Source organism: Pleuronectes platessa, chromosome 14 (genome assembly GCF_947347685.1).
Source record: "Pleuronectes platessa chromosome 14, fPlePla1.1, whole genome shotgun sequence".
Lineage (NCBI taxonomy): Eukaryota > Metazoa > Chordata > Actinopteri > Pleuronectiformes > Pleuronectidae > Pleuronectes > Pleuronectes platessa.
The window spans coordinates 13510607-13798964 of NC_070639.1; the positions used below are offsets into that span (position 1 = coordinate 13510607).

General features: G+C 42.1%; 16 protein-coding genes across 28 annotated transcripts in view; 6 read left to right on the top strand and 10 right to left on the bottom strand.

Annotated features, from left to right (window-relative positions):
* The first annotated feature begins 1075 nt into the window (after positions 1-1075).
* Positions 1076-5056, top strand: LOC128456150 (ATP synthase subunit beta, mitochondrial). Its single transcript, XM_053440219.1, has 10 exons — positions 1076-1217; positions 1854-2024; positions 2114-2288; positions 2835-2956; positions 3051-3235; positions 3331-3489; positions 3586-3708; positions 3795-4007; positions 4519-4720; positions 4813-5056. The coding sequence occupies exons 1-10, from the start codon at positions 1121-1123 to the stop codon at positions 4917-4919; spliced, it is 1554 nt and encodes a 517-aa protein (XP_053296194.1). The 5' UTR covers positions 1076-1120; the 3' UTR covers positions 4920-5056.
* Positions 5057-5574: 518 nt separating this feature from the next.
* zgc:172182 (coiled-coil domain-containing protein 89) lies at positions 5575-9592 on the bottom strand. Its single transcript, XM_053440352.1, has 7 exons — positions 9487-9592; positions 6800-7328; positions 6294-6424; positions 6091-6224; positions 5935-6011; positions 5757-5856; positions 5575-5661 (listed from the first exon to the last, which is right to left on the bottom strand). The coding sequence occupies exons 1-7, from the start codon at positions 9590-9592 to the stop codon at positions 5575-5577; spliced, it is 1164 nt and encodes a 387-aa protein (XP_053296327.1).
* A 947-nt stretch (positions 9593-10539) lies between these two features.
* lrp2a (low density lipoprotein receptor-related protein 2a) lies at positions 10540-56907 on the top strand. Its single transcript, XM_053439534.1, has 78 exons — positions 10540-10612; positions 15406-15513; positions 15946-16068; positions 16576-16692; positions 17104-17214; positions 17310-17423; positions 17550-17666; positions 18182-18325; positions 18420-18539; positions 18808-18936; positions 19368-19537; positions 21313-21536; positions 22201-22407; positions 22509-22711; positions 22936-23076; positions 23254-23457; positions 24021-24213; positions 24796-24921; positions 25037-25167; positions 25387-25524; positions 25611-25892; positions 26022-26261; positions 26655-26774; positions 27251-27367; positions 27529-27909; positions 28563-28811; positions 29373-29584; positions 29707-29891; positions 29995-30223; positions 30361-30538; positions 30706-30834; positions 31633-31799; positions 32243-32386; positions 32537-32646; positions 33171-33348; positions 33479-33692; positions 33772-34011; positions 34186-34374; positions 35472-36404; positions 36497-36662; positions 36850-37008; positions 37102-37391; positions 37468-37668; positions 38137-38379; positions 38480-38605; positions 39326-39445; positions 40001-40132; positions 40719-40920; positions 41031-41326; positions 41841-42507; positions 43247-43417; positions 43505-43728; positions 43895-44072; positions 44559-44755; positions 44865-45110; positions 45343-45471; positions 47422-47541; positions 48589-48705; positions 49119-49235; positions 49373-49510; positions 49678-49800; positions 49936-50064; positions 50280-50411; positions 50523-50654; positions 50772-50915; positions 51028-51193; positions 51284-51412; positions 51502-51725; positions 51846-52025; positions 52441-52560; positions 52753-52843; positions 53012-53079; positions 53937-54054; positions 54146-54266; positions 54502-54612; positions 55179-55295; positions 55383-55454; positions 55556-56907. The coding sequence occupies exons 1-78, from the start codon at positions 10540-10542 to the stop codon at positions 55724-55726; spliced, it is 13977 nt and encodes a 4658-aa protein (XP_053295509.1). The 3' UTR covers positions 55727-56907.
* On the bottom strand, positions 55762-62890 carry rdh1 (retinol dehydrogenase 1). 2 transcript variants are annotated; one of them, XM_053439541.1, is made up of 6 exons: positions 62544-62890; positions 62194-62456; positions 60677-61007; positions 59606-59864; positions 57485-57648; positions 55762-56994 (listed from the first exon to the last, which is right to left on the bottom strand). In XM_053439541.1, exons 2-6 carry the CDS (start codon positions 62194-62196, stop codon positions 56768-56770), a joined length of 984 nt encoding a protein of 327 aa, XP_053295516.1. In that variant the 5' UTR covers positions 62197-62456; positions 62544-62890; the 3' UTR covers positions 55762-56767. The 2 variants fall into 2 exon arrangements, with proteins under 2 accessions (XP_053295516.1, XP_053295515.1); XM_053439540.1 differs by having other exon boundaries at positions 62194-62890.
* abcb11a (ATP-binding cassette, sub-family B (MDR/TAP), member 11a) lies at positions 60896-84257 on the top strand. Of its 4 annotated transcripts, XM_053439536.1 has the most exons (29): positions 60896-61617; positions 63668-63772; positions 66420-66510; positions 66592-66604; positions 66719-66767; positions 67548-67786; positions 67867-67951; positions 68049-68182; positions 68263-68434; positions 68856-68980; positions 69082-69256; positions 69353-69466; positions 69564-69674; positions 69762-69887; positions 69973-70176; positions 70267-70437; positions 70531-70720; positions 71422-71494; positions 71595-71703; positions 71804-71974; positions 72061-72165; positions 72665-72826; positions 73057-73260; positions 73359-73600; positions 73701-73857; positions 73947-74144; positions 74228-74434; positions 74702-74848; positions 82783-84257. In XM_053439536.1, exons 3-29 carry the CDS (start codon positions 66462-66464, stop codon positions 82981-82983), a joined length of 3933 nt encoding a protein of 1310 aa, XP_053295511.1. In that variant the 5' UTR covers positions 60896-61617; positions 63668-63772; positions 66420-66461; the 3' UTR covers positions 82984-84257. The 4 variants fall into 4 exon arrangements, with proteins under 4 accessions (XP_053295511.1, XP_053295514.1, XP_053295510.1 ...); XM_053439539.1 differs by lacking the exon at positions 63668-63772; XM_053439535.1 differs by lacking the exons at positions 60896-61617; positions 63668-63772 and adding an exon at positions 65681-66262.
* Positions 84258-86217: 1960 nt separating this feature from the next.
* LOC128456059 (glucose-6-phosphatase 2) lies at positions 86218-87858 on the bottom strand. 5 transcript variants are annotated; one of them, XM_053440095.1, is made up of 5 exons: positions 87641-87858; positions 87442-87551; positions 87253-87367; positions 87053-87159; positions 86218-86966 (listed from the first exon to the last, which is right to left on the bottom strand). In XM_053440095.1, exons 1-5 carry the CDS (start codon positions 87856-87858, stop codon positions 86455-86457), a joined length of 1062 nt encoding a protein of 353 aa, XP_053296070.1. In that variant the 3' UTR covers positions 86218-86454. The 5 variants fall into 5 exon arrangements, with proteins under 5 accessions (XP_053296070.1, XP_053296067.1, XP_053296069.1 ...); XM_053440092.1 differs by having other exon boundaries at positions 87053-87174; XM_053440094.1 differs by having other exon boundaries at positions 87053-87163; positions 87245-87367.
* A 1357-nt stretch (positions 87859-89215) lies between these two features.
* spc25 (SPC25 component of NDC80 kinetochore complex) lies at positions 89216-94128 on the top strand. Its single transcript, XM_053440519.1, has 7 exons — positions 89216-89329; positions 90279-90457; positions 91016-91081; positions 91330-91476; positions 91577-91702; positions 92038-92136; positions 93035-94128. Exons 2-7 carry the CDS (start codon positions 90307-90309, stop codon positions 93157-93159), a joined length of 714 nt encoding a protein of 237 aa, XP_053296494.1. The 5' UTR covers positions 89216-89329; positions 90279-90306; the 3' UTR covers positions 93160-94128.
* On the bottom strand, positions 93240-99269 carry nostrin (nitric oxide synthase trafficking). Its single transcript, XM_053440518.1, has 16 exons — positions 99082-99269; positions 98824-98909; positions 98654-98737; positions 98366-98428; positions 98198-98279; positions 98052-98114; positions 97112-97210; positions 96891-97016; positions 96476-96574; positions 96253-96378; positions 95791-95899; positions 95585-95673; positions 95342-95467; positions 94138-94393; positions 93964-94056; positions 93240-93881 (listed from the first exon to the last, which is right to left on the bottom strand). Exons 1-16 carry the CDS (start codon positions 99175-99177, stop codon positions 93745-93747), a joined length of 1734 nt encoding a protein of 577 aa, XP_053296493.1. The 5' UTR covers positions 99178-99269; the 3' UTR covers positions 93240-93744.
* A 1474-nt stretch (positions 99270-100743) lies between these two features.
* cers6 (ceramide synthase 6) lies at positions 100744-117032 on the bottom strand. Of its 2 annotated transcripts, XM_053440562.1 has the most exons (11): positions 116728-117032; positions 115155-115260; positions 114937-115067; positions 109875-109932; positions 108220-108270; positions 108016-108108; positions 105172-105300; positions 104708-104814; positions 103122-103278; positions 102929-102952; positions 100744-101714 (listed from the first exon to the last, which is right to left on the bottom strand). In XM_053440562.1, exons 1-11 carry the CDS (start codon positions 116895-116897, stop codon positions 101556-101558), a joined length of 1185 nt encoding a protein of 394 aa, XP_053296537.1. In that variant the 5' UTR covers positions 116898-117032; the 3' UTR covers positions 100744-101555. The 2 variants fall into 2 exon arrangements, with proteins under 2 accessions (XP_053296537.1, XP_053296538.1); XM_053440563.1 differs by lacking the exon at positions 102929-102952.
* Positions 117033-118829: 1797 nt separating this feature from the next.
* stk39 (serine threonine kinase 39) lies at positions 118830-144568 on the top strand. Its single transcript, XM_053440447.1, has 18 exons — positions 118830-119142; positions 120852-120964; positions 121169-121277; positions 121909-122047; positions 122366-122421; positions 123474-123583; positions 123687-123788; positions 124469-124602; positions 124738-124786; positions 125369-125434; positions 129141-129263; positions 130430-130459; positions 130834-130890; positions 132026-132081; positions 138585-138637; positions 138845-138913; positions 139413-139477; positions 143024-144568. The coding sequence occupies exons 1-18, from the start codon at positions 119028-119030 to the stop codon at positions 143096-143098; spliced, it is 1521 nt and encodes a 506-aa protein (XP_053296422.1). The 5' UTR covers positions 118830-119027; the 3' UTR covers positions 143099-144568.
* A 3083-nt stretch (positions 144569-147651) lies between these two features.
* Positions 147652-148638, bottom strand: b3galt1b (UDP-Gal:betaGlcNAc beta 1,3-galactosyltransferase, polypeptide 1b). The gene has a single exon (XM_053440383.1). The coding sequence runs from the start codon at positions 148636-148638 to the stop codon at positions 147652-147654; it is 987 nt and encodes a 328-aa protein (XP_053296358.1).
* Positions 148639-192604: 43966 nt separating this feature from the next.
* On the bottom strand, positions 192605-207272 carry xirp2b (xin actin binding repeat containing 2b). The gene is made up of 10 exons (XM_053440108.1): positions 207222-207272; positions 206449-206577; positions 205694-205783; positions 205366-205423; positions 205172-205260; positions 197931-204136; positions 197297-197804; positions 194467-197131; positions 193553-193683; positions 192605-193381 (listed from the first exon to the last, which is right to left on the bottom strand). Exons 1-9 carry the CDS (start codon positions 207270-207272, stop codon positions 193592-193594), a joined length of 9888 nt encoding a protein of 3295 aa, XP_053296083.1. The 3' UTR covers positions 192605-193381; positions 193553-193591.
* A 42360-nt stretch (positions 207273-249632) lies between these two features.
* Positions 249633-255101, top strand: csrnp3 (cysteine-serine-rich nuclear protein 3). Its single transcript, XM_053440618.1, is given in 5 exon segments — positions 249633-249795; positions 253067-253326; positions 253501-253797; positions 253973-254485; positions 254487-255101. Coding segments are annotated over 5 exon segments (1848 nt in total).
* A 2658-nt stretch (positions 255102-257759) lies between these two features.
* On the bottom strand, positions 257760-266334 carry galnt3 (UDP-N-acetyl-alpha-D-galactosamine:polypeptide N-acetylgalactosaminyltransferase 3 (GalNAc-T3)). 4 transcript variants are annotated; one of them, XR_008341832.1, is made up of 12 exons: positions 266079-266334; positions 265249-265783; positions 264285-264457; positions 263605-263754; positions 263176-263410; positions 262975-263092; positions 262152-262352; positions 260293-260424; positions 259910-260011; positions 259668-259820; positions 259113-259567; positions 257760-258471 (listed from the first exon to the last, which is right to left on the bottom strand). XR_008341832.1 is itself a non-coding variant. In XM_053440617.1 (12 exons), the coding sequence occupies exons 2-11, from the start codon at positions 265743-265745 to the stop codon at positions 259454-259456; spliced, it is 1875 nt and encodes a 624-aa protein (XP_053296592.1). In that variant the 5' UTR covers positions 265746-265783; positions 266079-266334; the 3' UTR covers positions 258784-259339. The 4 variants fall into 4 exon arrangements, 3 of the variants coding, with proteins under 3 accessions (XP_053296592.1, XP_053296591.1, XP_053296590.1); XM_053440617.1 differs by lacking the exon at positions 257760-258471 and having other exon boundaries at positions 258784-259339; positions 259454-259567; XM_053440616.1 differs by lacking the exon at positions 257760-258471 and having other exon boundaries at positions 258784-259339; positions 259431-259567.
* A 1340-nt stretch (positions 266335-267674) lies between these two features.
* On the bottom strand, positions 267675-278535 carry ttc21b (tetratricopeptide repeat domain 21B). The gene is made up of 29 exons (XM_053440101.1): positions 278375-278535; positions 277911-278040; positions 277445-277555; positions 277167-277333; positions 276929-277051; positions 275990-276147; positions 275405-275489; positions 275178-275276; positions 274872-275064; positions 274673-274770; positions 274216-274416; positions 273933-274062; positions 273683-273840; positions 272966-273190; positions 272632-272870; positions 272366-272438; positions 271787-271897; positions 271562-271700; positions 271124-271230; positions 270716-270904; positions 270396-270506; positions 270222-270303; positions 269956-270106; positions 269710-269871; positions 269414-269609; positions 268900-269124; positions 268619-268739; positions 268450-268517; positions 267675-268367 (listed from the first exon to the last, which is right to left on the bottom strand). Exons 1-29 carry the CDS (start codon positions 278396-278398, stop codon positions 268290-268292), a joined length of 3954 nt encoding a protein of 1317 aa, XP_053296076.1. The 5' UTR covers positions 278399-278535; the 3' UTR covers positions 267675-268289.
* A 7196-nt stretch (positions 278536-285731) lies between these two features.
* Positions 285732-288358, bottom strand: part of scn1laa (sodium channel, voltage-gated, type I-like, alpha) — a 24715-nt gene continuing 22088 nt past the window's right edge. The window contains exons 24-27 of the mRNA XM_053440100.1: positions 287852-287989; positions 287601-287705; positions 287243-287513; positions 285732-287132 (exon numbers count right to left, since the gene is read on the bottom strand). Coding sequence (XP_053296075.1) covers positions 285943-287132; positions 287243-287513; positions 287601-287705; positions 287852-287989 — 1704 coding nt within the window. The 3' untranslated portion in view covers positions 285732-285942. The remainder of the gene's footprint in view (positions 287133-287242; positions 287514-287600; positions 287706-287851; positions 287990-288358) is intronic.

Genomic DNA, 288358 nt, shown 5'->3' on the forward strand with positions numbered 1-288358 from the left:
GATATCTTTCAGAAAATAAATTGCTGAAAGCCCCTGGTGGTTCACCTCTAAGACCCTGAGAGATGACCATCTGACTCGTAGTCGTGACCTCTTAGCATACTCCTCCAGCTGTGATTTAAAGACGCATGGGGTCCGGTCCTGTGCAGACATGGCTTAAGATTCATTTAGCATTCTGCCTTCCGTGCTCGAGGTGAAGAGGCTTTGTATTCCGAAGCTTCAGGCAAGAGGCAATTAGAGGAGACTCCCTGACACAAAGGAATGTGGCGCTGAATGATCGCTTGGCCAAAATTCAGCCCGTCACTTTGTTTTATGACGAATGGCAGCAGTTCACGGTGTGTATGTCCTGCAGCAAGATTTATCGGATGTGGAAAAATAACTTTAAAATCCAGTTGTCGTTCATTTACTTTTATCACCGACTGAATGCTTTTGTGCATGTTCCCTTTTGTGTTTATGACTGCAAACGATTACAAGATAAGAGAATTATATGAAGAGTGTTTTAATTTTAACCAATCAGATTTCAGTTGATCAATCAATCAACTGAATCCTATATGGAAAAGTGGATTTTGAAATTAATCACTTTCCACTTCTCCCCTCACCAGTTACATCAGTTTTATTGGATTTGGCCCAAATGCACGCTGTACCCCTGAAAGTCCAAAAACGTTTTCTGGACTCAAACACGTCACCCACCCCCACCCCCCCCCCCCCCCCCCCCCATCAGCATAGTGGTGAGTAGATAATGAGTGAATTTTCATTTTAGGGTGAACCATCCCTTTAATGATTTATGGATAAGGGTGAGATTAAAATAGATTTGTGCTTCTTCTCACTCCTTTTTGAATATGTAGATCCAATGATTGAGTGTTTGAGTTTTTTACCCGCTTATCACTGTTTGTAAATAACATTTGTTTCAATTTATTGTTTTTCACCTGTTTTTAATCAATTCTCGTGTTCTCATTTAAATTAATGAATGTCAGGTGTGAGGCTTTAGGGGGGTGGGCGCTGCCCCCCTGCGGTTAGAGCGGGTCATAACAACACTGAAAAAGGGCTCAGCAGTTCCTCTGATCACCTGTAGGTGTTTGTCTATGTGTGTGTCTGTGCGCCTTCACCTTCAGCCATCTTTAACATGTTGGGCTATGCAGGACGTCGCGCTCTGGGGGCTCTCAACCCCGGTATTAACTCCCTCAAGACGGTCAGCACCAACCATGCAGCTCTTAATGCCAGTAAGTGAGCACTTTGTGTTTTACACGGAGCGACTGTCAGTGTTTTCTCCGTGACTGGTTTTGTGACGCAGCAGGTTCAGCACACAACTTCTCCATGAAGTCTCTCCGTTCACTTCAGTCAGCGATGAAGAGATAGTTGTTCAGCTGGAGCTGCTCGAGTAAAAGCTGCTATATGATCACAGTGTTTCCTTCAGTCGGACTCTGTAGCTCCGGTAGTGGTTTGGTTTGCTCACTGCAATGAATGACCTTGCAAAGTGACTTTGTACAAATCAACTGCGACACAGTTTCCCTGACTTGGTTTAACGCTACAATAATAATTGTTTATCACTGTAATTCGAATTTGATGAATCTGTTAAGTAAATTGATTCCGTTTACATTTTACATAGTTTTTTATTTTATAAAACAAATTTAACTTTAAATAAGTTTATAATTTCTTCTTGTACCACGCATGGATATATTGATCATCATTCAGTCTTTTTCTAGAATCTAAAAGATATCAAATCAAACCTGTAGAAACCTAACAAATAGAAAACTAAACTATATTTAGATTTTTTTTCAGATCCAGCTGCTGTTGTCGCACTTCCAACGTGTCGCCATTTATATCAGTGTCCCCTTCTTGTCTCTTTTCCCCCTCAGGCAGGGCTTATGCAGCGGCTGATCAGGCTGCACCGGCCCATGGCCGCATCGTGGCAGTGATCGGTGCTGTGGTGGATGTGCAGTTCGATGAGGGCCTCCCTCCCATTCTCAATGCACTGGAGGTGGCTAACCGCGAGAGCAGGCTGGTGCTGGAGGTGGCCCAGCATCTCGGTGAGTGGGTTTAAGTTTGTAATGCAGCTGAGACGCCTGCTATGACCTTAAAACACTGTCTTACCGTCCCTCCTCATGTGTTTCTCCAGGTGAAAGCACAGTCAGGACCATTGCCATGGATGGTACTGAAGGTCTGGTTCGAGGTCAGAAGGTTCTGGACACAGGGGCCCCCATCCGGATCCCTGTGGGTCCTGAGACCCTGGGCAGGATCATGAATGTCATTGGAGAACCCATCGACGAGAGGGGTCCAATAACCACCAAACAGTGAGTATTCTATTGAAAAGATTGATGCTGGACTTCTGAATTTTTCTGAACCCATTTTTCGAATTTGACCTCCAGGAAATTTGGGTCTGGGCATTTTTCCAGAGTTGTCCTTTCACAGAAAAAAGAAAACCGCAGGAAATCGTCCAAGTCAGAAAATTCAGTCGAGCTTTGGCGTTTGCGTAAAGCAAGCTGAAGGCAGGACATGACAAATCAATTCTGCTGTGGAAAACACAAAATGTTGGGAGCAACCTTACGTTGTCTTTATACTGCCTCTACAGTCTGAGAGCAGCTGTAATGTCAACAAATCCCCACTATCAAGACCAAATTCTCTAAATCATTTCTGACCTCCCTACCCAGTCTGTAGCAGCTACAAACTCATTTGTTTAAATGTGGAAGTAACCTTATAAAACTTCATCACAATTTATACGATATAGTTTTTAAAAAGGGAACGATTTAATTTCCTGTGTGTGATTTGGGTCTCTTGTTGACAATAAAGTTGTATTCTATACATTTCACATTTAATCATGAGAATTATTATGTGTACAGCACTGCTGCTATTCATGCTGAGGCCCCTGAGTTCACGGACATGAGTGTGGAGCAGGAGATCCTGGTCACTGGCATCAAAGTGGTCGACCTGCTGGCCCCCTATGCCAAGGGTGGAAAGATCGGTTGGTGTATTATATTACCAGCATTTCTTTTTGACACATTCTCCTACATGCTTATCATGCTGATTGGTAATTGTTTAATGATGTGTTCTTTCAGGTCTGTTTGGCGGTGCTGGTGTGGGCAAGACTGTATTGATTATGGAGCTGATCAACAACGTGGCCAAAGCTCACGGCGGTTACTCCGTGTTTGCCGGAGTAGGAGAGCGAACCCGTGAGGGAAATGACCTGTACCATGAAATGATCGAGTCCGGTGTCATCAACCTGAACGACAACTCCTCAAAGGTCACAATCTCTAATTAGATCACTGTATTTGTTAGAACACTCAAAGATACTGTGTGTTATATCATGCTAAACTTCCCGGGTCTTCACATTCTCAGGTAGCGCTGGTGTACGGTCAGATGAACGAGCCCCCAGGTGCCCGGGCCAGAGTTGCTCTCACTGGTCTGACTGTGGCCGAGTACTTCCGCGATCAGGAGGGACAGGACGTGCTGCTCTTCATTGACAACATCTTCAGATTTACACAGGCTGGATCGGAGGTTCACTATGCTAGATTTTCTTCCCCAATTTTTGCAGATGTCATTAATGGAACAGTACTTTTTGGATCTCGTGTCTGAATGCTTGTTCTTCTCCAGGTGTCTGCCCTGTTGGGTCGTATCCCCTCTGCTGTGGGTTACCAGCCCACCCTGGCCACTGACATGGGTACAATGCAAGAGAGAATTACCACCACAAAGAAGGGCTCCATCACCTCAGTACAGGTGAGAAGACACAAGATGGGAATCATATTTCAGCACACTCTGCTATTTCTGGTCTATTCATACCCCAACTGTAAACTGGGTTACAGGCCATCTATGTGCCGGCTGATGACTTGACCGATCCTGCACCTGCCACAACTTTCGCTCACTTGGATGCGACAACTGTGCTGTCCCGTGCCATCGCTGAGCTTGGAATCTATCCTGCTGTGGACCCTCTGGATTCGACCTCCCGTATCATGGACCCCAACATCGTCGGGGCCGAACACTACGATATTGCCCGTGGTGTCCAGAAGATTCTTCAGGTTAGCCTCATGTGGATGCCAACAAATTATGACCATAGAATAAAGAGGCATGTTGCGTATTCGGTCTCTATTGTACAAAAATGAAACCAAAACAAACTGGATATGGGTGCTGCCATCTTGCACTTTTTAATTTGGAGCCAGAGTCGGCTGTAGTTATCATGGTGTGGAGCCATGGTATCAATATCCTGCTGATACGCGCACTCGACCAATCACAATTAAAATCAAACTTGGGTGGAAATTAGCAGTTAAACAGACATCAATGTGATTAGAACTACTTACAATGACAGAAACCCTTTTAAAAACGTGAACTTTGACCTAAGTTTGGTCCATGTCCCATCCTCCAACATGGAGGAGGTGGAGCGATAAAGATGATTTGGCTTCACTTTTGAGGCGCCGTCATGTGGTCCGTCTTCATTTACAGTCTTGAGAGTTTGACTCACTGTAAACAACTGCTGCAATGCATAAATTTAAATGAAACCTTGTCTCACAGTTAATCTGTTCTTTTGTTTAGGATTACAAATCCCTGCAGGACATCATTGCTATCCTGGGAATGGATGAACTGTCTGAGGATGACAAACTGACGGTTTCCCGCGCTCGCAAGATCCAGCGTTTCTTGTCGCAGCCGTTCCAGGTCGCTGAGGTGTTTACTGGTCACTTGGGCAAGCTGGTGCCTCTCAAGGAAACAATCAAAGGATTCCAGAGTATTCTAGGAGGTACAGTGCCGCACCGACGCTAAGACATGAATAAATAAGGGCTAATTAAGGACATTTGATGGTAATGACTCAATCCTTTTCTTTATGTCTAGGTGAATACGATTCCCTGCCAGAGCAAGCATTCTACATGGTGGGTCCGATTGAGGAAGTTGTCGAAAAGGCTCAGAGACTGGCAGACGAACACGCTGCCAGTAATTGATTTGTCGGTTTTACGAGATACATATTTGTTCAGTATAACTTCTAGTAGAGGAACTGCTGAAGTGTCAAGTTACATATGATGTGCTGTGGCCCCATTTCTGTTGAAATGTGAAGATTAAATAAAAAAAATATAATGTTGTGATGTTAACTTTTGTGATGGGCTTTCATTGCCAGCAGTCGGTGAGCAAACATTCTTGGTGAAAAATAACATTTGTTTTTCATTTTTATTTAAACCATGTCTCATTGGTAAGATGACAACACTTCTATCATAGTAAATGTCAAGTTCTCCAAGGTTTTTGTTCACCTCCTGCCTGCACTTGAAAACAGCCTTGTTAACTTTAAAGGAGGCAATGGACGACTCTTCTTTTCCTCTTTTTATTTTCATCCACTTAGTGCACAATTTTGATGTTGATTGTAGAATTTCAGTTTTAATTTTTTCAGAGTTAATCAGTATATCTTTTTTCAGGTTGATAACCTTTAAAGACACAAATAAAAAATGTTTACACTATATAGTAACAAATCAACCGTAAGTACATAAAAAAGAGAAAACAAGCTTGACACTCTTCTAGACAATAATATTCACACTACTCAAGGTGAGTCAACTTGTGTCATTTTCATTGACTTTTCCTAATGAGCCGGTGTTTCTCTCTAAAAATTTAGCCTATCATGTGGCGAAGTTTCTTATTCAGCTCCCTCTCCTGTGTCAGGAGGCTGGCACTGTGTTCTCTGAAGGCATCGAAATCCTGCAAACATAATTTAAAGAGGAAAACATGTTGGATCATTTCTTTATGGGCGACTGATTTCACTTTTCAATGCTGCAATGCTGCAGATTTCAAACCTTTTGAAGCCTCTGGTACTTTGTTGCTGAGTCATTGAGAGCACACTTGAGCGACTGCACTTTGACGTCTGCGTTCACAGTCTCTGCGTCCTGCTCAAATCTGCGTCAATGTCAAAGACCGATGGAGTTATTACTAGTTATACTACTAGGCAGTGTAATGTAAAATAAAATACTTTACTTGTCTTCTGCTTCAGTTCTGGATTTCTTCTCCTTTTTCCATTTTCTCTCCAGCTGCTGGATTTCCTCTTGTTTCTCCTGAATTTAAGACCAAGGTGTATTTACATGAAGGGACTGAATCACTCTAAATTTTTCAACAAATACTCTCTTATATCACCTGTATAACTCTCCCTCTCTCTATGGACAGAGACAACAGTTCTTCCTTCTCTTTGATAAGACGTGTTCTTTTCTTCATGTTGATCTCCTGCGCAGTGTTCTTTTCTTCATCTGTTTGTAGCTTCAGCCTCAGCTCTGAATGTAGACAACACTTTTATAAAAACTTGTAATTGTTGCACTTGAGAGAAAACGTCAACTACTCACCTTTGCACATTTCTACAGCTTCTCTTTGCTGTTGCTCAGTGTCGTGCAATTGATCAAGTAGCGATGCTTCTTTGGCTTTATGTTGAGTCGCTTCTTCCAGGAGTTTTGATTGACATTCAGTTAAATTCTTTCTGAAACAGAATCGCAAAATATCCAGCATGTAGTAGCAATTTATGGTTAACCAGTTGCATTACTGATTAATCCATATATCTACACTGTGAAGCACTGGCTAACAATGCTAGGGAAAGTACTATTAAAAAGTTGATTATATGTTATTAGTATTATATAGATTTGCCTTACATTATCAATGAAATGATTAAAAAGTTAAAAATGCCTATCACAATTGACATCTCCATATTGTTTGCATCAAGTCCAAATTCAGTTTTTACATTTTACAATTATGCATAAGTCTGATGTTGATTTTGATTTTTCAGTACCTTTACAAATAGATGTATCCACTAAATGATTCATGCTTATTGGTATATGAGTGATTTTAATAAACTTACTGATAGTCCTTTGATTTATTTGTGTAATCCTCTGTCAGCCGTTGGATTTCTTTCATCAGTTTTTGTACCAACACTTCTTTATCTTGCAATTTTTGGGAGAAAAGTGTGTCATTTTCTGACTGCAGCCGTTTGTTTTCCATCTTCAACTGGGCATTCTGACTTTTGTGCTCATCCATAAAGACAATAATTGCTTGATTGTTGGCAGCTAAATCATTAAACCTCCTCTCTATTAACTCTGCTTTCTTTCTTTCACTGTCCAGCTCTCTCTGGTGGTCTGTTACTCCGTCCCCCTGCTCTGTGTTGATTTTCTGCAGGGCTTGGCATTGGAGTGTCAGCTCATCTGCTCTCTGTTTCAGGATGCAGATCATACTTGACTGTTCATTTATCCTGGACCGCAGCATTTCTGTCTCAGTCCCATCCTCTGTGGAAAGACTCAGGAGTTTGTCCAGTGACCTCCGAAAACTGTCCATATGCTGGTGGGAGAGGAAAATGGCAGATGATAAAACATGATAGACAGACACAATTAATACTACTTATTATAACCACATGCTTATATTAATAGACGGGCACATTTAGCAGCTTGATAGCTTATTCATGCTGTATTTGAGCTTTAAAAAACAAATGCATGTGCTTGGCCTGCTCACTGCTGCTTTGCAGTCCTAGAAATGTTTTTTCAGGCAAATTAATTGGCTTTTGAGGGCTTTAACATCCTCAAATTCGCACCTCCAGCACAGAAGTGAATTTAATTTAATTTAATTATTTTTTTTAATACTTAATTATTATTTTTTATACTTAATTATTTTTTTAATTTTTAATTTTTTTAATTTTTGCTTTTATATTTTTAGACACATATTTTTAGACACAGGTAGCAGGTGTGTTTATGAGGGAAGCAGCAGGAAGGGAAATTATTTGTTTTCTACCCTACTGTAAATTCAACTTGGACAATGGACTTCTTTAGCCTGAGTACAACCCAACAAGTCTGGTGCCTCAGTGGCTTTTTGTTAAGTGTATGAATGTTGACAGAACCATCTTTTGGACAGAGAACCACTACATGAAGAAAAAAACTATCCTTTGGAACATCAAAGTAAAAAACATTCCTTTGGAAAATTAGAGTTAAAACCCACCCCTAGATCAACAAAACTGGAAAAATTCCAGTCACATTCTAGTTTTTAATGGAGATCCTCACGAGAACATTTTGGAAATGACCAAAAAATGTATTCTGCTCAGATAGAGAGAGTAATAAGCTAGACACCTATTAAAGGTGAAGATGTTCAAGCATTACAGGCTTTTGCTCTCTTTCTCCGTGGATGCTGGAATGCAACAGAACAAATCATTTACATGAAGGAATTGGAAATGCCATCAAACATGAGAATCATTGTGCTGACGTTGACCTTTAAGCTTCGAGAAAAGTGAAGGGGCACTGCCTGTGATCTGCAAAAGTACAGAGGGCCAATGATTATTAATATTTTTATTTTTGCATTTATATTTTTAGACACTAGGGGGCAATAAAGACTTAGACCAGGTAGGATTCCAATGGTCTTCTTTAATTGCCTGAGTACAACCCAACTAGACTTGTTTATTTTGAAAGACACATCTTTTGGACCAATAGCCACTACCAAATTACGACACAAGGAGTATTTCAACTCGTAATTACTTTTTATAGACATGTCTAGAGCTTAATCGAATTACAATGTCCTTTTTGAGACATTTTGTGACTTCAAGATGTAACTGCTCGTTGTCATACTCAGACTTTGATCTCCAACATGACCAGCATATGAATTGAGGACTCTATTAACAACTTGTGTAAAACATCATAGTCAATATGACATCTTACCCAGATCAAGTTGGAGTTTTTTTGTCCATGTAAACATGCTCACTGTTTTTAAAATGACCCAATTTACTGAAGTTGGGACAATGAAGTGGCAGACCTGGGTGATATCTATAATTTCAGTAAAAAGAGGTGTCAATACAGTCTGATTCACATACATAAGAGCATTTATAGTAAAAGTACAGCTGTATTGTCAGCCAATATACATGTGAAAGTTCATGTCAAAGTACTCATAAAGGCAAACTATTTCCTGCCACTTGTATAATTTTATGTATCGATTGTTATTATTATAAATTTATGTTAAAATAGCTTAATTTATCATCACAGTCAAATCTAGAGTTAACAAGACAACTGGGAAACGGTCCAATTTACAGGTAAGAAGCTGGCATCAGGGAATATTTGGAATTATGGCGTAGAATTGGGAAAAAAAATATTAAAAAATCTTATTTCTAACATGACCTTATCATTATATCTCCAAAGTATTGATAGTTGTGTGTCAGAATCTGAATCAGATTTGTAGCGAAGTGGCATTTCAACACACAAGGAATTTACTTTGTTGTTTGGGAACATAACAATCATATTAAGTAGGAAAAAGATTCCCAGATTAAAGCAAATTAAGAGTCAAATACTGAACTTCAGGGGGGAAATACATAGACAGCTACCTAAATTACAAAAGCATTGGGTGAAACGCTATATATTAAAAGTTAAACATTTATAAAGAAATGACATGCAGACTGTGTGTGTGTTTGCAAGTAGTGGATGTGTCAGTGTGGTGGACGACCAGCTACAAAGTCTCTGAGGTTCACACAGCCGTGTAAACACAATAGTAACACTCATTGTAAGGAAACTCTGAACTCACAATTCTCTGCAGACTCGTTAGCAAACAGTGATTTTTCATCGTTGTCACATTTACATACCTCAGAGGATCTGATGACCTTCTCAGCATTTCTCTGAGGGGCTGCCATGGTGACTAGAAACGCATATTCTCACTTCTACGTGTTGTTTTTGTTGTTTTTACTTTTTAAGTTTCACGCTCAGCTTCTAATTTGACGTAAGAAACTTCTGAGAGTTTCAGTTGCTCGGTCGCTAATGGCAACAGAGACGGATACGTTGCTCGGTCGCAAGATGGCGCCGTTCGGCTTCACACCGGTCACCAGTGGAGGAACGCACCGCACCGACAAACAACGGTAATCTTCTAAGTGTTCCTTAAATCCCCTTTGTCAACGTTGCGTTATTTTTTTTTTGAACGTGGCAGTTTTATTGGTCACTTTTACCCCGTTTTTTAAATGTCTGTCGTGTATCAATTGAACGATTTCCCTACGCCTCCCTAAATTAAATATTTATAAAATTTATAACATCTTAACGCTTCGTTTTCCATGTGTAAAATACTTATAAAGTGAATTATTATTGTGTGTGTACATTAAATTCAGTGTGTGGGGGTTGTTGGTGTAAAATATGCCGCAACAAGTCTACTACTAATCAGGCTCGGACTAGAGACGCAGGGATTACGTGACATCACCAGGCCTCCAGGACTCCCTGGTTTATTATGGTTATTTCTAATAGTTCGTATAATCTAATAGTCCCATGATTGTTTTCCCTTAGCGGCAATGACTTTAAGTCCCAAGTATGGAGCAAACACAAGGGGCCGAGTGAAAAGAGTTCACCGGCACTCGGGACAAGTCGGGCCCGCATGGCGTTATGCAGATTCCAGGGCCAGAGGGATTTATCCGGAGGGCCGGGGCTGGGGCTGGGGCTGGTGGGGGGGAGCGGCTCCGGGCCTTTGTGCACGCCCCCTTCTCATCAACTCGCGGGGCCGAGAGAGACAGACAAGAGGAAGGCAACAGCATCCCAGGGCCAGTTCCCCCCCCACAGCTCCTCCATCTGCACCGCGGAGCTGGACGGACCGGCCAGAATGTGGAGAGCACCGCTACTCAGACTCCTCCTCGTCTTCGTCGTGTGCTGCGTGCGATGGTGCCACTCTGAGGGTAAGTGCTGTGATTTATTATTTATTTAAGGGCTTTATTTTCCAATTTATTTATTTCATCCACACTCAGTGACACCTTAAAGATTCACTGAGGCAAAGGGAGGGTTGTTGAGATACCAGTGATCCCCCCCCCCCTTCTCCCATTGCACTTGTTGCTCAACCAAAACAAACCTCAGATAAATTGAACTTTTTTCTTGCTGAATTAAAGAAAAAGGTGAGCTCAGTTTATTTTTTATAAGAAATTAAGACATTCAAATTGAGTGAACGCTTGAAAACAACCCTGCTGCTGACTGAGAAAGCCCTTGTTTTACCCGAGCTACTCGATATCCTCCACTCATGTTAATGTGGCCTTTAGATAAAGTAAATCTGGCTGTAGAGCTAAACGTTTTACCACATAGTATTGCTTTAAAGGTTAGGCACAAAGCCCCCCCCTCAGACAGATTGGAAGTTCTCCTGAGGAACTTTTGCCTGAGCTTTACTGTTGCTAGGTAACAGAAAAGAGCATGTGACTTACAGACAATCTGTGAGGACTGAGGGCTGCTGGTACAAATCTCATTCGGCGGGGCAGGTCGCAAAAATCACTGATTCCAACTTGATCGCGCCCCGGAGAGGGAAGAACTTTATTGTCCTAACGTGAGACGGACGAACAACATGCTGAGATGCTGCTCTTTTGTACATGACAGCCTTGTGTTTGTCTCCCTGTGTTTGTCGCCCCGGCTGGATCCTGCTTCTCAAATTGTAATCTGCTTTCTTTTTGCTCAACCCTCAGTACGTAAGCTCCTTAGTGTGAATCAAGCAACTAATTAGACTGCAGGTGCTGCAGAATGGAACCATTTCTACCTAAGGAGCAGTTTAAAGTTGAGAGAAAGAACTGCAAGGAGAGTAAGGTCACAGCTACTGCTTTTCTTATTGATTTATTATGAAACGTCCTATTTCCTCACTAGCTGACAGACACAGAAAAAAAGAAAAGAAAAGGTCAAACTCTACATGCCAAAGAAGACAATATATATCTGAGATTGTGGCATCTGAAAAAATGTTACTTGGCATTTCCTCTGAATCGCAGCAGTCTCTGTACTCACAGCTGAATTTTGATGACGACAACTGAAACAAACAAAATGATGTCTTATCTAAAAAGCACAGTATCTTCAGTAGTAATCTGTTTCTTCATAAGCACATGTTTATTTAGATTAACACACAATAATACAGGTTTGGAGACTTGTGGGTTGTGATGTGGCTCCTCCATTTATCTTTCATCTGAAGGTATAAAAACAACGGCACATTAATGAGACCAGTGACCACCACAGTAGAATAAGCTTCCTGAACATTTCCAGTTAAGCGTGAATCACATTGGGAGTACACAGTACAGATTACAAATGGTTTATTTGTGTAGTTCCACTTTGAGGGGACAACGTACTTCCCCTAATCTCGGCTTGATCCTCCGCCCAAATCCTTAAGTGTGATAGTTGTTTCTTCCGTAACTTTCCGTGACACCCTATCCCGGCCTCAGCCTTGAGACTGATGCAGAATGCTGACACTGGCACTAATAGCTGATGTGACTGTCGGGGTGGTTAACTACCCTCTGCAGATTTTGCTGTTCTACACACATTTTGTTAGTAAATTGAATTGTTTTCTCCATTAATCATTGCCCGCTTACATCCTAATAACCCATTAAGTTCACAACAACAACCTCAATTATGTTACTCATTAAGTTGTTACTTCATGAGAGGACTATGAAACAGTATAATGAAAACAGACATGTTTACTAATGTCATTTCACTCCGCTTGGGCTCAGGTCATGTGCGCAGCTACAGTCCGTCTCAATTTGATCAAACATATTTTCGGTTTTAGTCTCTTATGACGTGTTCAAACTTCTAAGGTCATACAAACTTGCCGGCCTGTGCACGTTAAACCTCATGCATGCCGGCTTCTTTCCGGTGTAGGAGCCTAAATCCTTGTGCAACAGTAACACAGCGTTAGAAAACAAGAATGCAGTTGGCACCGATCGAGAGCAAATCCTTTCTTTTCCTGCAGCTCCCTGAGTCTAGGTTACAGACACCGAGGATGGAGTCCAGCCCTCCAACTCACAGCTGGTGATCTGTGACTCACTGCACCGAGGGAAAATAAGTCGTCCAGTGGCTGTTTCATTGCATCGTAACAACTTAATTCTCTGTTACATTTGACACAAAACTCATGTTGAGTTTCCCTCAGTAGTAACCAGACCAAAGCTTTATCCCTCGCTCCATCCATTTCTTCCTTTTGCTCCCATGCCACTGCCGAAGCCCCCCCGGTTTTTCACTCTTCTGTGCGTCGCAGTTCAAGCCAAAGTCACTTGTTTGGCAATTGACTGCATTCTGCTGCTTTGATTTCCATATGAAATAGGCAGCAGCACTTCACTCTGACAGCATGGACAGCTCCAGTGTTTCATTCTGCCAGCAGCCGTTTTCACAACTCTTCTCCACACACACACACACACACACACAGACACACACACACACACACACACACACATTCAGTCTGTTTGGAAGAATTCGGCAAAACAAGACGATGTCGGTGGAAGCTTGACGAAATCTTTCAGGGACCCCACGTGACAAGAAAGAGATTCAGAGGGTTTCAGTGGCAGTGCCCAGGTCTGCTTAATGGGTGGCCATGAGAGGGGAGCTCATGTTTAATTTTTGCTTCACCTTATCGCAGGAAGTGAGCCTTACTGTACTCGGCCTCCTCCTGCCCATCTCCAGAGTGGCATTTTTATGGCGACACTTCCAGTTATGAGTTTGCAGCCCTGCTGGCACCTCTTTTGTGCCATTGTGATTTCACAGTGGGGTTTAAGGCTTTTGGGGGGTTTCATTCTAATGAAAATTCCTCCACTGCTCTTCTTTGTTGGTCAATAGTAGGGCGTCCTTATCTTTCTGCATGGATGGTGCGGTGCGCTCTCCTGCTGTGGGTTTAAGTTGCTAATTTTGAAAACACAAGGCTGGAAAGAAGAGAAAGGAAAACCACCAATAAAACACAAAGTACAGGTATAAAACACTCATTAACTGACTCGGACTAAACCTTCTAATCAGTGGATTTGCATCATTCACTCAGTCTTGTATGTAATATTGACAGAGGTAGTCAGATTGCCACTTTGTTAGGATGTAGGGATAGAAACTTGAGGATTAAGGAAAACTTACAAAGGTGATGTTCTTGTTAGGATGTAAGAGGAACCCTCACACAACGCAGCGTTGTTGAAAGGTTCTGCTTCACTGTATCTGTCACCTTTCCCAGAAGTGATACTGCCAGGACATACTGGCTACATTTGAAAGCCTCCTGTAGACAATTCTCCTGGGAAAACTTTGAAGTTGACAAACTGCAGGCCTCAATGTATGGGAGCTATTAACATCTTGATCTTTTCCAAAGCAGATTTTATTTATTTGTAAAGGACATTTTTACACCTTTCTTTCATAACTAGTGTTATTATTCTTGGTTGAATGAAATAACTTTATATTTAAATAATAGGAAAACCTTTTTACTGTCCACTTGATTTGTTTTTTAATCTTTGTTGTCCTGGTGTTGTCATTTAATTCTTAAAATCAACAAAATGCCTTTATTACAGGGGAAATTTTTTATTTTTGTTTAACAGAGAATATCTCTTTGCCATTCTTATACTGTACACTTGTCCGTGCTGCCAAGCTATAGATGATGCTGAAACCTCAGGGATCACTGCCTTGTAACAAAGGCTTCCTTTGAGCAGATCGTGAGCAATTTTATCATTAGTAAACTGAGCAGGAAAAACGGTTTGCTTCCCAGGTAGATGCTGCAGGAGTTAAATTTGCAGCCTGGTTGTGCCGGGTTGATCGTGAGGACGTTTGGTTGTTTTTCAGTGTTTTTAAGATTTTTACTCCAGTAGCACATGCAGTGACCCCCACAACTGATGTGGAAGTCATCTATCTTTTAAAGAGTATATTAGATAAAAGAGATACACTCCCTGATTTAAACTCAATAAATCAGACACCTAGAAACGTTTAATATTGTATCTTTAAGATGTTACTTTGTTACTGCACGTATAACCACAACAGGCATACAAGCATAAAAAGGAAGAGTGTTTTCAGAATGCAAGATACAGCAGGAGAGACATAGACCACCAACCCCAAGCATGCACCACCAATCACCACCTCACAGCTCGTCTCGTGAAGAATTTGGGTTGAAATGGTTGTGGTACCACCCAGTACCACTATTTATTCCAATTACACCTCAGACCGGACAGAAACAGCATGCGCCATAAATCAGGCTGTCGGAGAGACAATCAGAATTGCACATTCCTATTTGGACGGGTCTGACGGAGTGCTCTGCCACTGAACTATGCTGCCTGAATCAATCTCCCCTGGAAAACGTCAGGGAAGGTAGAGTGGTAGCACCTTATCTCTACAGATGCCACTCAGTGAGAACATCAAAAGGAGGCTCGGGATGAGTGCAGTGAAGGTTGTGTAACTGTCGGGAGGACGGCTGGCACGCTTGTCTCCAAGGCTCGTCAATGTTATTAACAGCATGCTCCATCAGTGGAAGGCGTCTCTGCCCCCTCATGCCATGTTTTCGTTAAATATACAGTGTTTAAGTATTATCTGATTTCTTTTTTATGACAGGAATGAGTAGAATAACAAAAGTTAGTTTGAATAGTGGTACGATTAATAATTGAATCAACTTTTATATTTCAAAAAGTGAGAAACTGAATAGTAGTAGTGGATAATAGTCTTATTAGCATGTAAGAAAATGCTTTAAATGAAGTACTGAATTATGGCAAATTTTAATTGTTCATAGGATGTGAATTGGGGCAGTTCCGCTGTGGGACAGGGCGATGTATCCCAGGTAACTGGCGCTGTGATGGGACATCAGACTGCGTGGACGACTCTGATGAGCAAGACTGCCGTGAGTTACTCATCACTCATTATATCATGTTTATTATGTGTCAATATATTCTCTGAGAGGGTTGGGATCTTCATGATACTCGTTGGAAGTGCCATCCCAACCTGATCCCTCTTATTACAACAGTGGTGAGAGAAATACTCAGAATTACATAAATATTTGTTTTCACTAGATGAAGAGAAGTTTTATTCTTTATTTATACTTTAGCACATCATCATATTTTAACTTGTTTCAAATTTATAATCTGCACGTAAACTATAGTAGCCAAATGTAATTATTGAGTGTAAATAACAATATTTTCCTTAGAAATGCTGTGTAGCAGAAGTGAAACAAAAGTACAAGTAACTCAAAGTCAAGTTGAAGAAACTATAGTTCTACCAGTGGATTTCAGTCCACTGTTATAAATAACGAAATGCTCTGTGTGTGTTCCCACAGCTCAGGTAACATGTGATGACAGTCACTTCCAGTGCTTGAGTGACGGTGAGTGTATCCCTGATCTGTGGGTGTGTGATGATGAGGAAGACTGCGAGGATGGTTCCGATGAGAGGCAGCACTGCCGTGAGTATATCTTATTATCAGCAATTCTTTGTCACCTGAAACCTTGACACACACACATGCACACAAACACACACACACACACACACACACACACACACACACGCACACAAAGGCACACACACACACACACAAAGGCACACACACACATCATATATATATATTTAATTTACAACGTTTAATATCCCACTTTTAACTGAAATACTCAGATACCTTTTTTTGCTGCACCCCTACATCAATATTGTGCATTGTAGTTGATGTTGTTTACTATAAACAATCTACAAATTTTCTCGCTGTTTAAATAAGTTTTATTTGGTGTTATGTGACACCTTAATATTTTTTATTAAAAACTTGAATTAAAATCTGTGTTTTCGAAAAAAAAGAAATGACCTTGGCAAAGGTTCTGTGAAGATGAGGAGGTTAAGTATTTTAATTAGAGTGTTGTATATCCAAGTAGATCCAACTTTATCTATCTGGCTCAAACCTTCCTATGTGTTGCTTAATCCCCAGCTGGACAAACGTGTACCAGTGGCCAGTTCAGCTGCAGTAACAGAGCGTGCATCCCGGGAGAATACCAGTGTGACAGACTGGCGGACTGCTTAGATGGGTCGGATGAGAGAAACTGCCGTAAGTTTTTCACCAGGGTGGTTTCCTTTTTTTTTTTACATCTCAGGCTCCTGAGGCATTTTAATCAATTTGTTAAGATTAAGAGGCTCGCTGACTGACAGAATGGGCCACAATATGCTTCTTGTTGTCAAAGGTTGATTGCAGATTCCTTGGTGGATTAGTCAAGCTGAAGTTCAGCTGCTATGCCATTATTGTCCCGACATGGTAGAGCCACAGCACTACACACTGTGGTAATCTCACAATTGCATAAAGAATGCTGTGCTGGCTGCCGTTGTTATGGTGGCGGTGTTAAATTTGAGTCCTTTATCCTTCCCATTCCCGGAATTTTCACAATTTGAAAGCTGAAATGCACACAGTTGTCAGACGGATTTGAATGCATTGCATCCCCCTGATGATGATTTAATCTTCCAGATTACCCCGAGTGTACACAGTTGAGATGTGCTAATGGGGCGTGCTACAACCGGACCCAGCGATGTGACCAGAGTCTTGACTGCCGCGATGGCTCTGATGAGGCGAACTGCAGTAAGAAACCAATCAATTTTAGAACAAGGCATTTCCAAGCCACTGTCACTTGTGCTGACCAGTAACTAAATGGTTTGTTTTTGTGTCCTTTTTAGCACAGCAATGCAACACGGGCCGGTTTCCGTGCCATAACGGCGAGTGTGTTCCTCAACGCTACGTCTGTGACCATGATGACGATTGTGGAGACAGAAGTGATGAGATAAATTGCAGTACGTAGCCTCTGTCTCTATATCCTCTTTTTCTCTTTAATCTAAACTTATCAGTCTAATAAATCATATCTCTGCCCACAATGATTTAATCTTTGATGTGTATTCAACTCTCCATTTCACCTACAGCATATCCTACCTGCAAGGGCAACTACTTCACCTGCCCAAGTGGCCGCTGTATCCATCAAGTCTGGCTCTGCGATGGAGAGGATGATTGTGAAGACAATGCTGATGAAAAAGGCTGCGGTATGGATGTAGTTGGGAACCAGTTGTCATACTATTAGTTCATTTTTACTGTGACAGGAAAAATGAGTGGGTTTACTGGGTTACAACTGGAGTTCTCTGTGTGAACCAGATTCATCTCCAGTCACCACGGTTGATTCGGGGCGAGCGAGACACTATGCCTGTGCTCCTTTAAGTGCGCTATTCAAACGCCTCTTTGTGGCACAAGATTGCGCAGCCCCCCCAAAGGGCTTTAGAATTCCTTCACACGGCTGTGAAGAGTGTGTGTTTTTAGAGGATGGGCTGCAGAAGCCCTCTGAGCCCCCATGTGACCCCCTCAAAGCTCCACTCCCCTGCATCGATTTAAAGGGACAGTAAATTCCCTCACAATTAAATCCTAGTCACAAATTTCTTTAGACCAGTGCCGCATTCCTGTGGACCCAGTGTAAAATCCCAACAGTCACATTTAAAGCTTACTGCTGTCCTATTTTTTCCCCATGTGTAAGTATTGAAAGACGATGAATCTGTTTGGCCTACAGATAATGTGCCGAGAGAGTGTTACCCAGGAGAATGGCCCTGTCCCTCCTCGGGCCTGTGTATACCCATGGATCAGCTGTGTGACGGGACAATTCACTGTCCCGACGGAGAGGACGAGACCAACACCACTGTTGGCCGCAACTGCAGTCAGTACCATCACAACGAGTGTACAAGGGTGAAATCGCAGAAACCGTTCCACTGAATCATGTTCCTCACCGCTCTGGTCTCTGTGTTGGTCAGGTATCTGGAGATGTGCCACTCTCAGCTGCGAGTACCGGTGTCATGCTTCTCCCGAAGGAGGGAGCTGCTCATGTCCTTCTGGTTACATTGTCAACAGCAACAATAGTCGCTCGTGTATAGGTATATATATTCATTCTGCAACATTTCCCAATGATTTCAATATTTCTGTTCATGTAGATTATAGTGAGGAAAATATACTATACTATTTTACACTTTCACATGTAGTAAAAAGTTTCCCCATATTGCTAAGTTGGTAAAGTAAGCAGTAGCTCTTTTCATACCCGTTTGGAATCATACCCACATTGCAAAAACACCTGTTGAATATGCACTGACTCAAACATTGCAAAACTGGTGTTTAATCCTCATCCGCTCTGATTTCCTGATGAAGACTTTGATGACTGTTCGATGTGGGGTGTGTGTGACCAGCTGTGTGAGGACCGCGTCGGCTCCCATCGCTGCAGCTGCCGCGAGGGCTACACGCTGGAGCAGCACAGACACTGCAGAGCCGACATCTCCAGTGAGTGTTGTTCCCTCTCCCTCCGAACATGCCGTTTGCTCAAATTCTGAACATATGAACAGTCCACCCCATTGAGGCCCAGTAGCACAGACCCACTTCCCTTCTTGCAGACCTCTGCGGCTGCTCTGCTGAGAGCTTGTGCTGCTTTGTGGTGCATCGTTGCGTACTGAGTGTTGATTCAGCTAGTCTCTATCCTCTGCTGAACATACCGAGAGTGTTGATTTATTTGCCTTTGAAGAGTATGAGTTCAAAAAAAGAGTGTGAAATGACAACGGATAGAAAGTCCTCTACCTTCATTAATCCTCAACCTTCATTAGTCTGAGTCATGGACCTGGAATAATGTGCTGCATTCTGTACATGTAAAACATTTTACAGATACAGATTCCATCTTGCTGTGTTTACTGACTTGTTGTTTGCTGTTTCCTCTGCAGCTGGAGTCCCTTCTTTGATATTTTCGAATGGCAGAGACCTTTTAATAGGTGACGTCCACGGCAACAATCTGCGCACTTTGGTCCATTCACAGAACAGAGGCGTCGCAGTGGGAGTGGACTTCCACTACACTCTGCAAAAGATCTTCTGGACTGATACCATTCAGAATAAGGTATGTTTTTTTATAACCAATTTATATATTCAATGATTTATTTATTCTTACTACTATGGTAGTGGAAAGTGCAGTGCCCCCAGAGTAGTCTGTTATGGCTGGGTAACATTTCATGAGTGGTAGACTAGTGTCTTCTTTGAGTAAATAATGGAGTTGGACTGGAGCTGACCGTTACTGAATTCTCGCTGTTATCTGTTAAAATATCAGAAATGCTGATACTATAATAATGGGATTGCTGTTGGCTCCTTTCTGGCTGAGTCATAATGAAGGGGGGAAATAGATGTGGAAAGGAATCCAAATTGCCTGATCTTGATGCCCGTCTGATAGGCTAGTATGATGTTCACATACCAGGGTGCAATTTTTGTAACTGGATCTTGTTCGAAGTTAATCACGCTGTATTTGTTTTCAGTGGCACTGTACATGTACATGCATTCTTTGGCCATCTAAAAAGTCTTTGTTCAGCCCATGCCTTGGCTCCTAGATGGTTCGAAACCGCAGCCAAAGACTAGGACACATCTCTGACTGGGCATCTGTGTGTATCGGCCACCTCCATGGCAGCATGTCAGATTCAGAGTAGGGAGAGAACAAACAGGGCATGTGAACGCGACTGGAAAGGTTAAACTATCGGGCGATTTCCACATCTTCTGTTTCTCTGTAAACAGGTCAGTTGAAAATCCTGCTTTTTTAGATGTCGGGATTTTGTTTCAAAAGAAGCAGAGCAGTGCCCCCGGAACCAGCTGCATGCTGCCGAGGCTTCCAGACAGAGAAACTAGTGTCATCACAGACCTTTTTTTTTATTTGTCACAGTAGCAGAAGCACTGGTGAAAATAATGACATCAATAATGGCTGAATTCCATCGAGCTGCTTCAGTTTCAGGATCCTGGGAATGAGTGCGTCGGTGCACTGTCACACATCTAATTACACCTGAACAGAACAGAGCCATTGTTACTGTTGTCACCAACACCTGTGCTTTTCCTGCTGCGACATTTAAAACTGTCTGCTGTGAAGACCTATGGTATCTATAGAGTGTCAGGTTCAGATGACTATCTCACAGAATTAAAAATGTAACAAGACAGTTGAATCAGACAAGCAAATAAATATCTCCACCTTTCCCTATAGCATCTTCCTAAAATGTATTTATTTTTGTTACCTACATTCAGCTCGACTGCCAAAAATGCTCTCATGCCCATATGCACATTGAAAGCACATTTTTCTATCTCTTCATATTCACATTTAAAGCAACTTCATTAGAATTGATGGAGGAAAAAATATTCTTCTATCTTTTATCTACAGATTTCAAAGTTCTACCAAAGTTAAAATCAGGCAGCTCTGTTTTTTTGTGTAAAATCCCCATGTTGTGTTTTTGACTCTAACATCGCTCAGCAAGAAAACACTGAAATGTAAAGAGGGAATTCAGTTTAAAGAAAGAAGAACATTATTTTGAAAGATACTCACTTGATTTGACGAGCTGATCCCACAGAAGCCAAATATTTGCTGTAGTTAAACTTCAGTAGTCAGGTTTACACCAAACCAAGACTGTGGAATTGTCTACCATTACCCACACTAACTAAGTGATGGGATACCTCAATGGGAAGGGTTTTTAATTGCAACACCTAATAACCCATACAATACACCTAAATGTATGTGGGTTTATACTATAATAGTCTTGATAAATTCAGAATCTATCCTTTTAATATTTTCCTTTATTTTTAGAAGCTGTACCCATCTAAACTAAGGGCTAAGTTCTCGACAACAATGGTGTGTTTTGTCTACAGGTGTTTTCTGTGGATATGGACGGTTCCAACATGCAGGTGGTTTTAAACGTATCAGTTGACTACCCGGAGAACTTGGCCGTGGATTGGGTGAACAATAAACTGTACGTGGTTGAGGCCAGCGTCAACAGGATTGACATGGTGGACTTTGATGGAAGTAACCGGGTCACGCTCATCACCGAAAACCTGGGAAACCCTAGAGGACTGGCACTGGACCCCACCGTAGGGTAAGCACATCTCCCGGTTTCAATCCAGCTTTCCATTCAACTGTCCCCCCCATCCCCACATATAGTATCTGTCGTGCTCCATTGGCATGGAATAATGGGGGGGTGTGTGTGTGAGATTAGGAGATTGCCCTGGGTGGATTAGTGTGGAGCAATGTAAGTGATGACCCTCAGTGTAATCCAATAGTATAGTTCAAGGGGGGAGGTTGGTGGTGGCTGCAGAGAAGTTGCTCACTGTAAATTAAACAGCATTCTGTTGAGAGTCAGAGCCGCCCACCTGGAACATGGTCTGAGGCTAGAGACCGGCTGATGTGGATTTTGGGGCTAATGTCGATACTAATATTAAAGTGTACAAAAGGTCAGGTATATTGGCTGGTATACTGTTTATTTATATTTAAAAAAAATTGTAATGATAACTAAGATGTCATTATCAAACTTTTATGACTAAGAAATGTAGTTGAATCTTGATATTTTTTCGTCGACCATAAACATTATTAGAAAACACTGTAAATAAAAAGAAAACACAAGTAAAACTAAATAAGTAGAAAATAAACTTTTTTGTAAAGGTGTATATCGTCAAACGCTGATACCAATATGTCAATGAAAGGTGTAAATGCTGATTATTTTAACGGCCAACTGATAAATCTTTTCCCCTCCTTTCACACAGGTACATGTTCTTCACAGATTGGGAGGCGCTGAATGGACAGCCAGGCCTGGAGCGGGCTTTCATGGACGGCACAAACCGTCACGGCATCGTTTGGAGTAAACTGGGCTGGCCAGCTGGTCTCACAGTGGACATCGAGGCCAAGCGCATCTACTGGGTGGACAGCCGCTATGACTACATCGAAACGGCAACATATGATGGCCTCCACAGGTACAGATACCACATGGGATCCGACAAAATGAAGACAATAACAAGAAAGATTAATGTGTTGCTAATGGAATAAATCATTTCATCATTATTTCCTTTAATAGAAAAACAGTGGTCCATGGAGGTGCCGTGATCCCACACCCATTTAGCATCAGCCTGTTTGAGCACAGTGTCTATTTCACGGACTGGACCAAGATGGCTGTGATGAAGGCCAACAAGTTCACCGACAGCAGTCCTCAGGTGGTTTACAGTACAGCTCAGACTCCACATGGAGTAGCAGTGATTCATCAGCTGAAACAGCCTCAAGGTAAGACCCTTACTGAGGCAAGTGTGCATTCTCCAGAGTGGTCCAGCTCACAAACTGTATATCATAGTTCTACAGAACTTCAGTGTAACTCAACCCAGATTTTCTGCTGTTGTTTCAAAAGGAAGAGTTACAAATAGCTATCGTTGAAGAAGATCACAGTCCCTAATTTGTCTCATATGAGTGTCTCATACCATTAACTGGGATTTGTTTTGTCTTGTCTCCAGTGACAAACCCTTGCAGTGCAGACAGAGGTGGCTGTGAGCAGATCTGTGTTCTGAGTCACAGGAGTGACAATGGAGGACTGGGTTACAGGTGCAAATGTCGCATGGGCTATGACCTCCATGCTGATGGAAAGCGTTGTTTGGGTAAAAGAACAATTCTACTATGACTATTTCGCTAAATATACCAAACTCCCTAAAGATATAACGCACCTACACACTAACCAACATTGGTTTGATGCCATTTAACCTCTTCTTCCTTGTTTCATTATGATGCTTTGGTGAAACATAGCACTGATGTCTATTGTTTTGTCCTGTTTGCAGCTGTGAGGCAGTTTCTGCTGTTCTCCAGCCAGCTCTCTGTGAGAGGGATCCCCTTTAACCTCTCCACCCAGGAAGACATCATCCTGCCCATCACTGGATCCCCTTCCTACTTTGTTGGGGTGGACTTTAGTGCCGAAGACGACGCCATCTTCTTCTCAGATACAACCAAAGATATCATCTACAAACAGAAAGTGGATGGGACAGGTGAGAATCATGTCGCTGTGTGTATGAACTACAATATCTTAGACATTCACAACAATAGTAGAAAAGCTGAGCGGCTAAAATGTTTACAGTGTTTTCTCTGTGCTTACATATTTGGAGCAGAGAGCTCTACCATGTGATTCAGTCAGGCTTATACCGGGAGTTATGGGAGTGCCTGATGGGGCCGACTGGTACAATGGGGGAGTGAATGGACACGAGTATGGACAATGGAAATGAATGATAAAATAAACCTAAAATCTAAAACTAATCTCCTGAGTAGAGACTAATCAAGGGTGTTTTACCGAGCAGTTTTGATGTTTAGTTAATAAACGACCACTTCAGCCGTGGCAAGTCGTTACTAATGTGGTAATCCCTGAGGAGTCACACCGGACCAAAAAGAAAAAGAAAAGAAACACCACTGCCCTGATCTGCGATGTTGTTTTTGGAGCTGCTCTAGTTTTTTCTGTCCCGTCTGGTCCACACGGGGAAAATTGAAGCTGACAGCCTATTTATTTAAATGTGTTCCTCTTTCATCTCTGTGGTTAACTGTGGTCTGATCTGTACAGGCAGGGAGGTGCTGGCAGCCAATAGAGTGGAAGGTGTGGAGGACCTGGCTTACGACTGGATTTCAAAAAACCTCTACTGGACTGACCCGCGATACCGGAGCATATCGGTCATGAAGCTGGCTGATAAGTCGAGGAGAACCATCCTGCGTAACCTCAACAACCCGAGGGCCATCGTGGTGCATCCTCTCCTCGGGTAAATCAGTATAAGATCCTTAGACTTGTTGTACCCAAATGTAAAATATTAACATTTTGCTTACACTCCACTTTAAGAGGTTAAGTAGGTAATGCAGGGTCACATCTGATTCTGCACTTTTAAGGTTGATGGGATACAGTGGTATTCAGACTTGTATTGGGAAATATTACTATCATACATTTATACTGCCCCAATAAAAGACCTTTAAGCCAGTTTACACCTGTACTGAATGTTCTCCACTTTAATTTGTTTTTAGAATATTTCTTTGTTTTTAAGGATAGGGAAGGAAATCACTGCAAAAGCAACCGTGTACAGTAATCCTGGTCACACACCTTGAGATGTACTTACCAATTCATAAACTGTATCAAACAAGAATCCTTATTTAGAACAAACTCTTATTTCCGATTGCCTCAAAGTCAAAAGACCTCTGTGTCCAGCAGCTGAGATTAGTTGAGTGTGAAGGGCAGTATTGTAGTTGGCTTAAACCGAAAAGCTCCAAAATGTGAAAGAATCTAATATAAAAGCTTTTTTGATTGAAATATGACTGCATGATTTTTTATCCTTGTATGTTTTTTTTTAAAGGTATATTTTTTGGACTGACTGGTACCGACCAGCGAAGATTATGAGGGCATGGTGTGACGGGTCACATGCCCTGTCTATTGTAAACACCAGTCTCGGCTGGCCAAACGGCCTAGCTATCGACTGGAGGTGAGCCAGAAGTCTTACAGTCTCATAATACACCATTTCACCTTCTTAATGTATTTGTATGATTGTATTTTATTTCTCATCCTCCTCTTCTTTCTCTGCTTTGATCTCCACGCAGCTCAATGCGTCTCTACTGGGTGGATGCGTTCTTTGACAAAATTGAGCACAGCCGTTTTGATGGAAAGAACAGGCTTTCATTGGATCGCATTGCCCAGATCTCCCATCCATTTGGTCTCACCATTTTTGAAGGTAATAAGCCTGGTTAAACAACAAGTCTCCTGTAAAGTTCCAGTGAAGTAGAATGTGTTTGATCTAAATGTAGAAGAAGTGCCCTCGCAAACTGTCTATTAAGATTGAACGGTGTTTTTTACAATTTAGCTTTAATGCTTATCATGTCAAAAGAGCAATTACTGCTACAAAGAGGTGATGAAAGATGAAAAGACTTTCTGTTGCTCCCGTCCCAATAAGGTTATGCCTATTTCACCGACTGGCGTCTGGGTGGCATTGTGCGCGTGCGCAAGACTGATGGAGGGGAGATGGTCATCATCAGAAGAGGAATCAGCCACATTATGCATGTCAAATCCTTCAACTCCAACTCTCAGATTGGTCAGTAGCCTCATTCTCCGCTCTTCTCACTGTCTCATTCATGTCAGTCATATTCCTTGGTACTCAACCTGTGCTCCCCTTCTCAGGTTCCAACTTCTGCAGCAGGCCGCAGAATCCTAATGGAGACTGCAGCCACTTCTGCTTCCCGGCCCCAGACTCTCAGCGGGTGTGTGGTTGCCCATACGGCATGAAGCTGTCGCTCAATCAGCAGACGTGTGTTGAGGACCCTTCCAGCGAGCCCCCCACGCTGCAGTGCGGAGCCAACTCTTTCTCCTGTGGCAACGGCAAATGTGTCCCAAACAGCTACAGATGCGACGGTGTTGATGACTGCCATGACAACAGTGACGAAGCCCACTGCGGAATCAACAGTAATGCTTTTCTTGTGAATCCAGTTTATTGTACTGGTCCAACCTGACCAGAGTATAAACCAGTTTCATGTCCTGGGTCTGCTCTTCAGTTTTATGATGTTTAATCAAGATCCTCTGTTTTGTTCTCAGACAACACTTGCTCCCCCTCTGCATTCACATGTGCCAATCAGCGCTGTGTGCCTGCCAGGTGGCGCTGTGATGGGCACAATGACTGTTTTGATAACAGTGATGAGATCAACTGCCCTACACACGTGCCTGGAACATGTCCTGCTGATCAGTTCACCTGCACCAACCATCGCTGCATCCCGCAAACTTGGCGTTGTGACACTGATAATGACTGTGGTGACAGTTCGGATGAAGCTGACTGTCGTGAGTATCCTGATTGAGGCTATCAATTTAACATTAATACAATTTCTTTGTCAATTCTAAATGCCAAGTGGGTAGAAGTAAGGTATCAAGGAGCCCACATTTATTACAGTGGCCAATTTATTTCAAGAGCCGAACTACAAACCCCAAGTCTAAAGAATGAGTTTAAAATGCATTATACTAGTTTAAAGTTTTGAATAGAGTAATGGATGAGCATATGTATAAGCTGCTACCATGAAAGCTGGTAAATGGTCACATAGTAACATTAATTAGATTATTACTGAAACATTTGTTTTTTATCTCTGAAGAAAACTAAGACCAAGAAAGCCAGAGAAATTAGCTCTAAGGAAGAAGTTCACACTATATATTCTCATATTCTACAATTTGTGTTGACAGATCTGAGGAGCGTTTGTAATCCTGGACAGTTTCAGTGTCCAGACCACCGCTGCATAGATCCCAGTTATGTCTGTGACGGGGACAGGGACTGTGTGGACGGGGCAGATGAGCAGGGATGCAGTGAGTACCTTTCTAGATTACAGTTTTCCCTGGACATGCACATAGTCACAGGTCTTATTTGGTCCTTACTTGTCTTTGGAGTGTTTTGTGGATAAAATCTATTTTGTTATTTCTTTGTTTATGTATTTATATGAGAAATAGAAATTACTTGAGATTGATATCCGGTTCTATTTGCATTAGATCTCAAGACCATGTAGATTTTACCTGGACCTAACTGTAAACTTGCTTCAGTCGATCCTCTCAGTGAGACATGTTATAGGCCGGAGGTATTTCAGATTCTATTAGCTCAAGCATGTTGATAACTGTAAATGTTGTAGAGGTCAATTGAATGTTCTGAAAAATTCAACAAGCATTTGTTAAGCCTCTTAGTTCATAGATCTCATTACCTGTGTTTCACAACCATGTAGCTCAGCATACATGCACAACTGCAGAAATATGGAATATCAGTATTAACATGCTCAACTTGATTTTTTCAGTCTATAACTGCACTGTGAATGAGTTCAAGTGCTCCAGAGGTCACCAGTGTATCAACTCCTACTACAAATGTGATGGAGTCTTCGATTGCAGCGATCGCTCAGATGAACGAAACTGTCGTAAGTATTTTCCGTAAAAACACATCCTTTGGCCCCAAATCATAAACCTGAAGTATTACTCAATCTTGCACCATTATGTACATAGCTCCTAACATGTTTGAATTTTGATTCTTTGGTCCGTACCAAAAATGTATTTTATGATGTTTCCTAATGTATTTCAGCGACCAGGCCTCCAGGGATGTGCCACCACGAGAGTGAGTTCCAGTGCCAGTCGGACGGGAGCTGTGTCCCGTCCACCTGGGAGTGTGACGGTCATCCAGACTGTGAGGACGGCAGCGACGAGCACCACGCCTGCCCACCCCGCACCTGCCCTTCCACACTCTTCCGCTGTGACAATGGCAACTGCGTGCTGCGCAGCTGGATTTGCGATGGGGACAACGACTGCAGGGACATGAGCGATGAACGAGACTGTCCCACGCCGCCTTTCCGGTGTCCAAGCTGGCAGTGGCAGTGCCCGGGCCACAGCGTTTGCATCAACCTGACCACAGTGTGCGACAACACTCCTGACTGCCCGAACGGAGCTGACGAGTCTCCTCTTTGCAGTAAGTCTGTTCTCTGCTTTTGCTGTGTGTCGATCGAAAAGGCTTGATTGTTTTATTAAATTTCCAAGTTTGCCGGTCTCCTCAAACTCAATTACATTTTTTACATCACATGACAACCAGGATCAGACTCACAACTGATTTTGTTTTTAATGCCACATTGTGTGTTTCTTCATTTCTGCTTGATTTCACATAAATTCTGAATTGAATGTCACCTGTTTGTCCTTGGATTCTTATTTTGAAATCATGCATGTGTGTGATTTGACCTGCATTAACCTGAAAATGATTTGTGATCTCCCTTTCTTGCCTTTCTCACAACTTTCAGATGAGCCTTTGCCAGGTAGGAACCTACTCTCAATCATTGGTATTAATTCTGCTGTAGTCGTATTTCGATCGCTTTCAACTTTCAACATAAACAATATCGATAATCAATAGTCTCAGATTGGTTCAAAGCATGATCAAAGGTGTGTTTTGTTTTTTGCAGCTCTAAGCATACTGAATGACAATAGTTAGTGTTTCTTTGTTTTTTATCATAGAGTGCTGTGTTCATATCAATGAAATCATTTGATGGATTTGTTTGTTGTATCATTTCCTTAGTTTATTTTGTAATGAAGACTTTTCAGTCCTAACTTGTGCGTCCCCTGCTTTCAACACAGATCAGGAGAGCTGCTCTGACAACAATGCCGGCTGCACCCACGGTTGCATCCAAGGGCCATTTGGGGCCCAGTGCACGTGTCCTCTGGGTTATCAACTGAGCAATGACTCCAAAACCTGTCAGGATATAGACGAGTGTAATCCCCCTGGACTCTGTAGCCAGCACTGCTTTAATGAGAGAGGTTCTTTCCGCTGCCACTGCCAGGACGGTTATACTCTTGAAGCAGACCAACGGACCTGCAAGGCCTCAGGTAAAGAGGGACTGTGTGTCTTAAACCCTGTGTGTATGTAACATATCGGTCCCCTGGTAGTTATAAATAACCTGTTATTTTATATAAATCAGGAAAATTGGCATATTATTAGTCCTACAGTAATTTGGATGTCAGCATGATATGCCTATTCAGCACATGTCAGAGTTTTCTCCACTGTGCTGGCTGCTGGGCAGGAATGAACTACACTCCCCTGTGTCTCTCTCTGCTGCTCTGATTTCTTAGATAAGACAAATAACATATGTGTCACTCAGTGGCCATCACTGGTATAATTAGGACATAATCACCAACAAAGGGCTGTTTATAGGGAGCGTGCCTGACATGAGCTCCTCTTCCACACAGATAACCCGCTGAAAGGCTTTGCAATACAATGGGTCATTATTTGGACAAAAGCGCATTCCCTTAGGATTGCCATTTGAGTAGGATCCCATTTAACGGTCCTGTTGTATAGTTTTGGAAGACATGCAAAAGCTGATAAGTGATCTTATTAGCTTGAGAATGGACATGAAAAACAGGTCACAGAGATTTGACGTCTGTTTACAGATTCCCGTCAGGCCTTCCTGCTCGTGGCCAGTCGAAATCAGATCATGCAAGATGACATAACAACTCAGCCCAACGTCGTCCGCTCACTGGTTCGAGATGGACGCAACATTGTGGCACTAGACTTTGACTCGGTTGAGGACCGTGTTTACTGGTCTGATACCAGCCAGGACAGAATCTGGAGTGCTCACAAAAACGGCACTGACAGAACTGTGGTAAGATTGATTTGTTCCATTTTTCTACCACAGACATTTTTTACCGTTTATGTTTGTTATGTACAATTCGAAAACGTCACCAGTAAATCATCTGTGAATAAGATTGAGTCTCTTTTGGACAGATATTTGACAGTGGAGTGACTGTGACAGAGAGCCTTGCTGTAGACTGGGTGGGCAGGAACCTTTACTGGACTGACTATGTCTTGGAGACCATTGAAGTTTCTAAGCTGGATGGCACCCATCGGACGGTATTAGTCAGTGAAAACGTCACTAATCCCAGAGCCCTGGTGCTGGACCCAAGGGACAGGTCAGTGAGACTCAAATAAAATCTGTGTCTTGGAATATAAAGTATGAAACAGCTTTTAAAAGTTCATGCAGTTGGTTTTAAAAGTGGAGCATTTCATTTTCAGTGCTCACCTGATGTTCTGGACCGACTGGGGGAGGAACCCCCGCATTGAGAGGGCCAGCATGGATGGAAAATTGAGGACCGTTATCATAAGCGACAAACTGTACTGGCCCAATGGTCTAACCATAGACTACCCAAACAACTTGTTGTACTTTGCTGACGCCTACTTGGATTTTATTGACTACTGCGATTATAACGGCAACAACAGGAAACAAGTTCTTGCCAGTGACCTGGTGAGTGTACGAGAAGGAAGATTTTATTATGACAAGAAATCATATTTATGTTAATAATCTTATAACAGAGTACATTTTTCTTTTGAATAGTATGTGTAAGATGCACTTGTTTTTCTTTTGCTACTCTCTATGAAAAGGTACTGCAACATCCCCACGCAATTACCATTTTTGAGGATTTTGTGTATTGGACCGACAGATATATCAACCGTGTGATGCGAGCCCATAAGTGGCATGGGGAGAACCAAACAGTGATGCTGTTCAACCTCCCTCAGCCCATGGGCCTGGTGGCAGTTCACCCAGCCAGGCAGCCAGCAGGTATGGCAAAGACAATTACATACGCCAATCTCTGACCGTTGTGACGCCACCAGAATAGATTAGGTTGATAATGAAGCCTATACGCAGCCAAATATAACCTCTATCATACTGTTTGTTCAATGCACCATGTAACTTGGTGTGTGTCTGTGTGGTTTGACAATGTTTAGGTGAAAATCGCTGTCTAAGGAGCCCCTGCACTCACATCTGCTTGCTCTCCGCGGTGGGGCCGAGCTATTACTCGTGCGCCTGCCCCTCAGGCTGGACACTGGCAGCAGACCAAATCACCTGCACCAGAGGTATGCATCCTGCCAAATGAAGGAAAACACTCATCACTCAGTTTGATGAAAATGGAAGTCAGGTCAGATCCTGGTGATAAGTACTCATTAGGTATTCGTCTTATTGTTGTAAAAGAGCACCCTTGTTATTTTAGCAATTGTGGTCCTTGCATTTGCCGCCATATCAATGTAGGTAAGAAGGGAAATCTTTGAAAACACTCAGGTTGTGTCCAGGTACTTAGGTCTCCCATTTAGATTTTTTGTGTAAACTACTGTTCCAGTCATAAATATTAAGATCATATAAGTGTGTCTTTCAAGGTCTCGAGAAGACAAAGGAGCTTTAATTCAAAGCCCAACGAGTCCCCCCCCCCCCCCCCAGGTCAACAGCTTAACTCGTCTCTGGTTTCAGCCCATTCAAGCAAAGCAGAAGACAGTCTCCCCCTGAGGCCGACGATTATCCAAGAATGAAAATGCCCTGCAACCATTCATCGATCCTAATCTCTGATGACAAAGCAAATCAGATTGTAGGCCCAACTTTCACCAGTCAATCCTTTTTATAGATAAAGGGCTGTTAGCTGGGTAGTCTTATTTTACACCAGATTACCAGAAAATGAAAGCCACTACAATAGTATTGAATTACAAGTGACCAAGTCCACTAAAAACGCTGAACTAGCTCAGTTTCAGAATTAGTATAGAAATCACAGTCTTTAAAAAAAAATAGCTGTTGTTTATGTTTGTTTATGTTTAACTGTCGGGGAAAAGAGTTTGTTATTCTATCGAGTTTATTGATTAATTCAGTTTTTTCTTTTTTACCTGCAGTTGAGGATCCCTTCCTGGTGGTTGTGAGAGACAGCATCATCTATGGAATTTCCTTGAACCCAGATGACAAGAGCAATGGTGCGATGGTCCCTGTAGCTGGGCTTCTGAATGGCTATGATGTGGATTTTGATGACAATGAACAGACCATCTTCTGGGTGGAGCACCCGGTAAGTTACGGTCCCAAGACAGACATGCACTGAACTCCTGAAAACAAAGAGAATGCAAATATCTCAGAATGAAAAAGAGGAGCAATACACATAGAAGATGTGGACGAAGATGTTATTTTGGAAAGACAACAAGATAATAATAAATAATAATAATATTTGACTGAAATTAGCGTTGTTTCCCCCCTTTTTCATCTGTTTTCGATACATGCTGTGGTGAACAAGGTTCTTATGTGTTGCTCAGAGACGTAGTAGAGCTATTAAGTCTACAAGAGACATAATATACCTGTGTTGTAACTTTGCATTTTACAGTTCAGTTCATCATCCAAGGACAACTAGGGTTAACGTGTAAAAGTACTCTAAACTAAAAAAATATAAAACCAGATTCTTCCTGCACATCTCATTCAACAGAGGTAAATATTAATCATTCGTCCTTTCTCCACCAGGGTGAGATCCACAGGGTGAAATCAGATGGTACTAACAGGACAGAGTTTGCCCCTGCAGCCATCCTGGGCTCGCCTGTCGGCCTGGCCTTGGACTGGTTATCAGAGAACCTATACTACACCAACCCAGCTACACAGTCTATTGAGGTGAGATAAATTTGACTTTGCCTTGTAATTGTTTTTTTCCAGATATCACTGGCTGTACATTTTTGATATTTCCTCTTGTTATAGCAACATTTAAGGCAGTGTCACAACACAGGACAGTAATGGCATCTGTTTGTGTATGTGCTTGTTCAGGTTTTGAAGTTGAGAGGGGAGGTGCAGTACAGGAAAACTCTAATCACAAATAACGGCTCTCCAACTGGCGCTGGAAGTCCTGTTGGCATCGCTGTGGACCCAGCACGTGGGTAAGCCCCATTTAACACAGTCCTGGCACAGCCACTCATCCCCACAGCTACTGAGCTCCAACAGCCTCCTCATCGCCATCTGCTCTGCCTCCAGAGAGAACTCAACCAGCGTTACTGAATACCACGCTGCTCTCTCAGACCCCAGCGACATACAATAGAGAGCGGTCAAGAAACAAGAAAAACTATCCCAAACCATCGCTCTTCACTCTTATCTAATATTACTATTTTATGCATCAGCTTCTTGTCCATTATAAAGTCGTCATGACTTTCAATTCATGACGTTATGAGGAAGTTCTGTCACTAACCCAAAAAGTTTTATATCAATGCATAATCGCTAAAAGTGAGTTTTTTTGTGTTCCGTAGAAGTTCTTATTTTAGAAGTAAAAGATTTTTCACCCAACAGAAACAACTTAAAACAACTTATTTGACCATAACTTAAACAATTACAAGACATATGTTAAGATGTAATAAATATAAACAGGAGATCAATGACGAAGAACACTTATCTACTTTTGTACTTTCAGCAAACTGTACTGGACAGATCAGGGGACAGAGAGTGGAATTCCTGCCAAGGTGGCATCTGCAGACATGGATGGCCTCAACCCAGTCACCCTGTTCACCAACAACTTAGACCATGTTGAGTTCCTCACTGTTGACATCCAAGAGAACAAGCTGTACTGGGCTGTGAAAAGCAGTGGCTCGGTAAGTCTTCAACTTCTGTTCATTCTCTAGAGTTGTCACAAATATAAAATGATATTAACCTTGAAGTTTGGTGATGATACTAAGTGCAAACGCTGCTCTTGACTTCCTGTCTGGCATTGAACCTCCACAGATTGAGCGTGGTGATCCAGACGGGACTAACCGTATCACCATAGTGGCCGGCCTGTCTCACCCCTGGGGTGTGGCGGTCTATGAAAACTACCTCTACTTTACTGACCGCGACTTTGAGGTCATAGAGCGCGTGGACAAGTCCACGGGCGCCAACAAGGTTGTGCTGCGTGACAACGTTTCTGGCCTCAGAGTTCTGAAAGTGCATCACAGAGAGAGTGAGTAACACAACGAGACATCATCAGTTGTCACTCGTTGTTGCTTTTTCCCTCTGTTTCTCACTCTGTTTTCTCACAGCTTCTGCAGGCTCGTCCAACGGCTGCACCAACAACGTGGGAGTGTGTGAGCAGCTCTGCTTGCCACGGCCACAGGGTCTGTTCACTTGTGCGTGCGCCACGGGTTTCAAACTCGGTGCTGACAACACGACCTGCGCTCCCTACCAGTCCTATGTCATCATCTCCACTCTGTCTGCAATCAAAGGCTTCAGTCTGGAGGGCGAAGATCACTCTGAGGCCATGGTGCCCGTGGCTGGGAGAGGTCAGTGATTCTCATCGGATTTAACAATGTAAATAACATTGTTAAATGTCATTATCATATAAAAAAAAATTCAAATTTTAGTGATGGACTCACTGAGTATGAACTGTTCATGATGTGGTTGTTGTGTTCGAAGTAATGCTAATGGCCTCTAATGACCTGGTTATCCTCTTTCAGGCCGTAATGCTTTACACATTGATGTACACATGGCGTCTGGTTTCATCTACTGGTGTGACTTCAGCAGCACCGTGGCGATACAGAACGGGGTCAGACGGATCAAGCCAGATGGCTCAGGCTTACGTAGCATAGTGACATCTGGAATTGGACGTAATGGCATACGAGGCATCGCTGTCGACTGGGCTGCAGGTACGCTGTTGTGTCAGCTTGCAAATGTGCTCAACACTATTTTTACCAAAAATGTGTCATTAAGTCACTGCAGCAAACAACACTGCTAGTTTTGGATCTCAGACATTTATTTATTCTCTGCCATTAAAGCTACGTCTCTAATTTTATGCAAGCCATATATTTTAATCCATGTAAAGTAGTTCTATAACACTGAGGTAACAGGTTAAATGCAGGCCAAAGAGGATCTTAGTCACAGGAGATTAGGATCACCACCATCTTATGTTCATATTGTAGAGCGGAGGAGCTCAGTGGTTGGAAGTGAAAAAGATATCAGCTATTACACTAGTTATCAAAGGGTTTTGTAATGGAGATAGTTCAGAGAATAAGTAGCTTGATGGACATTTACTGTTCTTCTAACTTTCACTAAATCAAAAACAAATGAATGCTTGGGACAGATTGCTTTGTGTCGGCCTATGGGGTCAAATAACTTCATCATGATCCCAAAGGCTTTCAGAAATGACTACTGAGGGGAGGCCAAGAGGCCCTCAGACTTTGAAAAACCCTGTTGTAAACGTTGTTGCAGACAGATGCCAGTCTCCCCTTTAGCTTCAGCAGTGGAAGATGCTATTTAAAACTGCTATAATGGTCTGATTTGTTTGTGTTGAGTCATAATTTGCTCATTACAAGACAGCTGACATATTGCCCAACTAAATCTATACAAGATTTAGATTTTATCTGATCAGAAAACTAAAAGAGAGTTGGATCAATGTGAACTCATGCTGTGATACAGGTCCCAGCCAGAATACTGCCCGGTCACAGTCAGAGTTAAGAAGCTTTATCACAGTGTCTGACTCATGGTGCAGGGAGATCAGTCCCACACTCGTGACAGGGGAGAAGGTTTAAGTAGCTAGCTGAGAAAAAACAGAGACATCTGCAGGCGGAAGAATTTGTAATTGCATCACTGACACTAAAGACATCTCAGAAAATCTACCATCATAATATCAGCTTGTCAGACGTATACTTTAATTTTGACCTAAGTAGTTTACGATTGATAACCTCCTATGATGTATAAACATGTAATGCTATTTTGAAATCAAGCCTTTTGGATCCATTCTCAGGGAATTTGTATTTCACCAACGCTTTCCTGACCGAGACCTACGTGGAGGTGCTCCGCCTCAACACCACTTTCCGCAGGGTGCTCCTGAAGACCCAGGTGGACATGCCACGTCACATCGTTGTGGATCCCAGAAGCCGATACTTGTTCTGGGCTGATTATGGTCAGAACCCCAAAATTGAGCGAGCTCTCTTGGATGGGACCAATCGCACAGTTCTAGTGTCATCAGGCATCATCACTCCACGAGGTCTCGCTCTGGATGGGCAAACTGGCTACGTCTACTGGGTGGATGACTCCCTGGATATGATTGCTCGAGTCAGCCCTCAAGGAGGGGAGACAGAGATCGTGAGGTATGGCAGCCGCTATCCGACTCCTTATGGGATCACAGTGTTTGAGAAGAGCATCATTTGGGTGGACAGAAACCTGAAGAAGGTGTTTCAAGCGAGCAAAGAGCCGGGGAGCACAGAGCAGCCTGCCGTGATTAGAGACAACGTCAACATGCTGAGAGATGTCGCCATCTTCGACCAGCGTACTCAGCCAATCACCGCTCAGGAGCTTAACCACAACCCCTGCATGGAGGCCAATGGACGCTGTGACCACTTCTGCTTCGCCCTGCCAGATTCTAGCATGGACAACCAGTACAAAAAATGCAGCTGCGCTTTTGGGAATCTTGGAGCAGATAACGAAAGCTGCGTGGTGTCAAGGGACGATTATCTCATCTACACAACTGAGAGCACAGTGCGCAGCCTGCGCCTTGATCCTGAAGACCATTCGTTGCCCTTCCCTGTGGTCAACGTTCCTCGCACCTCCGTGGCGCTGGATTTTGACATCTCAGACAGGAGGGTCTACTTCACTCAGAGCTCAGGCGCAGGAGCAAGCAAGATCAGCTATATCAGCCTGTCCTCTCCCACCTCAGCCCCTGTAGTGGTGGCATCAGGTAGGTTTTTCAAATCATACTATTACTTTTGGTAGGTTTGGTATTATGGATGCAGGCAATCAATGTTTTTTGTGCCCTGTGTGTTTTGACAGATCTTGGCGCTCCCGATGGCATCGCTTTTGACTGGATAAACAGAAGGATTTATTACAGTGACTATGTTAACCAGAGCATCAGCTCCATGTCTGTGGACGGCTCTCGGAGGACTGTTATTGCCCATGTGTCTCGACCAAGAGCCATCATGTTGGATCCTTGTAGGGGGTAAGACACACTCATTGGCTTGGTTGATCTGGGATTTAGAAATAAATGCTTCTGGGCTGGCATGAAGGGCAACTATAAACCGCAACATCCCCAGTACAGATCCATTTGTTGCATTACTTTGTTTCATGTACACAAAAGGCACAAAAAAGAAGTAAAACTATAACAGAAATGCTTCCTTGTTCCACAGATACATGTATTGGACGGACTGGGGAACCCATGCAAAGATTGAGCGTGCCACTTTAGGTGGAAACTTCAGAACAGAGGTTGTGAACAGTAGTCTTGTGTGGCCTAATGGACTCACGCTGGACTATGAAGAAGAGAGGCTGTATTGGGCGGATGCCAGCTTGTAAGAAAAAAAAATATCACGGTTGAAATATGGACACAGATCTTTCTATCACATTATCCTCAATCTACCGCTGTTATTATTTTCCTCTGCCAGACAGAAGATTGAGCGATCCTCTCTCACTGGCTCCAATCGGGAGGTCATCGTCGGTACCGCCATCTACCCCTTTGCTCTGGCCATGTTTGGCCAGTTCATCTACTGGACTGACTGGAACACACGTAGCATCTATCGGGCCAACAAGCACGACGGTTCTGATCAGCGGGTCATGATTCAGAGCCTTCCATCTCGACCAATGGACATCCACGTGGTAGCCAGCAGGAAGCAGCAGCAGTGCGACAGCCCCTGCCAGCAGTTTAACGGAGGCTGCAGCCATATCTGCACAGCAGGTACATATAGGTCATCATTACCACTTCAGCATGATGTCACATCTTTTTGTCCTATCACATGTCCTATCTTTCATAGGACCCAACGGAGCTGAGTGTCAGTGTCCGTCTGAGGGTCGCTGGTACCTGGCCGACGACAAGCACTGTATCCCTGATAACGGGACTCGCTGCCAGCCGGGACAGTTTACCTGTTTGAATGGCCGCTGTATTCATGCCCAGTGGAAATGTGACAATGACAACGACTGTGGAGATGGCAGCGATGAGCTGGAGAGGGTCTGTGGTAAGGTGTTCTTTAAGACAAGGAGTTTGAATTCACTGTGTTGCTCACTTGGGTTTCTTCCTCACTTTTAATTGAATTAATCAAAAATGTCACCGCTGATTCTTTGTAATAGTTCTCATATTGGACTTAGTTCTCTTCTCTTTACTCTCTTTTTTACTAAATCTTCACTAACACTTTTTTTTCTCTTGACAAATTTTCTTAGGACCTAAACCTCAGTTCAACTATGTTGGTGTGTATGCTTTCACTTTGATGATTAATGTTCCTTTCACACGCTCCCTCTACCTAAATGATAACACAAATCAACACTAACACCTGAATCAATCTGCTTATATCTTTGCATGCAGTCCCACAGTTGCTGTCGTCTTTTATTGCATTGTCAGGTAAAATGAGCAGATGTGTGTCTGTGTGTGTATCACCCCTCTTACCCCTGACCTCGAGCTCTGACCTGTCCTTGATTCTGATTGGCAGCCTTCCACACATGTGAGCCCACTGTGTTAAGCTGTGGTAATGGGCGCTGCGTGCCCTACCACTACCGCTGTGACCACTATGACGACTGCGGGGACAACAGCGACGAAGTGGGCTGTCTGTTCCGACCTTGTGACCCCAACACCGAGTTCGCCTGCAACAATGGCCGCTGCATCGCAAAGGACTATGTCTGCAACGGCCTCAACAACTGCTACGACAACGGAACCTCTGATGAACAAAACTGCCGTGAGTATCTGGATTTGGTCACATGAATTAAACACAGGTACTTTTCTGTGCAATTAGTCAGTAAATTTTGTAAATTTGTGCTAATTTATTATTATCTTAGCGGAGAGAACCTGCCAACCAGAACACACAAAATGTCAGTCTACCAACATCTGCATCCCACGATCATACCTGTGTGACGGAGACAATGACTGTGGGGACATGAGTGACGAGAGCCCTACACATTGTGGTGAGTTCAGTTACTGCTCATAGGAGAAGAACAACTTTTTGGGGGTTTCTGTTGATGATTTTTCCATTTGTTCTTTTAATTTAATTATAGCCTGAAAACTATTTTCAACTAAAAAAGGATTGGTGTAAGAAAAATCGAATTCAGTAGAGTAGAAACTCCACCAAGGTCCATCATTCTCCTTATGAAACCTTAAAATGTCACTAGATCTAGATTTTTCATAAATATCGATTAATTATTCTTTGAGAAATCGACAAAAATGTTGATAAACACTTTATCTCGCAATGTTTAATAACGTGAAAACAAATTCCTCATCCCCCTGATCTGGATCCTGACAAATCTTAAATGAGTTCTTCTCTGGGTCATTCCCCACCCCTGTCATGGATATTGGAAGTAGCACTTAAAGAAGATGGCAGAAAACAATCAACAGTGCACAAAGTGATTTTATACAAAGCCATGTAGGTTCACGGAAATAGGATTGATCAAACAACCCTTTACGATTAGAAGAGCGCCTCTACAAAAGGATTTTACAGAAAAATAATTTAAGTAAAAATGAAAAGAGTGTGTTAATTTATCCAAAGTGTTCTATAACTATAAATTAGACTATGATGGGTTGCAAATTTCCAAATCCACTCAATCTGTGTAAAACAGGATATAAAAGAGCGAAGAACAGATCAGTCTTTGTCCTTTAAGTGACTTAATGCCTTTTTATTCTCTATGCAGCAACATCCACATGTTCCCAGAGCGAGTTCCGTTGCTCCAGCGGCCGCTGCATCCCCGCCCACTGGCAATGTGACGGAGGGGCGGACTGTTCTGACGGCTCTGATGAGCCCCTCTCCTGCAGTGAGTGTCACAAGACTCGTCTCAGCCTCAAAACGGGGCCTGTGTGCTTTTGTGTGTCTGCCCCTGCCCCACTATCAGCTGCTTGGGCATTGTGTGTCGGTGTCCGTCCGCCAATCTTCGTTTGTGTGCTGGTGTGAGAGAGCGCTGTGAGTGATGTGGCGGAGGGTGCGAGTCGCTGGTGTATTTCTTTGTTGACGATGTGGTCAGCCAGGCCTCCTATTGTGTGCGGCATTCCTCCGTGGTGACGCCCCTCAGTGTCCTCTGACAAACACCACCTCCCCCTCCCTTTGTCCACCAGGGGTTACAGAGCCTCACTTTGGCTTTTGTTTAGATAGCTCACCATGCATGGGAATGTAGAGCTGCAATGACTATTTTGAAAGGCAGTCTTGTGGCGGGGGGAGTACTCGAGGTAATTAGTAACTACAAAAAGTAACAGCAAAGGATAAACATTTATATCGGATATAAATCAGTTCACATACACTATAGAGTCACAGCGCTGTATTTGTTTTCCTGCACTATGCCCAGTTTAATGTCCTATGATTTTTATCTCTGCAGTCACATCGGTCAGAACCTGCAACACAGACCAGTTCCGCTGTGATGATGGCAGGTGCATCGCTTCATCCTGGATCTGTGACGGGGACAATGACTGTGGGGACATGAGCGATGAAGACGAGAGACATAACTGTGGTATGCATCCTTAACTTTCTTTTTCCTCTCTCATTTTCTCTTCTGGATCTTCCCCAGTTCTTCATCTCCTCCGCTCTATTCCTACCACTTCTCCACTTTGCTCCACCTCCTGCCTCCTTCATCCTGTCGTTACTCAGGACTGGATGGCTGGATTAGGATGCCCACCCCTGGGGAAGTGTTATGGGGGAATCGCTGGCAGTCAGCATCCAGCATCTTTGGTTTCCTGTAGAAGGTCTCCAGCCGAAGAAGCTGACATTCCTGATTTCTCCTGCCTCACTCATTACTTTTGTGCCTTTCTCTGGCTTCCTGGCTCAGGGAGGATCAGGACTCTCATGTCTCACCAGTGTGTGCTCTAACAATAAGATGCCTGAAGCTAAAGTGTTCAGCACGGCCTGAGCCCCTGTAGGAAACCTTCTCCAAACAATGCAGATCAATCGCTCTAGGTGGATAAAAAAGTTGAGGTCATGGCTGGACGTTATAAAATACAGATTGGAATGTTTGGCTCTCCAAAAATGCAAGTTGACATTTGGTCAGATGTTATCCTTCATTCCCGTTCCTGATTTTGTTTGTTTATTCTTTTTTTCAGCCAATCGCACATGTTCAAGTTCAGAGTTCACCTGTGTGAACAACCAACCTCCTCAGCGCAAATGCATCCCCCGTGACTGGTTGTGTGACGGAGACGCAGACTGTGCGGATGGATCAGATGAGCATCAAAACTGCTCACGCAGATCCTGTGGCATCAACGAGTTCACCTGTAACAATGGCCTCTGCATACGAAGTTCCTACAGGTTAGAAAAAAGCAAACATTACAAAATAACGAAATCATGAAATCTGTCGCATTTGTTTCTGAAAACTTGAAGACTTATTTTTGTCTGGCCTGTTTTATTTCTCAACTCAGGTGTGATCGGCGAAATGACTGTGGAGACAGCAGCGACGAGCAGAGCTGCACCTACCAGCCCTGCCAGCAGCACCAGTTCACCTGCCACAACGGCCGCTGCGTGTCCCACGACTTCGTCTGCGACGGGGACAACGACTGCGGCGACGAGTCTGACGAGCTGGAGCACATGTGCCACACGCCGGCGCCGACCTGTCCTCCTGCAGAGTTCAGATGTGATAATGGCCACTGCGTCCCGCTGAGCCAGATGTGCGACAGGAATGACGACTGCTCTGACAACAGTGACGAGAAAGGATGCGGTGAGTAAATATACTTTTACTCTTTCGGTATCTTCGTCTGCAGTTGGGTTTTGTTCAGCTGGTGCACGCTCCCTCTAGAGGAAATGTCAAAGAAGTGATGGAAGTGGTATGAGAAAGGACAAGACTACATATCCAAATATATGTGATGGAAAATAAAAAATTTGAGAATTGTACTGGTTAATAGTTTTTAAGTCATTTGTACTGTACAAATAAAAATCAAATTTTTACTACACAGATCTAGAAATAGAATCAATTATATACTATGATTGTGATTATGATGATTGTAGATGTAATATGTAAAGTTAAAGTAAGAATAATGAGTCATTTTATAAATTGAAATAAAATATTATTATCATAGGAATAGAAAAAAAAGAAGAAGATATCGTTAAATGATTAAAAGAAGACAAATAATATGAATTTCCTTATAACTTCTTTATCTTCTTGAATATTGGACTGAAACGTTTTGTCTCTGCTAATAACCATTAGTGACTGTGTGGCTCTTCTCTCACTGAAGGTATCAATGAATGCACCGACCCATCCATCCATCACTGCGACCACAATTGCACCGACACGCCCACCAGCTTCATCTGCACCTGCCGGCCGGGCCACCACCTCATGTCCGACGGCAAAACGTGTGACGATGTAAACGAGTGCGAGGAGACACCGGGTGTGTGCAGCCAGGTGTGCGAGAACACCGTGGGCTCATACGTGTGTAAGTGCGCCCCGGGGTTCCTGCGAGAGCCCGACGGCCACAGCTGCCGCCAGAACAGCAAGATCTCCCCTTACCTCATCTTCAGCAACCGCTATTACCTGAGGAACCTGTCCACAGACGGGCAGGCCTACTCTCTGATCCTGCAGGGCCTGACCAGTGTGGTGGCGCTAGACTTTGATCGCGTGGACAAGCGCCTCTATTGGATTGACGTGAGCCGCCGAGTCATAGAGAGGATGTCCTTCAACGGCAGCAACAGAGAGGTGGTGGTCAATGGGGTTCTACACGGGGAGGGCCTCGCGGTCGACTGGGTGGCGAGGAAACTCTACTGGGTGGACAGCTTCTTGGATTGTCTCAAAGTGTCAGAACTGGACGGGAGATTTGTGAAGAAGCTTGCTGAACACTGTGTCGATGACAATAACACCTACTGCTTCGAGAACCCCAGAGCCATTGTGTTGCATCCAAAGTATGGGTGAGTAGGAATCAAATCTCAGTGAATAATATACTGGCTTGGTTTGGCTGCTGTACTTGCCCACATGCTCTTATCACAATATATTAATTGGTAATATATTGGTTGACATTTAGCAATAAAGGTTATATCATAGGTACATTTTTTGCCAGAATCTGACCTTATTCTGACTTTTCTGACATAATGTGTATTTTTAACACTTTATGTTAAGGTCTTGATTTTTGATGATCACCACAAATGTTTATTGGATGTAATTATGATACATATTATTTGTTGCTAATTTACTAAAAACAGTCCAAAGACCCTTGTTTTGGTTAAGATTTTGTAAGTTTCCGAGGAGCATTTAATTTCCTGAGGTATTTCCTTGAAAAACAAAAACTCCCATATTATTGAATCAACTATTATTGGAATGACATGCCTCATATTTGTTGGAATTCTTTTTTTGTCCTTTCCGCATTTTTCCGTGTCTTGCTGACCTGATGTGGACTGAGTAGGACCAAGTATTTTTAGGTCACGCTAGTAAATTGCCAGATGATAATTATCTTGCAATGTAGCAACTGAAAAATGTACCGACAGTATTTTAACAATAATTATATACAGGTTACAAAGTAGCTGTGAACTAAAGCGTTATTCCTATTAAGATGATTTCATTTGCAATATTTAGTTATAAGGAAAGATTCTATATTCACATATGTTGTATGTAGAGATATGATCTAAAGTAATTTTCTTGGGTTGCTGCTAGATACGTGTACTGGACAGACTGGGGAGACAAAGCGTTTATAGGCCGTGTTGGGATGGATGGACTCAACAAAGCAGCCATCATTACCACCAAGATCGAGTGGCCCAACGGCATCACCATCGACTACACCAACGACAAGCTCTACTGGTCCGACGCTCATCTCAATTACATCGAGTAAGTGCGTTTGTCAGGAAGTGGTCACACTCTTTCATCCTGCAGCGCAGCGAGACCTGTGACCCTTGACCTTTTTGTCCCCCTCAGGTTCTCAGACTTGGACGGTAAACACAGACACACAGTGTACGATGGAGATCTGCCTCATCCGTTCGCCCTGACCGTGTTCGAGGACTATGTCTACTGGACGGACTGGAACCTGCGCACGGTGGAGAAAGGCAACAAGTACGACGGCTCGGGTCGGGAGGCCCTGGTGAACACTACACACAGGCCGTTTGACATTCACGTATACCATCCCTACAGACAGCCCATCGGTGAGTACTTTATTTACAATAGACTTTTATGTCATCGGTAGTTAAAGCTGTTCATCATCTTGATACATCCTCTATTTATCTACACAGGTTTTTACTAACAATCTGAACAATACCTGCCCTGTATTTTCCCTGTGGTGCTGAACTGAGATTTCTCTCCCCCTGACAGTAAACAATCCCTGTGCGGTGAACAATGGCGGCTGCTCTCACCTGTGCCTGATCCGTCACGGAGGACTAGAACACGCTTGCGAATGCCCCGATCATTTCATGACCGTCCAGATCGGCGGCCTGACCCGATGCCTTCCCATGTGCACCAGCACCCAGTACAGATGTGCTAACAACGAACGGTTTGTTAAGATTTCTTGTTATCTTAATCATGTGATATGTAGCGTTTAAAAAAACATAGAAAACCTAGAACAAAGAAAGTTTGACTATGGTTGTGAAGAGTGATGGCTCACATGATGGTGGTTTTGCTTGTCTCATCATTCCAAAGTAAGCACACATTACTCATATGGCTGCTGTCAACACTTCTTGATCTTTTCATTAACTGAGAACAAAAAGATAATTCCGGTAACATAAGCTGTTAACTTGATAATGTCCTTGTTTTCTCTCGTCGAATTGGAAAAACTGCGCCACCTGCTGTTTGTGCTGTAACGTCCATCAGATATTCCAGAAAAATCTTCCTTTTTTGTGGCAAACATGATCCACTATAAACAATGTTTTGTGATTGTTTTATATAATAAATTCATGTAACATGCTCTGCTCTATATAATTCAACACATTTTTAACATGATCTAAATCTCTCTTTTTTATCCTGACCTCTGGGCTAACAGTTGTATTCCTATCTGGTGGAAGTGTGATGGTCAGAGCGACTGCAGAGACGGCTCTGATGAGCCCCCTACCTGTCCACCTCGCCACTGCAGGCTCGGACAGTTTCAGTGTAACGACGGAAACTGCACGAGTCCTCACTTCCTCTGCAACAGCAACCAGGACTGTCATGATGGCTCAGACGAAGACCCTATCCTGTGTGGTAGGTTGTGTTCTTGTAAACATTAGTGTTATTGCATGTTTGCTTTTACTGTTCTACTTGCAGTTTTTGTAATTTCCCCCGTTTCTGTGTGAATATGTCTTCCCTTTAGCGACGCACCAGTGTGAATCCCACCAGTGGCAATGTGCAAATAAGCGATGTGTCCCCGAGTCGTGGCAGTGTGACGGAGAGGATGACTGTGGCGACCAATCGGACGAGGACCCCGCCCACTGCTCCGCCAGGACCTGTCGCCCCGGACAGTTCAAGTGCCGCAACGGACGCTGTATCCCCCAGAACTGGAAATGTGATGTTGATGACGACTGTGGGGACAACTCTGACGAACCACTAGACGAGTGCAGTGAGTAATATTCACGTTCTCTCTCTTTAACTGTTATCCCAAAAGGACTCACATTTCGATGTGATGTATGTCCTGATATCTTAAAGAAGTCATTTTAGAGTCATACTTTTAATCCAGATAAGGAAGCACCTTGAATCAGCTGCAGCTATAGACATTTACCCACATATGAAAGTATGAAACTCAAAGGATTTTGATATTCTATACCTTCATTAATCGTCTGTTTTCTCCACAGTGGGTCCGACCTACCGATGTGACAACCACACAGAGTTTGACTGCCAGACCAACTACCGCTGTGTGCCCCTGTGGTCTGTTTGCAACGGCCACAACGACTGCAGAGACAACAGCGATGAGCAGGGCTGTGGTGAGTCCGTGACCGAACCGAACTCCTGCTCACATTGTGGAAGTGGCTTGAAGTTTGAAGTGACTTCTTATTTCATGTTTTTTTATCATTATGCCACTATTGGTGCTCATGTTTGAGTGGATGCGGTCCCATTTGGTGTTTTTACGATGGTAAGGTTGATTTTGGAGCGGATTAAAAAAAGTGACACCTTAGAAACAGGAGTATGATTTCAAGCAGTGAGCGAAGGGGCAATTAGCCAACTCCTCGGCCTCCTGTGGAACGCTACACAGTGAGGTAGTGGGAGATTGCTGATGGAGAGGGTCTCACCACTCGTCCTCCCCCGCAGCTCGCCACTCCCCGAGAGCGCCACGGATTTATGAGCTGTCCGGTGGAAGGGATCCACGTACGTGCGCGTACATGTGTGTTGCTGCTCTGTCCTTGCGTGGGGGCAGGGTTCACACAAGCCTCTTTGTAATTTGCTACAATCCAAACACACTCACCGCGGCCCTCCCGTCTCTTATCAGAGGCTCCCACTCCATTAGTGCCATGCCCGCGCAGGAGGGGAGATCCGCGCTAATCTTCCTGTAAGAATGTAGCAGACGGGCCAGGTGGAGGGCAAGCAGGGCAGGACTAGCTAACTTTGCGCTATCTTTGACCCCCAGCACCGTGTGGTAGAGACAGCTCAGAGCAGCTCTCCTCCACTCCTCTCCCTTCTGTGCTTCTCATCTCCTGGAGTCTTATCCTCCACAGACACATACTGGCTTGGAGAGAGGTCACCCATCTGTCTCAGGCATGCTGCTCTCCTCCCTTCATCACTAGTGCGCTTTAATTAAATAAAACGAGATGCCTTTCATTTCAAACTGAAATTTTCATTATTGCATAAAAATCTAAAAATGTCCTGTCGTAATGTGAAGTGATTGCTCTAATTGATACGTTTATCTGCTGCAGCTTCTCGCTTTTTCTCATCTCAGACATAATAGAAAATAGTGATTATACTTTATATAAATTAATGATGTAGTGAATAGTTTGAGTATAAACACGTTTGAAATAGTAAAAAGTATTGTATTGCACAATATGTATTATCTTCTGCAACAATTCTTACCTTCATAGAACTTATAATGTTTAGTTGTAAACATTATTTATGATTATTTGGAGGCTGTTGAGTTGTCTTGTGTTACACTAAGAGGCATTTATTATATTTTGATCATCTATATGCGATGAGGGTAGTTTAGATATTAGAAACACCTCTCACCCAATAAAGTTCAACAGCTCCACAAACAACAACAAGTCACAAACATCACAACATCAACTGAACATTGTGACTTTATTAATAATTTGAAGAAAATACTGAACACATAAAATTCTCTACATAAGGATTCAAACCTTAATCCAAGGTGGCTTATATCTTCTTCTATAAATTGTTTTACCACTACCAAGAAACTACTGGTAAGATAACCACAACATTGGGGGATATGGTACTGGTCAGAGAAGAACTCTTTAAATTCCATTGCAGATTTAGATCAGGATCAAGGATTTAGTTTTCACTTTCTTTAACATTACTAGATTAAGCATTTTTTTGGATTCATATGGAGACTGTTTGGCGATTCTTGTTTTTTTTAAGTCTTTGTTTATTGTGTCTTATGTCAGTTCATTAGTGTCTAATTAGCGCAAACTTGTCAACATAGGCCTTTTCTTAGAAGTTTTAATACATTTCTTCTTATAGGATCATTGTAAACTAAGTAAACTGTGTCGTTGTGGTCCAACAGTACAGTATTAGTTTCTAGAAGTCCATAGATACAAGTCTCATGTACCTAAAGAAAAAGAAAGCCAAGGTCACATGCTCAGTCATTCCACATAAGGTTAGAAGTTAAAAAGCCCTGTTCTTCATATTCTCTCGGTCAAGTTTCTTTATTTCGATGTGCATTATGTTGTAGGAGAGCGTCTTCATTCGTGTGCCTTCTCCTTCCCCAGATGAACTGACCTGTGATCCTAACGGAGACTTCCGCTGTGGCAACAACCGCTGCATCCCAGTGAGATGGACGTGTGATGGGGATGACGACTGCGGGGACAATTCAGATGAACGCAGCTGCAGTGAGTGCTGTTTATCCTCACTGGCAGAAGTGTAGCATTCAAGAGTGAATTACAAGAGTGTGAACAGTGAAAATCAGTGTACATTGTTTGGTAGATTGTACATTGTCAGGTTTATTATGGGATTACTGCTCAGTTTCAATAAAGGGTCAAAATGAAAAGGGAGAGTTGATGACAAAGAATAGCCCTGCTATCATTTCATCGGATACGGTTTAGTAAGAGGCTCGACACTGCTGCCGACAGCAGAGTGCTGAGAGAGGAGGTCTTATCAGCTGCTAGAGAAACAGGCTGTCTCCAGCGTGTCAGGCAGAGGGTGAGGGAGTGTGTCACCCTTTGCCCTGGAGAATTTAAACACGTTGGCGCACATGCCAGTTAATAAGAGTAACGTAGGCCAAGCCGGGACGAGGGTGAAATCACAGAGGTGCCGCTCCCCTTGTTGCTGCGCTGGTGAAACCATGAGAGTTGATCTCTTGTGATGAGCTCACTGCAGAGTAACGGCTGCACACGCTGCTTTTGGATAAGTGTGAGTGCGCTATGTCAAATTAAGGAAAGAAAATAAAATCTGTCATTCTTAATGTATTTTTAGAAGTTTGAGAAATACAATGAAACTTTAGTCTTTAGCGTTGATTGCCTGATTAGTTACCTACTCCAAGTGGGTTATGTTTTCCTCTGTGTTTGTTTGTTTGTTTGTTAGTGAGCAGGATTACGCAAAAAACAACTCAACTGATTTCCATGAAAACAATTTGGGGGGTGGGGTATGTCTCAAGGAAGAGTCCATACATGTTGGTGCTCATCCATTCAAGGGGGCGGAACCAGGAATTCTATCTTCCCTTTCTTGATATTTTTTTTTTGTGCAGATCCAAATAAAAATCCAGATCTATTAATTTAAACGTGGTTTTGTGAGGGCCCTGTTGGGCCTTGGAGCCGGTTTGAACTCTACTGAGTGGCATTCTAGTTTGTTTTGAACATGGGTTCTTACATCAATATGATGAAGTTCTACATTTCTCTCGGTTCTATGCTGAGTTTTCTGTTTTCATGTTTCCCCCTCAGCTCCACGCGTGTGCACAGAGAGTGAGTTTCGTTGCGATAATCTGCGCTGCATTCCCGACCGTTGGGTCTGTGACCATGACAACGACTGTGAGGACAACTCGGATGAAAGGGACTGTGGTGAGTGGAGGGTCTTTGTTTTGGTTCGGGGGGGCCTGGCTGTTTGTCAGTAACAGAGAGCGGCACTAAACAAAGAAGCAATAAAACTCCAAAGATTTGAAGGATAGCGCAGACAGACGGGACCACCAGAGAGTCGTTTATTCAAATAGTTTATTCACGCCTGTTCAGCTGGAAGGATTTCCTCCATAGAGAGCTGGCGGTGTGCAGGGCAGAAGGGTTGATTTAGATGATATACAGGAAATAGAGTATTTCACAATTCTGGGAATGCAGTGAGACGTTTAAACAAGGTTTAGAGTTCAACTTAAACGGATCTTTATTGTAATTACAAAGACAAATCTAGTGCTTCCCTCTTGTGTGAGTTCACTCTTATCTGAAGTAATGTTGTGTTTGGTGCCGGTTCATCTCGGTTGCAGAGCTGCGGACGTGTCATCCCGGATACTTCCAGTGTGGCAGCGGACACTGTATCGCTGAGCGTTTCAAATGTGATGGAAACGCAGACTGTCTGGACTATACTGATGAGATGTCATGCCGTGAGTGTCCCACATCTACTGGTTTTCAAACGTGTATTTTTAATAATCCTCACGTACAGCATTTTACTTAATGGCCTTGCTGATTTTCATGTCAATAAGTCACAATTTGAATTTGACCGAATGGCTCTTACTTTCAGCGACGCGCTATCCCAATGGCACATACTGCCCCCCGTTCCTGTTTGAGTGCAAGAACCACGTGTGTGTCCAGCCTCAGTGGAAATGTGATGGAGACAACGACTGTGGAGACAATTCGGATGAGGAGCTACACCTCTGCTGTGAGTCAACACAAACACAAGGGCGGCACGCATGAATCCACAGCATGTCACATTGTGTGAAGCAGACACACCCAGAATCGCATAAAGCAGCATTTGGACAAATAATCACTATTTGTTGATCTAGTGAAGTCGCTGTTCTCAGACCTGCTGTTTCTGTTCGTCCGCAGTGGACATCCAGTGTGAGACTCCGTTCCGTTTCCGCTGTGAAAACAACCGCTGCATCTACAGCCACGAGCTGTGTAACTCGGTGGACGACTGTGGCGACGGCTCCGATGAGAAACAGGAAAACTGTGAGTTTGATGCTCGTTGTAACACTGCACTTAGTTTAGCATATATCTGCTCAAACTAAGGAATTCAAACTCTATTTTTCTAAAACCTGATTCAATGAATCAATGGCCACTCTTGATGTGTTTCTCTCCATCCAGGCCAAACCCCCACTCATGGCCCCTGCACAGACGATGAGTACAAATGCAGTAATGGACAATGCATCCCTCTGCAGTATGCCTGTGATGATTATGACGACTGTGGAGACCAGTCAGATGAGCTTGGCTGTCGTAAGTTACACTTTAAAAAATAAGCATATTGCTAACAAAATCCAATATTTATATTTATTGTGGCTTATTAAATCACTTTATCTCTGGAAAGATGAAGTTTACGTAGTTAAATAAAGTTATTCAGTACCACCTACAGGATTCCATGGTTTAAGTACTAAACAGGTACATGAAGCATAATTTTCAGCATGTCTTTTTCTTTAATCTGCTGTTGTCAGACCAAGGCAGTGGGCACATGTGCAGTGACAACATCTGTGAACACAACTGCACCGACCTGACGGAGGGAGGCTTCCTCTGCTCCTGCAGGTCCGGCTACAAGCCCAGAGAGACAGAGAAGCACACGTGTGACGGTAAACCGCACCATCAGTTTGTCAGTCATGCACTCAATCCATTTACCCACTGTCAGATCACAACTTAATTTCTTTTTCCTCTTTTTTAATTTCCTCTGCTTATGCCAAAAGATGTGAACGAGTGTGAGGTGTACGGGACGTGTCCTCAGGAGTGTCAGAACACGAAGGGCAGCTACGAGTGCTTCTGTGCTGAAGGCTTTCAATCGTTCGGGGAGCCGCACGGGACAGAGTGTGCCGCCCAGGGTAAGAGCTTAACTTTCAAGCTCAGAAGTTGCACATATACTCCTTTATATCTCATTAAAGCCAAAGGTCTGGATCATAATTGCTAACAACTCTCATCCCATCTCACCTTCTACTCAGGGAACCCACCAGTGCTGCTCCTGCCAGACAACGTTCGCATCCGTCGTTTCAACCTGACGTCTGAGGAGTATTCAAACTATGTGGACAACGCTGAGCACATCCAGGCCCTGGATTATCTGTGGGACCCCGAGGGACAGAGCCTCAGTAAGAATGATGCTGTGTTAGACCATTTCATCTTCTGCTTTCAGAAGTGTATACACAAACAGCAATATCTCAGAGTTTGGATAACCCGTAATTCCCCCCGGATGTGCTGCAGGTATCGTGTACTGGACAGTGCTGGGTCGAGGCTCCCAGTTCGGCTCCATCAAACGTGCCTACATGACCACGTTCAACGATCACGGCAACAACCCGGTGAAAGAGCTGGATCTGAACCTGAGATACGTCGCTAATCCCGACGGCATCGCGGTGGACTGGGTTGGAGGGTAATTTACCAGGGTTGAGAATTCACTTGTATAAAGGCCACTCTAAGTTGCATTCAGCTGCTCACTGGGTTCCTTTTGGACCATTTGCAGGCACATATACTGGACAGATTCGGGCACCAATCGGATTGAAGTGGCCAAACTGGACGGGCGGTACAGGAAGTGGTTGATCCACACTGACCTCGACCAGCCTGCTGCTATTGTTGTCAATCCATCCCTCGGGTAAGAGGCTGTTGAGTTTTAGTATTAAAAACACGTTGTTGCATCTTATTTTACGTCTTGAAAGAACTAGTGAATTTTGTGTGTGCCAGAATGATGTACTGGACAGACTGGGGCAGGAAACCCAGAATAGAATCAGCGTGGATGGACGGTCAGAACAGAGTTGTGCTGGTGAAGGAGGAGGACCTGGGCTGGCCTACTGGGCTGGCTCTGGATTACCTGAATGGAAACCGGATTTACTGGTGCGATTCCAAAGAGAACATCATCGAGTCCATGAGTCACGACGGCACAGACAGAAAGATCATCATATCGGGAGGTCAGAACACTGCGATACAGGGCAGCGTGGACACTGAACTGTTTTTTATTCAAATCACACGTTAGTTGAGTAAAGACTGAGTGTGATGTGATTTAAAGTCCTGTGTCTTCTCTGCTCTAGATATTGGAAATCCCTACAGTCTGGACGTCTTTGAAGGGCACGTGTACTGGACGACAAAGGAGAAAGGGGAAGTGTGGAGGACCAACAAGTTTGGGAAAGGAAACAAAGTCAAAGTTATAACCATCAACCCGTGGCTGACTCAAGTCCGAATTTACCAGGAGCACCGACACAACCGCTCAGGTCAGAACACAGAGCGACTCAAGTGGAGTTGTGTCTTTTTATTCAACCCAAAATCAGTTACAATTTTTTGATGCATCCTTGATCACAAACACACTGAAATTCTACAATAAACAACAAGTTATATGAATGAAAGAAACCAAACTCAAAAAAGTAACAATGTGCATCATCAAATATTCCAACAACTCCTTGGGATTAAATGTGTTGATTAAAAAGGATCGTGGAAACAAAGAGCAGAGCGGCTCATGTATTTTAGATTTTCTAAACAATCATAGTGAAAAAGATTTATTGGAGTGGTGATGGGTAATGAAATATATAATCAACCCTCTCCAAGCTTATCTTAGAGTATGCATTCTCTTTCATTAAACCACACCTCACAGTGTTGTACTTCTGTTCTTCTGTGCTCTGTCCTCTTCAGTGCTGAACCCTTGTAAGAACGTGTGCAGCCACCTCTGTCTCCTCCGGCCTGGCGGCTACACCTGCGCCTGCCCACAGGGCTCCTCTCAGGTGGAGTTCGACTCCAACGAATGTGATGCAGGTAAACCACAACAACAGCCCGGCTGCATGTAGCTGTCGTGTTGTCATCATTTTGCATTCATTTACATTTCTCAATCTCTGTTTGCTCCTGGCTGCTCCTGTGTTGCTTCTGTGAGCTTGTGATGTTTGTGATGTTGTTTTGCCGTTTTATTATTTATTCATCCCGTGCCTACCTGGCGTTTTGCTCCTTCAGCCATTGAGGCTCCTGTTCCAATGCCCCTTGCATGTAGATGCATGAATGGTGGAACCTGCTACACCGATGAAGGTGGTCTGCCCAAGTGCAAGTGAGTGTGAATGCAGGTTCCATTTATACCAGTGAATGATTCTCCATCAGTCATTCTCAGTAATGTGTGTTATACTTGATGATCAACCTTTTCATACATAGTGTAAAATGCAGTTTCCCAACGTAAAATCTCCCAGTATTCAAAATGTATTCTGGTTGTATTGTTTAGATGTCCATCTGGTTACTTGGGCAGCTACTGTGAGATGGGGAAGTCACGAGGAGCTCCCGCAGGAACAGGTACTGTGTTTCCAATACTATCCATCATTCTACAATGAGAATGATATTAACTTTATTTATATGGTACCTTTAACAAGGGGGTTTAAAATGTGATTTGACTGAGCAGGGAAACTTGGGGGCAATCATAAAAATCCAGTCACATGAATAAAATAATTAAGAAATTGAAGCAATAAGAAAACATAAAAAGATGACATCCCATAAAGGCAAGTCTGTAAAGTATCCTCCCTTGAGGCTCATGCTGGTTCATATGAGGTCAACATTTCTGTTATGTAGTTTGACAAAGCCGAGCTTCACAAAGCTTAAAATGAATTCTAAATTAAACAGGCAGCCAATGGAGAGAAGCCACTCTCGGGTTGATGTGGTTTCTTCTGTTAAAACCAATGTTTTTGTATCTCAAAATGTACGAATCAGCTCATAGTGCTTAGTAGTTTGCAGGACTTTTTAGGTGATGAGGTTAATGGGTTCTCTCACGTGTACTGGCCGTCATGTGAGGCCTGTTGTTCAGTACCAGTCGTGTCATCTTGGCTTTACTGAAGCAGGTCGAGGCCAAAGGTGATGAAGTCAAACTTCTTTCTCATCCAACAGCTAATGGTTAAACAGGGCAGCAAAACAACTTAGAAAACTGCCTCAATCAGCAAATTATGGAGATGTTAACCGGACAAAATATAACTAAAGTTGAATTAATAACCAAGAAAATTGATGACTGTTTACCTTCAGCAAAATAACAGGTCTTCTAGAAGTCATGAAAGGTAACAGACCAGTCAGCAAAATATCATTAGAGAATATTATTTAGCATTTTGTTGTGACAATGTCCCATAACCACACAACTGAATATCTGTCACTCTCCATGTGTGTAGCTGTGGCTGTTCTACTGGCCGCCATTATCATCCTGATCACCGGAGCGTTGGCTGTCGGAGTTTTCATCAACTACAAGCGAACGGGATCCTTCATGCCCTCCATGCCCAAACTCCCCAGGTATCTCAGCTCTTGTCCTTTCCAATCAGTGCATGTTTAATGATCTGAAACTAAACTGAAGCTCATTGGAGTTGTTTTTGTTTGTGTTCAGCCTCAGTAGCCTGGTGAAGTCCAGTGACACCGGGAACGGGGTGACGTTTCGCTCGGGTGATAACGTCGACCTCGGACCGTCACACATTGGAGTGTCATTCATTGACACGGCCATGCAGATGGTGAGTCCAGCAGGGAACGTTGTTAGCAGTTAATATTCTCCTCAGTCACTGAAGTGTGTTATCAGCATTTTACACTTAAAAACAAACACGTTCTCTATTTGATTCATTAACAACTGTTATTTTAGCATTCATGCTTGTCTCAGCATTAGTCCAGAAAAGTTAACATTTGCATAGTGTGTCATTTGAGGTTGAATATATACTGAAAGATGGATGTTATTAATATCATATCCCATAGGAGGATAACTTTGCAGTGGACACTGGGAGGCAGCCAATCACATTTGAGAACCCATTATACGCCACCGCCCCCGGGGTTTCTGGAGATCCTGCTGTCATTTATGCCACACAGGTACTCGTTAATGAATGTTATCTTATCTTTTAATATGTCTGTCACACATTGAGGCTTTATGTCAACAGGGCATCTCAGAAGTATAGGATGAACTGAGTTCATTCAAACATACAGTTGTGAATGAAGAGAATCCTGCTGGTTGGAAAGAAAACAGTTCATTGACTTTGGGGATATGTTACTATGACATTTAATCGGAAGATATGTGTACTCTGGTTAATTGAGTATTCTGTGTCCCTATTAAGTGGACAATATCATAAAATATAAACGATTTGTAACAATATATACATATATTAAAATTCATATATGTTCATGAAATGTAAAAGAAGTTTCTGGTCCTGAAGAAAAAAGTTTGTGGCTCCAATACTGTTATGTGAGTTTGGATCATTGCAGGTTTTTATTTATTTTAAGATAATTCAAGACTTTACGGACGAGCATGTTTCTCCTGATAAAAGCCTAAATCTTATTTGATGAGCCCTTCCTGGTGACACATTTTGATCATATATATGTTAAGCCTGTTACCGCAGTTGTCCTGGCAGCAGACATAACATTCTTGTGTTTTTGAACAGGTGACAGTTAATGTGAGCGGTGAGCAGCTGCAGAACAACTTTGTGAACCCGGCGTATCACGTGGATCCGAGCGTGGGCGTCGTGAACACGTCTTCAGTCAGCACCAGACCTGTTCCTGTGAGTCAAGTATCTATTCACATACAACCCCATGTAAACTGAATGATTCAGGCGTGAAGTCAACTGATTGCTTGTGGTCGTTCACAGGAGTCAAAGTGGAGCTTATTCAAACGGAAATTAATGCCAAGCTCCCCGTTCGAGAACCCGACGTATTCAGAGGTGAATTAAGACATGATCAATCTTTTTCAGAAACAAGTTGCAAAAGAAAAAATGTGATGCTTTTTTCCCCCCATCGTTTTCACCTCCTCATTGTTTTGCAGATGAAAGACGAAAAGCCTGTGAGCAGCAGCGGGGGCTCCTCTGCCCCGGAGCCCTCTCCGTTCACCCCCCCCGCCAAACCCCAGAGGAGGGATCGTCCGAGCACCTTTTCACCGACCGAGGACACTTTCAAAGACACGGCCAACCTCGTCAAAGAGGACAGTGACGTATAACCCCCTCTCTCACAGACAGGGGGGGAAAAAAGACACACTTTGCACAGAATTTATTTTTTTATGCAGCCTGTGTACAAAACTCAAATTGTCCTAGAAAAGAGAGATACATCGCTACAGAATGAAGATAAAAAAAAGTCTCGTGACCATGCCTTCTGACATTTCTTATGCCAATTCTTGTGTTAATGTTCTTTTCTTTATTCTGATGTACAATATGTATATCTTTGCACTGACGCTGCTGATAGAAATGTTAATAAATATGTTTGTATATTTGTAAATTTGAACAGAAAGATTTTGTCAGAAAATATCTTTGAAATAGATCCCGCGCATAGATCAATGTAAACACAATAACACGTATAAAAGCATTCTGAATGTACAGAATTTATATGATCAAAGGTTATTAGTGTCGCATGATGACGTTTTTGCCACTGAACAAAACTGAGGATGGATTTTGTTCATCTGTCACGTTTATATACCTCATTTCAGGGCTGAAAAATTCAAGTGAACTCATGTGGATTCTAACTCATGAGCCAAAACAAACATGTGAAACATACTTAACGTTTCCTTAATCTCACACCTACATTCCCTGACTTTGTGACTTTGAATCAACGTGATCATTTCGTTTTTATCTCTAGTAACGATATTGGAATAATGGCCAAAGTAGTTTGGGACAATACTTGAACACGCCCCGTGTATGTTGCATGGAAATTAATTTATGTAGTCGATGATCTGGGAGAGCGACACATGACCTGAGGATGTAGAGAGTCATTTTATAAACAAGGTGAATGAATCCTTTGCAGAATGATCTGTTTTGTATCTTAATGAGGACCAATTAAAAGTCTACCTGTGATCATGGAGAAACGTGTGGTTTAAATACTGCTGCTGAGACGTGAATGAATAAATTTACTATTTTGTAACAAAGTCCGGGTGTGTTCTTTTTTATTTGTATGATGTTCATTCTCTTGTTTTCATACATTTACTCCGCTCACGTTCAAAAAATCGGTGGGTACCACGGGTCAGTAGTTTTAATCTAGAGCTTGTCTTCTAAATTTTTCTCGTATCTTTGGGCGAAGGAAGAAGCATGTTGATGACAAAGTCTGAAACAAATGATGGCAGATAGGACAGAGGGATCCAGAGGAGCTTGGCGTCCCAGCCGGCACTGTAACGGGCCCGAGGGAATCGAGCGGTCAGCGCGTGCTCCATGCACCTGGTCACCTTGGAGAGGTCTGGACTGCACAGTAAACCCATGGAGAAGCTCTGAGCTTTCAAATCTGATCGAGAGGAAAGAGGAAATCATTTAGAAGTATTTCGCGGTTAAAGCCCTATGGGACAAATTGTAACTTGTGAATATGGGCTATACAAGTAAAATTTGATTAATTGAGTGATTGATTGATATTCCTATATATTTATATATTTTTTTTTTTTCTGCTGTTTTTATAATATATATACAGTTTATATTTTTTTGTACTTTCCACTCCAGCAGCACAAGAACACTTTCCTACTGGACACTGGCACAATCACATCCTTGCATTCCATTCCTGTATCTATAAATATGCTCTCCGTATGTGATTTATGTATGTATGTCAGTGATGTGTTAAGTGTACAAGCTACTGGATGATCTGAATTTCCCTCGGGATTAATAAAGTATCCATCCATCTATCTATCTATCTATCTATCTATCTATCTATCTATCTATCTATCTATCTATCATCTATCTATCTATTATGAGACACTTGCTGAAGGAAATTCACTTGCACTGACATTCTTCAAGGTACGTGGCTCCGTACGAGGCTTGAACATCTTGAGGCAGGCGAGTCCACAGCCTCCTCAGGTCGGCCTCTATGAGATCCAGCCGTGTCACAGCTGTTTGGAAGAAACCAGGCTCGATGATGCTCACTTTCACCCCAAAGGCCTTCATGTCCTTCCTGGACAGGAGAAACAGACGATAGCGTTTCTTTACTGCAACAAACGTTTTTCTAACTTCTGTACATGTTTCTTTAAAAGCAGGTTTACTAAAAGCCAACATTTTACAGCTGTGGTGTAAAGTAAATAAGTTAATTTACTCAAATCATTCACTTAATGTTCAATGTGTACGATTTAGGTGAAAGGGATCTATTGGCAGAAATTGAATATAAAATAATTCTAGTGATGTATTCACTAGTGTGTTTCATCTGAATTGTACAAATTGTTGTTTTCTTTGGCCTAGAATGGTCCCTTATATTTCAATACTTAAATTTATACAGGTGCTGGTCCTCTTTATGGAATTCGCCATTTAAAATAAAGTGTTTAAAGTGAAGGCTGCCACAGGTTCTCTGTCGTGTTTGGAAGGGGAGGGTGAGGTGAGGGTGCAATATGAACTTTCACCACTAGATGTCACTCAAATCTACAGACTGAACCTTCAAATACAATCTGGCATAAGTGTATACTCCTACTTTACTTGAGCATTTCTATTTTCTGCTCCATAATTCTTTCTCTTGTGATTTAAAAAAAAGTATCGCTCTAATCCTTCTCCAGTACAGTTATTTCCTCTGCAAGGTGGGTTTCCTTCTGTGTTTGTTTGTTGTTAGGATTATACAAAAAGCACTCAACTGATTACCATGACTTTTAGTGAAGGTACGGGAGCTAATAAAGAACCTGTCCATCTTTTGGTGTGGATCTGGATCAGGGGGCAGATCCAGGATTTTTATTTTTATTCACTTTCTTTAAGGTTGTTTTGTTTTTATTTTTCAACATTTTCGTTGATTTCTCAGATAGTAATTCATGGATCTCGAGGAAAAAGACAAGTCACGTTTCTTCAACAGGAAAATATGACGATTTGAAATAAAACACAATGCTCTGTTAAAGATGAAATCATTGGTCTTATCCACAGATATAAGTTGTTAGCTGTTATAGCAACTTTTTTACATTATTTTATTCAAGCAACCCAAAGAGGTATTTCATAGAAACCTATTGTGACAACCCCCCCGCTCCTATTCTGTTTGTCTTGGTTGTGCTCTTTCCATTCCAGGAGGTGGCAGCAGAGTGGAGGTCGTCAGGAGGTCTACCTGGGTGGGTGGTCTCGAGCCTATAGCCGGCTGGCTCAGTCTCTTTCTCTCTCTCTCTCTTAGTTCCCACAGGTTTGGGTTTTGTTTGTTATTTTCTTTCAGTTTTCAACCTGTTGTATCTTCCACTCACTCATGCACTACTTAACATTACCGACATCTTGTTTTCTTCTTTTGGTAAATAGTTTGATTTAATAAACTCATTATTGATTGTCAACCATTGGTGTGTTCTCCTTCCCATTTCTGTTTTTTTGAACCGTGAGCCAGTTCAGACAATATACTTAGAGAAATGTCAGAAAAACGAAGACATGTTTGTTTTTCCGGATCACCCACCCAACTGTTTACAAAGTTGCTTCAAACCAAATATTGCTCCTCTGAAATAACCTGTCAAAGTTGTCAAGTGTGTGTCGACATGCTGTGTACTTTCTTTGTTGACTCAGTTCAAACATTTACTTTGACCCGACCGAGTGATAATCAGAATTACAGGGCTGTAAAACCTCATATATAAAGTCAGAGGCCTCGGGTCATTGTTCTGGACTCTTATTGTCTCTAGAGATATAGTTTGATTATCTTTTATCTGCTGCAATATATATATATATATATATATATATATATATGTGGTCTTTTATTTCATGTATTTGAACAAAATGTCATTTGGTCTGTTCCTCACATCGATCTCTGTGTTTTTTAACACTAATTATTAACAATTTGACTTCTCTACAAACGCCCCCTTGGGAAAAGTTAATCTTTAGCCTATTGGACACGACAGGTTTGTTTTGTTTCTACCGACTTCTCTAAAGCATGTTAATGTTGGCATCATGGGGTGATGAATCACGTCTACCTGAGGCTGTCAGAAAAGGCCTGCACTCCAAATTTGGAAAGGCAGTAACCTCCACCAATCATAGACAGTCTGCCCAGAACGCTGGACACGTTCACCACCCTGCCCTGGGCTTTCTTCAGCAGCGGCAGCGTCTGGAGCGTCACCTCGATGACTCCAATCAGATTCACATCCAAAACCTTTGTGAAGTCCTGCAGATCCATCCACTCTATTGGACCGATGGGTATGGACCTGCCGGCGTTGTTCACCAGCCCCCACAGACCTGCAGAGAAAAGGCCACAGGGATCAGCTTCTCTTCTTTATTTCTCTTTTGTAAATAATTTCATCCAAATTGCATGAATTGTTGTTTACTTTAACCCTAGTATGGCCCCTTTATATACAAATACTTTATATTTACATCAGGAGTAGGTCCTCTCACCAGAGGCCGCCATGTTTTTTTTACAGTAGCCAAGACTGGACAAACTAAACACCTTTTGAGTTTTATTGACAACTGAAGGCTAGGAAAGGTTCTCTAGGATCCACAGGGGAGGGTGTGGTGAGGGTTATTCAGCTGCAACTTGCAACTTCTAAATGATTGCAAATTTTAAATGAAAAAGTGCTCTTTTTAGATTCTGTCATTCCTTAATCATGACACACACACACACACACACTCACACACACACACACACACACACACACACACACACACACACTCATATATAGAGAGCTTGTTTAGTACAGAGGGTTTATTGTTCAAGTAGAATTGCAACACGGTGGGCAAAAAGGGTAAATCTACAGTAAAAATTGAGCTACGTGGAAAAGCTTGTAAAAGTTTTAAATGAAGTCAGGATTATTTCATTGATCTGTAAAACTGATTTATGTGTAAAGAAGCTTTACTCTCTCTAAAAGTTAAAGTGCTATCCTCATGTGAAGGATGAGTTGATGATGGGATGGTCCAGGCTGCCTTATCTCCCCCAGTGCCTCACTCTGACTGGCACCCCCCTATCTGTGTGTGTGTGTGTGTGTGTGTGTGTGTGTGTGTGTGTGTGTGTGTGTGTGTGTGTGTGTGTGTGTGTGTTTGTGCATCCGGCCCACCTCGCTCTCCGACCTCTCTGCTCACCAACTCCACCGCCCTCCCGATGCTCTCACTGTCTGTGACATCCAGCAGGAGGGTCTTCAGTCTGGACGAGGTCGCCGCTGCCAAATCGGCTGCACCTTTCTCTGTGAGACAAGCTGCTATCACGTGGACACCTTTTCTGTCCAGCTGTCTGGCCAGCAGATTCCCAAAGCCACTGTCACAGCCTGTGATCAACACGTGCTTCTGGCCGAAGCCCCCGACCCTCTGGGAGTCTCTGATGTACCAGCGGATGGCAGCGAGAGCGGCCAGAAGAAAAGCAGATGCTAAGACCAGATGTGACAGGGTTTCCTAAAACACACAACTCACTTTGAATTCGCGCTCTGACTCATCCGCGCAACAAACGTATACATGCAAATGGTGCAAACAGAAAGAATCAATATGTAGTTAAACTGTCAGTTGACACCTGAAGGGGGAAGAATGAGGTTCTTAAAAGCGTAACATCCATGCTCCCCCGCGATGAACATGTATGTAAGTTTGTCTACTTTCCAACAACATGATCAAACATTATGAACAAATAACCTTCACTTCTGCACTGTACATTCCCTCCTCATTAACATAGATCCTTATTGGGAATGAGGAGCAGGGATCTGCAGCAATAAAACAAACCCATCCATCCATTATTCATACAACTTATCCTCTGAGGTTTGTAGGGCAGACCCCTGGTGACATTAGGCAAGAGGTGGGGTCCACCCTGGACAGGTCACCAGTCCACCACAGGGTTGATATACAAAGACAAACAACCGTTTACACCTACAGAATTAACCTAAGTTGCATGTAACTGTGGGAGGAAGGAGAACCTGGAGAAACCCCACTCAGCCACAAGAAGAACTCCACACAAAAGGATCCTGGACAAGCTTCAGGCAGCCGGTCTTTATTTGCCCCGCCTCCATTACTGCAGGTCAGTTTAGCAGTTTCAGAAACAAAGCTTGAGCCAGCATCATCACAGGCCAAACAAACAGCAGCATCAGAACAGACACAGCAATAAGTCATACACATTAAAGAAGAATTGTACCACACATCAAGTTCATTTTTCAGTATTTAGATGATGGGATGAGTTTGAGTCCACTACACTCTTCAACACAAATTGACCAGAGACAATACAAGATTTTTGTTTGTGGGGGTCAAATTATATAAAATAAACACGCCTTGATTATATTTTTGTGTTATTTTCTACAACACAAACCTCACCACATTTACCTGCACTGCGCCGGGTCTCCGCAGTGGAAATCCCCAAAGTAGGCAAGAGAACCTTAAAGCATTTCTTTCCCCCGCTTGACCACCAGATGGCACCAATATAAAAAGATAAATGGTTCTCAAAGCATGTGCTCCTTAGTTTGACTTGAATAATGAAAACAAGTTAATATTCACCTTACAGATGTTTGAGTACTTCCAACTAGCCTCAAGCCACAGTTAACACAAATCTCATTTATCATAATAATAATAATAATAATAATAATAATAACAGCACACATACCATGGTTGCAGTTGTTCCGATAGAGGTGTGTCTTCCCGATCCAGAAAATGTATCAAATGTGGTGAAGATCCTGTCTCGGTCAACACTGGACCCTCCGCGAGAAACTTAAGTTTATCTGACTTCCGTGCGTCTGCAGACTCAAGGTCCATATGTTGATGTAACTGTTTCACCAGCACACGATTGTGTAATAGACTACACCAGATTACATGACCCCTGGATTTGATAACTCCTGTCCCCTTTACCTCAGATGCCATCTGAAAACACTGTGAATCGACCCAAAGGTTACAGAGCAAATGTTGATTATGGTCTTTTATATTGAAAACAAACAACGATCGAAGGAGCAGGTTTACACAAGAGGAGTGGAGACAAAGTCCATCAAGACCAGGAGCCCACTGAGGTCAGCAGGAAGAAGCATCTTAAAGAGACAAAATTCCTCCGGTTCTGGCCCCGACCCTGCTCTCCGTCTCAAACCTGCTGTCCTGGAAACTAGCAGACTCGACTCGACTTGGATATAACCTTCTGGAGCTGTCACCTCTACCCTCATCACTCCTGCCTCAGCCTAAAGCTCCTGGCTACCCACTACCAGCTCCAGCTCTCCCTGAACTTCAGCCTGGAAATAATTACCTTTCACCTACTCCTATCTCCCTCTCTGTGTTTTTACACCTGGGTTCGCCTGTCCAACATCCCACTCAACAACATTTACCCCAAGAAACCACATTTAAATTCCCTAGCTCTAGATTTTTATCTGGATCTGGACCAAATTGCACACTCCCATAAATGTTAGGCCCCTTAACAGGCCATATTTGTGTCCATCAAAATCAATCAATGATTTTCTGAAAAATCCACAAATATGTTTAAATGAATCGCACATTGTTAAAGAAATTGAAAAACAATTCAAATCCTAGATCCACCCCCTGATCCAGATCCGCACCAAAAGTGAATGGGCTCTTCCCTGAACCATACCTAATCCTTCCACCAAGTTTTCTCATAATCTGTCATTTAGTTTTTGTTTAATCTTGCTTACAAACAAAGCAACAGAGAGGGGTGAAGACGTAACCCCTTTGGCGAAGGTAACACAATGTAAAAAAAATTATAATAGCTCTAGCATCCAGGGTATTGAGAGAGTTTGAAAAGACAAAAGTCAACAAAATGCAAACATTCGTCATTGAAACATTCACCTATAGCAGGGGTGTCCAAACTACGGCCCGCTGGCCACCTGCGGCCTGCCATCCATTTTTAATTGGCCCGCATCAATGTCTAAAAATATAATATATTTAAAAAAATAGATAATAGCCGGCCTTTACTGTATGTGGCCCTCGGGACCTATAGGAACAAGATATACGTTGTAGTTGTTTGTCCGAAGATCGCAGACTTTTTGTCCTGCCCTGAGGATATCATAGTTACTCACAGGATGTGTCAGAACAAGTTCTTCGAAGACAGTTAACATGCAGATGATCTCAACCACTTTCTGCAGCAGAGAGGACACAACCGGCAGCTGGTGCAATTGGTGTTTTGGCCTGGCAGCGACAGCGATATAAGGATTTACTGGGGAGATCTGCAGCGATGAGCTCAATCAAAGGTGTGTTATTCACTGTACGTCCGTGTGATGATTTACAAATCTTTATAAAGACTGGAGCAGGACACAAACATGGGGAGCCTCTCCAGAAAGAGTGACAGAGCAGCTGCTTATTACCTCCGCAATGGAGGTTTTGTTTAACCCCTGGATGTTTGTCAGTTGGTTAGTATGTAAAGAAGATTACACAAAAAGTGCTCGAAAGATTAACATGCAACATTCTGGACGGATGTGGTAAGGGTCAGTGAAGGATTAATTCAAGTTTGGTGTGGATTCAGATTAGGATGTGGATCAACATGGTGAAATAACAAAAAAAAATTGGTGACATTTTCACCAATTTCTCTAGGATTAATTCAATAATTGATATATCTGTTATCTAAAAGATTTAAAGAAGATACAAAGGGACTATATTGGAATTTGGCAAAGAAGCAGATTTTCAGGGCACAATCAAAGCAAAAGTAAAAGTCCTTTATCCGTTATGTAAAGGTTCACATTCAAATTAAACTTTGGCGGATTATATGTCCCAACCTGTCATTCGTAGTCAATAAAATCTCTTAATGAATCTTTTTTAACTAACACATCTTAATGAAAAAATATGGTTGAGGTCTCAAATGAGGCTTACATCAGATATTCAAATTCCACCTTTGGGATACTAGTTGAGTTTAGACGAAATAAATTTACCTAGATGAAAATTAAGGATTTTTCCTGATCTGTGATAAAGTGCATTACCTGCCATTGTGAAAAAATTGACATCTCAAAGGAGCTAGGAAGAGAAAAACTCTGCTGGTGGCTTTATTGTGTTAATTTGCAATGTATTTGCTGTCTTTTTCCTTCAAATAGTTGCTTATTTGCATACCTCTACAGCTGTCGATGCAGTTAAGTTTTAGAACATATGTGGCTTTCTAAAGGTGGAAAATGGAAACAAATTAATTATAGTAATTTAGTAGATGTTTTGGGGGGGGTCAATGCCCACAAGAACAGTTAGTAGATGGCCTGGGTTCGGGAATTTGGATGTGGGTTTTGACCAGCCGCTCGAAGCACTTCATGATGGTGGAGGACAGTGCTACAGGGCGGTAGTCGTTTAAGCAGGTGATGGATGATTTCTTAGGTATGGGGATGATGGTGGCCTGCTTGAAGCAGGTGGGGACTGTTAAGAGATGTAGGGAGAGGTTGAATATGGAGGTGAAGACCTCCGCCAGCTGGTCGGCGCACCCCCTGAGGACGCGGCCTGGAACTCCATCGGGCCCAGATGACTTTTGAGGCTTCACTCTTTGAAGCTCTCGCCTCACATCAGCCATGGTCAGGGACAGAGTGCAGCCGTCTCGGTCCTCGGCCAGTCTCGCGGATGGAAGGGAGTTGGTTGCCTCAAACCGTGCGTAGAAGGTGTTGAGGTCATCAGGTAGGGAGGCGGCATGCTGATCATCACTGCTATTTCTCCCTTTATAGCCAGTGATGAGTCGCAGGCCACCCCACAAGCGTCGGGGGTCAGAGCTGAGGTAGTTGGATTCCAGCTTGTCCCTGAAGTCTCTTTTTCTATCTCTGATGGCCCTCCGCAGGTCACATCTGGACTTCCTCAAAGACTCCGGGTCACCAGATTTATAGGCAGAGGATCGTGCTCTGAGCTTAGCACGGACATTACCATTTACCCAGGGCTTTTCGTCAGGGAAAGTCCTGACACTGACCCTAGGGACGACGTCATCGATGCATTTGGAGATATATGAAGAGACAGTATCTGTGTATTTGTTAATGTCCCCATCAGCTGCAACACAGAACATCTGCCAATATGTTGTTTCAAAGCAGTCCTGGAGAGTGCTTATGGATTCAGCACTCCAGCGTTGAACTGCCCGAAAAACAGTTTTTTCCTGTTTTAGGCGTTGTCTGTAGGTTGGGATGAGCATAGTGGAGGCATGATCCGACTTCCCAAAAGCGGGGAGGGGTTTGTAGCTGCTCCGTATTTGCGAGTAACAACGGTCAAGAGTCTGGTCGCCCCGGGTGGGAAAGTTAATATGCTGATGATATTTAGGGAGAACTTTCCTCATATTAGCCCTAATGAAGTCACCAACAACAATAGAGACTGCATCAGGGTGTGCCTCCTCAAGTCTATTAATAACTCCGTACGTGCACGTTTTGTCTGCCTGCGGTGGAATGTAAACAGCTGTGATTATAACGGAGCTGAATTCACGGGGAAGGTAAAAAGTGCACACTTTTATCGATAGCAGCTCCAGGTCTTGTGAGCAGTGTGTAGAAAGCGCAACAACATCCGAGCCCCAGCGAGAGTTAACCATCAAGCACACCCCTCCACCTCTGCTCTTACCCGACTCGGAGGTTCTGTCCTGCCGGTAGATGGAAAAGCCGGCCGGAGTGACGGCGGAGTCAGGCACCATAGGATCCAGCCAGGTCTCCGTGAACGCCAGCACACAGCAGTTCGCGATGTCCCGCTGGAAATTAATCCGTGCGTGTAGCTTGTCCATTTTATTGTCCAGGGATTGAACATTCGTGAGTAGAATGCTTGGCAGCGGGGGATTGCAGCATCTCGTCCGAGATCTGCACAGGATACAGAAGTTTTAAATCACAGATGAAAAAATGCATCCCACTAATCTGCATGGCGAACGATTAAACTTCCAAATTATAATATTGATTATTTTTTCTACAGTTGCCAAGTAAGCACACACTTGCCTGAATCAGGAAGGTAAACATGAAGGAAGCGTTCAAACTTACACCGATACCAGGTGTCGATAAAGGAGGTGAGTGAGCTTCATTCATTGTGCAAAACTGATGCAAAATAATTACTTACAATTCTAAATATTGTTTCCCTTCTTCCTCAGCCGATCAAAATGGGTAAGTTTTTGTTAGGTGAACCTGACATATACATCAAATATACAACGTTTCAGACCACAATAGATTTGCTGTTGTCATGTTATTTATTCCCTTTGTAATTTACATGTTTGACAGAGATGAGACGAAAAAAGAAAATGCACTGAGCGTTGGATTCTTTCAGCTGGTAAGTTATTCAAATTTGGGTGTGAGCACTAATTTGACATTCACAGAACCATGATCCCAATCTTCATTTACCAAATTATACCAAATTGTTCAAAGCTGTATTCTAAGACATTATTTATGTGACTTGGTACATTCCAGTATGCTTTTGAGTTCTTTTGTGATGTAGTTATGATAATGATTTTAGTACTGTTATGTGCATGGAGAAAAACTTGCATTTTTTTTTTCAAAAACAGGGTGCAATATTCAGAAGATCCCTCTCTCTGCTCAGTTTATCACAGTATTACAGCAGAGTTACGGATGATGTTGAAAGCCACACTCAGGTTTATTCCCTTGTCTGAATGATAATTCATTTTTTAGACAGAATAGACAAAACCATCCAGTGAAGTGGAGTAACAAGTTCATTGGACTTGCCGTTTTGAGTTTGATGGACTTGAAATATGTAAATAACATACAACAAGAACTAGATTTAGAATAAACCTACCTTAAAACCAATGAACAAGTTCTCTGCTGCGTTTTCTTCGATTTTTTAAAAGTAAGATCAACTTGTCAAATTGTACAGTGTAGGTACTGACTGCAACGTGCAACTGTATTACATCTTAAGATATCTTTTTGCAAATTCGAGTCAGATTTTAACTTTTTTTTCAGCAGTTCTTGGCAAATTCTGTATCATCAGCAGGGAAATGCATTAATTAGTTAGTTAATAACTGAGTCCTTCAATTTCTACAATCTTAAAATATATATCCAGCATACAGTTTGTCTTCATTCCATTTTTTTCTTGCAGTTCCAGTTCGCCACCACGAAAGAAATCGCTATGATGGTGGTGGGGAGTTTGTGTGCCTTAGTACATGGCTCGGCGTCATCTCTCATACTTCTAGTGTACGGTTCTATGTTGGACTCGTTTGTGAATCATGAACTTGTGGTCCAAGAGCTCAAAGATCCAAACAAGATGTGCGACAACAGCACCATTCATTGGATCAATGGCTCAGTTTATGAAAAAGCTGAAACCACCACTTTCTGTGGGTGAGTCATGAGTTTATTCCTGATATGAATGTTGTTAAAGTGTGCAGGAGCTGTTGTTAACTGCTTTATTGATTTCACAGGACGGATATTGAAGCAGAGATTACCATATTTGCATATTACTATGTTGGACTTGGATTGGTAGCGCTGATATCTACTTATTTGCAAGTAAGTATTTCTCCTTTAATTTATTCCCCCCATTTTGCCTTAGTATAGTGTGGCACATTTCCTCTACTCATGGAAATCATTTTGTGGCACGGTGCAGATTACATTGTGGGTGTCCGCAGCCGCGAGTCAGATTGACAGAATCCGAAAGACTTATTTTCGAAAAGTCATGCAAATGGAGATTGGATGGTTCGACTGCACCTCTGTTGACGAATTGAACAGTAGGATCACTGAGTGAGTCTGGGGTCCCTGATATCAATGCACGGCTGTGAGAACGCTTTCCATAGCCTCTGTTGTCTTCTGTTTCTTTACAGTGACATGTACAAGATCAACACTGCCATGGCTGACCAGGTGTCGATTTTCATTCAGAGGATCTCCACGTTTCTGTTTGGCATCATGGTTGGATTCATGGGTGGCTGGAAGCTGACTTTGGTGATCATATCTATTAGCCCATTGATTGGTCTCGGTGCCGGACTCTTGGCTATGGTAGGGGTCCAGTTGGGAAAAATACATTGTGTTTAAACAGGGGCAGCCCTGTGGTGTGGTGCTTAGCACAGCAGGAAGGTTTAAAACCCGGTTCTGCCACTGTCTTTCTGTGTGGAGTTTGCATGTTCTCCCTCTGTCCCTGTGGGTTTTCTTCCTATTACTCCAGTTTTCTTCCCGCAGCCAAAAGACAAGTTAGGTCTGGTTGGGTTTAGGTTTATCAGTGACTCTCAATTGAAATTAGAGTTGTGAATTGGAGTTTGAGTGGTATTTTGTCCCCTGTGGTTTGCTCTCCAGGTTTTTATCTCCAGCTCCCTCAAAGGATAAGCATTATACATAATGGATGGATGGACAGACATCGTGTTTAAACAAAGAAGTGATATGTTTTTAATGTTTTGTGTCTTCTGGTTACTTTTTCCTGAAGGCTCTGACCCAGCTGACCGAAAAAGGGCTGAAGGCCTACGCAAAGGCAGGGGCAGTGGCTGACGAGGCCCTGTCCTCCATCAGAACAGTAGCAGCCTTTGGTGGTGAAGAAAAAGAAGCAGAGAGGTACTTTGTCATTTTCTAACAACTCAAAAGGTTTTCCTGTTTTGCATGTGATGATGGGAAAACTGCTTCTGCATTCAAAATGAAATGAAAATTCTGGACAGGTACGACAGAAACCTTGTGGAAGCTCAGAGCTTGGGTTTGAGAAAGGGCATGATCCTGGGACTGTTTCGGGGATACTTGTGGTGCATCATTTTCCTCTCTTACGCTCTGGCCTTTTGGTATGGATCCCAATTGGTCATCGAGACCAAGGAGATGACCGCTGGTAGCCTTATGCAGGTATGTAAATTCACTGCAACATCGGATACTTTTTCCAATTTTGGCCTTTCAGAAAAAGGGGCAGTTGTTTCACCATTTTCTGCTGTTTGTTTGCAGGTATTTTTTGCGGTGCTTATGGGAGCTATAAACCTGGCTCAGGCTTCATCTTGCCTGGAAGCCTTTGCTTCTGGTCAAGCAGCAGCAAAGACCGTCTTCGACACAATTGAGCGGGTAAATCATGATGATGTTAAAGACTTCATTACAGATACAATCCAGATTGGAAAGATCACATTTTAAGAGAAAGGTTCTTCTGCTGTTGTGTTCACAGGAACCAAAAATTGATTGTTTCTCCGATGAGGGTCACATATTAGACAAAGTGAAAGGTGACATCGAGTTCCACAATGTTACTTTCTTCTACCCGTCCCGGCCCGAAGCCAAGGTGATTTTCTTTGCCGAGCAGGTCTGACTGTCCACATCTCACTTCTCAAGACTAAACTCATTGACAAAAACCACCAATTTGTTACAGATTTTAAATAATCTGAGCATGCAGGTCAAAGAAGGAGAAACCACAGCTTTTGTTGGGGCGAGTGGATCTGGAAAGAGCACGGCAATCCAGCTCATCCAGAGGTTTTATGACCCAGATGAAGGAATGGTAATGATCTGACTGATGACACGTGACATCATTGGGAAGATTGAAGCCTTCAGTGTAGCATCACATCTGAAATTTGCATTCTCAGGTGACGTTGGACGGCCACGACATCCGCACTTTAAACATCAAGTGGGTCCGCTCCCTCATTGGTATTGTAGAGCAGGAGCCGGTGCTGTTTGCTACAACCATAGCTGAAAATATCAGCTTTGGTAAACCAGGAGCCACCATGGAAGACATTATCAAGGCAACAAAAGAGGCCAATGCCTATAATTTTATAATGGCGCTGCCCCAGGTATGTTTCGATAACACACATTCTGAACCTGTCTTAATGCAAACTATGAAACGATAACTAACCACAAAGGCCTTAATTAATATTCTACAGAGATTTGACACTTTTGTGGGTGACGGTGGAGGCCAGATGAGTGGAGGCCAGAAACAGAGGATCGCTTTAGCTCGAGCTCTGATCCGAAACCCTAAGATCCTTCTGCTGGACATGGCCACGTCCGCTCTAGACAATGAGAGTGAAGCTGTTGTCCAGGAAGCACTGGATAAGGTGAGGCACTCTGTCACTACACTACATGACACAACAAACTTCATTACCTCATTGTGTTTTGTGGAATAAAACAAAAAACTGGAATATTTGCAGGTGCGCATGGGCAGAACAACAATTTCTGTAGCCCACCGTCTTTCCACGATTAAAACTGTAGAAGTCATCGTTGCTTTTGAGCACGGGCGTGTAGTGGAGAAAGGTTCGCACAGTGAGCTGCTGGAAAAGAAAGGTGTTTACTTCACCCTGGTCACCCTGCAGACCCAAGGCACATCCAGCCAAACTAACGGTAGGCTTGCATTTCCCAACCTCAGGCTACGTTCACACCAAGAAAACCTGCTTGAGAAAATAATGTTAGGGCCTGCATTGTTTGGCATGTGTTTGTATGTAAAAGATAGAATTTGATGGGTGCTGGATCATTGAAATTTCTCAAAAGTTTGAACATAGAAGCATGCTCCTAAAGCTTCTGTTAAAGGATTTATTTGCCATGTTAAAAATTAAGTTCGTACAAATTTGACATGAAACTAGTGGAATATATGCTAATAAGCTTTGCTTGTTGTAGTCCTACATTTTAAACGTGACATCACTGACTTTCTTTACTGGTCAAGAGGGCACGCAATAGGTCCAGCTAATAGTGAGTGCCCTCTGCTGGATCAAGAGGCGAACTACTTCTACATTTCGATATCTTCCCAGGGGGCTAGCTGAAAAAGTTCCTGAAAATGAAACTCAGACATTTGCGTTCTCTCATACAGCAACTAAAATGTTCGGACATCAGTGCATGTCTGTAAGCAGCGTATGTTGGAAATAAAACTACTGTAGGCCGCCCCCTCTGTATTTGTCGGCCTTTACCCACAATTTCCTTCCAGTCCCATGGTTTGTTGAAACAGCTCATTTCAAAGCGCACAGCAGGAGTCACAGGGTAATCCCCTTACGACACACAGGAAGGATGCTTCAGAAATTTTATTAAAGCCCTACTGATTTCTCCCCCAGATGAAGTCAGTCCTGCTCAGAGAGAGAAAGTTGATGTGAAAATGAGGAGTGGCAGCTGCAGATCCATTAAAAGGTATAAATCCAGGAAAAATAAAAAAACTGTCAGAAAAATTTGAAAAAAGATCATGATGCCAACATTATAATAATTGAATGTTCTGAAATTATTCTTTTAGGAATTCTGTTCGTCTACGGTCTCACAGCACTCTGTCAAGCCATGATATCCCTGATGCTGTATCAGGCAGCCTCAGTATATTTCCCAGCATTGAGATTGAAACAGAATATGTACTTTGTTTATTTTTATCATATTTTTTTAATATAATATTTGACTTTTATTGTCAATTATCCTGTGGGGATTAAATTTAATCAATGCATTTCTAAACAGAGAGATGAGAATGAGGATGATGACGATGAAAAAGTGGAGCCTGCCCCAGTTGCACGTGTCCTTAAGTACAACCAACCAGAATGGCCCTACCTGCTGCTGGGCTCGCTTGGAGCTGTTGTCAATGGCGCCGTCACCCCACTCTACAGTATCTTGTTAAGCGAAATTATTGGTGTAAGGAATGCTCCCGAGTATTACAATTGATTTATACTCACTTTTTACGAAATTTTTATTGATTCCCTTGATCTTTGTCTTTCCAGACTTTTTCCATTCCCGACCTGAATAAACAGAGCCAAATAATCAACTGGATATGTTTTCTGTTTTGCATGATGGCTGTGGCTAGTTTCCTTTCACACTTTGCACAGGTTTGCATCATCATTTTCTAACAGGGAGATTCAGTGGGATTCATCCAACTGGGATTTATGTGACGGATGTACTTAATTTTTTTACCTTAAAACCGCAGCTTCAAAGTTAGTGAGTTCACTGACTTGCAATCGGGATAACGGGGCCCCTTACTAAGTGGGTAACTGGCAGTTGGCTGCAGCTGAAATGACCAGAATCTGATCCAGGAAGTTAAAGAATAACGCTAATCTGTAGATCAGTTTAAAAAAAACAGCGTTTATCTCCAATGTTCAGCAAGGTATCTATTAAAATATCAAAATTATTGTTGTTACAGCGGTAGCTCTTCTGGCTCTAGAAGCCCGGGATCTTGAGGAATTTCAGTTTTGTTTCAGTTTAGTGAGTGGGACTACACATTCAGAGCTCCGGTTTGTTTTAGGACAGGAGCATAACTGAAGTAAACTGTGTTACATGCTGCTGCAGAGAGCACGGTTGCTCAGTTAAAGTTTTGCTTTACTGTTCCAGGTATATGCTTTTTCCAAGTCCGGAGAGCTGTTGACCCGTCGTCTGAGGAAAGTGGCCTTCCAGACCATGTTGAGACAAGAGATCGGCTGGTTTGATGACCCTAGAAATAGCCCAGGAACTCTGACAACCAGACTAGCCACTGATGCATCCATGGTCCAGGGGGTAAGTGGCATTTGTTTAATCCTGTACCTCTATTTCACCTTATTTATAAAACAGTGGTTCAGCAGCAAAGACCACACCATCGGCAAGTTGAGTCCAATGATTATGAGCATTGATGTCTTTGCTGGGTTTCGGGGAAGGAGGTTGAGGTGTGGTCCTGCTCTTGAAACTCTGCTGGATAGCTTCAATTTTGATAATGTCTGTTTCACATATGGCTGGTTTGACTTTTGCAGGCAGCGGGTTCTCAGATTGGCATGGTCATTTACTCATTGACTAGCATTGGAGCATCTATTATCATTGCTTTTTACTTCAGTTGGAAGTTAGCTCTGGTAATCGGGTGCTTCCTGCCTCTTATTGGGCTGTCTGGAGCATTCCAAGCCAAAATTCTGACGGGTTTTGCAAATCAAGATATAAAGTCCATGGAAGCAGCAGGGCAGGTAGGCTCCTCCTTCAGATATGATATGAACATTTTCCACTTAGGCCCATTGATATTTATTCATTTCACTGTAAAAAATCATGTAATATCTGCATTCAGGTGTCCAGTGAAGCTCTTTACAACATCAGGACCATTGCAGGCTTGGCCAAAGAGAGCTTGTTTGTGGAATCATATGAGAAGGCATTGGAGCCTCCATTTAAATCTGCCATAAAGAGTGGCCATATCTATGGCCTCTGTTATGGCTTTTCTGAGTGTGTCATCTTCCTGTCGAATGCTGCTTCCTTTAGATATGGGGGCTATCTGGTTGTCTATGAGGGTTTATCCTCCAAGACAGTTTTCAGGTTAGTAAAACTTCACATTAATCAGATATTTTTCGGCGTCTATATTGATATTAATTTTCTGTTTTGTGGCATGATTACCAAGCATATGTTGTTCCTTCAGAGTGATTTCATCAGTAATTATCAGTGCGCAGGCATTTGGAAGATTTGCCAACTATACTCCAGAATATACCAAAGCCAAAGTCGCTGCAGCCCAGTTTTTCAAAATGTTGGACAGAGTTCCAAAAATCAGCTTGAGTCCCAAGACTGGAGAAAAATGGGTTCGTGAATTTACTAAATAAGATGGAATAATGATTAATTTGATCATGCTGTTACTTTGAAATGATGATGCCTTGTTATCTATCTTTAGGACAACTTCAGAGGTGAAATTGAGTTCCTCGACTGCAAGTTCACGTATCCAACACGGCCATATACCCAGGTTTTGAAAGGACTGGTTGTGTCGGTGAAGCCTGGTAAGACTTTGGTGTTTGTCGGGTGCAGCGGCTGCGGTAAAAGCACCAGTATTCAACTATTAGAGAGGTTTTATGACCCAGATGAGGGACAAGTGGTGAGTATACGGATTTAGACATCAGCACAAAATGAGTGTTGTCTATTTCAAAGCTATTGTTGATGTCATCTTTTTATTTTCAGAGGATTGACGGTCGCCTGTCACATAGAGTCAATGTGCCGTTCCTAAGAGCTCAGATTGGCATAGTGTCCCAGGAGCCGGTACTGTTTGACTGCAGTATAGCAGAGAATATACAGTATGGAGATAACAAGCGCATCGTCAGCATGGAGGAGATTGTAGAAGCTGCTAAGAAAGCCTTCCTTCATGACTTTGTAATGACATTACCAAATGTAAGTGCAAATACATTAATTACTCCCAATTTACGATTATCGGATATCCTCCAAGCTACAGAACAGCTACGGAATGGATTTAGTGTTGAGACGGTCAAATGTCAGTTGAATACCTAAAAACTCATGTATATACAGGTGTCTCAGTGACTTTATCACATGACAGGTCCAGATTTACCTCCACAATAAAAAGCTTTCTAAACATCACAATCGCAGACTTCATGACCTTTGTCTTTCTCCACTTCACCCACTCTGTTTATCAACATGTAGAAATACGAAACTCAGGTTGGTGCTCAGGGCTCCCAACTGGCAAGAGGAGAAAAACAGCGCATTGCCATCGCCCGGGCCATTGTCAGGAAGCCCAAGATCCTGCTCTTGGATGAGGCGACCTCTGCACTTGACACAGAGAGCGAAAAGGTGACACATTTCTTAACGCTATCAAACAACATAACACATAATGTCAGGTTTAATCGTGTATTTATTTGATCGGGACAGTTCTCAATAATTAACAGACAAAATACTATTAATGAAGAATAAAGAACTGTATAATCTCTGTAATTCCATAATAAATCTAAAATCCAATTTTCCTCTGACGTCTGTAAGGGAAATGTAACATGTGACCATAATATAATCATGTTTATGTATACTTGGATTGATCATCATTGAATCTCTAACAAATGTAACTTTGATGTTGCTGTTTCCTGTAGAACTGAGTGAGTGTTGGCCTGATTACTCCAGTCACAGTAATCTAATTAGTCCGGACACAGTGTGATAGTAATTAGCTATTCAGGCATTATGATTGATGTGAGGAACTACTTTGATGTTCCTTACACAAACTCACCTAACAAAGACCTTACAGCACGGGGGATTTGTGGTGGTTGTAGACACTAAGAAGGGATCTTGGAGACAGATGTTACACTCCAGGGGTCTGAGAGCAGGGGACAGGATACCCGTCACCTATTTCCTTTATATCAAAGAGGCTGATCAATAAGTTTGTTCCTCTCTAGGAGGAGCTTGAAGATGTTTGAAGTGCTGCTTCTCCTGTGTCATTAACTGTTTAACAACCCCCTCCCGAATGGGTGGGGTTAGCCAAATGTATAAATACCAACCACTGTCTTCTGTCTGTGTGCATATGACAAACTCAACTCTGTTGTATGTACCATGCTCGAGCATTAAATGTGTGACAATACTGTAAGAGAATTGTGTCTCGTTTCCTCCTTGCTAAAGGTGGGATTGTAGAAATTGCCACGACAATTTGGGGGCTCGTCCGGGATGCCTAACTCATTCACGCTTCAAACCATTCTCAAGACCAAGTTTAAATCTGCGCGCAGTCGGTGAGGGGATTTTCTTTTTATTAATTATTATTGCCCAAGACCCGAAGTCTACCTCTCCTGAAGGGCAAGTCGTAATCGACTCCCAGGGTGAGAAGAGGCTGCTTGTGAGATTATGGAATGAAGATTGTTCGATACGGCATCTGAAATTTTTCTTTGAAGGAGGATACAGTATTGAAGAGCACGGGGTGACGCGTGAGGTAGAGTGACATTACTTAGGGGTGATGACCCATTGATAAAGGAATTAATAAGAATAATATCAATTAATGTCATCTATGTGCTGGTAAGTGAGTGACTGCGAATTTAATTTAAATGGGGAAACTTAATAGCAAGCCTTTTACTGAAGTGTGTGATCTAATGGGATGTGCAAAAATTATGTGTGAGAAACATGGTGATGACTCCTGTAAACAGCTTCTGGTGTGGATAGAAAAGTTTGCATTTTCTGAGAACGGTAGTTTTCGTATAATTCAAAAACAGGCGCTACATGTTGAATTGGGAAAATATGACCAAATGAAGGGTAAAACTAAATAAATTAGATAGCATTGATAATGTGTGATTCAGAATTGTTAAATGTAACAGATAAGTAGTGAGCAGGGGTGCAAGAGGGGGGGAAGGGAAACTAATCAATGTCCTCAGCTCTCACATTCACAGAAAGAACTGGATCTCCTCCCTGCCTCAGCCGCTCATCAGAGCCACCTGAACCAACAGCCTGCTATCTCATACCGAGACCTCCAAGGACAGTCTGCCTCAACAGGACGCACCACATCAGGCGCAGCATTCGCTCCAACTCCATGTCACCAGAATCAGGGTGAGGCTGCTGCAACCATCGCGGCACAAGACAGTCTTGGGTCAGACAGACTCAGTCCCATCTCAACAAGAACAAGAGCAGACGCAGATGCAGTGATGTATGTCTACAGAGCCTGGACACCAGAGGAGATGTGCTGAATTTCCAGTGAACTGTCAGACATAGCGTCACAAGGAGGGCCTGCAATTTTCGAAGTACTGTCCCAAATTGTATAACAGTAAAGGCAGACTTTGAGAGAAACCAGAAGTCTCTTGCTCCACAGCATGAAACTGAAATGGCAAGGGGCCAAGTATAAAGGGACTGGCCAGGGACAGACATGCGCTATGACTGGAGAACAGATGCGGTTTCGCGGACATGTGAAGAGACTCTATGAGAACAACCTGCTGGAAAGGTGGTCAAATCTATTAAAGTCTTCAAAGATAACCGCTGAATGTTGCCACCAGAAGACCCAGACCACTGTGCGAGAGACTGTAACACGACAAGGCTGAAAAGGAGATCCACTGGACTTATTTTTCACGTATCCCAGAGACTGCACAGAGGATGAGGCATGGCTTGAGGCAGAGGCGGAGGAGACTCCAGATTCAGGTGAACGCACCCCCAACACCACACGTACAAACATTACAAAGAATTGTTTAACATGGCAAAAAGCAAGTGGATCTGAAGTTTTACCTGAAATATCTCTACAGGTAGCAGGCAAAATATCTAATTTCTGGTTGATTCTGGGGACGCAAAACAACATTATCTTCCAAAATTGGTTGGTATATATATTTTCACTGTTGGGGCATCAGGCACCAAAATTAAATAATCATATACCACACCACGGTCTGTTACCAAAACAGATGGGGATATAAAATACATGTTGACTTGAAAATTTGTTAGGAGGACACCAAATGTGGTCTTAGGCTTGATTTTTGCATTGTAAACAGGAAGGGGTTTAAGTCACCAGAACATGAGATATCCATAGTGAATATGTACAACCAGATCATGGTTAGCCACTGTACCTACACCAATGGGACCTGTTACCCTCTGGGCCAAGGTATATAACCTCAGATCTGCTTGAAATAGCACACACACACACACAGCATCATGCAAGTATCTGATTTACATTGCACAGCAACAGTTAGTGAAGGAACAGACATAAAAAAAAACTGGTTCCAGGAAGATTAAAGAAAGCAATTGTATTAGTAGTGATTGGGTGCATTATGATAATAGATTGTAAGCATTGACTGTTGTGTTGACCCCACAATAGGCAAATCTTGAATATACTTAACCCATCACCAGATGTATTTCTAGCTAAAGCAAATGATGTGCAGTGGGAAAATTTGGCACACATGGTCACTGAGTGTTCACAAGATTGTAAATGGGAGGATAGGGGAGAAGGAATTCAATATTCTTCCGCAATGCAAACACACAGATGCCCATTTTCAGAGCACTTTTATGGGGGAAAAGGAAAATGTTAGTTAGAACAAACCGCTAAATTTAAACAAAAGGTTTGCAGTTTAACAATTGACTCTTCAGAGTTACAAAAAAGTGCAACAAAACGTATGGACTAATGATAAGTATGATCTGGGATTATTTTAAACTGAACCTCTCAATGTGACACCAAAAAGCACATAACGTTAATGTTCGAGCGCACATCCACTCAATCCAGAAGCAGCAGCAGGGATAACACCAGAATTTTAAAACTGGTAGAAAACCGGAGTCATCATTCCATGTGCACACTCACCAGTAAGAATGCCTATTAAATAGATTAAAATAAAACAAAAAAGAGAGGATAATATAAAAGATTCTCTGGTTCCACCAGAAAGCATGTTGTTTTTGTTTATTTTGAATTGTTTATTTTGCTAATGCATTTTTCAGTGTCCCAGTTCATCAACACTCTCAGTATTGGTTTGCTTTCACAATTCCGGATAAATCATATACGTTCAGACGTATGTCCAAAAGTTTTGTGGAATCCCGCGCAGTCAGGTCACGGGTTATGCAAGTGAGTCTGGAGGACTTGGCATTACCAGGGGTTATGCAAGTGAGTCTTGAGGACTTGGCATTACCAGCGGTAAGCAAGTGAGTCTGGAGGACTTGGCATTACCAGCGGTAAGCGCGCTGATATAAATGTTGATGATTCGATGATTTGTTCACCAACAACACAGGCCTTTAAAGTCGACACAGTAGCATGCTAAAATATCTTGCAGACCAGGGCCACGAGGCCAGCCTGGCTAAGCAGCAATTTGTCCAGAAAAGTGTAACTTTCCTAGGACACAAAATTTCTAGCAGCGGTAAAAACATTGAGCTCAAACGAGTGGAAGCCATCCTAAAGATTCTAACACCGCGTTCAAAAAAACAATTATTGTAATTTTTTTAGGGATGACGGACTACTGTAAACAGTGGATCTGTGATTATGCATCCCTGGAGGCTCCACTCCTGTATGTTATGCATGGCCAAGGACTGACACCAACCGACAACCTGACGTGGACGACAGACGCTGACACAGCATTCACCTAACTACAACAGACTGACTTCGACACCTACACTGGGACCACCAGATCAAAACAGATCATTTACACAGACTGTAAATGAGAAACGGGGTTTCATGACAACAGTTTAGTGCAAACGACCAGTGGCGTATTTATCCTCCAAGAAATTAGATAGCTTGGCATTGGGTCAGCCTCTCTGTCTAAGAGCAGGATGATATCAAGAGGTCACATTGTTAATGCCATATTCTGGATCGTCCATTCTGCTAGAGCAGCAACCTAATTCTATTAACAGACATTTTACTCTGTAAAGTGTGAAGCTCACACTAAAGGTGATTCTGTTTTTCAACAGGTAATGCTCAAGCAGATACAGCAGCAGAGGAAGCGGCAACTAACCAACATACTGTCATTGATATTCCTTTTTCCTTTCTCTCACAGATTTAGCAGAAGCACAGAGCCATGCTAACAACATAGAGAAAGCAGAATGTAAATGTTTTAACAATGTATGTCAATCTAAGGACGGCCGTCCATGTGTGTTTAAATGTTTATTTGTTGTTTTGTTTGTTTCTGTTTTATTGAAAATTGTCTGGTTTCCCAAACTACTCCTTTACGTTTTATTTCAAAATGTTTAAATGTTCTGACAGGCAACACTACAGGAGGCCAGGACGTACAACCCCCTGGCCAACCGATTGATCGCTTGCAAATGGATTTCATTGAACTAACACCATGTGAAGGAAAGGAGCATTGTCATGTGGCTGTTGACATGTTTTCCCTACAGATAAAGCAGATGCCTCTGCAGTAGCAACGGTGTTAGTGCGAGAAAACATTCACCCTAGAAATCCCACATGAAATCAACAAGGGGTGGAGCAGTTGAAAGAGAACATTGGAACAATTCAAAACAAATGGTCAAGTGCTGTGATGACACAGAACTCTCATGGATCAAAGCACTACCGGTAGTGTTTACTGACCATGAGAGGGAGGGGAAGGGCCAGAACAGGTATGTACTGTGTGTACATAACCAAAATGTTGAGCCTTATACACACAGGTAAATGCAGCAATCCCGCAACCAGCAGAGGGCCAGTTGCATAAATGGAAACCAGGAGACTGGGTGCTGATATAAGTCCGCCACTTGAGACGGAGGCCCAGGGAGAAAGTGTCGCTTCCCTCACAGACGAGGAACAAAGCAGAAGAAAGACGACAGCTCTCACTGAGATGTAAAACCATACCAACAACCAACAGCTGTTGCAGATAAAGGAAGAAACGGCGAGAAAGAGACAGAAGGAACTAAAAAAAAAAAAAAAAAGAAAGACCAGTACCAACTCATCATAAACCAACCCGACAGTAAAATGGACATCATTTATTTTATCTTATAATTATTTAACAGAGCGCACAGACCAAGTGAGTTCAAAACTGACTGTAGAAAATATCCAAATTCAAGATCATTGTGCATGCAATGCTCCAACCACATGTAGAATTCCTAGCTCTGCCTGCTAGCTTCAATGACACAGAATGCTGGCCAGTAAGTAATCCAGAATATACTTTTTGCGTCATGGCAGGAATGTGGATAGCACCGTGGAAAACTCAAACCCAAATAATGTTCTTAGAATTTAAATCTGAATTATTGTTCAAAGCCTATATTTTCATCTAAATCCTCAGCCCGCAACTGCTCAGTCGCTTGGCATCCTCTGCCAGTGCATCCTACGTCAAATGTTTCTTCTGTGTACAGGATCCTAGCCAAATAATTACAGCAAATGCTTATTTAAATCAAACAAAAACTGTTTCTTTTAACAGACAGTCTGCACTGCCAGAGAAGGTGTATTTAGTCTGTGGGGACCAGTGTTACAGCTGCTTACCAAGAGAATCCCACAGTCGTTTGTTCATGTTTTTGATTGCTATTTCTGTTATCACTTGTAAGATTGGTCTGATACGCAAACAATGCACTTAGGCCATTGTTACCGCTATGCAAGTCGACCTCTAGCCTATCTCAGACTGGATTCCACCATATGATGACGTTGACAATATATCACACAACTGAAGTACCCTCAATCGTCAACTTCGGACAGAGTGGGATTTCCCCCACCTTATAAAGTGTTATTGATCCATAATGATCAAAATGACGGATTGTAAGGGAAATGTAACATGTGACCATAATATAATCATGTTTATGTATACTTGGATTGATCATCATTGAATCTCTAACAAATGTAACTTTGATGTTGCTGTTTCCTGTAGAACTGAGTGAGTGTTGGCCTGATTACTCCAGTCACAGTAATCTAATTAGTCCGGACACAGTGTGATAGTAATTAGCTATTCAGGCATTATGATTGATGTGAGGAACTACTTTGATGTTCCTTACACAAACTCACCTAACAAAGACCTTACAGCACGGGGGATTTGTGGTGGTTGTAGACACTAAGAAGGGATCTTGGAGACAGATGTTACACTCCAGGGGTCTGAGAGCAGGGGACAGGATACCCGTCACCTATTTCCTTTATATCAAAGAGGCTGATCAATAAGTTTGTTCCTCTCTAGGAGGAGCTTGAAGATGTTTGAAGTGCTGCTTCTCCTGTGTCATTAACTGTTTAACAACCCCCTCCCGAATGGGTGGGGTTAGCCAAATGTATAAATACCAACCACTGTCTTCTGTCTGTGTGCATATGACAAACTCAACTCTGTTGTATGTACCATGCTCGAGCATTAAATGTGTGACAATACTGTAAGAGAATTGTGTCTCGTTTCCTCCTTGCTAAAGGTGGGATTGTAGAAATTGCCACGACACGTCCCTGCAGCCAGTTTAAACAATGTGACCTGAAATAAAACACAATTATCTATCGTATATATATAATTATAGACAGCTATGGATAATCCATATGGCTTGTACATATCATCCAAACTAAGTGTAAAACAAAATCAGGATTAAAATGCTACGTCTGAGATTAAACACATTATGAAAATTAAAGAGTATAATACATCACATTCAATACAAAGCCACAGACATGCATGTAAACTAAATCACATGAGACGTAAGTGGAATGATTGTACAACTCATCTACCTCTGTCAGAGCCACCATCACAGAACTGCACTAAATATACCTGTTTCCTTGCACTGTGTACCCTGTACATCACTCCGCTCCAGATACTGGAACACTTACTTCACATCATATGTGAAATGTGTTAATATAAACCATATTGATATTATATATATTTTATACAATAATATTGTCTTTTGCACACTCTGTCTACATATTCTTACACTCATAGTATATTATATTATCTATTGTATAGTCAAATACTTACATCTATACCTCCACTATATATCATATCATATTATATCACTGTCTAACAATAACATTACCATCATATCATCAGTACTATTACCATCATATTGCCACTGCACCTTATCTACCTATTTATCTTGTGTTTCTGTTTTTTATTCTTTCTACCTCAATATTTTTCTTTTCTTTTATTCTATTGTATTGTATTTTATTGTATTCAAATATACCGGCTGCTATGACTATTTAATTTCCCTTCGGGGATGAATAAAGTAATCTATCTATCTATCTATCTATCTATCATTACATATGGTGATGCCTTTGGTTTGTTATATGCCTTAAGTTTGTTTTTCAAAGTTAGACAATCTCTTAAAATGTATTTTAATCAAATACATCCTCTCTATATTTAGACAAGACACCAAGAGGTCTTCCTTGAAGTGGGACTGTTAATAAGAAAGATTTGTTTTTCCTGCAGATCGTCCAGTCTGCTCTGGATGAGGCGAGAAAAGGACGAACCTGCATCATCATCGCTCACAAGCTCTCTACCATCCAGTTTGCTGACGCCATCGCAGTGATGTCACAAGGAGTCGTCATAGAGCTCGGCACACATGATGAACTCATGGCCACGAAGGGCGCCTATTATAAACTGGTCACATCAGGCGCTCCTATCAGCTAGGCCCCTTGAGCCATGTTTGATGAGCATTGAACTTTTAAATATATATGTTTGTACAGGCCTAAGAGTACTTTTAATTATTGGCCTGTAATGTTGTGGTGTGTTGCGGGTGGAAATCCAAGGAGAGGAGGAGTCGTTCTCAAGTTGAAATTAAGCAAGTTTATTCAGAGGTTACAGGTCAAGAAAACAAGGTGTCCAGCAATTGAACATGCATGGGTCTCTAGTTCTACGCAGCAGGCTGCACAGGAAAAGAGGCGCTTAAACAGAGTGCGCACATAGTTTATATATTGGGCGTGACAGGGGTTCTTCTTGGATTGGTCAAAACTAGATGGAGGCCGCTGCATCTAGACGTGACAGTGTCTCATCCTCTTGGAATGTCGCGTGATGAAGATATCGTACGTGCACTCCGTTGTCGTGGTTACCAGAGGTCATAATGTTCCTGCCTCAAAGCAGCTGCCTTAGTGTGTTGTGGGGGAGAGGATTTAGACCAAGGTCTGCTCATTATCTGCTGTTGGTGTTCTACTTTGTGTGTGTGTGACTTGAAACAGGGAGCTGGGATGTGTGGTACAAAGTGTTGACTGTTCTACAGAGTGTAATAAAGAGGTCAAAGGAATGTATGTGGTGTATGTCAATAGGTGTCACACTGAAAAATTCCAGGGGGAAAGTGGGTTTGTTACAATGCAAGTATGGAAATGGAAGCATTTAAAGAAAATATGTAGAATAAAATTAAATAAAATATGAAATATTTACACAATATGTGTGTTGTGTACATTGAGTATTTAGTGCAAGCTTGCATTTGTGTGCGTATTACTGGCATTATAATGAGTCCATTCCGCTGACTCAGAGGGTCTGACACTCAGAGGGAGGAGTTGCATGGCTGGATGGCCACTGACAGGAATGACTTCCTGTGGTGCTCTGTGGTGCATTTTGGTGGTTTCAGACTCCTGTGAGCCATTGTCCGAGATGGCAAGTAACTTAGACAACATCCTCCTGTCTGACCCCGCCGCCAGAGAGTCCAGCTCCATCCCCACTGCATCACTGGCCTTGCGTATCAGTTCGTTGAGTCTGTTGGCGTCTGCAACCCTCAATCTGCTGCCCCAGCACACAATAGCAAACAGGAGAGCACTGGCCACCACAGTCGTATATAACATCCCCAGCATAGTGCAAGGGAAATATAACATGTGACCACAATATGATCTTGTTTATTTCCCCTTTGATTGATCATGATTGAATCTCATACAATGTAACCTTGATCATGCTGTATCCTGTACCACTGAATGAATCATGGCCTGCATGCTTTAACTAGGCATTGTTGTTCTTATGTGATCAGAAGATCCCAACCTCTGACTTTGTAACAACCCCAACCAGAATGGGAGGGGTTAGCCAAATGTGTAAAGACAAAGAACTGTTTCCCATCATGGTGCATATTACAAACTAAACTTTGTCGTATGCACCATGCTCGAGCATTAAAGGTGAGAATACTGTAAGAGAAATTTGTGTCTTGTTTCCTCGTTGGTAGAGTGGGATTGTAGAAATTGCCACAACAATAGTCTGGCAGATGTTGAAGGACCTCAGTCACCTCAGGAAATAGAGGCGGCTCTGGCCCCTCTTGACGAGGCAATCAGTGTTCTTAGCCCAGTCCAGCTTACGGTCTATGAACACTCCCAGGTATCTATACTCCTCCACAATGTCCACGCTGACCCCCTGGATGGAAACAGGAGTCACCTCCTGACCCTCCTCAGATCCACAACTAGCTCCTTTGTCTTTGTCACGAGGGGGGCCTCCACCTGCATCACTGTGAGTTTCTAGCCCAGTAGAGCTGGCCTGATGGTGTAGAAGACTGTCAGCTTGTGAGCCAGAGGAGGAGGAGGAGGGGGGAGCTTCCTCCTGTGGCTGTCCTTTGCCTCCTCGATCTTGATTTCAAGGTCCCTCTGAATAGTCCTCAGCTTCTCCCTGTTGTCACCTGTGATAACCCTCTTTCTCCTCGTTAAGGATGACTTATTGAGAAGTGTTACATACAGAGCTGGGCAATAAAACAATATCAATAACTGTCACAATATAATTGTCCAATGTATATAAATGTATTCCTTGTGCATTGTACAAGCACAGTGAGGCAGAATAACACATAATTGATCTATTGCACGTGTGTTTATCAAGTGTTTGTCATTGTCTGTCCATAAAGAGTTTAAAACCACAATCATCACTTACAATATCAGTCCTTAAACTTAATATAAATAATTAATTATGTGACATTTATCATTATATTTATGATCACTATCGACTGATATTATATTTTTAGCTTGATATATTTTTGGCCACTTCGCCCGCAGCCTGTTAATACTGGTGCTGCAGAAGAAGACTAAATGGCAAGACTCAGACGAGGTAAGTTCAGAGGCAAAGTCATTTACGCCGCACACATGTTTGTTCAAGCCTGACTGAACAGTAGCCTGCTTACTCAGGTACAGTTACATCATGTTGTACCAGGCCTCAGGTGCGGCTGGATGCTAGACAACCACAGACAGTGGGAAAAGACGTGGAAATCAGTTAAGCTAATCTGTCTAATCTACTTACATCAGACACTTTGTTCTACCTCATTACATTTTGCCTGATTAGTACTTGATTGATTTGAGTTTGCTCGAAGAAACTAAGTGATATTAACACAGAACAGGACATACATACACACATATAGATAGTTAGATAGATAGATAGATAGATAGATAGATAGATAGATAGATAGATAGATAGATAGATAGATAGATAGATAGAGCACATTCATCATTGTTAGAGAAAAGTACATTTCAGACATGTTGTTGAGTTGAAGTCACGGTGCAGCACAATCTCAATGTTTTATAAACCTACACTGATATCTGACATAATATAAACATAATGCAGAGTCTCCTTATTTTTCCTAACATGATCGTGTTTTGTCACTGATATACTGAACTAAGGCAAAACATTTTAAGAAAGGCTTCTGATTAAGATATTTTAATATGTTTTAAAGTTGACATATAATTACAACCTGTGTTGGGCCGTGGATTGTGTTCATGTCCAATGTTCTTTAGACACTGTTGCGAAAACCCTGTGTTTATTCAGAAGAAAATATACTCTTAAATACAAAATAATGCAAAATTACTTTCCAATAGACCTCTTTAATGAAAAAACAAACAGTTTTATTTACAACAATCATATAATATCATTAATGCTTCACATAAACACTCAAACAACAGGCAACTCAGACTACACTTTTTATATTTTGCTATGTTCAGGGCATAAGGACCAATATTTCATCATATCACTACATATTACTACTATAACCCTGTTAAGTAACTTATTTCAAGATATATTGCAGTTTCAGTGCTTGTGTGCAGTAACTGGGACTAGGAGTCTGACATGTGGTGTCAGTTTATCCAATGGCCATGTCTTGTAATGCTGGTTAAAAAGGGTTGTGAGAAATCCTACAAATTCGATGATAATCTAAGACAGTTTCCTGTCCTCATCTCCAATCAGCAAATGAACACAGTAAGGAATAACAGCCACCACAGCGAGAGGTACTGATGCACTCTTGCAGAACGACAGTGCGTAAAACAGAACCTCAGTGTGAGTGGGCATTTTCATCAAGTCCAAGAGCTGCAGACACGTGAGAGTTGCGGCCACACACATGAGTTTGAATCTGGTTTTGTTGCCGTTCTTCCCCTTGCAGCTCTGGAGGAACATCTCAGAGTTGACGGCCAGGCCCAGGCCAAACAAGGCTCCAAGGTTTCTCAAGAGACCAGCGAAAGGGGAGGTGTCCAGATGGATCCACTCTGGGTTAACGCACCACTTCTTGGCTTTGGTGACGGACCACAGAAGATCAATACCCATTACTTTGAGGAGCAGATAAAAGCAAACGGCAAAGGAGAAAAGAAAAACGTCGGTCTGTATGTAAACTTTCAAGCTCGCACTGTAAACTGAAGGGATATGATCAAACACGGCAGCAACCAGCATACCTGAATAATAAAAAAAACATCTGTTAATTATTACACAAACAACAGCAGCAGATTGTGTTTGTTTGTGATTGCACGATGGAACTCACCCGATAAAAGACCGAGGATAACCTGATGAGGGAAATGTGTCGCAATAAAAACCCTGGAGATGCAAACGCTCATCTGAATGATCCAGAAAGCCATCCACAGACCAGACCTCAGGAGACGAAACCTGAAAGGACACATTGAGACATCACCAGTGATGAGGAAACTCCTCACCATAGGGAATACTTGCAATATATCTGCCCACCTCTGTAAACTCTGTACAGATGAGGCACTGGGGGAGGGCCTGGTGAAGTGGAGAACAGAGGTGATCATCACATACCACACACAGGATGAACCCATGGCATGACCAGATGGACTACCTGCAGAAACACATCAGGGTCAGTTTTGCTTTCAATGGGATTAATTACCATCACATTGCAGACATGGTGCTGACCTGGCCCTGTTTCACACGTGATTTGAAATTGCTCCAAACGTGGGGCTGAATTGTTGTGGTAGAACGTGGTTTCTTGGACCCACCAGTAAGGCCGCTGACCAAACAGAATCCTAAAAAAGGCAATCACCAGATTATAGATTGAGTACATATAAAATGCACTGAAAGTTAAAACATTCGTCTGTCCTGAAGGTCGGCTTACCATTTGAAAATGAGATTGAGCCAGTCTCCTATAACAGCCACCCATATCATCTTGGTGCCAACTTTATGACTGAGATGGAACCAGAGGGGGAAGTAAACTGAGAAGATGTTGCGAGGGTCGCCCACGGTTGACATGAAGTTGAGAAAGCTGTGATATTCCCTGTAGTTGTTCTGCAGGTGCTGGATAACCAGCACGCCGCTGATGTGCACTAAATCCATCTGAAGCTGCGTCTCTATGTGCACCACTGCAAACAGCTGATTCCTCGGCTCCAGTCGAAGCACCATGAACCCTCATCGCACCTCAGATACCTTTATATATCTCAGACCACCGTCATAAATCATTGGACGGGACCATGGAAACACCTTCCATCTCTCTGGAAATAAAACAACGCGTCCCCTGGTCGTGAGGGCTCAGCATTTTAGGACATGTTACAAAAACTGTTTACATCCAGACGAGCCATTAGATGTTTTACAGGCCATTGCTTTTACAATTGTTAAATATTAGCCATTGTACACACTGAGAGAGACAGGACCCCGTGTGACCCTGTGGAACCTTTCAGCCTCATTAATGTTGTTATTTTCTGAGAACGTGGCAACAAAATGGGTTTCCCATAAAACCGGGACTGGAAAAGACATCCCATCTGCCATCCACAGCTGGGAACGCTGACTAGCTCTGTCACTATTAGTTTTTTTTGTTCCATATTACAACTACAGTTGACTTTGTTAAAATGTTAATGTACACAACATTTTCAATGGTTATATGCTGCTGTACAATAATAATGTTATTATTTCATTACTAGTTTTTACTTCATGCTGATGAGGAATATGATGCAGACTTGGTTCAAACCTACCTGAACTTCCTAAAACTCACCACAAGGTGGTGTAAAGTCACAGCAAAGACATTTTGTCTTAGTTATTATTTGCATTGTGGGGTCCTCAAGGTGTTCCTGGTTTAAACTGAAACGTTCACCAGTAGATTACAGCTTAAATTAAAAGGAAGTTTCCTATTTAGGAAAAATATAGATTAACATGGCGTGTCTGATAGTTGGTGGAAAGAAAAGTAGTATCACGTGGTTATTGCCTAATAATTACTTTTTACAAAACAATGGTCACTGATCATATTTGAACTAGCTTTACATTACTGTGGAAATGGGTTGTTTGGACACATAGTGAATGACAGGAGTCATCATTAGGACTATTTGATTAATTTGAACAATATTTTATCCAAATTTCCCATCCATGAATCTAAATTCCAACATAGAAATCCAAATTTGACAGATCTGACCACTTATATCAAGCAATGCATCTCTTACATCTCTGATTGTACAAATAAAAAAAGCTATACAGATATATAAGTATTGTAAACTTAAAATATTTTTATATTTCAGTATTTCATTATTTTCCTGTAGAATATTTTTCCTTTTCACCCCCCCTGTCGTATTTATGGTTTGATAAGTGTGGACTTATGTTCAAGATGTGTGTATTTTATATTTGTCTGTCTCTGAATGACTTAATAAAGTTATTAAAAAAAGTGATGATAATACGTCATTTCCGGTGCTCTGTCCCCGCCCTTGTACACCAGTCAACAAACAAAAAAGAAGGACAAGCCACGCCTTTTCATGCTAGCCGCCTATATTTGAAAATAACGTCTGTTTCAGCAACAGGACGTAAAGAGAAAAGAGCTGAAAACGTGAGTATATTATTCATCAAACTTCTTTATAACGCCTCTGACATCTACTCCCACGTGCAACGGAGTCAGCTTTGCTCGACATGAATCTGTAAAAGCACCAGTCGCTGTCATTTTGCTGCGGAAGTAGGGTAAACTGTGTGGAATCTCCGGCTAGCTGCTAATGTTGCCCGGCTAACGCTAACCTGCTAACGTTGCCCGTCGGTGTCAATCACTCGCACTGTTTTCACATGTTGTCAGTGACGTCGCACATGGATAACCACGTTAACATCACTCCGCAGTGTAAACGCAGTGTGTTAACGCACAGAGGGGCGAGTTAGCACTCGACGCTAACAACAACGAGCGAGTCGCTCTGTGCTACATTCACTTGATAAAGTTAATAAACCTGTCTTAGATGTCGTTTTCAGGGACCATATTGTTTATAACGCACCGAATTTAACTCATCATGAAAGTTCAGGATCTTATCGATCTTTCACCTCATGGGTGTTGCAGATAGCAGACTGGGTTTGTTCATTTATCTTTTTTATCAGTGGTAACTGAAGCTGCAAATATTAATAATGCAGCTAAGTTGTACGTTTTTAATACTAATAACCACTTCTTTTTTAACTCACTCTCTCGTCATCTGCCTATGCATTTATACAACCGTACTATCTTACATGTGTATGTATGGAAGCAGATAGGAGTATTGATTTATGTCACATCTTTTTGTATTGTTTATCATTATGGCAGGTGCCTGGTTCCCTCATCTTAACATTACCATTTTAAGTTAGTTGGTCGAAAATCATCTGTTCTTGCAGCCAGATGTCAAACATGAAAATCATAAATATATTGGTGATGTTACAAGCGACAGTTTATTGTATAAATCATACAAGCAATGTGTACATTTATTTTCTTAAAAAGTTTATTGTGAAGTTAGAATAATGCTCATCTTCCAAGTTTTTTTCTTTCTCAGATCTCAGATTGTCCAACAACACGCCACCATGACGTCCATCACTGATCTAAGCTCCAGTGTCAGGTTCACCAGTGCAATGGAGAACAGCCACAACAATCTGCTGAAACAATATGGGGAGATACTGGACACATCTACAGAGTTGTGTCAGTCCCACAGACAGTTTGTGAAGTCTGCACTTGGTATGTTCTATTTTCACATTTTGTATCTGAGCTTGGTAAAACTTTCAAATGTAAAGTGACAACTAGAGTTTGTCTTGTTAATTTACCTATAACCACCTATTCTTTTTAACTATGTAATTGTAAGCTTCTTTCTCAACCACAGCAATTCACAATATTAACAGTTATGCAGGCTATGAAAACATGCAACGACTGGGTCATTGTTCAAACCCCTAGCTTGAGTTATTAACAGTTACTAAGTGGAGTGCAGACTTACCTAGTTCAGACCTGGTATTAAAATCAGATCGAGTGGACAGCTTTAGTTCCTGTAGACACATTCAGGACCCATTCTAATGCCAAGGGTGAACAAGCTGTCCACTTTTGTGATTGTGTCACTCAGGATAGATATTAATATCAGATCTGAACCATTATCACTGTAAAACATGGCTTCAAATGGTGAAGGGCTTTCGCAAAACAGGAGCAACACCAGAACAAATATAATTTGATATCAATATGTGAGATTGTTGTTTTTCTTTTCGCTCTGTTGCGTGGATATTTATAAATTTTTTGTTGTTATTGTAGATACATGTTTAAAGAAATGCAAGGATGATGAGATGCTGTTTGAGACGATACAGGCGTTCAAAAAGGGTGAGTTGCTGCATTAGATCATAGAACTTCGCCGTACACTCAGTTGTTATACTTTATTTATATGTTAACAAAATTGATTGATTTGTCTGAATCTGTTTCATTGATCCAGCACCAAAACAGTTATCTTACGTTTTCTTTTCTTTTTTTACACAAATTTTAGGCCCATATTTTTGCTTTGGGACAAACTATTATAACACAGTTTCAAAACCTCTGTTGTTTCTGCGACTGATGCAATGTTTGCCCCCTAGATGTTGAACAGAAGACTGTATCATTGAAGCAGAAACAACGTGATATTTCTGAGGTCGTATCTGAGATCCAGCAGAAGGAGATGCAGAAAGATGAAATCATTCAGAAAATCGAAAAACTTAAACGGGAACAAGCCAAGAGAAAAGAGTGTAAGTTGTATATTTAGGAATTTAATTCATAAAAAGATCACAGAACTAGATGTATAACTGTAGCATTCAACCCTGAACTTATTATTATTTTCCCTTCCAGTGATAGTGTGTCAAAATAAAGCAAACAAAGACAGACTGAAAAATCTCCAGAAAGCCAGAATAGTCTTTCAGGATCATTTGGGGATGGAGATACGGACAATTCTTGGCAAAACAAAATTGGTTAAAGGTAAGTGGAACATCACATTGTTCATTTTCATATTCCGCAATTTCATATTTTCATTGTTAGGGTTTTTTGAGTTTAAGTTTTGTACAACTCAGCTGGTTTTCTACCTACTTACCCATTCTTCTGACCTGAAGCTTATGGACTCTGTCTTCTTTTGTTACTTTTATTAGCTCCATAGAAAAACACAGTTGTTAGTGTGGAAATAACTACATTGTAATAGTTAGTCATACGAGGTGCAGCCATTGATTACCTGAAAACCGTAACTTATTACATCTGGTCTTAAGATCATGTAAATAGGACTTCAAGACTTACAAATGTGTGTTTTTGTCCTTGTGAAGGTGAAAAGCTGCAGTTTGTTTTCCGGAATATCAACCCCTCAAACCAAGACAGCGCCTACATCGTCACAATCGGGATTAAGGAAGACGGAGCTTACCAGAGTAAGTTAACACACAGACATGCACTTTATGCAATCATGGAAAAACTTTTCTGCCCGTGCATCTTAGGGTGTGTGATCTCTAACGTGACCGGATGATGGGGAAGATTTAGTTGCACATTAAACTCAAGGGTTTGGTCCATGGCGGTGAACAGCTACAGTACAGTTTCTGTGGCTATTGAAAGTGTAGTTCACCCAAGGGGAGGATCAAACCACCATCTGTCTGATAAACCAACAACCTGCTGCATGTGCTCATCTCCTAACTCCAGCACATGTGGGACTTTGGCACAGGAAGCAGGGCGGGGTCTCAGCTCATCAGAAAGTCCGATTTTTTTTTTTTTATCCTCCAGCCTGCATTTCAAGGTGTCCTTGGGAAACAAGTGGCTGTAACAGCAGTGTGTGAATACTTGAGTGGGGAGGTGCTGTATTAATGACTTATTGAATGTGACGTATAAAGCACAAAATGCAAGAATGTTACTGTAAGAATGCAGCCAATTTAGCAAAGTGTCTCATAAAAAGGTTTCTAGTAGTATAAGACTGACATTAAACTTGTATATGAGATCGTCTGAACACTGTAGTGAGCAGTTCTAAACTTGAAATTGACCTTCGACATCAGTGATATGTTAGGATCTCACATCCATTTGTTTTAGAGACAAACAACTGTCTCCATCTGGGACCTAAACCATAACCAATCATAAATCAGGCTCAGGTTTTCCTTGGCCTCGGCGGACCCTGTATATATTTGTGACCAGGGACAAATTGGTGTTAGTGGATAAATGCCACGGGAAGGAGTTTTTGGAAACATACCCTTTAGTCAAAAATACAAATATAAAATGTCCTCATCCTTATTAAACATCACAGGTGATTTCCATAAGATTTACCAAACTCTTCCATTTCTGCAGTTGTGTCTAGTGACCCAGAGATCGAGTGTTTGCCGGCATTGGAACGTCGACTTCAGGAGACCAACAACTTACCTGCATTCCTGGCAAATGTCAGGAAGGAGTTTATCTCTCAGGCACGCTGCTGAGATCAGAACGATGGAGGGACACACGTTCCTGCTGCGCTGTGGACTTACGTTAACAAGGAGGAACCATATGAGAGGAAGGATCTTTTTGTAAAGACAGTTTTTAATCTGTATCTACAGACCTGTAAACAACACATTATCAAATGTTTGTGTCTATGGATCTTAAGTACAGGTAGGTTCCGGGAAAATAATTGAAAATTCACATATTGATATGTTTTCATTTATTTTTAAATGTATTTACTCCTTTTTCAGTATATTTTTATTTTCCTGTGTTCCATTATTAAAACACAGACATTTTTTTTTAACAGTAATTCACTTCGCTTGCATTTCATGTGGCTTAAATAATGAGAAATTCTAACAACAATACAAAAATAACAAAAAGAAACTGTGACAAAAATCAGCAATGGAAGGTGTGTCATCAAACTGAGTGCAATTGGATTTATTAATGATTTTAAAAACAATGAATATCATTAAGTCACTACATGGAGGGGAACGTGATTTGTTAAAAGACGTCTCTTCCATTTCTTTGCCGTGCATCGTAGAAGTGAATCGTCAATTCATGGTTCCTTTTTAGTTTTTTTTATATATTTAGGCATCAGATGATTGGACGCTGTCTAACACAGGCAGCTCCTCCACATAGGTTGATGGGAAATGTCCCGTCTTTCCATTTAGTTGACCAAACCACCAACCATTGTCCTCTCTGGTGTAAATGTCTAGAAGATCTCCTGTGAAATACAAACAATTCCTTACATTAGTTTCTCCATCTTCCTCTTCTGTCGCTTTATATCATCTCGAGTTGTAACCCACCTTCTGTCAAAGTCAGTTCATCTTCCTGTTCAGATTGGAAGTTGTACAGAGCCTTGCATTTTCCTACACTGCAGAACACTGCCGTTGTTTGACCTGTAAATTGTTAATATTTTTTCATGTTATTGTAAATGTATGTGATAGAAATAAATCTTAGCTTGTACGAAAGTGTCTTACCCTCTTGTTTGTCCTCACCTGTGTGAGGGGGGGCTCTGTTATCTGTGCTGTCACACTCCGCAGCCTCACTGCCATGTGTTGAAGACGTGGAGGTGACCTGGTCACTGGAGCCCGCTGACGGCTCCACAGACGGTTGTGTCACAAACTGAGCCGGCCCTTTGTAAATGATGGACGCTCTCAGTGACTGTCGGGATCTGAATGGCGTCCTCCTGAGCTTGACTTGACGCGTCAGCTGAACCACACTGTGCTCGCAGTCCTTTGAAGAAATAATAGTGGGTTGGGTTTTATTTACGTTTCTTTTAAAGTGTTTAGGAGAAAAATACAGTTTTATGTGGCGATTTAAACTATATTTCCTAACAAAATACCCGCACAGGACACAGACCTGGCTAACCAGTCATTTCTAAAATCAACTCATGCTGTGTTTTTAAGTAGGGAAGTCAAATGGACCGATAAAAAGAATTGGAAAAATGGACACATGTATAGTTTTTAAATCAAAGCTGAAACAATTTACTGATTGAAAATAAGCAGTGACTATCACTCTTCATTATTTAATGTCATTTAAGAAAAATGCTCAATTTACCAGAATTTGCTACTTTGAGTGTGAACCATGGATAATGTTAACAATAATAATATCTGATGAATAATCTATTTTAAGATGCCTTGAGTCTTTGTCATTTAGGAAATTGTTTGGGCATTTTTCTCTATTTTCTCATATTTACAGACCAAGATATTAAGTGAATATTCAAGGCATAACAATACCGACAAAACAATTGAGATTTAAGTACAAATTTTAAGGACAATCTTTGTATCTCATATTACAGCTAGAATAAGGGGTAGTTGATGTCATGTGGGGGTTACGTTATACAATAAAATGCTAAGAACCTCTGTCCTTCTGGGACATGCACAGTCATTTTAAATCAGCAGTCACCCTGACAGTAATTGCTGGAGTCGGCTATTCTCTAAAAAACATTACCAACTGAAGGCTGTCGCACTGAGCAGAAACCTTTCCACACGTCCCTTTTAATCCAGGGAACTCTTGTCACAATATGAACTGTACTGTGGCTCTGCTTTAAATGCAGCCATTATGCTGAAGCTTAATTGGTTCTTCCCTCTTTCCCAGGACCATTCATCATTAGTTTCGTCAAACTAATCAAACATAAGTGACACCAGCAGTCTGTCCTAAAGTTAATACATGCAGTCTTACTTTATCTTTCCACTTCACGATGCTGTCACTGAATCGGTGAAAGGACTTGGGTTTTCCCTCCAGTTCCGAGAGTGACACAGAGAGTTTGTAGTGAGTGGCCTCGAGCAGATCCAGTTTTAGAGAACACTGCGGGCAGAGAGGCAACGTTAGCCTTTTTGCACATATCTACCTTACGATGAATTTAAATATTCACCCGTACACCCTCACTATCCAGCTGCTACACACACAGTCTCCAGTGCTCACCTCATCCAGCTGCTGCTCAGTCTCTTCGAGGTTCTTCTGGTTTGAGAACGAGGGATTCTCCGAGTACGTTTTCATCAGCTTTTCAATTCCTGCAGGAGGAAATGTCCGAGGTGTCTTTGAGACCAATGCGAATGACCTCATGGGGTCTGTCAGGTGTGAATCACAGGTTCAGGCTGAGACGTGGTCGGTGAGTGAACTCGACTAACCTTCACAGTCTTTCTTTGTCCTCGTAATGCCGTCCTCCAGACGCTGGAGTTTGACTTTGATGGCCTCGCTTCGTCGCTCTCTGCCCATCAACGATTTGCTGTCCTCCTCCTGTTTAATCAGAACACAGATAACAGATGTGTTCAATACATCAGTAATGGAGATGGTCTTGGTGTAGTATTGACTGTTGGAGTATTTGAAGGAAATTGCATTTGTGAGTAAACTTTATTAAATCAGATTAATTCCAGGGAATCTACTATCATATTGTCGAGCCCGAGAACTTGTAATGAATGTGCATCTCTGTATGTGCAGTGTGCACGCTCCCACCCCCCCCCCCCCCCCTTCCCCCCCTGCAGAGATGTGTCTTTGAACAGCTCAATCCCTGGATGAGTCGGAGGCCTGCAGTCAAAACTCTCTTCAACATGCAGCAGCACATTCTCAGAGTGTAAAATTGCTAAACTTACGAAATAATCAGCCATCAAAAACTCTGCTGTGTTGTCGTCGGCTGTGATTCTGTTTTCCTCCAACAGCATCTGGATGTCTTTATCCATGTCCACCTTTTGGACCAGCAGTTCTATCTGTCTTTGGCCCTGAAGGAGGCAGGAATGTATTCTTATATAAGTTCAAAATATCCGTAGCGGGCTTTAGAGTGTGTTTGCGAGCAGGAGGAACATCAAGACGCCTCACGTGTTTGAGGGTCTGGCCGAAACCGGACATGTGGAGGTTGTATCTGCTCAAGATGTTGCACAGGACTTCGATTCGCTGCTTCTCCAGCTCCTGTATGATCTGAAAGCAGAATGTAGTGCTGTGATGCTTTCTGTGCTCCAAGTTCAATCCCTGCTCAAAACACCAAGGAAAACAAGGTCTGTGTATCTCACAGAATAAAGGATGAAATCAGAATGGAAAGGATGAGCTGGTAGTGTGGAGCCCCAAACAAAGCACTGGAGTGACAGACTGACCCGTATAAACCATATCTGCAGCCAAAAGCTCACTGGTTTAACTTTATCCTAAAGGAGGCGTCCTGGAACAAGTCCGAACTTTCCTGTTCGCTCACAAAAAGTCTGGATACAAAGTTGGAACAATAGGAAAACATTTTCCACACCTGGTAGCAGTTTTTCAGTGTGTTTTCCCATTTGAGTCTCATCTGATGACCCTCCATGTTAATATGAAAGTACTCGTCATCCACCCGTGACTGCACCTCTGCAGACTTAGTCATCCTGTTCAGCATCTGTCGTCAGAACCGGGAAAAGACCTCATCAGCGGACACATCCGTTTTAATTACAACTCAATTATTAAAATAGTTTGCTAACTAGCGTACTGTACCTTTTGTTTTTCCTTTTGTGTGCTAATGTGAGCGTTGTTGTCAACAAAGTTGAACAGAGCCTCGTGTTCTCTCGTTAGTCCGACTAATTTCTTCTTTATCTGTTTATGACACAAGAAATCACAGAACAACAAATTTGTACAGGTAAATAATTCAGCATCATGCAACAGATCAGATTTGACTTCAAGCTAATTCTCCATTAATATTTTTTTTGCTACACTGTCCTATCCAGATTTATGTGTGGCCTCATTGTGCTGTTTATCATATATTTTCTATGTTTGTAATCTTGCTGTGTCATGAATGCACCTTCGCTGGATTTGAAAGAAGCCAAAGGCACATTTCTTCTGATACATATTCAACATATTATTCACTTATTATATGTCATTTATTTGCATAGCACATTATCATACATTCATAATGCAGGATAAGCTTTCATAATGTGTTATGTTTCCTAGCAACAGCCCCAGGTAATTTTAACTATGGTCATAATACATCATAAAGTCAAACATGTCAGTGGCTCATGATCCTACATGTTTTATATGAAAGGTTATGAAGTCACCTGAGCAGGCAGCGCTGTGTTTCCTGTCAACATGAGCTGGAAGTTACAGCTGATTGGTTCCTTGTTGACAATACAAGGATCTTTTACTCGTCTTTATTACTTGTCACACAAAATAAACAGTGTGATTATAAACTATTGAATCATTGACCGCTTAGAGCACGGCTGTCCCACTTTTAATGGCTCATCACTGTTTTAACACAGCATAGTGCATTACGAATGCTTTGCAATGCATTATGTAGGAATACACTTTACATTATACATGCTATAAGGGCCTCACTGTAAAGGTCACCATGGCATAAGAGAGGACAGCCACACAAACCTTTAATGGGTTTATGGATTTGTGTGATAATAACTGTCTGTGTGGTGACAACTGGAGGATTTACCTTGAGTTGATCACTCCAGTTAGCAGTGACTAGCTTTCCAGTTCTGTCAATGGCACTGTCGAGCTGTCCAAGCAAAGGACAGGTTAGAGGGACATTTTGAGATTGAAGAATAAACAGTAAACTGAAATAAAGAATAAACTACACACAGGCTTCTTCCTCTTATTATGCTCGTCTAAGACTTGTCGTATTTCCAGGATTGCCTCTTGTTGAAAAGCATTTCCTAATGATCTGGAATGAGAACAACAACAAGTTAACCCCGGATCTCCTTCACGGCGTGTTTGACAGGCACAGTTACGAGGTGAGCTGAACACTACCTGTGGGCGTCTGCTCTTGAGTACATCTCATCTGACACATGACACCAGGCGCTGTAGGTGGAACTGAGCGGGGGAGGCAGCAGGAAAAAGGTTAGAGCTGTGGTCTAATTATCCTGACACCTACCTGTGATGCTGCTCTTGTCTAACTCGCTCAGGGTGTGTTGTGTTTTCCCTAATAACACTATTTCCATGCGCCACACATGGCAGCTAGTCCCCGGGAGGAGGTCACATCTAACACAAAACAGACGAAAAGACGGAGCCTAGCCCAGTTTCTGCTCTGTCCCTTACTTGTCTGACATTCCTTTGGAGGCCCGGATGAGTCTGCTGGCGAGTTTTTGCAGTCCTTTCGCGTACGTCAGCTCCAGCTCAGCCCTAAGAGAGGGAAATGAACTGAGTCAAACAATAACCTGTGCAGCCATTAAAAGTTGGTCCGAAGGCCAAAGCTGCACTGAACCTACCTTTGCTGAAAAACTGCCATGAGCTCTTTGCAGAAATTCTCCCCGGATTTAGAGAAGCGCTTCACATTTTGATACAGTTGGTTATACTGGAAACAAAAGGATAAGGCTCCATGAGATTTTTGCCATATAGAATCAACTTTCAACCTAAGACAAATTTAGATGTGACGGTTCTCATTGTCTGATCCAGTGATATCCACACAACAACAGTCCTTTTTTCGCTCGCGTGCTGTAAACTTAGAAAACCTCAAGTATACTCACAGAGCAGGTGCTGATAGGATCCCTCATCTTGAGGCTATGGCTGTTTGTTGACTTTGGACCTGGAACGTTGACCACCTTCCGCTGAAAGTCACTCATGCGGAAATCACCTGCGCTATTGTCAGAGCGCCATATGAGGAAAATTCCAGTGAGTGAAGAAACTACAAGTGTGAACTCAGGCCGAACGCCAAGATGGGCTGGCACCGGTGCAAAAGAGAGGGAGAGATATAAACACTAAACAAAGGCCTATTCTTGTTCTTATCTGTCATTAATAGTCTATATGTGTTGACATGTGGAAGTATTGCATTCACCTGAGAAAAAAGGTTTCTCTGAATTACCGGGATCGCCTACCGTAAAATTCTAAGAGAAGCATTAAAATGCATTTAGAGCGTTGAAGCAAACTGTGAGATACGGTTTTATTTGGGTCTGGGTCATTGGGGAGATTCTTGTTTCTTTAAGTGATATCGATGGCATTGTTATCAATAAATAATTAAAAAATAAAACTTTTTATTTCTGTTGTCCTTATTTGAACAAGGTGCTTTACAAAATACATGGGAATAAAACAATGCAGAACAAAAACAAAGTAAGAAAGACAACTTAAAGAAAAATACTAAAAGAAAAATCCATTAAAACCAGTTAAAAATCAGGCAGGAAAAGGCTTTTCTATAAACAATAATTTGTAATTCACTAGTGATTATTAGTGTATGGGCTTTGTGCAGACACTTCCGGACTCTGGGAGGTGAATGCACTACTTCTGCAGTGCTAAATCTATTTAGCACGGCTTTATCAATCTATGTTAAAAAGAAGCAAACCTGGTACCACCTTCTAATAAGTCACCCTTTATAAAACTTGTAACTACAATGACACTCAGTAGAGCCCATTCAGCCGCCAAAGCTCAACAGTCTCCTTATGAGGCCACATTTAAATCCACTTCATCCAGATTTTTATCTTATTTCACACACTCATACGTCTAAGTCCCCTAAACAAGCCTGATCCATGGATTATTCCTTAGGAAATCCATCTAAATGTTGAAAAATTATCCATCTCATAGTGTCAGAGAGAGTGAAAGAATTCCAGGACGGGAATTCACACCAAAAGGTAACGGGATCTTTGTTCGGTCATGGCCCTTCACAACGTTTTCAATGAACATTCATAATTCTGGTAATCTGCTGTGGTCGAAGTTGCTGCGTTTATTGAGTATTTTGTTTCGTAAAGACAACACTGACACATGATAACCTTCATCTGTCGGTGAGTCAGAGACTGTACTTACTTCTCATTGAAAATACAGATGTTAACAAAAACATCGATGATGACTCATGCGCATCGTCAGAGGCCTGAAACTGAAGCAGATAAATGAAGCTGATCCATGATCCATCTTTATTTACGCTTGTGCTTTTCCTACTGAAACCCCCCCTGCTGTCATACGTCAAATAATCACAGCATAAATCTCAACGTTTACTCATGAATAATCGATGGATTAATTCTATCTCAACACATTATTGATGGCACTCTAGCATCATTTTGCCATTTAAACTTCTTTATGAAATTAGAATCTGCCAGCAGAGTTTGATGAATAGGTTTCCCGATTAGACATGCTCACACATATCTGCAGTTTTCATTTGGTTTTCTTTCATTGAATAATTCAAACGATTCACGTCCGCCTCGTAGGAGAGCAAATGGTCTTTAATGAAATGCTTAACCAGAAATGTACCAGAATACTTAACAAAATGCTTTGATAGGGAATACAGCCTCGAACCATATCTGATGCACACACATTAATACTGTTATTGACATCTCATATACAGTTTGAGTGGAGATTGTTTTACTTTCTGTTTTGAAAAGGTGAGTAGACTTCCCACATTACAATCCATTCGTGAGTAAAGACGAACTCAATTCATCGTTTTTTGGCAAATCTTTGGGGGTGTAGCATTGAACCATAAGCCCAGGTCTCCAGCGGGTGCTCATACTCGTCGTGATGTGTGGCGTGGGAAAAAAAATAATTATCTTTAACACTGACATCAAGGTAGAATAGATGTCTGACTATTGCATGTCTGCAATTACATTTAGAAAAAATAAATAACACAGAAAGAGACAAACATAAGGAAAACACACCCCCAGTATGCCGGACTGCTGTTTGTTAAAGTAGCATGCTTACACCGGAAAGTGGAATGCTTTTCATTCATTGGCTAAACAGAAAGTGGGTTGTACCGATAGGAGTGCTTTGATATTTCACTGAGTGCATTTTGATGCAAATATGACAAAAATGCAAAGATGAAAAACTGCGTGAGGAAATGAGTTAAGTATCGAACCAATAACAAAACTGCATTCACAAAATTCTTATAAGAACTTTCAGTACCAGACAGGCGATGTTTTTCATGTGTCCACCACACACTCAATTACACAAACACACACACACACGCACACAGATTGATGGATGGAGCCTGTATTATGGCTCCAGTGTTGTGATGTCATCTGAGTCAGTGTTCGTCGGGATACGGGGCCCCCGTCAGGTAGCCGTTGGTCCCGTGACTTTTGTTGGTGCCGTTGGTGGCGCTGCTGTGGTGCTTCTGACTGGGGGGGGGGCTGTCGTCCTCGTCAGAGCTGGACTCGATGTCGCTGCGGTCGTCTTTTGACACCTGTAGAAGCGAGAGGGACGGGGGGGGGGGGGAGATTAGATTCTCTTCTCGTTAAAATTCGTGTCGGAGTCATTATCTGCGGCAGCCATGCATGATGGTGTGACAAATGGGCTTTTGCATATCAGACAGGGAGGTGTTCTGCCAATCAGTATTTGCCAGCAAGCCGCAAAAGCCATTAAATCAATTTGCAAACTTAAAATACGGAGAAATGGAGCCGTGACCTTTATTTTTCCGATAGATCGTTTAATTGTTTGTCTGTAGAATGTCAGAAAATAATGGAAAATGACCCTTGTGATATCCCTGAGGTCGAGCTTGATTTTTCCTTCAATGTTCAATTTGGAAGGAATTAAACCGACCAGCAGCAAATTCTAACACTTGACAGTCACAGTTACAGTGAATGTTGATGAGTGATTCATTGTTAGACAGAAAAATCACAAAAAACAATAATTCTAAAATATATAATATATTTAACATGCCAGGTGTAGATTAATCTCCATTAAATACTCGTGATTTATAGATAAATTGATGTTTACAGGAGTACCAATAAAAACCTGAGATAAATGGTAACGATGAGATGGAAGATTAATGGAAGACAATGTTAGCATTAGCAACATGCACACAATGCTAACTATTTGCAAATCTAAAACTCATCAAAAAGTACATCTGAAGCTGGTGGCATTATAATCAGTTTTGTATTTGATCATAAATCAAAGTGTTAAAGTAGACCTATTATGTCTTTATGTCATTAAGTGTTGTCAGATTGTTTTTTGTAGAAGTTTTTGTAGAAGAAGTTATAACAGAGTAAGGTGACCTCCTGTCCTTCACAGAAAACACTGCTCCTGAAGCTCCTGATTTTTTTTTTTAACAGGGGGCAGGGCCTTTCCTGCACACAACGGAAGCATCGGCCAATCAAAGCACACTCTGCTGCATGGGAGGGAGGGAGTGGCCTTAAAGAGACAGGAGCTAAAACCAAGCATTTCCAACAGAGACTGAAATGAACATAATATGTATGTCACTTTTGAACAAATTCAAATCTGACCTATTGAAAAGGTGAAAAGGAAGAAGATCCCCATGAGAACATGAAGTACTTGTACACTATGCAAATCTAATTTCTCCTTGAGATTTGTCCGTCTGGACCAATAGGGAGGACTGACCAGAACTGAAAATGTAAGATAATGTAAGATACACCACGTGGATGAGCTGTTCCTACTTACATGTAAGGGATTCCATTTCCCCACCTTGTAGGTTGCAGGTTAGCATAGAGAGTAGAAAGTGAGAGTCAAAACAGGTGATTGAACATGCTGCACGGTTTATTTAGACGTACTAGCGGCATTTATACCGGTTCTTGCATGAACCGGTCTAAATGTAAATGATGTGGTTAACAGAAGAGGATCTGCAGTGACTCACCTTTCCTTTGGATATGGCTCGGCACGCTGTCTTCACTATGAGGTAGGACCAGAAGGAGTGGAGAAGCTGCAGCAGGACCAGGAGCAGGTTGAAGACCCACCAGGACGGGTAGGGCCCAACGATCTCCCAACTCTCAAACAAGGTGGTGTTTAAAATCCTTCCATAGCAACAGAAGACATGGGAGAGAGGGAGAGAGAGAGAGAGAGAGAGAGAGAGAGAGAGAGAGAGAGAGAGAGAGAGTTAAACACAAGGATTAAATGCACGCTCTTTGAGTGGGTGGATTTCTGTGCGTTCCTGAGGAGCAGGTAGACAAAGGACTGAAATGAGGACGGCTCCACTCCAGCTCTTTGTCTTTCACGGAGCATCTGGCCTCTAATGATGCATTCACAGCACAAATAGATTTTAGTTGTATTTATAGTTGTTGATGATTAAACACATGTACATCAATAAATCCAAATGCCATAAAGTTCAGCCGGTGGAGAAGAAGCATCGTCTGGCTCCATTACGCACAATCAAACATTCAAGTATCTGGGATAAATGTGTCCCTCGGCCGATTCATCCAATCGGCTGCGTGTGAATCATACTCCAGATACTGACGCCATGGCAACAGCTTTACAGTAATGACAACTTTACTACCAGTGTGGTCAGGGCTGACTAAAGTGTGGTGGAGCATCATCATAATCTAATGTGGAAAACAAAGTGGGGGAAGAGTGGGGGTGCAGACTGTAACATTTTTTTTTTAATACTTCCTTTGAGAATAGAACTACTAATTAAAGACAACAAACTTGAATCTATATGCTGGAAATATCCTTTTTGTGCCGATCAAGTATCAAAGGTATCTACACAGAGAGGCAGCCGACTGCTGTGGACCGATTCGGCAACTAAATCACATCTCCCTTAACTTGTGAGAGGCGTGAGAACACTGCCGCTGATGACTGTGAGATGTGCTGTACCCACTTACAGGGGCCAGTAACTGATTAGTGGTAACCCTGCAAATGTCATTACAATCATGGTAATTGGCATTCATCAGCTTCTGCAATTAGACTTTCACTGTGGCTAAAAGAAAGCAGTGAATTCAAATATTTAAAATCTGCCTCTGTTGTCTGGCACAGCAATTTGGATAAATTAACAACAACTTGAAAATGCTGAGCGACAACAAAGCAACATTTCAATTGAGAAACTAAAACAATCAAAATGATAATAAATAAAAAACATGGATGTTTAAAGAATCAGGGGAGACTCTCTAGACCATGTTTCCTATGATAGAGCTATAACCGTAATGATCTGCTTTTCATTTGTGAATTTCTTTGAGAGGTCCGAGCTGCCGTATCCATAGTAACCATTTCTTAGCAACACACATTCACAGAGATGAGTCTGAACTCAAACCGTCGAGGAGAGAGAGGAGTAAAAAAACAAAAGGCACTGAGGTCTTCATGGGCTCGGCAGAAACGTGCAGACAAACTCGCATCTGCTGCACACATACCCCAGAGTCACTGGCTGTTATTGCTCTTTCATGAACACCAGCCATCAGAGGGATGCCACGAATGATAAAGAGGAAGTGTGGTGAGTGAGTGAGTAACACTTACCAGACAGGGTAAACCCCCAGTCTGGAACTTATGAAGAGAACCGCAAACATTGCAAACAGGAGGTTGCACAGAATCTGACATTTGGCATAGTTGGCCATCTTGGCAGCCTGAGGAGAAGAAAATCTACAGTTAATGTTGATGTAAACAAGTGGTTGAAAAACAGTATCATGATTAAAAAGCTTGTGTTTTCATCATATAATTTTAACAATATCAAATCTAACTGCATTGTAACTTGCTAATGCCACCTGCTTTAATGGAGCATCTTTTCATAATAGCTAATTTATCTTATATATATATCTTGGTTCCCACAGATTATATTATTTTATTATACTTGTACGTCAATCTACTTTATGCTAAAGATTGGGAAAGTACCATATAGATAAATTGTACATTTGAACAACGATGTTTCAAAGCCTCCACCCACACAACCAGCCAGCTGTGCCCATTCTCCCAGTCGTCCTCACCTCTATCAGCACGTCGGCTGCGTCGTGCAGACACATGACCAGAGTTCCCACTCGGGCCATGTTGTTCACGTAAGAAAATGTGATGAGGGAGATCGTCGCCACGTGATGAAGGAACATGATCAGGAAATCCTAGAGACATAGTTACACCAAAATAAAAGGTCACACAACTACAGAACGTACTTTTAAAGCGGGTTCAAGGCTGTGGGGAGTCACTGCATGCAGGACAAACCCAGAGCTTCTAGTACAGTACAGCAATGTGGTCAAAGGGAAAGGGAACTGTGTGCACACACTGTGGCCTTGGACATTTTGTGCTTTCAAAATGACGAAGCCCCTACTGCTGACTAATATCAACTGAATTTGTGGAACCGATGTAGAACAGAGTGGAGCCTCTTTTTCAAAACAGCTGGAGGAAGCACGGTACATGTTTATGGTTTCATGGCCTTGAGATGCACATGTGATTATTGCATGGAGCTGTTTTGGGGGGGGGCATGCTCAGTGTGCCGGTGTGATTTCCCAAAGCTACTACAAAGATGACACAAACATTATAAATCACCACTTACACAAAAAATATAATGTACATCCTTAGTGTTTGGACATTTTGTTGCTGCAAATTTATTCTGATTCTGCCATTGTGTCTGTTACATACTGTATTAAGCAGATTGTTTAGTGAAATACCTGACAATACCACCAAGTAAAAATACTTTGGTACAAGTAATAGCAATTCATTGAAAAGGTTTCTAAAGTATAAAGTCAAAAAAAAGTACTTCAAGTATTAAAAGTAATCAATGCAGAAAAATGTCCCCGGTTTAATCATAAGATTATTATTAATGATGCAGTATTTTACTATGGTCATGGTGGAGATATTAGTAAATTAATTAAGATGCTTTTGAGTAGTTTAATCTAGGCTCATCAAATATATTTTGTTCACAAACTCTTAATTTGTAACTAGTGAGTATAGATGCCAGATAAATGTAGTGGAGCACAAGATATAATAGTTTCCCCGGAAGAATAAAAAAAGTGAAGTTTAATGGGGCATGAAATTAAAGGAAGTACAAATTAAATAAAGAGTAAATGTTCATATTTATTATATTCCACCAGTCGACCGCTGTTGTGGCTTTACTAAACATCTATGTATGTATATTCAAAAATATCCGTCAGTGTAGTTTTGGCCCCGTCTAGGTAGGAGACCTTCTGTTAGGGATTTCCCACCTATGGTGGACTATATGGATGCAGTCAGGCGGCATGGGGAAACATTCCTCGAGCAAATCTTTAGCTACTCAAACTCCTCAGCTCAAAGTGAACAAGCAACGGTCCAAAGTAGCGAAAGAATGAAAAGGAGGATGAGGAGAAAAGGCGATGATGCAAGATGCAGAATGAAAGCGAGGCGAGAGTGTGCAGGGAGAACATACTGGAATTGGCAGGGGGTGAAGAGGACCTCCTCAGTGTAGTACTGTGCATGAAAAAACTGAAAGGAGAAACAAAAACAGACAACATGCCAACAGTCAACAAAGAGATGACAGAGTGGAGGCATATGCAGCATGGCATCATGGGGCTGCTGTGAGTGCGGTGAGAGGAGTGTGTTTTGGAGAGGGAGCTGAGCTGGGAATGGACTGGAGACAGGAGGAGTAAGATTATTGCTGGAAGACATGCAAATTGATGCTTAATGAACCGTCTCTGATCCCAACCACTGTGCTCACAGCACTTTACAGTCACATTCACACACACACACTTACATACAGCGGCTCTATATATAGGTGTCCTCTATCTCAAGTTTTATTCACACACTGATAGAAAAGCCATCGGGCTTCAATTTTAGGTGTCTTGCCCAAGACAATGGAGGAGCCTGGGATCATAACTTCTGATTGGTGGACGACCTGCACTTCTTCCTGAGCCACTGCCGTCCCAACATAAATATATATTACACACCATTCAAGCTTCATTTACAGCGAAATGTGTATAATACATCTTATACTTAACAGGTTAACACATTAACAAAAGACATAGTTGTCATATAATGTGCTTGATTAGAGCGTGAACGCCTGACCGGAAGCCGCTGGGACAAATAAAACAAATAGTTCAAGTCAGTTTAGTCTCATTAGCATCTACTTCCTTATTCTTTTTAACTGCACCAGTCGGATTCAGGTCGGGGCTCGGTTAGTTTTCTCTCGGACAGAAATTTAAGTACCCGAGCCGCACTCTAGTGTGTACAGTATGCATCAATTATACATTATACTGTTATAATTGTTCAGTATTAATTGTGAGTGGATAATAAGTTACCAAAGTTAATGATTAAAATGTAAGTTATTGCCATGTATAATTATTGACTGCTTAACTTCAAATACATTCAGAAAATGTGTCATTTCTGCTAAATGTGCTCTTTTATAATTTCGAGTATTTTACGGCACCATCATTACAAAAGTAGTAATGTATGTCCTGAACACAAAAGCTGTTACTCGAAATCAAACTCTTCACCAACCAAAGACTGTAGGACACCAACCATGTCTGTGGAAAACTTTTTATGAAGTGGAACTAAATTTCTGAATGTTTAAAAAAAATGCTAATCCTTTTCACCCTCGAAAAGTTTTGCTATTTCACACATCAGTGAAACTACACTGAGGCCGAAAACCAAAGGCCCACAAGCAAAGACACCCTCCAGAGTCACTCTGGGAGTATGAAAAGAGACAGTCGGACAAACTATGTTGCTTTGTGAAAACACAAAATGCAACTGTCTGCTTTCAACACAACAAAAGTGAATAAAAGAGTCACTTTTTCCTGCAGTGAGTCTTTCAACAAACATCCAAAGAACATGCAGTTTGTCTCGGTGGGACTTGCTGTTGCTCTTACCTTCCTCCTGATGTCTGTGAATTGGGAAAAGAGTAAGGACAGGTAGAAAGACAGCTCCAGTACATAATAATAATGGACGTCCACGGTCAGTGGCTGCATGAACACACAAAACAACAGAGTTAGAATTACACATCTGACAAGTAGGAGTCATCTCACTGTATCGTGTATTAACTGAGGAAAACTGCTGTGTTGAAGGAGGCTCACCTGGTAGGGATAGTTGTACCAGCACTCTTTAGTGTTCCATAACCAGGGAGTCTGCAGACAATTGAAATGAAAAGATGGTTAAATCAATATGTTTTAACCTTTATGAAACACATAAAACTACATGGGATTTTGAAATATAAAAATTCACAATAAGCTGTTATAGAGCATATTTTAATACAAGTAAAACAAAGTTGTCAATGAACCCAAACAAAAATACATTCTTTGCCTCAAAGCCAGCTAAAATACTTTCAATAAAACCTAGAAAACAGGCAGACAATATTAATGCAGTGTCGTGGGTTTTATGTAGTTCCCATAGATGCAGCTGGAGTTTAATATTTCCTTGTAATTTCACATCTAACACAGGGATATCAACATGGCCACTAAAAAATGAGTACCTCCATTCATAGATTCTGAATGAAACCATGGAGGTTTATAAAAACCTGAATGAATGTTAGTGAGGGATTTTCTTACATGCTCAAACCAGAGGAGTTTATATGGAGTCCTGAGTGAGGGCCTGGTGATATTATCAGGACCACAAGAGAAATGGTGTGCTCCTTAAGAATGTGTTATAAGCAAACAGTGACCATAGCTGTGACTGAGTTTACGTCTCCTGGGCTCCTCTGCAGACACACTCTATTAATAACGCCCACAGAGAGTGGAGCTGCTGCTGCAGGGACTCACACAAACTTAACTGTTTTCACAAAGTGCTTTGTCATGCAACTTGTTTCTGTAAGAGATTTTCCACTTTCTTCTGTCTCAACTATTGCTCTAGTCATATACGCTTATGAAATACCTAGAATCCATTTCAGCTGTGTATATTTATTCATATCTACTGGACTCATTTGGCACAATGGCCTTAATTCCTGAGAAACAGTCTCTCCTCCTGAACAGCTGCTGGAGTTCAACCCTTCTAAACAGGGATTTATTGGGCTGTCAAACTGGAAATGCTCGAAGCCCTGAACTATTTTCACAAACTAGAATTTAAAAGGTCGAAATGTTTTGAAAAGAAAATGTTTTCGATGTGAAAACATGTTCAGTATGAATGCAGAGATGAGATATCTTTTTAGAAAGGTTTAAATGCAGTTATTAACATAAAACTTGCAGTGCAGTTGGTCTGTCTGTAATTTACATGCACAAAATACTGTATAACAGTGATTGTAATTGACTTAAAGGGTCAAAACTAGTGTCGACAGGTCACTATGTTTATTTAAGCTGTTATCATTTTGCAGGCAGACTCTGAGGTGGAGTAAGTATTGAAATGAGATAACACAACCTTAATAGTACATATGTTGACATTGAATTTACAGCAGCTGAAGTTCAAGATCAAAAGCAAGACTGAGTAACACAAACTCTGGCTGTTTCATGAAGGGTATTATTCACTGTAATGTGTGACATCAGCTTCCCCCTGACCAAATGATTTCCCTATTCCTTTATCAGTGAACACCTTTTGTACTGGACTGTTGTTGAACTCAGACTCAGTCCCTGACACCATCACCACTATGTTCCTGTTGTCTCATGAAGAGACATCAACCTATTCAGAAACCTCATGATTTTCATGCTGACTATGAACATGGCTTCATAGGTCAAATGACTCGTACTAACTTAAACAGTGATGCTCAGGAGGCTGGTGCTCATTTGTCAGGAAGTATACAAACCTTTTTAAGGAAACGCACTCCGTAGGTAAATATGTACAGATAGAATGTAAATCTCCACCTGAAAGAAGATAAAGAAGAACATGAGGATTTCACAACAACAACGATTTACACACACTACCTCTCCCCTATACCATGGTTTGATCTAAATGAAAGGTTACAAAAGGTCAAACACATATTCATTAATTAATTGTTAACATTGTATAGATAGTGAAGATGGAAGGATGGATGGGCAGATGGATGGATGAATGGATAGATGGATGTTGTGAAGATTCAAGGGCCATCGACAGAAGCCCTCAGTTAAGCAGTGTGATCACATTTCTTTTCTTTCTTTCTTCTTTCTTTCTATTCTTTCTTTCAGGTTAAAGATCTGAATGTGAGTATTGTGTCGTATTGAAATGCTTGGTTCCTATTTATTAAGAAATATAAAATACAAATCTTTCTTTCTTTCTTTCTTTCTTCATTATCTTACATTAGCAAGAGAAGCAAAGTGTTTTAATCTCAGAACTATTCAGAATAGCAGAGCTGCCTCACACCCTCTAATCGGATGCAAATACATTCAAATATATAAACAAGACCAGTGGATTTGCAGGCTGATGTAACTTGAACTGTATGCTGCTTATACAGTTGGTTTCTCCTGTTGTCCGGTGCAGCACACTGTGTCTGTCATGCCTGAAATCCAAAATCTGAAGTGGTGCGTGCTCCTCTTACTTCCTCCAATCTGCAGAGGAGAGAGACTCACTAAAAAAAACGGGGTATTAGTGACTTAGTGACACTGGGAACGTCCTGTCCCAGTCCAGCCTGCTCTGATGTGCTTTATACAACCCAGAACTCCGTCACCACAGCTACACCACTGTCCGGAAAGCGATGAAGAGGTCAGAGGCTGAGAAGAGACCGGTTCAGCCGACACCTCGGTGATCAGAGCTTTGCTGGGCAGGGAGATGTGAACATACACCCAACTCATAACAGTCAGCTCCTGGGAGGAAGGATTTAAGACCAGTCAACTAGCACCACCACCTTTCTACACAACTGTGGAGTTCGCATCAGATGAAATAACATACAGGCGAACGACTGACTGCAAGGCCTCAACGACAGACCCTCTGTTGTGTGCTCATTATCCCCAGTGGGGTCAAAGTTAGAAGATAAATACCGTGCATGTTATATACCTGGCGCGCTGTAAAAACTGTTGCATGGCAACTGGTTCATCAAGCACCGGGAGTCTTTTTTCAAGTGCTCCTGGATGGCTGCTCTATATGTGCAATCATAATGACTCACAGCAGCTCACCGTAGATAGACCTTTTTTTTCTGACATCAGCCACAGATGTTGTTTTTTTCAGTTCCGTTTCTTCAGATGTGGTGATGATTTAAAGTGGTTGTAGAGAAGAACAGGCCATTGTTTATTTTCTGCTCTTGATGAAGCCGCATCTCACTAACTAGGCTACACTTATAGTTAATTAGTGCTGGTTAGTAACTGGGGTTGAATTGGTCCTGTGTACCACTTGCAAACATTTTTGATTTATGTGCTGAATGAGAGAGAGCATGTATGAGGAGTCGTGACACAAACAGAGTTGCCATCCTTTCATAAGAGCTTTTAATTAAACTTAAAACCGTTTTTTTAAGTGGGACAGATCGGCCGATATGCATCAAACCAAATGTTCCTGTTCAGACTGAACTTCGCCTGAAGGAAGAAATAATTGTAAGGGGCAGCTCTGATTGGATGAGATGCTCTGAATGAAACGAGGCGGGCTTTGTTCCGAGTGCAGCACCTAGGATAAAAAGGATCATTGAATTCTGCTTTACTTCTCCGGGGATCTAAGCAGCAGCTGACAGCGACTGTTCTCTTTCAGCTCTTTCAACACAACAATTAATCACGGGGCAGTAACTGTGATCAAAACTCAGAAAGCCTGGATACATTCCCCCTTCACACGTCTATTACTCTTCAGGCATTCAAAACTATCCTTCTCCCCTTTGTACATTTCTCTCACGTGGTTGGATTGTGAGGGATGATTTCAAATTGTCCACATGAAAACGTTTGTTAATTGCCAGTTATTTTATTGTTTTTTTTAGAGAAAGCAGGGGCGTGGCTGCCGTCTCCTCGCATCACAAGAATGTGGCTCATCGCTTAGCTTGAGTGGAAGACGCCTGTGTCGAGGACAAACATGCTAATTAGCTGTCAGCGTGGTGTCTGAGTGACTTCTACAGGGAGGTGTGCTGGTTGAAACTATGAAAATTGTAAACCTATCGGTTAGAGGAAGAACACTAATGAGGAGATTGCTAATCTCTATCGATGGCATCTATGGATTGCATCCAGGTACTCAGGCTTAAATCCTCACACAGTCCGAAGACATGCAGATTGGGATTACATTGATTAGAGTCTCTCAATTGACAAGGGTGTGAATGGTTGTTTGTCTCTGTATGTCCACCCTGGTGGTCCAGGGTGAACCCCGCCTCTTTCCTCTGGGATAGATAATGAATGGCTATTGATAGCAAGTTTCTATAGATGTAAAATGCCTTAATAAAAAATAAAAAATCTTTGATTTTTTTTATATCTGCTGTATGTAAACAAAAGCAATGAAAAATTAAGAGATCAGAGTATTCAGTTTAGTTATAAATATGACATTCTGCTTTGTCCAGCCACTTCAAAAACTTTACAAAAATCATATTTATTTAACACAGTCTCTAATTATATCCTGGGCTATTTCTTGCACATGCATAATTATTTTCTACAGACTTGTCATCCCAGTGTTGTCTCTGTCTCTGTGCCCAGTCAATAAATAAAGCAGCAAATAACCCCCAACCAATACTCACTGCATAATTATTTTTCTACATTTTGGTTTAAAGTGGATACGATGTGTTGATTAGTGAGTTTTAGAGGTACAGTTAGAAGTGTTGTGGTACTTTTGACCAGATCCAGGCTCACTGTGTCTCCCTGTTTCCAGTCGTGGTAGCAGACTAAGGTAACCTGCTGCTTTTTTGAACATTTGTCAAAACCATTACATTTTATCAACTGAGGCCAAAGATAGATACAACAGGATAAAAATAGTAACTATATTAGCAATTAACTATATTATGTTGTTTTAAAACTTGTTATATAACTACATAGTCTCTTTGTCTTAAGAAGCTGTGAAGTCGTATTCATTTGCCCATGATCATTTCTCTGTTCTCAGTGGAGGCAGAGAAGGGAGAGGAGAGAAGAAGATGAGATCAGACAGTTAAGAGGTATTGAGGACATGAAAGCAGAATCCTGCCCCAGCCTGTTCAAACCGAGGAGAAGTGAAGAGAGGAGGCGTTCTCAGGTAAAACTACACGGTAAAAAAAAAAACACTGGGACGTCTCGTGATCTCATGACGCAACTTAAAGTACAGTTCATACTTCTAAGCATGAGTAATCTCTGCCACTGTGATGAAATAATACTACATCTACACGTCACTTTCATTGTTCTTCCTCGATCTGTTTCTAAGTATATGAATGAAATTACTTGTTTAAAATTAAAAACAATAAGGTGCTGTTGGCTACTTACAAATAAAAAAATAAATCAACACTTAAAGTTGTTGGAACAGCTTTTTTCTTGCTCTATACGAGGGAATAAAACAGGGCGGTAACAATAGGTGCTAAACAAACTCCATGAAGACTCTTCATTATTTCCTCGACCACACGTGCCTGCTACCGACTGTCTGCTCAATGAACAGAACAGACAGCAGATCAGCCGTCCTGACAACCGAGAGACAAAGACTGCTATCAGTCTGTAACAGCTGTGCATGAGGGCATAATTAGAGCACAATCGCCGCTCCGAGGACTGAAGCCATACAACGCTCGGAGAACTGCATCGTAAGCAAACTGAGACAGACAACCTGGCCCGACTCCTGCACAGCCCGGAGTCGGCCTCAGTCAATTACGCTGTGGGACGATAACGGCTTTGGTGCAATTGTTGCTTAAACAGAATGAATGCAAGCTGAGCATATTTGAAAAGGTCATAGGTACTCCAGTGTGGAAGAGAGACACTTTTTCTCTTTTGGAGCTTTTCCGGGGATCCTCTGGAAAGTTGCACTGGGAGTGGAGCGGTCGAATCAGCCGACACCGTCCTCCCCGAGTGAACAGCAGCCCTGAGGCTCCCTGGGTCTCCGACTGCCAGACTGGCTCTGCTGGTGTCAGACATGACTCCGGTCTGACAGCCACGCTCGCTCGCTGGCCTCTAACATCACACTGCTAAGTAACTACAATCTCCCCGATGGCCGATGCTCTACTGCAGATTAGCCGGTTCTCTGTCGCAGCCTGAGTGGGTTTGTTGGTCCGCACTGGGACACGGTCGAGTATTATTCCACAGCGGCACGGGCCACTCATGTTGCAATCCTCATAAGCCATGTAGGAGACAGTGTAATGGTCGACCCAACCTGAGGTGGCTTCATAAGGGCCGGTCAAGGACCACAAGCGATTCATTGTTCTGGTAATCAAACCACAATTCCAAATACTCCAGCTTCTAAAAGTGAGGATTTGCCATTTTTCTGTTATAGAATTGCAAACTGAATATATTAGGTGTTGCTCTGACAAAACCAGCAATGTAAGGATGTCATCTTGCAATTTTGCTCAATAAATGGTGCTCAATTAATCTAGAAAAATAATCAGCATTGTGATTGATAGGGAAATAGTCAAAATATTAAATTATAGGCCTAAGAACCACCTTCGAATTACAGCGATCATTTACCCATGTAAATATGCTGTCACTGTGGACGTGTGCAGCCAAAGTGTTTCCCTTCATTTCCATACGGTATGAAAATGAACATCATACCTTTTACTAATGTCCTGTTTTCGTTATCGATGAGTGCAAACGCAACGCAGTCTATTCAAATCAGTTCTGACCTAAACCTGAACTACAAACCAACAATGGCTTCACATTACACATAACAAAAAAATGGCAGACATGATTTTCACTGTGACTGGATACATAAACGTCGGGCAAGTTTGCGCAAATTCACTTTCACAAACTTGGATGTTAGAACATGCAGAGGAAAATGTCCCCCAGCCAAGATGGGATGTCTGTTGTGGTGTAAATGGGATTTTTCCTTACATGCTTTCACAGAATCGGGCGAGGGTGCTGGGCTTCTCCTGGTTGCGCCGTTGTCTGAACCAGCGCTGGATGGTCCGTACATCCCAGTCAAGCTGCTTGGACAGACCCTCCAGCCTCTTCTCATCTGGGTGCTGGCGAGGCAAAATAAATATGTTGGATCTATCTTTCACTTCAGCACAACAGAGTGTAAACAAGAACAAAGAGTGCACGTGCTCCACCTTGGTTATAGCGGTGAAAACCTTCTCCAGGATGGCGTTGGGCTGTGCTCTCTGTGGCCCGTTGGTTTGGATCTTCAGGCCCATCGCACATGGTCGAGCAATAAACCTGCAAATGAATCAACAAAGAGACAATCCCTAATGTGAATTACATGTAGGAGCATTTTTCACATGAAGGAATGGGCACAGAAGGCATTCAAATGTCAGGGGGCACATGTATCCATCATTTCTCTGCTGCTGGTGGGTAACAGTTGTCTTCATCTACTGACACATGCATCTGCTAGTTCTCACATCTTATTTTAGACTACATAGACGTGGCAGTATGTGGGCCCCTCTGGGCAGCTGTGGCTCAGGAGTTGGAACGGGTTGTCCAATAACCAGAGGGTCAGTGGTTGGATCCCAATCTCCCCCATTCTGTTTGCCCGGGTGTCCTTGGGCAAGACACGGAACCCGGAAATTGCCCCTGACGCCTGTGTGTGAGTGATGTTTGAATGATGAAGTGTACAGTAAAGTGATTTGAGTCGTCATCAAGACAACAAAACCACCATATAAATACAGTCCACTAACAGATTGTATTCATTATGTGGAACTTGTGGAAGGTTGATATTTCCATATTGAATAAAACAGCTGGAAAACTAAATAAGAGCGTGAAGGTATTTCCTGCATTTTCGCCATATGAACTATTTTACAGATTATGTGCAGTCTGGAAAATAGTAAATTATCAATTGCCTGTGAGCAGTAATGAAGCTTTCTATTGAAACTATCAAATAAGTTCAAGTAAGATTAAAGTATTAAGTGTATTATATGTTAAATAAAAAGTAATGCAGAACCGGTGCCTAATAGAAATGAGAATAAAATGAAATAAGCAAGTTACATGAGACAGTAAACAAATACAAAAGTGGCAACAAGTAGTAATGATAAAAGGAGTAAGTATTGATAATGGGAGTATGTAATTTGGAATTTGTATAAGTAAGTTACATGAGAGAGTAAACTAATAGTATGTAAATAAGCTATATACACACACACAGCATCACATGGATTCAATGGATGATTAATAATTCACACACTTGATTTTCGGGGACAACATTATGAGCACGAGTGAAGGTGTGAGTGTGGAAGTTGAAGGCCTCAGTCACTTCTCCCCAAAGAGCCTCCTGACCCACATATTGCAGGACGAGCATCATGACTCCGTGCCTCACTGTATATCGATGATTGCAACAACTGGGTCAGTGGAGTGAATAGATACTGAAGGTATATCTAAAGGAGGGTCCTGGGCTGTGGAGTGAGAGGAGGGCACAGCTGGATTCGGTGCAGGCTTTACAGTGATAACGTGGCTGCACTGACAGATGCATCAGACTGTGCTGCAGGCCTGCAGAGGGACGGACGATCAGCCCCGGTGATTTGTGGGCTAAGCGGAGAAGATGCCATTGTTTGGGTAACAACAGTCTGACTAATAACACAGGAGCGTGCAGCAGTTCCATCCACACAACCCCCCCACGAAAAAACCAGCACAGCCACCTGGATGAAGATGAGGATGATGGTGGTGGCGGTGGTCGGTGGTCGCCGTGGAACCCACCTTTCAAACACCAGCCGGATCATGAAGATACAGAAGGCTACAGGACACGCCAGATACAGATCCTCGGCTTGCGGGAACGTCGCCTCGTCCGTGTTTTTTAAGTCAGCCCATGTTACGTTGTGCGGGAGCCAGAAGCGCTCGTTCCAGAACCACACCAGGATACCGGCCATCTCCCCGCGGCAGACTGTGGGACCGGGTCGAAGGAGAAACGGAGGGGCCCGGAGGTGTCTTCCTGCGGCGATCCGAGCGGAGATATCCGTGTGAGAGTGGTCCGTGTCCGGCTGCTCCCCCCTCGGCTCCCCGCTCCTCTCGGTAGGGAAGTCAATCAGCTCCGCGGCCGCTGATTGGTGCGCGGAGACGTCGCGCAGCACCGCCGCTGCACGTTAAACGACGTAATCAAGGTGAACCACAGTTTATATGGATACACTGACACCAACACTGTTAATCACCAATAAACTGATAATACTTGAATTGGCTTTTTGTTTTCTTGGTTTCGTGTGTTTAATTTTTGTGTTGTTGTTTTTGTTGTTGTTGTTATATCGTTGTGGGAATTCAGTATTATAACGCACACACCATTTGATGCGTCAACTTTCACGTTTTTCAAAAAGCCGCACTCCGGCTGATCCTTCCGCAGTTTTTTTGCAGAACAATGAAATGTAAGCGCAGATAACATGGCAACGACGTAGCCACGTTCTCCAGGACCGCACAGCTTGGTGAACCACGCCCCCTGCCGACAGCTCTCAGGTAGTGAACAGTGAGAAGTGAATCTGACCTTTATGAATGAAGACGAGTCCGAACATGAAGTAAGAAGATGGTTCAGAATATTAACTATTTCTTTACGTAATTTTTTTTTTTTACATGAATGCACATATTTTCTACTCGTCTGATCTAAGGCCTGCGCACATTTGGTCTTGGGAGATTTAATACTTTTTTTTTTTTTTATTTAAATTGTGCTGTCATATTTTAGGAAATGTTTTTCTGTTATTTTTTCATTTAGTAAAATATATAAATAAATAATCTTAAAGATGTGGTATACATAAAAAAACAATGAGCACTTTAAACTTACTTTTTTAATGTTGGGGATCAACTTGGGGAACACTTCTTTCCTGGCTACACTAAAGTGATTCACTATATGTGAGTTTGTATTGTCATCCCTTCACTCATTATTGAATTTGCCAGGCAGACTGGGGTATTATACTTCACTTTATCACATATCAGATTTAAACCATATATATATATATATATATATTTGACAAATATTCTGAGGAACATTTAATCATTGTGTCAGTGAACATTGTAAATTTGGATTGATTGTAATGTAATTTATGTTTTAGAGATGACAGAGGAACAGTTTTTAAATGTTATGCTATAAAATTCCCGAAAACTTGTTTCAGATGTTGTTTTGTATTATATGCATAAAGTACTTTATGCATATAATATAAAACAACTTAAGATATAATATGAATATATTACAAAAGATACAAATATTATATACATTTTATGGATATGTATGATAAAATACATAACAAAAAGTGTGAAGAGTTCCAATCACAAAATTGTAAAGCGGGCGATGTAGTTACTTTATTACAACATGATACTATTAACAATAACAACAATAATAATAATACCACAATAAAAACTGAAAAATGTTAACTAATCCTTTCAACTTAACTTAAAATAAAAAATAAATAAAATCTTCTTTCATAAAGGTCATAAAGACATTTAAAATACTCGATGGCTCCATCTCCTGGCCAGCGTCAGACGCATCGGCTGCAGTCTCTCGGCTGCATGTGACTAATTGAATCGTCACATTTCCGTGACACTTCTCACACTGAGCAGCAGCCAGGAAACTTAATGAGGTTTAAATGAGTAGTTAACAGATTATTGATCAGCTGATTAAACACATTGATTCATTTAACATCTGAATAAAATACAGTCTGACTGTCTTTTCACAAGGATTCATAATAATTTCAACAATAACAGATCATTTCAGTCACGAATGGGTCGAACCATTCCGCGTGGGTGACACCACCAGAGTGTGCATGAACTCATAGAAAGAGAGAGCGTGTGCACGTGTGCGTGCTCGTGCATGTGGGCCGTTACTTTCCGGGTTGAGCTCATGGGGAGCGGTAGTTGCGCTGCCAGCTGACACCGAGGAGGGAGGTCACTCTCTCTATCTCTCTCTCTCTCTCTCTGTCTGTGCCTGTATCTCTCTGTCTGTGAGTGAGGCTGCGAACCGGAGCATCATCATCACCACCAACATCATCATCACCACCACCGCCATCATCATCATCATCATCATGGCGGATCAAGGCGAAGCTCCGGCCGCCGTCCTCCCGCCTCAGCAGCCGGCGGCAGCGCTGACAACCAGCTGGCCAATAAGCCGGGAGTCGTACGAGCTGCAGGAAGTCATAGGTTAGTACCGGGAGGAGACACGCGCCGCGCCGGCTCATCCGCCGGGACTCGCGACCGCGGCCTACCGGCGTTCTCTCTGCAGCCTCCAGCGGTGCTTTGCAATGCGGATGTTAACTGACACTACCGGTCCACAGCAGATGTATGTGTGTGTGTGTGTGTGTGTGTGTGTGTGGGGGGGGGGGGGGGGGGGGGGGGGGCGTGGGTACATGTTGTGCGTATGAGCGTGGGTATCTGTGTGATGACATGCATGTTACAGCTCGTTGTTGACAATGTCACATTCCCTCAGTGTGTTTGCTCTGATCGTACACACTTACTCGTGAGTGGCACGTGTCCACTTCATTGAATAAATCACGGATGATGTGGTCGTGTAAAGAGTGTGCTAGTTGTGTTAGTTGCGTTATCTGTGGCGCGTGCATGCGGTTACAGTTGTACCATGCATTTGCTATGATGTCTTATCTGTCCATACAGAATTATTATTATTCATGATAATTGTGGCACTGATGCACCGTTGTTTACAAAGTTTGTCTAAAAAGTCAGTAAAATACCCACTTTCCACTAGGACTCATACTTAGTAATCATTATTTATATTATTCATAAGCAATGTGGTCCATATTCTCATAAATCGCAACCAATCTTATTTATATATGATAAATAAACGATGATCCCTCAGGATACCTCAGAACTCAAGTTGAGGTCTTGAACATGCCAAAACTCAAAGGCTCATCAACAGCTTACTTGGTGATAACTTTTCCGCGATGACCAAATCATTAAATTGACAAGTTGTTAAAGCACAGTAGCCATCGTCTAATAAAGGGCAATGCTCACTTGCTTTATTGTATTGTTTTTGTAAAGCTAGAGTAAAGAAAAACTGATAACATATCCACTGTCCGTGTAATATACAGTGTGTTATTATCATGAACCATTTGTCTTGGTAGTTCCTGGTACGGTTACTATGCAGATCGCAGTAATTTATGGAAGAACTCTACTTTTGCCAGGACATATGACAACGCTTCCTTCCCCAGTTAGAAAGTTTTACTTCCTTCCATAAGTCCCAACATATTTACAAAATACTAAATTCATATTAATGCAGGAATATAAATTTGCCAATACAACCACAATGGAAATCTCAAATGTACTGCAAGTTGCCAAAAGGAAGTTTCCTGAGCATGTTTGGGTGAACGCCTTAGCTGTGCAGATGATATGTGGTATCATCGCCGATAAGAAATAGCTGCACAGCTGTGTGCCGCTGACTGTGTTGACTTATGGAGACCCCCCTCTGTGTTCTCACAATCAGCTGGGGAGCAGCCAGATCTCATGTGTCCTCTACTTTGTCTTATCTACCACCAGCAGTTGGCAAGCGAGTACATGTACTGTACGCTGTATGTTGTATGTTACAGCTTCCAAGAACTCCACTTGTCCTGTTTGGCCTGATTTGTATTGAAACAAGCCATCATGTAGGGGGGTGGGGGGATGGGGGGGGGGGGTCTGTACTTTAGGTCAGCTGATGTCGTAGCATTGGCCTCATGTTCAAGCCAACTCACGTGAAAGGTGAATGCCATCACGTTAACACAAAAATGTGGGGGGAAAAAATGGCCGCAGGCAGACGTTGAGTTTGAGAGTCGTCTTCCAGCTTGCGTGTGCAGTTTGTCTTTTTGCCGTGTCCCTCTCTGCTCCTGTCGAACGCTGTCATGGCTCTGTTGTGATTCCAGGCAGCGGGGCCACAGCTGTGGTGCAGGCGGCCCTCTGCACCCCTAGACAGGAGCGCGTGGCCATAAAGAGAATCAACCTGGAAAAATGCCAGACCAGCATGGACGAGCTGTTGGTGAGTACGATAAATACGGGCTATTTTTCTCAGCGGTGGGTGCACAGTGTTTTTGTACCTTTTGTCTCGCGCCTTATTTCTACTCTGCCTCTAATCCATACTGTTATTGTTCCCTTTGTTCATATCGAGGTGTATAACTATATATATATAGACATACGACATCCCTGGCAATATCAAATTCCTGTCGTTTCTCTCTCACAACAGAAAGAAATTCAAGCCATGAGTCAGTGCTACCACCCAAATATCGTCACCTACTACACCTCCTTCGTGGTGAAGGATGAACTCTGGTTAGTGATGAAGCTTATGAGCGGAGGTAAGCTTCACCCTCCGAGCCGCGTGGAACCAAATCCTACCTCTGGCTTAATAATACATGAATGTTCAGTGAATGTGTTGATGCACTGTAAACGCCTCCTTTTTCCTAGTTTGTGCTTTGACCTGCTGATAACTGGGAACCACTCAGACAAAGAGACTGTATTTCATGCTTTTCCAGTTGAAATGATCGACTCAAAGCTCTGTACAGTACAAGTCACATTCACCCGTTCACATATACAGTCATACAGCGCTTCTATACACAGAGTTCATCACATTCATTGTCAGCCATAAAGGTCAGTATCTTGCATAAGGACACCTCGAAAATCAGACCTGCTGGTTGATGGACGACCCTATTGCAGTTTCTCAAATGGAAAATTAAATAGATAATATAGATTACATAGATAATATAATGAAGCAGTTATCAACTTTTTCAATTTTAGGAGCCTTTAGGCCACTGTTTTTTACCGTGTACCCTAAACACATTAAATCTTAGCCCGTATAAAGTACTTCTGAAGCTAAGTATTAAGGCAGTGAAATAAATTGTGCTTGTTCGTAGATATTGTTCATGTAATGACTCAGTCTCACTGTGTGGCTTATTGGTGTTGTGTATTTTTCTGCTGTGTCTGTTTTAGGCTCTATGCTGGATATAATCAAGCACACAAGCAAAGAAGAGGACAGAAATCGAGCTCTGGATGAGCCTATTATCGCTACTATATTAAACGAAGTGTTGGAGGGTCTGGACTACCTGCACAGAAATGGACAGATTCACAGGTAAACACACGAGACATTTGCTTTGGTTTCTGATTGAGTTAGAGCTATTAGAGAATATATTCAGTCCATTGTCAGATGCTCTGGATAAAAGATGTAAACAAATGCAAAGGGAAGTTGAAAAGCTACATGTTATTGCACTGATCTGACTGCAGCTCAGTTCTGTCCACTTCCTGTATTTCAAGGTCGTTGGGAAACGACCCCTCTGGCCAGAGGTCCTGGTGCTGGGGCCCGTGGGACTTTGTTCACGCGAACATAAAAATCAATGCTGCGCCACATGACTGTGATGGTTTCACTCTGTTTGTGTTTTGTTGACCTCAGGGATGTGAAAGCTGGGAACATACTACTGGGAGAAGATGGATCTGTTCAGATTGCAGGTTTTTACACTCAAGTCTTTCGTTAAAACTAAAATCCTCAACACAAACTGAATTTAATGTTTTCAATTAATAGATTGTATTCATTAAAGAAAATTTGTAATGCCTGTTTTTGGAATCATACACTAAGAAGGTCTGACATGCGACATGGTTAATTCTATATCTGCTTTTTCAGTCTCTACACTCAAACTGTCTGTTTCTTGTCTTTTATTTAGTTTTTGTTAGGGATTAATTATTGTCTTAAAGTAAATAATACATTTACAGGACCAAAAATAAGCATGCATATCACACAGGTTTGCCCGATTGTATTTTAAAGTTTCATATAAAATGCTTTTTCCTATTTGGGTAAAAAGGGTTTCATAATCAGTCAAACCAGACAAAAACAAATCCCCCTTTTATCCTTTAATCAATGATCGGAATTGATTGTATTATGCTTACTAGAATTGATTTGGGTTTAACAATCATTGATGATGTTTTTATTAACATTTAACCACCAGTTTATTGACACTTCCTGTCACTCTTTTCACCAACAAATAGAAAATATTGTCCTTGCCAGATTTTTCTCATATCCTCAGAGTTGTGAGTTGGAAGCTGATGAACAGTTGTTATTACTTGGCTGATTCTAACTATATGATTTAATGTCATTGCTTACTGGGACTTAACATTTTCAGTAGAACTGCTACAGTCTAAATGTTACCCGTGGAAATAAAAGGTTAAAATTAATAATTATATTCTTCCTCAGCTCGACTAAAATACTTAAAATATTTTGGATTTAGCATTTACTCTAACTATTTGCTACTTGTGCTTATTTGGATGTGCTGTTTTGACTATTGGTAAACAATGACCAGTAGCAATTATAGAAGCAGAGATGCTCACAACAGGAGCGGTTAATGGCAAAGTCCTCTTCAATAACTAACATTTAAGTGAATTTCTTATATCATATTATTCCTGTTGTACGATAATATTTACCTCCACCCTGCATTTTTATCAGAAAAGTCTCCCTTATATTTTGGAGAATAGATTTACATCACGTATTACTTATTGTTGTCTTTAAGATTTTGGAGTAAGCGCGTTCCTAGCCACAGGGGGCGATATGACCAGAAACAAAGTACGAAAGACTTTTGTCGGCACACCATGCTGGATGGCCCCGGAGGTGATGGAGCAGGTCGGTCTATCTCTATCCAAATAACGGCACTTGTTGGTGACAATGTATATTCAATTATCTTATGATTAGTATTTTCCTGATACTAATGTATTTCTGTTTCTAGGTACGAGGTTATGATTTCAAAGCAGATATATGGAGTTTTGGAATTACAGCCATAGAGTTAGCGACGGGCTCCGCACCCTATCACCGCTACCCCCCCATGAAGGTGAGTGCTGTGCATGTGTTGTGGAGGTTCTGCTCTCAGCCCTGTGCGTTCATTTGTTTGTTTGTAAGCGAGATCAAGCAGAAAACTACCAGACAGAACTTGGTGGAACTATGCAGGTCAGGGAAGAAATAATAAAATGTTGCTGCAGATCTAGGATTTATTTATTTATTCACTTTAACATTGTGAGATAGGGCGTTTTCAGAAACACATTTATCAGGGAATAATTGATGGGTCTTGATTAAAAGAATTAGCCATGTTTAGGAGACTGATTTCTAGAAGAGTGCACAATTTGGTCCAGCTTGATTGAATTAAAGGCTATTGGTCCCTGGTGGAGTTGTGCGCTCTGAGGGCATCTAGTTGGGTTGGTTTATCCGATTGCTTCCCTAATTACAGCTTTACTTGCTGCCTTCACCAGCAAAGAGGAAATCAGTATCCATTAACATCTTGGCCTACTCAACCTGGGCTTAAAGTTGGGTTCTAATTTTTTTTCAAAAGTATCTTTTCAAGTTTCACCATTAAAATGAAAGGCGCCATACTTTGAAAACAGACAACTAACCAATAGATAATAACCAGCTGCTTTTACTGTCCACACCATATCTACAGCTTCCTGCTCGGAGTTTCTTTTCCTCATCTGCACACAGCCATTTGCTGCAGTGTGAACATTTCTCCTGTCGTTTCAGGTTTTAATGCTTACCCTACAGAACGACCCACCCACTCTAGAGACGGGGATCGAGGACAAGGAAACGCTAAAAAGATACGGCAAATCGTTTAGGAAGCTAATAACTATGTGCCTTCAGAAGGATCCTGCCAAAAGGTTAGCGCCACACACCGTATATATCTACCAGATATTTCTGTGAGGAAAGCTGATCAATAAAAGTCCCTGATTAGAATTCAGCCAGTGCTGCGTTGTGATGTATCTTCCAACGCTTGTGCTCTCCTTTATCTGCAGGCCGACAGCTGCAGAGCTTTTGAAGTGCAAATTCTTCCAGAAGGCCAAGGTATTTGTTTTAACTCAAACATTTGACTCTCCATATCAATGCTTAGTTATGACTTGCACTTTCTTCATTTAAGTTTATTATGGTTATATGTACTGTGATACTATAGAAAAAGTCCACATATTTAACACAATAGGCATCTTATAAAAATGATAGCAGAACAATTATGAATTATAAATCTGTCTCAGTTAATTATAACAGTACATAACTTGTATAACTTATAAACTTGCTCTAAGTAGGCATTTAAACGTACATGTTCTGGCTCAGAGGTTCTGACTGCTTGCGATGAAAGATACAGTAATTATTAGTATCATGTGGTTGAATAGTTTGTAGAATGTTCATTTTATGAATGTGATTCAGAAAGATCTAGTCTTTGAAACTGACTCTGGTTTAGTCACTGGTCTAACTTTGAACATTTTTAAAAGATCCGTCACAAAGTTTTTGTCTAATCACCACCACTTAGAAACACAATAATTGAGATTCTTACGACTCATCATCAGGTTTTTGATTAATTCGTCAGTCTTCTACTTATTAATGATGATAATAATTGTCATTCATAGTTTGTTTGCGTTTTCTCTCTTGCAGAACAAAGAATACCTGATTGAAAAGCTTTTGTGTTGTGCGCCAAAGATTTCTCAGCGAGCGAAGAAGGTTTGTTTACACTAACGTTCCCTGTTAAATACCTCAATTATTGACTAAACATGAACAAAAAAAAAAAAAAATTGAGGGCCGGGATTGACTGAAGTATCTCTTTACGCCAGAGTGATGCATTTACAGTCAACACAAGCTGCGCACTCGGACTCTCTTCAGCACCTCACACACGTCATGCCGAGCCCGCTGTGTATATTATTTCAAATGTGTAACCACGACAGAATGAAGTGCCATAGATGTGTCAGTGGCTCCCTGTGCAGCCCTGTGGACGCGACAGGATTAAATGACTTGCTAACGTCAGGTCACAGAAGGGAGCACATCACTAGCGCCGTGTCCCACATGTTAGTTGGGAGGAAGTGCAGTTTTTCAGGCACAGCCGATATTGGCTGCACGTTATCGCTCCGCCTGGGTGGCCGGGACCGAAATGGGGGCAGAGGGTCCATCGCCGGGAGGCACGTCGGCCGGGCGCGAGGGTGGAAATTCACTGGCACGGTCGGGTGTAAATGGAGGGCATGGTGGAGAGCAGGGCTGTTAGCGTGTGTGACGTTAGCGTTACGCGCAAACAGGGCAGGGTGTCAATACAGAGGGCGGCCAACGGTGGAGGGAGCGTCATGGTCCTGTGGAGGTTTGTTGATGGTTAATGTGGTAACTGTAGGTGCCTTTAGCAGCCATGCGTCTGAATTGAGACGGGGCCTATTTCTAAACAGTGGGATGAAGTTTTGTCAATACTGTGCGAGGCAGCCTCCACTTCCCCGGATTGGAATGAGTTTACCGTCATCACCGACACAAATTCTGGAACATTGGATCCAAAAATGAGTGACAGGGTTTATGATTCGCACAGCAAGGTCTTTTCCAAATGATCATTTGAATGTCTCTCCGCAACAGTCCCCTCATGAAAACACATTTGAATTCACAAGTCCTGATTTTTGTTTGGATCTGCACCAAATTGCACACACTCATAAATATTCGCGGAGAAATTAGTGATAATGGAAAAACTATTGATACTCTGGATCAAAATTGATTGGTTCATTTCTGTACCATGTAATCCATTAAGTAGTTTTTGCAAATTCCGATATAATAACAGGTAAACAAAATGCAGAAGAAAATGTATAGGTTGGCTAATGATAATTAAAAGTGGTAATAATAATTTATATAAGTAAGTAATAAGTAATTAGTTTGTTGTAATATTTATTTGACCTGGTTAGACACCCAAGGACACCTTACAATATATCATATGTAAATACAAGAATGACTCAAATTGGATCAGGAGATGCAAACACCTGTGGATACAACATATGAAACACAGCAAGAGGTCAAAAGAAAAACCAAGGTTAAAATCAGAGGTCAAACCTACTTTTTACAGATGAGTGATTTTAATCTGTAGAGTCCTGTAAAGATTGTAAAAGAAATAGGCCGTACATGTAAAGTATACAGAGCCAGATCAAATCTGACCACTTGATACTTTCAGTGGATGAAATGCTTGAGCCTCAGAGCCAGTTTCCCTGGTACTTTTTTGCTGATTTGACCCACAGACTCGTCTCCAAAGCAATACTGCAGAAACATTGTTATGTCAGGAGGCTTCATAAGAAACCTCTCTTCTGAGAATTTCACTCAGGTGTCCCCCAGCCCTCAACTTCAGCTCGTCTTTATGTCCACAACCGCCTCACGTCTCTCGCCCTCTGTGAGCTGCAGTGTGTTTTTTTCCCCCCTCTGCCCTTTCTGCACCTCTTGTCCCCTGGCGTTCTTGTTTCTGTACTGTTTTTTCTGCGTGGTGTTCTGTGGTCACAGTAAACACATGCAACGCTGCTCCCAAGAAACGAGCACTGTGTGGGTTCAAGAGGTGAAACTTAAACCCAAACGGCTAGAAAAAAAAAGCCTCACCAGCTTTAAAATTGCCCTGATTCTCCTTGGTAATCCTCCAGTGAATGAATAGGAGATGGCAGATCCTGTCACCAATCTACTCATTTTAAATAAATACTTCCTTTAATTAAAAGTGGGAGAAAACCGGGAACAGTTCCCTTTAAAAGAAGAAGTAAGTCTGGAAAAGAGAAAAATACTTTCTTACAGACAATTAAGTGTCAGTGATTTAGTTATGTTGGAAATATATCTGTAAAAAAAAAAAGATGATATGCAAAGTCATTCAGTTTAAACAACAGGTAGATGTGAGTTGAGTAACCAGCAGAGGGCACCCTGACACCCACAGTTGAGCCTCTGATTTAAAGGTTTACATTTCAGGATAACATTTTATTGGTTTATATCCAAGGTTCTGGGCTGGTCTCGTGTATTTGTAACATAATGAAAAGTGGGAAAATAAAAAAGGAATTATATTGAGTCAGTGGTCCACCGACTGCTCATATGATGATATATTACTGCACAGATGTTTCCCGGGGCCTGAGGCCTTTTTACCAGAATGTGCAACAAATTCTTCCGTGAACACACTGATGTGGCTTCTGCTCTCAAATTCTTATGTCGATGTTTCACATTCACTCTTATTTCTGTACAACTGCAGTGGGCGTCTTTGTATTTGATGTGAGTGGCGTATCATGTGTGGCTGCGGAGTGAATTGATCTGTGTCTGTTTTGCTCGAGGACCCTGAACACAGACGGGGGAGCCTTGGTGCTGTGTCAGGTTTGGATAATAATCCTGACACCAGCAGAAGGGTATAGTGCTGCTTTCAATTTGACCTTGTAGCGCTGACGAGTTTATTTGACCCTGGAGGTAGCAGCTTACAGTTGTGTGCTGCTGCCCCTCCTCTAACGCTGTGGTGCTCTCATTTCTTAACCCTCTCAGACTAGTGCTGCTTGTCGTGCTCGCTCTTCCAGGCTGTAGAGCTGCAACAGTTGATATATGCTTTATCATTGACTCTGCCTTAATGATCTGCTTTATTGTGCTGGTAGCTGCAGTTGTTGTTGCTCCTCGTGTTGAACCTGAGTTTTCCCTTGTGCTGTGTTGTGCTCATTGTGCTGTACCCAGCCGCTCCCTACTAAACTGACTGTTAGGCAGCCGTAAGGTTTATGTTGGATCACTGAGCATTTTTGTCAACCAATATGTTTATCAGATAAAGTTAAGATAACAGGATACAGACATTTTCAGAGTTTTATCAGTCAGTCTTTTCATATGTTGGTAGATCTTCAGCTCCATTAATATTTTGTATAAATGTTTTCTTAAGTTGATTTGGTAGATTGAAATGTCGACAAACATGAACTAACATGATTTGTCTCCATTTAAACAATTGCTTACTCATAAGTAAGTCGTTGTAATGTGAAAAATATTAGACCTAGGCCGATTAGTTGACCGGTATGAGCCTTTCACAGATATATCCCAAAATATATAAATATTTATGTTTATGTAATTCAAGTTCTATATATCTGGTTGTATTAATGTTTTTTTATTTATAGTTCTTCATAGTAAAGTTTATGTTTAAACTATAAAATATCAAATGTCAATTACAATTCTTTTTTTATTAGGTGTGATAACAACATCGTAGGAATCACGGCCCAATATATCGGTATAAGAAATGTTTTTACCGGATAAAAACGACATCCGAAATCTTTCTTTTAACATGAAAAGCAAATACTTTAACATCTTTTCCAATTTTAACTGGATTCATGGGTAGAGCACAATGTTTATCCACATGTCATAACACAAATCTACGAACGGGGTCATTAATATTGGTTGTGCCGGCTCTGTGCCCACCACGCTCCAGGTGAGGAGGGTCCCAGGCTCCAGCGGTCACCTGCACAAGACGGAGGACGGAGACTGGGAGTGGAGCGACGATGAGCTGGATGAGGGCAGCGAGGAGGGCAAGGCTGCAGTGAATCAGGGCAGGGTAGGTGAGACCCCACCAACACGTGCTCTAGCTGCATGTGTTCTTTTATATCAGGTCTTTACAATTTATATTCAAATACATACAAGTGCAGCAGTGCGTTTAAACACCTTTTCACTTGTCTTGTTATAAGCTGAAACCTTGAGTGTGACCTTGATGCATGTCTTGTCTAACCCCCAACCCCCCCACTGTGTTTGACCCAGTACATTCCTTACCTCCCTGATCAGTGAACGTTTTGGATGGCAGATGGTGGACTGTCTCTCTGAGAGAGGCTGTCCTGAGGTGGCTGTAGTGAGCTGGAAGGTAGCAGCAGGGACTGGAGGCAGGAGGAAGTAGAAAGATGTGATCCACGCACTCTTTGATAAAGATTCCCCCAGCTTTAATGTATCATGCAATAAATACCAAAAGACGATTTAAGATATAAGTTTATGGTCTGATAGTCAGTGGGGGTGGACATTTTGGATGCATCTCGCTTGTTAACCTGCCACCCACACCCTCTCCATCTCGTAGTAGCGAGAGGAGAGTGCAAAGGCAGACGGGCTGTTTAATTGAATATGTAATTCTAGTCTGCCTGAAGCATTGATTCTTCATCGGACTGAGGTATGAGCCAGTTAGCCACGCCCTGCCACTGGCTCGGAAACATCAGTAACGTAGCACAGTACCTGTCTCCATGCCGCTGTCTGTGGGGCTGAGTTAAGTTTAAACGATATTAACTTATTATTTGATAAACGGTTGTAGAAAGACATTTCTTAAAGTCACAGAAGGAAGATAACTGGGGAAGATGGGATTGTGAAATCTGAAATACTGCAGTTATGGTTAAGGCGTCCTGCACAATGTCCCCTTGGAGGTGTACGTAGGTGTGTGTTGGTTTGTTGTGTGGGAGCAGAGGTGTTCTCAGATTTTTGTTAAACAAAAAAACAAATCATCTACTGCTGATCTTATTTTTACAAGGACGTGTTTTTAGTTTTCCTTTCATCGATCCTAGGCCGCCTTTTAGCAATGTGCTGTTTCTTCATGAAAGTAAAAAAATGTGTTTGGACAAGCTGACACATGAAAATTGAAAAGTGCTGTTTTTTTTAAAAGAAAAGGAAAGAAAGTAGTAATTCTTATTGTGGTCCTATGAATATGAAAATGTAAATTTGTAAAAATGTATATGTGTTTCCCTCCAGTCACGAAGGGTCAGAGATGAGGCCAATGATGTAAGTTCCTCCCGTGCACTGATTCAACATGTCGTTAAAACAATATAGTTCTACTTTGTGTTTTGGTTAAGAGACACGCTGTCATAGACAAACAGGCTTTAATATTTCTACCGTTGTGCAATTCCATAAATCAGCACAGGTCGAATTTTAAGAATTGCAATCAACTAGCATGTTTTAAGAGTCATGAACTCAATTAGGAGTGTTTATTTTACCACACATTAATCTCAACAGCCATGTGCCCATTCTAAAATGAAGCCAGAAAAGTCATTGATTGTTGTGAACTAACTTTCCTGCATTGTATTTGTAAGATTAATTATTTAGACAGGGATGTTAAAGCCTTTGTGCAATTATGTCTCTCATTTGATTCCTCCTAGAAAGAGGAGGATACCAACAATGTTCCCATTGAGGGGTTATCTATTCACCATCCCCAGGTGAGGGACTTGGCCACAACACTAATTTGTCATGAATCAATGACCTTGAAGCCACAATGATTGTTCAATAGGTGTGTTTGTGTGTGTGTGTGTACGTTATGAGGACTTGTGTTCAGGGTTTCTGCAGTGTCTTAAGAAGTCTAAAAAAATTGAATCCTCTGAATTTTGGGCCTTAAAAAGCCATAAATATGTTAAAAGAATACATTTAGGTAGATCTTAATTATGTAACGTTACAACATTCACGCTGGAACTGTATTTTGTGAGGTAACATGGTGTTTAGAAGGTTATTCTCTTCCAGGCTACTTTACCTTAATCTTCAATTTTGCCTCTGATATTCTTTCATATCCGTATTACATGACAAAGGTCTTAGATTTAACTTATTATGTTCTTAAAGAGGCTTAAATGTAACTTGTTGAAACCTGCAGAGACCCTGGAGAAAAAAAGGCAAGTTCCCATCATGTAAAACATTAAATTCATGTTTAGTGTTCATGTTTTAACGTGAGGGTAGGTTTAGACTGAAAAAGCTAGGGCTGTGCGAGTGCTTGCTATGGTTCAGGCTAGAGTAAGTCTGCAGAAAATGATTGTAAGTCACAGTAACATGAAGTCATGGAGACACGAGTGCGTGCACATGTGCGCGTGGGTCTTGTGGCGAGATGCTCTCATCAGTGATCACTCAGAGTAAATGGCTGTCTGCCTGACAGTGCCGGCTCACAGCCTGTGTCTATCTCACCCGTAGACTCGCTGCCATTCAAACCCATTTTCCGAGGCTATTGTCTGTTTGAAAATGAGCCTGAGTAGTTTGAGGTGTAGTCTTGTGCTCCGGTCATGAATGACAGCTACACTCAGCAGTCATTGCATCCAGCTCAAATCCATCTTTTGGCTCCGGAGGAAAAAAAAACTATTTTTAAAATGGCCTTGATAATGCTGGTGAGATCATTTCGCAACACACCCTAATGCATTGTTCCCTTTCCTTACCCTCACACATTTTCCTGCTGCTGCAATGCACTGTCAGAAAAAACAAAGCACATTGGACTGAGTGGGAGTTCACTACATTCTGTGCAGGAGGCCTTCTTCTGCAATGTCTCAATCTATTTGTGTCCAATTTAAACTCATCATCAGCTGTTTTCTCATGCAGGTCGAGCCGTATGGAGAGAAACCAGAAGGTGCTGTAAACATGGTACTGCGGCTAAGGTGAGACTGATGATTACAGACAGTTTCCTCCATCACATGCTGACACACAAGAGCAATCTTCCGAAAATATCGACTGGAATCTCTCCAGGCAGCTCGGGGTCAAAACCACTTTCGATATCGCTCTGTTTCTATGCAGCAGAAGCTTAATTTCCGCAGCAGATTTTTTTACAGATTGCGTCTCGCTTTTCATCATCACTTCTCTTCGTCCTTTACATGCAGGCTCCTAAAGAGACGTCATGATCTGTGCTCGCTGCAGAGGGGATCTGGCATCGCCACAGATCCCTTCATTTCACTTTGTCTCCCCGGTCATTTCGCAGGGAGGAGCGTTACACTTCACTGGTTCTCTGGCCGTGCTCTGCAATCGGCTTTTCTCCCTCTTGCATGGATGTCACAGTTTTGTTTTGGTTTTAGTGTGCCTGCTCGGAATAAATACACACCGCTCCGCTGTATAAAGCCCGATTTGTACTCCAACTGCTTAAGAAAGATGTTGAAGCCTAAGCAAGTGACCTTGGCTGTTTTTAGTATTTATTCTTGGAGAACACTTATTGAGGCAAAACGAGTGTGAGTTTTGTGTACTTATCCAGCGACTGTGGATTTGACGCGCTGTCAAGTGGACCAATCTGCCTTGCTACAAAGATGTAATTACATTTTGAGGGGGATGCACTTCAGGATACAGAGTTGTGTATGCAGCTACAAATCGCACTGTTGAATTCAGAAGTATAACGTGGCCCTAAGGCCTCAATTATATTCAATTTCGTGAACAGACGGCTCAGACAGTTGGTCTTCATGGACTTCTTTCCTGTTCACTTAGAGGACACATGGGCAGTAGGTGCCCTTGTCAAGTAGTGGCCACTAGAGATGTTCTGATATGGATTCCAGCATCGGAAATGCCTCTGACTGACACTGCTGAAAATGAACTCAAATCCACCTGCCGTTTTTTCCCTGGAAAACACTTCTTCTTGTGCTGTCCTGCCGCTAGTACGTTGCTGTTTTCAGAGCGGCAAAGAACAATTATTTAATATTATATTAATATTTTAAGTTCCATGAGTCGTGAGCCGCATGCAAGACTTCAGCTTTGGAAGATGGCGTCAGTCAGTTACAACACCAGCAATAGGCCATGCAACAATGAGAGCAATCCTCACTTCTATACAGGGTTAGTAGCATAAAGCTGTTAAAATGCATTATATAAGTCCTTTTTTTTCTTTTAAATCCACTTTCATTGGATCAGTACTTGGTATCGGCCGGTACACACAATCCAAGTATTGGAATTGGTATCGGAAAGTGAAAAATTATATTGGAGAATCTCTAGTAACAACGCAAGTGTATTGAGACATCTCCCTCATTTACATGCTCTCATGACAAAATCTACGTCACGCAGACCCAAGCATACTCACAGGTTTAGAAAGTATAAAGCAAACAACTTCCTCAGGGGTTTTCAAAGTCTGAGCGTGATAGCCTCCCCTCAGACACAGTTTGGAAATAGCTTAGATTTTGGGATTTCCTGTCTAATCATGATAATTTTATTGGAACTCATGGATCATAGATAATGTCCTGAGGCACAACGACTGTGTTTCTGAACTTTAACAAGATCAAACATATTTAGATAATGCTAAGTGACTCGTTTCACTTCACTGAGACTCCTTTTTTTATTCCAGAGACATTTCATTAACGTTTATCGAGCCTTGTCGATTTGTAGATCCAGAATGGCCTCATAGATACTTTCTCTCTCACATTATATATATACACTAATCATCCTGAGGGAATGCGAGTATTCAGAGCACAGGCTCAGATCAGTCATTGTGTGAGAAAGAGAAAGAGAGGCCGTTTTTTAAGAGGTGCAGCAGCAGCAGCAGCAGCAGCAGCAGCGGACAGACAGTGGTACATATTTGGACAGTTGAAAGTCTGCCTTCCTGCAGCTCCCTGATGAGCTGGTTGTCGAGCCCACTCTCGGCTGAACAGACATATGAAGGGCCGTCCCCGGGCGTCCACTTCGAGCACACAATGGGAGACAGCTAACTGTTCATTGGCTGCTGAAGGGTTATTTCTAACCCCTGGATGAAAATAAATAGATAGCACTTATTGTTCTGTTCTGTGCTTTTACCACTTACACAGGAGATGTTGGCTCAATCTGTGGATACTTTATAGCCTAAGGAAAACAGATTCAATCTATTTATTAGTGGTGCAGTTACAGCATGTGTAGGATTGTTGCTGAAGATTTTATTAGATTTGTGGGGGGGGGAGTTGCAATGGTTACTTCAGAAAAACCTTGCAAAAAAAGAGTCGTGTAGCGCGGAGAAATGTATTCATTGTGTGTAATGTGAGCAGCATTAGTCTGTCAGGTCCCCACCTCTCTGCTTTGCCAGCCAGAATACTCAGTGTGTTAGACGTACGGACATGTGATGGAGGCTTTCTTAGATGAAGTCCAAAAGCTTATTGAAGGGTTTAAATACTCATCGATGCCCTGGTGAAATACCGAGCCCTTTCACTCCACCCTCTTCTTTGACGTGCTCTGGATCGATGATGGGATTTTTGTATTATGCTTTATATTCCCCAAACTAGAAGATAGACTCGGCAGAACCCTACATTGTGTTTGATGTCGCAGCGTGATAGAAGAAACCCTTTGAAAGCCTGACTAACACTGAGTCTCTGCAGCAGGTGTCTCCTCTGACTTTGATTCATTAATTCTATCAGCTTTCTGCTTTATTTTGAGTCTGAACTCTGGGATGAGGGCAAAGAAGAGGGTGCAGTGCGATTTGTTCCTGGCTGAGGAAGTGTGTCTTTAAATGGAAATCTTTTTGACTGTTTAGTGCTGAAGAGGATTTGGCTGCTTCAATTCAAAGTGAATCAGCACAGAAGGTGTCATTAGATGAGAGGCTGCATTCACATTTTGGGCAACAGAAGAAGGGATATTTATGGACTTCTGAGACCTTCGTAAGAGGCAGTGTATCTGAGTCGGGTGATTAAATGAGGGACTTATGTAAAGTAGATGTTTGGTAAATTTGTGATTATTTTCGTTAATTATAAAATAAAAATACTCTGCGACAACTGCGATTTTCTTTCAACTCATATTATAGTGAAAAGCCTACTGTCTTGTTTGAACCCACTCAAAGCGAGTGGGAGCCAAGTTTGTTCATCTTCTCCGCTGTGACGTCTGTCTGATCAGTGGCCATCACCAGATATTTGGAGATTGTCTAAAGCAAATAATTGTTCGGTGGCTTGTTAGTTCTCACCATGCTCCACAGAAGTAAAGCCAAAATTTTCTCGATTGCCATCTGGCGGCTGGCTACAATATCAATCATAAATTCAATTCATCAATCATCCTCCATGTTAGTCGATGGGACAGGTGATGTATTTTAAGGTAGTTCTTATCACACTGATGCTCGTTCAAGTGTTAATGTTGCCGATAAGTTTTTATTTAATTTGATGCTATAAAAACGGGGGGGGGGGGGGGGAAACGTCTTGATTGACAGCTGAGAGTGACTCATGATTGGTTGAGTGGGACCTCGCACCCGCTGCTCCATCCCCCGACCGCTACTGTGCAGACCCTGGCTCCAAATACAAAAGAGGGTGATATTTTTATCTGGGATATTTTGGCTTAATTTCTGGATAACAGGAGGAAGTAGAGGACAGGTTGTGCATCTTTAAAAAAAGTCTTTGATTCTCACTATTAAGAAAAAAAAAAAATCTTGAATGATCAGTTGTCGGCTGCAATATTATACCAGCCTGTAGAAAAGTTAGCAAAACACACAACAATCAATCTGACTATTTGTAAAAGTTTTTAAATCCATGAATGTAATTGGGATTGAGAGAACAAAATAAGCAGCTAATTGGCCTCCCCTGTCAACAATACAGGAGTCGAAGCTGATTAGCATCAGGCTATGTTAATAGTCGCAGTGATGAGGAGAAAAAGCAACTGCACGGTTGAATTTTTGTCGACATTTTGCCTGGAACTGACTCTGTTTTTTTTCTCCTTCGTCATTTCTCACAAAGGCACTGAGCTCTCCTGAGAATAGCATTGTCAGCAGTTTAAAGGTGAAGTAATGACTTGCATAATATCCTCGGCTGCTGGTGCAATGTCCTTCGGTTAGCACAGAGGCAAAATTGATTTCCCCTGACCGGAGTCCAGAGGTGACATTTCCTTGCATCTTCTCAAAGTTCTTGTTCATTAAGGGGAAGCAGAAGCAGACACATGTCAGGGTCACTCCTTCAAATATCCTCCTTATTTACGTGTTTGGGAAACATGAATATATAGTTTGCCTCTGATATCAGTTTATAAAGAGATGCTTTGAAGACTGCAGTGTTGGCTTTATTGCCTGATGTCAGTTTTTTTTAAGCCAAATACGTCAAAACTTTTGACAGATCTCTAGTTATCAGATAAGCACCGGATATTTTTTCGATCATTATAGTGAATACTCCCTGACTTGCATTGATTGTGTTTTTTAGTATGTTTAAAAAGGGCTTGCATGTCAGCGTGACATAAAATATAGTATAAACCTTTGTGATCTCAACACAGAAGAACATGTGTCTGTTGGCTTAGGCCTCATCAAGTGTTGACATTTTTTTTTCTTTAATGTTTTTTTTAACCAATGATACCAGTTGGCTGCTCCACTGTCAGTCACTTCTGTGATAGACAACAGTGAAGAGCAGAAACCATTTTTAATAGATTCCTCTGGGGATTGCTGTCACTTGAAATGTATGAAATCTTTATTAAAAATCAGACCTGTCTGTAATGGTGGAAAAGAGATCTGTCAAAATAACTGGGATTATTCCTCTCACATACAAATATAATGTGTCTAAATAAACATAAGTCAGCGAAATGCTACTTTTAATGCTGTTAAATGGTTAAATCTCCCACGTCATGACAGTGGTCAGTCTAATTTATATACACCTCGTCCCACATGGTCCTGATGGAATCTGTCAGAGCCTTTTCTAAACACCAACTGCTGTCGTATCTATGGAGGAGGCAGATTTAAGGAACCTTTTATTTTGGCGGGGTGATGATCCTCTGACATACAGGTACCAAAGCTTTGACAATGGGTCCTCTCTGTTTCCACTGCTGGAAAATAGAGAGGTTTCTCCTCATCCGTATGCTCTGCCTGAATATTTACTGAATCTCTGATTACATCAGACGTCACGGTGAAGTCTGACTAAGTGATATTAAATCCTCACTCAGACTGTTTCGTTTATAACAAACTAATGGTGGATGCTGTTTGTCTTTGGTCGTGTGTGTTTGTGTGTTTGTGTGTTTGTGTGTGTGTGTGTGTGTGTTGACTTATGGATCTAATCTCATCTGAAATGAGAGTTGTACGCTCGCCGTGTTATTTATATAACCACATTACAAACCAAATTCATCTGCTCCTGCCATAGTTCTTTAGAGAATAGCACCGACATGTCCGGCTACTCCTCCGTCTCACTCAACATAAAGACAGATTTATAATGCAGGTAATGCAAATTAATGCAAGTTGATTCCGCCAAGAGGCTGGAGGGCACATTTTATGAGTGCAATCAAATGCACTGGATGTATACATGCTTATTATTCACATTTTGCTGCAGTGTAGGAGGCAGGATACATACCGCTTCCGAAATAGAGGCACATTGTGTTTGTGTTCGTTCAATTGAAAACATTTCATCATAATTAAACACAGAATTGAAATAGATTCATATCTCAGTCAGTTACCAGCATCATTCAAAAACATTTATCCAAATCCAATATAATGTGCATTGCTTTTTGATTGTTGACTAATATTGATGGGGTGAACAGGAAATGCTCCAAATGAATGACAATTTGAAGTAAATGAGCTGCTGTTTGTTTTCATGTTTGACAACTATCAATAATTTTGAGGTCTGGCTTGTTTCTGCTGCCCCCAAGTGGGAAAGAAACAAGAAAATGCAGGTTTATGATAACATTCTTAATAAAATGTATCTATATGGCACCTTTATATACAGTTAAGGTGCTTTACAGGTTAGAAATAAAGAACTGAAGGCAAAATGGAGAAGATAATAAGGAGAAGATCCCAGAAAGGCCTGGTCGCCCTTGGTCCTCAGTCGGGACTGTGGCATGCTGAGTACGACACATATGGTGTCAAAATATTCTAAACTCACTTAAGTGCAAATCCATTACAAGCCTTAAAAGTCAACAATAAAAATCTTGAAATCAATTCTAAAATTCACTGGAAGCCAAAGAAGAAGGGCTTAAATCAGAGAAATACATGGAACTAGTGAGAAGAAAAATTATTTCACACATTTTCTTCCAACTTTGACAAACTCACAGCTGTGGTCCGACAGGGTTTAACATCCCATCTGTGCTGTTTGCTCACCTCATCATCTGTTCCCCTATTTCACACAAGTCATTGATGCACCCAACGCTGGTCTCCTGCTTCCTTCCGGATTTCCTTCCAATCTGTCGTACATCTGCTCCTTTTTTCAAAGGGAGATGCAGCATCTATTTATCTGACATTGTGGATACCACTCGTGCAATCACACCCCCCTGTCTTTCCTCTCAGGAACTCCAAGAAGGAGCTGAACGACATCCGCTTTGAATTCACTCCTGGCCGAGGTAAGAGCTCAGCTTCTTATTGATTTGTATGTGCTGCTCCCTTCGTAATAACATTTTCAGGCTCCGTGAATTGTTATGTGTGTAATGGACGAGGCCAGTGTTTGTAGTGGAAAATGCTCATGAAAGTATCTAATGTAATTTCTAACACAATTACCTGGAGAGTGAAGTGTTGCACATCCAATATGTGTTACGTTATTCACTCCCCAGACACAGCTGACGGTGTTTCCCAGGAACTGTTCTCGGCTGGTCTGGTCAACGGGCACGATGTGGTTGTTGGTAATGTTACACCTGTTTATTCTAATAAATTGTGTTACCATAAAATATCACATAGAGAGCTTAGGGATGTTATCTGGTGAGCTCTTAGAACCTGACATTATCTTAACTTATATAAATTACTTGTTTTTCGCAAATATGCGGCACCCAAATTGGCGGCTGTGGCTCATGAGGTAGAGCAGGTTGACCACTAACCAGAACATAGGTGGTTCGATTCCAGTGTGTGAGTGATGTGTGATAGAGAAAGTGCTGCACATACTGTAGATGCAATGTGTGAATATGTTTATGACAAAACTGTATTGGGAAGATCATCAAGACTAGAAACGTGCTATATAAATCCAGACCATTTACCATGACCATTTTATTATAAAATTATACAACAACCGTTATATATTGTCTAAAAAATGTAGATTACCATAAAAACGGTTGACACAAAATATTGCATTCTTTAGCATTGACATGTCCTGAAATGTATTTGTTTCTGCCATTATAACCATAACAGTTGCTGTCAACCTTCAGAAGATTGTCGATGACCCGACTACATACAAAGTATCGACCTTTAAGCTGGTGAGTCTCCGGATGACTGATGGTCGACGACAGCCTCCCGGGTTTGTCGTGCTCGACAGCATCTCGCCGTAAACAGCTTGTTGTTGATGAGAGGAACGGGAGAGGTGGAGTTATTTGGAAGGACACAAACAGACCAAATAGCTTCGGCACCAACCCGTCATCTGTCGCTGAAGCTCTTTCAGTCAGTGAGACGGAGAATATATTTTAGGGCTGTTTAGTCGTGTTTTGTGTAATGTTCAGTGTCATCATTCTGTCAGCGTCTCTTCATCTCCAGCACGAACAAAATCCTGAAGGTCAAACACAGTTTTCATCCAACAGCAGCACCGTCTGTCTGTCTGCCTGTCTCCCTGTCTCTCTGTGTCTCTGTCTGTCTGTCTGTCTGTCTGTCTGTCTCTCTGTCTTTCTTTCTGCCTCTCTGTCTCTCTCTCTGTCTGTCGCTGTTTGTCTGTCTCTATTTCTCTGTCTGTCTCTCTGTCTGTCTCCCTGTCTCTTTCTGCCTCTCTGTCTCTCTCTCTGTCTATCTCTATTTCTCTGTCTGTCTCTCTGTCTGTCTGTCTCTCTGTCTTTCTGTCTGTCTCACTGACTCTCTGTCTCTCTCTCTGTCTGTCTGTCTCACTGACTCTCTGTCTTTCTGTCTATCTCGCTGTCTCTCTGTCTCCCTGTATCTCCATCTCTCTGTCTGTCTGTCTGTCTGTCTGTCTCACTGTCTGTCTGTCTCTCTGTCTCTCCATCTCTCTGTCTGTCTGTCTGTCTGTCTGTCTCACTGTCTGTCTGTCTCTCTGTCTCCCTGTCTCTCCATCTCTCTGTCTGTCTGTCTGTCTGTCTGTCTCACTGTCTGTCTGTCTCTCTGTCTCTCTGTCTGTCTGTCACTGTCTGTCTCTATTTCTCTGTCTGTCTGTCTGTCTGTCTGTCTCACTGACTCTCTGTCTGTCTGTCTGTCTGTCTGTCTGTCTGTCTGTCTGTCTGTCTGTCACACTGACTCTCTGTCTGTCTGTCTGTCTGTCTGTCTGTCTGTCTGTCTGTCTCTCTGTCTCTCTGCAGCCATCACTCGCAATTGATTCTTTTTTATATGTGCAGTCTGCAGGTCACATGGGGGGGTCACATGTCCTCCATGCAGTAATGGTTATTCGGAGTCTGCATGTGGTCCAGACTCACTCTAATACTTCATCTGTAATCACAGCAGAGGAGAAGCCAGACAAAGAGTAATTGCACTTCACGTATGAACCACTTTAAGACGTCGCTTTTCTGTGGCTATTAGAGAAACAGTGACATTTGTGTGGGGGGATTGAAGCAAAGCAATAATGTCAGTTCTGCTGGATATGACAAAAACATATCAACGATGTTTTACTGACCTTTGCCTAGTTGTGGGTAAACAACAGCTGTGCTTGGGGTCACTGTGCCGCACAGAGCGACCTTTCTGCCGGGTTTGCCTCCCCAGCAGCTGCTAAGTGTTGCATGTAGAAAGCAGTGCAGATGTAGATACACCATGTAGATGTATGCGCATACTTACATTTCCATACGTTACCCCTGCTCTGCACTGCAGACTGCGTACAATCCTCACTTCTCTCCCAAACGAAGCGTTACTGCTGCAGTGTCACAAAACCCAGCTAGTGGGAATAATGACCCTCGGTAGGGGAACAATTTTATGCACTGTTCATAGTGTGGGTGGCCCCTCTGTGACTGACCTGCTTTTATAGCACTAGCAGCATGTTGATCAGACAGCTGCAGGACTCTGATCCCCAGAGAGATGGAGGGTCTGTCTCCTATCAGGTGTGAATCAATGGAGGATGGCAGATTAGGTCACGCATTTCCTTTAGAACAGCTGGAAAAGAACCTCTTATCAACCTTAGTCAGCGTAAGAACGGAGGTGAGATGAGTTGCTGGGAGATTGACCTGTCAGTAAAATATATGTGTGTATAGATATATAATATATATAATATATATATATATATATATATATATATATATATATATATATATATATATTGTGCTTAATCACCAGGAGCTGTGAAACTTGGGGATTCAAACATTTTATATGGACACCTGAGTATCACATTCGATTGTTGAGCTCTCATTCCAAATCCACGGACATTAATATGCTGGGGAAATAGCCTCCACTCCTCTGGGAAAGCTCTCCACCCGATTTTAAAACCTGGCCGCAGGGATTGGCTCCCATTCAGCCACAAGAGCGCCGGTGAGGTCGGCCACCGATGCTGGGCTGCGTTTCAATCCATCTCAAAGGTGTGGCATGGGGTTAATGACTCTGTGCAGGTCAGTCAAGTTCATCTATACCAAACTTTAAAAAAAGCCATTTCTTTACTGACCAATGTTTGTTCACAAGGGGGTAAACTAAATCCTGAAAACAAGCCCAGACCAAGAGTAGATTGAAGAACTTTTGATCATTAACTTTACATCTCTTATTCCTTCTAAACATAAATCAAGTTTAAATTTTTTCTTTTTATTTCGTCCTCCAATATTCTGGGGAGGTTCTGATCTTATGAACTGTCTGCAGCAGCACTGGCACAAGGTCTGACCTTATTAAAAATAGATTTTCAAGAAGGGACCTACCTACATTAATCTCGCCCTCTTACCGTCTTTTTAAAAAATTGTAACCGTGCCATCGTTTAAACCCGCCAGAGCAAAACAATTGACATTTGCAAGAAGTAAAAATAAGTCAATAACCGACTCTGCGGTTGGCTTTAGCTCATGGAGCTTTCCTCACAGCTCATATGTTTTGAGTCGGTGGAGACCAAAAACTGAGGTTAAAAGAGAGTTAAAATGTAAGATATCAGAAACACACCTACAAATGAAGCCTAATGTTGCCCTATGTCTGCTGCGTATCCTGTTTAGAAGAAATATCAATGCTCTGTCGTCTCATGTTAGATGACTGATCAGTTTAGATGCAGTAATATAACTAGATTTTGAAGCGGGGGGGACACGGCTGAATGAGATTAGCAATTGATATCAACCAATCAATACCGGAGTTATTGATATGGGGAGATGGTCTCTTTATGGGATCATCATATCAACCTCTTTGTGAAGCAGTTTAACTAAACTTGACACACAAAGTTCCGAGTGAGAAAAGTGAATGTGAATTGACATATCTTTCTTTTCTCCTGTATTCGTGTGTTTCTAATGTTGGCCCTGAAGTGCAAATCGCAACAATCACAATCACAATGGGGAAAAACTCAATAGCAAGTAGGAAAAAAAGCATCATGAAAAAAACAAACATGGTAGCTGCTATTGACAAGGATCATCGCTGTGTTTTTCCACATTTTCTGTAGCGTTTCTTGTTTTTGTTTTGTTGTTGTGCTTTGTTGTCCGTATGATTCGCACTTCAGGGCCACCGTAGTTTGTAGATAGATTCAAACCCTGAACCAGGTTGTTTTCAGAGTTATGGGAGTAATGAGCACACTAACTTGCAGTATTTTCATCCCGTGCTGTTACACTCTAGCTGTTCTAGAGATTTTTGCAGGATTAGTTTTGTTGATGGAGATAAAAAATCTTGCCCCGTTGACCCTCTCGGTGTCTTCCCCCCCCGCTCAGGAGTCTGGCTGTGATGACACGGAGATCCCGGACGAGGTGAAGCTGATCGGCTTTGCGCAGCTGAGCCTCAGCTGATGCTCTCTTTACGCCTAAAGCAGGTGAGACAGTTCAGGGCAGACAGACTGAGGAGCACACACCACCACTTCCTGCAACCTCCTCCCCAACACCCCCTACCCATAAAAAAGCTCCTCCTCCCTCACTCCCCTTCACCTCCCCCGAGGCTAAGCTCTGCCGCCGCCGCCCTCGCCCCCTTAGCGCACACCTCCCTGCTCACTGCCCCCTGACCTTTAACCTTGACAACATTCCACCGCCCAGCGCACGGAGCGGGATCAGGATACAGCCCAGGAACCTAAAGATGAACTCAGGTGGTGAAAGAAGATGATAAAGATGTAGCTTTGAATGTTATATTTATAAAAAAAAAAAAATATTTTCCTCATTTTTATTTGACATCTCATTACCTCTGTTTTTCCGCAGAAGCTCTCGGTATTTATTGAAATTAGAACGATTTATATTTTTAATTCTCTCACACCTTTTTGTTGCCATGGTAAAAAAAACAAAATTTGCTTTAACTCTCAGACTCGCTCATTTGTGACGTTTGTCTGAGGTCCGTGTCAGAATGTAAGAGTTGAGTCATTTACGGGGACAAGCACATTTTTCATATTAACATAATGAATGTCTAAAAAGAACATGAATTGTATTTCCTCGTCAAGACCTGTTTTAAATTGACGAGAAAGGAACCATTTGCTTGAGTGTGCAGCTTTAAAATAAGAAAAAGATCAAAAAGATGCGAGACCTGGATGTTACTGTGTATAATTTGCTGCTCTCGACAGTGTTATTGCTTCAAAATGCTAGAGGTGCCTTGTTCATTTTTCTGTGCCTAAGGAAGTAGTCAGAGAGTGAGACCACACAAAGACCAGAACCTGCTGATTTTCCATTTCACAAATGTATTACTCCAGCAATGACACAGCTCACATGAAAGTATCTTAATGACACACGCTACAATGCACTTTTTGGGCCCCCCGCCACCCCCTCCCCCCTGACAAGCTGACGCTTATGCCCCCCCCGGAGACATGTTTAACTCGTGTGCTCTCATCACAAGACGCATGGGAAACAAAAAACAGAACCTGTGCTCATGTAATCCGCTCTGGTTTATGCGTTTTGAGACGCCAGGCTAGCAAAGACAAAAATCCTTTCACTCTGTCCTGCAGCACTACGAAACATTCTTTTACTGTTCCCAAAAATCATTGTAGTTTTGAAATGTACTGTACAACAACGCATCTGAGGATGAAAAACCAAAAGGCATCTACTGAGAGGGTGACGAGCCATTTGTCTGTTCAAACAAGTCCTGTAGCTCGGAATCATTTTTAAGTATTGAGGTGGTTAATATTAACTTGTACTTAATTCTTTATTTTATGACGTAACTTATTGTTTTCTATGTACAGTATGTGATCCATTTCAGCATATTACCCCTGTTCCCTCTGTAATCAGCTGATGTCAAGTTTCTGACGAGGAGCGACGAATAAAATATTGCTATTATTTAAAAAAGGTGTGGACTTTTTTTATATAAGCATATATACAGTTTGCTATGAATGGTAGCTTATGTAAATGTTAGCAGCTTTTAGGTAGATATTATCATCTCTGCCAATGAGGTAATGTTTGTTTGTGAATGACACAAAAACTACTTGAAGGATTTCCATGAAACTCAGTGGAAGGATGGGACACGGTCCAAGAAAGAACCCATGAGGATTTGGAGTAGATCCAGACCAAGAGACGGCTTATCACCAAAGGGAACAATTCATGGATCCTGATGATACAAATCAGGCGTAATAAAGGTACTGATGTCTATGAGTCTGTTAAATTTAGTGTAGCTATATTTAACCCAGTTAAACCCATTGGTAGAGGTTTGCCCTCTACTGAGAGCTATTCTAGTGGTGGAAGTTACATTAGGGAGTAGTGTTCTGACTTTCTCACTTATTTATGTACCACATTTCAACCCCCAAATTTGACACAATGGTAACATAGCTTTTGTTTTAAATAACAATCAATAATCCCTGGGAGGATCACCGGAAAACAACCTACTGTTGGATTACAAATCCAAAAATAAAAATAAAACTGCATAACTGATTGAACTTGAAAAAGGCGACAGGTAAAAGCAGTAATATAACTTTAATTATTCAAGTATTTGTTTTTTAATGTAAAAAACATACAATATATAACAACAACCCCTTGCGGGATAGATGCTTTCACAGTTAATGTCACATTAGCTTGACAATACTCCAAAATCTCTGGGAGGAAAAAAGGGAAAGGTTTTGGCCAATGAAGCCTCATTTTCTGAGAAAAAGAAAAAGTTTGCCATGATGTCAGCAGCAGCGCTTCAGCAATCACTAACTCGCCAGATACATGTGATTAAACAGCCACAGTCTCAGCTGCTGTTTAACTCATTCTTGCAGGACGTGACACTGCGTTTCTCTTGATGCGTGGGGGAGTCGAGGAGTTAGAGTAGCTGCAGACGTATTACAGTGCACGTTACAGAGAGCAGCGGCCGGACTAATGAGGAGCTGGCGGCTGAGGGACACAATTACCTCGAGGGGGGAAAACAACCAAATGCATCTTTGAAAAAACTGAAAAACATACATCTGAGTTTGTCCGAGAGAAGAGGCAGTGAGAGAATGTAATGACAGAATGTAAACGTAAACAGGATCAGGCAAATTCATGAAAAAGAATAGCATCAGGTGATTTCAGCTTTGTGGATTCATTGATACCAATACTGGGGGGGAAACTATTTATTGGAAATGATCAATTATCATTCACCTGGTTCTTTCTGGGGGTTACCAAACTGCAGAACATTTTCAGTGCTTTTGTTTGACTTCATTCATAAGAAAAAGTGCAAAAACTGGACGACAGATAATCTTTTCCAACCGAAAACCAACTTAACATTCTCTTTGCTCAAGAACTTTAAGCAGTAAATAATACTGACTTTTTGACGTGTTATATCATAGATGCAATATAGTAATTTCATATTGGATTGTTTCCTGCACAGATATCCTGTTTCAGCCTGCACCCTTCAGGAATAGTGAGGTGCTGAGTCAGCAGTCATGGAGCTGGTTCAGATTCAATGTCTTGCTCAAGGACACTTAAAGGCCGTGTAAACGAAAATCAGTCATTGGTCTCTTAACATGCCAAACAAGTGATTACTGAAAACACCTGAAAAGAATGGGAACTATGTAGATCTGAATTGTGAAGTTTGACTGTTTTACAGCATCCCTTGGTTCCTGATTTTTAGGACAGTCTAACAGGGTGACAGCGCAGTGTCATAATACATTTTATTGGTCGACATACATGACAGTGTTACCCTCATTAACATAGCCCCGCCCCTCGAACTATACAAGATCTTAAGCACCGTAAAATCATTGATTCTCTCTCGCCGCGGCTCAGCTGCTAGCTGTGGACAGAGGACGATGCTATGAAACACAACACGCTTTGGTGAACTGTGAACACCGGGAGACTTTAGCTTGGATGTACTCCGTCGAGTGTTTTGTTTTTTCGACAGCACCTGAAGGCAAAACCCGGCCCGCCAGATGCGGAAGCCACGCCCAGTTAGGGAGAGCTGTGAGAAGGCAGCAGAATACTTCTTGAATTACTTGTAATCTTAATACAAATTGTTCTGTAGTTTGACAAACTTTGAAAATCTATGCATAATTGCTTACGCGGCCTTTAAGCAGGGGGAAAGGCTATTATCCGTGTCTCAATTCAGGGGTGATAACATGGGAACACCTTCTCCACTACGGAGGAGACGGTCTATGCCCGGCCTATCTTTGTGGTCCAGGTATAGACCGTGAATGCAGAACCAAATGAGACGGTCTGGTCTATATAGACTTTCCGTGATCGGTGTCACCAGTTTGTCCAAACCTCATCGTTGTCACCTAGCATCAGAGCTATAGTTGGACATGAACAAGATTTAATGCTCCTTGATTTTTTAACATTCGTATCAGTTTGAGTTGAAGAATGATCCTCAAGCATTGGACGTCTCTTTGCTTAACGGTGTCTATACCCCACTGAAGCGCAATGAACCCTGGGATAATTTGAGAATGGAAGGTTCCACCTGTTGGAGCCTTTTTTCCTCTGGAATGAGAGAACAAATTCGACGGCTGCATTTGAAGGAGCCTTCAAAGTGGGACAATCTGATCTTACCGCTGTGATGCAATCGATCTTCAACTGCAGCCTCCGAAGCCTGAACTGAGACGCAGCTTGTGTGGGAGCATGAACTGAGGTCGCCCCGATCAGGCCACATTTCAATGCATAACGCTGATTGACTTAATGCTTGAAAAGAACAGTGGTATTAAATTGCACCTCCAAAACATGAAAAAAAAATATACTCTCAACAACAACACCACATTTGCACTGTTTGTGAGAATACACGCTTTACAGGCCCCATGCATTCATTAACAATCATGTGGGTGAAAACAGCAGAGACGGACGGATTCATGAGAACATCTATCATGACATACAGACTTGCAGCAGCCCTTGCAGCAGACCTCATCAGTCGTGCGACTGATGAGGTCTGAAAAGGAGCAAAAGGCAGAAAAAAAGATTGAGTCAGTCATCGTTTAGTGTTCCTCGTGTTTCCGCTAACATCTCAGGTGCTTCTTGCTGGACATGTCATTGAATATGCGGTGCATCTCCTCCGGGGAGATCTGGTGGACGGTGATGACCCGTCTGTACCTGCACAGACTGTAGGCCATTTTCCAGTGATTGAAACCACTGTTCTGATAAGGGTGTATACCCAGCTTACGCAAACACAGTCCCACGTACACGTCCTCGAGGTGCAACAGTCTCGTGTGGAGCGAAGTCTTGTAGATCTGCTCGGCCACGTCTGATGAGAACACGTAGCCGGTGCCCGAGCAGAAAGGAGGATATTTATTATCGGGGTACAAGTCTCTGGGCATGTACCACTTACTGCGCATGTCCCTGATGGGACCGCCGTTTATCACGTAGCCAGTGAAATACCTTCTTCTCGGCTTGCTGGTGGGCTTCAGGAGCTTGTAAATCAGATTGTCCATGTTGACGAAGATGTCGCTGTCTGTCTTCAAGATGTACTGCGCCTTGGGGCAGAAGGTAGTCACCCAGCGCATACCCATCATGGTCTTGAGGGTGAGGTTGTGGTACGAATCGATAAAGTTCTCCACCACGATGTCGTGAAAGATCTGACTCTCCTGCTCCACCATCTGGTTCAGGACGTTGTCCGTGTTCCTCCCCAGCAGGAAGATGGTGAGGATGCGGATGTCGCCGAAGGTGCTCTCGTCGCCCCATGTCTCCCGGATGGCCTGCCGCGCGTCAAACTCCTTGTGCGTGGTGCTGATGAGGATGACCAGGAAGGGGGCGTCGCCTTCGCACTTCTTGGCCTCGTTGATGACAAACTCAAAGGCGTGCGGGTTGAGGGGGCGGGTGCGGATGTTGGTGAAGGTGATGTTTTGTGGCGGTTTCACAGCCTTCCGTATGGACAGGGACATGTGGCCGACGTACGTGGACGTCGGACGAGATATACTCAGGTACCACAGAGCGCTCGCCCAGCACACCACCGTCAGAAGGTATAAACATGACACCTTTGAAGGCATTATGCTGCATTGAGGTGTGCTTTGACGAGTTGGATCTTATAAGGCTTTCTTTCCAACAGCCACGGTTCACCTAGCGAGGCAGCCTTAAGCTGCTTCAGCGTGCAGCTTGACATTAATTGTGAGTAATGGATTACTTTAGAGAGAAGTGATGCTGCTCGTGTCTTAATGCAAAGGGCTTCAATGTTGTATGGAACTCCAGTTTCTCTTCATGACACTGCTGGTCCTCCATCTACATCTGAAAGAGAGAGAAAAGAAATATCCGTATCAGAAAGGTGCTGAAAATGTACATTTGAATAAAACTATCTAACTATATGAAAAATCCAGTTCAGTCAGTTGTGGCATCTCTTTCATCATCTACAGCAACACCTAAAACAAATTAAGAAATACATACAGAATCTCACATTACATTTATAAAATAAATAACCTCAAGGACTGTGGGGACACGCTGTAGAAAAACCTGATGTATTGAACTCATCACATCGGTGTTGGAATCAAAAATCATTAACCAGTCGTTTCTAAAATGAATATGTTCTCTCTGAGTGAATCTGGTTGGAGAAGGAAAAGGACTTAGATGACGCCGCTGGATGAAAGACGTGTGGGAAAGATTGTGGCGCCTTGTGTCGTCTGACAAGAGTGACTCAATGCCAGACATTTGTATTATTCATTGCTGAGATTGTTATTCATTGGCAACACACACACATTGTGATGTGAGGACTGTTTGCATGCTGTGTTACATCACTGGCTTGCAACGGGCCAAATGTAATCTGCCATATTATGATTCACATTTTCAGATTTACTATTTACTTTTCCCTCACGTAGGGTGATACACAGACAGAGTTTTTTATGGTTTGTGATCCTGCTGATGTTTTCATCAACATTTCAAAAACATCGGGTTCAGGTTCTTTGGCTTGAAAACTGTGTTGTTGTTGATTAGTATTGATATTATTTTCTTAAATAATATTAGCGCCCTGTGAAGCACCCTCTATTAAAAGTTAGAGTCCTGCATTGAAGCATCTGTACCTTTATACATTATTATATTTGTACCTTGTTTGTTTATTTGTTGGTTTTTATGTTTGTAAGATACGAAAAATACTACATGACAGATTACCATGAAATTGGTGGAAGGATGTGACAAGGGCCAAGAAAAAAAACATAACATTTTGGTGCAGATCCGAACAAAGGGCTGGATCCAGATTTTTTCAATATCTTCAACATTGCATTTTTTTACATTCTCATCATTGATCTTGAATAAAAAATCAGGCATCATTTGCAGCCCGACTGTTTTCATTTGATTGAATATAAGGGGACTGATGGGCCTTGGCAGAGGTCTGCGCTTTGTGTCATTCTAATTCCATCTGATACACCCGTATAGTAGATTTTCACTATCACAGTTAGTCAGATTGGACCTGACGGGGACTGTTGATTAGCCTCACATTGAAATTAAAAACCTTGGTAAATAACTTGTGCCTGCAGCTGTCAAACAAGTGTTGAAATTAGCCTCATATTCAAATTAAAAACCTTGATAAGGAACTTGAGACTGCGGCTGTCAAATAAGTGTTGACAGTATTATACGGTGGCACAAAGGGAACACTCTGCCACGATGTGCTGCTCCCCCGGGGTGTGTTCTCCTCTCCTCCTCAGTTTGCTCAGTGCTGCACTGCTGTACCGGCTGCTTGTTACTGAGCTGACAGATATTTGGCACATCTCGTCTCTGAGCGTCGTCATTCTGCAGCACGGACGGTGGCATTTGTTCTGTGCCTGTGTGCAGGTGGCTGAGCCCAGACAGCATGTGTGAGCGTGTAGATCCCGAGAAGTGACTCGCTTCTTCATCCTGCGAAGGCGGATGAGACGGCGCTCTTCAAAGAATCCCATAGGCTTAATGCAATAAATATCTACGTTTTGATCTTCAAAGCTGAAGAGCAGACAATTCAAAACATAATGACATGATATGGATTCAATTTGATGCCATTAACTGCAGTCTATACCCATAATGTAGACAAAGGGAACTCTGTTAGACTGGAGCACATGACATTAACGACAAGAGACACATAACAATGCAGCTACTTTTCTTTGTAGAGAGTTCTATGTGCAGACCACGAGGGATACACCATCTCCTCTTGCTCTGCGACTGCATCTATATAGTTTGTATTGTGTGACAGCTCCAGAGTATATTCTCTAACAGCACATTATCAGTTTTGACGCCGTCTAACAAAAGCTGTTACTTCTCCGTTTATTTGGCTCTGAACCGTTTTCCCCAGAGTCTTGCAGCAAAACTCTAACATGAGAGTTGTTCACAATATCCGACCTCTCCTCCTTTTGTAAAATTACTGTCGGATCTCGCAGGACTGGGAAAAGCAAACAATTGTTTATATTAACGGCGGTTTACTGAGACGCAAGACACACACTTACACACACACACAAACACACACACGGCAATATTTGCTGGCACCTGAGGAGCGTGGAGGGTCGGGTGCAGTGAGGACAGACTAACAGTAACAACGACCGCTCCCTTTTTAAGTTAATAACACCGGAAAAGAAAAACCTACATGAAAGTATGAGGCACATGCTGTTTGTACATGTACACATCTGGCCGCTGCATTCCCATGTTACTTTGAAAAACTCATTTTCCAGACTGGAGCAAAAATATTTATGAGCCAGAACTGTGGCAATGTTTATGTGACAAGTCTGTAAAGCATAACCTCCGGTGGCTTTCCAGAACAAACATTTCTAATCTGGCCCCGGGTCTCTGATGTGCACAAACATCACAAGATGAAACAGACTTCTCAGTTTGTCCCCGACTCTATTTCAAATAGGAGAAAGTGCATTCGCTGCTCGTGAATGTCTCTCATTAATTAGTTGGTAATGAACTGAGGACGCTCTCTGCCTTAGTAAAGCGGAAGTGGAGGAGTTACATAATGGCCTGTTGCACCACAGTTGACAAAACAGCCTTGCTGACAAAATGTAGCTTTGGGAAACGGCTCAGATACAGCTTTATATTTTTCACATATTTTTTTGATGTCACACAATCAAACCAAATGATAAACTAAGTGACTCATCTGTGTGAGGACTGGGCATGACGTCAGATGCATCATCAGATAGGAGTGGATTGCAAATACAGTATAAATGGGCCTTTTTGTCATTGAAACCAGACAGTATCAGCCCTAAAATAGTGAGCTATGTGGAAAATAAAGTCAAATGTGGTGGGGGAGAGTGGCGCTTCAGAGAGTGGTTGACAGATTAGGTTCAGGTTGAACTGGGAGCAACAGTCTGATCTTAAGAGATGCTGCGTAATCATTCTTTCTGCCCTGATTCCACTTCACATACCAACAATGTCTGAAACAATGTCTGACCACAAATGCATCATGTAAAGATTTCTTTAATAGCATCGGCATAAACTCTAGTATGTTTCGAAGTTTTGCAGAAAAGGAGAAAGTGGAAGAGGGCTTAAGTGGAATTATCATCACAGAAGTTAAAGACGGCTAAATGCAGGTGTTCACCCATTTGTTTCTCTAGACCGAAACATTTTCTCGGTTGTTTTTCTCTTCTTCTAGTCGCTCCAGGTCAGGGGCTAGAGGAGTAAAATCACAAACACCCAGCCGAAGATTATTCCTACAGTGGCTGACCCAAGGGCAGCTGAAATCTAATTGGCCCCTGAAGCGCCCCTGTCCTGTCAGTACTCTTTTGCTACTTACAAACAATACTAACAAAAAATGTGATAAGTTGTTAAGATTATTCTTTTCTTAGCTTTTTGGAAGTACACAATGTGCTGAGCAAGGAACAATTTTCAAAACATAATCACTGTGTGGCTTTGCTCAATGCTATAGAGCTAAAAGTAAACGGGGAGGGACTTACATGTGCACCTCAGTGAATCAGGAATTATGTATAGATGTTGGACATATAATTGGCCCCTCTGTGTAAATTGTGGCCCCTTTATTTAAAAAATCTTAAATCTGCCATTCACCAACTAACTGGCCGGCTGAATTAAAAGGAAAAATAAGGGGCAGTGAGTCCAAACTGTGACACCTCTATGTTTAAGGTCACATTAGAGATGAGACTCTACAGGGGGCACTGGAGCAGACCTCTGCTGAGCCATTGTTCCAATCTGCCTCCATCATGGTGGAAGTCACACTGAGAGTCAGTGTTAAAATCTGCTGCTCTGTGTGACCAGGTTGTTCTGGTGACTGGCAGAAAGTATATGTAATATATATATACACATTATGGTCTCTATAAGGGGGAGGAACCGGTGTAGGTGATGGCCCCTCTGAGCTCTGGACCTTTAGGACATAAAGCGAACTACAGAAGCACAGCGGGGAGGGCAATGAAAAGGGGAGATAATTAGCCCGTACTCCCAACAGAGACCCAATTTATCATGATTTATTACATAGCAAGAGGTAAACTTGCACAGGGAACACAGCACAAAGACAGCCATTCATCAAGACATGACAGTGCGTTCTCTAAGCCTCTGGCCTGACTGTCTGGTGGACTGGCTTCTAAGAAGGGCCACTACACTCTCCTCTGCACACAACCAAAATGTTTTGATTCATGGCCCCGTGACCGTCTATTGACAGGTCTCTAAAGCGTATTTCCAACAACAGCGCATATGAACTAATAGATTGCCAGATTGAATTAACTGCTCCACATTAAGCCTGTTGCTTATTGTGGAGAGCCTGTGCCAAAAAAATGTAAACTGATTACCTTGGCTTTCATTAGACACAACACTCTTACACATTTAATCCCATTACACACACACACACACACACACACACACACACACACACACACACACACACACACACACACACACAGACTACACACACACACTATTGGCAGAACTTCAAATAACAATATCAACTTAACCTGAGCTTAAATTTTTTAATGTCTTACTGCGCTCTGCATGAAGACAACATATTATCTACCTCATACTGTTTTATGGAAACATCTCTGCATCACTGAAGGCTCAGTAGTGTGTGGATGATGTTATGAAGGTTTGGTTTCTGCATAGTGGCGGATCAAGTATTTATCCTGAATCCCAATGTACACAGAAGGGCCAATTTGACACATCCATGCAGAGTTGTTGGTCAAGTAAGGTGCACATTTAACTAATTCCTTGTTTGCAGTGAGCTTTATAGCTTTGAGCAAAGCCACACATCATTGAATATATTTAGAAAATTGTTCCTTGTTCAAGTATTGTGTACTTCAAAAAGAGCTTACGGGTTAGGGTCAGTTAACAAACTGTTAAAATCACTAATATTGTTAGTAAGTGACTAGTTTATCTAAAAATCTAGAAATACAGCACTGCAGTTGTAGGCCTCTGCCAACAAGTGCAGTTTCTGTTTTCATAATTTATATTTTCCAGATACATATAAGGTCACCCACCATCTTGACCTCTGGCCTTTGGCTACCAAAAGGCCAAGCAGAACTTTGTGCACAAATTTGGAAGGAATCCGTCAAGGCGTTGAGGAGATATTGTATTAACAAGACAACATATTGACTTTGTGAGGTCATAGTGACCTTGACCTTTGAGCTACCCCCTGGATCCACCCCTGCTGCTAAGGTTGATACCCGACCGCAGACTTTCAATTTAGGGTTTTTAGTTTCAACTTTTTTCACAGCGAAAAGTAATTGAATGAATTATGAAACACTGATGACAGGACCTCCTGTCGGAGCGGAGATGGGTGGAAAGTGATATGAAAATGGAAGCACGGCGAGGGGTAAAGTCCTAAATCCCCCCCCCCCCCCCCCCCCCAGCACTCTGATCCTTAACGCCACATTTATAAGCTTCCAGCCGATACTTCAGTGACCTTGGGAAAAGGGGAGCGGCTGTGTGCACACTCTCACAGCTATTCCAAGACGCCGTTCACGACATTAACTCGAACCTCTCTGTATTTTATGAAGCAATTTCTCTTGCTAGTTCTCTATTATAAAACATAAATCGAACAAAAAGCCAAGTTGAAAAGACAAAGTTTGAGCTACAGTGCCAGATCCTTTCTACGCAAACAAACTGTGGAAAGCTTCTCCGTCCCCGTGTGTATGAACGCTCCTCTCCATTAAAGGCTGTTGTGTACTGTGAGATCTGTTGTTCTGACAACACAGATGGCGTCAGGAAATCATCTCATCAAACACACACATCGTCTAAGTAACGTGGCCTCTCTCTCTCTCTCTCTCTCTCTCTCTCTCTCTCTCTCTCTCTCTGATAATCCATCAGTGTGATACTGTAGACACGTTTACTGTATATCACTATTTATTTCTGCTGAGCTGTGCCCATTACTCTTTGCCTCTGCAGATCTACAGTGAGACCATGGGTGTAAATAAATATTATACATAAATACAGGCTACCAGTACATACATCACGAAACAGTGATATGATTTAATTCTCAACTCATGCATGAATGTACGTTTTTATATTGATACTATATGTTATCAATTGTATATTTTCTTTTGATATTAATATGACTCTTAAAGGTTTGTTTGTGTCTCTCTCAAGTTTTTTGCCTCCCTCTGCCCTGTATATTATTTATTTATTATTTTTATAATGTATTTTTCTATCATTTGTCATCATTGTCTTATTATTTGTCATTTTTCGATGTATTTTTGTGCTAAATGTAAAATTCATGTTTTTTTACATCACAATATCAATTAGGTAAAAAATTCTATGTAATGTAAAAAGTCATGAGAAAGTAAAAGTTGTGAAATAAAAAGATACTTGAGAAAAAGGACGTTGCAATAAAAGCTGCTTTATAAACAAAAATACAATAAAAGTAACCTGCGATAATCTTATCATAACAAAAAGGAGGAATAAGTAAAATGAGGTTTATTTTGAAATTTCATGGATCCATTCCATAATTTGTCTGTATTTATATAGATAACATATTTCACTTCTCTTAATTTAATACAAACATAAACCACTTGCAATTCCAAAAATGAATTTTACATCTTCCACTTCAGCCAAATTATCAGAAGATGTGAAAATGCAAATTACTTTTTATTTCAACTACAAGATGCAAAATGTTATTTTGCATGGCTCAAATGTGAATATAAAACCAATACACTCTGAGGAAGTCACATGACAGTCCACCCACAGCACAATGCAACAAAAATACAGTTTCATTATATTCTGCATCCGAGTCCTTGACGAGAGAGAGAGAGAGAGAGAGAGAGAGAGAGAGAGAGAGAGAGAGAGAGAGAGACACATTTATAAGCAGATGAAAAGAACTGGTTCAGTTGTTTTCCAGTCCTGTCTTTTTTCTTATTGCTCCCTAACTGAAACATTGGGGATAATATTGCCATTTACATATCTTATGCTTAGGGCTCCATCTAAATTGTGTTCTGTTATTATAATAAGACAAACACAGGGGAAAGTCTATACAGGCGTTAAATGAGCGATGCTACTTTGGGCTGTGTGAAAACTTTTGATGGATTGAAAAACATAAAGGTGTTTATTCCATAGGGAGAGCAGAAAGCCCCTCGAGTATCGTCGTAATGTGAGTTAATAAACGCCGATACTGTGTGAGCGTATCTCTAAAAACACAGGCGCTTGGGTGGACGACGGTTTTCTGCTGTTTACACAGTAAAACACAGGATTAGCTTCACAATGGGCTGTTATGGCAACAACAAGGTTTTGCTAATTATGGACATGTATACTTTGAATTAGGGAAGTGAAGTGCAGAATAATTCTACACAGGGGGAGTTTTCTTTAAATCAAATGGAAATTACATTTAGGAATAACATACAGTGATTGAAGTAGTATTCTGTACTACTACTACTACTACTACTATATGTTATACTTTAAACGTACTATTCCATTATTTTAACTGAGGGCAATGAGCAAAAAATGTATGAAATGTAATTAAGCAGTGTTGTAAGAATTGTTGGTGTGTTCAGCCGACTATATCGTTTTCCACCCACAGTAATCAAGCCAAGGAGCACATGTTAAAAATAAAAAGCTGCTCTGAGGAGGAGAATCTGAATCTGCCCTCCAGAATCTATTGGTTTCTTCCTCGGCTCATGACTCACCACTCCACAATTTTATGGAAAGAGTTTTTAGCCGTTTGCAGACATGAACTCTAGTATATGATTCAACAGTTAGGTCCTGGTATCTTCCTGAGTTTTCCTTTCACATATGAAGAACACAGCAGGAGATCGTCCGAGGGAGATTAGTTCAAATTTTCTCTCAACTTCTCTTTATCATCCTGAGATATTTGTATTCTTTTCATTTTTTCTCTGTTCTGCTTCCGTCGCGTGTTTGAAATGTCCTCACACGCCCACTCACTAGTAATGAATTCTCCCGACAATATCCTTCTGTATTCTCACATGGACTCATTGTGACTCAGTGCATGTCTGAAAGCAGCATTTGAGAAACCCTGCTAATAAACAGATAGACAGAGAAATAAATGTCAATGAAAACTTCACCTGGATTGTCATCTTAATCACATTTTTTAAACAATTAGAGGAAACAGTTTTAATGAAAGTTTATGCAACAATGTGCCAAAATACGATTTTAGTTTTTTATGGTTGTGTGTTTTACAAAACTTTTTGAAAGATCATTTCAACAAGTAACTTTTGTAACAAATCCTAACTTCAAGATCATTCATCTCGATCTTTGTGAATTTCAATTGGCTTATTAAATAATAGTATAACTGTATGAACAGTATTTATTTTCTAGATTAATATATCACAGTCATAAACAAGAACAAAAATATGCCTGAAGTGAAATGGAAAATTCTATCCTCCATTCTCTTTTGTTATTACTTTAATGAATTACAATTTATCTAATTTATTTAAATAATCGCTGATTTATGATTTTTAATTCTGCGGCTGGAAAAGCAAACGAGAAAAACAAATTAGCAGAATATAAATGTAAGTACTCATGGACAGGGTTGTAATATTTTTCCACAAACGTGCTACTTACTTGTTATGCTATATTTTGAATAAGACTTTAATTCCAAAATATTGAATTGTTCATTATCCTCAGGCATACCCCCCCCCCCCCCCCCCACACTCCTGTGGGACACTACTGTTCTTAATAACCAGCAGAACACGGAGTATCGAAGGGATCCTACCTCCAGACACTCGCTGGTAAAATGATTGTTGCCAATTTCAAGCCTGGGCACTGCACAGACTGTAAATAAATAATAAGCCGTGTCTGAAACAATAAGATTCATTTGCAGGTTTCAAAGGAGGATGACAGACAGGCAGGCGGGCGGCCGCTACCAGAGGAGTAATGATGAAGACAGATGAACCAGCGAGGGGATTAAAACGTGGAGACACAGATCCTGACTCGCTGGTTTCTGTGAGGACTGGTCGCATGATTTTTCTTCCTATCAGTCGCTCTGAAAAATAAATGCGAGCGTGCAGAGTAAGTCGGAAGCTTTCAAAGCAGAGCTGCGGACAAACAGGAAGCTGGCGTCCTGCTGGGAGGATGGCAGCACACTTTATTCCTCAACAGATGCTGCCCAGTGCCCACTTTTTTTTCCTTTCCAAAAGGCATCTGGGGCTGCACATAGAATGAAAATATTCCCCACGGTGCCAGCAAAAGACTCGTGGTGAAAAACATCAGACAAATTCTCGCTAATTTCAAGCCACCAACCACTTTGGATAAGTGCAACAAATTGCTACCCAATGAGATACTTCCATTCTTTCTTTATGCTTTCATGACTCATTCGGAAGTAAAGTAAGTATCCACCAGATTGGTCAGTGTGGGATTATATCAGTACTGCAGAGCTTTGCACTGGCGCACTGGTCGCTCGTGATGCAGAAATGAAGGAAAAAAGTTAAAAACTGACGGCCTAATATTAATATAATAAGAACTTCTAGTCGGAAGGTGTATGTCGGCGTCCATAGCAAGGGATGTAGACATGACAGAAACCTGATAAATCTTCTCGGTGAATAAAAATAAACCAAAGCTCGATTTTAGTCACGGAAAAATTATGATAACTAAATGCTATTTCTCGCTATAAATATCATCAACATGTCAAAAATTCTCTTCTTCTTCGACAACAAGTGGGCTGATGGATATTCAGTTTCAAAGCACTAGATAGAGGTGATGAAAAAAAAAGTCAAAGGGTATATGAGGAATAAAATGGGTGTTTTCTTCACTCCAAGCAGCCGAGTGACAGATTGAGCTAAAAACGAATACTCCTCTCCCAATTTATGACACAGAGGGGTGTGAAAATTGATTACACGGTTTATTACACATAGCTGATTTGATAGAACACAAATCGAGTCCACTGCCCTCTATCAATCGGATGAATCGGTGATATATCGCTCTATAACCTAAAATCTGTTACTTCTTACAAATCTGAACGACTGAAAACATTGGATAATATATACTTCCACAAGTTCACCAGTTAAAACTGTGGTGACCAATAACTAAGAACTGAATCCGTGTATCAAAGATACAATAATGGTCAGATAATAAATTATTCTAACCCTGTGCTGAACTTGTGAAAGACTTCTCATCATTGTTGGACACTTTGAGAAGAGATTTCTGAAAACTTTTAATTTATATCTTTGCACTTAATTAGACCTGTTTTATTTCTTATTTCTTTCGTGGACTGTCTCTCTGACTTAACGTCCCGTATCTGTCTGCTTTCCCTCCTTTATTGATCACCTGCCCTGTTGGTTTGACCCTTTATCTTGTTAACTGTGTCTAGACTCTGTGTTGCACTTTATTCTGTGCCAGTTCTTTTCTGTCTACCAACCAACAATCCTCCCAGTAATTCTTCCTGGTGGGTTTATTTCCCTATGAGTTTTTTTTTTACAACCTAAATTGTAAGTAATAATAAAGACTGTTTCATTGGATTTGTCCTCGAATGAGATCATGGGCCTCACCTGTTCCTGTTGTCTAGATGACATAGTAAATAGTGATGTTGAACTGATATAATGATTAGAGAGATTTGTTTACTAGTAGAACAACATTGGAGAAGAAATGACAGTCCTTTGTGTAGTTGAGAGCCTGAATAACTCTAATAATTGATAAGCCCCTGGCTGTTCTTCACTCTGAAACAGAGTAGAAAACAGTATAGAAAAGAAAAAAGTGATTATTTGCTGTCATTATACTGAAGAATATGTACATAAGATATTCAAACATTTCACGGCGAGAGGCCACTGATATATGAGAATAAAAAACTGAAATAATAATTTTCCTTATACTTGTAGGAAATAACAGTGGCTCATGTTACTCCGGATGCTTTAAAAATACTTAATTTATTCATTTTGTAAACTTATTTGCCTAAATTTGGTTTGTCCTTTACAATTCTACAACAAGTCCAACATCAAATTGAAACAGAAGTGACACAAGAGAAAATAGTCTTTGGTTAGTTATCTACTTTCTGTCTACTACTGTCCTGTGTTTCTGTGTCTTGTCCCAATTATTGTAATGTGATGGACCCTCATGACTGAGGCCAATGCACTAAATTAAACAGGTTGTAAAACTTCAAAGAACAGCATCAAACTATAAACCCTACACATTCCTTTCAACCCCACTCTCCCCGACAGAAACAGAAAAATATACCAAGGCATCATCTCATCATTTCAATTTTAATCTTAATGGTTTGAAGACCATAATAAAAATGTTCGGGGAATTCATGTTCCCCTTTTTCGGCCCATTAGATGCTGTGTATGCTGTCGGTTTCACTTTTGCATTCTCCAATATTTTCTCTGCAAATGATCCCTTAAAATCTCATTCCACGAAGTAGCTGTTATTAGGATTAGAGGTCTCAGAGGGAAGCTGCCAAACAGATGGCAGGTGGGCACATACGACAGATTTATGGGTTTAATGCAATCAAAGTCCAGAATTAAGTGAACACCTGATAATTTGATATGTGAGATTAGGAACCTGAGTTGGGGAACCTTTTTCCTATCAAGGAAACAGTCAGTGGCGTGTTGACGCAACGTGAAGACGAAGAGCGTGCTGGCCAGCAGGACAGAGATAGGGTCAGCGCCAGGATCAAAAAACCAGTAAGCTCACAAATCTTTTCCTCTAGCCCAGTGCCCGGAGGGTTCACCCTCTCTGTATGCACGGGCGACCACTCCTTGGTCGCCCTAGACAAGCCTCAAAGCATCAAATACCCTAGGGTGGGTTGCCGTGCCACCAAAAAGAGATTTACATTTCACTGTATGTCTCCTAAGAATGTGGAAACGCCACAGGTCGTACATACAGAAGGGCTCACAGGGCAAAGCGAAAAGTGAAGGGAGATCATGTGCCCTTTCCAGCCCTATACACCACACTCCCGGTCAAATTTAATTTAGCGGATGCTTTTATCCAAAGCATTTTACAATAAGTGCATTCAACCCCGAGGGTACAAACCCAGAACCACAAGAAGCAAGAAAGTACAATTTCTTAAAAAATAAAGCAAAACTACAAAGTGCTATAAGTAAGTGCCATTCAAGTGCTACTAATTTTTTTTTTTTTATATTTGGAAAAGTTCGGCGGGCCCGCGGGCCGTACTTTGCCCATGACTGGGTTAGACAAACGTACAAAGTCAAATCCACCCTGAAGGCCAAATCCTAGCCACTTGCTATCACTTAGTTTTCCCTTCATCTCAATCAATTGCTGTACCTCTTCCCCCGGTTCTTAACCTGCTTGAGTGTATTTGCATTTCACAAAGGTAAATCAGATTTATGTCGTGCGGTTCAACGAGCACTGACTCTTGACTGAGAGGGATGGATGTGGCCGAGTTTGAAAAATGAGATCTGTGCTCGAGTGACTGTTCCTGAGCAGTCGAACAGCCGGACACCTGCAGTCCGAGACAAACAGGTGCAGATACTTTTGTGGATTACTTAAAGATGATATATTTAACTTAATGTTTCTATAGTGAAATATATATACATGTGCAATGTGCATGAGCAAGAGGATAGAAAGCATATTTACACTCATCATGTAAAACCTATACACCTCTTTGCTTTGTAATTAAATGGCAGGTGGCAGTTTTCTTCATCCCATATTTATCCCATCTACCAAAGTAAAATAACTTAACTAACTCTCGGTGTTCCTGTTAAACCAAAGCCTGATGCAGTCTACTCCTCCACTGATCTCCATGGCACACACTCACAGTGGGTGACTATGAACATGGACACTGGTTTATTTTGACTCAATCCCTCCTACTGCTGCCAAAAATAACAACTGCATCCCTGTGTTGGTGTTAATCTGCAGCTAAAAATAGTCCCAGACAAATCTCTTACTTAAACCCGATTGAATACCATTCACTAAATGATGGTGTCTAGGTGTTTTGAGGAATTACTTAACCATTGTTGGTTTTAGCATTGTCTAGTATAGAGATTTGTTTGCATAACAAAAATGTACTATGACAGTATAGAGCAAGGCTTGAATAATGATGTATGACCTTGTAATTTATCCCACACATGACTGACACCCGACAAAGGTTTAAGTATATGGGCTCCATCATGATGTAAATATTGAATATGATGACACAGGAGGATTTCCAGAGCTTCTGGCAAGAAGTTATTATGCAGGGGATTATCTGTCACAAAATGCCAAATGCACACGTAAGAATCAGTCCTCAAATGTCAAGCAGGCACAAGTTTGAGTGATGTGTTCAGTGTTACGGAGAATGCCCTGGATTTTTGGCATTAGCACATAGCCGGAGGATAAATAAATTGGATTGTGGCTATCGGGGCATCGGCCCTGGCACACGGGCTGCTCGACATGGCTCGGTCTGGCTCGGCTAAACTCCGATATATCCACCGTGAGTGAGTCATTTTTCTATCCTGCAAAATGATTCACTTTTCCTACTGTGAAAACAAGGTACTGTTTACATCGTCATTGTTCATGAAAATGGGGAAAAGGGGTTTCACATGTTTTGTTGTTGTTGCTTTAGTATGAATGATGTTTCTACTAATATCACATGGTGTACTTTGACAGCACATACTGACATCCGTGCATCGGAGGTATAGGACTCACTGGGTTTTTATAACTAATGCTTTGGGCTGTGTAGTCAACTAGTCCCAAATAAAGAGCTTTCTATGAAATGTGGTAATTCTTTGAAGTGTGATGTCTCACTGAATGCATCATATATAAAGATTATATAAAAAGATGGACGACACATGTCATTCCCGCTCACGATCCAGAAATGAAGCCAAAATATCCAAGACACGAATGCTGCCATCTTACTCAATCCGGGCTAGAGTCGGCACCGCAGTGAGAGGATGCAGCCATGGCAGTGAGGTCCTGCTGATACACATGCTCGACCAATCACGACCTGTCATGGCATATCATCCCATTATTATGGCGTCAAATAACTAATTAAAACGAAAATCACAGAAGAAATGCAGACGTGTGTCCACTAAAATGACAAAAAACATATTTGAGAAAAATTTGATGTCCACTTTCACTTTTTTAGTGCCGTCCATGTCCTATCCACTAACATGGAGGACGCAGTACTTATGAACTATACTACAGCCAACCACCAGGTAGCGATTGAGATGCTTTGGCTTTACCTCAGAGGAGTCTATCGTCCATCTTCAAATACAGTCTTTGGTGTGATTAATAGCACATCCTCCAAATCCCTGTTAATCGGCCCAAATCTGCTGGTAATCCTGGTCATGTGTCTGTCCTCAGAACCAGGACTTGGAACTGAAATCTTCCTCCTTGCTATGTCTGACATGGATAGACACAAACAATTAAAGTTAGCCCTTTGCGCTACTTCCTCCTAATTATAATTCATAGGCAGCACATAAACATTTAATGCAGTTCATGATAGCGTACTACGATAAAATAAAGGATGTCTTTAGTGTATTAATGGAAAGTATTTACTACACCTCCTGTTAAAAAGAATCTGAATATGTCTATTTACAACTTTGTGTAAATGTGGCAATGAATACAGGCCGACTGCTACTGACGGTGTAGGTGCAAACAGGAGGAGTTGTGGTTATTGATGAATACATGAAGAAAGGCTGAGAGCTGCCTACGTCAACATCATAGTGTGAAGTGCATTGGAAGTTTGTTGCCATGGCAATACTGGCATGAGAGAAAGCAGAATTCATAGATCACACAATAAGTTCACCTTGAAGTGTCTCAGTGAAATAGTTTACTGAGATAATTCAACTTTTGAAGCAACACTTCAGAAGCTCTTAATACCGCTTACAAACTCCGACTCACAAGACCATGGATCAACTCATTAACCCTCTGAAAACTGACGTGGCCTCTATACGCTGCTGTGGGAGACTGTTGTTTACATTAACCTATTTACATCCATTTTAAATAAATAACAATAATATGCACTGTTCTTGTTCTTTCACCTCCTCACATCAAACGCTCATGATGACTTCAATACAATACATAACATACAGCAGATAATGTGGTAACAACGGGTGGCTGCGTTGGGGTATTTCCCACGCAATGTTCACGCAAAATTGCTCTTTACATTATCGTGTTAAACCAAAAGCTAACGTTATGGACAATTACGTTTTACCCTTCTCGCCTCAGTCCTCAGAGTTTCAGCTGCACTTGTTACTAGGTCTCTTTCTCCTGTGAGAACTTATCTTTCACTCTTTACACTGTGTACCTGTCACTCAGAATCTGAGAGTGACCTTCATGCGAGTGCATGTGCAACCCCTTACCGCCATGGATGGAATTAAATCTTTGGGAAGTGATATCTGACCATCATTATTATATTATTATTATAATAATGATATATTATCTGAGATCCGGACTCTTCAATAAAGGGCAGACTACGAGAAAAGCCCCACACAATACAGCACCTCAACGAAATGACAATACAGTTAAATGACCACGACACTAAAACAGAAACAGAGGAAGGTAGGATTTACTTCCAAACAGGTGTTTTTGTCAGTGGTCATTATAGATTTTCCAATTAATTAAAGTCCAAATAGATAAAGTAGCTGAAACAGTCCAACCGAGTGGAAAATATAGTGATAAAGTCTCATTACAAAGGATTATTTGGAGACGTTGTTAAAGTTTTGCTTTACTTAATAATTTAACAAATAAATATTTTATGAGCCACTCAGCTAAAGAACGGGATTATAAAAATCTTTAAGTAGATCATTACTGTGCATCGGCAAATATTTTCACATGAGGGTTGAGAAGCTCCAGCGCAGGGTTAGATGTGCTCCAATTTCACGAGGCGAAGAAAGATGCTGTTCACCTTTGGACTGTTTATACATGATGGAAAAATCATTTCCTCCCTCCCTGTTGATGATCCGGCAAGATAGGAGAACATTTCGGTGTGTTGAAGAAGAGACAGGCCTGATCGTGTTCACAGAGTTTGGATGAAATGTGTTGACTTAATGAGAGGATATTTTTTTTTTTTTTTCCTTTCTATGGAGCTTCTCCAGCCAACCGTGTCACATCACCGAGCAGCCAGGTATGGTCGTTAGAGGGACAGATGGTGATGCGGCTGATTGGTCTCTCTGCTGACCTATTTGAAGGTGTTCTCCCTCATCATGCTTCTCTTCAGCAGCGGCGAGAAATGGAGGAAAACGGTGAACACAGAAAAATGCAAAGTGCAGTTCAGTTTAATCTGCAGGGCGCCTAACGTGGCTTTGATGTGGGGGAGACTTTATGAGACGCTCAGTGAGACTGGGAATTACTTATGATTAAAAGAGAAATAAATGTTGTCTTTTTGCATGAAGCAACTTTGCCATTTTAGGACAGTTCTTTTGCAGAATAATCATTTGCAGAAATGTGGATTGAGTTAGAGAGTAAAGATGATTCTATGTTGCTGTGCAAGAAAAATGCATGGGCATGGAGAAAAATAATAAGAAGGCTGCTTCATTATCTGAGCAGATGTTTTCCGTTTTTTTTTAAAGTAATTTTTTCCTGGCAATGTTTTCTTCATTATGATAGTAACAGTGGAAAGAGGGAAGCAGGAAAGTCAAAGGACAGAGGATGGATTCGAGTCGGGTCTTCAAGAGCTACACTCTTAACCAGGTGAGCTACTGATGAGGCCCCATGAGCAGCACTTTCTTTTTAACAACCTGATTTTAACAAGTAGTAAAGCCTGTAATCTCTTAATGATGTCTCTGGTGTGTTGAATTTACATCTGAAACCGAAACATTTCAAATGCACCAGAAATAACACAGCATGCTGTAAAGAATATATTCAGCCAGATGGAAAAACATCGCAAAGGTGGCCGGGTTTTAACTATTTCACGTTTAGCGAGGCTGTAGCCTTCAGCTGCTTTCAGACATGCACTGAGGTCCAGACAGTTCCCCTGAAATGATGGAGGGGCTGTATGTGAGAATGCAAATGTTGAAGTCTTTGGCACAGTGGGGCTTTGAGCTACGTCAATAGTTTCTAAAAAGTATTTTCTCAAAACAAAATACAAATTTTCACTGAAAGTCATCCTGTAGTCAAGACATTTCTTCAGTCAGGAAGTTCAATCAATCTCAAATCTCTCACTCTCTCTATACTTATCGATCAGCTGATTGGGTGGGGGCGTTTTTTTAATTAGAGTCTTCCACAGTCTCTTCCATCCAATCGTCGGGCTGCTCCACCCAGGTGTCCATGCATGCCTTCATGTTCCAGAAATGGGCCCCGTTGTTGTAAACACATCTGAGCCGACAATTCCAACAATCTCTTGCTGTGTTCTTCGTGATGTGAAAGACAAGTTCATGTCTGCAAACAGCTATAAAGTGCCTCCTGTTGATTCCATGAGGGAAATAAACAGTTGATGTTGTATCTCTGCTGTTGGCATATGGGGATCCTCATGTCAGCTGCCAGCCTCAAATATGCATGTGAAGCAAGACGGGAAATGTTTATGTCGTGCCGGCAGCCTGTTACTGACACAGCTTCGCAAAGTTAAAAATTAATAGTTAGTTAAAGCGATGACTTGGCTCAGTTAGTGTTTGTGTACTTGGCAACATGGGCATGAAAATCAGAGTTTAATGCTGCCATAGCTGCTAGCTCTTTGATTGCACTGAAGAAGATCTCTGATGTTGTGCCTTCTGCTGCCGGATCGTTTCTGCATGTGTGTTGCTGCCGAGAGGAATTTAGTATATTTTAACAGCATTTATTGTGAATTCCATGAATGTCTCTTGCTGATGAGTATGTGCATCATGGGGCTTCAATGCTGCCCCATGCAGGCTACTTAAAGGTCAAAAGTGATTATGATGAGTGTCGGAAGTTGAATTAATTTAGCTGCATTTCTGAAGGTTGTGGTTGTTCTGGATCCTGTGCTAGGAAGCAGGATGTGTGGTTATCAAGGTGACGTCAGGTTCTACTCTGGGTTTTGAGTTTCAATAAATGTTATTCACCATGGCAACTTATGCTGAACAGCTAAGAGACATTTAAGTTTGAGATAATATATCAAAACCTATCGACGGCCAAACATCGGACCAATCAGATCACTGGAAAAAACTGAATCATGGAGGACTACAGGATCCTGTAGGGACGAGTTCACAGACATATAATATAATGTAATATAACATAAGGTTATATATTATAATATCATACTACATTAATAATGTAATATCATATGTTGTGACAAACAGAGTCAGAGTTTAGCACAACAAATGTAAAAATATCAAATCTAATGTAGTTTAATTTTAATTGAACAAAGATTCTTTAAATCTTTAATTAATGCTTTTACTTTCTAATTCCATCCCTGCAGCTCAGAACATCATGAGGAGATTCTGTGACAATGAATGGAAGTGGAACCCTAATCAATGTGTTAGTACCGGCTTCATAGAACAGGTTACTCAGGACAGTGAATCTTAGATTCAGTGAAACCATAAAAAGATGTTGAGCTTTCCTGTACAGTATATTACATAGTGGTTTGAGGAATCTTTTTCTTTAGAGGCTGGTTTGTAAGCGAGGTATGAGAAGGCCAGAGCCTGGAAACCAAGCATCTCTCTACATTCTTTGTATTCACATAATAAACTGTTCCATGTGAGTCACCTGAAGGAGATTTTTATCTCTGCAATATTGAGTAGGTTTAAGCCTTAGTATAAGCTCGCCATTCACATCTTCGTGCACTGCAGTTTTTGTGGGAAATGAAGTCATTTCCCCTGGCAAGCTGGAGGCAAGACTCTGTACAGGTCTGTCTCTACAGGCATATCTATGACCCCCTTCAGCACTGTCAATAATGATGGAGCATAGAGATTCTCAGATAGCTCCTGGAGGGCGATTGCAGGACGGTAGGTAAAGAGGAGACATTCTGCTGGAAACCATGAAGAAAAACCCTGCAGCCAGTTTGTCTAGGCAAAGACCTGAGCACCAGCAAGAAGCAGTGCTCCTGGAGGAAACAAGCCAATGCCAAAACTGCTCTGTTTGCGTTTCCTCTTCTTCTTCTGTTAGTGTTGCTGTGTTTCTCTCAGCAGCGACACCTATTGACCGTTTGTTTGGGAGCAAACGTCACAAAGTCACGGCAACTCCAACGCAGGCCAAACAGGGAACGGCGTCATGTTGACGTCACAGTAGCTTCAAGGTTTGGAAGAGTGTCCCTTCTTACTATTTTGCTTTAGGCAAACTCACCCAAAACAGACAAAACATTTAGTCTTGTGATGTAAAACCTATTTTCCAGTTTAAATTATTTTCCACTGAGCATAAACTATACAGATCAGCCACAACACAATAACCAGTTGGTCATTTTAATGTTGGGGCTGATCAGTCTAAATAAACTTCTGTTTCATTATGTCACCACACATCCTGTGGAGTAGATCCGTGTCCATTCATGCCACAACCACAGCTGAATAATGAAAAGCCCTCCATCCCAGTACTTAACATAACCAGGGAAATTGTATAACCCAGAACCGTCTCAGTTTGGCTGAAAAGACTCTGGTCTGCGGTGAGAACTAAACCCTTCTTGACACATAGATTTAATCTTGGTTAACGAAAACCAAACTCAGTAAACAGGCAAACAGTGTTGGCTTAGAGGTATCATCAGAGACTCCTGCCAAAAGTAGGACTGTTATGGCATTTATTTAATCTCAAATACCGTGCAATTATTAACCACATTCGTGCAAACTGTCCTTACTCCACATGCACAACTGTGGTCCGGTGAGCCCGGGGCTGAGACCACAAAGAACCAGCCCTTCTCTTTGCACTCAGTACTGCTTCGTCAAGTTGAATTTGGACACTTAAGAGGCGGGGACAGTTGTTGATGCTCCCTTCCCTCAATTGGTCACTTTGTCCCCAGCGTACCTATGATCTGCTAACCCTCTTCCCATTTATCTTCTCTGTAGCAGCTGTAAACTTCACAGATCGTATTGCTGTCGACACAAAATTCACGATTTTATATAGTTTTGCGTGCGTGGAATTTTTTTTTGCACTCGCAGGATAGAAATTCTCCGTCGCCCTGAGTTTTTTTTCTGCCCGTGAATCTCGAGACTAAATAAATGCCCAAGATTGTGATGATAACCGGGGTAATAACACACAGCATACGGCTGCTAATCAAACACCTCCCTGTCATTAACCTGTGTAACTATCACTGTAATCACTTCAGCCTCCGTGCTTCTCCGCGGCTTGACGTTGTTTCACCACGCTGTTTCCTAAATTAAAGGTCAACCCCACTGTGCCGCTCGAACCGGCTGCACGTTGCAGAGCGAGTGCAATTCGATGTGTCAGAGCTGTATCTGATTGAACTGTGGCCGACTTTGGGACCAAAATCCAATGCGTCTCACCGGGATCCACATGGAAATTAGTGGGAGGGGAAAAATGACCCATCAGGTCACAGTGGCTGCACCGTACAATCATGTAAATTATGATTAGACCTTATTAGTGAGCTGGACGCCACGCTGATGAATGAGCTAGTGATTGTGAGGTATGACTGTGCCAGCTGAAAAGAACAGATCTTTGTAATTGATAACATTAAAAATGACTGCTCCCAGGGTCCTTTGAGCCATTGTAAACCAGAAATTTATATCAAGTCACAATGTCCTCTCTAATAAAAAAGAGTGTGACTTGACCTGAACTATTTGGTCCACTGCACAAATCGTTAATATTCTTACACTTTGCTAAATTGACGATGGAATATAGACAAACTCATCCATGCACACATTCATGCAGCACTTCTCTATATGAAGTTGTTATGAAATTATCGCACAGCTCTGAGTGTTTAAATATGGTATGTAACGTCTACATGAAATAGAAGCGCAACTATTTGTTTTCATGCTTTTTTCATCTTAAAAACATTAAAAGAAACACCATAATTTTCAGGCTTTTTGGTTGCAACAATCCTTAGAGAGCAAAACCCAGGAGAGAGTAAAAAATTCCATTAACTTTAATGGAAAATACAGAAACACACAGATAATGGTGGGTGTTTTACTGTACAGACGATGCTTTGGTGTAATGTAACAGCACGTTTTTTTAACACTATACTTCTACAAATACTGTTCCTTGTCTGTTTAAGTTAACGTTTCATGTTAAATTAATTTGATTTATAATCTCATGGTTTAATCATCTTTAATATGTATGTTTAACAATGAATCATTATTACTTATCTTAGTCTGTTTTATCAAACTTGCGTTGATTATAGATATTGTATTGTCTTAACTTTCGTTTATAGCTATCTTGCCCTTTAAATTTAATTTTTTTTTTGATTTTGAAAATTTGATTTTGACAAATTTGATTTTCTAAATCCAATGTTTTGTCAATCACGTGTCGAGCACTTTGAAATGCATTTTTATGTTAGTTAGGATATTGAAAGCAATTTTATTAAAAAAAATAGAAGCTCAATATAAATCGAAAATCGAAATATAAAATCGAATATAAAACTACAAAGTGTGAGGATGTAAGACGTACAACAAAAGCGACGAGAGTAAAACCTAAAAACTAAAACATGTTTAAAAGTTATCATACATTTTTCAGAGGTAGAGGATTAGTGGACGTGTACTGAATGATGATTTAGGTTGCAGATCATTTTAAATGCTTTTTCTTAAGGAGTGATAAAGACAGAATGTACTTAGTGCACCAACCATGTTCCTAATGGGGCACTCACCTGCAAGTTAACAGGGGTTAGTAAATGTGTTCTTTATGAAGACAGGCGTTGATGTACGGGAGTGAAAGTGGCTGTGGGACCTGCACATGTGACAGGAAGTAATCAAGCTTCCATTACCCAGAGTGGCTCATGTCAGTACACCATGTATCCAGAGATCTCACTCTTGTCGCTCCAAACACACGGTCACGGTTATTGTGAATAGACGAGCGTGACCCTCCTGTCACTGCAGCCTCTCCCTTCTGTGGTGACATCAGCATTAATGATGAATCATTATACAGGGGGTCTGGCATTGTCCTCTCATTACCTGACAGGCTGCAGCTCCCTAAACCCGACGACACCTCGGAATCCACTTATCCCCGTCCGCTCCTCTCGCCCAGCGGCACAGTGAAGACACTCGCCACGCCGTCTTATGCAGCACTTCACCGTGACACACGTTGTTGACCCACAGTCGCACCGGTGATTTGCTGCACTTGTGTTACACAACAGAATAAAGGCACGGTGGTGTGAATGCAGAACTTGATGTCACAGCGCACACCCACGCCATGCACACACAGGCCACCCCGGAGTGTTTGCTATGGCCATGCGCACCCACACACAGACGCAAGCAAGCACAGCACAAATGAAACGCAAGCCACGACTTTCTTTACAGATAACACTGTGTACTCGCTGCTGTGTGTACCCCTCCAAAAAGGCATGGGTTCTCTCCGGCTCACCGCCCTCTCTCCTCTCTCTCCTCTCTCCCTCAATCCCAAGGCTCTGTCATGAAATATGCATTCACATTCAATATGACGGGAGCCAAAGTCAACACACACAGAGAGCCCAAGGTAAGAAACCTATTTCCTTTGCTGTGGCTCAGTTGTAAAACTCTGCTTCTTCTAGCTTCCAGCCCCTTTTCATCAGTACAGCTCTCTGGATAATTTATGATACAAGTTAAAGCTGTGAGGCAAACACAATTACAGCTGGCCACCATGAGTCACTCTGTCAAACACCTTTTGTCTCCATTGATCATCAGGGGGAGAATCTGACGCTAAGTCTCCGGCTCTTACGCTCAAAATCCAGTCTCTCAGTGAGTCAAGATTTCCTCGGCTGAATGTGCATTATGTGTCTTTGAACTGTCGCATAATGCAACCAGGGCAAGTGTTTATGCAAGCATGGCGCAGAGAGCCAGCAGAGAGCCAGCAGGCCTGGGGAGGGATGCTGGGAAACATTGCAGCTCCAGGGCTCCAATTACAGGTACAGGATGGGAGAATGCCGAGAAAGAAGAAGTGTCTCTCGCCTAAGTTTGTCCAAGAAAAGTTTAGGGCGCTCTGACGCAGCGTGGCAGAGTCGTGCGAAGTGAAAAAGACAATTAGAAGAGCCAAAGAAATTGAAAAGTAAATGGATTCAGAATGAGTCAGTGTCTGGGTGCAGAGGTGAAGCTCTTTGCCGTGTAATACAAATCTGTAATTCTGAGTTTGTAAATGCAGTTTAAAATACCAGACAGAACTTGTTCACATGCAGTTGATCAAGGCAAATATGAAGAGGTATAGACAATGTATTAATAATACAGTTTTTTTTAGGGAGACAGGACCATAACAGATCAAATATTCAAACTAATGCACCAAGACAGTCTGCTGTCACAGAACATGATTTCTGAAAATATGTACCACTGACATACCAGGCAGGTCTCCTCCATCATGAGCAGACAAAGGGAGCTACACAATTAAAAAAACAAAATCAATACCATCTTCATACTCCGAGATGCAGCCGCAAAGTGATTTATGTCCAACATCGTCAGAGAAACGAAGCACGGCGCCATCTCAATTGTTGTGCACGGCAGTCCGATGGCCACAGCGGCTTAATATGATGAATGAAAAGAATAGTGGAAGAAGACGTGGTAAATGTTGCTCCAAATCCATGTGTTCTCTTCTATTTTCCCTCACCTGAAATATCGAGGCTCGAATGTGCACAAAGCCCTCGACTCAGATTGGAAGTGACAGAACCAATGAACAGGTCTGTGCGGTCTATTTGGGATTTTTCAGCCTGGCCAACGTATACACACCATCTGCTGTGGATATTTGCCGCCTTCATCTGATAAGAATTGTAGTTATTATGCTTTAAGTCAAAAGTGCACACACAGTAATAATATCTGCATCCACTAAGCCATTTTGGCTGCGAGCCTCAGTCTGCTAAGTGGTGTGCAAATAGAGAAAGTAGATTACCATAATACCACATTGCTAGTGGCGGTAAAAAGCATCAAGGAGACACACAGCAACGCACACACACACACACACACACACACACGCACACACACACACACACACACACACACACACACACACACACACACACACGCAACTCACAGCAACCAAAATGTTAATGTGTTGAGCCAGGAGCTGAGATAAAGCTTCAATCGGTACAACAAGTATGAATATCAATATCATTAATTCAATTCTAGTGCATTTGATTTGGAACAGAAAGAAATGAAAATAGAATGATGTCCACAAATTTACTAAACCAATCATTTCATGCAACCTGCATGTTTAATTCAAGGTTGCAGCCAGCAGCAGGTTAGCTTAGCTTAGCTTAGCATAAAGACTGAAAACAGGGGGAGACAGCTAGCCTTGCTCTTTCACGCTACCAGCCCCTCTGAAGCTCACAAATTGACACGTTTCACATAACGTGTCACTTGCAGATATGTAGTCACACTGGTAGCATGGCTCATTTGGTTCAGACTGAAATACCTCAACACATATAGAGGGATGAGGGAATACATTTTGTCTTCATGGTGCCCAGAAGATTAACTGCAAAGACTTTGACGATCATTCTCCTCTGACCTAAAGTTTATATCTGTGTATTCTCCGACATGAGCTCCAGAAAAAGCCTGTTAAATTGGTTCTGGATCTTTTCACGAATTTGTCTTTTACATATGAAAAACGCAGCATGAGATTATCCGGGTAAGAGCCATTGTCAACAACAGGAAAAGGACCAGGACATTCAAGTGAAGGGTGGCGCCTGAGTCGGGCAATTACGTGCTTTGCATGTATGTCAGGAGCACGACGACCACCAGGTGGAGCTACCACTATGAAATCTACTCACTTGTGTACCACGACTGGTACTGCACATACAAATATTCACGTTCCTCCTCAGGATGAATTGTCATATCTCTGAACGAACCTTTCAATGTGTAAAATAGGAATTTATTGTGTATCACAGAACACTTACAAAACTAATAACATTCTCATTCATGATGGGATCAATTTAAGTGTTGGTTTTTTGCTAACATGTTAAGCTGAGATGTGTTCAAATATATGCCTTCAGCTCCAAGCACCACTGTGCCAAACAACATGCTAACAGTGCTTCTACCGTGGCCGTACACTCTCAGTGTTGTTAAACCTCTTGCCAGAGTGAAACCAGCTGTTCCCCCCTCGCATACCTTCCTCCACATAAACAACTCTGCTGTGTGTCTTTGAAATCTGTGTGTGCGATGCGTACCTGACTCGACAGAGAAAATCTATATCCATCACAGCAGGGCAAAGAAAGTTGATACTTTTTAAAGAGGAGAAGCTATAGAACTGCCAAAGTGAATAACATAAAAACAGCATGCTATTCATCAAGTTCCAAAGCTTAAGAGAGGAGAAATGTGGTTTATCGGTAAAAAAGACAAGATAATGCTGGTGTGGCTTGAAAATAGAGCAAACGACAAGAAAAACCGGTGCAGAAAATCAAGAGACCACAATATAGCATGTTGGTGCTATGTAATAAACAATTCAAATAACGCTATTTACTATACATCTTGTAATCCTTTCGACAGCCTGCAGGTTGACATTTCACTTCTCTTCTCGCTTTGTGTGCTTTGTCCACTCAAACATTTTTTGTACATGAAAATACACATCGTCATTTGTTTTAATTTGGGCAGTTTGGCCGCACATCTAAACTCCCCCACGGGAACAGATCAAATTCACTCTTACTGAGCACACACTATCTACGCTCCTCTGGAGAAGCCGCGCCTCTGAGACCCGGCATATGGTGCATTATTCAGATTCAGGATGTGTTCAACTGATAATTTGTGACTCTGCAAAGAGTAATTTAGCACAGGCAGGACCAAGCAACCAAGAATATTTACTCTGAGAAATGTCACGGTAATATTTGCTGTGTGCAATAAAAGTGACAAGGTATATATATGAGTCCGGATTAAAATGAACAAAATTATTAGAAAACAGAATTCTCTATACATTGTACATATATCCATGAGGATTTCTATCTATCTCTCTATTTCTTCTCAAGAAAGAAAAACTATGAAATCAACGACTATAGATGTTTGATCACAGAAGATAAAACTTCTGTCCTATAGAAGAAAACAGTAGATTTTTAGATCACTTACTGTGTTCTTCATTATTTATAGTGTAAAAGCAAAAGCAGCTGTGTTTCCATCTCCCCTGGAGTCTGAAAGGACCATTTTTTTTTTAAATTGCCCTTCATTCAGGCTGTTCTCATTGTGTCTGGAATTTTCTCATTTCAGGGTCAGTCAGGATGACCTGGCACTCTGCTGTCATGTACCGTCTATGTAATTATCTCTCTCATGTCCTCAGGGATTTTGCCAATTTCATGTATTGTGGTTTTGCAGCGGTTGAAGCTGTTTGTCCAGCTGTTGTGTACAATATGACGGCTACTCACTTTAATTGAGTGGGTGCAGACTTTCTTGCCATACACAAAACGTTCTATACGTGATACTTAAATGTGATCACTGTTGTTTTTCATGTAATAAACACAATAGTCTGTGTTAGTCTGTGTTTTTCTGAACAACTACTTTATATTTCCATCACATCCATAGGTTTTTCTTTTCTAAAGCTGAGCCACAACCTCTGTTCAATTCCAAGTAGCCGGCAGTTATCATGTCTGTAGAAGATGTTTTTTTTAAAAGCACCTTTGGATGTTTGTTTACCAAGTTTAAAGAAACCTATTCCATTTTTCTCAGAAGCAAAAGACATCAACTATAGCGTCATACTGTTGCAAGAAGTCAGAGGTCGTGGTCAAAACTCAAAACCTGTGATTTCGACTCTGGAGACAAACTGTGACTTTGATGCAAAACTAACAAGACAAACCTGCAATGTGTTAATACTGTTCATCAGTTTATCCCCCACTACCCTGAGATGTGTAACAGTATATAAAATACAACTAATCAAAAAGAGAAGAAAATCTATATGTATCTTTTTGGTTTGTCTATTTTATTCAGAGCTCCCTTGAATATGCAGTGTTACTCCAGGTATTTTTTTATTAACTATCCCCAGTAAGAATTTTACACTGAACATTTATAAAACTGTGAAACTGACTCTCTCAGACTGGCTGATGGCTCCTCACATCACCAACTTGCCCACAAGCTTGAGTGAACACAAGATTATATTTTTCCCCATAATGTTGCACCTCAGCCTCTTCAGTACAAAGCTCTAGAATCAAACTCAGTCCATGACTCTGCCGCTCTGCCTCCACCTAGAACTCCTCTACCTGCCACAATCCAAGATGCTGCAGAGCTGCCTCTGCCGCAGAGCAGACCTCTCTCCCCAACACCTGCATCAACGGTGTGTATTAATGTGTGACTGTAGCAATAGCTCATCCCTGAAGAACAGCAGCCGGTTTTAACATGAGGGGGTTTATATAAAGCAAGGGGCCTGTGTCCTCATAAAATGAAGCCATGACGCCCCTCGGCGCACGGCTGCCTCTCCCTCATGGCTGCCGTGTGATCACCGCTGCCAAAAGGAGCGGGGGCCTTCCTGCTGAGCTGGACCTCCTCATCCAGAGAGCTCGGTAAAGGAACGCTGCCACCGAAATGACAGATCGTCACACACAGTTAGACTGAATGTCTTTATTCCGTCTACTCTCTGCCAATAGGGAGGCTGACAGTAAAAGAAGCTTTTACGACCAGAGCCAAGAACAATCAGTGTATAGCAGATGGTGCGGTTTGAGGAATCGTCTTTTACGTGTAAAACTGTGCGGAAATGGATCTTAAAATTTGTCCTACAATAAACCACGAGCTAAATCCTTTCAGAAGCAGTCTATATTTCTCCCTATATTTCCCTCAGTAGGTTGTGATTGTAGCGTTAAGCTTTCACGATTGCTCTAAAGTTCTGAGGTGCAGCCGCACATTGTCCAGAAAGTGCCTCATTATATAGATAATACTCGGTGCTGACAGTCAGAGGCGGATAAAACAGAGAAGCGCGGTAATTACAGAAGTAGATTCATCATGTGGTTACTGTCTGTAATTATGTCGAGGCTGTTTAGCTGTAATTCAGTGATGAGACCGGAAAGTAGAGAATGTGCAAGAGGCTGCAGAAAATCTTCAAAAAACTAAAACAAGTAAATTGTGAAAACTAGGAAACAAAGTGACAGGTTCCTCTGTGTAAACTGCAAAGTGTGAAATGTAGACTTACAACGACCTTTTCTGAACTCTTTCAACATCCATATGACATTGATGGCTGACATCCATCCATCCATCCATCATCTATACAACTTGTTCACTAAAGGGCCTCAGGGCGAGAAGTGGAGTACACCCTGGACAGTTCCCCAGCCTATCACAGAGCCCTGACGGCTAGCAGGTTTACTTAAAGTCAGTTCCCCGAGCTGTAAATGGATGCTTTCACTCTAATGTTTTATTCCAAACTGTGTGTCTGTGCTGCAAAACAAACAGAAAAGAGGCAAATGGACTAAAAAAGTTAAAATGTAATACCAGAGATAAGAGCAGAGTGTTTTGTTCTGTGTGAATTTTCATTGGTATTTCTTGGAAGCCAAACCGCAATTAGCAAAAGCAGACAGAAAACAAACCCACAGGCAGGACTGTGTTCTGAGAACTGTAAATCTCAGAAACACAAAGTACTTTTCTGTACAGTACATGGATCTGTTCGGTTTTTCTTTACCTCCGTTCAGTTTGAGAAAGGTGTCACTTGGAGTAAACCGTATTTGAACACAGGAAACATAATAATAATGATGATACCAATAAAGGTTAACATCAAAAGGATTACCAGTAAGGGGAAACCCAACTATAGCCAGTGTATCCAGTTTGAAAACCCTGATAGAGTTTCCCACTGAGGCCACTTTCTTTCCTGGTTCATCTCTACTGCACAGTGTGGATATGAGATCTGCTTGGTAATACGACTCCTCCGATGACACTGTGAGATACAGGCCTGCAGCGAACTGAGCTATGATGCTTTGTTCACCTTTCAATTCCAAAAATAAATCCAGACCTTAAAGGCACCTTCACAGTGCGTCTCAACTGGGGCTTTAATTCAAACTCTAAATTAAGATATAAGAAAAACGTCAAGCTGGAGCTGTGCGTCTATATTTCAGTTTGGACTCGTTGTTTCCAGTTCAAATGAAATAAAAAGTCTCACAACAGACGTAATATAATAGTAATAAATCACAGAGTGGAATAATTGGGTATATGACAAAGCAGCATATTTCATATATATTTGGAGCTCTGCTTGACGTAGAAGATGGATTGCAGCCGGAGCACTGACACTGGAAATGTCCCCAAAGAACCTCTGTCAAAGCAGCAATAACTAAATGTTGTCTCCTCACTGATACTTGAAACCGTCTCTAGATGTAATAAACTTAGTCTGGAGAAAAGTATGTAATGTTTGCCTTAATATATTTCAACCTGCTTTGTTCCTCTTTAGCAATTTCTAACTTTGTCTTGATAACAACACTGGTACCATCACTTTCAGATTTGTTCAAGTTAAAACAAAATCACCTTTTTTAATCTTCTCCTCCTGTTCACTTCGTTACTCAGCATATTCATAAAATCCAGCCATGAAATGAGGGGGGGAGGTGTAGAATTACATTTAAGCTGTTTTAAAGCCATGAGTGGAATTTCTTTCATAACAAATGTTTATTATATGTAATTTTGAAGAACACAAACATATTCTGGGGAATGTAATAAGCTATAGAGTGGAACACACACACACACAAACAAACACTTATATACGTGTATGTATGTGGTTGCAACTTATATATATATATTTGGAGTATATTTGACATCGAAAAGCTTCATTATTACCTCATGAATCAAAACCAATAATGTTTATAATACAACGATAGTTGCGGCCCCAGTTGGGAAAATGAATGAATGATCAAAATATATTATTCGGCTTTCTTCAGAGTAAATTGCTTTTATGCCGAGGCTCTTAGAAACATAACAAAAATATCTTTTATCAATACTTGGACTTGAGGGAAACGAGGAGCCGCAGGTTCTCCTTAGGAATACAAAGGAAGGGGTATCTGTGAAAAGGATTCGGGTCTTTGAGCACTTGGACACAGAGTGATTAACCTTTATCTTTCAACCTGTCTCCTTCAGACACCATTACCACGAGGACACTGAAAAGAAAAAGATAACGTGAAACAACTAGGGACATTGGGCATGTACATCTCGTTGACCTTGTCACAAAGTTTTACTACAGACAACCTGATGGAATGCTTTGTGACGTGCCAGTACACATATCAAGAAATATAGCATGGTGCTAAAATTAATAAGTCGTACATTATAAAGTATACAACAGCGCTGACCCTGGCCAATGACACTGTCATCCTAAGTAATTACAAATCCTGTCCATTCAATAGAATTTATTTGTTTTTATCCAAAGCCCAGAAAGAATGATGCTAATTAATCTGAAAAGCAGAAATGTCGGACGACTTAATGAGAGATCCATATTAAAGAACAAACAACAACACACACTTTAACATCCTTCACTGCACTGATGCTATTTCTCTACTCTCAATTTGTAATGTTTTGTTATTTTCGATAACAGATCCGATCCCCCCCCCCCCCCCCCCGGGCTTGGATCATACCCGTCTTGCACAAGTCTGTGGAGAGATGTTCTGACATTCTTGGATCTTTTCAGCTGCTCTTTGCTGCAGGGTTTTCATCGCTCCACCTGCCGCTTTAAAATACTCCAAAGGTCTTCTCTTGGAATCAAGTCAGGGGAAACACATGTACTTGTTTTCCTATTTTCTTCTCCTTTACAAAGTCTTGTGTGATTTTTGTTACGTTGGGAAAATTCCTCTCCTGGTAAGCTTCTTGAGACGGCCTCTGTTACTGTGGCTCTTCCTCCGCCACTTGGCCCAAGTTCTGTAACCGTCTTGTACCCTCTCACATCTTAATGAAGTCGTACCATCTGGTCTCTTTCTTGTTCAGGCAATTTTCTTTTCCAGCAGAGCCATGTTAGCATTAAACATAAACCAGGTCCAGACTGAGGAAGCTTTCACAGGTTCTTTTTATAACCTTGTTAACGCAGTTCGTCTTAATTGGAAATGACAGGTTTAATCACATTTCTTGCATTGAGGTTCTATTTTTGGGGGCCTGGATATTTAAGACCCATCTAACCCGTTTCGTTTCATTTTAATTATACATGAGATGATCGAACACCTTTCAACTTAAACATAACACATTCACTTTAAGATTATTTTTAAGAAGTTTCATATTTTACTTAGTTTTGCTGTATACTACACACTAGTAACTGTACTGTAATCAAGTTAAAAGGAGTTATCACAATTTGTAGCTTTAGTTATGGTTTTCCTGCAGTACTTGTGGTACTTTACTTTAGGATTATAATATTTTTGTGGTAATATATGTGACTCCTGAGCTGTTTTCACAAATGCACTGAGGTCTAGACTTCTTCCTGAAATTTTCAAGAGGGCTGTATTGGACAAACGCAAAGTCAGCTGCTCCAAACAATTTCTGGAATTTCCCCAGCCAGTCCCAGGATATAATGTCCAGAGCAAGTCCAGAAATTTCATAGCGAGCAAGGTGACGACGGCTCTAACACGGCAGACGCAAGCTGGAAGAACACAAATATCTCGGGAAGATTCAGAAGAAGATGTCAACTTGGAAAGATAATGAGATTCAAGATCTTTGGCTATAAAGGCCGAGGTCACTGTCGATGTGCTATCAACAAAAACACTGTGCTATTCCACAGCAGAATTTATATATTATATTAGACTGTTTATTATAATTTCCTGCCTCCTACAAACTCTACCCAGGTGCCATCCCGAGCCTGGATGTTGTAGATATGTTCCTGAGATCCAGTTCCCCCAACGAGTTCATGTCTGAAAACTGCTCCAGTAAAAGACAAAGCACAAAGTCGAGAGGAGGACAACTTTTCTTAACTGCTTTTCCTCTATGTCTGAAAGCTCGGTCCACAAAGAGATCATTTCCTGACTTGTAGCAAACACTGAGACTCCATAACATCACAGGGCCATGCTAATGAAGCTGGAGTAGGTGACTGCAGTTTTAACCAAGGAGCCAACATGCTCTCACAGTGGCCTCTATGACCGACCAGACATAGGTTTACATGTCAACTCTAAGACGACTATTATTCTATTGTCGCTTGTGGCAAATATACAGAATAGAGCAGATGATTCAATGCAGATGTCAGTAAAACAACACTTTTGTTTACTGAACACACACAAAGAGATGCACATATCAATATTGATATCAGCTATGAGAGGAATGTTTATGCATTGAACAACTCAATGGTCTATCTAATAAAATTTAAGAGGTGAAGAATTTCTGATATCATACATCAGCCAAAATATATATATCAAACCTATATCAAACCTTTATGACAAAGAAATATAGGGTTGGTATTTTACAGTTGAACCATAAACTTGTTATACCTGTGCAAAATGTTTTAAACTGAATGCACATCTTTTCCTGCATTATTCTGTCAAGTAAAAGTTTTCATATCAGAGCATATCGGCAAACGTAAATGCTGGTACGTCTGTAAAAGGCTCACACCAGCCTATTTTATAACCTTATAGGCTTCAGTGTATATTGCTCTGTAGATCTAATGTTACTGTTCACTGAACGAAACAACTGCCATGATACAGTAAGGCGTCCATGTCAGGATCTATACGTACGTGTGCAACATATGACATTTACCATCCACTGAAAATCAATTTTCTACCAAACCTTTCACTGCAGCTTCTCCTTCTTTAAAGCTCACTGAGCAAACACAGGTTGAAACAAACAGAAACGCTGCAGACCAGGCTACTTAGGAGAAATTCATAAAAATGTTCTATTACAGTTAATTAAGATAATGGAAGCTGTAATGGGGGAGGAAACAAGGAACAACATCTAACAGGGAGGTTGCACACTAAATCAATTATTTGAGTCATCATCATAAAAGATTGTGGCCTATTACGGGAGTTCTTCACTAAAATCTTTATTCTGCAGCGAAGAGAAACATCATTGGTATTCTGTCGGGGACTTTTTTAAGTCAAACCGAGAAAAATGTTTTTCTCAATGGAGCCAGCACTCAAGAGTTCGAACGAATCCAACAGCTGACCTCTATGGTTACGACCGAATGGCTCGCTGGAGATTTAGTGCACGGTGCTGATCAGAACATAAACAAAGGGGCAGAGAAATGTCCCACTTTAAGATCACACAGGGACCCATATGGATTAATGTAGTATGCAGAGCACAAAAGCATATAAAGGAACACTACAGTAGATTATCCGACGGAATATCAATTAAAACATCTCAATGGTTGAGTGTTTTTTGTCTCTACCCCAGAGACAACACTGTCCTGAGATAAGGCTTCACCATACAAATTAATTCCAGTTGAGTCAAATCGAAGTACTTGGCCTTAGCACACGTTTAACGGCGGAGGAGTAGCTATATAGCTTGAGCTTTACTGTGCCATGAAAACAGAGAACACAGAGTACAGTGTTGCTTCATCCTCTAATTTACAGGATCAGTGTCCTGTTGCCTCAAACAGTGGAACCGACAGCGCCCACCTACCTCCATGCGGCCTTTACGTTGGCATGGTTATTAAGCAACAAATCCAGTAGGGGGCGGCACAGAGTTGAAACTTTCTGACAAAAACAAACATGGCGATGGTGGAGGAGGTTGCGATAATGTGGTTGGTCCGTTTCAAAGGGTTTGAGCGTCACTGTTCACGTACTTTTTTACCTTCACGTTTGGATGGTTGTTTAGCAATACATCCACCAGAGGGCAGCACATATTCTAGAGTTTCCGACAACAACGAATAGAACACGGAGGGACAGGTTGTGATAATCTACCTATTAAGAAAGAGATACAATTGACTCTCCCTGTAGTCTTGAATGGTCTCCTCTAAAAGCTCCACCATTGTTTTAATTTCTTTCTCATGTCCTTTGTTGAACTATTGGCTCCACTTCCCCCCCCAAGATTTCCTGTGCTACTGATCCTTTTATTTGAGTACGGACAGAAGGCTTCGGCCTTTTACCTATGTATCGAACGTTATGCAATAAGATGCTTGAGAAGGAAATGTAAAGTGTAGAGTTTTGACTTTGGCTACATTTCTTTGTTTGTATCCTGACCAACTGCTTTTAAACCATTTTCCCAGCTGACCTCAGACCTGCGCATGCTTTTTTACATTTGAACGTGCTGAATATGTTAAGTGATGTCTCAACGTTGTTTTTCTGCTGCCTACAGTCAGAAACTGGCCTGTAGGAAGATGTTTTTTTTCCATTCAGTAACGCCACAGGCTGGTCTGCCCGACAACAGCTGCAAAGCTCGAGTTTGACTGGAAAAATATTCTGCTCACAACAGATACTGTCATTTAGCTGGAGCACCTTTAAGATGGAAGTAGGAAATACATATCCACCTCAGCTCAGCTCTGAAAAGCTTTCAAGTCCTTAATCTTCTGCTGATATTACTGCAAATTGTCCAATTACGCCATGTCTCTTTTCCCTCCTCTGTCAATGCCTCCATCACCTCTCGTTAATACCTTGTGCAGTGCTTGGTGTTATATCACAATTAAAAGGTACTGGTATTGCCTAATTGATAAATACACCTCAGGGAAGCCCAAAAGCAAGATACAGTGTTTCTGTCTGCTCTAGTTTGGCTCAACCCCCCCACCCTCCCGTTCACACAGGAGCTTCAGTGAAGCAAGGAGAAGACGATTTTTCTCAGACACATGACATTACAATTCTGTCTCTCTCCGACAAATCAATAGGGATCCCTCGTGTCCGCTGATTTCAATCAGGGTTTCTCATTAAGAACGAGAGAGCTCTTTTCCATCTTTTCTAGTGGCAGAGCCGACACACCGCCTGTGGGGGTGTGATCGCCCTCCTCCATATCATCGAACAGGTGCTGCTTGCCAAGTTGCAGAGAAGTTGACCTTTCTCTCCTCCGAACCCTCCCGAATAAGTCGTACTGTTGCCGAAACTCAGAGGGTGTCGTCACGCTGCACAAAAAGATACAGCATCTATAATTACTGAGTGGATGAGGTGAGAGAGTTCTCGCAAAGTGGCAGCACAAAGAATTGCAACGCTAACTTCTCCAGGAGGTCTCCACATGCACGCTGAAATGAAAAGTGGAAAAGTGCTCGAGGATTGTTTTGGGGGCCAAATTAACTCAACTCAAAAGCTCTTTTACAAGCAACCATATCAGTGAAGGCTCCGGTGTTTCAGGGTATATAGATTCAGGACATTCACCCGCTTCACTTGAACAACAAAACACGGAAATCAGAGTCAGAAATAATGTTGCACTAAGTGCATTGTGCTGTATGTTGCAGGACTTCAGTACTTGTCGTCTGCCCGAGCTGAGCCTCGTACATTTTCTGCATTCACCACCGAGGCTCCACTTCCCTAATTGTCTTGGGATTTTGGAGGAATATCAATTCCAGGCAGGCTGTTCCCTGTTAATTCCGCGCCTCCGGTACAGTGTCACCTTCACAGCCTGTCCTGTGGCTCTGCACTTCTGAGGGAGACCAACAAGACTGAGAACTCAGGCACTGTTTCCTGTGATGGATCAAGGAAAGGGGATTCAGAGGCTGACTTCTCTGATAAGGAGCGCCACATAAAGGATCAGCTTAACAAAATTGACAGTAAGGCAGTGGCAGAGACAAATAAACACATGCACACAAAGAAAATAAATCCAGTTTACCACCGTATTCTCTCTCCGACAGGTTCTGTTGAGTGTCTAATGAACAGCTTTGTTTTGTCGACCTGGGCCATAAAAGACAGCTATAAGTATGTTTATCACAGGGTCCTGTCAAAGAACGCATTGAGGAAATATCCAAACGGGGTGAACAGTCCTGATCAGGGTCATTATTACTGCAAAGACTCCCGCTCCGAAATACGTCAAACGACTATCTTTACACACAAGCTGATTCGGCTACACAAGAAAAACGTTACTCAGCTTTGTCTTTGTGCCATTTTGCTGTTGTTGCTCATAATATATCTGCACCTGCATTATGCATGAGGTCCTGCAACATTTTGTCTTGTCTTGCACTAGGCCGACATTGTGCGTCAACCAAGCTAAAATCATTTCACACCTCTTTTACGGTGCCCACATAGACTGTGGAAGGACTCGCGATATGGTTGTGGAAACTTTTCTTTCTCCTTCAAAGATGAAAAGTCTTGCATTATTCAAATGCTGGAGGAACAGCAGCAGGTAAACATATTGTATTGTCTTCATGCACAGCATCTAGATGAAGGGGAGGCTCGAGTGCCTGTGGTAGCAGCTGTAACCGTCAATGACCCATAAGACACAGCCTTTCAAAAGAATTCTTCCTATACAAGTTGCAGGATGCATATTCTGAATCACTGCAGCGAAAACACCTCTCAAGGAAGAACATCTTTGAATTTTGAACAGCGGTAGCTGGTGTAAAACTACACATTTTGTTATGCCAAAGGATGTTATACAAGCAGAATTCAAATGGTGTCTGACTAAACGACACAATATGTGTGTGCAGTGCACTGACATATTGTGTTGTTTTCTGTTTTTGCCTTATGGCGATAAAACCAAGCTGTGACAGCCAGAAAGGCAACAGGGAATTTTTTTGTTTCTTTAATCAAAATAAATTCACTAACTCATAATATTAGAATAGATTAGGTTAACAGAGGAAAAACAGTGTGTGTTCCTTCCTGCTCAGTAAAACCAGCATCAGGCTCCAGCAAAACCCAGTGAGAGTAGGATGCACTGCACAGAGATCAGGATGAGGAGAATGCAAACATGTTAAACTGGCTGATTTGTATCACGTTGCATGTTTAACTGACTCAAGCCAAGAGTTTCCACGAGCAGCATCTTCAGTGGGAGTGGAAATGAGGGGACATGACTCCAGAGGGAAGAGATGATGCTGGTGGACAGAGAGCTTATTTACTCCATGACTGCATCAGATGACATTTTGGCCTCTACATCTTTCTAAACTAGTAGAAGTCTGCGGTGATTATAAATAGATCCGCTCTAAACATTCAGTGAGCGGCATGTTCTCATGTCTGTGTGGGTTTTCTCCAGGTACCTGAGGCTTCCTCCCACAGTTCAGAGACGTGCAGATCAGGGTTGGGTTAATTGGAGACTCTAATTTGACCGTAGGGGTGAATGTGAGTGTGAATGGCTGTTTGTCTCTGTGGGTTAGCTGTGTGATACACTGGCGACCCGTCAAGGGTGTATACCTCCACTTGCTCTACATGTGGGATTGGCTCCAGTCTCCACCACGGCCCTCAAAGGATAAGCCGTATACATCAGGGACGTAGGACCCACACAAGGCAACAACATCTATGAACTTCTTGCAAATTGACTTTACTGAGAGCATGGGACTGAAACAGGTGCAATGGTAAAGTTTATAATAGCATAGTTGTTTACTTAAAGAGTAATATTGTTTTGATTGATGATCGGATGCAAAATCCTCTATTTTAAAGTCAGGAGGAGCCTCAGGCCAGGTTCAGACAAAAGAAGTTGAAATGATATTCAGGTCGGGTTCTATCCCGCTGTGTGGGCTAACTACTTGATTTTTTTTTTATGCTTCACCTAATAGGGAGAAACATCACGCGTGGGTCTGGAAACAGGAAAACAGAACGCCTGTCGGGTTCAGGTCAGTCAGGTTCAGACCGAAAATTACAGCATGTCCATGCACCGCCCCCGACCTCTACACCCGTACACTCTTGCTTTGTATGAGGCACACTCACATTGAAATTGGGACAGCATGAGAACAACTGCAAAAAAAAGCAATGTGTCACATTAAATCAACTCATGGGTCAGAGGCAGTTCTCGACAGCACTTTGTTTGGTTTTGTGATGGAGAATCTTTTGCTGTCTCTGAATAGATTTTTTTTTAATCTGGCTGATTTTTTCCTCTGGAGAGCAATTTGTTGCCTCTGAATGTGTGAGTGTTTTTTTTGTGCTTTTTTTTTTTTTGAGTAAATCAAAATTGTAGAACCATGAGAAAAATAAATCAGATTTGAGCCGAGGCTGGAGACTGTTACAGAGCTCGCCGTCGCTCAGCTGAAGCAGCCTGTCATTCAAAGAGCATATGTGTTAAAGGATTACAACACAGCTCAGTTATGGTAGACTGGGGTATCGCACTGGGCCGAATAATGGAAACGTCCATAAGCAATAATTCTGTGAGGCAAAAAATAGCAACAGACGAAGAGCGGAAAGTCCTTAACACTAATTGAAACACTACTCACCCTGAAAATATTATTTGTATAATAGCAGTGATACTAGAATTAGTTTAATGTTGCATTATTAGACTATTATTTTCTTTATAGCGCATTATCCGAAAATGTTTTCGTTCATTCGATCCAATTGCACTTTGGCATTTTCTCCTGTTGCTGTTTTACTTTATTATTACTCAGCTCCATAACTGTTCAGTTAGATATAATGAGAGAAAAGCTTTCTCAGCTGTAACGTCTCATAACCGCTCTCAGCAAACAGATTCAGATGACTCCGTCTGTCTACACTGTATTTGAAAGACAAACACAAACTAACACACTGTTTAATGAGCCCAACAAGTTACAGGAGAGACGCTAAGCCTTCATTCATCGGCTCTTATCTCGAAAAACCCACAACATCGGATTTATTGATGCTCTTCTTATACAACAAACATCCCTCGCTACATGTACGCGTACGTTTCATCTTAAATGATACGATTCAAGATGTTAGCAGTCCCAGCATTAAAGCAGCTTCTTTAAACTCTCTCCTATTTGCAGTTTCAGGGTCACGGCTTGAGCAGAGCCTGTCCAAGGCCCTGTTTCGTCACTGCAATAAAAACTGCTTTGGTCTGCTGGTCACTGGGGAAATCAAGTCAAACTTCAAGAGGCCCTGGCTCAGACTCATTCCTCTAATAGGGGAGCCCGAATCCAGTCATGGGCTGGAATTGTTCCTCGATGCCTCCCAGTGAAATGCATTCCTTCACTCTCAGTATTTGTAACCATGAAATAATTGAAACGAAAAATGCCCCGTACTGGGATTATGGTGTCTTTTCAAATCAGTGTTTGAACTAATGTGCCCATAATAGCTTGTTTGTAAACTATATATATACTATATGCCTTAATATGGAAACCAAAAAATGTGAATACTGTCATTAGCAAATATTTCACTTTGCTTATTTAAGACTGCACTGTAACTTAAAATTCAGAGTCAGTTTTTAAAGGCTGATGCAAGACTGATGATATCATTTAATGAGCAAGAGCAGAAAAGCATATAATACTGCATCTATGTGTGCGTTCTTAGCAGGACTACACAGCAATGGTACCTTAAGGGAAAAAAGCCATTAAAGACAAAAGGCAAATTATACATACAGATCATTGAATTGTGTTGTTTTAGACAAATTGCAGTGCATTCTGGGAAGTGGGAGGTATGTTAAAAGATACAAGGATTAACGCCCTGCGGTTATATGCCTCTGCCAAACAGTTAAGTTGTAGTTTACATGTATGCATATGTATGTGAAATACAAAAACATAAGCAAAGTGTGTCTGTGTGTGTGGGGGGGTATATGTGTGTGTGTGTGTGTGTGTGTGTGTGTGTGTGTGTGTGTGTGTGTGTGTGTGTGTGTGTGTGAGCCACTTCTTATCTTTCCTTCTTGTACCTGGTTAACCCATCATCTAAATTTTTCTCCCCTCTGATCCTTCTCCCTCGCCAATCCCTCTTAACACCATCCTTTCACTCATCCCTTCTGTCATCTCCTCCAACCTCCCTCAATCCCGTGCACATCTCTCCCTCCCATCCTCTCCTCCTTCAGGAAGCGTCTGACACATGAGACAGATCCCTCACACTGAAGTCTCCCTACTCCCACCTTCGGATTCTTGTCCTGAATCAGCCCACTGCTTTGAGTCGAGATGTATGAGCTGGTTGCACCTAAAAACAACAAAGTTCCTCAATCCTGAAAAGGGAGAGAACATTCTTGTGTTGCATTTTGATATATGCCCCTGTTGTTTCTAATGGCTGTTAGGGGCTGCGATCGTAATGATTTACTGGAAAATAGCTGTGGAAGGCTCCAGTGTGTGTGTGTGTGGGTTAAAAGCATCACACGTGTCAACCTATTATTAGCTATAGCCTGAGCCCAGGCTGTTCTGGACAAGTAAATACTCTGCTATTGTCTGGATGTGACACAATAGCCATTATAGCCCTAAACTGCCAGGATGCACCGCATTAGATTATGCCAAGAATGAAATCATGTTTTTCGCGGATTTGCAAGAAACCCTCAACTGACACCATTACATTTCATACAAATACAAAATTGCCACGTTTTCTCTTTTACTTGTTTTGCACTGACCTATTTAATGATCCTCTAGTTCAAACAAAAACGTTCAACATACAGATACCTGGAGAAAATCAACATAAATGCATATTCTAAGACTAATGTCATGTTGGAAGCAACACTGGCTAAGCAAGACAGAACATTTAAACCAGGGATTAAGGCTTCACTCTCCCTCGTCTAATTACACCTTGCAGAAATGCGATTAGGGAGAGCAGTCACAGGAAGCAGGGCACAGACACAGACCTGCAGTTATGGCAGGAGCAGGATGAGCAGCCAACAAAAAGACAGACAGTCTGGCACAAATCACCGCTCGCTGTCTACTGGTGGATAGACATGTAACGGAAACCATCATGGGGTTAAATGAGAAAGAGGATTAGCGTCCGATCCAGATAATGATCTATGTCCTGGCAACGGCACCAGGCAGAAACAGATCGTGGAGACGACTCACTCACTCCAGACTTTGAACTTGTCAGAGTATTTTCATCAAATCGTTTGCGACACGAGATGCACAATAGGATATCAAGGAAGAGAAATATATTTGTGTACTCCAAAGGGAGACAAATGAAGGTAAAAGTGATAATCTTACATTTTTGAAAGATGCTCAATGGATTTTGAGGATAATATTTGACTAAAATAAGTTTGTCTTAATCAAGACTAATTTCTGTCCAAACATAAATGGTTCTATTAAATATTTTAAAAAAAAACATATTCCCTCAGTTTCACTGAAGTTTCAACACAAAACCTAAGTGGAGATGAGTTCTTATCAGAACATAAATTTTCGAAGCCGGCCCGTGTCTAAACTGGATATCTCAAACCACACATCTGACTTACTGAGCATTATCCATAATTGAACCTCTAATAAATAATACTGTAATCTTTACTGTTTTGAAATATCAGCATTATTGGCTAATAGGAACATTTGTTTCAAGTAAATTTTCTATGAGATGCTCCCTCCATGCTTTAGGGACGGGAATAAAAAAAAATCCCATCAGAATGAATAAATACATCTGATTAAAGTTTGATGGGCCAGCGTGTAACTTGGCCATCCGCACCGCCCATCGTCCTGGACAACCTACGCATTTCCACAAGGGTGCAGGGGGCTGAGAGCTCCACGGTGCCCCGTAGGACGGAGATCTGTGATCAGCCCGAGTAGCTGCATCACCACAGACCCAGACAGGTAGCTTATCACCGGACGAGCGGCGATCGCAGCCCCTAACAGCCGGAAAGCTGCGGATGAGCGCACGGAAGCATCAGGAAAGGACCTATTATTGTCTGAGGCGCAGCTGCTACAACCGCGCAGAAATCACAACAATAAAAGTAGAGACGTCCCTGCATAGGCGGCCACATTCCGCAGGATGAGTGAGGCTCAGCCCCGCAGAGCACACGCCATGATGGAGAGGAGGAGAGGAAGGGCATCGCTGCAGCGCCTACCTCACTCAGTGTCTCCATCCCACTCCGACTTGTGGTCCTGATGCTGCTGCCGCCGCTCCGACATCCTCCTGCACTGTTGTTCCACAATGAGGAGGGGGAGCACAGGGGGAGGGGGGACGTGATGGTAGTGGAGCCGCGGCTGACGCGTGGCCTGACGAGGCGGAGACGGCCAATCAGAGAGTAATCCCATGGATCCCTCACCAATCCGCTCAGAGAGGGAAAGTGCGGAGCGCGCGTGGACACAAGCAGCAGGGTAGATTGTCTCTGCGAGGGGATTTCAGCAAACTCCTGCCAAGTGTTCTCCAACCAAAGATCCCACTCTGTCGGCTGTCCAGCTGGAAACACCTCCTCACACAACCAAGTGTGTGCAGGGGTATTTAGTTATATACTGTAAGTTATTTAAAAAGAATCAGGACCTTTCTAAGATTATAGGTGCATCTCTAAAACTGTTCAGTAAAAGGCTCAAGGGTTTAAGGCTGTGATAAAGGCTAATGTGAAATAGGGAATACAAATTAAAGTATAGAATATTAATATTTTAACCTAATATATATGTATAATTTATATATATATATATATAGACAAACAAACACAAACCTATACACACATATACATGTAATATAAAGGATAAAAAACACACACATCGTGTATACACAAAGAAAGAACTAACAGCCTAATCTATGCAATTTATGTTATATACATAAGTATATAGGCTACATACTATATATATATATATGGATATTCATACATAAATAATATTTTAGGATATATATTCAACAGGGTCAAAATGCTCAAATGTATACTTTGTTGTGGGCTCTACAATATTTTCACATCAGTATTCAAAAGTAATATACAAGGTAAATGCTGCATACAACACCCTATTTGTGTCCCTACTTTAACTAATACAAAGCCTTATTTTTTAACTTGATATACTTCCTCCCCACATACTGAAATACTAATCCTTGCATATAAACTAACATATATATCTTGTTTTGCAGTTGTTTAGGTGGTCAGACTTGACAAATTGGATGCTAAGCTTCCACAGCGAGCAGCAGTAAGAGGATGAGTGCCCACATTTGGTCATTGGCTTATTTTAGACTGGCAGTAAAAAATAATTTACGGCGTGGTTTCCTCCGCTGCTGTATATCCCACTGCATGTGCTTAAACCGTCCCTCATCCTCCTGCCTGTCAATGCCCAGTTTCAAGTGTTCTCATATGGCTACATACAATTGGTTGTCCTGCTGAAGGGACACCTGCAGTCTGAGCTCCAGGGGTGGGGATAGCTTCTAAAGGAGATTATACTGACTGTGTGAAAGGGATCTGCTGACCTGACCCTGTCTACCGTAGGCGCGGCTTCTGTCAGATGCACGCCTGACAAGCTCTGTGACACTGTTCCTCTCTGCGTTTGATATGGATGAACTCTGGAGATGGAGCGACAGATTGACATTTCACATACGGTACACTGACGCTAATGCATAAAGTAGGCCAGAGACTTTCAAAGACACAGAGAAAATGAAACGGTGACATTCATACGTTTTTTTATTGCTCATAGATCAGCAATAAAGAAAGTGAACCAGCCTGACAGCATGACAAAGTCAGGAATTGTCTTCTATCGGTCTAATCTAAAAAATACAATTCTTCATTGCAAAATAGTTGTCGTTCAAAGAGAGGATACAAATGTCCAAAACAAACATGATCCCCACCAACTCACTGGTTTATATTATATACTTTCAATATTATAAATAAAATAATTCCAATAAGCTTTTTAGTAGTCTGCACACCAGGTGCTAAAAAGACAAATGCAAAAATGTTGATATGTTAAAAGATAAAAACCCTGACGAATAATACAACAGCAGAACAGCATCACCATGCAGTTACAAAAAAACATGAATGAATTGTACAATTAACCAATTAATGGTAGACTAAAACAAAAGGGGTGAAAAGGAAACTGGGAGGGCAGATTATATTTGAAAATGTTTATCTCTTTTACATTGCTAATACATATATTATTTTACTATTATACTACTAAATTTGACCTTATAATGTCTTTACTAACAATTGTTATCAGGTTATTAGGCCTCGAGCACGAATAGTGCAAGGTCCCTATTGAAAAATTACTTAATATAGTTTTTTCTCAAATTTGTAAATCGAATTACTTTGTGTCAAATAATAAATGGAAACAAATTCATAAAATTCAGCGGATGTAAAATTACACATAAGCACGTCAGTTCAAAGCACAACAATTCCCTTCTGCTTCCACTTTCCACATCTATCTCTCTAAAACGTACTATTCACACCATCTACGATACAGTTTGTCGTATCCTTACATCTCTTGTTCCCTCACCTCGACTTACTGCACGACCTTCAACCAAACACTTCTTAAGCTGAGCCTCCGGGACAGTTCTGTAACACTTTCTATTACCGTTCATTGTCGTGTGCTGCTCTTCTTTGTATTTACTCGACTAAACCGTGTATTTTGGTGACTTTCTTTCAAAGGGTACTTCTGGGAACAGCCTTTCTGTGCTGTTGTTTGGGGGACCTGGGGGAGTTGTCTGGAGGGGGCCACTGCGGTTTAGTTAGCTGAATGTCTTCTTCTATTTTAAAGGCCATCTTTGGGGTATCGGCCTCGGGGGGCCAAACTACAGATATTTTATTGGAGTGTGGTTTGTTTTCATTAAACGCTTTTGTCGTTTCGTTTTCACCGCTGTGTGTTTTGTCTACTGAACTAATGCTGCTCATGGAATATCTCCATTCAAGTTTCTCATCTGAGGGGATAGGTCCACCTCTTCCTGCAGGAGGTTTCAGCCCAAGTCCATTATCGTGGTTCCCTTTGGACTTGAGGAGTTGTTTGTAATGGTGCAGACAGTAGAAGTGTCCGTGGAGAGAGACGTAATTTCCAAGGCTACAAGAAAAGAGAAAACAACTCCTGTTGTTAGTTACACGACATAAAAAGCATGACATTGTTTTTTTGAACAATCAAGCTGTGATTAAAACACCAAGAAATTAAGTAAATAATATTGCAATGTTCAAATAGTCCATTGTGGGCATTTATTTGAATGAGTGCCACATTTACCTTAATTTATTTTTGCAGTGCTCACAGCAGAAACAGGATTTATGGTACTTGTTTTTGTCCACTATCAGAGCATCCATTGGATAAGCTCTCCTCCGACACAGTGTGCAGAGCTCCGACTTCGGAACTCGAACCTGTTTGAAAGAGATAAATGGAAATTGTGAGTTGTTGTTTTTTCATCCGTCCAATGTGAAAAGCATTTTCTCTGGACTGCGTCACAATGCAATAATGAGCCAGAGCTTTTATTTCAGTTGTTATTATGGTTAATCTTGCAAATACAAAGCAGTACGGCACATAATGGTTGCACTTAAAAGGTTACGTGTCATGCTCATTCATTCCTTTAAACTGTGGCAACTGCTGTCAGAGGGAACAGTTAAAATGTTTCTTCAGGTTTTAGTTTTACTCGCTCCAGTTTTCACAGATACCTGCAATTTAGAAAGAGACAGACTGTAAACAGTCTCTGTTCAAGGTTGTTTGCGAGGGTTGGAGGTAATTGGCTTCCATTTGTATTCAGCGGGAAAGGACATTCTTTGAAAACAGCATGGCAACTCGGCACACTCCTTTTGCTGATGAGGGCCTTGAGAATATTAGCAAGCTAACTTCCAAAAGTAAGAAGTTAAGGATGACCTCCTAACCATGAGGATGTTAGTATTTCCATTGAAAGCATGTTAATGAGAACACATCTGTGTGACACAGCCTCACAGAGCTGCTAGCATGGCTGAAGAATCCTGGTCTTGTTGGTTATTACCGGCACCTCTGGTCGTACATAAACACTTGCGTAATCTACATGTATATATATATGCACACAGTATTGGTAATTCTGCTTTTGCAACACAGCACAAACAAAAACACTCAAATTAAAGCCACCCGTTGTCCATGCCATTCAGTTCTGTGGTGTCATGCTGCTCGGGTTTTACCAGATGAGACGATCCTTGTTTCACTTGACAGAACTTGGGCCGTCGTCTCTTCAGAAACAGAGTAGCCAAGACTCTTGAAAACTGTCTCACTCTCCGTCCACGTCTTGTGGAAGTTCCTCAGCAGCTTCTCCGTTGCGTCTTCATCGTACGTTTCTGTTCGCCTCGCTGCTGCAGCTTTTCTTTTGACTACATCGGCGTAGGAGAAAGGAACCTGTTGGCTTGATGCGCTCTCCGAAAGCTCGATGACAGCCGTCCTTGTTCCGATGACCTCATTACCAAACTCATCAACATTTGAGAAATGTTCTGTGATTGATTTGGCTTCAGAGAAGGCTGATGGTTCTTCTGGCACAGCTTCTGCCTCATGTTTCTGGAGAGGGAGGGGGGTGCTCTGCCGTGAGCCTCCCCTGGTCTCTTGGGCCCTTTCCCGCTTTGAAGTGTCTGCTGTTGTTTCACTCAGATTTGACTCAGGCTCCTCCTGATCCTCCCTCTCCTCTCTGAAAGAGGAACTTAGCTCACCCAGTTCAAAAACATTTTTAATAGCCTGGATGTCAAAACTTGGCATTCCCTGTTCCAGGATGTCTACTTTCTCTTTGTTACAAGCTGTTCCTTCAGTATAGTTGTGAAGCTGATCTACGAGTGGGATAAGCTCTTTTTTTGAATACATTTTCTCTTCTGATGATTCAAATTTATTTACAAGACCAGACAAGTCCGCTCTGGGAAGCTCATCCGTTCCTTTGTTCTTATTTTCTGCTGCATCCTCCTCCAGGTCAGGGCCCAGTCGTTCAGGGATAGCAATGGGCTCCTTCCGCACGTAGGTCTTTTCAATTTCAGCCTTTTGAGCATCTTCAAAAAACTCTCTCTTTTCTCTGACTGACGCAGACGACAGCTCTGAATCTTCTTCAAGATCTGGGTTATATGGACACAATGGTGCTTGAGTCCCAGACTCACCTTGTGTTTCATTCGCTGTCAAAGTCTGAGCCTCCACAAATTGAGACTCGATTTTGATTTGCCGATGGAATGATGCAGGCGGTTCCACAATCTCTGACTTCTTCTCTGATATCTGCTGTGGAGCAAGAAGGGGAGGAGGGGTGACGCCACGTGAGAGCTTTGCTGTTGTATCTTTGAGACGAGCCAAATTTTCTGCTCTGTCGAAAGTTGGAGAGGGCGTTATTCTATTGAGGCGAGATGTCGGTGTGTCGCACCTGCGTGGTGGTGGCGTGGGAGGTGTGGGAGGCCTGTGCAGCAGGGTAGGCGATGGGGTTACCCTCTGGGGTGAGTTGGATCTTCGTGTGGATTCTATTGTGATGAATGTCGGCGAGGGAGATCGCATCCTCAGTAATGGCGAAGGAGCGCGCAAGTCGACAGACTTGAACTGACTCACTTCTTCTCTCCATACTTGAGATGTCTTTTTTGTTATTTGGTTCTCAATTTTGGCAGAGCCAATACTGATCTTGGAAATTCTTTGTGTTGCCCCACTAGAAATCGCCTTCTCAGAAACTGACTCATATTCATGCTTCTCCATTGTCTCATTATCTTCCAGAAGCATTAGTTTAGCTTCGGCCAGTTTCCTCACATGTGAGAGAATTTCTTTATTTTTATGTGCATCACTCTCCACCACAGATTCCTCCAGTTCACATCTTCTCTGTGGACTTATGAGCCAATCTGGGAGAGCACTGAGCAGAGTCTTTAAAGATTTAGAATCATTTTTTCTTTGTAGTTCTTTCGTGTGAGAGATTAACACTTGGACCTCTCGCCTTTGAGAATCCCCATCTGTTCTTCCGGTCGTGGACTTTGCCAACTGCGTTTGTTCTGACCCGCCAGTCACTGTAATTGGGACATTCCTACTTTTTTTCTGTGGTTCCTCCACGCTCTGCTGAACAAGCGTCACTCCTTTCTTCTTTTCAGACGACTTCATGTCTTTTTGAATTTCTTTTTGCTCTAGTTTCTGATGGTCTGTGGCGATGACTTCCCTCATGACTTGCATGTGCTCTTCTTTTAAACTTTTGTGAACTTGGGAAACTGCAATTGTGTCCTGAGTTTGATGGGTAGTAACAGTCTTGGTTTCTTTAGCTTCTACCTTCGATTCTGTGGAAACATCTTTACTTTGACTCGGCGGTGATCCCCCTTTAGACCTTTTGGACTTCTTTTTCCTCTTTGTCGGAGTCGGAGTTTCTAATTGGACGTCTGTTATGATCTCAGAAGCAGCCAGCGCTGAGACAGGAGCAGGCGAGGCTGTGACTTTCTTAATTCCAAGTTTTAACTCTTTGGATTCACTGATCCCTTTCACCCTTGTAGTTTCCACCTTCAATTCTTGTGAAACACTCTGTTTCTGACTCTCATACGACATTTTTGTCTCTACTTGCTTCTCTTGTTTGTTGTTCTTTTTCCCCTTTTGGTTCTGTTTGCCTGTTTTTCCATTTGCGGTGGCAGCTGTCTTGTCTGTTTGCACTGGCTGATCAGAAACCTTCTCTTGGCTCTTGGTAGGAGAGTGATCATTCTTCTTTTTGTTTTCAAGCTGTGGTGATTTTGACTCCTTTACATTTTTGCCTGAAGTGACATTGTCTGTTTTGGAGGACTGATTAGGAAGGTTAGTGATTAGTTTGGTTGCTGTATTGTCTGTAGTCTTCTTGCTCTCTGATTGCGTTTTGCTTGATTTTACATTCTCCTCAGCAGTGACAGAGCGTTCAGGTTTAGGCATCTTGCCTTCCTTTTTATCTTCAGATTTGTCGGATCCCTTTGTTTTCTGACTTTTAGACTCCTTTCTCTCAGCAGTCATGTTTTCTGTGTTTGCAACCACAGTGTTTGACGTGTGGACCTCGCCAGTAATGACAGACGCCGCAGACTGACTGGAGGAAACCGAAACTGTCTTCTGTGATGTTGAATGCATCTGTTGTCTCATTGAAGTCTTTTGAACGGAGACAACCTTAGAAGTCTCAGAGACAGTTTGCTGTTTAGCATTAGATATAATCATAGAATCACTGAGCATTGTCTCCTGACTGGCTCTGACTTTGCCATGGGTGGTATTAACAACATACTTGGATAAATCACATGGTGCTAAGTCTGAATGAACATTGAGAGACGTCTTTTCAGCTTGCTGCTTTGTGATTTCGGATGTTTTGGCGTCGAACTGCTCAATGTCTTCGTTTGAGAGCATCTCAAGAGCTGCATTAACCGAGTCATGTATGTAAATGGGGGTTGGAGTTGTTGGTGGCGTGTTTTCGTCTCTCAGTTTCCGGAACTGTTCTTCTGCTTTTATCAGAGGAGTTTTGAATTTAGTCATTTTCCCTTTCATGGGGGGAGTAGGAGAAGACGGAGGGGTGAATTTAGTCATCATCCCCCTCACGTGGGGAGTAGGAGAAGACGGAGGTGTGAATTTAGTCATCATCCCTCTCATGTGGGGAGTAGGAGAAGACGGAGGGGTGACTTTAGTCATGATCCCCCTCATGTGGGGAGTAGGAGAAGACGGAGGGGTGACTTTAGTCATTATCCCCCTCATGTGGGGAGTAGGAGAAGACGGAGGGGTGACTTTAGTCATTATCCCCCTCATGGGGGGAGTAGGAGAAGAAGGAGGGGTGAATTTCACAGGAGCACCATAAACTTTCTGTAATGGTCGTGGTGACTCGGGCGGTGGAGGAATTTCATATGAGACAGTCTTTGATGTATGTGTTGTTGTCTTTGATTGGCTTTGGCTCATTTCTACCTTTTTCTTAGATGTAACCTCCACCTTCTGTGTTTTGCTGATCTCCACTTTAGGCTCCAGTTTCGGGACTTGGTGCAAAGTCGGAGCTTTCACTTTTTTCACAGTCAACCTTTTTGCTTTGGCTGGTGAAGGGTGAATTGCCTGTGCTGGCATACTCTCCAGTTCTTGTTGAGATGGAGGAGGTGGGAGGAGGTCCTGCTCACTGGTGAGGGGTGGTGGTGGAGGAGGAAGCTGATCAATGTCAGAATCAACAGAGGGAGGAGGAGGAGGAGGAGTGGGAGGAGGAGGAGGAGGAAGGTCAGTGTCTACTACTGGAGGAGGTGGAGGTGGGAGAGGCAGTTCAGGCTCTGGCACTTGTTGTTGTAAGATGTAAACACCAGTTCTCACTCTGGTTTTGTCTTGTTTTGTCATTCCCCTTTGGTTAGAGTTTAGATTACGAAACTCTGTCTTCACTGTTTTGATGCCATGGTTTTGAGTTATAGTTTTATGCTCCACCACAGTTGTCGATTGCTGAGAAGACTGCTCCACAGAACAAGTCTTTGCTGCAACAGCTTCAGTTTCCTTCAAGGATGTTGATGTTTCAACCACATTAGCTGTTCTTAACTTCTGAATGTTCCTCTGTGCATCAGCATTCATGTTTTTAACAGGAGGGCTCTGCTTGACTCGAGCTCTTCTGTATGCTCCTTGCCTGACTTTGGTTTGAGCTTCCCGCTGCGCTGTTTCCAGCAGAGATTTAATAGTGCCTTTTACATCCCCCTTTATCACCTCTTCTTTCTCCAGCTGGGTCTGCTCCTGCATGTCATATAATGACTTAATTGACATCTTGACATCACCCTTTACGTCGCCCTCGTCGCTCGGGCTTCTTTCCATCCTCGGTGAAGGTGGAGACTCCATTAAGAGCTGAATGGTCCCTCTGATGTTTCCCTGCACATCTATTTCCTGCTGACACGTTATCCTTTCACTGGAGGCATCGTGTAGGTTTTGCATTGCCATGTGAATATCACCCCTCACAATTTCCTCCTTTTCAACCTCCCGCACCGTTTGCTTTGCCAGCTCCAGAGATTTCAGCGTGGCCTTTACATCTCCAGAAACCAAATCCTCAACATCAACTTTAGTCCTCGATGTTGCTGATTTCTCAAGCGATCTCTTAGCCCCCCTGATATTTCCTGGTACGATATCTGGCTTCTCCACCTCCTTGTGGTGCTGCTGAGCCTTCTCGAGACAGCGCAGAGTCTTCGTTAGGTTGCCTTTCACCACCTCCTCTTTCTCCATAACAACGGTCTGATTCACCGATTCAGAGAGGGAACTCATAGCAGCCCTTAAATCACCCTTGACGATCTCCTCTTTTTGCAGTCTCTCTACGGTCGGCTCCGTCATGAACATTTTAACTGTGTTGTGAACATCACCAGGTGTCACATCCTCTACTGTGCGCTCAATTTGCATTTGACTCCGACCAAGGATCAGTTTCGTGCCCTTGATGTCACCTCCGACGATCTCTTCTTTTTCTTCTCTCTCAGTTGACGTCTCGTCAGTTCCTAGATGGAGCTGTTTGAGATAGTCAAGTGCCCCAGATTCAATACATGTGGAGTAAAAGTTGACATTTCCTTTCTCAATATCACCCACCCTTATCCTCATGGCCTGATCTGTCTTGTCAGAGCTGGACAGTTTTTGGAGGGTGCTCTTTATATCGCCTCTTACGATGTCTTCTCTTTCAACATTGGCATTCTCTTGCTGATTGAGAAGGGAATATATTGTCATCTGTACGTCTCCTTTTTCGCCTTCCTGGATGAGTATTCCATGTTTCTTTGACCCGTCCCCACTGAAAAGGTTGTTTATAGCTTCCCGAATATCCCCACGTAGTATCTCCTCCCTTTCAGTAGAGCTGCCTGTTTTTTGGCTGAATAGCTCCTGCATGGTTGAACTAATGTTGCCCTTCTCCTCTGAATCTATGATGATCTGCTGCTCGCCTCGTTCCTGTCTGGTCAGTAGGTTCATCATGATCGTCTGCAGATCTCCGCTGATGACGTCCTCTCGTTGAATCTCCGGAGCCTGCGTATTCATTAACTGATACTTTGCCATCCTCACATCTCCAATTTCATCAGCTTCAATGAGTATTCCCTTCGATTTCACCATTTCCTGACTATAAAGCTCCTCAAGCGTTCCCTTGACGCTCTTCCCCAAAATTTCAGTCCTCTCCATTTTGGTCTCATTAAAGTCATCCATTGGTGTCGTTTCAAAGAGCCATGTCGCTGTCTTCACATCCGCTTTGGGGATTTCCTCTTGAGTGACGGTTGTCTCCACATCTTCATCTGCCTCTTTAATGTGGTCAAGAGGATTTTTCTCAAAGAGCCAAACTGACTGTTTAACATCTCCCTTTGCAACCTCCTCCCTCTTAACAGTTTCAATCAAATTTTCAGAGCTCATGCTCCTTATTTTGTCGATTGACTGGGTTTCAAATCTCCACTTCGCAGTCCTGACATCACCTTTTTGTATTTCACTTACATTTACCGTTCTAACAGACTCCTGTGATGAGGCATCCGACTCAAAACGGTGTTTATTCATGCTAACGTTACCTCCTTGAATGTCATCTACAGTCTTTGTGAATTCCTTCTTTTCTTCAGCAATCCTATCAAGATTTTGGGTCTCAAATTTCCACTTGGCAGAGGTGACATCACCTTTTTGCACATCCTGTTGTGTGACAGATTTTATGACATAAACCTCATCTGTGTCATGGATGGCGTCGAGAGGCTTGGTTTCAAACAACCACCGGGTTCCCACTACATCTCCTCTTGATACCTCCTCGCTCGTCACAGTGGTGACCTCGTGGTAATGGCCCTCTTTGTCTTGAATAGCATAAAGGGGCTCAGTTTCAAACATCATGGTGTAATTTCTCACATCACCTTTCTCATCTTTGTCGCGAACAATCTTTTGTATTTTCATCAGCTCTGAGTCAGATTCGGCCGACACCTCGTGGATTTTATCCAATGAGCGTGTCTCGAAAATGAAGCGGCCTTTATCTACATCTCCGCCTTGTACATCATTTACTGTGCGGCTTATCGATTCGTCTTGGCTTTCGTGTAATGTATCAATGGATTGGTTTTCAAAGCGCCATTTGCAGGTCCCCACATTTCCTCCTTGTATATCCTCAGTCTGAACTCTCTTGAGCTTTTGCATCACTTCGTCAGATGTTGAAGTCATGATATCTGAGGTCTGGTTTTCAAAAACATACTTCATCCTCGACACATCGCCTGACCCGATGTCAATCTCAGTTACGCGCTTGAACGAATCCGTCTCCTCCCCGGTGAGGTTCTCCAGGTTCTCTGTCTCAAAGAGAAAACGAGCCGTTCTCACATCCTTCCCTCGAACGTCCTCCTGATTGACTGTGCACGTTTTCAGAACTGTCTCCGTTTCGTGGAGAGTATCAAGTGCTTGTGTCTCAAAGAGCCATGTGCATGTTTTGACATCTCCCTTTCGCATATCTTCAGACTCATTTTCACCCTTCAACTCTGATCTTTCGCACAGGATGTCCATCGGTTTGGTCTCAAATAGCCACTTGCAGGTTTTCACATCGCCCTTCATGACATCTTGTTTTGTACTGGTCTCCACAGTTTCTTCATCATCAATATTGCTGAAGTACTTAATAGCATCGAGAGGCTGCGTTTCAAACAACCACTTTGCAGTTTTAACATCACCAGATTCTATTTCTTGCTTGGAAATACCTTTGATAATTTGGTATCTATCCATAGTTTCGTCAAACTGGTCAATTGGTCGAGTTTCAAACATCCACTTGCAGGATGTTACGTCTCCTTTCACAACCTCTTCACGCCGCACTGTTCTCACCTCATGAAAGTGGCCCGAACTGTCTTGCATGGCGTAAAGCTGTGAAGACTCAAACAGGTTTTTATTTGATTTCACAGACCCACACTGCGCACCCTCTATGAGGATCTTATGTGATTCATCTCTCCAGTTTGAATCTGTGCTCTCAAAGATTTGCTTGTAGTTCAAGACGTCCACTTTATCAATTTCCTCCAGGTCGATTGTTCGAATGACTTCCTTCTTTTCCTCTCTAATCTGTTCCAGGGGTTGGCTCTCGAATCTCCATTTCTGATGTCTCACGTCACCTTTTTCCTCATCAAGTGTCGGTGCTTTTTTAAGTTTGCCCACCTCTGCAAGCTCTTTCAACTCGTCATCTGGATTCGTTTCAAAATAATCCCTGGCTGATCTCACGTTACCTGCGATAATCTCCTCCTTTGTCATAGACTGAGTATTTGAATCATCTTTCAAAGTATCCATTGGCTGCGTCTCAAATGCCCAGCAATTCTTACGAACATCCGCCCTGCAGCTTGTGCCATCCTCCTGCGTGAGGTCTTCCTGAATATTTACGGTTCGTGTAACCTCCTTCTTGTCCTCCCTTATGTGCTCCAGAGCTTGACTCTCAAAGCGCCACTTTTGGTGTCTCACATCCCCTTTCATTTCTTCACTTACTGTTGCCTTTTTAAGTTTTCCCACTTCTGTGCAATTCCTCCTGGCTACTTGAGGGCTGGTTTCAAAAAAGTTCCTCGCAGATCTCACATTGCCTCCGATGATATCTTCCACAGCCTGAGGTCTGGCGTTGGAGTCGTCCTTCAGAGAATCCATTGGCTGGGTTTCAAACACCAGGCAGTGTTTGCGCACATCGGTCCCAATGAGCTCTTCCTTCTCCATCTGAGAGCTTTCCCACTCGTTGAAGGAATTCAGCGTCTTGATCTCGAACAGCCACCTGCCCCAGTCTCCCTTACTGCTGTCCTCCATGGAAAGACTGCATACAAGTTTCAGAGATGTAGGCTCTCTGTTTGTCATGTCCAGGGGTTGGGTGTCGAAAAGCCAGCGTGACGCAATGGAGTTTTCTAATTCGGTTTCAATCTTGCGCACAGACTTAATCTCCAGCATCTGGCTCGATTGACCCATAATGATGCATTTAAACTGAGTGTCAAAAGTGCTTGTTATGGTTTTCACATCTCCGTTAATTTCCTCCAACACTGCCCTCAGACTCAGCAGGTGGCTCTCGTCAATGGTCTCGGTGTGCCCGAGGGTTTCCATGTACTTATTGTCAATCATGTAAATGGTGGCATTTCCATCCTCTTCAGTGAACGCGACCTCTTTAGTTAAATCCTCCTCCGTACGCATCTTGTTCAGAGTGTCCATAGATTGGGTTTCAAAAAGCCACGCTGCAGCACGCACGTCCCCTTTGTCAAATTTGCTGGATTTATTTCTGTATTCTGTGGAGTTGGGGTTTTGTGAACCCAGCTCATCCATCTGCTTCGTCTCAAACATCCAGGCTGTGCGTCTCACATCTTTGCCGAGAATCATTTCCTGTTGGGTTATTTTCTTGTCGTCGTCCTCCTCCTCCTCATCGAGAGTTTCATCTTTGATGGTGTCCAGCGGCTTATTTTCAAACATCCAACGCATGTTCTGCACCTCGCCAGGAAGAATCTCCTCCCACTCCGCGTATTCCTCATCGTTCATTTCATTTGGACTAACACTGTCGTCCTTGTACATGTACTCTTCTCTCTCTAACTGGCGGATCTCTGTTTCATTGTTGTCGCTCAAGCACTCTTTCTCGATGTTCCTGCGAACCTCAGGATGAATGTGTTTGTAAAGCCGTTTCAGCTCTGACATGCCCTTCTGTTTGAAGTAGGCCTCTCTGTTTAGTTGGTATTTGGGGTTTGCTGGCTCTGGAGGCTCGGGTGAGTAATGGCCCTCTGGAATATTATCATCGTCTAATGGCATTTGTAGTAAGTCGGGGGGTGGGGGTGGAAGATAGTCAGAATCCTCAGCCGGTGGGGGCGGGAAGTCTGCATAATCCATCACTGCAGCTGTTGTTTCTTCTCTCGCTCCAGCAGCAGCAGACGCCTCGTAGACCTCACAAGTCAAGGCGTTGTTATGTGTCACATTTGAGGACCACTTAGCACGATTGATGTCACGTCCAATCTTTTTAAGGAACAAAAACCACATTTATGGGTAAATACCTATAAGTCCATTCCATTACTCCCAGGCAGAGCTATATGTGCATTACAAGTCACCTTTTTGTACCACTTGCAGATTAGGTACAGAATTGACATCATATCACATGAATCATGCAAACTGATCAGTTTGTACAGCTGCTTCCCATTTAAAGTGATAAACTGGTAAAACATTGCTTTGCTTTCATTGTGAAGCTGGAACAAGAATACATACAACTTCAGTAAAGTTAACGTCAACACTGAACACAGGCTTTCTTGTTTTGACATTGGTTTGGTTTTAATACCGCAGGAAGTACAGGAACAATGAAGAGGAGCCACTGTGGGTGTTGGATGATGAGTTGAAAACAGGCTGCACACTTCCAACTCCTTAGCAAGGTGACTAACTTCATGTGTGTAATACAGTCAGCAGCACGAAATCAGATCATGATTGCAATTATCTACAAAAAATGACTTTTTTTACTGGCTGCACTGTGAACACACACAACAGCTGCTCTTCTATTGTACTTTTGATAAAGAAACAAACTGATTTATCATTAAATAGCTGCACAATTAAACTAGTTTTTTGAGCAGTAAACTAAATTATACGACTTTTAGTTGATGAAACACATTAATACTAGTTTAAATATATCATGTACTAGCATTATATACAGGTTTGAAAATGGCTCCTAACACCACCTAGTGTTTTAAACTGTTGTGAGTATTGGCCTGCTTACATAGGATGAACCGTTTGGAATGTCTCTATGGCATGACTCCCTTAGCCCCACCCCCCCAGCTCTGCGGGGCATGTTTTGAATTTCCAGGGAGTGACACTTCAGACGAAACTTAGGGATGAAGTTACACTTTAAACAGCACTTGCTGTTACCACCAGTAAACCAGGAAGAAAATATTACAGATTTTCACTTTAAATAATAGATCAAGTATCTTAAAGTACACATTCTTAAATTCCCCAAATGAAAAACGCTTCTCTGTATTTGCCTGACTCGAGTGAAACTGAAATGCTTACCTTGACTGGTTTGGGAGGAGCAGCTTCTTCTATTGATCTTTCAAAGCGATCCCTCAGTTCTTTTGTAGTGTACCTGGGAAGGTCCTCTTCTAAAAATCAGCACAGACGTGAGAATAAAGGGAGGCCTCAAATTTGCAGTGACAGTCTTTATAGCAGAGGATAGAAATATCCAAAGGAAAATAAACCCATCCTACCTGTTTCATCTTGATGGTTTTCATAACTGGATGCCAGGTTATTGTCGCTGTACGACACCTGTGTGTGGAAACGAATGAAAAAATGTTTGAGCATCATCAAGTACACAAATTGAACTTGTCAGCTACACCCTTCAAGCGCTGCCCATGTTCTCATTAAGTGCTTTCAATCCCAGCCTAGACTGTTGTTCCCCACTACACAAACATTAATTACACAAAATGGATTGATTGCAGTCTGCTCCAGTTTTTTTTCTCAACAAGGTTATTAAAGAGTCGATCTCATTATCAAAGCCACGGCTGCAGAAACACAGTGGCGGGACGCGTTCAGTACCATCGTCTCCTGGTTGAAGTTGAGCTGCTGGCTCCCCGGGACGACCTGCCTGCTGCCGCTCGACACAGTCACCTCCGAGTTTGACGTCTCCTGTGAAGATGAAGAAGACAGCGGGGTTGTCAAACACGGGCGGAGAAAAAAATGCGTCCGCGCTGCACAAACCCCAGCGTCACGCAAACGACTCCCAATGTTTAATTTCACACATAACCACAGTGCCTTGTTCATAGCCACAGATGTGAGTTCACTCCGCTACAATTTACTCCGACAGTCAAAGCTTCACAGTACATGACCGAGCGGAGACAATGTTGGATGCTCGCTGCGGTTCGAGATAACTAATCACAGATGGAGGCAGGATGTCAGAGAATGTGCCAGGCTGTTCACTCACAGTGTACGAAGAGCCTGGGATAATGAATTCCTTTCCACCGCTTTGTTCAGTTCAGCCGAACGGAGCTACAGTCTAAGTGTTATGAAACTCCCTTGAGGTTTTTCCATGAAAGCTATTAGAAGTGTCAAGTATTGTCTGTAACATAAATGCATAGACTTTTCCTCCGTTCGGTTATCGGCACAATAAGTCGATTTGTTCCTTGCAAAGCTCCCCATGCAGCGATGCAGATGAGAAGCTAGATGGAGGAGTGCAAATAGAAACCAGCTCAGGTAGGTAGAAGCAACACGGTCATTTACCCACAGTCACCTCTTTCATGCTGTTAGTGTCATCCTGACGAAGGTATATAGACACTGCGTTCTAATATGTGTACCTGCACAGTTCGGTGATGGAAATGGAACTGGGTTACATTGTGTGATGTGGCCGTTTCCTGGGTCTCAAATTGTTTCCTCACACTGGCGATTCCCACTGGCAGGGAGCAGACCTCCGATTCCTCCATGACCTAATGAAGCAGGAAATATTATTAGCTGCCTCCATTTCTTCGTGACCTGAAATCACACAGATGCTGCGAGGGCTGGTCTCTGCTGTGTGCATGCAGCTCAGGCTGTTGTCAAATGTGTTGCAGCCAATGCTATATGTGTGCGGTTTGCTTTCTGCAGACACACAAATGCAGAAACAAACTCACGTATATTCTTTTATGTCATGGTTCCAAATTGACATTAGAGATTGCACAAGCTCTTAAGACCAAAGCCACCCATATGTTATACTCTATATGTTTACTGCACCATCCCTCTATATTCTGCCCTGTGAGGGGAGTCTCATGTTCCCCCCACTATTTATACATGTACATGCAATATCGCTCACCCCGTTTTCACTGCTCCAAAACTGTCATCAGCTCCACTATTAACTGCATGACCGCACCAATAATAATGGTGACAATACCTTCTCAGTGTAGTTCAGCTACTGTGCAGGTAAGAGACTTTACCCCACAACATACACCCCAAGAAAGCAAACAAACTGTTATAATTAGCCATTTAGGGTTGGCCTATACCTTAGGCAAGTTTTCTTTTTCAGTGCAGGCAGAGCTCTAATAGTAGTATGTGTCATAGCTGAAGCGACACCCAGTCCATGCACGAGCGTAAATACCCCGCTGGGGATGGTGTTGCCCGCTCGCTTGGAGACAGCTGCCTGGTACATGGCCTCACAGTTGGTCAGTGGGATGACCTCTGAGTTCGCAGAGTGAATCCGGTTCCTCTGGTTCAAAGCTTACAGGAAGTCCTGCCCTGGTTAAACCTGCGCTGCCAGCAGCTACAGCACAGATAGCCAGCAAAACTGTTACAGTAAGAACGCCTCTTACATGTGTTATGTGGTCTTTTCTAATTTTTCAAGAGGTAGCACCTTTATGTTCTCACCAATTTAAAGGGCCAGTGTGTAATATTTAGGTGAAAGGGATCTATGGGCAGAAATTCACCTTAAGATAATCGTAGTGTTGTTTTCACTCGTGTGTTTCATCTAAATTGTACGAATTGTTGTATCTTTACCCTAGAATAGGGCCGTTTATATTGAAATACTCGATATTTGAATTGGGAGCAGGTCCTCTGTACGGAGGCAGCCATGTTTTTTTTACAGTAGCCCAGACAGGACAAACTAAACACCTTTTGAGTTTTTATGATTGAAAGATACCACAGGTTCTCTTTCAGGCTTGGAAGGCGAGGGTGACAGGAGGGGTATTCGGCTGCAACGTGCAACTTCACCACTAGATGTCACTAAATTCTACACACTGAACCTTTAGGCAGTTTGAAAGTACAAATCTAGAAATATTAGTATCTGGCAGACAACATGGCTCATGTGGTGATTATTCTATATTTTGTGTATAAATCATAGTTTTTTCAAAAGAGAAGCCCCCAAAGCACCAGTCTTCTAGTAGTTTGTAATTACTAGTTAGTTTGTAACTACATTCACAAAGGCAACAAAGTGTGAGGCAGAGTAATGCTTTCACTGTGATACATCAGTACAGGCAGTGCTTTTGTGTTGACGCCTTTAAAACGATCCATTGATTTAAATGGCGTCCCTCTTTTAAATTAATTACACATCTGTCCCCTGACATTTATTCAGAGCTGTGGAGGATTTATTAAAAGCTGTGTAAGTGATAATGATATGAGGTGATAAGATATTGGTCCACACTTCAACATCTGAAACTGCTCAGCTGGTTCTTTTTCTTTAGACATATTCCTTCAATATCATTGTACCTCTGGTGTTCTTAGTCAATTTCCTTGAAAAGCCCACTGTGATGACTCTTCAAGGTGATCATCAAGCAAGTGGGATTAGCTGTGACATGGATTTTCATTTTAGACATAATTAGATTTGATGAGAATTTATGTCTGGAGCAGCATCAGCAGTCCAGAGCCACGAGGATATTTTCATTATCCCACTGAGTGTTTTAATGTGCTGCAAGAACAGTCAGTGAGATAATAAACTCCTCCAACAGCCACCCAGGTAGTCGCTGACTCAGCCTTTACAGCTGCTGTTTGAATTTAAAGTATTCACACATGCACTGATGCAAATAACAGAATAAAATATCACGTACAATCTTCACTCTACGGTTGAGACTAACAGCACGAGGATAATCATCTCTGCTTTGCTCTGCAGTGAATTAACTCTGTTTGTATTCAACCAAAGTGATTCTAAGATAAATGTCAACAACTGCCTGCGTAACATGATATTAACAGCTTTTATATTATTTTTGGCAGCAGAGGGAAACACATAATAGTTGCATATTAAATGTCAAAGTACTTAAAATATTGAAAAATCTCATTTTTTTATTAGTTTTTTGAATTACTTAGGTGGAAAATTTGTCTTAACCTTTTGATAATGTTGTATTATATCATGGCAATAACACACTTCATAGCAACTTTTGGTGCATTATTTCTCCCATTGGCTGTATTTGTAGGTTAAGTCAGTCACCCATCTATTTTAGCCTTGGAGGAACGGTGGGTATGTTTGTCCACTGAGACAGATAAGACAACTTAGTATTACACAGCTCTTAAATTAAGAGACTTCTAGTTCAGCAGTTACTTATATCCACAAGTTGAAATTTTGATTATAGAATTGAAACTTTACCAGTGGCATATTTCACTTAAGGTTTTAGGGTCATATAGATGCAAAGACTGTAAATGTTTGTGGTTGGACTTTAATTTTGTAGCCAAAAAAATGTGTCAACAGTCTGAGGATATCTCCTGACACGTTAGGTTGGGGTTGAGGGCTCAAATAACAGGAAAGTGAAGTAATCTCGGCGCCACGTACCTGCAAAAATAAATCAAGCCTATTTTAAACTTAACCATGAAGGGTAGTGTTTCTCAGTATAATAAAGAGGAAAGCTGGAAGGTCAAGGCTCTTCCTTTCCAAGATATCCTACATTGATATCCCCGTTTATATCTGCCTTTATTTGTAATTCCGCTTCTGTATTCCTCATTTTATGGCTTTCCTCACAACGTGGAAGTAGAGCGACATAACGCCTCTGGGTACTTGGCCTTGGCACAAACAGCTCAGCAGCTCAGAGCTCCATCTATTTGAAATTAGTTAATAGAATAAATCTAATCTCTCCTCAAGCCCTAAAAAAAGAAAATCTGATAATTTAGTGTTTCAGTCACAGTTTAATCCCCTGCAGGCCTAACATAAGATTATATTTAATCCTGTTTTTTTTAGTGGATGTGCATGGGGACAATCTTAAGGAATTTTTTAAATCAAGAATTCAGAGCCAATCGTCTTACAAGATATCCAAATTAAATGTTATTCTATATTCCATATATTTCCTTTGCTTGTAGATTAAGTAACATAAAACATCATTTCAAAAGCCAGAATCATTCACATACTTTCATAAAATTCCACTTGGCACAAAGACTCAATTGCTCACAAGTATTTGTGACCTACCAGGATGTAGTTAATTATAAAAATCTATAAGCTCAGCAGGTAGAATCCCACACGGAGGCCACGCAGCCTGGTCTTCCCGAAACCAAAAGCAAATCCCAGTGTTGGAGACCAGCTCCAGAAGTACGTGTCCACCTCTGTCCACCGAGCAGACAGTGACAGCTGATTTTATTTTAGACCCTCCGCCCACTTGCAAAAGATGGGCCTGGGCTGTTTTTTTTTAGAGAGTCAGGCGTCTGTGCCTCCCATGTCAAGTCCTCAGAAAATCCATATTGAAATACTTCCTGTGACTCCCCTGCAGAGGCTTGTGTACTAATAAATCAGGGCACCCGGGTTTCATCATCACGTCTCCCATTGGAGTGCATTGCATTCTCCAGCAGCTGTTGCCACCTGTCATGATATGCCAAATTATGCATATACAAGTCCAACAAGTGCTCCGATAATCTCTCATTATTCTCTATACTTTTGCTGAAAGTGGATGTGGGGCAGGTGCGAAGTGACAGAAAAATGTGGTGAAATGTGGCTGTGCCGTGTGCTGTGTTCTGCATTCGGTTTGGAATGAGGTCAGTGATGTAATGGTTTTTGTTGAGAGGGGTCAAAGGGGCCGTGAATACGACAGGAGGCACCTCCGAGCGTGGAAGAGCATGCCAGCTCATCTTGTTTAGGCCCAGCTGGAGACATTGGCGCCGGCCTGGCTCTGGTATCTCGTGGAATCCAGTGTTCGGGAGCTGACAGGCCTGTCAGGCATCTACACTGCCCCGTTCATCTGCCGCCTGTGTAACTCATACCTGAGCTCCCAAAGAACACCTATTTAAAAGCTTCCACCAAACCACAGAGTGGACTAAGAGGCAATGGATCCCATGCACCCTTATAAGACATAGATTATTGGACAGTTTCATGTTGAAGTAGTTATAATAATATGAATGAAAGTCACAATAATTTTTCTTTCAACTATAAACAGGAGAGAGAACGGTTTGTAAAAAATATCTGAACATTTGTGTGAGCGCTTCAAGGCCTCATGTTCTTTTCATGAAGACCCTGCTTTATTCAGCTCCAAGCTCGTCCTCTGTGATCCATAGCAGAGATAAGTTATACAGTAAGGAAAGAAAATATATTAAATTCTCTCTCTCACACACACACACACACACACACACACACACACACACACCAGAAGCCCAATCAGTAGATAAGAAATGATTTCCAGCAAATACCATAGACTTTCACATATTTGAAGACACTTACACATGGTGCCAAGAAAAAAAGACCAGTCTGACGAATACAAAACTAAATATTTTAGTGTTGACTTCTTTCACCAAGTCTTTGGCTGAAGAACTGTCCAGCTCTCAATCGGATGTGTGCACTGACTTTTATTTAAGGCAAACAGAGCTGCAGAACTGAAGCGATGGGCATCATCCAAACCAAAGCTTCCACAGACAATAGCCTGCTGTGTCCACAGGTGGGCATTGGATTAAAAGATGGATGCAAACCATTATACAGCCACAAAGCAAACAGAAACTATCACATTCTTTATGGAGCTGAACGCTGTTCTGAGATCAGATGAAAGGACAGATTTTACTTGTGCTTCAGAATCATCAAATTGTCTGTTTTGAACTTTAACGGGTCAAGGACCGACTGCTTTACTGTTACTATAGTTAAGTACATTTGTCATGTATCTGTACTTTACTTGAGTGGATTTATTTCCGGGTTCAAATATCTGTACTTTCTACTCCACTACATCTTTATTATGCACTGTGTTCCCAGTGTTTTTTAATCAGTGATCAATAACGAGAAGGGGCCTGGTCCACTGATCCAATCAGAGCGGGTGGGTAATATTAGACCCCGCCTCCTTCTACAAGTCCACCTGCAGCAGAGCTCAGAGGGATTCAGTAGAGGTCACAGCCGAGACTCAGCCATAATGATGTAATAGAATATTCCTTTAGGGAATAAGCCACTCTCTGCAAGTATTTTTACATTTAATACTTTAAGTACACTTAAAAGAAGAACTTCCTTTTACTCTAGAAGACAAGGGAGTTTGTAACTGTTTACTTGAGTAAGTTTTTGTCCAGTCCTTTTTTGTCAATATATTTGATTGCAAGTGAAATGTTTCAGCCCTTCTTTCATCACTTTTGTGGAATTGTACATCACAGGATGGTGATTTCTACATTTTTCTTACCTTTACTAAAGTTTATGAAATAATTTATAGTACTTGAAAGTATTGTCTGTAAATCCTGTCCATAAGTGCTGTTCAGTCCACACAGCACATAAACATTTGAACACTTACACAGTTGGTATTGTTTTGGCTCTCTCCTCCAGAGCATTGCTTTTGAAACAAATCAATGACCATCAGCTGAAAGTGCTGACTTGTGGCTGTGTTCTAAGGGAGGTGATGTAAGAACACATCTGAGAAGGAACCATAGCCCCTTATTATATTATGTATATTATCATGTTTTTGAATAAAGCAGCAGGAGGTTCACCCATCATAATGCCCTCTAATTAATCCTGCAAAGTGTCTTCAAACACCTAATATTAATAATAGTAATAATAATAATATACTTTATTTGTGTTGCACCTTTTCCATACAAAAAATGCAGCTCAAAGTGCTTCACATACAATATCGATGAAAACATAAACATGTTAATAAAGATAGAAGTTAACTAGAGAGTCAGCTGTGTAACTCGCCCATTCAGAGCCTTGTGTGTAAGGAGGAGAACCTAAAGTCAATCCTGTGTGTAACAGGCAACCAGAGCAGAGCAGCTACATCTGGACTAATGTGTTCCTTCCTCTTGGTTCTAATTAAAAGCCGAGCAGCAGAGTTCTGAATGAGCTCTATTGTTACCTTTGAGAGGCCTGTAAAAAGTGCATTACGGTAATCCAGTCGGCTAGAAATAGAAGGCACGAATCAGCTTCTCAGCATCTGTCTGAATTATAAATGGCTGAACCTTTGCTGTGTTTCTGAGGTGGACAAATTTGGTTTGGTCCCCTTGTTAATGTGTTGCCTTGAAAATCAGATTAGGGTCTATCAAAACACAGAGACCTGTAACTTCTGATTTAATCCAAGGAGTTAGCTGACACAGATTTTTTCCCAGAATTTCTCTTTTTGATTATGGGCCGACTAAAAGCATTTCTGTTTTATCCTCAATAATATTTAGGGAATTATTGCTCATGCATGTATTTATTGCCGAAAGACATTTGGTGATGGAGCAAAGAGCTTTATCATCATTTGACTCAGCAGCAATGCACAGTTTTGTATCAACTGCGCAACTATATGGAAACAAACATTGTCTCCCAGTGGCAGCATGTACAGCTAGAATAATAAAGGTCGAAGGCAGCTCGCCTGTGCAACCCCGAAACAGCTGTCATGTTTCTCAGACACTTGTTACCTTGTTTAATAGTTGATGTCTTAGCAAAAGCAAAACATGTGTCCCGGTCCAAATACTGCATGACCATGAGAGTTAGTATTGATATTGGTATATAGACGTTTTATGCCATGTCAGAAAAAGGAACAGGCTTGAACTTTCAAACATCAATATGAAGCTTTGGGACGTTGTTCAGGAACATGACCAAAATGATGATTTACACTGAATGCTAAAAGAGAGGAATCTAAAATGACTAAAGACAGGCTGGGTGAGTAAATGCTCTGTGCTGTCTCGATAACTGTCAACAATGCCCATGAGCAAGGCACTGGCTGCTCCCTCCAGAGAAGTGGCTCGTTGCCAAGCAGCAGCACTAGAGTTTGCTGGAGAGCCTCGGAGAGGGAATTTGTAAAGCTCGCTCAATTCCAGGCCCTCGCTATAAATATCGGTGAGTTTTTTTTGTCATAGCGCCTGATTAAATTAAATAAAGAGCGACGCCCTGAGGAGAAGACTCTGAGTTATTTACATTACAACATCTAATTAGGCTTCAGAAGAAACAAAGGAAATGTCGAAATTCACGAGAGCTGACGTTCCCGCCTGATGTCTTCTGTCAAACTAAAAACAAATATGTTTCCGTGTTAGAGACAATCTGGATATATAATAGAATGATATCATAATCTTAGGAAAGCTGTGTATATCCACTAATATAGCAAAGCAATTTAAACAGAGGTATCACTTATATATTAATATGACATAATATTATCAACATGAAGCCAACATTTCCTGTTTAATCATTTATTCTGATTGCACATTCTCTAATTACAGAGTAATAACACTAATCAAACACATTTCTCTGTCTGAATGTTAACAAATAACAGACTAAATGGAGAGATTCACCTGGACTTAACCCGACATACAAATGTGAACCCCTGTTGTTCTTCACAATACACCAATCCCCTTAGAAAGGTGAATTAATGAGCAGATCTGTCATTAGAATTACAAGTTTACTACAACAACAAATCGTATTGAATGAGCAGCACAAGTGAACTACGACAGTCGATGGGTGTCTCCTCTTGTTTATCACCTCTTGGCTCTGACTGCTCACACATAAAGGAGTTGTATTTATGCTGTTGCTGTTCAGCTGGGCTCTCTGTCTACATCCATAACTTGGGCCAACTTGGACAGCACATATTTAATACTCCTTTTTGTAAATTGTGTGAACAGTGTTTTCATTTTTGGATCCTCTCCCCCAGCAGAGGCTCGGCGCAGATCACATCATTGAGCACTGCATGTGGACCACAAGCCGATAGCACCATGGGGTGCATGACAATGAGCCACATCTCAGCCAGATGCCATTAGAAGCGAGCCTGTGAATCCCAAAGATTTGCCGTACAAACGCACTGGTAAGGATTTTTTGGGGTTATTTTTTTCAAACTTGAACTGTATTCCTTCATTTAAAGTGATGAATAAAAATGCTCCCAAAAACCTCAAAATAAGGAATAATTATTTGATGCAACCATAAGTTAGAGGACTCCATCTTTCTTGTGGTTTCTTACACACAGGACCTTCAGATCTTCTTTTCTTATTGCTTTGGATTTTTGATCATCTCAAGTGCAGGACTGTCACATGCTATTTCTGAGGTGAGATGACGAGCCTGGGTCTTCCATAAAACCCAGCAGGCCAAACAGATGATCTCACGTCTGAGAGGCCCAGTGACATGCTGTATTTTAAGAAGAGGCATGAGGTAACTCCAGAATGTCTGCACACTGTGGCGGCATGTGGAGGGGCAGCTCCTCTGGGTCGCTGCTCTGTGTGTGGTGGTGTCTGCTGTACACTTTGTGCTTTTGACCACAGGCCACCACGTACAGCACAACAAGGCGCCACACACTGTTGTCAACCATCAGAAATGTGTGTCTACAAGCGTTAATGATCAGTTTGCATTGGGAGGTTTTCAAGCTTCCTAACAGCAAATTCCACAAAAGGGGTAAGATAATGCAATGAACTGTGACACTTGGTTGATTGCAACTAACTCTATTTTTCTAAAAAGCCAAACATGAGAGAACAAGCAATATGTTCATTATCAGGACGGCCATTATCTTTGACAAGCTGCGTCTCCTGAGGTCCACAGAAAACATCACAAGACCTAATTTATAGCCGGCACATAATGACACTCTGCCCAGTCAGATGAAGGCAGTTTGTCCTCAGTGACTCAATGAAACACATGAGTCAACAGCTGAAAAACAATATTCTAGTTTCTGAATTCTGTCACTTTTCTCCTCTGGCTTCATTTACAGCAGCTCTGTGAGGCTGTATATAAAGTACAATAGTGCTAATGCTAAATCAGTGCACACAGTAACCTGCTGATGTCCAGGGGTGGATCAACATGCACAGCCAGAGGTGGCACTGGCCTCAACTGAAATCTGATTGGTCCCTGAAGTGCCCATGTCCAGTCAGCATTTTTTAAATAACATAGTCAATAACAATACTAAAGAGAAATGTGACAATTTGTTAAGAGGGTTCTTTTTTATCGAAGCTTAAAATGTGCTTTACCTGTAAAACAATTCATGAATGTTGCAGAGGTATTTTAGACTTTACCAACTTCAATTTCAAATGTGTTATATCAAACCACCACCATTATCTCTGAGAAATTTATTAAGAAAAGTTTGAAAATGAAAATCTCGCAATGTGAAAGAAAGTGGAAAATAAAATGGATCCGCACCCCTGATGTGGATCTGTAACATCATTTAATGGACTAATTAAAAACTAAGAAATGCAGATGACAACACAACCTCCTTGGCAGAGGTATTGATTAATAAGCTGGGTATTCTGCTGCTGCTGCGGCCTAACTATTACTTTCATTATGTGGTGAGAATCTGTGATCATTTGCACTGGGCTAGGCCGCTAAAGCATCCTTGGATAAACAATAATTGGCTTTCAAAGGACGCTCTGATTAAAAACCTCAGCGTCAAAGCTCTCATTTAGTGATATTACATATTTAATTTAAGATATTAAATGACTGTAATCAACAGCAGTAATGAGTCAGGGTTGTTTAACCTTGTTTACTGTTCAAAGTCTTCTGAAAGTTGTAGAGAAAGCTCATCTGAGAGGAGTGTAACTTTTATGTTTCGGCAGTCCAAAAGATCCAAAAGAGAAAGAACATCCCCTCGCAAAAGTAGAGGATATCCACAGCTGCGGACACGTTAATAATAGAGTCTCATTGATGGTGATATGCATAATTCTTTAACTTTATGTATGTATATGGTCTCGGGGCGCAGCAGAACGACAGCAATGATGATAGACCGCTTAGCTGCTAATCGGACCCACCAGGCGCAGGACGGACTTTCCTTTGGTTTCCAAATTGTTTGCAAATTAAATAAGCCCCTCAAGGTGTTTCTCCTGCTGATCTGGTAAATGGGGCAGAACTGTTCTTAAATCGAAGCAGTGGCAGACCGCTGCACGGAACCCGCGGCAAAGAAAGCACCTTCTCCACACAGAGCTCAACCTTCACATCTCGAAAACTCTTCACGGGCTGAGGTCGGAAATACTTGTGAGATAGGGAATGCTAAGCGGCCACATGAGAGACGCAGAAACAGAGATTCTCTGATCAAAATACATCTTTCCCCACTTGCTCTAAAATATCCATGTTCGTTTTGAGATCGACTCTGTGATCTCGTATCACTCCCACTACAAGTCAAACAAAGTAATGGAGGTGTTGTTGCTCTGGGCATGAACACAGAAAATATCTTACATCTAACCGTCGTGCCAACATGCCTATTTTTGACACTTTGGTGCTGCTGTGCATGGATTAGTTGTTCATTTTAGAACCAGGGAAGAGTATCTATAAGGCAATTATAGCTTCTCCCACTCCAAGTTTGTCCCTGATATATTTAGGCTGGTGTTGGGTCACTGGCTGCAGTAGAAAGGTAGTTTCCAACATGATCATTTAATCGCTGAATACAAACAACACAGTCAAACACACACACATCCGGTCAAATTTGAAATTTGCTAAATTTAAAGTCGTGGAATAGCTCACATGTGTTATTATCGAAAGGGTAATAATAACAATCCTGCAGGAAGGTACAGCTTTGTCCCTGCAGACGTCCTGCTGCTCGTGCTTTGTGTTAACCACAGAGCCACCCTGAGCTCGGAGTGTTTGACACTGAGGACGGGTGGGGGGGTTTCTATGAAAGCTCCAATCTCTAACTCCCAGCTGTCCACAGCTGCCCTTTAGGAAAAGCATCAATGGAGAATGCTAATGGACAGAATGGATGTGTGACTGTCTTGAAAAGGTGACAACTGTTTATAATGCAGCTCTCACTCCTCTTCATCATCTCAAGAGTAATTGGATATTTTGAATACATTGTTTTCTCTTTTTCCTTCGGCTTTCTATAGCAGTGTTCAAAAATACACTAAATAGCTTCTTCTTCTTCTTCAAAAATAAATAATCAAATATCACTCTGGCTAATGATGGCTCCAACCACATTCAAACACAGAAGTTACTGGAAAACTCACAGACTAAACCAGTCTGTGAGTTTTGTGCTCTTCAGCTGCTGCTGTTTTCTCACTTTCTCCCACGATGACGTGTAAGAGGAATTCAACAAACTATGAAAATGGCTGTAACGTCTCAAAAAATAAACAGACACCTTATGTTAGACCGAGGTCTCTGATGCGTGGAGGGAAGTGTCTTCTTCCGGGTGCTGCCAACCCTCATCTACAGGTACTTTGTGCTTTCAGGCCGCCAGCCAGCCTTCAAAGCTGCGAGAACACAAAGCAGGCAAGACTTTGTTCAGGCGCTCAGCGGGGCGGGGGGGCTGCCTCTGCTCACTACTCACTTTTTGTGTGTGCCTGTGGTGTGTGTGTGTGCGTTTCCTTGTGTTTTCTTCTGCGGATGTTTGTGTGTGATGTAACTGGATTTATGCTAATAAAGCTTTTCCCCATTCCTGACTTGAGTGAGGAAAGCGTATGAGACATGCACGCACAAAAGCACACACAGTTGTGTCTCTCACTGTAGAAGATGAGATAACCCGAGCTCGACTTTCTAGTGTCTAGAGAACACATTCCTCAACTGTAGTTACTAACCTTAACTGCACACACAAACACACATGTTTACAAGCTTTGCAAATCAATATGACCCTAATTTTGGGAAAGGAATATCCAACATTAACCGAGACACAGAAGACTGAATTGAGTTAAAAACTAGAAAGGCACTAAGAGTGGATATCTGCCAAGTCCCTACAGTCCCCTTATATTCAATGCACCAAATTTCACACACTCTTATTTATATTAGTTCCCTAAACTCGCTTGATTTTTTCAACAAAATCTATGAACTATTCTCTGGGGAATCTGTGAACATGTAGAAAAAGAAAAAAAAGAGAGTCCTAGTTCAGCCTCCTGATCCGGATCCTCAACAGATTTCAATAGGTTATTTAATGACCCATCTTTCCAAGATATTTCACGGTAGTTTTTGTGTACTGCTGCAAACTAACAGACAAACAAACTTAGATGAAAGCATAATCCCTTTGACAGGGGTAAGAATCACGGAGGTGCACAGCGAGGTCAAAACACGAAGAGAGCTTCACCGCTACAAAAAGATTTTTTCAGCAATTTGCAATTTCTCTAAAAGATGAGAAAGTCATGTCCCACATGAGCAGTCAGCTTGAAATTCATGTGAGTGATACCTGATATTCTGACCCAACACTTCACCCATAATCCCACCACTTGTTACTCTTAGAGAACTGCTGGGATCAATGTTATGCCAATGAGTGTGGGTTGAATTCAGTTCAGGTGAAATCAAAAGAGCAAGATAAAGACATTTTGAGAATAATCAAGCAAAATTATGGAGGTTATAAATGCAGTCATGATATTTTACTTTACTGAAGACTTCTTTTTTTTTGGTGTCAGATTCCTTCACGTTTCTTCATCTTTCACAGAGCAGCTCTTAATACCAGAGCTTTGCCATGGCAACCAAATAGTCCAGTGATTAGGGCACTTCTTTGAAGTTCATAAAACCTTGATCATGTGTGAACTTCCAATTAACATGTTGTGAGATGTAGAAAGTGAACATGCAAAGTGCGCCAGCCTCGCTCGCAGAGTACGGCCGGCGTGATGATGCCGGGCCTCCTTCCTGCCGAGCATGTGACTGGAATGCATCGAGGTAGTTTAAATATTTCAACATGTTTGCTGAATTGGATCGAGGGGATCACGCTGCAATGACCTTTTTTTCCATAAATCAAAGTAAAGCTTCACTAACCACTGGCGATATTCACCACTTTACGGTTCCACAGTCATTTTTAATAATAAAAAAATCCGATCCATCATAGTGACAGTGACAAAGTGGCAGTTTAGTCAACCTTTCATTCACAGGTAGACCAACAAAGATGTAACAGCCGCTGTGTTATGATTAAAACTAATATGGAGAACCAAGTGAAGCTCAAACCACTTATCGCTTTAATTGAATAAATGTGATATCCAAAGTATTATGAAAATCTTTAACACTTTCATGATCAGATTTCTTTGTAAAGTTTCCCTTTCGAATGACTAAAATGACACAGGGTCTCTAAACAGTGAATTCTTACCATGTGCTGTTTAAGGGGTCCACACATCCCACCACACTTTTATCAACTTGACTTATATCTGCAGAAACAAATATTTCATCTTCCTTGAATCTGGTTCACTCTCACAGAGAAGGAACCTCATTAAAACGGAATGGTGAGCACGAGTTCCCTATGATCATTACGGGGGTACTGTGGTAGATACTGTCCGTGGCTCCTAACTGCCTCCCACCCACCGCTGTCCATCAATTGCAGTGTCAGGTTCCCGTAAAAATAATCAGCCGACACTTTTTATGCATGATCTCGCCAGATTTTGGTTATTCGCCTCAGTGGCGCTGTGTAACCACTGAGCTGAAGTGAAAAGGAGGGAAGGATAACGGTGGGCGAACAATGTTCACACGCAGCCATGACAGATCCTGAAGGATGCAACAATCAGGACGTGCACGTTGACACCAGGTGGAGGCAGAGCCGAGGAGCAGTCAAGGGAAACCTAAATATCCCATTCCACTCAGGTAACCTGTAATCATTAAGATCGCTCTCATGAATCATTCGTTGGATAAGCCTCTTAGACAATGACAGGATACATTTTGTGGGAAAAAGACCACACATCACGTCAACATTCATAGCAACAGGTCGTATATTTAGCCCCTACTTGTCCTATGGCATCGTCATTCCTGACACCCAATCTCGGCACCAAAAGCCACGACGGAAACTCAAAAAGAACCTAAAAATAACTGTCTCATGTGACAAAAGACGAGGCATCATGACTCGAAGATGGGTGACCTACATTACTGTCAATAAAATGTTCAGCGTGCTCCAATGCAACCTAACAAACAAGTCCATATCTCCCAAGCAGATCTATTGATAAATAATGTAAACGTTGAAAAGGCTGGAGATTGAGAAGAGTGACTTTTAAAATTGTGTTATCCATGGAAGGGACTAAGTTGACTTTCCTGTTTCCATCGCCATGTCTATTTATCATCCCAGAGTCCGGTACTGTCAACTCTTTCAACTCATCAATCAAACAAGAAAAAAATCTATTCTCACTGCATTGTTCCACTTCACCCGGGTTGATTTGCTACGACAAGCCGAGGCAAGGTCAAATAGCTCCAGCACTTGTTTGGTTGAGTTTGTATATATTCAGCTGCGCTCCAGCCCTAGGGCAAAGTCTACCTTACTTTTTTGTCCCACTCTGACTAAGAATGCTGACCCACAGAGACAGCAATGTTAGGCACTCCAGACCTGAGACGAGTCCTGACTTCCCACTGGCCTGTCTCCAAAAGCCGTTGGTCCCAGCACCAGAGGACAATCAATATGTTGGTCAGCAACGTGGCTACAGTGATCAGGAATCATCTAGGTTTGTAATGAGTCTCAGAGGATCTCCGATCTCTGATGCCTGGTAACAACGTGTGGATGATTAAAATGTGTTTCGCCTGATTGGGTTCATTTAAATTGGCTATTTTCTGCCTCTAAATGGAAAATGTTTCACACATATCGGATGAGTCTCTTTTCAGTTACGTTTACAAATGTGCTGCAGCCGAGTTACTCGTTGTTTGCATTACAGTCATACAGTTTTTAAATGTACAGTATATGCTGAACCAATATTTCATTATTTATAGTTCAGGCTGATCAATTTCAGGAATTAACTATGCAGTATGGGATAGGATAAAACGGTGAGGTGGGATTTAGCACATGTTAAATATATGTACCATGTGGTAAATCATAAAAATGAGCGTAATTAAAAATAATCGAACCAAACTCAAAATTTACAGAGCATGTCTTTGATACATAATAGCTTTAATACTCTGGTCAAACTACAATAGATATCATAGCTCCTATTAAAAAAGACTGAAATCGCCTCACCTATTAGCACCTCTCCGTGTGTTGATGACAGGTTACAGGATCTTATAAGGCTGTGCAGATATGGGAAAGGATTGCATACTCCATTACGTGAAACTTAGCCTTCAGTTAAACTCAAACGAAAAAGAAATAATAATCTTTGGTCCCCTCAGCTAGCAGGCAAACTCCGATCACCTCTCAGTCCCTTGGCAACCAATCTCAAAACAAGAGCAAAAAGCTAACTGTCACATTTGATTCCCATCTGAACTTTAAAACACACGTTAATGAAATCTTGACATCTATTAAATCCTGCTACTACTATCTCCGAAACATTTCCAAAATTAAATCAGTTTTATCTCTCCCTGACTTAGAAAAGTAAAGAAAATACAGGCCTTTGTCTTTAAATGCACTTTATACATGCCTTAGTCAAACCCTAACTGGTTTGCAGCTTGTTCAAAATGCTGCTACTCGTATCTTAGCTAAAACAAACCACAGGTCTTATATCACTCCAAACCTTGCATCACTTCACTGGTTGCCTGTTGAATTCAGGATTGATTTTAAGATTCTTTTAATAACTTCCAAAATTCCACCTGGTCAGGCCCCTATTTGTGTTTCGTAGCTCTTGACTCCCTGTCTGGATTGACTACAATCCCAGTCGCAAACTGAGATCGGCAAAACCTGTCCTTGTTAACTGACCCTAGGTCAAGGCAGGCTACTCGGGGTGGCCGGGCTTTCTCTGTCAGGGCCCCGAGGCTCTGGAACCCCCTACCTGACGAGATTAGGCTGGCCAACTCACTACCTATCTTTATCACTGCTCAAAACACATTTTTATAGGAAGGCCTTTTTTAACATCCAATTTGTAACTCTGGTTGTTTAAACTCCTTTATTGCTTTTATCTTACATTTTTGCAACCCCATTTTGCTACCTATAAGATTAGGTATTGAGTTGAATAAAAAAAGAAAAGGCATAGAGGTCATGATGTCTGATCTACTGAGTGGGTCACATGGCTTGCACAGCATTGCCATATAGTACAAGCCAGTAGCCAGTCAGATTAATCTTAAGCCTCAGCGTCCATTTTGGGTCGTGCCACACCCATCCAAGAAAAAGTCATGGATATAGTTTGATAGTTTTTGCATAATCCTGGTAACAAATACACACAAAAGGCGGTCGAAAACATAACCTCCTTGGCGAAGGTAAATAAACAGGCCATCATCAGGAACCATTCACACAGAGGTTGTCGGGTGCAAGATTCAACTCCACTAAAGCTGATACACTTTGGCTCACATTCATTAATAGGGTCGTCAAGACATATCCTCAATGAACAGAGCATTAAACTGTGGTGTACAAGTCAGTGACTGACACACAAAGGTAGAGTATAGTTGCACTGGGGAGAAGCTTTTGGTGCTGCTCTGCAGTGGCTGATGTAAAATCATATTATTACTATGACATATCTTCTTATGTCATTCACCAGACGGCCCACAGTGATTCATGTTAAGTAAATTGTTTACTAAACACAAATTCCCATTATGCAAAATGTACCATGCTTGATAAATCAATGCTGCAGCACGAGTGTTGTAAGCATATTAAATAAGTCACATCATCTTTAATTAAAACATATCACCACTGCATCGATTTGGACTCGTGAAGGATTAAGAGTGGAGTCCGATTTTGAATGAATGTTGTAATAATGTTTTAAAGAACTAGTGTAGGGCCTGTTCTAAACCTGCCTGTAAGGAAAAGACTGTTTACTTTAGGATTATTCTATGTAATAAGTGTGTCTTCATCATACAGTTCTACAATAAACTGTAACTATTGTACTGCTTGTACGTTGTGTGCAGACTTTTGTATAAACAGTCTTTTTTTCAGAGTGAAATCCCCAAACTTTGGGTTCATCCCACCTGGTTTAGCTGCAATGCAGATTTAATAGTCATTGTTTTACATAAAATAACACTGAGTTCTCCTGTTTATTCAATTTTCATTTATATTGTGCGGCATGTCCATATCGCACCAAACACAGAGCTGCACTCTCTCTGGCAATTTATCATACTGTGTGAAGTCAATAAAATGAATGTTTCTTTTTGTATTTTATTGATTTCAAGTCTTTTTTTCTTCATGCATATATTTTTAAGCAAGTCCACCCAGTGACCGACCTGCAGCCGGTATGTTATTACATAACTAATTAAAATGTTCATAAGGTGGTCAAACAGCATCATCCAGTGGAGGAGGACCAAATGTGTCTTTGCTGTTATTTACATACATTTTGTGATTAACCTCGAAATCAATTTCTTGTGGGTATTTATTTTATTTTTTTTGTTGCAGGCTGCAACTTTTGTTTCAGTAATTAAAGTTTAAATTATTCTGCCTTGCCTGGAGAAACACTCTGGTAGAAGGAGGAACTTCAAAAGAGTCCGTTTATGAAATATTAGAGTCTTCTCATGTGTGTGACTAACAGCCATCTAGTGGTGAAGTGCAGTTAATACAAAGTTAGTGTGGTTGACCTCACAGCAGGCGATTCATTAATTTCCTCTGTCAGCCTCCTTCTTTTCCTGTTCATGAGGTGCTACAATTATACGCCGAGTGTACAGAGACATAAAGTGCTAATGACTCAGCGGTTATCCTTTGGCCCTTCGGTTAATTCCACATCACAACATCTATCACACAACAAGTATTTACTATTCCTCGGTCTGAAAGGTTGCACATGTATCAACTGTAATATATTGTTGCTCCAATCGTAGAGTCCGAATGCAAATGAAAAGCCAGCTGGCCATCTGAAACAGTAGCTCCCTGCTCCTGAGCCCCACGCAGCATAATGTGCATCCAGCTACGCCGGCTATTCATTATTAATGTAAGAGAAACGCTGGCCACATGCTGTCACATACTGAGACATCTGACAAATGTCAGTGCAGGCAGCTACACACACCTCATGCTCCATTTGACACACAACACACCGCTTGTTACTGACCCAACCAGGATCTGCTATTGTACACATTTGTCATAGTTGTCATGGATACTCTTTCATTTATGTTCATCTGCAGCTCACAGTGAAGAAATGTGACACAATTTGCTCCCACAGACTGTTAATCATACATTTATTCTGTATTCTGCTGCATCGTATTCGTCTATTAAAATCATTCATGTCTGTCAGATTGTTGTTTCGCTCAGTGTAAAATAACTCTGAGAAATGTTAACCAGTGAGAACTGCTGTTTCTAGAAATCATGCAAGCAGCAAACATTGGTTAAACTCAAGCTTTGACTTTGCCAATAAAGAAAGAGGTGATATAGATATGAACTTCTCGCTAAAAATCGATTTTACATTTGTTATTCTACATTATAAAAGATGAGGTCAAAGATGTATAGAATAGTCTTTGAATGGCTCTAAATAAATCAATTTGAATGAGGAAGAGTTTTCTGTCATCTGTAAGTGGAGACAGAATATAAGTGACACCAAACCCAGGTAAGTTAAAGCATGTTGTTACCATTGCCATGTGAGAGACACAAATTCCATTGCCAGGAAATTCCTAAATAAAGGCTGTCCCAATATAAATGTTCTCATAATATACATAGGTACTTTGGCCAAAAAGTTAAATTAATTTTACTTAATTTTACTACTGTGTCCCAACCTTTCCGGGCTACTGTTTTGTAAATCTAAGTTTTCTATTTTTGTTATTATATAAATCTTAAAACATCAAATAAGTAAAGAATAATCTTTGAATGATTAATGAGGATCCATTTTTAGAAGTTTCTCTGAGGTATTTGGATTTGACTTTGAACCCTGCCCCCTTACAGCTCCCTTCGGATATTCTTTCACTGGGCTGTTCATTATCTCGTGTACAAATCTGATACACTACAAGTCACTCTCCTAGCTTAACAAATCATCTTGATCAATTAGAAATTAGCTTTTATGCCCACTTACAATCATTGGGTCAGATTTATCGGGCTGCCTGAAACTGGAGAAACAAATTCAGCAGTTTTTTTCTGCAACCTGGTCCATGTTCTTGGCCTGTGCTTTAGAATGTCATCTTTTGAGCCTCTCTCTTTCTCATTTTCTCTCCTTCCACATCTTCCTCTCTCCCATATCTCTAACCCTGTACCTATCGTACAGTCATATACTTATGGATGTGTGATGTGAAATACATTTTTGTATTTCTGTATTTTATTTTTAATACTTTAGGTTTGTCTACAGTCTGAGTTTTTATATATTTGTTTGTTTTCTTGATTTTCCTGTTAATGCAACAAACATTATATATATAGTACAAACTAAAAAGAATGACCCTAAAAATCTGATAGGGTATTTGAAATGAAGAAATCCACATGACAGTGAAACAAACTGGAGCGAAGCATGGCACATCAAGGTTGACCAATTCTCTGGCTCCCTCCCTTCTATTGGATTGTATGAGTGAAGCCTCCGCAACAAACCCACCAATGAAAAACATCCATCACTGTCACTTTCCATTTGACACAATCAACACTGAACGAGCGCATGCTGGTGGTTATGTTTTGCCATTTAAAGCTTTGGCTGCTGGTTGGTGGTAATACTACACACCTCAAATAAAAATAACCCAAAGCCATTGGCTGTTTTCAGCTCCACACAGTCACACACACACACACTCAAATAGAAGAATAATTGTACTCACAGCTGGTGAAAGTAAAACGTATGATCCTCTCTGCAGCCCACCTTCTAATACCAAGGTTTCTTTAATCTTGACGTGTTTAAAGGTTTTATTTAAAATCAATTAGCAGGCAAGCCAGAGAGGGACACGGGACCGGCCGCCTCTCACTCTGGTCCATCTCTTGATTGAATTTCCATTGTGGTGCAATGTATCACCAGGGAACTCGGACAGCTGGAGGGAGGGGGGGGGATACAGGTCACCACACCCGACCAGGTCTCACTTCCTCTTCAGCCTGAGGGGGCCTCTATCAGCGGCTCTATGAGGGCACTGGATTGACATGCCAAGGCTCCAGAGAGCTCCCTAAAGACAGACACAGTAATCCTGGTAATGTGTAGAGTTCTTTCACACACATGAATACACCAAGATGCATACACACATTCATATATTATAGAAATATGGATGGAATTTCTCTGAACTCACTTTTTTCCTCTGCAAGTTTCTTTGCAGTTGCTGCAAGAAGAGAAGACCAGTAAGAGAAAAGAGAATTATTCAGGATAGATCTGATCGCCGTGATGAGTTGAAAAAGGGACACTGGATACCGAACTCCGTTAACCTGAGAGCGATGCATAATTCAGAGCGGCCAAAGCCGAGTGTCAGGGGTAGCCTGGTCCTTTATCCATTCACAATCATCAGGTTACACCGGTGCTTTCCACTGACAGGTGACCACTTTCCTTCACAGTGAAACCCAAAACTACCACACACACAAAAATATCCTGAGAGAAAGAAACTGTTAGTTACGCTTTTTTATTTACTTACCTAATGTGAAATGTATAAACACATTTTTTATTATTAGTATTTTCCCTTTGTCTTGTGCTAACATAAAGTGCAACATGGAAACACAAAAATTCTCATTAGTACTAATGAGGATGCCAAGACGGAGTAATGCTGAATTAAACAGCATTTGGGAGGAAAGAAGACAATTTATGTTCGGATTTTGAAATGAAGCCACTTAATGCAACAACAGTTGGTGCACTGTCAAATCCCCCAATCCAATTTACTGATGGTGTTTACTTATTTGTGTCCTGTAGTGCAATAACAGCTAATAGTTCAGAAACAATTATGCACTATTTGTGAGGCTGTGTAATGCGCGTGTGGTCCCTCTGTGCCGAGATTACTTTCTAGGCCCTCTTAAATTATTTCTGATAATTAGAACAATTAGTTTGACAAGAGAAGACGGCGTCTACGAGAAAATGAAGATGAGAAAGTAACAGATAACAGTTCAGCAACGCTCCCACAGTGTTTTACCATTGTGTATTATTGTGATTTAAGCTATTGCTAAATATTTGATTGAGTGATAACCAGATATATGTGTAAACACCTCATTGGCTTTGGTGTTATAGTGGTTGAATAATTATGTTTGATTTGCATAGTTGTTATTTTAATAAGCCCACTAAGAGCCCCAGGTTACTGACATGTTACTTAAATGTTTTACATAATACTTACATTTTCACCGTTTAGCCTTTAACATTGGCATGTGTAGATTCACAGAGTGTACACTTTGAATTCAGTGGCGGCATTATGATCCAGTACTGAATTATTGTACAGGCTTATACTGTACGTTTACATATTCTTTTTCAGTTTCTATTTGTATATAGTGCTGTAATTTTATTTTATCCCCTTAAAATGAATAGAAATAAAAAAATATATAGGCAATTGTCTTGGTCTGTATATATATATTTTTTTTACTTGGCAGGAGCAGCTGCCAAAAAAACCTTTCTTAAAAAAACAGAGTAGAATCACCTCAAGGGGGCGCCAGATGCTCGGCTGTGCAGGGGAAGAGGGAAAACACAGCACTGAGGAAGACTGTGCTTGTTTATGCTCTTCCTCCTTTCAGGTGTTAACAGGGGGAGAGAAGCAGTTTTCAGACATGCACTGAAACCCAAGATAATCTCTGAACATTCTCCGGAGAAGCTACAAGTGAGAACGAACATGTCCGAGTGAGAGCCTACATACTTCCTCCGGAGAATGTCCAAATGAGCCTTTGTGAGAAATCGTTTGATTGCTGGTTTGAATTGTATTGATTAACTTCTCTTTGTTTGAGTTACCTGCCTGGACACCTCCTTCCTGGTCCAGGCCCTGACCTGAGGGCGGAGCTTGATTTTACCCAGAGGCCCAAGAGAAGGACCAAACAAAGAGTCCTGACATCATGAGGGGGAGTAGAATACTTTAGCTTTGAGATTTAGTTTCTGTTTCTGTAGTAGTTTCCAGTTATTAAGGTAGACAATAACTTATCCTTACACAAATGAACAACCATTAAAAACTCTAAGTGAAAATTCAAAGCTTCAAATTTAGCATTTCTGCCTACAGAGCTGTAAACAAATGAGATAATGTAAACATAAGCAAATTCTACAACTTCAGTAAAACATGGGTTAGGGTTAGAGCGGTGGCATCACAGAATCCAAAATTGTCCTTTGGTAATTTGCTGCTGTCAACTTGCAGATGGAACGCTCCTAACAGTAACTTACACTTCAGACACCTGCATTTTAAACAAAAACATACAGAATGAATTCAGAATGAACGAATATGCTACATCCTGCCTCCGCCTGCTGCTCCACCACTTCACCAAAACACTCTAATGAGAAAACTCACTTTTGTTTAAAAATTAGCATGGACAGATCATGTGTTATATTGTAGGCATAGGCAGTTTTTGAGTATGTAGAAATATTGAGCCAGTATTGCATGCTTACAAATGTTACACTCACTTTCATCCTCATGAGGCGAGAGCGTAGTGTCCTCTCCTCCTGATCATAGAATCCCCAGAACCAACTGCACCCACCCACACGTTTGGCTCCATGTGCAGCAGGTGGACATGACAAGAGGGTTTTTGGATTAATCTGGGCCTAAAAAAATCACTACAGTTTGACACTGTGGCCACAAGATGGCAGTTTGCTTCAATTATTTATTTTACATTCAACCCTGAGTCATACTGAGACTCCTCTTGAGTGGACTGAAAATGAAACAATGCCTTCCTGTTGCTTCTTTTATGATCTATCAAAGATGGTTTTATTTAGCTGATTTAAATTACATTACAAAGCAGGGACTAATAAAATGTGATATGTATAGTAGGGCCATTATGGGTGTTTGCCAAAGCAGCTGTTTCTTTTATATGATCCTCTTAACTTCATATGTTTCATTAACATTTGTGACATGTCTTAAAAGATACTTATCCAGAGTTACAGTGCATTTAAAAGGGGTTTATATTAATGCTGCTGCAATGATGAACAGTGGCGGATCTAGGATTTTTCTAAATCAGTGGCTATAAAGGGGCCACGATCTACTCAAAGGAACCAATTATATGTCCAACATCAGTGCAAAACTCCTGATTCAGTAAGTTTACATTTTAGTAATTCCTTGTTCCACACATCATTCTATATGTTTTGAACATTATTCCTTGTTCAAGCACACTGTGTATTTTAAAAAGCTTGGAAAAAATTAGATAGTTAGAAATGTTAGTAAATTACTAAAGCCCCCTTTGCTCTCGTCAAGAAAACCATAAACACCAGCAACTGTTGTCTGCCTGGATTCAATCATTATTCGCTCCCGGGTCAAAAGACTCTGCAGTTGACACGGCTTTTAATTGGCTCCCACTCCTATGCCACATACCAACATTTGTTTTGGCCCAGATTTGGCCCACACAGTCAGACTGCCACACTGTCATCCGTCTTGAATATCATATGAAGTGATGGTACTTAGGCGCTTCTCTCCATATCTGGGCCACATGTAAGCCCCAGTTGGACTGTATGTCAACCAAAGGTGCAAAAGGAGACCCAAATTAGTTGTGTGCTATTTGGGCCATATTCACCATTTACCACATGGGCCAGTTTAGGTTCAGGTCCAGATTAAACCTTGCCTAGACCGCAGCATGTTTGTGAGGGTTTCAGCATCATGCCCAGGGACACTTCGGCATGCAGATGGGGAAGACCGGGATCAAACTGCACCTTCTGGTTAGAGGACGACCGTTCTACCCCTCGGACACAGCAGCCCGATGTATGTTAACGTGACACTCGGGGGAGTGTGGCGTGAGATCGCCTCAGTTAGAAGTGCATTTGCGAAATCGAAAAAAAAAAACTATATTCCCTCTACTGGCAGTGAGAAATTAGGCAATCGTCTTTTTTTTAGCAGGTTTATTGGGTAACAGGGTTTGGGTATAAAAAGTGTAATTTATATTAAAAAAATACTACTGACAAGACAGTGGCACTTGAGGGGCAAATCAGACTTCATAGGGGCCCAGTGTCACCCTGGCCCCACCCCTAGATTCACCACTGGTGGTAAAAAGCCCAGTTTCAACTACAACAACATTGTTTATTGTCATAGCATATTTATTATAACTACAGTATTCAGGTGAAGTCAAAGGCAAAGAGATGTTTAAATCTCCAGCATCAAGCAGCAAATCATCCATTCATGAGATATCCGTGAGATAATAATGACAAAGACTCTTCATTTGTTTAATAAAAATGCCTAATTTATTAAAAATGTTTTTGTAGATGAACCCCCCTGGCATGTGTGAATCCCTCCCCGCTTGGCACAGTGGCTCTGCGCGGAGGCTCCAGTGCTCGGGCGGCAGCAGCGGAGCTCCGTGGCCGCTCTCCTCACTCCACGATTGGACGGAGCGAGTCACGTTGTCCGTGGAGCTGTCAGTGTGCTGCTGCTGCTGCACCATTGTTCCCCTCCCCAGCAGCCGGAAGAGTTGCCTGTGAAAGCGACTGTGGTGTGCGTCAGTTGTGCCGGTTTTGGCCCCAGGACCCAGTTCACGCTCCACGGGAACCCGGTACCGGGCTTTTAATGGTCTCACACACACACACGCTGGTTGGAGGATTTCCGCAGGAGAGGAAGACGGTGACATGGTTCAGAGAAGGAGGCTGTGAGGTCCATTGAAAGAGAGAGAGAGACAGAGAAGAGAGAGAGAGAGGCGTCAGTGACTGGATGACAGTAACAGGAATGAATGGTGAGTCTGATCAGATCTTACCTGATGGGTCTGGGTTTTAAAGCATTGATAAGATGGAGAACTCTAAACCTTATACCTTTGTTTCTCATATAATTTCTCTTGCATTAAACACTATTGCATATCTATCTGTGCTGCTGGGAGAGGGAGTCCTCACTTCTCCCTGAGGTTTCTGCTTTTAAAAATGTTTTTGGGAAGTTTCTCTTCACCTTATAGTCAAGAGAATGTTGCTGCTTATAAAGATTGTTTAAGGTAAATTGTGATTTGTGAATATGGGCTGTACAATCGGACTTGTTTTAAATTAGATATGTTTACCTGCTGTTTCGTTACCGCAACATGGTAAAGGTCCATTTTTGTCAAACTTTTCTGGACATCACAGCTCAGGAGTCACTCTGCAAGGACTCTATGCTCATTCAGAAAAATTTGAATTATACCAGTTTGTCAAGACCAAGATTTCTTTGTTCCACCTAAACCACTGACCATTGTTATCCTTCACCAGCTGCGGATATAGGATTTTTCTAAATCAGGGGCCATCAAGGGGGCCACAGTTTACGAAGAGAGCCCGATTGTATATGTCTAACATGCACGCACATTTCCTGATTCAGTAAATGCCATTTTAGATATACAACAGCCCTCAACCCCCCTTTTCTGGGCTATGTTGGCTGCTGGGTTCAGGGCAAAATAGAGTGTGGTTATAGCAAACAAGCCGGGCAGGATTCGGACAAAACTTTGGAATAGATGTGTTTATTCAAGACACATATTAGTGGGTGTAAGTGGGTTTGACGAGTGGAAAAAGGAGTTTAATAAGCATGTTTAATTCATTCCGTGTTTACTCTTTGGCCTCTAGCTGTGAGAAAAGCCACATGCCATTTATTATATTTTGAAAATGCTCAACAAATTCTCATATTCATTGCTAGTTCTGATAGTAGCGATTGAATAGTAGATTTAAAAAACGGACAGGGGCATTTCAAGGGCCAATCAGATTCCAGCTCCTTCCCTGAGCCTTACAGCTCTATGTGTACATATGAAATGGTCACAGAGCCAAATGGAACATGCATGTTTGAGCTCCTGCGCCTCCTGGGTGTTTAGTTTGAGGTGTGTCGCACAGGCTTCTGTACTTAGGAGTACAGTTGACTGGTCCACGGCCAAACTGGCTGTGAGAACCTCTCGTATACAGACCACAGAGAGAAGAGGGCCTGGTTCCCTGCAGAGCCAACTCAGCCACCATGCTACACGAGGAAAGAGTGTCTCACAAAGAGATTTAGATAGAGCTCCGTCAATCATCCACATGTCTGAGGTTTCCTTGTGTAACGATACATTATTAAAAAAAAACAATGGCCTCTAGCAGAATTTCTTCAAGCCACTTTCTAACTGACCTCTCTCGACTCTGGAAACCACGCAGCTTCTGTAACATTTGCTCCGTCACTAAACATCCTTTTTTATTTCTCCATCCTTCACAGAACGGACGTGGGTCCCTGCAGCGTAAATCTATTTAACTGAAGGTAAGACCACCTCCGCCGCTCACCGTCTGAAATAATAATGATTCCACCAGCTTTCACAACACATCAACATATTGAATTCATGCCTGCGAGGTAGATTGGTGCTCAACTGTTGCTGCGCTGCCTCAAAAGAGACCCCCAATAACCAGTTATGATGTGATGTGGAGGCAGGCAACAGTGTTTAGTCAATGCAGACAGCTGTGCCCTTCTAACTGGATTATACCAGAGAGATGCCTCTGATATCCCACTGATGTAAAGATGACATATTCTTTCTGGAGCACGTTGGGTTGTGCTTGATATTTATTTTGTTTGTCTGTAATTCAATTAGTTACAATCAAATGGAAATCACAAGGCAGTAAAGACGGAGAGATTTTAATGTTCTCTCTGAAGACATCTTATATTTTTATTTTAATGTATTTAAGAGACGACGATCATCTTCTGTGAACTGTCGGGTTTTATATCAGTATTAGGACTAAATCTGGCAGCATCATTATCCCTCCCCACCGTCCTCATGTTCCTCCTGCAGACTCTTTTGTCACAGAGGAAAGGCAGCACCCTCAGTCCATCGCTGTGCACCAGCGTGCACTCAGACATGCGACCGTGCACACACAATCACACAACCACTTCCATCTTTGTGATTGAGATCTGAAAGGTGATGTGGGGGTGGGCACCGTGTCTATGTGTGTGTGTCGGTGTGCTTGTGTGTGTGTGTGTATGTGTGTGTGTGTGTGTGTGTTTGGGTAGCAGGGCCTCTCCTCGCGACTGTGTATTTCTCCTCCTCGATCCATCTGTTTCCTCAATCCACCAGCACCCATGCAGTCCTCAGAGGAGCAGGATTTAATTAGTACACGTGGCACCGAGTTAAAGGACACTGAAACATTGAGTAGACGTGTTTACTTGTGAAAACCGGCATCATTAAGCGGACTTATTTGAATCAGGGATTCTGCCCGTGCTGCCATTACATACTGTAGCGCAGATGGCTGAAGCCTGATAACACAGAACGCAGTCCATTCAAGATTCGCAGGGAAGGTGTTGTGGCTTAACGGCACTAAAGAGAGTCTCTCTGCAGGAGGCGGGTGTGGGGGAACTGTCTGGCTGCAAAGGTTCTCACGCACGACTGAATTCATTTTTTCCCCTTCTATTTGGGAACAACTTGAATTTGTGCCTTTTAAGGTCGACCTGGAGGTTCAGACAGATAAATGTCAGGATTGCAAGAGGCAGGTTTGTGCTCCATGCAAGACGAATACCAGTCTGCAGGAGTGATCATTGTTGAGCTACATCTGACAAACATTATGGATTGTGTTTTAAAGATATATGTAATGTGTATTTTTCAAGTTAAATGCTAAAAACGTTAGTACACTAAATATTAAACCAGGCTACAACATTCCATGCAGCATATCAAACCTTATTGGAATTGAACCAAACAAAAGAAATGGTTTACTCATACAAATAGAAATATCTTGATACAGCTCTTCTAGAATCTGAGGGCACTGCTAGTATTTGTTTCACCCCAGTTACCATGATACTAGAACAGTAGAGTTCCTACCTCCACAGCAGCAGCAGCTCAGCAGTCTCCTCATGAAACCACATTTAGTGGTTTTGGATCTGCACCAAAGTGCAAACACCCATCAATATCTATTCCCTTCACATGTCAGACTTTTTTTTAAATCAAAATCCATTTATCATTCACTGAGAAATCCACAAAATGTATCTTATTTATCAATATTAAAGAAAATAAATTCCTGGATTTTCACCAGAATACGATGGTTTATTTTGTGACCTGAACCGCATCCTTCCACCAAGCCTCATGGCAAATTGGTTCTGGAGTTGTTTGTGTTATCCAGCTCACAAACAAACAAACAACGGTACAAACCCCAAAAAACACTGATGAAAACATAACCTCCCTGGCAAGTAAAAATGCACATACATCTATAACAACCACTTAAATATGTGTAAATCTATTATTTTCTTTATGATTCACACATAATTCTCTGAAAAACTCAGAATCTCACAATGTCAAAGAAAGAAAATAATCCTGGTCCACCAACGTTCCTCAGGCTCTGTCTGCGGTCATGCTCCTGCACCTCTCCATATCATTTAATGGAAATATGTAGTTTTTGCTTAATCCTGCTAACAAACAAACAGGCATAGATTAAAACATAACCTCCTTGGCTGAGGTGAAAGGTTCCAAATAGTCCTGAAATTAGCAGATTTGTCACCTCTGGTCACATTTGAATGTTTCATCTCTCAAGTAATGATCCTGTTATAATAGACTAACTGGAAAGTAATGCAACATCATTGTGTATTTGCTTTTTTTTTTTTTTATATATATCTCCCGTCTCTTTGATTAGTTAAGACACATCTCGCCCTCTGGTTCACATTATTTGGCCCTTTCACTAATTCCTAATGTTTCAAACTGAGCTTGGGTTTTTCATGATTTGTGCCTGTGCCGGTTCTAATTGTTTTCTTCTCTGTCTGAATTCCAAATTGAAATCCCAGCATCAATGACCCGCATCACAGTCGTACACTGATATCAACCTTTTATATCACCGAGCAGCTTTGTGTGCTGCAGCAGGTTTCATGCTTCCAATTTAGAAGCTTTTGATGTGACTGGTTATTTTGTGTCTTCGGCTCCTTCCTGGCTGAGCTCTGGGCTTTCAGCGTTCAGGTCTGTGCTCTCTTGAGATGTTGCCATGACACTTATTTGGAATCTTTTGTCTGTTGTCAGCTAATTAAGTGTTAAGAGAAAAAAACTGTAATGTTTCTGCCTGAATGAGTTTTTATTTGTCAGTGCGAGGTAAGCCTCTGCATTACAGCTGTCAAAGAGTATTTCAATTTTAACTTCACAATTAGTGTTCTGATCAGTGATACATAAAAAAATGTTTTTATTTAATAAAGCAAATCTCTAAGAATTCTAGATCAAATAGGAGAGACATTATGGAGACTGATTATCTTTTGAGAGGCGGGGTTCACCCTGGAAAGGGCGTCAGCGTATTTCAGGGCTGACATACAGAGAAAAAATAACCATTCACTTTCACATTCAAACCTTTCGGTCCGGGTCTAAAATCATTTAAATACCCCAATCAATAACTATTTCACTAGGAATGTAATTGTTTTAAACCTTCCTGTTCTCAGCTCCACTATGACAATGCGAACTTCATTCTGCCATTTTTATAACTTGCATTTTGAAAAGTTTTGTGTTTGGTTATGGATTAATAGGGTGTATAACTGCAATTTTTTTTGTATATATAAGCTCTGAACTGATTCACCTTTTAAAATCTGGATCTCTCCAAGGCATTGAAAGCTTCTTCTTATCGTGTCAGTGTCTTGGGGACAGGCACCATTATAAATAACATGCTTGTTCACTGTCAGATTTGATCAAATCACACGAGTCCTGATGAAGCCTGAGTGGCATTTACTCATATTCAACTATTAAATTCTTAATAAATAACACAGAAGAAGAAATGTTAATGTGTTTTTGATAGTTGCTTTTCTGTGACAATTTAATGTTATAGAGGAGCTTTGAAGTTATGTTTCTGGTACTTTACATCCAGAGAGTGATAGTTTAGTTAAACCTTTTTGAATGTTTTAGCAGCATAAAGCACATCTCATGCTCTGATGAAATTCTTTGTGACCCAAAGCTTGGACGATGTGTTGAGACTTTTCAAAAATTGTATTTCAGCCCATTTTAACCAAACATCTCTCATGACCACTCTAATCAACAAAGACCATGAACAAAAGAAGAATGATAGTTCTTCAAAACTTAATTAAAAAAAAAAATCTTAAATTAAACACTGTTGCCCAACGTCATTTTGGGACATCACAGCAGCAGTTTCAAATAAAAACGTTAGAGCTGAGAAATAAATACCAATTTTAAAAAGGAGAAACTAATAAGACAAATAAAAGAGAAAGTTTGAAGTCAAATGTAATTTATTGAGAACAGGAGGAATGTTAGAACCCAGCAGAAAGTAGGTCAATCTGGGAAGTGGTTTGGAATATTAGGTGCTTTACTGTGAAGGAAACTTCCCTGGATCCCATAGACACTGGTGTTGGTGGTGATGAAGGATGGAGCTTGAGGTCGGGACGTCTTCATGTGAGGAAACAGACGGTCTGATTGCAGAGCTGGTGAAGGGGTGGGCGTGTTTCACAAAACTCCACAGAACTGAATCGACTATTGACAACAGAGAAAGAAAACCTTTAAAGTATGACAGTTGGTACGTGATTGGCTCAAGGCAAGTGTGTCAGGTTGTGATTAGGCGGAGACGAGAATGAGCTGGTGGATCTCAGGGATAGTGGTTTCAAAATCAAAGTACTTTCAGTCATGAACTGTCGGAGTCACTTGCTGGGGACTTTTTTGGGGGACTTTTCCCACCAGCACATGTGAGAATACAGCATTAAAATTCCCAATGAGTGAGTGAACATGTGACGGACACAAGAGTGAAATGTATCTGTCATGTCCTGCCTCCTGCATGCTCTACATTCCTGGGATATTCCTGTTGTTGAAAACGTGTCGGACTCCTGCTGTATTCTTCGTATGTGAAAGAAAAACTTCAGGAAATGTACAGAGAACTTACATTTCTAGACTTTTTCGGTTTTAGAAGACATGCACAAGGAAAACTTTGTATTTAACATTTGAACTGTTTTAACATTTAACCAGAAATGATGCAGGGCAAAGAACAAACATGTAAACCCATCAAAATTTAATGGAATTGATATAATGTCACTTATTTACTTTCACAATGATAGCATTGTATACAATTATACACATTTGATAAGAGTTTGATTCGATTCAATTTTATTTTATAACACCATACTTTATCGCAACTTTAATACGGGATTTTATCAGAATCATGAAAACCTAAAGTACTGACTTTCTTACCACTATAGTTCACCCTATACTGCAATCACATGCATAGCTGGCCTACTTCATGAATTTCCTCAGATAACACCGCAAATGCTTTGCATATGAAAAAAGCGATTCAAGATCTCTACATGATACTGGCTATATATAAATGATAAGGCTTGTCTGCAGAATGTGAACCCCACATCCCACAGCTTTCCCAGCCTGTGTGAGAGATGAAAGCAGCCCCGTCTCTGTGAAATGTTTTGGCAGCTCTGTTTCTGCCAGCAAACTGGCTTTTGCGAACTTTCAGGTGACATGGGAAAATAGAGTCATAAATAAAATATAGAGCCATGAATAATTTAGCCGAGCATTGTGATTGACACAGGGGTGAGGACTCCTGATTATGCCTCACCGCACCGTGTGACTTGTATTACCGCAAATCAAGCCATTAAACGTGGGTTCTATATTTGTCTGCACATACTGTATTTTGATCACTGCTTGTAACGACAAAGACAGCTGCGATGCTGGATGGGATATCTTAAGAATGCGTCTCTATTTCATTAAAAACCCCGCTAATGGCCTCTGTTGTGAAATAGTACAAATGCACACACAGTTGTGTGAGGAGTCAAATGAGTTCACAAGCTCTCAGCATCTTCCTGCCAGAATGTTCTCATAGAAGTCTCTCAGAGCGATGCACTGGCCACTGATAAAATGGGCAGTTATGCAGCTCTTACTTCTTCTTCAAGATGTTGGAATGAAATTGCGCGGCTATGATGTGCGGCAGTGATCCTCCTGTCTACCCTGGACCCGATGTGCTCAATAAGGCGCTTCCTCCATTGTTCTATGACGAGGAGGAGCAGATCAATGAATCCCAGCACTCGGCTGCAGGATGGAGGCTGCAGCAGGCATCGCCAGGCTGCGGCTCCTCCGTGCGCTGAGTGCTGAGCAGCGGGCTACACTCCCTCCCCCCTCTTCCTCTCTCTCCTCCTCTGTCTCCCCTGCACCCCCCCCCCCCCCCTCCCCTGCACCCCCCCCCCCCCTTTCATGTGTGTGGAGCAGATCTGTCTGCAGCCTCAGGCAAGTGCAAGTTAACAAATGTACAGAGCGCATGTGAAGTCTCATTTGCATAAATCTGTAGATGTCGCAACATTTCCTTAAATGGATTCCCTTTGTGTTTAATTGGGTAATGTTTTGGTCCCCCGTGCATTCTGTAATTCTCTCAGAGTCGATGGAGAGTGAAGACGGCCGTGTTTGACGACTAATATTATTCATTTGCATAATTTGCCCATCTGACCTTTATTGCGAGCACGACGGTAAAACAGCAAATGTTTACTGTCACTGTCACTACACAAAATTGCCAGCTGTTTTTTTTTCTTCTCGTCGCTCTGTACCTCACTGTGAGCAGCGACAGACAGGGCAGCTGCATTTTGTGGATGGATAATAAATGAGCTTCCCGTGCAACACCGGAGATAAACTGCAGCAATTCCGCAGGATTCATTAAAATAGATATCGGTGGGAAGAGTTTTCTATTTCTCCGTTTCTCACTATTTGATTTTCATCCTCAGTTGCATTCGCTCCTATTTGCCATGTGCTCCCTTCAAGATCTCCAAGGACAGGACACATGTGACATGCGTTTTTATTGTGTCATTCCTGAACACCATGGTAGTGCATGTAGATTAAGGCAGAGGCCCCCTGACCTCTTGCAAAACACATTGTACTTTGGCCTTTTCATGTTTAATTTAGGAATGTACCTCACCCCCCCCCCCCATATACAAGACGGTGTCACTGAACATGTGAGCACTGTGTTTGTAGCAGGGATCCTCCACTGACATCATCTGTAGCTGTATAATCATCCAGGCCATAGCCTCTCCTCAGGGGAGTCCAGCTGAGACCCAGCCTCCCTCTCTTTCCATCTATCTGTCTCTTTATCTCTGCTGCTCTCTCTCTCTCTCTCTTTTCGAACATCTCTCACTCTCTCCGCCGAGGCGACTCTCTCTCGCTCAAGGTTGCTGTTTACGGCCGAGCGTGACACCGGTGATGGATGAGATCGAACGCCGCATCAGACTGGCTGCGTGGCCCGGGATCTTTTGTGGTTTCAGGGTTTCTCTCTCTCCTCTCTCTCTCTCTCTCTCTCTGCTCCGTACTCCCATCAGTTGGTTGCACTGGAATGCCCCCATCAGTCACTCAAAGTCTACCGCCATGAAAAAACTGTTTCTCATTTAAAAAAAAAAAGAAGAAGAAGAAGGAATTTATAAAAACACCTGCCAAGCCATCTGGGGTGGATAAATGTGTTCCCCTCACTGTGGAAGCACTCTGTTGTTGTCGGTGATGCGACCGGCCATATTGGATAGCAAAGGCGTTTGGCAGACACAGATACAGAACAGGGAGGCAAACAATCTACTGTATATCCCCTACAAACACACACACACTCACACACACACACACACACACACACACACACACACACACACACACACACATACCTCTGGCTATTGTTCAAATGATGAGTTCGATGGGCATCTTGAAGAAACCTGTCTGAAAGTCAATTATTTGTTCATCCACATAATCAGCTTTTTTCATATGTGACTAATTAGAGTTTAATATTAACCGGCAACCTTTCACAGCAAAGCAGATGGGATGTATATATAAAGCACGGATAATGTTAGTGGATGTAGGGTGTTTGACTTTGGCTTAAAGTAAACTGTATGTGAGTGCTGCTATAATAAGCCACAATAATACGTTTTTAACCACCAGGGAGCAGAAAAACTCAGAAACGCAAATATGCTTAACAACACAACCTGCAGACACACAACAACACCTCACATGCCTCTGGTTGCCTCACTGATAAATCCCACGTTTACTCCCTGTCCATCTCCACCATAGTCTGTTCATAAAGAGGGACGACACGTCTCCACTTCCTCCAGTTGTACAACGATGAAGCTGAAATATCCTGGACACAGGCGCCGCCATTTTGTGCTTTGGACATAATTTGGAGCCAGAATTTGTGTAGTAGGGATCGTGGAGTGGAGCAGCCACCAGGTGGTGATCAAGATGATTTGGCTTCACTTTTTGGAAGCTGTCATTACACATCGTCTAGTTCCTGGACCACATTTCTTGTTCATTACATTGCTCTCCACTAGGAACTTGTTTTCTTTGGCTCTTCTCTGTTTCCTGCTGGTAGAGTGCCCTTAGCTGGTCTGAGTCAAGCCCCCTGGAACAGCGTAGGGCTGCACGGCTCAAGACAGCCCCACCAAAATAATCTTTGTATTTCTAAAAATCCATGAACCCAGCAATACCTTGGAGCCTGCTAGCCAGCCTGTAAATGAGATTACATCTGCCTGATGCTTGATGATGGTAGAAATCCAGTGCATATTTCCCTCTGCCTTGCATGATGATAATGATGTCCGCAATTTTCCGGAGGCAACTAGCCTGTTTGCATTGCTAGTTGTTGGTGCTGCATGTTATCAAGGCATCTGCTCCAGGAGAGGAGGCATCTGAGTTTGGCAAAGCTCACACAGCTGATGTTGTATTTCTGAGACAGTAACAGCTTATGAGGAGAGACAAACTGCCTCTCCTGAATAACCTCTGTCTACTCACTGTTTATGACCGGCCCATTTATCTTTTATACCTTTTTGAAAAGCACAAAGGGTGTACTGCAAAACCCTCTATGAATAATAGCCGATGACATTACAGTCTTGTTTAATGCAGCTCCGACGGAGAGAGGATCTTTTGTGTTGGTCCTGAACTCTGTATAGGTTGAAGAACCCTCCATCTGCTACGCACGACGTTTGAACATACTGTCAGATAGATTGGGTGTTGATTTAAGGGATAAGGGTGGGTGCTGTGATTCATCACGGGTTCACTCCAGTCTCTACCATTAAAGGCTGTGATTCACAGCCACTCACAGTCGCTGATATGCTGTCATGACGCCAGACGGTTCAGAGACAGACTTCTGGTGAGATCGCTGAAGGGTTTATATAAACATTGTTTTTACACTTTATATTTTCAGTCAACACGTGCACTCCCTATACTGGGTCATGTACAGGACCCTGGAAAAAGCTACTGCATGAAAGTTTTAGAGACATAATTCAAGACCTATCAAATAGAACCTGACAGATATAGATTTTAAATGGGCTGATGCCGATGCTGTTGCGTTGGAATTACACGTATGAATTGGAGGCTTCAACCAAAACACTAATCATTGAATGGGGTGATGTCATGCATTACCGACCTGCATTGTGGTTGCCACGAGCTGCTGCCAGCCAACCAAATCCTGTTAATGTGAAAGCGGTGGCAAAGGCAGTTGGCTAAATTGGTGTGTGCTTCTCTTTAGTGATGCATTGACAGCTAGCATGGCATGTTAGCATGAAAGCCGACCATGTTGTGTGGCCGAAGCATGAAACTTTTCTTGTTGTCGTTATGATGACCGCACGGGCACGTAACGTAGGCCACGCCCACTGTCCAGAATTAATGCAATGTCTACGCTATTTCAGCCATTATGTCAAAAATGTAAATATCACTTATGGCACAGAAATGTAATTGAGGCTTGATTTTTTTCTTTATCATAAGCAATTTCATTATTTTATTTCAAATATAAATTAAGCCAACATCTGCGTTGTTTATTTTCTGTATATTTCATATTTGTGCGTGTTGCAAATGCAGATATCGATATGTCATCAGCCAATATTTGCCCAATACACATATCAGGGGTTCACAGTCTGTTTCAAGAATAGGACAGAACAGTTGATACAAACTCTATTCTCTTTTTTGTCTCGGAGCTAGAGAACTGTGTTGGAGGTGTAATTAAAAATATATTCAAAATGAACCTTTCATCTGTGAGAGTGGGAATTGAACGGTTCTTTTGCATATGACCTCAATCTCCGTACGGCAACACAAATAAAGTCAGATTAATTTCAAACCTTTTTGATTTTGCATGTTCTTTGTCAAGTACCTCCACTGAAATTAAAAAGCCTCTTGAAAGTCAGAGCCAATATGGGTCAGCATCACTGGTGCCGTGGTGGAACAAATGCTATCTCCCCAGCTTATGCTTTGCATTTTTATGTAATGGGGCAGCATGTGCATGAGAGGCTCGTGGATGAATCATTAAAGGAATGCAGATGAGGCTGTCTAATAAAACATTTCAAGGTGCTGAAAGAAGTGAATGGAAGACCAACGTGTTGGGGGGGGGGGGGGGGGAGATGAATACATGGTATGAAATTCATAATCATAGTACACTCTCGTTATTCCTAATATTTTCACAAGGAAAGTGTTTCCTCTACTCTAGTGGTTCATTTAATTTGAAGTGTTATTAAGAGCAGAATTACAGGTCAATTTCCTCATATTGCAACCAAGTAGAGAATATGACGGAACACAGATAGAGTAACTCACTTTTATCCATACCATTGGGATTACAGTTGTTCCAGATTGTTCATTTATTGTTTCTGAAACTGGTTAAGAAATCGCATTGAGCAACCGGACATCGAAACCATCAAGCGCAAGGGAATGGAGCCAGTCCCAGCTGACATTGGGCCAAAGGAGAATTAGTATGAAAATTTAGTTTTAAAGAAAAATAAATAGGTATCTGCTTATGCCCCCTACCTCCATTAGGACAGATATACAGTTAGTAGCTTTGCTGTCACCTGTCAGGTAGCCCAGAATTAGACCCCACAGAGCCAGTGGGCACAAATCATTGTAACAACTCCCCGCACATATAAGTATGACTAAGGCACTGTGAATCATTCACACACACACACACACACACACACACACACACACACACACACACACACACACACACACACACACACACACACACTCTCACACACACCCAGAACTGTCATTTTGAGATTTTAGACATAGTCACAATTAAATCTGTGAAGTTAATGTGATCTGTGTGTACAGGGTAAAGTGTATTGTTGCGGCTGCAGTTGTGTTACTATGCTTCGAGCCATAATAGCCTATACTGTAATCTCTGAGTGTTCAGCAGAGTATAGTATGTACTGTATACATCTACCATTTTAGAGGACCCATTACAAAGTCAATGCTAAAGGGATATAAACCCTTACAGTATGCACTGCTACCACAGCTGGTACTGGTACTATTTATCAGTATTATATGTTAAAATGCAGCTCAGATTACCTGAAACCTCATTAACAACATGGTGAAATAATGAGATGAGTGAAAAGAAAGAAACATTTCCTGATTAAATCCTATAATCCGGTGCGACTTCATTCTATAGATATGTTTGCTTTTAAAGGGCTGTTGCTGCTTCCTGAAGTGGCTCGATAATGGAACAGACAACAGGACGGAGGAGGGGTGCAGGAGGAGGTTAAGTGAGGACAATGATGAGGATGCAGAGCAGTGCAGGGTTGAATTAAATTGCTTTTCTTACGGATGCAATAAAGAGAAAACAGATTGTTTCACATAAAACTGTGAATATACTTTGGCTCTGACAGATATTTTATAAACTACCCACCTAACCCACATTGGATTTAAATTATGTCAATTTATGAGCCAGACAAAATGCAAATCTGCTTCAAGGGTAACTGACCATGTTCTGCTTCACATTTTGAATTTAGTTTTTACAGTATATAAAATAACATTTTATTTCTACTACACTATAAACTGTGTTTATGCTCCCATATGATTTAATGACTGTAACGCTGTGCTGGCTGTAAAAAAGCCTCCAGGCTTAACGCTGCTCTATAAGAGGAAGTTTACGTCCTTTTCATATTGACACACAGGCCAACGAGTGCAGGAGTGATATCGTGTCTTTGACTGCACAAGCCGAGGCCCCTGCACTCACTCTCCTGCAGAACTTCCTGGCATAGGAAGTGTTGCGAGCCAGTGCACTACAGTCCTGACAAATCGTATTTCCTGTGTTTGAGGTATATGTCGGCCTCTTGCATGTGTGTGTGTGTGTGTGTGTTCTCCAAATTCCCTCTGGGACCTGTCTGCACAGATCTACTTTGCAGGTGGATAGCTGCCACTTTTGATCTTGTTCTGTTGATTAATTGGATGCATCCTGGATTATTCTTTTTGACCTTCTGTTTTTTTATTTAGTAGTTTCTCTTCTTTTAATAGTGTTATTCTTGGCATCAGATGTTTCCCCCCTCCTTTGCCCCATCGCTCGTCTCTCTACCACCCCTTCCTCAACCCCCCTCACTTTACTATTCCCCCCTCTCTACATCTCTCTCCCCCCTTTACACCTCTTTCACACTGCCCTGCATCACACATGCACCCCCTTTATCCACCTCTCCCTCCTTCCGATTCCCCAATACCTCTGCCTACATCCTCCTCCTCCTCCTCCTCCCCTTTCCCGTCCCCCTCCCCTCCCCAGCTCATGTTGGTAAAAATATCTGCAGAGAGCAGGAGCAGAGGCACGCCTGACTCTCTCTCTCTCTCTCCCCCTCCTTCTCTCTCTGCCTCCCTCCCTCCCTCCCTACCTCTGCCTCTCTCTTTCTCTATCTCCCTCTCTCCCTCTCTCCCTCTCTCTCTCTCAGACATCCCACCCATGTGATCTCACCGGCTGCCTCTGCTCTGCTCCACTCTACTCCAGTCAGGCTGCTGCCTTTCAGCCGGCTGCAGCTAATGAGCCTTTGTGTGGCCACAGAGAGAAAGAGGAGAGATAAAGCGAGGTAGAGGAAGAGAGAGGTTTAGTTCAAATAAGAAAATCGTTCATCTTGCAACAATAAAGCATTTGGTACGGGCAGCGCATGCAGGCCGAGCTGGAAAATTACAAGAGTCTCTTTCTCTCACACTCCTGCACACTTATTTTTTTCCCTCTCACACTCGTGGAGCTCAGGGGGTCGCTGCAAGTCAGTGGACTGCAACAAAATGGGAACCTCTTCATTCATCATGTCTCACCTTTCTTTTTACATTTTGACTCGCTGCGTTTATGATTGTGCGGCTGCTGTGCTGCTGTGAGAAGAGGTGAAAGGAGGGACAGTCTGCCAGAGGATACAGGTCAGTTGTTCCTGTGAGGGCCAGCACACACACACACACACACACACACACACACACACACACACACACACTCACACACACACACACACACACACACACTGAAGTGTAATGTGGTCATTGCAGGACTGATGTGTCATGACTTGCTCCAGATGCCATAGGCTTGCTGTCGTCACTGGTTGTGAGTGTTTTCGAGCCTTGTGTGTTGTCACATCCCATTTCTGTGGGAACTTGGTGAATGACGAGGGGCCTTAAATGAATTTTTTTATTGTATTTAGAATGCAAGTGTGCCACAGTGCTGTTAGCGCTGTTGATTAACGACAAGAGTTGGCTATCCACAGTGGATGTGTGCACAGAGAGGCAAACACAGGGAGGGGCTTTCCAAGCTGGCTTCTGCTGCATTATTTTTTTTCTGGGATTTTCTCCATCGTGCCACAGTGTACGCTGCCCAGCCGTGATTACTGGGAAGGCAACAGTGCAGACAAAGAAAGAAGGAGCTGTGGGAAAAAGAAGCAGCGATCTCTGTTTTTGATTAAGCCATGATGAAAGAGGTGCATCCGAGATCACCCTCAGCGCTGTGGCCCATGATGTCATGCAAGTCCATGTTCAAGATTTTAACTTTTACCGCCTGCTGTCAGATGGGAAATGAACCGGTGACGCATCAGCCTGAGAAAGGAACTGGTTTAACAGCATTTGCTTCGAGCCCTCACGTACTGAATGTAACACTGGAAACAGTCGTATGGCAAAGCACTAGTTGAGATAGTGCATTAGAATCTCCATGGAAACCACTTTTGGTATCAGAGCCCAGTGCAGCATCAGCTGAGGGATAAGCATATGAATGGGTTTCCAACAATAGTATCTAATTAGGACCCTTTCTCGGAAAAATTGACCAAAATTGCACAAAACATTTCTGCTGGAAATTTCCACTCCTGCTGTTGTGAATCGAATCAGTCCTCATGTGAGATTATAGCATCTTTAAACATGGATGGATATTTGAAATCCCACAAGGCTAATTTGATATATTTCACAAGTCATTGGTCATCGTTTTGTTTTGTCACAATCATTCAGCAGAGAGTGTTGATTGATTGTTTCTCTTCATCCAACTCAGTTATTGGCTTTACGATCTAAATAGCGATCTACTCCTGAACGACTATCCCTTGGTTTTTCTAGGAGCTTTACCCGAACTGGCTCCTCTCTCCTCCACTTCCTCCCAGGTGGACGAGGCCTCACATTCCTCAGTTGTAGGTAGAGCTGTTGACGTTGGAGCTTCTCCAAATGCTGGTGGTGCCACGACACCGCACTGAACAAACACAGCTCCCCCCCCCCAGGAACAATGACCCTCTTTGCTGCCAGCACCGTGGCACCTCTCTCTCTTCGAGCAGCGTGTCTCTCAGGCAGCATTTGCATCTGTAATGACTCAGGAGCGGAGCCCAGATGAAACAGCGAGGGCTGTCTGTGAATGGAACTCCCCCGCAAGCTGCTCTGGCAGATACAGACAGAGTGGGACTGGGTGAAGTAGATGCACACTGTCTTTACAGGCTCCGGCTTCCAAGAGAGAGAAGGCAGTGAGGGATGAGCTGCCAGTCATAGCAGCCCTCTCGCTGTGCTATACGAGCAGCAGCAGGGCTGTAACTGGATTTCATTTATTTTAAAATGAGACTTGATGTTCCAGCTGCTGCTGTTAAAACAGGGAACATGAGACAATTAAATACTTTGAATGACTGCGTTTTCAACAAATGTCATGACTAGTGACTAACGCTGCATCAGTCCTCAACCCTCTTCAGCAAGACGGCAGGACGGGGAAAATAACATGACAGTTATAATACATACATGATTTGAGGCAGCTCCAGTGTAGTGGTGATTAGTTTTAGTGTATTGACTGATGGCTCGGCTCTTGTTTATACATGCAACATCACACAGAGAGAGAGTTAATGGCCCCTCTCCACTGACACTGAAGTGGTTTGGAACACGTGTGCGAAGGCAACCGTTTGAAGCCTCGACTATTAATGCAACATCCCTACAACTACCTTTTCCTTCAATATTGCATCAACTCTACTACAGATTCGCCTCAGGTCCACACTGCAGGAGCCGCTGAAATGAAGACGTTTGGAAACGCTGCTGGCTCCCTTTTAGTTTGAAAACTCAGGGTTTGCATCTTAGGCTTCATTCATACCACTGTCTCTCTCCACAAGAGCGGTGTAGCTCCATATACGTTTTATTTTCACGTCCATACTAAAACACATAAAAACATGACCATTCACGTGCACCGGGGTCGTGTGATAGGAGCCTGCAGAATCAGTGATGGCTACCTCGTGACGGAAAAGTCTCAATCAGCGGTGGTGTTTATGTCATTATTTTCCAAACAGCTCCATTTCTGCCTGTCTATACTAAAACACAGCCCAGAGTTTTCCAACTGAAATGGGCCCAGCAGCGTTTCCTAAAATCTCAGTTTTACCAACTCTCACACTAGCAGTAGTGTGGATTCCAGGCGGATCCCTGACAGTGTAGACGCGTTTTCAAACAAAAACCTAGTAATGTGGATGTAGTCCGGCTTGGCAAAAACTGAGATATCTGGAAAAAATGAATGATGATGATTGGGTCTTCTCAGTTACGACGTAGCCTCCACTGCTTTCATCTGGCTCCTGTCACACAACCTCCTTCCTGAAGAAAACCACTGGCTTTATCCTCGTCTACCACTAAAAAACCAACATGGATGATCGATGACAAGCTTTGCTGACCCGGCTGTCTTTGCTAATAACTGTTGTACCGTTACATTCCTCATTTTACAATCAGCTTACATTCGTGGGAGACGAATGTAGCAATCTCAGTGTCCAGCCTTCCCGCTTACACCTGCACACGCATTCCCAGTGTACTTGAGTAGTCAGGAGATATGTGCTATCGTGCGTGTTATTAAGGATTAAAGCTAATACAGAGCCGAAACGCTTGTGTGGACGGAGATCGTGGTAGAAAATGTAGTAGTGTAGATGTAGCATCTGTATGAAGAGTTATAACCGCCACTATTTACTTTCACCCACACAGAGCAGCTGTGCAGGATAGAGCTGCACCTTATTCAACCACAGAACCTCCAAAATAAATGATATCACTTTGGCAGTTTTACTAACAAAAGGTCTCTGGCTGGCTGATATTTATGGGGCCATTTTGCCTATTACATTTACAGTGCCGTATGAAGACACGGCTATTGACTGCATTTGTTGCAGATTACAAGGCAAATTATGGGCTGTCAGTATGGATTTCTTTACTCTGCTCTGTGGTACCTTCATAACAGAAGCTTGCAACAGGATGTCACTTCAAGAGCAGCTTCACCAATTCCTCCTCTGGTGCTACAGATAGCTATACGTGCAAATCAGTTCACGGAAAATAACCTCCGGCTGTGTTTGCACCGGAATAAAAAAGGGTTCGGAACGGCTCCTGTGCTATAAGATGACATGCAACATATTTGAGCCAGTATCTCATTAATCATTTGCTTTCCAGGTGTATAGAGATCAAGTATCATACAGTATTGTTTATAATTAAAATCTGAGCATCTGGGTCCAGTGTCTTTTTTTGTCTCTGGCCTCAAAGACACTGGAATGAGCTAAATGCAAAGAAGACCTACTATGTAATTAGTAGCTTTCTCCTTCCACCTCGTCTGGGAGCTGGATAGCGGCAGGAGAGATTGTGTGTGTGTGTGTGTGTGTGTGTGTGTGTGTGTGTGTGTGTGTGTGTGTGTGTGTGTGTGTGTGTGTGTGTGTGTGTGTGTGTGTGTGTGTGTGTGTGTGTGTGTGTGTGTGTGTGTGTGTGTGTGTGTGTGTGTGTGTGTGTGTGTGTGTGTGTGTGTGTTCATATGAATGGGGGGATGGGGTGCATGTGTTGTCTCACTGCTAATTGAGTGTGCTGAGGATTATGAAGGCCCCCAAACTGGATATTAAATAATATGTGGCCCCTCTCTCGTCTCTTGGTTTCAGGTGCAGATGCGGCAGGCCATGAGCGGAATACTGAAGAGGAAATTTGAGGAGGTGGAATCCACCTCCTCCCCGTGCTCTTCCCTGCGGGAGTCTGATGATGAGGTCTCCTGCAGCGAGAGTGGGGATAGCAGTGACAGTGTCAACCCCTCAGCCTCAGGCCCTTTCACCCGTGAGTGTCCGGGTCTTTATAAGTGCATGCATTGTGCATCGTGTGGCCAACGTGTGCTACTGATGTTAAGATGAATCGAGTCATCGCAAGGAAAAACAAAGCTAAAGCGCTGAAAGGGATTTTTAATGAAGATGGGAATGACCCTCAGAGCCAGCTTGATTCTGTAGCTCACGATCAATACAGCATCCAGGTCAAAGAAACAAATGGTCGTGTCTGTTGATTCAGGAGTATAACATGAAGACATTAATATACAATATAATATAAGACATAATGTAATGTGTAAGAGTCCAGTGCTGTAATAAAGGGAAGGATACACAGGCAGTTTCCCTCAATATGATCAGCATCGGTGTGAGAAGGAGCTGCTGCAGGCTCAAGCTGTGTGTGTGCAACACTGCTGACACTGTACATGCAAATGAGCCCGTCTCTGTGATCAGCACAGCCGCTGAAAGCAAAATTATGAAATATCTGCTTAAATAAATCATATCATTTCGATGGAATAGCCATTTGTGAGGAGTGAGAGATATATAGTCAAAATGCACATGCACACTGAAAATGAGATGTGATCCAAGGTTGATAAAAACAGAGGTTGCAACTTACAATTTGAACCACAGCCAAGGCGGTCAGGGGACGGATCCAGGAATGTTTTTTCTCACTTTGTTTTTATGACGCTTTTCAATATCCTCACCATTTACCCAGGGAATAATTCATGCCTCTGTTAAGAAGAAAACAGGCTTATTTTGGAAACTCATATCTATTAATGTGTGAAAATGGCTAGAGCTTGATAGAATTTAAGGGGACTGTTTGATCTCGCTGGAGGTATACGCTCAATTGTGAGCCATTGTATTTATTGATAATTATTTTCTCAATCATTCAGTCCACATGTCAATTAACTGTTTGATCTATAAAACATCTCTAATGGTAAAAAGAGTACCCCTAAGTTCCGCATGTGGATTTGTACGCATAATCAAGAATCCAGAATTAGAAATTATTCATTTTAGAACATTTTAAAACTAGGAAAAGCAGCAAACCTTCACATCAAAGGTGAAACTATCAAATTGACTTTTCTTGAATGAGACTCAGGTAATCATCAAAATAATGGCGGATTCGTTTTCTACAGGAAAAGTTGTTCTTTCTTTTTTAAGAAGAGGTCTCAGGGACATTAGGATTCTTGGCAGATTGTCAGTTTTGCTTTTTGAATTAACAAATGCTTCAAAAGAGGTCGGGCACTGAGAGATTCCACAGTTCTCCCTCGTTTGAACTGACTCTGTATTGAAGAATTCCTTTTAATTGAGTAATAAACCAACCACAACAAAAACACGTCTCCCTCCCCGAGCAGGTTCAAAAGGACACTGAAGTCGTCTCCAGTAAGTAACAATGAGCTCACGGGAATCTTAATGTCTGAGAAATGTGAGTGAACTGGATCACACAGTTGTAGACTACTAATCCTTTTGGGAGATTGTGAAAGAATTTAGATGTTTGATGGCAAAGTAAAAAATCTCAGTAGTGTGATTCTGAAGGAGCAAAAGACAGGAGCCTTTTTTGAATGAGATGTGTTTAAATAGGTGAATTTTTGATTTATTACTTTAGTTTCTATTTAATGTCAAAACTATACTTGGGATTTTACTTGTCCTTGTTAATGAAATGCAGTAGAGTGTCTATTAGGCTTCTTCCTGCTGGGGGGGGGGCATAAGTAGGGTGCTGCGTCCCTGGAGGCTGAGCCTTTGCCTCAGTGTCAGCTGCAGCTGCTGGTGACTGTGGGCTTGAGAGGGTCGGCTAGCAGCGCCAAGGGAGCTGTGCACCGTTAAGACTCCTGTGAAGTGGCTTGTGCATAAGCGGGGGATGACCCTGTCGGCAGCAGGATGAAACAATGAAGTGATTTTATGACACAGCGCCAACACTTGCTGACTATAGCAGAGCCGTATGCATGTAATATTTTGGTTTAATGGAAGGGAATGGAATCGCAGGGTAACTATAATATCACTTTACAACGATTCTGCACTAATGAATATATTGCAAGACAATCCTACAACAATACATCATGATTCAAGATACAAGATTTTTTATTATCATAAGCACAACAATAACATTAAGCAGTCGCTGGCAATGAAATGCTTGAGTCACAGGCTCTCTTCTAGCAATGCTCAAGTAATTAAAACCCCAAAAAATAAAATAGAAATACTATAAAATAGAATAAAATAGACTTTCAAAAATTTAAAATAGAAAATTTTATATATATATCTAAATATAAATATTTACAGATGAAGAGAAAAATAAAACAACAATAGTGCAATTTGATATCTGTCTAACTGAAGAGCGGTAAAGGGCAGGATTTTATTCTCTGTGGTGTCAGTGTCATTGAGTTTGACTCAAACTGAGAGGATCTAATGTAAAATAGCCATAAACTGGCCAAATTATATATCTATGTATTAAATAACTTGATATTTGGTGCAGACATATCGATTAGTGTATCTCACGAATCAGGATGATGATATATATTGCAGTATTGAGATTGTGTCCCACTCATATTTAATATAGGGATTCTTGAGAAAAGCTAATTAACGTGTGCTGACTGTTTTGACACCAAGTACAAGCGAACACCTGTTCTGTATTTGTTCTTATGAAGGTAATGAACCTCTGCTGTGTCGCCCCTCGGTCTGACAGCTCTACATCTGTAATGAAATGCATTGTCCCTCTTCCGGGGGGTGGAGAGCTGTTAGAACCAGATGGTTTCTATTTGTCCTGTCTGTCTGAAATGGCTGTGAATGCCGGGAACGCTGCTTCTGTGAACCAGGCCTCCTCATCTCTGGGCCAGGCGGGGGGGATTATTTATGCTCCATCGTTTTCCCCCCCCTCCCCTCTCCGCCCCTCCTTCCCGTAGTGCTCTCCTTAGAAAGGCACCGAGGACTCACAGGCCAAGCAGAACCTCAAAAATACGATAAAACCCTTATTTTACGAAGGTGTGCTAAGTTCAAGATATTGAGGAGCGCCTTGTAAAGACGCCAAGAAAGAATTGCTCATATTTCAGGAGTTAAAGGGCGACAGTCTCAGCAGATCTCCGGCCCGGGTTTTATAATAAAAAAGTCACTTATCTAAACAGGCTTTAGGTGGCTATAAAACTCCAGAGAAAGAATGTATGCAGGATAAAACATCGGCTGCGCCCGAGTGACACAATTCTTTCCATATGGGATTATTAAAATGAAATGATTAATGAGCGCACCACCTTATTAACTGTCAGTGTTTGTTATTATTTTTTTGCCAATTTCCTTTGCAGCTGATTCAATAATGAAGCGAGAGAAGCGTCTGCGCACCAGGAGGGTGCATTTCGAGAACGTGACGGTTTACTACTTCAGCCGGCGGCAGGGCTTCACCAGTGTGCCCAGCCAGGGCGGCAGCACACTGGGCATGTCCAACAGGCACAGCTGGATCAGGCAGTACTCACTGGGCGAGTTTGCCCTGGAACAGGAGAGGATCCATAGAGATATGCTCCGAGACCACCTGAAGGAGGAGAAGCTCAACTCAATCAAGCTCAAGGTACGTGACTTGTGATACAAGCATCAGTCAGTGGAGCTCGGTATCAAACAGGCTGTGTTAGGAAATAGAAACGACTTTGGTCTGAAAGACAATTCATCTATCTTTGGGGTCAGCTCTTTGTTCTCTCACTTTTATCGACTTTGACTCGAGGATGTGACTCCCTCTTGTTTCCAGCTGACTAAGAACGGCACGGTGGAGTCTGAGGAGGCCAACACTCTCACGGCAGAGGACATCTCCGACGACGACATTGACCTGGACAACACAGAGGTGGACGAGTACTTCTTCCTGCAGCCGCTCACCACCAAGAAGCGTCGGGCGCTGCTGCGTACCTCCGGGGTGAAGAAGATCGATGTGGAGGAGAAACATGACCTGCGGACCATCCGGATGTCCAGGGAGGACTGCGGCTGTGACTGCCGAGTCTTCTGCGACCCCGAGACCTGTGCCTGCAGCATCGCGGGGATCAAGTGCCAGGTAACTCCCGTGACATGCACGTGTTCTGTCCATGTTCTATTTTGCTATACAGCTAAGTATACTGAGGCGAGAAGGTGCAGGGTATTCTAACTTTAGTTTGTTGTTTTAATACACAACACAGATCATCTCAACGTAAAATGAATGGCATAGTAAAGCTAGTTTGTGTTTCCCTCAGGTGGACCGCATGTCATTTCCATGCGGTTGCACAAAAGAGGGCTGCACCAACGCAACCGGCCGAGTGGAGTTCAATCCCATCCGCGTCCGGACCCATTTCTTGCACACTATAATGAAGCTCGAGCTGGAGAAGAGTCGTGAGCAGCAGCAGGCGCCCCCAGCAAATGGCTACCGCGGCGAAACCAACGAACTGGCAAGCGGGAATCCTCTGGTGCAGTCCCAGCACAGGTTGGAATACTCGCTGTCCGACACCGGGCCACAGACGGCTGGCGTCCACCTGCAGACCATGGACGAGATGGAGGCACCTCTGGACGATGAGGAAGAGGACGAAGAGGACGAGGAGGAGGAGGAGGAGGAAGAGGAGAATGAAGACGACGAGGATAGTAGCAGCGTTTGCAGCGGACTCTCTGACTCCAGCACACAGAGCTTAGCCAATAGCGACTCTGAGGAGGAGGAGGAGGATGACGAGGATGATGAGGAGAAGTCTGAGAGCTTTGGGGAGGACGTGACGGCCCCCCCCGGTGCTGCACACTGATGTGGTCCCTCTGTCCGCTGTGCTGTGTTACAGTGACAGCTCTGTGTCACATGACAACCACATGAATGGAAACGCTTATTTAATGAACTCCCCCTCGGCTGAGTACTATCAGCTGGGGAGCTCCGGGGCCGTCTCCAGCGGCCAAACCAGCCAACCCAGTGAACCCTATGGGGAAGCCTTAGCATTCCAAGATCCGGTCGGCATGACCAACGGCGGCGCAGCACAAGGGCCGTTCAACGTGGCCGCCGGGCAGTACACAGACTACTCCAATCAGGCTGCAGAACAATACACAGCCAATCACCACTTCACCCTGGCCAACGGGGCTCCGGCCGCCCCTCTGACCTGCTTCACAGCGGATCCGGAGAAGAAGGTGCTGTCCAAGGCGGCGCTCGTGGAGCCGCCTGAAAACCAGAACCAACCGCAGTTCCAGAACTTCCTGAACAATAACTCCCAGGGCTCCTACAGCTCATGTATGACAGCGGAGCCGCCACAGCAAGACTCTGGCGTTAACAGACAATCTGACCTGACCTTGCTAGCGAACAGTACTAAGAACCTCCCTTTACCAGACCATTGCCCCGGGGTCACAGCCATTTAGTGAGCCACATGTTGTTAAGTGTTCTTTTCACCGGAGCGTCTTCACCGGAGCCCGACCCAGTGGTGTTTCAAAGGGAACACAATCGTGGCCTATTTTTTTTTTTTTATTATCTGACCTTGCATTTCAAAGCAATTCACATTTCAGCTGTAACTATAAAGGCACAGACTGGCGGACACTGAAGGTTTCTGCACTGCAGCGAGGAGAAGTAAAAAAAAAAAAAATCTAATATAAGTTATGTCATGCTGTGCGATGTATCTTGTAATTTCAGATGTAAAGTTCTAGTTCAAAGCAGATATCGTTCTGTAAATGTTACTTTTCAGTGTCTACTGTTTGTGTCGGATGTGCAAAAAAAAAAAAAGAAGTTTATTGTCAGTTTATTTATTGTTTTTCGGAATTATGTGCATAACTTATATATTGTAAATGTTTTGATAACGACGTGCATGCTGTTTTAGGCGAATCTCCATGACATTTGTGCAGGAAAAAAAAAAACTGCTATCGTTTTATATATATATATATATAAAAAACGTGTTGAATACATAATGTACATTTCTCTTTTTCTTTTTGTCACCAATTATTATATGCTTTTCTATATGGTTTGGAAAAGCATGACAAAACCCTGATCTCTTCTTTGTATGTTGTATCGTATGGAATACAATATCGATAGGATAAAATGTCGTCCAACATATGAGAATCAATTCACAGCCTTTTGCACTTAACTCGTGGGGGGGGGGGGGGCGGTGGCATGCGGCTGGCTTTAACTGATGAATACTTGAACGGTATAAAACTAAAGCCACCTCACGTCTCCTTCCCTCCGTTCACTGCAAGTGTCGCTGCAAATGAAGATTTATCCTCTGAAGCACTTCATTAACAAAAGGATATTAATAAAGTAGCACTTTGACACATCTCTGAAAAGTACAAGAAGCTCTATGACTCATCGTAGACAATAGAACTATGTTTATCATTTAATTAGCGTAACAGGCCTGATTTGAGAAAAAGTGCTAATCGCTACATTAAGCGCTCTAAGAACTAGGATGTTTATTTATGCGAATCTAATAATGATGTTGATTTGTTCCAGTGAAACGTCGAGTGCAATAGTTGGAGGGTTTTTCTTTTTAGGAGGAACTGAGATTGATTTTAATTAACCGTCTTTTTCACTTGCATCGGTTTTATAAAAGAAAACAAGAAGCCACAGTTTTAATAATTGTATACTGGGGGGAACAAAATGTTCAAGGTTGACAATCAAAGCTTATTATCAGACGTGATTCACTTCAGTATTCACCAGATGACTCCTGAGTCCTATGAGCCATTGAAAACCACAGCCAGATGATGAGAAGTCTTCACCAAAAATCTGTAAATAGCCTTTTACCACATCTTTGTAAAAATTCAGTGACGAGAAAAGGGAAATTGGAAATTACTGCTCAACAACCTGGAGACTGCAATAATTCAGTGAACGGCACTACAGCAATATGTCGCTGAGCTCTTTGCTCCTGCATGATCACAGGTATGTGTCCCTCTTCCCAGCTTGCAAACATCTGCCCACTGTTTATAATCTTGGGGGGGGGGGGGGGGGGGGGGGGGGGGGGGTTTAGCACCGACGCTCTGTTGATCATGCGTCAGTGGCATCAGCACGGCCCGTCAGCACAGACTCATTGTGCCAAGGCATAACGAGTGTGAAGGCTACAGACACGATACTGACACAGCATCAAGTGACAAATCCTGTGTTTGGTTTTTATTTTCCAGTATTTATTATGAATGCTATATTGAGATGTTGTATTTATTGTGGTTTACTAAAAGTCTGTATTGAGTAAATTGCTTCACTATCTTGTAATAGTGTTTTCTTTGTTTCATGCTGGTTGTGAGTTGTACAGCTTTATGTGCCTGATTTATTTACTGGTCTCTGATATTCCGTGAAATGCACATGTTTTGCACAAAGTTTTTTCCAATGTGTTTGGTTTTTGTTCCCCCCCCCCCTCCCTAAGTGTAGATAAGACAAGTTAATTTTCAATTGCTCCGTTTTTGACATGATTTTGGAATATGTTGAATTAAAATTGCTCTTTTTATCTTACTGCTGCTGATGTTATATTGTGTTAAATCTCAGATCAGGCCCACACGTTGAGGATGTTGCTGCCATGCAACCTTGTATGAGGTGAGCGATTACTTAGTGCAAAGCGCCCTCTGCAGGCCACATAGAGTATTAATAAACTGTGTGAAAAAGTTCTTCATACGAGAACTAACGATAAAACTGAATGAAAATATTAAGCAATTTCAAAGAACATTTTGAAATTGGATTTAAAAGCAGTGGTAGATATAGAGCACTGCTAGAAGACGACTATCAGCTGATCTAAGCAAAAAATAAATATGCCTATTCGTCGACTTTATGCATCTAATTTACACAATCAATTTTCATATCACTTTTAATTTAATGAAGTATTTTCTCTCATGTTAAATTGTGAATGAGTCAGATGACCTGAGTGATTTGATAAAAATATACATCAAAAGAATAGATATTTAGATACATGAAGTCGACATTTTAGGCAGAATTATTATTCATTTACAGTAAAGCAAGTAAATCCTTGACATACAAAAGGTGCTGGGTTGTTTAAAGCTTTTAAGTACATCAATAAAATCATAAATAACATCTTAAACCACAAAGAGACATATACTACCCAACAGAATTTATTGAGCTAAAAAATAACAACTCAAATACCAAGGCACTCTTTACAAAACACCAGTTTCCAGTTTTAGAAAACACTCATATTTGACCTGTTCCTCACCAAACACAATCATTTACATTGTTCCACTTCGGTCTAAACACCAGTGCCTGCACCAGAAGTTCATGCGTGGACTCCTGCTCAGCTGTAAAGGACGAGTTTGAGGCATTCGATCTGTAAATAAAGTTCATTGGGCGCAATCATTTTACATTGAACGTTTCCTTTCAAAAACACCGACGTGTAAAAACTGCCACGATTGAGAGAATTTAAGAGACATTTTGGAATGCTTGAACTTGGGATGAAAACAGAGTCCAGGGTTTGGACAAACTCTATATCTCGTGTTTGAGGGTCAACTCATTTTCTTGCAACTTAAACATACAGAATTCAAAACGTCACTCTTTTCTCGTTTTACGTCTCCTTGTTTTTTTTGGCAAACGTTTTCTTAACTTAAAACTCTGAGGCTTAGAAATTCACCTCAGGAGATAATTCAATTAAATAAATCGACTTCGGCCCTGACGTGAAGAGCATTCCCATCACACCACTGCACAAGTCGAATCCCACCATACAACTACCCGTTCCACCACCATCCCCTAACCACTCTTTCCACCCAGAATAAAATTACATCCAAGGCACTGGACGGTACCAAGCAGTCTTCCCATCTAAAAAAAAAAAAAAAAAAAAAAAAAACACATTTAATATAAGGGACAATGCACACCGCAGCTGTGTGTTTCAGACTTCCTCTTCTCTTTGGTGATGGGATTTCCGTGAGTCCAGCTTGAACCTCATGTTGCCTCCGCGGAGCAGGTGAGGTTCTTGTCTGTGTTAGTTTGTTAGCAGGGTTACACAAAAACCACAGGATGGATTACCACGAAACTCTGTGGAGGGATGGAGTGTGGGTCAGGGAAGAACCCATTCACTGTTGGTGCAGGTCTGGAACAAGGAGCCGATCCAGGAATCATCCCCCCCCCCCCCCCCCCCCCCCCCCCCCCATTTTCTTTAGTGCGATAGGATGTTTTAAAAGATTTTTGTCAAACATCTGTCGGAGAATTTAAAAAATAAAAATCTTGATATATTTAGGGGGCTTATATTTATGAGTGTGCGCAATTTGGTACAGATCCAAATAATAAAAAAAATCTACTTCTAGTGGAATTTAATTGTGGGGGCCTTGGTGGAGGTATGTGCTCTACCGAGCGCCATTCGGGTTTACAATGTTCACGGCCTGCTGTGCGTCTTGTGTCAGTTTCATGTTCATGTAAAAAAATATGAACATGGAGAAAATATTCAGTGTTGTCTTACCTACCTAATACTGCATGGCTGAGAAGACTCGGAGTAGTGAAAGCATCTCAAACACAATCTTCATTGCTCTATGAATCTCAGTTCACAGTCTGTCTGGGGCTTATATCGTTTCAATGCTTTTCCTTCCGGCAGAGAAACACTGGATTTCTCCCAAAGTCCAAACTCTCCAGCAGCAGCAGCAGTTCAGTTCTTCGATGTATAAAAATAAATTAAAAACTCAATGTCCTTGATCTAAAAAAAAAAAAAAAAAAAACTTGCATTATAACTGCATAGTTTAGTATTCTTATGGACTCTGTTTGCCTTATGCATATGGAGTAGCTACTTGTAAAGTGGCGGTTCGCACACTTAGACAAAGGACCAGAGCTGGTATCTGTCTGAGGGGTTGCACTGGGTGAGAGAAGGATGCTCATGACGGGCACTCAGACACAGGTTCAGTCCCGGGATGAAGAATAACTGGTTCTACGTGAAAACAGGAGAAAGCGCCGTTAGTTTCTGAAACAATACATCACACTCTCGGCATCTGAAATAGTGCAGATGCAAAAAGAGAAGCTCAACTCACATCCTTCAGTACCCATTTTTGCTCCAATCCTACAAGTGTGTCCCTGCCTTTATACTGGCAGTCCTCCAGCTTCAATGCCCCGCTGGCCCCGTGCAAACACAGCTCCTTCTGAATGTTGTGTCTAATCTCCTGATGTGTGGAGTACTCAAAATACTACGGAACAGGGGGGGAAAAAAGTATTAAATCAGTGTACTGTGATTAAAACCATTCATACGTTTTGCCAAATACGTTTTCTAACTGACCTGGTTCCCTCCTTGTCCATGACATGGGTACATGATCAGCTCTTTCCCCCCCTCATTGTTCTCGCCAGCATCCAGACATGAGTCTTTGCCCACACTTTTCACCTACAGAGAAAGAGAAGGGGAAAAGGGGGGGGGGGGGGGGCAAGCAGTGAGAGGAAACAAAATGAAAAACCAACATCCAGTGCAAGCTGTTCAAACAACTTTAGTCTCTGGAGTGCTTTTCGGTGGTGTCAAATTGGAACTGCTCAGTATACCCTCTGGAGATCCTATGTGGAAACCCACAGTGGCTAGACAGAGCTCTGAGGTTTGGAAAGAGAGAGAGAGAGAGAGGGCTGGTGGGGTTTGGGGTTTGTGTGTGTGTGGGTGTGTGTGGGTGTTCTTACAGAGCCAAAGTGAATTGGGTTGAGATCAGGCAAGAAGACCTCCGGATAAACGTTCTTCAAATACCAGGAGAAGCTGTTGCACTGCAGCCGCGCCCGGAGGTCCACACGTTTGGAGGTGTCTCCAAATGTCCTCTGTTAAACCAATGACAGCCAGGATATCGTTCGTCAACTCCCAGTGCAGACACACTGGATACTTACATTTTTTATTTTCACTACCATTCTGATATATGTGGATCAAATATTGCCATCCACTGAGGAAATTGATCCTGGATTTTATTGAAATCTGCACCAAATAGCACCCAGTCATAAATATCGGTCCCCTAAATCAGATTTTATTTCATCCAGTACGATGAATTATTCTCTCAGAAATCAGTGAATAACACCCTATCCTGTAATGCTAAAGAAAGTTTATAAATAACTCCTGAATCTGCACCAAAACGTATTGGCTTTTTCTCCGACCCATACCACATCATTCCGCCAATTTCTGCAGTAATCCTTCTTGTGGTTTTCTTGGAATCATGCTAAATAACTGACAGATATTTCATGCAGATGAAAATATAACTTCCCTGGCAGAGGTAATAGAGTCCAGAGCAGCTCTGTGAGACCACCTGAGAACAGTGGTGGAGCGAAATGCTAATAACAGCATGTTAACATGTCCACAATGTTTAATCTTTACCATGCTCACGATCTTAGTTTAGCAAGTTAGCATTTAGCATCAAACGCACAGTTCAGCTTAGTCAGAGGGGAAATGGTCGATCATGAAAAACTAAATACTGGACAAATGGAATATTATGACTGGATAGGTGCTTGAGGAAAAGCTAGTGGATCACCAAAGTTTTGACAATTCATCCTCTGGGGACAATGAATGCCAGCACCAAACTGAATGGCATATCCTTCGTAAAGTAAATTACATCAAGAACAAAAATGTTAACCATGGACATTTGTACATTTTGCATAAAAAGCATTATTAAAATATAGTTCAGCCTGGACCAGAATGAGTGAATGACTGACATCTCCATCGACAGAGAGAAGCTCTGAACTGTCGTCCAATTATCAAACCACTTAAAAAGAAAAGACAAATAAATGCACATCAGCCTCAATACTCTTCTGACTTCTGGAAAGTCTTCTGGAAAGTCAATGACTGTGTTCCCGTGCTCTAATGACTCCTTTCTTCAACTCATTAACTGGGGACGATGGTATTCCATCACTGCTCCTTTAAAACTGAAGCGTAACAGCACATCTAAGAGGCTTCGCTGGCACCTCGGAGCTCTCGAATAACGAGAGCTCTTAATATAATGACGAGGCGGGGGCTCACACGAGTGCACACCGATATCTGCTACAGCGGATTCCTTGAAGCTCTAGATGACAGTGCTGTCTGTTTGAAGCCAGCGGGTGAGGGGCTGGGCCACTTTGTGTGGTGCAGCCCTCGGGGAACGGTTTACAGCACCTATGGGACCATATGTTGGGAAACGCAAAGGGCCTGGTGACATTTACCAGAGTCGACTTCCGTCCGGCCCCTTTTCCCCCCTCAGTCGTTTAACGGCTCTCAGCCACTAATGGATCATCTCTTACTGTCTGTTTCAAAGAATGTGTTTCATATCCACGGAAGTGTGCATTGACAACTATTGTAATTCGAAGCTGTATCTTAGGCAAGGCATTATCAGACTTAAAGCTGGAGTTACTTAAACTAGTCTCTAGGGGGAGCAGTCCTAAAAACCTGACATTATGATTATAGATAAAAAAGAAAGATAAAGCTGCAGAGCACCTTGCAGCTCAGTCATCGGCAGCAGGTTTCACAGAACATTAAAATGTAGGATACACACACAGGCTTTGACAGGGACAATAGAACCAGTACATACATCTCTCGCTATCTGCGCAGCTTGCTGGTTGCGACGGTAGAAGATCTCCTTGTAGTCGTCCATCCACACCTCGGCCAGACGGACCTGGTTGCGAGCTATCACCTGCGTGCCCTTGGGGAAGGTGTGGGGGCTCTTGGTGCGGAACACGTGACCCACGATGGAGCAAGGCAGGATCTCCAGCTGTCCGCCGCACTGCCACACCTGCAAGTTAATGGGAGCGACGGCACAGAAGTATAATGACGTGCACTTAGGAAACATCTGCAGCCGTGGACACTGGTGGGATTCAGGGGGTAACAAAGGCTCAGGGATATTTAACAACACTGCAGCACATCCAGAATGAAGGTTTAAGCCGTGGTCAGACATGAACCCCTGGAGAATATCCGCAGAATTGGGTCGGGACTAGTTTCCCTCTGCACCCATTAACAACACAGCAGGAGATTTTACACTCAGAAGTGTTGAAAACAACATGGAAAACTCTTCAGGTGGGGGGTGGTGCAGCAGACAGAGGCAGGACATATAAATTCTGCTGCTGACATCACATGCTCTTGTTTATGGCACATCAACACTAGTGTTGGCCCCACGTCTTCTATGTGTATGGCATGGCTTTTTGTTTTGTGTCTGTTCCCTGGTAGTGAATCCTTCGGAGGTTCTCCTGCTGTTTTTCATATAGGCTCAGTCGGACACTATCCAGAGGTTTTTACAAAGAGGCTGACAGGAGCCTCTATTGGGACATTTACGTTCTCATATACAGCCCTTCTGGAGAATGTCTGGAGATTATCCGGAGTTCAGTGCGTGTCTGAAAGCAGCTTTAGTGTTGTCTTACCCTAAATGACATTTCAATATTCTCCCCGCCCCAGATTTCCATTTCTTCATCGTAGCTTCCGATATCGTAGAAATATTGTTTGGAGATGGAGAAGAGCCCGCCAGCGAATGTGGGAGTCCTGTGGAGACATTTGTGTTGAAGGTTTTTTTATTACTTCCCACGAGTTGATACTCTACAGTCGTGCGTCGTTTTGTTGCTTACTTGATGGGGTACGTTTCATCCTTCCTCCTCTTCTTCTCATGATCTGGGAGACTCTCCCAACCAAACGCCAGGCCCCAGTCAAAGTTTCCCCGGTTGTGGTTCTGGCCGTATGGCGACGGCTTCATGAACTCAAAGGTGTTGAGGTCGATGGTCGTGATATCGGGACTGACCACTGCGGTGGAGTTCTCTGCTATCCTTGCCAGCAGAGGCTCCAGCCACCCGTTAAAGCATTCACCTGTTAAAACACACACAGACAGGACAACAACCAGCAAATAGTTAAATATAGATAGAGATGTAATCCGAGCGCCTTCGGCTTCCGCGAACAACACACATTGTGGTTGTTGGCCTGTGGGTGTGTAGGTTTGGGTGTGGCAACTATGCAACAGGTTTTTTTCGTGTGTGTGAGTAACATGAGGGCTGTTGACTAACAGTGGGCGTCCAGGAAGGTGAGCGTGTCACCCGTGGCCACGGCGGCACCCAGCAGCCGAGCGGTGATGAGACCTTTCCTCTCTCGCTGACGCACAACTTTCACAATGCTCAGCCGCTTCAAATACTCGTCCAGCTCGTCCTTCAACGCATCTGAAAGAACAGGATCTCAATCAGACACGAAGTTGAGTTATGAGGGATATATGATATATATATATTCAGATGATGATATGGGTGAATGTTGAATATTTTAAAACAGCCCCATGAAGTTTAACGATTGCCCAAGTGTTGGACAGAAGGGAACCATCTGTGTCCCGACAAATTACGTTTACAGCATCAGAGGGACTGCGTTTTCTGAAACCTCTCTCTCTATCCTCTCCACCTCTACCCGACCTGTTAACAAGCGTTTACTCTGACTCATTTCTCGGTGCAGCCGCCGCTAATTCCTCTTAGGAAAGTTTTCACCGGCAGCCCCTCACTTCCTGCCGTAACCCACTTCACGGGCCACAGAAGGAGCCGAAGAGCCGCCCACCCAGCACGCAGCGTGAAATCAAACCAGCCCGAAGAGAGAGAGAGAGAGAGAGAGAGAGAGAGAGAGAGAGAGAGAGAGAGAGAGAGAGAGAGAGAGAGAGAGAGAGAGAGAGAGAGAGGGGCAGTCCTGAAAGGGCCCCATCGAGTTTTACCGTCCACGCTGGCGTCGTCCACCAGGATGATCTCCTTGAGGAGAATGGCCGGGGAGGTGTGCAGGACACTGTACACTGTCCTCAACAGAGTGCTCCAGGCCTCATTGTGAAACACGATTATCACACTGGTGGTTGGCAGGGGGGGGCAGCGCTTGAAGGTCTGCTCAATGCATCTGCAGCAAGAGGGGGGGGGGGGGGGGGGGGAGGAAAAAAAAAAAAAGAGCACAAAGATGTGACTGTCCGGTTGCGGCTCCTGAGCGGCACAATGGTTCTAGTTATTACATGGGCAGACTCTCCCCTGGGGGGTGTCCGTTTCGAATGTGACACTGCATGTGTGGCAGCCTTTGAAGAATACCTGACATATCAGAGCCAGGGAGACTTTGTTACTCATCCCTTATATGACAGCCAGTACATGGGCCGTCTTTATGTCTTTGTCATGTCCCGACTGCCCACTGACATGTACTTGGATGTGCCGTAATTAGCCAAACACAAACCTGCTCCTTCCTGAGCTGACCACAGTAACTGGGCAGGCATGCTGAGACAAAGTCCCAGTCAGAACAATCTCCTCTGTGGTTTTTCCACAGTTGCGAAAAAAACAAAGATGATGAGCTTGTTTGGGTTAGACGCTGGGTTATTGCCTCCCCCCTTCTGTATTACTCTGCCTTTTTCAGCGTGGGAAGTTATATTCTTGGCCAATACGTGAATCTGTGGAGTAGTAATACCAAACTGGAGTACAACATGTACAGCAGCAGGGATGCATTCACACCCACTAGGGGGTGCAATTACTTGAGGTACATTTCTAAAAATCAAAGTCATGGAGAGAATGAATTAAACATTTTTCAGTTGACAAAGCTCACTCACACCGTGCTCTTCCTGTTCTTTCTTGCACATTTCCACAGAGACTCTTTTGAGTGATTTTGCACAGGTTTATCAAAAAGCATGGAGACAGTGAAGGCTGACATACTCTGGTGGTCTGGTGTCTGCTCCCAGGTCTCTGCCCAACGAGATGCGGTCACTGGCGTACAGGTTGAAGCAGTGTTTCTCCTCGCCCCTCTCCTTCTCCTTCTGCTCGTCGGGGCTCAGCGAGTCTGTGTGGAAAGGTTTCCCGGCAGCTCCGGGGGAGAGGGGGTTCTGAGGAGGCCGCTCCAGGGCCGGCCTGAGCTCGGCGGCAGTGTAGCGACCCGGCAGACAGGACGTGTCGTCTGCTCTGTCCTGCTGACGCACCGGGGCTCGGATCTGCATCTTTGGCATGGCATCCCTGAAGTTATTGACAGCCCCAATCACCATGCCCAGCATGGCATCCCGCTTCACCGCGATCTCCCTCAGCCAGGGCTCCTCCTGTTGGTTCTGGCTCCCCACTTCCCATTGTATGAGGAACACGAACGTGACAAAGACGAGGGCCACCGCCACCAGTTTGAGGGGGTGCAACCTCCTGCGGAGCACTCTGCGGAGAGCTGTCATTCTTCTTCAGTGGAGACCAGGCTGCCTTTGGACTGCAGCTGAAATACATACAGTCACATGAGTAATGACACTTAAACCTGGAATCATATCATTTGAGATCCTGTCAGGGAGATATTACAGGCAGTGCCATGTCACTGAATAAACATAAACACCTTCAGCTGAAAGTTCAAACATTGGAGTGTAAAGCCTTTGCTGTTTGACATAATAAAAGCAGCTCCTGGTGAATCTAGAACTAACCTGCTGTTATCTACAAACCAAATATTGACGAGTGTCTCCATGAAATCAGCAAACTTCCCCCTGATCTGAGTTCCAGCAAAGAAAGAGTCCACGTACCATGAGGCGCAGGAGGAGTGCAGAGAGTTAAGGTTGGGAAAGACCTTTCAGTTGTTCCCGTGGGATCCGGCTCATCGCATCCTGCTCGGACCGGAGATCCTCTTAGTAGATCCTTGTTGAACTCCTATAGCGAACTTTCCCGTGGAGCCAGTCACACGCGAGGAACCGGGATTTGCTGTTTTCTTGCTCCTCACGAAACTTCCGTCTCGTTGGATCAAGGTGCGCTGCCCTCAGGTAGAAGGAGGAGACGCGTCGGTGCGCCTGCGCAGAGGAGAGCTGCGCGTGTCCAAATCCATACCTGAAGAGAGAGAGAGGAGCCGGTGACACAGCGACTCAACTGGTGCTTCCGGTCACAACTTTGAGTTTAATAACAGAATCCGCTCGAATCACGGCGGAATCAAACACTTGTCCTGTCGGTAGAGCTCCGCGCGGCGACTCTGCCTCCGCGGGATCCCGAGCCCAGTTCTCCACGGATTCAATACTGGTGTCATTAATGGGATTTGTTCTACTGGTCATTCAGCGGGACAGTTGCTGGGTTACAAATAAGCGGAGGAACGCACAGAACCCCACAGACAGCCCACCGCGTCCAATCGGGCTGTCTGGGGGGAAAGGCACCAGACCCGGGGACACCGAGACACTTCTCAAAACCGCACATGCACGCGTGCGTAAAGTTTCGTGTTTAAGCGCCTGTGCCCACGCTGAGCGTTCGAAGTTGAAAAAGAAAAGGAGACACTCACCGGTGTAACTTTGTCCGCTCGCTTTAACGTCCCTCTGGTTCGGCTCATGCTTGATGCTCGATGGAGTGAAACGCAGCGGACTCCAGCCGCAGGGAGCCCGCTCAGGCGCCCTGCTTCTCCGCCTCTGACACCGAGTCCGTCCGCAGAGGCGTCCTACCCCCGGCAGGAAGCCACCTCACCGTGTCCAGTGAAATGTCCACTGTGTCCTACTTTCCCCTCCGTCATGCTTGGAAACGAAAACACCCAAAGATTTAAAACAAGTGCCTACTGTGTATTTATTCATAAGAAAAACAATCAATTAGTGAGTAAGAAAAATCTGATCAAAACTTTATTTAAAAAGTAGAAATATCTATATACATGTAAAACTTAATTCTAATGAGAATTAGGGGTGGGAATCACAGGGTATCTAAAGATGTGCTGTGGCCCACGATAACAATTATATCATGATACAGCGATTTACCGATAATCAATATATGGCAAGGCAATTCGCATCGGTGTAAGTGATGAAGAATACAAAATGCCCCTGAAAAGGTAAAGTTCAGCAATTGTGTATTTATTCTCTGCAATATGGTGTCACTCTTTAAAGTAGCACATTGTACAAAAAGTGCATTTCATCTTTTCTTAGCCTCAAGTCCAATATAAATAAATATTGATATCTAGCATATCGATAATTGCATCTCATGAGTCTTAATTAATCACAAGATAATATTCATTACGAATTATTATATAAATGAGGATAATATATAAACAAAATGCATGTACAATGGATACGATTAAATACTAGAATGGCACTCAATAGTGTTCCCACTTCAGCCAAGGCCCAACTGCCCCCAATTGATACCACATTTAAATTCACTGGATTTTTATTTGGATCTGCACAAAATTGAAAACACTCATAAATATTAGTCATGCCTAGTCTTTTCGAGATCCACGAATTATTCTCGGAGAAATCAATGAAAATGTTGAAAACCCAGTGTCATGCAAAGTGAAAAGAAAACTCCTGGCTCTGTCCACTTTGCACCAAAAGTTGTTGAGTTCATTCTTCCTTGTGTCACTCCCCAGCTTTTGCATAATCCTGGCAACAACAAAACTTAACATGCTTGGTGGATGTATTAACAGATGTGGGAAACATTTCAGTTTCAGATTAAGTTCTGTTATTGAGATTGTAACAGCCCTTTGTTTTGAGTTCCCCAAAAATCTGTTGCAACTTGGAGTTTGGTGTCTTTGTGAGGGAAGAAAACGCTGCGTGTGCCTGAGACCCCCCCCCCCCCCCTGCACTCTGTGGTTTCCCTTCAGGAATGTCAGCAGCACATTCACATACTTACATTCGACAGTGCAAACCAAACAATGAAGAGAACTCCATCAAATATGAATAATTTTTATTACAGAAACCTTGGTTCCATCTCTCACGTATAAGCGGACTCTCTCACACATACACACACGCACACATACACACACGCACACAGGTCCAACACTACAATCTCAGGGAAGTGCGAGCTTTGTCCAGGATGTCCTTTCTCATCCTCGGATAATTTGGATGAGCAGACAGAACCTGTGGACGAAAGCAAACATGATTCACGGGATCTAAAGAAGTTTGAAGTTCTAAAACTGGAACCATCCTCAGGTGTGCTCACCTTATGACACACGTCTATGGCATCCACATGCCTCTTTGCTTTTAGGTAGTTGAAAGCAAGCTTGTATCCTGAATTAGAAGCAGACATAACAAAGTTTAAAATATATATTTTTTCTCTTAATCCCCTATGTCGTTACAGAAACACCTGGATGTGATTCCGCTCGACTCACCAATGGTCGGGTTGGTCCGATTTCCATATTTCCAAGCCAGTTCATAGTTGAGCGCTGCATCACGGAAGGCTTGTTCCTTTTCCATTATGTAGCCCAGATATTCATAAGCTTTGCAGCATGACTGTGGAAAACATTGCAGTTGTTATCACAAAGTATTTGAATAAAAGCCTCGGCATTATAAAAATAAATCTAAATATTGGAGAGAAAGAATTCTGTGTGATTTTGCATCAACTTTTCCCAGAAATCAAATCCTAATAAATCACAGTATCTTCAGTTCTGACCTTGTTGTGGTTGAGGCATCTCTTCAGCAGGTCCCCGGCCATGTCATACTTCCCTGAATGGATGTAGATGTCCGCCAGCAGCAGCCAGCTCTTCTCGAACTCGTCGGCGTCCACGAGGCTCCAGTTCATCTTAGCGACGCGTTTGAGCTGGTTCCTGGCTCGCGGCGTTTGTTTGAGCATCATATACGCTGTCGCCAGGGCCAACAGGGCCGGGACGTTGTCTTTCTGGATTTAACCAAAGAATTCTGGTTGGACAGGACTAATCTGAAAACTACCCTTCCCCCCTCCCCTCTTTCAGTACATAAATTCACAAATAAAACGTGATTTTTCCTTAAACACATATAATTCATAAAATTCCTTGGATTCCACACAGCGCACGCTGGAGTTTTATTATCAAATGGAATGACTGACATCAACAGGGGGCCTGAAATAATGTGCAGCTCCTGGTGGGAGTGTATTGACACAAGGGGGACGGAGTGGTGTTAATCATATGCGCCATCTGGAGTTTACTTACCTCATTGTTTGCGATCTCTGTGAAAACACCCAGAGCTTTCTCCACATTGGCCTTCTGTTTGGTCGCCAAAGAGCAGTAGTTCTCCAGGATGCGGAGGTGGATGTGTCCGCCCGGCGTCTGAGGCTTTAACTCCTTCAGCAGCTTCTCAGCCGTTCTCACCGCGACCTGCTCCGACTCCTGCTTCTCTGTGGAGTTCCTGGTGAGTGAGCACTAGAGGTTAAGTCTGCAGGTTAGGAAACACACCAGTATAGAGTTGATCGTTTCACTTGCGAGCTCCTACTGCAGCTGCTGCCTACCCAATTTCACCATCGAGATTCTCAAACACTTCTCCTCCCATGGTGTCATTGTCGGGGTTTAGGTAGATTTCAATCATGTTATACACAGCGTTTTGACCCCAGTCGTTGTCTTTCCGTGCTTTGTTAAAGTGTCGCAGGGCATCGTTGGGTTCTCCTGTATACCTGAGCAGCAAGAGATTAATCACATAGCACACTACACTTCTAACACATGTTGGCATACTCAAGAGGAAACACTTCCAAGCTTACCACAGATAAAGTCCTTTGCAGTAGTTAAACCCAGGGTCAAACTTAGTCCTGGAAGAATCTTTTTCGGCCATATCAAGGAATCTGGGTACTTCTTCCAGCTTCCCGGCCCTCCTCAACAGGTCAATAAGACGTGACAGAGTTTGGTAGTTGTCTGAAACAAAAGACAAGCGTTTCCAAAGGTCAAATCCTCAACTCACATTTACATTGCGCACCAATTTGTGTTTAAAAAAAAGAAAAAAACAAGGAAAGAGAAACATCTGTTGCACCTGGTTTGCGCTCCAGGAGCTGCTGGAAGTGGAAAACCGCCTGTTCATAGTCCTGCTTCCTAAACAAGATGTCAGCCATCATCTGAGGACGCACACGTGTAAGAAATTAGTTCTATGACTTGGTTCCAAAGAAAAGGTTACACACAATTGTGGTGGCAGTCAGACAGAACAAACCAGAGTTGCGTCCTCATTAAACCGGTCGTTCTTCAGGATGACGCCGCACTGCTCCTGGCATGCGTCCACCTCATCCAGAGTGAGGCACAGCCGAGCCAACTCCAGCATCACCTAGGAACAGGGAGCGCTTTCATTCCTTTAAAGTTGATGTGACAAGATTATTTGTGGAATAATGTAGGGAAGATAAAAGAAGCCTTGTTTCCTACATCAACAACTATGATCACAAAATTGTAGAACTACAAGGGCGCGGTGCTGAAAGATGCTTGTGAACCACAGCTGCAGTGAGCACACAGAACGTTTTTTGATTCGGCTGCACTGACCTTGCGATCGGTCTCACAATACACAAGAGCTTCTTTGTAGAATTTGACTGCTCTCTCATAGCCCCTGATACTTGTGTAGTGTTTAGCGATCTCAGAGCAGATCTCCGCCGCGAGCTGTTTCTGCACAGAGACGGCGTCGGGCTGCTCCAACTGCACCCGCTTCAGCACCTTGGCCTGCACATCCCGGGCCTGAGAACAGCAAACACACAACCTCATCACCCGAATAACTACAGCACTTATCATCATCATTTCTATTTAAACAAGTAAAAGATGATTGGGATTCAAGAAAGCTTGTATTATTTGATGTTGTGTCTATCTCTTTAGGCTGGGAGGTAACGCTTGGAAATAAAAATGAAACCAAACTGACACAAAAGGTAAAAATACAAGCCAGAAATGGGAACAACTCACTCTTTGCAGGGAAAGCAAAGCTTCTTCATTTTTTTCAACCTTATTTTGGATCTTTGCCAACAGGACCAGATAACGACAATCATCTGAGAGAACCGCTAGTTCATTCCCTGGGAAGGTCCAAAGGCAAAAATGTAATTAGAAAACCAGCTAGACAGTTGTAATGTCCCTTAAAATAAATACACTATATCTGAAAACATTACTTAAGGTTTGGTATTTGTTTGTCACATATCTGTTCTAATGCATTATACCAGTGATTGTTTTCAGAGATGGTAACACTACAACCTCGGGGCCTGTGGCATCAGTGCTATGTGCAAAAAAAGAGAATGTACAGCCCCATATAAACACAAACTATCCTCATGACCAGATTCTCTTTCTTATTGTTGTGTTTGACATGGGCTGTCCCCTGTGTGTATGAAAACAGTGTGACACCTTCAGCACCTGGTTCATGGGCCAGCGCTTCATGCAGGACCCTCTCACAGCGCTCGTACTGCTTCATCTTCATCAGCAGCTCGGCCAGGTCATAGCGCAGGAAGTTCTGTTGCTCCGTCTTCAAGGCAGCTTCGTAGTAGTTGATCGCCTGCGTCACAGCGGCGCTATTAGTGTCAGCGGGCCGTTCGTCTGTGTGCGAATTCTGTGTATCGTTCAGTGAGTGTACAAACAAACCTTGACGTAGTTATGAGTCTTGACCAGGGCTTTCCCGATCTTGCTGGCTAAAGCACCATCTTTGGGGTTTTTCTTCAGGGCCTGCTCATAAACACTGATGGCCTTCTCTGGCTGAGGAACGACAAACAGGAAGAAGCAGTGTCGACATTTGTTTGGTTTTAGGTTTTTGTAAATATTATTCAGGCAAATAGGGATGATCACTTTCAGGTTGTGAACCTTGGATAAACACATTGAATGACGCCGCATGCTTCAAGCTGAGAGCTGAGGCTAAAGCTGCAGATACCGACAACCAGACACCCAGAGAATACGTCAACATGACGGTCACCCCTTCCCACGTCCTGCTCGTGAAGCTCTGTTTATGTGAACCACAGTGTCTGGACCCTTTGATCATGGCTACATGGCTAACTGTCCCCCTGTCCTTCAGTCTGGCTCGGTACATCTCTGAGTTTTGCTATTTTTGAAAAGGCATGAATGACAATTCATGCCTTAGGGTGAGACAGATTTTAGTTATTGGAAGCATGTGGCACCTTTAAAACTGATCTCAGATGTCATGAGAAAATGAAAATATCTCCCACTTACTTCTTGAATGTTCATGTAGGCATCCCCGAGCAAGAGGTATGTGTGAGGGCTGGGCATCTTCTCCACCATCTCTCTGGAGAAAAGACAAGGGAAGATTGCTCCATGTTCAGCCGGATGATCTGTGCACTGGGACTGAATATCCTAGTCATGCATTCACTTGTGTTCCGGTATTAGAACTCCTAGGGTTTTTTAATTGAATAAGAATTTATAGGTTCTGCTACTTTCTTACATCAAAATCCCTTTCAGGTTCCAAACGTGCTGCTCACCTGTAACAACTTGCGTACAGACGTTTCTCTTTTCTGTGGTTCAGATATATGTCTGCCATCTTCTCCTTGGCTTGGATGTAGTAGGGCTGCTCAGGAGTAATGTTTCTAAGCATACTCAGCGCCAGCTCGGTGTCACCGCGGAGCAGGGCCAGGTCCGCGTTGGCAATGGTGACACGTAGCTCTTCAGGAGTTCCCGAGAACTCATTGATGGCATCTTGCATCACCTTTGCTGCCTCATGCTGTAATATTAAATAAATTTATAAGCTAATATTATACCTTTTTTTTTTTCTTCATGGCCAGACACGAGTGTAATACCAGACGGTCAGCATCATACCTGTTTCCCGTTGAGCCACAGGGCCTCGGCTAACTCCAAGAAGACAGAGACACAGTCGGCAGGGCTCAGCTCAATCTTCTTACTCTTGGACTTGGATGCGGATCCAGCTCTGCGGACCCCTGGAAGAGCCATGGCCATCTGCAATGTCTGAATAGCCTCCGTCAGTTCGCCCATTTTCTTTTGACTCTGAGCCTTGATCAGGTGGTACAGAGGATGTTCTCGAATCTGGAACGGGACAAGAAGTCGTGATACATTCGGACATGGGATGCCTGCAGGTGAACAATATCTACATTGTCAAGATATTGCGCATAAATCTGTGGTGGGATTATTGATTCGAGCAAGATATAACACTCATCACCGAAATCTCTTTGATCAGCGTGACTCAGCTGAACTGCCACATTAACACTGACATTGATTTTGCTTTAACCTGACTATTTACCTGACTGCAGCTTTTAATGAGGCCAAACCTGACTACATATCCAAACCACTGTTGGCATTTAGAGAAACATGCTGCTATCTTGTAACTGTTGACAATACCATTAAAGACCCCTTCTATATTCACTGGTTGCTGTTTTATTCTTAAAATTCATATTAATATGTCTAGCTGGGGACAAGCTGACATTGTTGTAACTGTTATAGACAAAGGCATAAGAGCTGTATTTATGTCTCTTAAAGATTTAGCAGCCAATGATAATGTCATCCTGATGGTGATCTTACCTCAAAGTTATGGCTGAGGCAGAGTTCAAGAGACTGGGAACACAACGTGAAGTTGCCCTGCAGCAGATGGATCTGCGCCATTAGCAGATGAGCATCTGCATGAGATGGACACTGTTCCAAGCAGTGATGTAGACTGCTCTGGGCAGCGTCAGTGTCACCTAAATGAACAGAAGCAGCGCAGTTTAAATCAGAAGCGACTTGAAAACTAACAACAACAAGTAATCCTATTTATTTGAAATGCACCGCTCACCAGACTGAAACCTGACTTTGGCGAGCAGGAAGACCCCTTGGAGGAGACCTGGCACGATCTTGACGACCGTATCCAACAACGTGGCACAGTGCTGGAGTTGAGGAGCAGGAGTCTGGCCCTGGGCTAAAGGCTAAAACATGAACAGTAAGAGTGTTTTTTACTAAAAAAGATAACATCTGCACATCTCTATCCTACTATCCCCAAATGAGTGAAAAATAGAAAACAATTATTGCTGGAAATGTTTTATATTTGACTGAGTCTCTCACACTAAACCCATCCGTACCTTAGCAGGACAAAGTGCCAGATACTCTTTGACAATCTCCAAAAGGAAGTCGGGGTTGAGCTTCTCCAAGTACTCCGTTCCCAGAGGCAGACCCTGCAGTGTGGAGAAGTGTGTGTCCACCGCATCGTTCAGCAGGTTGGTAACCTCTTCCTGTGGTCGGTGCTTTTTCACCGCCAGCAAAGCACGCAGGTACAGTAGCTCCTAACAGAGTGGGGTGATGATAATGAGAAGGAGAAGAGCAAACACTATTAGATTAAAGCAATGTGGTCAGCAGGAGGACAAGGGCAAAGCGAATTACTACTGCTGCTTCTTGCCAGATTCTCTTGTTTAGTCTTTTTTTTTTTTTAAGTAAATCTAATTCTTTTAAACCATGTGAGTCCTTTACAGAGAATTCTAATAATAGACGAAAAAGACATTTCATGTTCTTGTCTGTCAGCATTTATAAAAAAGACAGTACCCCTGATTTTCCAATAGATTGTTGAATCTCTGTGAGAAATTCCAACTGTTGTTCTGCGTCCTCAAGGTGGCCTTCTATAAGCTGGCAACGAATTATCCCTGGGTAACAGAAAAGAAAAAACATTTCATCTTCAAGTTTAAATGTATGAAAGAAAACTAAGTGAGTTGTAGACAAACGATTGATTATTGTAAGATGTTACCAGTCAAAGCAGGAACACTGGTCTCATCCAAGGTCATGGCGGTCTTGTACCACTTCATGGCTTCCTTGATTCTGCCCTGAAGGACCATCTGGTAGCCCAACTCCGTGGCTAAGTCGGAGTCCCTTGATGCCACAGAGAAGGCTCGCTCCACCATCCTGAACGTCTGCTCAATCACTTTGTCATTTCGTCCGCACTTAAAGGAAAACAACAAAAAGAGTCCTAAATCAAAAGATTCCACGCAAGTCAAGAAATTCTTTAAAAAGGGAGCATTGAGAATTTAGAGAGCATATTGAAAAATCATCTTACGACACGAGTGAAGGCAAGAGACATCCTGTAGAGAAGCTCGGGGTTATGCGGCTCCAGAAAATCCAAGTTGCTGATGAGGTTTGAAAGCTGCTTCACTGACTGTCAAGGGAAAACAGTTGCAGTAAATTGATCATCAATCCCACTTATTTTTTGTTTTATTTTTGTTCCTGCTGAATTGCATCCCTGTGAGTTTAAGGTATGAAATTGTGAAAATGGGTAAACTTTACCTCAGTCACATCTCCATCTCTACACAAAGAATGTAGAGCCAACATCCGAACTGCCTCCAGGTTATTTTTATCCTTCTGTAAAAGCCTGAAACATGACACACGGTGCAGTGAATCCAGTTCATCTTCTACATTTAATAACCTTGGATTGATAGTAATAGAACATACGATACTGCTGCACTACTGTATTGAGCTTCCAGTCGAATAATACTGGGCTGCCAAAGATTGTACAGCTACAACTCCTTGAAACTGCGTTTGACTCCTGCATTTTGGCTGAAAAGGCCTTTTTGTGGTGTTTGACACTGGCTAAGGTCCAGAGGGGGTGAACAGAAACAATGGCTTAGTCAGTAGGCACTGGTTTGAGGCATCAACCTAGTGTTTCATTTGCACTTGAATACTGAGCCATTTGTAAAGGCAGACTGCTTTTTTCAAATGCCTGGTGGTGATTACAAATGTTTCGTGGCACTTCCTGATCTCACTACAGACGGCGTAACCGCTTCTCAAGACTCCGTGAGAGTGAGGGAGAAAGTTCGGAAAAGCTTGTGCTGACAGAGATGTGACCTTTGTGCAAGATTTGGTAACAATTACCTGTGTGCTGCCTCCATGGTTTGATCCCAGTCTTGAAGGCTGAGCAACAGTTTCATCTTCTTGATAAGAGCTGGCACAAACTCAGGGAAACTCACAATGACCTGGTTTACCATCTCCAGAGCTCCGGAGTAGTTCTGGCGATATTCGTAGTATTGTGCCTAGAACAAATCAAAACGTTACTTAGGGTCTAACATATGCAAAAGCTAGAGAGTGTTGAGGAATTATTCACCATCCTCACACATTACTGTATATGCCACTATATAGTGTATATACACATTATACCCGTACATCATTATGAGAATAGTGCCTGTCTGAGATACTCTCTTCTCTCTCCAAGCAGTACCCAAGGTCAGATTATAAACCTTGGGCCCCCCCAACAGTTCATTGTAGTGTCTACGTTGAGAGAATTTCATATCTAACTCAGATGTGCCAGACAGAGAGGCACCGACGTATTTCTCCAGGGACAAGACGTTAGGAAACAATGTGATTTAGGAATGCACGTAGAGGGAGATTTACTGGGATGTTGTGGGAGACATCTTCAGACGCTCTGTTAGCGTTTGTATATTGTTCCACCTTCTGGTCTCCTTGATGTATTAAGTCTACATTAAAATATTCTGCATTTGACATCAGCTGCTGCCTGAGTTCTACTTTTCACCAGCTTCCAGAAAACATCCATAGCAGATAGAACCAGGAATAAAAGTCTGTCCCTATTCAATAAATAAAAAGACAAGATTGCCAAGTCTCAAAGAGAACTGACATATAGTTCACATAATGAATGGAAAAGCTGAATATAAAGTCAAATTACGCAAGAAATCAAGCACTTAGGCAATTATAGTCACAATACAGTAAGGAGGATATGGAGAATAGGAGAAACGATAGCATCATAACATTTTCAGCTGAGGTAAAGAAGGCCTTTAGAGTTTGTCGTTCTCATCTCACCTTTCCCATCAGGGCAAAGACATCTGCTTTCTCCTTCAGTCCCTCATCAAAGTATTTTCCAGCCTTCCTGGCGTAGGCGTCTTTCCCAGATGTCACATCTATCCAGGCTTTGAGGATTGTCCCCTGAACAAGAAATATCAACGTGAATTTTACAAGCCATTTCATACACTTAAATGCTCTCGTAAAAAATGGAAAAAATAATATTGACTTATTTTTAAAAACACATGACACATCTCACCTCTCTAGAGCCGTTGGAGAGTTTGATCATCCTCTCTGTGTACTCCCTCGCCTTTTCATTTCGCCCCAACAGCCAAAGAAACAGCCCGGCATAGTAAAGGCTCTTGGGAGATGCACTTTTACGATCCTCTTTGACCTTAGCATCAAGTTCTTGAATGACGTCTCTATCTGTGAATGCAGTGACACTTACAATTCCATCAACAAGTTTGTCCAGTTCTGAGTTTGTTCAAAGTCAGACAGCCATGATATGAATCAAGGGGACTATACTGCATGGATTACCTGGGTGTGTCTTCTTTTTCTCAGCGTAGACAAGAGCCATCAATGTGCAAAGAGATACATCCCGACTGTCTCTCAACGCTTCCAGCTCCACAGAGGCTTCTTGAATCTGATCTGTAGAGAGACAACCACATGAGTGCACGTGCGGCAGGTGGAGGGGAAGACACATAGTCTGATCAGAACTGGTTAAATATGCAATGGGATATTATGGGCATACTTAAGAAAGCAAATCATTTTGACAATTCGAGAATAATGTCTTCATATTATAAGAATAAGCTAATATTGTAATGAGAAATATAATCTTCCAAAAATATGGATTAAAACGGTTATTTAACTAGATACAAAAAGTAATAATATTCCGATAATAAAGATAAACAATCATTTGAACTTTATTCTCGTTATACTTCATTCTGGATATCTCAGATTTCGTACCAAAGTTATGATTTGTATTATGGGTTTTGAATCCTACCTTGCATCAGGGACCCATAAGCATGGAAAAAACTGCAGACGTGGTCATGGCCAAACTTCCTCTGAGCAGCTGCTGCGGCGTCTACAGCGTGGTTGAAGTATTTCTCGTAGCAATAGTATTTGATCAAAGCCTGTGTGGAAACAGAGAGGAGGTCGGGAGCGAGAAGGAAGAAGCTGTGAATTAACAAGACATCCCAGACACACGCTGCCTGGGGATCAGTGGTGTTTCCACAACAGGACAAAACAACGACGTGCAAACCAACGGAGTCCTGCGTTTAGCTTCGGTTCACGTTAGCTGGCTCCTCTTCACCGTTAATCGATGTCTGTCCTCGTCGTTCGCTGCTGTGTCTCATTTTAAAAGGACAGTTGTCTCTCATACATCGCTAACCAGCTCTTTATTATGATTTCCCCCACAGGCTAAAAGCTAGTGTCGCAGCACTGTACCATCAAAACACAAGGGCTTACCAGCGTTGTCTCTTCATCCTCCATCTTGGCGGAGAAGCCTTGTTCTCTTTAACGATAACCGACCTGAAACCAACTATTACTTTAACCCGTGAGTTGTGTTTTAGTGTAGAAAGCGTCGGTAGTTCTTAGTCCTCGCGCCATCTTGCCCCAACTCCTTTAGCGTTGCCTGGTAACTTGGTAACGAGTACGTGTCGTATGGGGACATTTTACCCCGAGTTTTTTATTGTCAGGCACAACCTGAGAGCCGCCTACTCTTGTACTCGTGTCATTAAGTGTTGTTGGAAAGAGCTAAACCACAAAAATGCACGAAACTGTTTGTGAATATGAGATTATTTAATTGTTTCTGTTAGTTGCACGAAGGGTGGTAAAGCGCTCAGGGTCTGTCAGCTTGGTTTGAAGCCTGACAGACCTAGTTGAGGGAATATTCATGGACTCGTCGCCATCTTTGAAATCTCCTCGAGCTAGTTTCACCTTCTGGCTCCTAGGTGGCGCTGTTACCCCTTTATAGAGTAAAATGTTACTCCTATAATTATTATTTCTAAGATATTAGTAGTAATAATAATAATAATAATAACAATAATAATAATAATAATAACAACAACAATGACAATGCAATAATAGCAATAATAATTACAAGATCATTCTTCTTCTTCTTCTTCTTCTTCTTCTTCTTCTTCTTCTTCTTCTTCTTCTTCTTCTTCTTCTTCACTATTTAGCTGTAACATCAATACAGGTCCATTTTTATTTATGGTAAATATGAAAAAATATATTGAATTTTACAATGTGCCATGCCCTTATAAGGCAGTATGTTTTTATTTCAAGTTCATTTGACGTATATAAAGTAATAAACCACAGGCCTTTGAAATATTTATTCAAACATAATAAATATAAATAAACAGCTGGTTTCCATGTGCCATGACTTCATGAGGCAGCATGTTTTTATTTGAAGGGGATTTCACGCAACATGCAAAAAAATATGTTGCATGTGAAAGTAAGTTTAACCTACTTTGAATATATGGAAATAGTTTAAGAGGGCTTGGTGGCTTGGATTGCACTCATGTTGCATTAATGTGGTCAGTAGGCTTGGTGCTGGAGTGGCCTTCTGTTTACTAGACCTATACATAACATCTAACTTCCGCTACTTTGTAAGATATATTGTTCGTGTAAGCCAAACAAGAAAGTTGCTGCAAACTGTCACCAATTGACCCAGCTTCGCATCGTTAATCATGTGCAGTGGAAATATAATTTCCATCAGGCCGGTGTTAAATTGTGGCCCAATGTTACGCAACCCAGTTTCATTGAGCTCCTGATGTCTGCAGTGTTGAGCCCATGGCAGGAGCAGCCAGTGTCCAGCATGGCTGCTGCTGTTCAAGGGGAGACCTTTCCATCCCTTGTCAGATACTATTTAGCACTAACTGTGGCACATAATCATTACTCTCTGCAGCACACGTCAGTGGAAGAGCAAATCAGATTGGTATCGAGCTCTGAGCGTGTGCAGCAATGGTAAATGTCTGTATGCCGTACTTCACTACTTATCTCACAATGTTTTTCACCATATTAATACGCATGATTCATAATATTGACTGATTTGTCTTAATTATGTATTAATCTAAATTTCATACATTGTCATTCCAATAATACTCATACATAGTATCTGTACAGGGGAAACTCAAGGTGTTGTACTTAGCAAAAAGCAATAAATACTGCTTGTGTTGTTGCACTTCCAAAGAATGCATCTGAAAACCTATTAGGGGAACTACTGTGGAACATCTACCCCCTGGGATATGCTGCTATAGCATTCTAATGGCCATATCCATTGTGGTTTGTACAGACCATTATTGATCAGAGAGCCATGCCCAATAATACAATCAGTTCACTTTCCAGTGAACTCGTTTATTTCCTGTTTACAAATTTATTGTAATAAATAAGAAAATTCCATGTACTAATTTGTACATAAAATGTACTGTATTCATGTATTGCATTTTCATACATAGTTGCAGTAATGGCATTGTTTGTTAAAATCTTTCGATTGAGAGGGTGCTGTCTGTAAACTGAATTAGTTGTGATTGTGTGTGCTGCTGGGAGTTACCGGGTGAGTGGTCCATTTAAAACAGTGTGTGTGTGTTTCTTAAAAAGTGAGTCGTTGCTTTGTCTGTCTGTCAGTCTGTGGGTTTGTCTATTAGCACATCAGGAAGGTGGTGTTGATGGTTATAGGGGGGGGGGGGGGGGGGGACTCACCACCCCCTAATCTAATGGGATTTTCTCCCCATCTACCTACAGCAAATAGAATTACTGAGCTGTAATGGGTGAGCATTCTCAGATTTCTGTCTAAATTGTTTCCATCGCATGCTCTTCCGTGCATGCCAGTGGCGAGATCCCAAGCTAAGTGGACGTCCTTCCTCATATGACATGTCCCCACATTACTGCCCAACCTGCAAGACGTCTGGCCTGCAGACGGCAGACGAACTTCCGTCCCAATTACAGTTAATTCAAGTTTCAAAAGCAAATCATTTTCTCATATAAATAAACAGTGCCCCCAAAATGAAAATTTCCTTCTCGATTGCTGTGGCTCATCTCTCAAAATAACATAGATGGTTCAGCAAAACTCCATAGCACACCTACAAAAGGTCATATCTCTCCCAAAACAGCAAACTCATCAGTCAAAACTAAATCCTTTTCTCATACAAATAGTCAGTGCCCCCAAAATGAAAAGTCCCTTTGGCATTGTTTAAACACTACAGGTCAAAATGTTTAGATGTTTTGTCAATATGGCAGCGGACCATTGAAATATCCCTCATGTGCACATTTCAATCTTGGCTCAGTCCTTGAATGGTCACTGAATGGTTACAGTAGATGTTTTCTTTCCAGAATGTTATGTGTATCAAACAGAAAAAATATTTATTCAAGGTTTCACATAAAATATGTTTATCGAACTCATACTGCCATGGAAATTGTTACACTAATTGCCATACATCGTGCTTACAGTAACAGAAAATGTGTACAGCACAATATACTGTCAAACAATAAGCACATCAAAACTAAAATTTGGCATAGTGAGATATGACCTTTTGAAGGTGATCTATGTAGTTGTGCTGAACCATATGGGTTATTTTGCCAATTGCACTTAGAGCTCTGAGAATGTCATTTCTGTTTCGTGAAATGAGCCAAAGCAATGGAGAAAAACTGTAAACTTACTGTGTGACTGGTGATCAGATGTGTGAAACTCAACCTTCATTACTAAAGTTCTAGTTGCACCTGAAAATTAAGCCGATGATCCAAGATATCCTTATTACAGTATATACCATGATGTTTTTCATGGTATTATGTGCCTGTATGATTTTGACAGTAGAGTGAACTATTGTGCAGGTGATGATGTAAACAATGAAATTATGCCAACATGTTCTGCAGAGAACAACCACTTGACTGAGAAGTGACAGTCAGTTTTCACCAGCAATATATATTCAATTGGTAATTGTGCTAACTGAAGGCAATTGTACCTAATCGTTTGCAAAGGTGTGCTAAATCATTTGAAATGTGTGCAAGCTGTTGGAAATTGTACTTGTCATTGCAAGGATGTGCTAATACAATTGCAATTTGATTAAAGGAATGAGATATTCCAATCTGTTATGAACCAGTGCCCAGTGGTTTGGAGGTTTGCACGTGTTGTTTTGAGAATGTCATTTCTGTTTCGTGAAATGAACCAAAGCAATGGAGAAAAACTGTAAACCAAGAAGTCTGTAATGCCACCTGTTGCCATGAGGGGGCATGGGATCTGCTTTCAGTGCCACACTGCGTTTCTGTCTCTCGAATGTTTAAATTATATCATAGGGGAAAAAATACATCTTTTCTTTAACAGAATAAGAAACTTTTGACCTTTTCATATAATTTTTTTTACAATTTGTCTCCATCACAGTGACTCGGGTTTTGAGAGCACACTGGTCGACGTTCATCAAAGTGGATGTGGCACAAATTCCTAATCACATCATCTTTGTGAGACAGAATGGCAGGATTAATCAGCACTTTGCCATCAGCCTTCTGTTTACTGGCCTCAGGATTCAGCCAGTCACAAAAGGTAAGAGCAACTCTGGATTGTAATGAATATTTGGACTGTTGTTAATAATTAATAAAAATGTTCCACCCACTTAAGATGCTAATAGTTTCCGGCACAGAAGCCACAAAGCGCACTCAGAAGCCAGATACCAGCTTCTTGCGCATGTGTTTTATACTGCACACAAACAAATATAATGAATCTTCACACATTTTCGGCTCGAAATCTCCCTTCTTAGAGACTGAAGCATATTTATGCAATATTCAATATATTTTTAATAGTGTTTTGTCACGTCATTCAAGATTATTTGCTTAAAGTCATACATTCTTAAGTGCTTTCAATATCCCCAGAGATTCAACAGATCAATACAAGTCGAACCATTAACAGTTTGAGTGCTCGTTACATTTTCACATGAAATAGACACTGATAGCTTCAACATTTTACAGATTCTGAAATGACACTAATGCGATCAGCAGTGTAGCGGTCATCACGCTAATAACTGTAAAAGCTGATGAGTAATGCCTCTGAATCAGCGATGTAGTTTGATCTTCAGATTCTTCATAATGAACTCCGACAGTAACTCATCAACTTCATTCAACTAGGATTATTCAATCTTTGCCTGATGTCAATGAAATTAGTGTATCAAACAAAGATCAGGTACAGAAGGTCATGGAGTCGTAATGCAGCTTTAGGGTTGAATAGATGATTAACTTCAACAATAAATAATAATTAAAACTTCTAATGTAAGAAAATAAGCATTTGTTAATTTTGAATGAAAAACCGGAACATATGTGTGCTCTGAATTTCTGATAAGACAGTTAAGACAAACTATAATGGTGCTCAGTGGAGGGCATACGTCCTCCAAGGCCCAAAAGTCTCCTTATGAAATTAAAATGTACTTGATCCAGATTTTTATTTTGATCGGCACCAAATTGCACACACCAATGAATATCAGTCCACTAAACGTGCCCGAGGCAATAACTTCCAAGAGAGATAAAGTTGAACTGATCTGACTTTATGAAACAGTGTCTCTAGTTTTCATTTGTGTTTATCGGGCCCATGCAGGCAGTGTACTTTAATTTGCTTCGACTGTCAACTGCTGTTAAACCATGTTAATCGCTGTACCTTCAAAGTTTCAGACTATATGGTGTAGGCTAAGCTACACAGGCAGACTCATGCTTACATAGAATACATCAAATTAAATGACTGAATACGATAACATAAATTCATTATGGTATAAGGTATAGACTTTTATCCTGGCTGCAGGTCTCGCTTGCCAGTTTAAGATTTTAATGCTGCTAGAATCAGCCTCAATGTGTCGGGTGACCTTTGACCTACAGACAGTCTTTCCAGCCCCCGTCATTAGAAGTTATGACCGGGGGAAAAAGAGTAAAAGAAATAAAAGAAACACATTATTTCACACTAGGATCTCTGCACTGGCCTCCCGTGAAAGTTGGTGCATACCAAATTTAGAGTTTGTGCCAGTTTGCATTGGAAAACAAGGCGTCAAATGTTCACATGTATAACAAAAACACAAATGAAGCACACGAATGGCGACAAACACAGGCCATGAACAATTCACACAATTATAAATAAAGAGGGGCATTGAAGAAATGGGAAAAAAACACACAAATAAAACTAGTGAGATGAAGCTAACCTGTGTGTGTGTGTTAGTTTATCGATATAAACAGGACTTTATAAATAAATGAACATTTTACACATGCTTGAGGTACATGACATCTTTATTCTTTTCATTGAAATGGGTTATAGCAGTCTCTCACATGCAGTTTATTTATACACTACAAGCATTATGCATTTGAGTGATGGGAGGTGTTTAACTCTATGTAATCAAAACATTCTTTCATAATGCACAAAGTACACGTATTCAAGGTTTTAATTCATCATGCAAAATATATAATATACTCACATGAATGGAATTACACTCTTATAACATACTAAACGACAGATGCAGCCGTGACACAGTTCCGGGCGGATGGCGATGGGAAGAAGTGACGGAAGCAACACAACTGAACGCCCTTATGAAATGTAAACAGAAGTAGGAAGCCGCCAAGGGCACGTGAGATGTGTGATGCCGTGTCCTTGAGACGATCAATCAGAACATTCTGAGTCGTCTTCATCCTATTTAGATATCTATCATGATAAAAATAGAGAGGTAACCTGTGTGATACAGTTCACAAAGCACACAAAAACTAAAAAATAAATCGTCATCCCATTTGTCCAGTCAAAAATGTTAAATAAAAATATGCCGTTGAATCACCAGCAATCATTTGTCTTATTAAGAAGTCCTTATGACAGTTTTCACATCTCCCGCTGCATGTACCTGTCAGCCTGAATGAAACAGAACCAGGGGGATGAATCTGTTTTTTATAGCAGAGGTACAGAGGTGATGCAATACAATAGTTTATCCTCCATTATCTCATAATCAAAGTAGAATACACACTGAGGTTCATCGTCAAAAAGGAAAAACAAACATGAGGAGAAGGTCGACACATGGAGGACATCTTCATTTTTGGAGGCATCATACATTTTGAGTGACATTGTTGTCCCCTCCAAAAAAAAAAGAAAATTGACAATAACACAGAAGCTCTCCTGAAGCAAAGTGTCGTGGGTCTGGTGTTGAGCGTGGTAACTTAAAACAGGTTTAGACAAAGTGAGCCCACGACATACAATTTCCAGTTTTTAAAGACAAACCACCGATTAAGGATTGGTTTATTTCATGAGAAACACTATTAACACATGAATGATTTTTATAATTCAACAAAATTGAATGTGCAAAGTCTTTCTGCCAAGTGTTACCGCTGTGGGACTGAGGCTCGGACACGCTGTACTTGAGTATGAGTGGATTTATTTGGACCTCAGGCTCTTTCTGTAAGGTGTAGAAATGTATCCTGACTGTATCTTGGTTTCATGAAGCAATGATAGAGAGGGAGAGAAAACCTGATGGAAAGAGAACACGAGCATGCATAATCATGGAGCAACATTCATGCAGGTTTACTGTTAACTGCAGCCGTCCTGACACCATCTCTTGGATTCGTCAAGTATTCTCAGTGCTTCCTGTTAGCATGACGAGCAGTTTATCTCATTGTAAAGACGACCCCTGAAGGGAGAACCCCTTTGAAGAGTAAAAAAAAACTAAAAACAAGCGTATTAAAAAAAGACAATTAAAGAAATACAGCAGCGAGTGATATAAGAATAATTCAAGACACTGGATAGCAGAGCTAGCTGCAGTAGAAGTCATAGCATTAACTAACGTGTCTGTCAGAACACTTTGAGGAATGTTGCCCTGTCTTCAAAAAGTCATTATGGCTCCTGAAGCCAAAACAGTCCCACTGCATGAGCAACTTTCCATTTATAGGCACCAAAACCCTCAAGGAAGCGTGGTCAGTGTGGCATAGATATCTATACGGAGGAAAAGAGTCCAGCGAATGTCTCAGCCACTTTCAAATGTTGTAAACCTTTTTATTGTTAATCAAAAATGTCTGTGTTGCATCTCCAATACTCATTTATCTTGCTCTTGGACATCTTTGCCTTCCACCTCCTTTTCACTTTTGTCCTTTTCATATTTGTTGTTCCCGTTTGTCGTCACGCCGTCGCACGACAGTTGAGAGGCAGACGACGGGGCTAGTTCGCCTTTATCAGTGCTAGATTTTCTTTTCAGTTCGTCTGTGATGACCTCCTCATTGTCAATGAGCGTGTCACTCTTTTGAATGTCATCACCGGGTGCGTCAGAGGGCTTACTGGCAGGATTGTTCTTTGCATACAGTCTGTACGCTCGCTGGATGACGACGGCAGACACTTCCTCGTGCTTGCGGCGGAGCGTGGTGGTGATGGGTTCGTAGGACACTTTGGAGGGATTGGAGGCCATGAAGCGCTCCTCCATCTGCCCCCTCAGGATATCCATCTCCCCACCCTCACCGAGAACACGTTTTGTGAATGCAAACAGGATGTCCAGGCAGTGGATGCGTTCGCCGCTCACCATGGGTAGATCCATGGACATGAGCTCGAGCTTGTTAGGCTTGGCTATGCGCAACGGCGGGTCCAGGTCGTCGGCAAAGTCGGACAGCATCCTGTACTCCATGAATTGTGACACATGAGGATCGAACCTTTCCCACACCTCATAGAACATTTCAAAATCATCCTCGCTCAGTGGGTCCGTACTCTCCTCGGTGGCCACGCCGAAGTTTTCCAGGATGACAGCAATGTACATGTTCACCACAATCAAGAAACAGATTATGATGTAGCTCACGAAGAAAGTAATCCCCACAGCAGGCTTTCCGCAGTTTCCTTTAACATTGCTGCCAGGATGCTCCATGGTTGCATTACAATCCTCGTTTTTGTTGAGCATGGGAGCGAGTAGGCCGTCCCACCCCGCTGACGTGGTGATCTGGAACAGGCAGATCATGCTGTTTCCAAACGTCTCAAAATTGAAAAGGTCGTCAATGCCTGACTCTCTCTTGACGTAAGCAAAGTTCGACATGCCGAAGATGGCGTAGATAAACATCACCAGGAAGAGCAGGAGACCGATGTTGAACAAGGCAGGAAGTGACATCATCAAGGCAAACAAGAGTGTGCGGATTCCTTTGGCGCTTTTAATAAGGCGGAGGACACGCCCAATGCGAGCCAACCGGATGACTCTGAACAAGGTTGGCGAAACAAAATACTTCTCTATAATATCGGTGAGGAAGCAACCTGAGGAAAGAAAGCAGAGCCCATGTAATAAACAACATATACTGAGAAGTTATTTATGAATAATTATTATTTGAATTGATATCAGGCGAGCTAACGAATATGGTTCATACCAATGATTGAAAGGATGACCACGATGAAATCAAATATATTCCAACCATTTGTGAAAAAGTAATGTCGGAGAGAGATCATCTTCAACAAACATTCTCCACTGAAGATGCAAATGAAGACAATATTAATTTTTCCGAGAACGATTTTCTTTTCCTCTGACTGGTCCTCGGTTTCCACCATCATGGTGACCATATTGAGCGATATTAGAACCATTATTACAATATCGAAAGCTTGTTTTGTGGTGAAGTCAAAGACGTATCCTTGAATCTTGCTCTGAAATGGACATGAGGCAGACAAACAGACATTAGGTGAAATCATTATGAGTACATGATGCAGTCAGTCATAAATAAGGTCACATACCGATGGTCTAGGAATAGGCTTTTGTGGTTTCTTTGAGCCCAGCTTTTTCATGGCATTGTAGTATTTCTTCTGTTCTTCAGTCATGAAGATGTCCTGACCTCCAAAGTAAAGAGGGGATGAGAGACATGTTAAATCACAGCAAAGGTGATTTGGAGCAAAATGTTAAAAAGAATGCAATGATTTTATATTCTGTGAAATTTCCATCAAATAAGAATATCAAATATGGTTTCAAAGGGGGATTGGATACTTATCTTTTTCTTTTGCTGATTGAAATTGTCTATGATGACACCAATGAAGAGATTGAGTGCGAAGAAGGCTCCAAAGATGATGAAGACAACAAAGTACAGGTACATAATCATGCTGTTCTCATACTCAGGTTGATCCCCTGCCTGTAAAAAGGACAGAAAGTGGAGATAGTGTTGAAGTTAGGATTTTAAGATTTCAGGCCTGGTAGATTTGGAGACTGGTACAACTTTGCAAATCCTCGTATTCTGTAGGAAACAAGCACTCCTTAAACAGGACATTGTTGTATTTCTGCATAGCTTCATAGTACATCTACTTCTTGTTCTATGGACAAAAACTGCCAAAGATAGCGGTTGTGATGTATTGTGAACACATTTTTTAGTTTTGGTATACAATAGCAGTAACTTTGCACAGCTTTGACACAGCACTGTCAAACATAATACAGGTCAATAAAGCAAAACATATTGCCATATAACAACATTAATTTAATCTTAATTCCTATAAGACAGTTAACC

Coding starts and splice junctions, on each gene's coding strand:
- LOC128456150 (XM_053440219.1), top strand. CDS start 1,121: ATGTTGGGCTATGCAGGACGTCGCGCTCTGGGGGCTCTCAACCCCGGT. Junction 3,490..3,585: donor TTACACAGGCTGGATCGGAG/GTTCACTATGCT, acceptor GTTCTTCTCCAG/GTGTCTGCCCTGTTGGGTCG. Junction 4,721..4,812: donor ATTCCAGAGTATTCTAGGAG/GTACAGTGCCGC, acceptor CTTTATGTCTAG/GTGAATACGATTCCCTGCCA.
- zgc:172182 (XM_053440352.1), bottom strand. CDS start 9,592: ATGGCAGCCCCTCAGAGAAATGCTGAGAAGGTCATCAGATCCTCTGAG. Junction 7,329..9,486: donor TAACGAGTCTGCAGAGAATT/GTGAGTTCAGAG, acceptor TATAATAAGTAG/TATTAATTGTGTCTGTCTAT. Junction 5,857..5,934: donor AGAACTGAAGCAGAAGACAA/GTAAAGTATTTT, acceptor ACATTGACGCAG/ATTTGAGCAGGACGCAGAGA.
- lrp2a (XM_053439534.1), top strand. CDS start 10,540: ATGTGGAGAGCACCGCTACTCAGACTCCTCCTCGTCTTCGTCGTGTGC. Junction 17,667..18,181: donor TGCTGATGAAAAAGGCTGCG/GTATGGATGTAG, acceptor TTTGGCCTACAG/ATAATGTGCCGAGAGAGTGT. Junction 34,012..34,185: donor GGTGCCCGTGGCTGGGAGAG/GTCAGTGATTCT, acceptor ATCCTCTTTCAG/GCCGTAATGCTTTACACATT.
- rdh1 (XM_053439541.1), bottom strand. Junction 57,649..59,605: donor GCCTTTTCTGACAGCCTCAG/GTAGACGTGATT, acceptor TCTCCTGTCCAG/GAAGGACATGAAGGCCTTTG. Junction 56,995..57,484: donor AGCCACGTACCTTGAAGAAT/GTCAGTGCAAGT, acceptor CCTCTCGATCAG/ATTTGAAAGCTCAGAGCTTC.
- abcb11a (XM_053439536.1), top strand. CDS start 66,462: ATGAAGGAAGCGTTCAAACTTACACCGATACCAGGTGTCGATAAAGGA. Junction 68,435..68,855: donor GTGCCGGACTCTTGGCTATG/GTAGGGGTCCAG, acceptor TTTTTCCTGAAG/GCTCTGACCCAGCTGACCGA. Junction 69,467..69,563: donor TCTTCGACACAATTGAGCGG/GTAAATCATGAT, acceptor TTGTGTTCACAG/GAACCAAAAATTGATTGTTT.
- LOC128456059 (XM_053440091.1), bottom strand. CDS start 87,858: ATGGATTTAGTGCACATCAGCGGCGTGCTGGTTATCCAGCACCTGCAG. Junction 87,175..87,237: donor CAGAGGTGGGCAGATATATT/GCAAGTATTCCC, acceptor GTGTCCTTTCAG/GTTTCGTCTCCTGAGGTCTG. Junction 86,967..87,052: donor TATCCTCGGTCTTTTATCGG/GTGAGTTCCATC, acceptor TTTATTATTCAG/GTATGCTGGTTGCTGCCGTG.
- spc25 (XM_053440519.1), top strand. CDS start 90,307: ATGACGTCCATCACTGATCTAAGCTCCAGTGTCAGGTTCACCAGTGCA. Junction 90,458..91,015: donor GTTTGTGAAGTCTGCACTTG/GTATGTTCTATT, acceptor TTGTTATTGTAG/ATACATGTTTAAAGAAATGC. Junction 92,137..93,034: donor GGAAGACGGAGCTTACCAGA/GTAAGTTAACAC, acceptor CCATTTCTGCAG/TTGTGTCTAGTGACCCAGAG.
- nostrin (XM_053440518.1), bottom strand. CDS start 99,177: ATGAGTGACTTTCAGCGGAAGGTGGTCAACGTTCCAGGTCCAAAGTCA. Junction 97,211..98,051: donor ACTGGAGTGATCAACTCAAG/GTAAATCCTCCA, acceptor TGTCATAAACAG/ATAAAGAAGAAATTAGTCGG. Junction 97,017..97,111: donor CACAAAAGGAAAAACAAAAG/GTACAGTACGCT, acceptor TTCTGACGACAG/ATGCTGAACAGGATGACTAA.
- cers6 (XM_053440562.1), bottom strand. CDS start 116,897: ATGGCCGGTATCCTGGTGTGGTTCTGGAACGAGCGCTTCTGGCTCCCG. Junction 115,068..115,154: donor TTTTCACCGCTATAACCAAG/GTGGAGCACGTG, acceptor TTGCCTCGCCAG/CACCCAGATGAGAAGAGGCT. Junction 109,933..114,936: donor GCCCGATTCTGTGAAAGCAT/GTAAGGAAAAAT, acceptor ATCTTCTTTCAG/GTGGAGATTTACATTCTATC.
- stk39 (XM_053440447.1), top strand. CDS start 119,028: ATGGCGGATCAAGGCGAAGCTCCGGCCGCCGTCCTCCCGCCTCAGCAG. Junction 124,603..124,737: donor CAGAAGGATCCTGCCAAAAG/GTTAGCGCCACA, acceptor CTTTATCTGCAG/GCCGACAGCTGCAGAGCTTT. Junction 130,891..132,025: donor TATCTATTCACCATCCCCAG/GTGAGGGACTTG, acceptor TTTCTCATGCAG/GTCGAGCCGTATGGAGAGAA.
- b3galt1b (XM_053440383.1), bottom strand. CDS start 148,638: ATGCCTTCAAAGGTGTCATGTTTATACCTTCTGACGGTGGTGTGCTGG.
- xirp2b (XM_053440108.1), bottom strand. CDS start 207,272: ATGTACCAGGCAGCTGTCTCCAAGCGAGCGGGCAACACCATCCCCAGC. Junction 205,784..206,448: donor TCCATCACCGAACTGTGCAG/GTACACATATTA, acceptor TCATCTTCACAG/GAGACGTCAAACTCGGAGGT. Junction 205,424..205,693: donor ACTTCAACCAGGAGACGATG/GTACTGAACGCG, acceptor TTCCACACACAG/GTGTCGTACAGCGACAATAA.
- galnt3 (XM_053440617.1), bottom strand. CDS start 265,745: ATGACAGCTCTCCGCAGAGTGCTCCGCAGGAGGTTGCACCCCCTCAAA. Junction 263,755..264,284: donor GGACGACGCCAGCGTGGACG/GTAAAACTCGAT, acceptor CTGTTCTTTCAG/ATGCGTTGAAGGACGAGCTG. Junction 260,425..262,151: donor CTGCGCAGATAGCGAGAGAT/GTATGTACTGGT, acceptor TTGGTTTAACAG/AGGACATTTGGAGACACCTC.
- ttc21b (XM_053440101.1), bottom strand. CDS start 278,398: ATGGAGGATGAAGAGACAACGCTG. Junction 277,556..277,910: donor TTATGGGTCCCTGATGCAAG/GTAGGATTCAAA, acceptor GTCTCTCTACAG/ATCAGATTCAAGAAGCCTCT. Junction 276,148..276,928: donor TCTTTGCCCTGATGGGAAAG/GTGAGATGAGAA, acceptor GATTTGTTCTAG/GCACAATACTACGAATATCG.